Raw genomic sequence first — 263,543 nt, forward strand, 5'->3', positions numbered from 1 at the left:
AAATTGCCCCTCCTTTGATCCAAAGGTTGGGGAGAAGGTGACGTCCTTGCTGCCAGCCTCCAAATGCTCCACATTTGTGTTGTTTCTGTCTAGCAAAGAAAGGGATGCCTGTGCCATATAAGAGATAGATGACTATAATATATAAAGGGCTTTTACTGGAATACATAGGAGCCATTTTGCTACATTTAGCCCAGGTTGTGCCAATTTGTAACCCTAGATACTCTAAAGTGGATATCCATGTGGCTAGAACATATTTATGTGGGCACTGCTGACAAAGGCAAAGAAATAGACCTCGACTTTGGCCCTTTTAGCCCCCTTGATGACCAATTTTATCCTTACAAAAATGGTTTTCCCCAGCCTTTTAAAATGTATTTGTAAAGAGGGTTACTGTTGGGCCAAAATAAAATTAGTGTGTCCTCTGCAACCGGGGAAGTCTTGCTTGGCCACAGACGATATCCCCAAATTCCCGCAGGCAGAAAACAAAGGGATAGGAGAAAGACGAGGTCAATTCTCGGAGGTAGGGTCAAGCCTGGATAAGAGCGACTGCTCCCGGCACCTCATGAGACTGACAAAGCTTTTGGCTGCCAGTCGAATAGCCAGCCAAAACGCAGGGCCAGGAGATGAGGCTTCTCCTGGCCAACTATGAAAATTAAGGATGCCTTTTCCTCCTTTTTCCTATAGATGGGCAATTCCCCAACCAAAGCCAATACTCCTTTGGGATGCATTCTGAAAAATTGGGATGATTTTGATACATAAACTCTAAGAAAACAAAAACAAGCAAACACAAGCAAACAATAAAAAAAACAACTCATTAATCATCATGGGACTGGAGGTACTATAGGGAACTTGCAGTTTTCCACCAGGGCCCAGGTAGTTCCATCTCAAGATTCTAACTGGGACTATGACCATCCCATTAAGAAATGGTATTGCTACCACTTCCAAACTTGTGCTGTAGAGAAATTAAGGAGGTCTAAGGTTAAGCCCTTAAATTATGCTAAATTAGCCACTATTTTACACAGAATGAGAGCCCAATGGCCTTCCTGGAGAGGTTGAGGGAGGCTCTCATTAAATATACAGCTATTCCCCTGACACCCTTAAGGCTGAGATGATTTTAAAGGACAAATTTGTCACTCAATCAACCCTAGATAGAGAAAATGCAAAAACTGGCTGTTGGCCTTGAAGGGACCATGGAGGAGCTTTTACAAGTGGGTTATTACAACTGAGATCAAAACAAACAAACAAACAACAACAACAACAACAAAAACAGGCAAAGGACTTAAGAAAAATCTGAGACCTTAATTGTGGCCTTATGCATTATGCATTAGGACCAGACTTCCCGAGGTCTGGGGACCAAACGCCGCTTATGTGGCCAGTCAGGGCACTGGAAACTGAGGCTGCCCTCTGAAGGGACCACAGAAGTCAAAGCCCTCCTAGCCATACCCCTTATCTGGAGACAGTCACTGGAAGTCTAAATGCCCTAAGGGACCTCTCTCTGTAAGGGCTCAGATAACCAGTGTCCCTGAAAAGGACTGATGGGGCCTGGGGCTCTTCGAGGCGGCTCCTGGGAACCAACAGTTTTTTGGAAGCCCCTGGAGCCTCAGAGCCTGGGGGAACTCTGGAAAACTCAGGTGACTAAAAGCCTGGTTCATTTCCTTCTAGATACCGGAGCCACCTTTTCTGCCCTCCTTTCCACTCCGGGGCAACTATCCAAATGTAGGATAATGATCAGAGGCGTCTCCGGAAAACTTTTAACTAAATTTTTCTTTCAGCCCCTGGGATGCATACGGGGAAAACTAATTTTTTCTGCTTCTTTCTTGATACTACCAGAGAACGTTACTAGGAAGGGACATTATAACAAAATCAGAGACTATAGTGCTGCTAATTCCAGGACTGATCAACAATTGTGTGAGTTTCTGGGAATTACTGGATTTGGTAGGCTGTGGATCCTGAGTTCAGAAAATAGCCTGCCTGCTGTATCAATTTTTAAAGGGGACTCAATCCACCTACTCTCCCAAGGAAATAAACTGGGGTCTGACTCATGGACCCTGTCTCTAGCCCTCGGGATGGTTACAAACAGAGCAGGGGCAATAACTCTTAATGAGCTCACAGAGCTAAAAGATCATTAAAGCACTGCATCAGGCCTTTCATTTAGGGAGGAATAAAACTTATCACATGGCCCAAAGGATGTTTACTGGGAAAAATTTGTCAAGGACAGTTCAGCAAGTAGTATCAGCCTGTAAAGTATGTCTTAGAAACGATCCTCTCGACAACAAACTGGCTCTCCCAGGCCATCAAGGAACTGGAGGCTTAGGGAAGACTGACAATTAGGTTTCACTCATATGCCAAGGTCGAAGGAATGCCAACATCTGTTGGGATGGGTTGATACTTTTACTAATTGGGTAGAGGCCTTCCCCTAAAAAACAAAACAAAATGAAACAAAAAAACTGAAAAGGCACAAGAGGTAATAAAAGCTTTGTTTTATGAAATAATACCCGGGTTCAACTTACCTAAATGTTTGTGAATTAGTAATGGTAAATGGCTACCTTGACTCTTTCTCTGGTAGGACCCCCAGCTCTTGAAAAAGTCTTATACCTCAAAATAAAGCAAACTATCTGCTTATACTCAGCAAAACTCTAAATAACACCTCACAAGCTTTAGATGCTTTAAATAAAAAAAATTAAATCAAGCTAGGACCCCACTGTTGGAAAATAGAGCCACCATTAAGTACTGCTTCTCCATCACCTGGGTTATGAGAGATTCCCTGACATGTGTTGTTTCAATATAACTGATAATTCTCACATAGTCTTAGAACTGATAGATGACATTTGGCCATAATTGGTCAAAGTCAGGGTCTCTCCCGGATTCTTTGACTGATTTGGGAATTGGGGACAGTATCTTAAGATGCCGTCTTGTTGGTCAGTATAACCTTTACTTTGTGTTTTTCTCTTTGTGTCCGCCAATGTTTGTGCCGCCTCGTGCCTGTCAGCCTTTCTGCAGAACCCTACGATGGGCCACTTGACGGACCCTTGGGTAGGCTCTAACTGCTGTACCCTGACACAGTCCCTTATCAGCTTGAAGAAGCCAGAACGGTCATCATCCCTGTTCCCTAAAGGCAGTTCGGGGCCCTATTCCAGGGGGAGGAATGAGTAGGGGAAGGGTTAACATTAGGCAGGGAGAGATAAGTGACCTTCAGGAGGCAGACTATAGCTGCAAGTGAAAGGCTGCAGAAGCAGATGGGGTTCTCCACTTATAAAATCCTTTATGGGTGCCCTCCCCATTATCAAGGGCATAAGGGGGGATCTAAACGAGATAGGCAATCTAACCCTGAGGCAACAGATGCAGGCCCTTGTCTTCACCTTAACCACCTTACACCACTGGGTTAGGGAGCGATTATATGTGTCTGACCACACACGCTCACCCCTTTATTTTTTCTTATTTTTATTTAAAAAAAAATTTTTTTAACCTTTATTTATTTTTGAGACAGAGACAGACAGAGCATGAATGGGGGAGGGTCAGAGAGAGAGGGAGACACAGAATCTGAAACAGGCTCCAGGCTCTGAGCTGTCAGCACAGAGCCCGATGCGGGGCTTGAACTCACGGACCGCTAGATCATGACCTGAGCCGAAGTCGGACGCTTAACTGACTGAGCCACCCAGGCGCCCCTAGACGCTCACCCCTTTAAACCAGGAGATGCTGTGTGGGTAAAGGAATGGAATGTCCAACCCCTAAAGCCCCTCTGGAGAGACCCATTCATTGTCCCCTTGTCCAGCCTTACTACAGTAAAGGCAGCGGAGGTGCGTTCCTGATTCATCAACGCTGTGCAAGCTGACCATATGAAAGAAGCAATCTGTAACTCCAGGGGCTCCGGGAGACTGCAGCCCTGCTTTAGTCACTCTGGAAGCTGACCACGCACGGCAGAAGCTTGAGGAGTCCACAGTCTGGTGGAACAAATAGACCGTCCTTATCTTCTATATGTTTCCTTACTGTGATGCGCTGTTACCCTTTGTGTCTCGCTGTTACTGGGATCCTTGCTCCACTTTTCACCATAGGATTGGCAGAAGCCACCCAGACCAGCTGGGAGTGTGGTGAGAGGTTTCTATTAGCACTCACCTTCCTTTTGTGGATAGGATGCTTCGTTGGTACTGTTGCTTCTAATCTGGACCCCTTCTGTAGACCTAGATTCCTCATCATGTGACCCACGTATCTGCATAACCAGGTCAGGCCAAGGAGTCACTTGGACCTTACTATACCATACCCACTTCTCATGCCAGGGAAAGATCCTGGGGACCTGCAAACGCGATAAGACCACCTATTCTATCTACCAACGGGAGAGTCAATACACTTGTTTTGGGGGCACCTGGGTGGCTCAGTCGGTTAAGCGGCCGACTTCGGCTCAGGTCATGATCTCAAGGTCAGTGAGTTCAAGCCCCACGTCGGGCTCTGTGCTGACAGCTCAGAGCCTGGAGCCTGTTTCAGATTCTGTGTCTCCCTCTCTCTGACCCTCCCCTGTTCATGCTCTGTCTCTCTCTGTCTCAAAAATAAATAAAAACGTTAAAAAAAAATTATTAATACACTTGTTTTGACGCACAGTGCTCCCCAAAGGAGGAATGGCTAGAGGTCTGGAGTCACCCCAAGACAGGCACCACCAGTGTGGGCCGACTAATGAACAAAGCTCAAATTCCCAATCCAAGCCAGCCGGTGTCTATATGCTTTGACGCGTGCACAGCCTAGGTGACATATTGCCATGTGGTGTGCCACGTGGAGGTCTGGCATGGGATGGAAACTACCAGCGCAATGACGAGCACATGTGCGAGGAGTCTGGTTTATGTGGTCACTGACCCCATCCACCTCAGTCTTTCTGTCCTTATGAAAGCTGTGTCACCTGGGCCACCTGGCAGACTGAAGACAAAACAGCCCTCCAGAAGTGTGTGGCTGAGTCAAACTGCCAGTCAGGATCCTGTAACCCCGTTAATTTTGCCATCCTTAACCCAGGAGACTCAAAATGGAAGACGGCCGTACGTGTGATGATGTTATGGAAATAGAAACCTCTAAACCAAGATGATGCTCTTTGACCCAAAATGCGAGGTCTGAGCACCAAAGGGGGGAATGTGGTAGAGTTCCTCCCTAAGGAACGTGATGGAGGCTTTCTCAGAACAAAGGAAGGCAACCTGCCACGTGGCCCAGTCAACTCCTATACACGTAAGCATAACCCTGACACGACTCTGTAAGTTGGACTGTGTCCAATCAGACTATATGTGTCACCAGAAACAGGAGACAAAGAAGCAGAAATTGCATAAAAGGCTACACCCCCTTGCACTCGGGGCTCAGTCTTTTTGGGGTCTTAGCCGGCTGAGCCCGTGCTGCCATGGATAAAGCTGCTTTCTGGAAAGAAGAGCCTCAGTGTCTCGTCTCTCTGTGTGAGAATCTTGATACAATTTGGCTAGCGACACAAATTCAAAAACAACCACAAAAGTTGATGTCTGGTTGCCTGAGGATTAACCTTGGCCTGCAGATAATTTTTAGACAAAAAGTTTTAAATAGAATGCTTTTATTGGTGCCTCTACAATCCACATTTTCACAGTTCCTAACACTCTCTTTTAGCTTGCTTCACTCATTTACATAACTGGTGAGACTCCCTCCAGGCAGGAACCCCTGGTTTACAGGAAGCAGAAACCAGAGGGAGACATCCTTTGGGTGCCAAACTTGCCTACTGTGAATTTAGTGTTCCAAATTGGTTTAACCAAGCTTTCAGAACCATTGGGTACTGTTTCTTTATCTAATTTATCTGAAGAGCTTTTTTGATGGCGGTAACTTGTGGGAACTTAGAAAAGAAGGGCTTGCTATGAGTAATTTCCAGAGGATCTCACAGATATGCATCTTTCCAGTCAAGAAGTGCTTACTGTGTGAGCTCTGTGTAGCAGCCTGGGCGCATAGGTGTAAGGCAACTCATTGAATTTGCATGGCCGTGGGAGACTCCTGGAGAAAGGACTTGCTCAAGGTCACACAACCATCACTATGGCTGAGGAAGATTCACTGTTGGCCAGTCCATTCCACAGGTCCCTGAGGCAGCACATGATTTCCCATCACACTGGGCACTGACAAGGATAGGAATTTCATAATCCAGGAATCATCAGCATCAAGAAAGGTCTGTATAAGGTCTTGAACTAAAGACAGCTAACATTTATTGAGTGCCTACTATGTGCCGACACCGTGTGTAGGTGCTTACATGTATTATTTAATTCATACATCGACCCTAGAAGGCATTCTTCTCAGTTTACAGATGAAGAGAGTGAGATACAAAGAAGTTAAATAACTTGTTTGCCCAAGAGCACAATTAGTGAGTGGCTGAGTCAGGATTTGAACCCAGGCTGTCAGGCTCCAAAGTTCACATACGCACAATAAACTATGTTGTAGCTATTTGCCTTTTATCTAAGGTGGGGTAAGGGTGGTTGGATGTAGCAAATTCAGCACTAGCCTGCATTCAAAATCTAACAAAATATTCATAGGATAAAGACGAGAACATGATCTTTATTGATATTTTCATGACATTCAATGCTTTATTACTATGACACCCCGTGATACGAATGTACAATTTCTTTGGAGAGTTCTAGAACAAGATAAGATAATATTTTTGAAGCTAATTAGATGGAGACATTTAAAATAATATCCTTGTTTTCCTAGGTATTTATTATTTCCTGTTAGATTAGGAAAACAAGGGGGAAAAAACGTAGAGTGAGCAGCTCTGGGCTGTCAAAGGGCCACAGCTCTCCTTCTGCACAGTCTTTATAGTGAATGCTTTCCAACGAGAACTTCTTGTTCAAGAAGATCAAGGCAGAGCAATGTTTTATGTAGGTTGGACTTTGACTGTTTTGAGCCACTTGTTATTAGGAGACCGTTCTATTGCTTCTGTGTTGTGTTGTCAGTCAGTAACTTGTCACCCTTATTCATTAGATTAAACTTTGGTTATTGCGAGTCAGGAAGAAGATTTAAATTTCAAGTCTGACATTTTACAGGAAAAATTCGTTCCGAAATACAAGAGGTAGCAGAACTTGCTATGGGTTCCTTGATCACAGTTGGAAAATGTAACATTATGAAAAGGAAGTTTGCTTGACCTAACTGTAAAGACCAATTGATTCTGAGGCTCCGTGAGGCGATATTCAAAAGTAATAAATAATAATTGTTTGAAAGTTATTTGAGTCAAAAGAGGAAATTTGTTAATGAGGAATTTTAACTTAATTTCCATATGTTTCAAATCTAGTTTAAGACTAAAGGCACTGTTGAAGAAGAAAAGGGCTGTCACAGATCCGTAACACCACTTTTCATTTTTCAACGTTCATTTCCAGCCTATGACATTGGTGAGTAATCTATAGATACATATAACGCAGGATGTACTGATACTGTTAGCAAAACCTATCCAAAGTCCTACTACTTAGTTTAAAATTTATGACCCACTCAATAAGACTCAACGCAAGTGAAAGAAGGTTGTTTTTCATTTAAGAACAATTTTAAAATACAAAGTTTGCTTTCAGGGAATTTGTTTTCTAGCGTTCAAGAGGGTGTGGTGACTATAAAAATCAACAGCTGTCTGTTCTCTGTGTTGAAGTAATAGAGGCTTTGGCAAAGCAAAATGTCGGGAAGCATTAAAAAAGCCAATCTTTGGTAAGAAACAGCAGCAGCAAAACTGGGGAATGATTGCGTTTTGGACGGGCTGGAAGCCATGCTGAGGCAGAGTCTGGAGTTGGCAGTGATGGGCCAAAGGCAGGAGATGAGAGTGGAACACAAGAGGGAGGGGCTGGATCCAGTTGGAATAAGCTAGGTCCTGAAATTAACATGTGGAATCCCACATCTATGGAGAAGTAGCTGTGAGGCCATATATTATTTATACTTATTATAGTGTTCTAGAATGTTAAAGAAATAACTCGTCAATGTTTCTGTGGGAAATAGGGACCACTGTTTGGATTTCCAAATACTAGAGCTAAATGTGTGTGATGTGGGCATTAAAAGGTTAAGTAAGTCCAAAGAGTAACTGGTCTGCTTGGCATTTGCTGTGAGGGCACCGGTGCATGTAATCCCAGCTAATATCTGTGGAGAGTTTGCTACGTGTGAGGCACAGGTCAAGGCACTTGACATGTATTAAATAATTTAATTTTATGCCAATTTTGTGAGCTACATGTCTCCAGACAAGGACACTGAGACCCGGTGAGGTTAAAGAGCTTGTGCAAGGTCACATTAAGAAAATGTGGAGTTGGGGCGCCTGGGTGGCTCAGTCGGTTAAGCGGCTGACTTAGGTTCAGGTCATGATTTCGCGGTCTGTGAGTTTGAGCCCTGCGTGGGGCTCTGTGCTGACAGCCTGTTTCAGATTCTGTGTCTCCTTCTCTCTGACCCTCCCCTGTTCATGTTTTGTCTCTCTCTGTCTCAAAAATAAATAAACGTTAAAAAAATTTTTTTTAAAAAGAAAAAAAGAAAAAGAAAATGTGGAGTCAAGCTCATACCCCTGGCAATTTCCTCCACAGTTCACACTCTTAGCCACTGTGTTATACCTGCCTCCCTGATGTGTGACTTCTGGAGTGGTGTCTAAGGAGTCTTGCCCCCGGAAGGGCTCACAATATTCCCTTCTAAAAGACTCACATCTAACCGTAGTGTGGTGGATGATAGGATTCATTCACTGAGCTGTCCTCTTCCACCTGACTTTATGTGGGCATACAGTTTGACTTTTACCTGCTCAGTTTTTAGGCTTTGTTTCCTGGCTCCCTGGGATGTTCCAGCCACCAGGATCAGCACAAACATTAGCCTTTCCTTTGGATTTGTTTTCTAGTACTTTCTGGTCCTCTTACTAGTTGTTTTATTTTTATCCCAATGTAGCATTTAAAAATATGCCTTTTGCGGTAGCATATTTAGTTTTTTTTTTTTTTTTTTTGCAGTAGCATTTTTTAAATATTCTATGCTGGGAAAAGTGATTCTAAATGTTTGCTTCTGTCAATAGTTCCCTTCATTTATGTGAGAGGCTCTTCTCCAATATTACTGTCTAAGAGTTTGGACTCATCAAGACCTACCTATATCCCACTCATCCAACAGCAAAAGGGATTCAGGCTAGTACGGAATGGTGGCTGTTACTGCTTTGGGGAAGCATAGAGCAGTACTTCTCAAAATGTCTGGGAATCATAATCTTCTTGGGAATTAGCTTAAAATGCAAATCCCCATCCCTAGCCTCCTTGGGACTGAGATTCAATAGGTCTAGGGTAGAACCCGGGAATGCACACTTAATAACCCCCAACTGCCTCTGATACAAGTGAACAGCTGACTGACTTTGAAAAATGCTTAACCATCGGAAGATTGGGAAACGCTTATTAATATGGGGAGAGGGCTTTTTCATTTAGCTTTTCTCTTTAGTCTCATTTCTTTTAGCTGTCCAGGAAATACCTTTTAATGACTCACAGAAAATAAGCCCATACCAAAAAGGTGATAAATTTAAGATTTCAAAAGTAGTCCTTGGAAATCTGTTTAACTTTATTCTATTTTTTACTTGGAAATTCATTGGGTGGGTGCCATGAGCTCAAATTCTACCTCCAAATTATGTCTCACATATGCCCATATTTCTCCATCTATAGCTAACGAAGGCCATGCCCATCTCCCCAGAACTTTACTGCTGGGAATCTGTCTTCTTTTCCCTTTACACTTCCATCTCCTCCATGGAGAACAATGGACCATATTACTTGGCTTCCTAAAATCATTGGTTGGACGCACTTAAGATACAATCCAGCATGCTTAAATGCAGACTGCTAAACTGCATGATCTAACCCAAGTCATTCCTCATCAGCTTCATCTACCACTGTTCCTTCCAACGTTAGGTCCCAGCCACATGTCCTTCAGTCAGATCCTCAAGTACATCAAATAGTTTCCTCCCTGGGGCCCTCACGTGTGCTGTTCCTTTTACCCACCTGCTCATTTCTCCACTCTTTTCTCTAGAACTGTAGTTATGTTTCACTTGTTTTCTCTGTAGGTTAATTCTAAAACTTAAAAGCCAAGCAATGACATTTAAGGGATGAACATGTATATATATAAACACAAAAATAAGTGGTAAGATTGGACCTATTAAAAAAAGTCCACTCAATCTGGAGACACTTAACAGAAGTCCATGGGGGAAGGGAAGAGGGAAAATTAGTGACAGAGAGGGAGGGAGGCAAACCACAAGAGACTCTTAAATACAGAGAACAGACTGAGGGTGGATGGGGGAGTTGGGGAGAGGGGAAAAATGGGTGATGGGCACTGAGGAGGGCACTTGTTGGGATGAGCACTGGGTGTTGTATGGAAGCCAATTTAACAATAAATTGTGTTGGGGAAAAAAAACACACCCCCCCCCCCCAAACAGCAACAACAAAAACAAACCCTCCACTCTTAAGTATTTACCCAAGACAAATAGAAACATAAGCCTTCAAAAACACTTATACTTAAATATTCATAAGGCTTTACTTATTAGAACTCCAAATTAGAATTCCAAATTCCATCAACAGAAGAATGGACAAATTGTACTATATCTGTGCAATGGATTACTATTCAACAATAAAAACAAATGAACCACGACTATATGCAACAAATTGAACCTCCAAAACATTATAATGAACTGAAGAAGCCAGATATAGAAAAGTATATGTTGTATGATTCCATTCACAAGAAGTTCAAGGGTAGGCAAATGAATCTATAGCAATAGAAATCAGAACACCTGCTGCCTCTGTGTGTGTGTGTGTGTGTGTGTGTGTGTGTGTGTGTGTGTGTGTGTTGACAGGAAGAGGGACATTGGCTTGAAAGGATACAAGGGAGCTTCCAGGGTGACGAAAATGCTCTACATCTTGCTTTGAGTAATGGGGTCACATGGGTATATTCATGTGTCAAATACTTACAGAAGTATACACTGAAGATCTATGCATTTTATTGTATATGAAATATACCTCACTGAAAGAATGTTAAAATCTCTTATTTTTGTAGGCCATTCAAAGAAGCCTTTTTCAATAATCAAGTCCAGTGCATCATTTTAGTTTCTTTCTAGCTTCCTTCACTTCTTCCGAATCATACTCAAAGCTCATGTATGTTAATAACGTAAGAGGTTATGTCTCCCTCTGGCTCTATAGACTTATTTTATATGCAACATTATGATCCCAGATATTTCCTTCTTAAGCTTACACCAGATTAGAAGTAGCTGAAAAGTACATAGGCTGGCACATTGGTAACAATGAGTAGGCTAACACCTTGACAGTTAAGGAGAAAAAGAAAAATGAAAAACATAACCTAGAAATTCAAAAGAGTGTGGGCTTGGAATAATTGAAACAAAACCAGACATGCTATACATGTCCCATTAAAATAGGGCTCATCCAGAAATATTACCTTATATGCCGTATACTCTATTATTTTTAAAAAATTTTTAATGTTTGTTTATTTTTGAGAGAGAGAGAGAGAGAGAGAGAGAGAGAGAGAGAGAGAGAGAGAGAGAGAGAGAGCAGAGTGCAAGCTGGGGAGGGGCAGAGAGAGAGGGAGACACAGAATCCGAAGCAGGCTCCAGGCTCTGAGCTGTCTGCACAGAGCCCGACGCGGGGCTCGAACTCACGAACTGTGAGGTCATGACCTGAGCCCAAGTCGAATGCTTAACCAGCTGAGCCACCCAGGTGCCCCAGTATACTCTACTTTAAGTGCAAGGATGGGTAAATACATGAACGTTCTATAGAGAATACTTTAATAGTTTTGTTTTGGTGCCTGAAAGGATAAATCTTTCAGATATGTGGACTAACCTGGTCAGGGATTAAAGCCACTCCCTGGTAGAGCCAGGACTGGTGGCAGAGGAGCCACCTTTGAGTAGATGACTACTGTGAAATAGGTGAGTGGAGTTCTACACGAAAAGGGGTCATGTAATCCCAACAAGTACTGACTTAACACGATTACCACCAACATGTAATTTCATTACTGCTGTAACAATGCTGAGTAATTCTGAAAACATGTGCTTTCCTTGGGGCATATGGTTGTGAGCACTCCATAGGGTAAGGCCCATGAAAAGTCTTGCTAGTTTTTCTGAAAGTGAATCATTCTAAATGGGCTTCTAGTGAGTTTTCTGGGTGATTTCTACTCTCCAGAGATTTGACTGCAAAAATTTTCCAGGAAATTTTAAAAACAAACTCAACTTCCTATGACAGTTAGAAACTGTACCACATGGGGTGCAGTATTAAAATCACTTGTTTGGGGCACCTGGCTGTCTCGGTCAGTAGAGCATGCAACTCTTGATCTTGGGGTTGTAAGTTCCAGCCTCATGTTGAGTGTAGAGACTATTTAAAATAAAATCTTAAACAACAATAACAACAACAACAACAACAACAAAATACTTGTTTGTTGCATTGAAGGAGAAACTTGATGAGTGGAACTTTGAAATGAGAGCAAAAAGTGGATAAATAAAGAGGATGAAAATTTCTGATTATCAGCAGCTAAAGAAAACTTCGCCGAACTTGGAAATCACCATGAAAAAGCGATCTCTTCTAGTTCGAGGCATTGTATCCTTGAGCTCAGAATCTTGCCTGAATTAGAAGCTGTGTATCTGCAGGGATAAAGGGCCCACAGGAGAATGAGAACAGGGAGGCGGATACTGTTGGAAAAAGAGAGCATGGAATGTCCGTAGTGGTCAAGAGAAATGCATCTGTGGGTGTGTGGGAGAGTGTCGAGGGAAATGAACTCTGCCAAGCTGATTTATTTTTTAACTGCCAAAGCATTCCTGGGACATTCTCCCTAGATGCTAGGATTAGAGAGGTGGCGAGTTTCAACAATATGCTTCTCCATTACAAGTACAAGCATTTTTTTTTCCCAGATGTATTGTTAATTCTAAAAAGACAATGATGACATTAAAGAAACTTTGAAACAAAATGACTCCTCATGATTCCACTATTCTTTAATAACTGAAAACAAAACAAAACAAAACAAACCTCTAACTAGTTTATGTTTTCTTCTAGACCAGAATTCTCTTTCTTAGTAATTCTTTCGGGCCAGTAAGTTACCTCTTGGCATAACTAGGAAAGCAGCTCCTTACCCCTAACAAGCTGGGAACAATTCTCCAGTGCTGTATAATTTTGCCTTAAATTGGAAGCTTGAACTGAAGAGATAGATGACCTACAATGATCATTTCATGACTGTTTTCAGGATTCTTCCTTTCAGCAACTGATCATCAATGGTCATTTGGTCTGCAGAAGGAAGGGAAGGCAGGCTGAAACTCTATAGTTCTCTAGAATGGGCTTGGGGACCATCCATCCTAAGTTCCTGTTTAGTAAGGAAAATGAGGCCCAGGAAGGTCATGGAATTAATAAAGGTTTGGAGCAGATATTTGAACTAAGCTCTTAAAAATTAGAACTTCGAATTTAAAATAGCTTTAGGTTTATAGAGAAGTTTTAAAAGTAGTACCTGGAGTTCAAGTATACCCTTCATCCAGCTTCCCTTAATGGTAACAATTATACAACCACAGTTTGATTATCGAAACCAGAAAAGTAGCATTGTTATAGTACTATTAATTAAACTCAAACCTTATTTGAATTTGATCAGTTTTCCCTCTGGTGTCTTTTTGTCTCCCATTCTGGGATTGAATCCAGAATCTCATACTGCATTTAGTTGTTATGTCTCCTCAGTCTCTTCCAATCTGGGAGAGTTTCTCGGTCTCTGCCTTCCATGACCTTGACACTTTTGGAGAGTACTGGTCAAGTATTTTGTAGAATACCCCTCATTGGGGTCTGGCTGATGTTTTCCTACAATTAGACTGAGGCTATATGTTTTTGGTAAGACTACCACAGAGTTGAAATGTCCTTCTCAGTGCATCTTTTCAGAAAGCACATACTGTTGTTATGTCTTCTTACTTGTGATGTTAACCTTGGTCACTTGGTCGAGGCGGTGTCTCCACTGTCGACTTATAATTTTTTCCCTTTGTAATTGATAAATAACCTGGAGGAGATGCATGGAGACTATGCTCATATCTTGTTTTTCCTCAGACTTCCGCTCACAGATTTTCGTGTACCTATCGGTGGATAGATCTCGCCTGCAACAAATATTCTTGTGATGTTCACCTACTAGTAACTTTGTAGAGTAGTTATATTGATATGTATGAACTTGTGGATATTTATTTTATTCTGTAGGTTATACTGTCATTATTTTGTTGCCCAAATCGCTCCACCTTTGGCCATTGGAAACTCCTTTAGATTGGCTCCTTCATCCTTTATCATGCCTTATCCTTGTGGGGTTGCTGTTTTCAGTCTTTCCTTATTTTCAGACACAAGGTTTTCCAGGCTCAATTAGATTTCTCCCACCCCAGCCCTAGAATCAGGCACTCCTCCAAGGACACTCATGAACCAAGACCTTTTGATATAAACCTCTTAGGTTACGTCTATTTTAAAGCGTTTATTTACCTAGGGGCGCCTGGGTGGCTCAGTCGGTTAAACGTCCGACTTTGGCTGAGGTCATGATCTCACGGCTCATGAGTTCGAGTCCCATATCAGGCTCTGTGCTGACAGCTCGGAGCCTGCTCCAGATCCTCTGTCTCCCTCTCTCTCTGTCCCTCCCCAGCTTGGGTTCTCCCTCTCAAAAGTAAATAAGCATTTTTTAAAAAACAGTGTAGTATTGGTTTCAGGAGTAGAACCCAGTGATTCATCACTTCCATATAACACCCAGGGCTCCTCCCAGCAAGTGCCTTCTTAAACAATGTGACTTGAGCCCTTTATAAGCATTCCTGGAAATATAGTGTAAAGGTAGGTGGAGTGTGTCCTTGCTGAGCTTGTCCTAGTCAGCCTGCATTGCCTGCGGTGAGTCCCAATCTTTCTTTGTCCGCTCTACTCATACTGCTGGGATGAGGCAGCAGGCAGATGAGAAGATACAGGAGTGGATTTGAGTGTGAATAAGGGTACAGCTGTAGGCAGAGATGCTGTGGATACAGACGAAGATATGGAGAAGGAGGCTGGGAGAATCTCAATAGGACTCAAATATACACATCTAAATTCTTTCTGCTTACCACTATGAAAATTAAAAATCACACAAGTTTCATAAGTGAGTCAGAATTTAGAAAGTTTCATTTTTATCAGGCCTTTGATCCACTATGTCCGTAGGGAAGGTGCTCCTCGTGAGTTCAGCTCTCCTCCCTTTCTCTCCCTCTCAAGGTGCCCCCAGCAGATGTCTGAGCTGATTTATGGGGTCATGGCAATCTGCTTCTCGCAGTCACACCCTCACTGGGTATGTATCATTATCCTCTGTGTTAGGGGTGGATGCAGTTAAACATATGGATGTGAAATGAAAACAGAGCTGGGTTCACGGTGGAAATTAAAAGACTGAAAACAGAAACTACTGAAAACAGAAATTCCAGATTTCTAATCTTTTGTATAAAATAATAGAACTGAAAAAACCACTTAAAAAATCATTCCAAACAGGTCAGTATGCATCAAGATTTAAATACCTGCAGGAAAGCTCACCTTCTATTCCAGGATGGAAGAACACTTAAGGGTAACAAGCAGAATTTCTTGGGGTTTGTTATCTGTGCAAGATGGCTTTTCTGCTGTAGGAACAATCATTTCGTGTGTTTGTTTTTGTAATTTTCTACAAATGACACTATACTTTTTCTATGTACATGTCCCTGTGTCTCTGTGGGTTTGAATGTGTATGGTGTATGTGGTGTGTGTGTGTGTGTGTGTGTGTGTGTGTGTGTGTGTGTGTGTGTGAAAGAGAGAGATGTGACATACTAGTTTCTTACTTTTACAGGAAATTTAATACATGTCAGCACAACTCTGAGACTGACTCACTTGGCAGGAAGAATAGGTTCACACGCCAGAGCAAACAGAACAGAGATCTCAAGGAGAGGGAAAGGGTGGGGGGAGGCAGCTTACAATTTAAGATATGAGTAAAGGTGCTCTATTAAAATTATTTTCCATTTCTCACACTCATGTTGAATTTTTATCCTGACCTCCGGAGCACTTGTCTTCAACTGTCCAGGAAACTCCTTCCCCCCCCCGCCCCGCTCTGAGCCTCACAATCATCTAGGCATGAAGTCCAACCTCTTCTGCCTCCTCCAGATTTATCCATTTTTCTCCTCCTTTATCCCCATGGGTACCCATGTGATTCAGGCCTTCACCAAGTTTTGTCTGGACTATGGCTTTCATCTTCTTTTCATCTTCCATTGTCTCTGAATCATTCGTTCCTTAGCACACATCCCAGGCCTCTCTTCTGAGGCAGTAAGAGCCATTTGTTCTTTATGCCACCTCTGAAACTCGTGTTAACCCAGTGAATCCACCCCAGGTGTATTCTATTTGGTAGTTTGTATACTTAATCTGCCCTACTTGACCAAGCCTGTGAACTCCATGTGGGCTGAGATGGTCTCCTTGTGTCTATATCCTCCATGCCTAGGAATGTTGGGCACAGTAGATGCTTGGTAAGTGCTTGGCCAGTGAATGAAAGCCATGAACAAATGGATGGGTGAATAAACGAAGGAGTCTACTCAGTTCCCTGATGAGCTATTATTAACCAGTAAACTATTCATTGTCAAATCCCAGCAAATGTTTCTCTTTGGGGCTGATAATTCATTCTATAGAAGATTAAACCCTTTAAGATGATACCTTATAAGTGATAGTTTCTCGTCTACAAATATTTTCTTGGGGCGCCTGGGTGGCTCAGTCGGTTGGGTGGCTGACTACAGCTCAGGTCATGATCTCGTGGTCTGTGAGTTCAAGCCCTGCATTGGGCTCTGTGCTGACAGCTCAGAGCCTGGAGCCTGCTTCCAATTCTGTGCCTCCCTCTCTCTGCCCCTTTCCTGCTTGGTCTCTCTCTCTCTCTCTCTCAAAAATAATAAACATTAAAAACATTTACAAATATTGATATCAGGAGTTATTTTTCCTTTCTGAAGTGTTTGTAATATGCCTCATACCTCCATCTAGTGAAGCAAATTGGTAATACAGCAATTAAAATGTCTCAGTGTAAGAACCACAGCTATGAAAAATCATTTATGGAATATTATCCTTCCTTCTCCAGGTTCAAAAAACTCCCATTGTGAGTCCTTTGTATTTTCCAGAGTTCAGCAAGTTTTTCTTGCCCAAATGACCTATTTCTAAATATCTGGACGGCGTTAATGCTGCTGAAAAATAATGTGGATGTATGAAAAACATTTACAATTAGCCTTTCACCATCTTTATTTTTTTATGTTTGTTTGTTTGTTTGTTTGTTTGTTTAGAGAGGGAGAGAGAGAGTGTCTGAGCAGGGGAGGGGCAGAGAGAGAGAGAGAGAGGGAGAGAGAGAATCCCAAGCAGGCTCTGCACCATCAGCACGGAATCTTACACGGGCTCAAACTCACGAAACATGAGATCACAACCTGAGCCAAATCAAGAGCTGGCCGCTTAACAGACTAAGCCACCCAGGCACCTATTTTTCACCATTTTTAAATCAAAGAGCCATTGCTATTTATTAACATGGAATGTTATTTAGATATTTTACAGAATAACATTTGTATAAATTGTGCAGTTAACGGTTAAGTCAACTAATGTTTATTGTGTGTTTTTGAGTAATCAAGATGTGCTTCAAGGTAAATATTATTTCATAATGACACCCATTTTTATAAAGCTAAAGTTAAACGTAACAAAATAATCTTTGTCACCTAGCTATCTTTCTATCTATCTAGACTATAGTCTAGATAAAGAAAAGCAAGGGGGTTATGAACATAATGGTCAGATAGGTGGTACCCTCTATAAAAAGGCAAGAGGAATGGATCAAGGAGGAACCTCCAGTAGCTTCCCCAGGATGAGAAATGTTTTCATTCTGTGTGAAGTCCTGGGTTTATGGATGTTTATTTTATTGTTATGCTTCCTGACTTAAATGAATGTATTCATTGATCTAGTAATACTACTTTTGAGAATACCTCCTATGGAAACGAAACACCAACATATAAGGATATGCATTAAAAAGGGAGAAAGAAGAAAGAAAAGCTAAGGGGCACCCGGGTAGCTCAGTCAGTTAAGCGTCTGACTTCAGCTCGTGTCATGATCTCACAGTTTGTGAGTTCGAGCCCCACGTTGGGCTTGTGCGCTGACAGCTCAGAGCCCGGAGCCTGCTTTGGATTCTGTGTCTTCCGCTCTCTCTCTCCCGCTCCCCTACTTGTGCGGGTGCACATGTGCGCTCTCTCTCAAAAATAAATAAATGAAAAACATTTAAAAACAAAGAAAAAAATAACAAAGAAATGAATACAGTTACTATATAAGGTCTGTATATACTCTACTTCTGTACTCTTATCTAAGTGTGATACTTAATGGTTTTTCATAAAGGCAAAATTTAATGATAACTTTTAAGAGCATTATCATACAATACACTTCAACAAAAATTATGTTTAAAAATTTTTTTAACTTCAAGCAATGGTATAACTTAAACATTGTTTGATATGAATAGATACATATACATACATATAATGTGTATTATATTGCTAAAAGAATCTTGAATATGATAGAGTGGAGAAAGTCTGGTAGCAAACAAAAGAGGTAAATGAATTACAATGCTTTAATATGGGGATTCAGGAAACTTAAAGTTTAATATCATCCTTGCTCTATATTTTAAAAATGCAATGTCCTATAGTATTTCCTTCAGCCTATCACTTTAGTATGAACTAGTAACTGTTCCCCCAACAACATTTTATATAAAGAATGAATGTCCCAAATCAAATGTATTTCTATTCATCAGTTTTTTGGGTTTGGTTTCTATTAATAGTGACACAAATAAATAATGATATTATGGTCATGAATCTAATATTTGCAGCTAGATGAATAATTACATGACTCATTAAATTATAAAGGAAAAACAGTTGTATTTCTATATGCTAGCAAGAAACCATTGAGGGGTGCCCGGCTGATTCAGTCGAGGGAACCATGTGATTTTTGATCCTGGGGTTGTGGGTTCGAGCCCCATGTTGGGTGTAGAGATTACTTAAAATAAAATCTTTAAAAAAAGAACTATTGAGAAATGAAATAAAAATTACCACTTGCAATATCATCAAATACATAAACTTGTTTAAGACACAAACCTATATAAATGGAGACGTACGTCATGTCGATGGAGTGGAAGATTCAAGTTTGTTAGTCTCTCCAAATTGGTCTCTGGATTGAACACAATTGCAATAATATCCAAGTGGCACTTTTTGTAGAAAATCATAAGCTGGTTCTAAAATTAATATGGAAATGCAAAGCACTAAGATTAGCCAAAACAATCTCAAAAAAGAAGAAAAGAGCTAGAAGATTACACTATTTAAGACTTCCTATAATCAAGACAGTGTGGTATTGGCATATTAATAGACAAAGAAGCCAATGGAACAGAATAGAGTCCAGAAAGAGACCCATGTATATAGATATAGATAGATAATTTTTGCCAATGGTGCTAAAGCAATTTAATGGGGGAAAAAAGTCTTTAAAACAAATGGTGCTATTGAAAGTGGATAAACGTATGTAAAAGGAAAAAAATGAAACTTGAGGCCTACCTTACACTGTACACAAAAATAAATTTGGGGTGCCTGGGTGGCTCAGTAGGTTGAGCATCCGACTTCAGCTCAGGTCATGATCTCACAGTTTGTGAGTTCAAGCCCCATGTCGGGCTCTGTGCTGACAGCTCAGAGCCTGGACCCTCCTTCGGATTCTTTGTCTCCCTCTCTCTCTGCCCCTCCCCTGCTCATGCTCTGTCTCTCTCTGTCTCAAAAATAAAAATATTTTTTAAAAATCAAAATAAATAAATAAATAAATAAATAAATAAATAAATAAATAAATAAATTTGAGATGGTACATGTATCTAAGCCAATGTTTCTCAACCTTTTTTCATTATTACCTCATCCCCTTAGAAGGTTTTTAAAACATATTTCTTCCCTAATTATTCCCCACAGTGGCCAAAATGAAAAAGAATAGACTATTTTAGGGGTGCCTGGGGGGCTCAGTTGGTTAAGCATCAGACTTTGGCTCAGCTCATGATCTCATGGTTCTTGGGTTCAAGCTCTGCATCAGGCTCTGTGCTGACAGCTCAGTGCCTGGAGCCTCTTCGGATTCTGTGTCTCCCTCTCTCTCTGCCCCTCCCTCACTCACACTCTGTCTCTCTCTGTCTCTAAAAAATGAATAAATGTTAAAAAAAAATGTTTTTAAAAGACTATTTTAGTTTAGATTCTCACAGAAGTGAGCCCTGGAACAGGATTTAAAACACCAGTTGGGGAGTGGGAAGAGAGGAGGAAGGCAAAGCAGGGCAACAGATAAAGGATCTATTATCAAGCAAGTTGTCACTCTTGCCAACTGGGGCTTAACCCTACTGGGGAACTCCAAGGGCAAGTGTAGAAGAAGGAAAGGGGCCTTGAAGCATGATAATATTGGGTGTCTTCTTATAGGAAATGCAGGTATGGAGCCAGATTTAATTTTCGTTTGGAAAAAAATTAATGGGATGATTTTTGCATCTCAATGTTGTGGAGCAAATGTATGTTTTTTTAAGAAAATTATCATCCAGGGGTGCCCGGGTGGCTCAGCCAGTTGGGCGTCTGGCTTCGGCTTGGGTCATGATCTCACAGTTCGTGGGTTTGAGCCCCACGTCGGGCTCTGTGCTGACAGCTCAGAGCCTGGAGCCTGCTTTGGATCCCATGTCTCCTTCTGTCTCTCTGCTTCTCCCCCACTCACGCTCTGTCTCTCTCAAAAATAAATAAACATTAAAAAAATTTAGAAAAAATTTATCATCCATTTAATCTTACAACTCTATGTATTGTTCATCCCCTTTGACAGAAAAACTGAGGTACAGAAAAGTTAATATTCATTTAGCAAGTTAGTTCAGAAGCAGGAGCCAGGGATGGAGAACCTTCTGGTATTATGAGGAATAATCTGGGTGTAAGAGATTTAAATACAATTCAGTGGCCTCTATACAAAAGAGAATATATTGACTTGTGTCACTGAAAAGTCTGGATAAGGACTGGCTTTACACAGCAGGGTTGTTAAGCTTGTCAGGATCTTCAATTTATCAACCTTTCCACTGACACCTTTGATCATCAGCAACTTCTTGTCTTAATTTTCTCTGTCTGTGGTAGATTTCAAGGTTTATCACTTACCAGACGTCACCTCCATCATGTCCCTTTCATCATTCCCACCTGGCAAAATTCCAACTCCGATTCTTCCAGATCTGCCCTCTAAGAAGTGGTTCAGCTCTATTTGATAAAAGCACACCCACCAGGATACTGGTGCTACCATAAGCTCATGGTCACAACCTGTGCCAACACCACGTGAAAATCATTCACCCACTACCTCATTTACTACATTGATGTTAACTACCTTCAAGGTGCTAGGCACTGTTTTTAGCCCCTGTGAACCCAGCACAAAGCTTCCTGCCTCTGGAGCTCACATCATCCTCTCCTTAGTCACTTCCTCCTCCATCCTACTCAAGACCATTTCAAATATTCTCCACTTTCCTCAGATTTTTGTTCCCCGAGTAGATGGGCTGGAGCACCCACTTCACAGAAGAATCATAAACCATCAGATGGGAGCTTTTCATTAACAAACCATCAATGAGACTCACATGCCAGCCCTTTCCTCTTTACTTCCTTATATTGTGAAAGTGGTGGCCCTCTGGGAGAGCTTTCTTGTCCCTTCCTTTTTCCATCACACTGTTGTAACTTTCAGCTTGGTTCTCTGTCTTGCCTACTCACTGCCTGCCCCCTGCACCTGGCACTCCACACGTGCTGTGCCTGGCCCTCAATGACCGGGAGAGTTTGCAAACCACAGGAGGGATCTCTGGAAGGAGGGCCTCGCCCAGCACGGCCTGGGGCGGGGCCAATGCCAGGATCCCTGCCTTATGGGCGCCCTCCTCTAGCTTCATGGTGGAGGTTTTCACAGACTTCCCTTGAGTGTACTGGTCAGCACCACTGTCACTTCCACGACACAAGAATTGGGCACATAACCTCCCAGATCAGAGTCAGGCAGGCTTTCTGGATGCCTGAGGGTCCTATCAGCCTTCACCATCTGGAGGTGTTTGTTGTCACTGGAGCCCTTGGGGGCTCTTGCTCTTCCCGGCCTCAGCAGGTGCTCCAAAGCCTGCCCGGCGGCGGGAGCCCCTGGGTGTGGACTCCCAACGCTGGAATCCCAGGGACTAGGGAAATAAGGTAATAATAATATTGACTACTGTTTGTAGAACCCTCCTGGGCTTGGGTGAGCTGGGAACCTAAGGCCAAGATTTCGTCTGTCGGTTAATACAAATGTGGTGAGACAGAGAACAAACCGGAGAGGGGCTTTAGACAGTACCAGAGTGGAGGGCTTGGCCTGTGGCCTTACTGCTGTTGCCACATGGTGTTGGGGAACAGCCTCCTCCCACCCTGAGGGAAGTCGGGACTGGTCAGAAGGATGCTGGGACCTCAGCCTTTGCCCCAGCCCCCCTTTGAGGGGTCCTATCCCGAACTTTCTTTGCAGGATGCATAACAGAATGTGGAGAATCCATGTCAGGGCACAGTCCTGCTGGGGCTTGCTTCCAGGAAAGCTGATCTTCTGTGAATCTCCCTGGTGCCCAGTGAGGCCCCAGGTTTAAGACCAGAGACAAGGCTATGAACCCTGCAGACTTCAGGACTATGTCTCCTGTGGCTGTGGTGACATTGGCAGCAGACAGGACTGGGGGTTGGGGGACCAACCGTGTACGAAGGCAGGAAATCAGAGGCCAGCGCCCTCAGTCTTCATTGGATACATTCCGCACTTACGGAGGGCCTACCGTGCATCAGACATGGTATTGGGTAGGATGTGTTGCTGTGTCTGTCTCTCCTGGGGGTAGATGGAAATGACGTGTTTTTTTGTTTTTAGAAGCTTTTATTGAGATAGAACTCATACCCTATGATCCACCCTTTTAAAGAATGCAGTTCAATGGATTTTAGTATAGAGTTCCACATCATCATCACTCCAGAAACACCATGACTATTACTTATCTTCCCTAATCCTCCACCCCTCTCTCCACCTCAGACCTAGGCAACCTCTAATCTACTTTCTGTCTCTATTGGAGCACCTGGGTGGCTCAGTGGGTTGAGTGTCTGACTTCGGCTCAGGTCATCATCTCGGTTCGTTGAGTTCGAGCCCCGCATCGGGCTCTGTGCTGACGGCTCAGAGCCTGGAGCCTGCTTCAGATTCTGTGTCTCACTCTTTCTCTGCCCCTATCCTGCTCATACTCTCTCTCTCTCTCTCTCTCAAAAATAAACATTGAGGGGCGCCTGGGTGGCGCAGTCGGTTAAGCGTCCGACTTCAGCCAGGTCACGATCTCGCGGTCCGTGAGTTCGAGCCCCGCGTCGGGCTCTGGGCCGATGGCTCGGAGCCTGGAGCCTGTTTCCGATTCTGTGTCTCCCTCTCTCTCTGCCCCTCCCCCATTCATGCTCTGTCTCTCTCTGTCCCAAAAATAAATAAAAAATGTTGAAAAAAAAAAAAAATTTAAAAAAAAATAAACATTGAAAAAAAATTAAAAATAAATACTTTCTGTCTCTATAGACCTGCCTATTCTGGGTGCTTTCTATACGTGGAATCTGACAACTTGTTGTCTTTTATGTATGGTTTCCTTCATGTAGCATGTTTTCAAGGTTCACCCAACTTGTAGCACATGTCAGTCCTTCATTCCCTTTTATTGCTGAATAATATTACATTGTTTGGATATCCCATATTTTAAATAATCATTCATCAGTTGATCAACATTTGGACTGTTTCTACTTTTTGGCTATTAGGATTTTGCTATGAACATTCACATACAAGTCTTTGTGTGGATATATGTTTTCATTTCTTCTGGGTATATACCTAAAAATTGCTGGGTCATATGGTGGCTCTCTGTTTAACCTTTTGAGAAATGACCGAACTGTTTTCCAAGGTGGCTGCACCATTTTGCATTCCCACCAGCAACCTATGAGGGTTCCAGTTTACTTCTGTCCTTATCAACACTTGTTAGTCTGTCTATCTTTATGATAGCCATCCAGCTGTGCGGGGTGTTTTCTCCTCGTGGAAAAATGTGTTTTTAAGAGTTGTTTTCCCATTATAAGAATTTTACAGGGAGAACTTTGAATAATTTGAAAAAATTACTTTTTTTGGAAAAATTACTTCTATTTGTGTCTTTCCAGACTTTACTATACATCTTGTTACATTATTTATATAATACATAGTTTTTGAAGTATGATTAAATGTTACTTTTTTTTTTTTTTTTTTTTACCTTTAAACACATTTATGTGAACTCTTCCTACACATTACTTAAAAGAACTGATATTTCAGCTCGGAGCCTGGAGCCTGTTTCAGATTCTGTGTCTCCCTCTCTCTGACCCTCCCCCGTTCATGCTCTGTCTCTCTCTGTCTCAAAAATAAATAAACGTTAAAAAAAAATTAAAAAAAAAAAAGAACTGATATTCTCGGAGGTGAATATATCATATTAACCATTCTAGTTTTCTTTGACATTTAGGTAGTTTTTAATATTTTGATATTATGAGAATTGCTTTACATTTTTTTGACCTAATTGTGTCTGCTTAAAAACTGTCTTATTCTAAAAAGAATCCAGCTTTTCCTGCGTTTCAGGAAAACCCAAGGTACAACCCATAGATGCTGCTTTCTTTTTCTTCCGAGAGTCTCCTTAGGTGAGTTATCCACTCAAGCTGTTGGCTGTCAGTGTTGACTTCTCTGAGCTTCAAGCTTCAGTTGCTTGCTGAACATTCCCACCCTTGGTTTCCCACAAGTACCCCAAGCCTAAAACCTTCACAGCTGAACCCATTATCTTTCTCTACCAACTTGTTCTCCTTTCTTATTTCCAGTATCAGTAAGGAGCACCCAGTCATCTAAGGAGGAAGCTGGGGAGCCATTTCCCCCTTCATCTTCCACATAACTAGTCATTCACAAGTTTTACAGAGTTTTTGGCTGTTATTTCTCTAGTCTGTGTCTCCTCTCAATTCTTACTGCTACTCTGGGTTTTTCAGCATTCATCATCTCTCACCTAAGCTGTTGTTCCTCTTAAATTCTTTCCCTCACTATTGCCAGACAGCCTACCTAAAACAAAATGATCATGAAATGCCCTTGCTTAAAATCCTTCAGCTGACCCTGGATTGCCTACTAAAGTCTTTACTTTTTTGTTTGCTTTTATTTAAATTCCCATTACTTGAGAGTTTTATATTAGTTCCAGGTGTACAATACAGTGATTCAACACTTCATACAACACCTGGTGCTCATCTCGACAAGTGCACTCCTTAATCCCCATCACCTATTTAACCCATCCACCACCCACCTCCCTTCTGGTAACCATCAATTTGTTCTCTACAGTAAGAGTCTTTTTCTCGGTTTGCCCCTTTCTCTTTTTTTTCCCCTTTCACTCATTTGCTTTGTTTCTTAAATTACACATATGAGTGAAATCATACGGTATTTGTCTTTCTCGGACTTATTTCACCTAGCATAATACTCTCTAGCTCCATCCATGTCATGGCAAAGGGCAAGTTTTTTATGGCCAAGTAATAGGCTATTGTGGCGAGATATCTCTATATCTATATATATCTATAGCACATGTTCTTTATTCGTTCATCAATCAGTGGGTACTTGGGCTATTTCCATAATTTGGCTTTGGAGATAATGCTGCTATAAACATCGGGGTGCATGTATCCTTTTGAATTGGTATTTTTGTATTCTTTGAGTAAATACCTAGTAGTGCAATTGCTGGATTGTATGATAGTTATATTTTTAACATTTTGAGGATCTCCATACTGTTTTCCAGAGTGACTGCACCAGTTTGCATTCCCACTAATAATGCCAGGGGCTTCTCCTTTCTCCACATCCTCACCAACACCTGTTATTGCCTGAGTTGTTAATTGTAGACATTCTGACAGGTGTGAGGTGACATCTCATTGTAGTTTTGATTTGCATTTTCCTGATAAGTGATGTTGAGCATCTTTTCATGTGTCTGTTGGCCCTCTGTAGGTGGTCTTTGGAAAAATGTCTACTCATGACTTCTTCCTATTTTTAATTGTATTATTCATTTTTTTGGATGTTGAGTTGTGTCAGTTCTTTACACATTTTGGATACTAATCTTTTATCACATATGTAATTTGCAAATATCTTTTCCATTCCGTAGGTTGCATTTTAGTTTTGTTGATTGTTTCCTTTGCTGTGCAGAAGGTTTTTATTTTGATGTAGCCCAATAGTTTATTTTTGCTTTTGTTTCCCTTGCCTCAGGAAATCTATCTAGAAAGAAGTTGCTATGGCCTATGTCAAAGAATGTACTTTTTTTTTTTAATTGAAGTATAGCTGACATACAATGTTACCTTAGTTTCAGGTGTACAACATATGATTGAACAAATCTATCCCTTGTGCTAGTCTCCAAAATGTAGCTATCATCTGTCCTCATACAACAATATTACAATACCATCGACTATATTCCCTGTGTTGTACCTTTTATCCCCATGACTTATTCATTCCATAACTGGAAGCCTGTCCCTCCCACTCCCCTTCAGTCATTTTGCCCATCCCCCCACTCCCCTCCCATCTGGTAACCATCAATTCATTCTCTGTATTTATGGGTCTGTTTCTAAGATTTGTTTCTAAGATTCCACGTGTAAGTGAAATCATGCGGTATTTGTCTATTTGTGTCTGACTTATTTCACTTAGCATAATACTCTCTGGGTTCATCCATGTTGTTATAAATGACAAGATTTCATCCTATTTTATGCATATGTATATTATTAGCATTATTTACCATGGCCCAAATATGGAAGCAATCTAAATGTCCATCAACAGATGAATGCATGAAGAAGAGGTGGTATATATATATATATATATATATATATATATATATATATATATATATATTGTGTGTGTATATATACATGTATACATATATATACACACACACATACATACATATGTTTATATGTTGCTATGGCTGGTGTCAAAGAAATTACTGCCTCTGTTTTCTTCTAGGAGTTTTATGGTTTCAGGTCTCACATTTAGGTCTTTAGTCCATTTTGAGTTTATTTTTGTGTATGGTGTAACAAAGTGGCCTAGTTTCATTCTTTTGCATGTTGCTGTCCAGTTTTGCCAACACCATTTGTTGAGGAGACTGTCTTTTCTCCAGTGTATATTCTTGCTTCCTTTGTCTTAGTCTAATTGACCCTTTAAGTGTTGGCTTACTTCTGGTCTCTCTATTCTGTTCCACTGATCTGTGTTCTATTTTTGTGCCAGTACCATACTGTTTTGATTACTACAGCTTTGTAGTATATCTCAAAACCTGAGATTGTGGTAACTCCAGCTTTGTTGCTGTTTCTCAAGATTCTCTTGCTATTCAAGGTCTTTTGGGTTCTAAACACATTTTAGAATTCTTTGTTCTAGTTCTGTGAAAAATGCTGTTTGGTTTTTTTTTTTTTTAATTTTTTTTTAATGTTTATTTCTGAGACAGAGAGAGACAGAGCATGAGGTGGGGAAGGGCAGAGAGAGAGGGAGACAGAATCCGATGCAGGCTCCAGGCTCTGAGCCGTCAGCACAGAGCCCAATGCAGGGCTCGAACTCACGGACTGTGAGATCGTGACCTGAGCCGAAGTCGGATGCTCAACCAACTGAGCCACCCAGGCGCCCCTGCTGTTGGTATTTTAAGAGGGATTGCATTGAATCTATTGATCGCTTTGGGCAGTATGGACATTTTAACAAGATTAATTTTTTCAATCAGTGAGCATAGAATATCTTTCCATTTATTTATATCATCAGTTTTTTTAATCAATGTTTTATAGTTTTCAGAGTACACGTCTTCCGTCTCCTTGGTGAAGTTTTTTACTATCTATTTATTGTTTTGGTGCAATTGTAAATGGAATTGTTAATTTTCCTCGTACTTCATTATTGTACAGAAGCACAACCAATTTCTATGTATTTATTTTTGTATCCTAGTACTTTACTGTTCCTTTATTCAAATAGTTCTTTGGCGGAGTCTAGGATTTTTTATGTATAGTATTTATGTCATCTGCAAATAGTGACAGTTTAATGTCTTCCTTACCTATTTGGATGCCTATGAATAAAAGTGTTAAGAATGAACATCCTTCTCTTGTTCTTGATCTTAGAGGAAAAGCTGTTTTTCACATCTGAGTATGATTTTAGCTGTTGTTTTTCATATATGGCCTTCATTTTTTTATTTAAAAAATTTAATATTTATTTTTGAGAGAGAGAGAGAGAGAGAGAGAGATACAGAGTGTGAGTGGATGAAGGGAAGAGAGAGGGAGATACAGAATCCGAAGCAGGCTCCACGCTCTGAGCGGTCAGTGCAGAGCCCAGCGAGGGGCTCAAACTCATGAACTGCGAGATCATGACCTGAGCTGAAGTCAGACACTTAACTGATTGAGCCACCCACGTACCCCTCATATATGGCCTTTATAATATTGAGATATGTTTCCTCCAAACCCACTTTGTTGAGTTTTTATCATGAACAGAAGTTGGTACAGAAAAAGCATTTGACAAAATTCTATTGAGAAGACATGATTTTTATGCTTTGTTGATGTATATCATATTGATTTGTGAATATTGAACTATCCTTGCATTCCCAGAATAAATCCCACCTAATGGTGATGAATGATCTTTTTAATGTATTGCTGAATGCGGTTTGCTAATATTTTGTTAGGGATTATTGTATCTCTATCAGAGATATTGGCCTGCAGTTTACTTTTTTATACTGTCTTAGTATGGTTTTGATATCTGGAGAATGCTCATAGACTATTTTTGGATACTTTCCTTCTTTCTATTTCCTTTTGGATATCTTGAGAATAGGTATTAACTCTTGTTTAAATGTTTGGTAGAATTCACCTGTGAATTCATCTGGTCCTAGACTTTTATTAGCTATGAATTTTTTGATTATTGACTCAATTCCATTGCTAGTAATTGGCCTGTTCAGATTTTATATTTCTTCCTGATTTAGTTTACAAGATTGTATGTGTCTAGGAATTTATCCATTTCTTCTAGGTTGTCTAATTTGTTGGTGTATAAAGTCTGTACTTCTTAATATGGTGTATGGGACTATTTTTAAACTGTCTGCTCTTCCCTGCTCTACATGTTATGGGAGTAATAATGTTTACAGTTTTCCCTAAAATCTGCATGCTGTTCAATGCTTCCATGTAATTGTTTTTTTATGATTTTTCTGTCTGGAGTTTTCTCACCACTTTCTTTGCTCCTGGCTTATTATTTATTGTCCTTCAAGTCCAAGAATCCTCTCCTTCAAAAAATCAGCTTGAGGTTCCAAAGCAGGTCAACAGCCCTTCTTCCTGGTCCAGGTAGTGTTAATGTCTTTCACTTCAAACACACTTTTAAACGTACTTCCTGAGCATAAAGTTTCTTACTTTAATACCTATAGTCTTTTGATTTTTTTCTTATAATTTCTATTGACTTCTGTTCATGAGGGTGTGATTCCTCACATGTTTGCTAGATTGTGTTAAGAGTTCCTATTTGACTATGGGGTGCCTGTATGGCTCAGTCGGTTAAGCGTCCTACTTCGGCTCAGGTCACGATCCCATGGTTCGTGAGTTTGAGCCCCATGTCAGGCTCTTTGCTGACAACTCAGAGCCTGGAGTCTGCTTTGGATTCTGTTTCCCTCTCTCTCTGCCTCTACCTTGCTCACGCTCTTTCTGTATCTCTCAAAAATACATAAACATTAAAAAAAATGTTTTTAAAGAGCTCCTATTTGACTAAACTTTAGCTTTGGGAATCCTAAATTTAGGTACCTAAACTGAGATGATTCGCCTTGGTTTGTGCTGAGTGCTAGGGATCACTACCAATCAAGAACCATTTCAATTTAATTGATTGGATTGAGGTGGTAGACTGTGGTATAAATGCAAATTCCAGGAAGAGAGTAGAGCTGGTTCCAAAACATTAAGACTATTAAATTAAAATTATTAATATTTTTAAACCCAATGCCAATAGAGACAAACTGATTTGGTTGTTGGCCACTCTGTCAGCATATAGATTTTTTCCAAGTTTTTCTTCTCAACTAAATATAGAGCCAGTTGGGATGCCTGTATTTGTGTGCAGATCTTAGATTCAGTTTACCACTTTGTCAAAGTCAAATCCCATTACTTAGCTAAACAATAAAACTCTAGATTCCCAGGATTATGTTAGAGTTTTTCAAAGTCCTTTCTTCACATGTCATTTTATAACTTTCTTCCTTTCTCTCCCTTTTCTCTCCCTTTCTCTCCCTTTCTCTCTCCCTTTCTCTCTCCCTCTCTCTCTCTCCCTCTCTCTCTCTCCCTCTCTCTCTCTCCCTCTCTCTCTCTCCCTCTCTCTCTCTCCCTCTCTCTCCCTCTCTCTCCCTCTCTCTCTCTCCCTCTCTCTCTCCCTCTCTCTCTCTCCCTCTCTCTCTCTCCCTCTCTCTCTCTCTCCCTCTCCCTCTCTCTCCCTCTCCCTCTCTCTCCCTCTCTCTCTCTCCCTCTCCCTCTCTCTCCCTCTCCCTCTCTCTCCCTCTCCCTCTCTCTCCCTCTCCCTCTCTCTCCCTCTCCCTCTCTCTCCCTCTCCCTCTCTCTCCCTCTCCCTCTCTCTCCCTCTCCCTCTCTCTCCCTCTCCCTCTCTCTCCCTCTCCCTCTCTCTCCCTCTCCCTCTCTCTCCCTCTCTCTCTCTCCCTCTCTCTCCCTCTCTCTCTCTCCCTCTCTCTCTCTCTCCCTCTCCCTCTCTCTCCCTCTCCCTCTCTCTCCCTCTCCCTCTCTCTCCCTCTCCCTCTCTCTCCCTCTCCCTCTCTCTCCCCCTCCCTCTCTCTCCCTCCCTCTCTCTCCCTCCCTCTCTCCCCCTCTCTCTCTCCCTCTCTCTCCCCCTCTCTCTCTCCCTCTCTCACCCCCTTTCTCTCTCTTTCTCTCACCCCCCTCTCTTTCTCTCACCCCCTCTCTTTCTCTCACCCCCCTCTCTTTCTCTCACCCCCCTCTCTTTCTCTCACCCCCCTCTCTTTCTCTCACCCCCCTCTCTTTCTCTCACCCCCCTCTCTTTCTCTCACCCCCCTCTCTTTCTCTCACCCCCTCTCTTTCTCTCACCCCCTCTCTTTCTCTCACCCCCTCTCTTTCTCTCACCCCCCTCTCCCTCTCACACCCCCCTCTCCCTCTCACACCCCCCTCTCCCTCTCACACCCCCCCTCTCCCTCTCACACCCCCCCTCTCCCTCTCACACCCCCCCTCTCCCTCTCACACCCCCCCTCTCCCTCTCACACCCCCCCTCTCCCTCTCACACCCCCCCTCTCCCTCTCACACCCCCCCTCTCCCTCTCACACCCCCCTCTCCCTCTCACACCCCCCCTCCCTCTCACACCCCCCCTCCCTCTCACACCCCCCCTCTCCCTCTCACACCCCCCCTCTCTCTCACCCCCCCCTTCACCCCTCCTCTCCCTCTCTCACCCCCCCTCTCCCTCTCTCATCCCCCCTCCCTCTCTCACCCCCCCTCTCCCTCTCTCATCCCCCCTCCCTCTCTCACCCCCCTCTCTCACCCCCCTTTTCCCTCTCACCCCCCCTTTTCCCTCTCACCCCCCCTTTTCCCTCTCACCCCCCCTTTTCCCTCTCACCCCCCCTTTTCCCTCTCACCCCCCCTTTTCCCTCTCACCCCCCCTTTTCCCTCTCACCCCCCCCACACACCCTCACCCCCCCTCTCCCTCACACACCCTCACCCCCCCTCTCCCTCACACACCCTCACCCCCCTCCCTCACACACCCTCACCCCCCCCTCCCTCACACACCCTCACCCCCCTCCCTCACACACCCTCACCCCCCCTCTCCCTCACACACCCTCACCCCCCCTCTCCCTCACACACCCTCACCCCCCCTCTCCCTCACACACCCTCACCCCCCCTCTCCCTCACACACCCTCACCCCCCCTCTCCCTCACACACCCTCACCCCCCCTCTCCCTCACACACCCTCACCCCCCCTCTCCCTCACACACCCTCATCCCCCCTCTCCCTCACACACCCTCACCTCACCCTCCCTCACACACTCTCACCTCACCCTCCCTCACACACTCTCACCTCACCCTCCCTCACACACTCTCACCTCACCCTCCCTCACACACCCTCCCCCTCCCTCTCCCTCACACACCCCCCCACCCCATCTCTCTCCCTCCTTCATCCTACCCCCATTTTGGTTAGGGTACTGTTTGCCCCACATCCTATTTGCCACTTCAGGCAGCCACAATGTTAACCAACAAAATTCTAGATTTTTTTTTTGCTTGGCATACTTCCAGAGCATTCCAAGCTTCTGTCATTTACCACTTTACTTTCCGTAGCAGAGTGTGTATGTATGCATGTATGTATGTGTATGTTTATGTGCCTGTGATCACTTAGTAATTCCCTTGCTTTCTTTTGAATTTAGCAATGTATTTAAAAGTAAGTTTAGAAATAATGCCAGTGAAAATGCCAAAATAGGGATCTCCAAAAATTCTTCCTTTATAAAATTACCAAGAATACTGGCAAAAATGATCAGAATCACCTTTTTCAGAACTCTAGAAATTAATCAAAGGCTTTCAGCAATCTGGGGAGCATTTATTTAAGAACATAGGCTGTATTTTGGTAAGAATCATGACCTTGTGGTATTCTAACTTGCACCATTCCCATCACACTCTCCTCAGCTCTGTGGCAGCCTTGAAGACCAACATCCTGCAATCATGGAATAAACCAGCCACCTGAGGGCCAATGGAGGGGACAGAATGGGGTTAGAACTCCTTCAAAGGTCTATTCCCAGATAAATGTCCTTATTTGATCTATCTAGTGGGTCCTGGCAAGACCCCACTCACAAGACTGTCTTCATTTTGCTTGACTTGGAGCTCCCCCAGCCTTTGCCCTGGGGACATTTGTTGAAGATAGTAGGCAAAGACAACTGTTGAACATCATGGCTGCCTGAGGTACAGATAATAGTTGAAGCAAAAGAAAAAGTTGTGTTATGAGCTATCCATAGGGAGATTTGAAAAGTTGAAACCTATTCCTGGGACTCTAGAAGACCACCTGCATATCTAAGGCTGTACACGTGTCTAGGATTTTGCAAACTTAAGAAAGACCTGGAAAGACCTAAAGCTCTCGTCTCAGACCAAACTTGAGGCTCTGCACATAGAAGGAAATGTAGGTTATGGTGGAGTTGTAATCTGCCTGGCTGTGTGAAAAACATGCTCAAGCATGTACATGAATCTCCTTTGTCTCTACTAAGAGACTTACTGGTTCCAGGCATCTGAGGGAATCTCTGTCCTTTTATTAGCTGATCATTATGCTAATCAAGCTGACTGCACAGAATAGAGTGCAGAGAATTCCACACTCTGCAAAGAATGGAGACTTTCCACACTTTCCAAAGAATCAAAAAATTTCCACACTCTGCAAAGAATAGAGCCTTTACGGAATTTTGAATTAGAAATTCCTAATTAGAATTCAGAAAAGTCACCAAAAAAACCAACAATAAACCCCCGGGAAAGGGAAAAATCTGATTTGCAGTTGTTATATTATTTTAAAAGCCCAATCTTCAATAAAATACTAAGACATGAAAAGAAACAAGGACTGTGACCTTCAGAAGAGTTTTTGTCTCTTTTCCATCCTCCTATGTGAGACAGGAAGGCTAGGAGGGGCTAAGGTTGTCTTCTTGCCCTTTCCTTAGATCAGACAAGGCTCTGGTATTTTCTCTTTAGGCTGGGTCTTTCTCACAGAGAACAGAATGCTCTGGGCATATTTCAAACTGGTCTGGCCTTGAGGTCATCGATGTGACATTGAAGTCAGTGACCATGTTTTATTCATTTTTGTATCTTGCAAACTACTTATAGAAATATTAAATAAATACAACCTTAATCTCATTTCAATGACTTCTGTGACTATTTATTCAGCATCAGAACATGTACCAACACAAACTGTCAAGCAGATCTTTCTTAATTATTTTTGTGGTAATTTTTATATTATAATTTTCATATAGAAAATTCTAATGTTTCATCTAGCTTTTTAAAAAAATTTTAATGTTTATTTTTGAGAGACAGACAGAGAGCAAGTGGGGGAGGGCAGAGAGAGAGAGACAGAGACAGAGAGAGACAAAGAATCTGAAGCAGGCTCCAGGCTCTGAGCTGTCAGCACAGAGCATGATGCGGGGCTCGAACTCACGAACCATGAGATCATGACCTGAGCCAAAGTCGGCTATTTAACCGACTGAGCCACCCAGGCTCTCCTCATCTAGAGTTTTAAAACTTTCTATATTTGTTTTTGTTTTTTGGCATTTGTTTCCACCTTCTCAGATTTACTCTACCAGGATAATGGGTGTATTTTAAATTCACAAATAATATTTGATTGTTTCTTCTCAATCCCATGAAATGATAGTTTGTGGAAATAATTTTTGTCCTGGGTCCTGTGTCAACCTTGCATATTTTAGTCAAATTTTATATTAGAAAACATTTAGCTCTTTGATCATTCTTTTTCTTGCAAAATAAAAAGTATAAGGTGAGACAATCTTCTCTGAGATTATTATCCTGGGATCTTTGATCTTGGTACCCCCATCTTTAAGGAGAACAGCATCTGTTTTTAAGACCCTATAGCCTAGAACCAAGTTCACTGTATTCCCCACCGTACTACTACAATCTCAGAACTACCTGGAATCAGTGTGGAACCAAGTTCATTGTATTCCCCACTCTTCTACACTCTCAGGACCACCTGGAATCTGTTGTTTGGGGTTGCCATGGACACGGAGTTCTTATTCCAGTACTAGCTTGTTACCAGCACCAGGTAAAGACCTAAGGGTGGGAGGGTGTCTCTGGACAAAGGCATCCCATCCTCTGCCTTCTATGTTGGCTAATGTTGTCCTTCATCCTCAAAGACAGAAGAATGTCTTAGAGCGAGGGCTGAAGGTGGGGGGAAAGGGGCAGGTGTGGGTCTTTGTGGCCATAGATGGCAAGTTTTGCCTTGTGCTCAGCAGTGGGCGATTAATAAATGTTCACTTCTTCCCAGTGACCTTCCAGAAAGAACCTCCTCATCCCCAGGGAACCAGAGGTGGAGGGGATGTGAGATGGTGATGTGTGGGCAGGGATGGGGGTGTTCTAGGCCAATATAGGACCAAAAAGCAGTAACCTTGTTGCTGGCCAGGAATTGGGACAAGATTTGACTTAACGGGCTTGGTTTGGGGAAATTAAAAATTTTTTAAAAGAAAAAAGTTAAAGGCAGTATCCAGGAAAGAATACTGATAATAGGATCTTGAGTAATATTTGCTTCCACTTAGGAAAAGTTGTATTCAAGTCCCAAGATCTGAGTCCTTCTGTGCTCCACCTCCCTTCTGCTGTGGCCCCTTGAAAGCAGCCCTACCTGTAGGTAAGCAGATCTGAGGTTTGCAGGGACAGAGGATCCTTAGACACGTGGCTCTGTCTTGGTCCACATTGGTTTTCCTGGCCACCTCTGGAAAAGAACTTTGGGATCCCTACTCCCACTGTCCATGAGGTGATACCTCTTGAAGATACAGCATTTACAGGTGGCTTGCTCTCAAGCCCAAAACTCAAAATAAAAATTTATGCCCCAATTGACTTATTTATGAAAAAAGTACTTTTCAGTTTTCATTTTTTTGCTCTTTGCCAAGAATTTAGGGCCTTGTGGCACATTTCAGTCTGCCTATTTGGTAACTTGGCAATGTAATTGGCAATGTCTTATTCTCCAGTGACTTCCAGTTCCCTTGCATGCCACAAATCTGCTATGTGAAATGTTGAAGGACATATCTTTGCTTTACCACTCCTTTGATTTATGCTATGGAATGTTTCAAGATGGAAATATCATAAATCACTATGATGATGTAAATTTGGTTTGAAAATCATTTTATTTCACTTGCTGTGTCCTATGTAGCAAAAGAGCAGTCTTTAAAGTGTTCTGTCTTTGAACTAAACTTAAACTTTATTGAATATTCAAAAAACTTTTTCTTCCATTCCTTGAACTAAAATAAAATACAGAATACATATTTCAGAGGAATGATAAAATTTTACAGTGTTGTAGATCTTATAAGTTGTAGATTCAAGACTTTAGAAAGGCCAATGCATACCTGGTAGGTTCTATATGTGACTTTCTTCCTAACAGGGCAAGTATCCTATGTATTTTAAAAATCCTGAGAATAAAAGTCATATGTGGTTTTCTTTTTTTTTTTTTTTCAGATTAATTGTAGATTGTGGTTGTCCACAAGACAATACCATGCAGAGATTAAAGAGGAACCCTTTATATCTCTGGTTCATGCATCAAAGAAATAATAAGTAAGTAATAAGATGCAAATGTTACCAAATTTTAAGCACAATTCAAGGTTAATTGAATAGGGAATATATATACACCTTCTTTCATAATGAGTGTAAACTATACATAAATGAAATTCAGCAAACTCACAACTTAAAGACACTATTTTATGCTTACAATTTCCTATACTACTACTGCTTAGACAGTATGCCATTAACAATATGCATATGCCAGTTACAGTCACTTTAAGCTTTCCCTCTAGGACAGCTGGATGCCCTTATGGGGGATGCTCTGTCCATGGCTGGTGGGGGATGACCATTTTGAGATGGTCATTGCAAGGGCTTCCATTGTCCCATTTCAATCAATACCTGAAACACTGTAAATTACCACAGGGAAGGTCACAAAATTTTATTAGCAATGAGTGGCTTATAAATCAGTATGGTGGATATTAGAAACATGACTATTCAAGATCTGTGAATTGGTTAAAATAAATAATAATTGTAACTATCTTGAAGGTTGAGGACCAATTGAAATATTTGTGAAGCATGAGGACAATACCTGGCACTTAGTAAATACCATTTAAATGTTTGTTAGATGAAACATCACTTTGTGATATTTTCTTTAATTTTCGGAAATTTATTTAAAAAAAAAATATATATATTTTGTTATCTAGAGTCCAGGTGTTAGAGATCTGTTTTTATCCTTTATATCAACTGGTTTTTCTTTTGTGGTCTCTTCTGTTTTCTGGGGATTTCTCAACCTCTTCTTCCAACTCTGGATTAACTTGCTTTCGACATGTATCCAAATTACTGTTTATGCCATGAAGTGATTCTTTATTTCAACAATTTGACTTTTACATTTAAGATATCCTCTTGGGTTTTTCAATACGATTTCTTATTCTTATTTCATTTTACTAACATCTTCCCTTGTATCTTTAAGTGTATTTCTCATGTTGACTTAAAAATCTTGTTCATGAGAAAGAATGAAATATGGCCTTTTGTAGCAATGTGGATGGAACTGGAGAGTGTTATGCTAAGTGAAATAAGTCACACAGAGAAAGACAGATATACCATATGTTTTCACTCTTATGTGGATCCTGAGAAACTTAACAGAAGACCATGGGGGAGGGGAAGGAAAAAAAGTTAGAGAGGGAGGGAAAACCATAAAAGACTCTTAAAAACTGAGAACAATCTGAGGGTTGATGGGGGGTGGGAGGGAGGTGAGGGTGGGTGATGGGTATTGAGGAGGGCACTTGTTGGGATGAACACTGGGTGTTGTATGGAAACCAACTTGACAATAAATTTCATGTTAAAAGAAAATCTTGTTCAGTATATTCCAATAGTTCTGTTTCAGATGGTATATGTTGTTCAGTTTGTTGTGTCTCTTTTTCAGTCGTACTCATCAGGTATCTAACTATTTTGATTTGTGAGCTCATATTCCTTGTGGCCATTGAGCCCTCTGACTGGTAAATTGTATTAGGGAAGGACTGAAGATTTTCTTGGGAAAATCTCAATCTGTGGCTGTTGTCTCAGCAAAATTATTAATAACATATCCTTTTCACTTTCAAAAGTATCCTGGGTTGGGTGACGTTTTATATAGTAACTGTTGTTGAAACCTAGGACCTAAGGTATGTTTTTCTCAGTAAATTTAACATGAAGGGAGGTGATAGCCTAGGGACAGAGACTCTGCATAATGGTGAAACACTGTGATCCAGGTAATTTCTCTTGTCAAGATATGCTACCTTTAAGGTCTTGGACAAAAGCAGCATTGGAGACGGCAGACTTCTTGGTTGTTCACCTGGGACTTTTGGAGGTAAAAGGGTGGAAGAGTGAAGGCCCAAGGATTGCTCTTTAGCCCTTCCCTGTTTTCATCAGCTAACCTAATGCCAATGAAAAATTTTTTTATCTTAGAGTGAGAGAAAGCATGTGAGTGGGGGAGAGGGATGGGGGGAGGGAGAGAGAGAGACAGAGAGAGAGAAAATCTTAAGCAGTTTCCATCTCAGTGCAGAGCCCAACAAAGGGCTTGATCCCACAAACCTGGGATCATGACCTGAACAAAATCAAGAAATAGATGCTCAACTGACTGAACTACCCAGGTGCCATAATGCTACCCAAATTTTATCCTAACTACATCTGGGTAGTGGCTTCTGGTTTCTACTGAGAATGGCAGTTATTGTCTCCAAGCAACTCAGGAAAAGCAAGAAAAGAACTTAAACATTTCCCTCCCGCTAAGCCCCTCAAGACTGCCTGTATCAGACTTTTTCCTCAGTCTGTCCACCACAGGAGACAGCTCTCAGTCTTCTGGCTTCTCCCAGGGTTTCTGTTATTGTTAGTTTTTTAAATCCATACTTCAGTTTGACTTCTATAGTTTTGGGAGGAAGACTCTCCTATGGATAGGAATCCAAGATTTCCTAGGAAATTATAGAAATTTAGTACTTTGAGAATCTTGAAGTGTTTTTGAAATTTATGATTTTTTTCCATGTTGTCACATTGGTATTTTTGGTATAACATTTGGTGAAGAGGGCAGGCTGCCTAAAAACCAGTAATGTTTGTGATATGATGAACATACAGCATGATTTTATGACCTGGACAAATGTAAAGTGCATTTTCAATGTGTTTTATTTTACAGATGAGAAAATTAAATTGTAGAGAAATTAAGTTATCCAAGCCAGTGGTTTGGTGGTGAGGAGTCTTGACTTTGGATAATTTAACCAGATACCTTTTCGTAAAATGAATTGAGAGAAAAAGAAACCATTCTGAATACCTGTTTGTCTGTTTGTTTGTTTTCAGTGTGAGAGAGAGAAAGAGAGAGCATGGGGGAAAGGGGGAGAGAGAGGGGGGGAGAGAGAGAGAATCCCAAGCAGGCCCTGCACTGTCAGCACAGATCCCAATGCAGGCTCAATCTCATGGACCATGAGATTATGACCTGAGTTGAAATCAGGAGTCACTTAACCAACTAAGCCACCCAGGTGCCCCATTATTTAGGCAATTCTTGACCTACCTACTAGTTTCTTCTCTACCAAATGGTGATCAGGGACTAGTCCTTGAAACTGGAATATTTATTGTTGTGGCATTTTCTTTATCTCTGTATCCTTTCATTAGTTATTATCTGGATCTCCCTCCCCATCCTTTTGCTCAGATCATTCCTATTTCCCAAACGGATTCCAGAATATGTGAACGGTTGACAAAATGGAGGAGAAAGGAGGTTTAATCACAAAAATTATACCTCCCTTAATTCTTTCCTTCTCTTTCCAGGGGGCAGACACACACACAGCCAAGAGGCTATCTCAGAGGCCTCATTGCTGTACCCTGACAATGTTTCTGTCATTTTGTCATGTTTCCTCATGATTTTACTTTTCATGTCATAAAATTCTGTCAGGAAGAAGAAACTGATTGCTTTCCAGAATGTCTGAATTTATTTTTTGTATGTTTTTACCCTTTAGCAGAATTATGGATTCCTCTGACAACAGTGATGACCATGGGTGAGTTGACTTGACTGATCTGAGTGCCGAAAGGTATTAGCATTGGTGGCAATAAGAGGTTTCCATAAGAGACTGTAAGCTTCTGTAAATAACTGTCTTTCTTTCGGGGTCTAAGTTGGGGGGATAAAAGGAGGAACATGTCAGAAGAGGGAGACTTCCTGCTCATAGTTTTTGACCCTTAGTAACCAGAAGCCAAAGTTTCTTAGGATACTCTCATAATATATGTGTGTGAGACTCTGCTAGAGTAGACCAGGTAAAGAGAGGATCCTATTATTTGAGCGAGAGGTGGCAGTGGACAGGTAACTGTGGAGCTCTCAGCAGAAAAGGATGGAGCTCATAGACCTTGGTCTGTCCCCTTTCCCTCCAGAGGCTTACAATCATCTAAAGCTGGTGTTTCAGATATAAACCCATCATTATATTTGAGGAAACCCCTGACTCAAGCTTGGTTATTTGAACCAAACTCAGGAACAGAAGAGACTTACATGACACACGAAGAGTAAGGATACAGTGAAGAAACTTGATAATCAGGAAATAAGCTGAAAGGCTGTATACCTACAAAATGAAGCTATATTTTGTTTTTTTTTTTTGTTTTTTTTTTTCTAAAACATGACCATTCTTTTTTTTTTTTTTTTTTTTTTTATTTATTTTTGGGACAGAGAGAGACAGAGCATGAACGGGGAAGGGGCAGAGAGAGAGGGAGACACAGAATCGGAAACAGGCTCCAGGCTCCGAGCCATCAGCCCAGAGCCTGACGCGGGGCTCGAACTCACGGACCGCGAGATCGTGACCTGGCTGAAGTCGGACGCTTAACCGACTGCGCCACCCAGGCGCCCCTGAAGCTATATTTTGAAGTAAATTCAACCTCAGTGCAGTTTCAGGAGAACTGAATTTAGCAGTAAAGAATTGTACTTGCCTTGATTTGTTAGGCTTTTTTGATTTGTTAAGCCAGAGATTTTCATTACTACTATTTAAAAAAAAAACCCATTTCTAAGGAAAATGGAAATGCCAGTTTCCAAATAACTAATTTACAAATAGTTACAGGGAGTCTTCAATTTGTAAGCTGGTTGAATTCTAAAAAACAAACAACAACAACAACAACAACAAAGCTAAGTTAAAACAGAAGTTTGGCTATGAAGCCACTGGGGTCTGATCATACACATTTTTAATTCTTTAGAGATGATCTAGATGAATTCATATCAGGAATCTCTAATGAAGCCACCAATGAAAGGTAAGGTATAATATATTGGAGGATGGTGAGAAATTCAGTCTCAGGGGTATCCATGGCAACATAGAATTTTCTGGACAGTGATCTAAAATAAAATTTGTTCTAAAAAGTTAGGGCTTTCTGTGAGTTAGGTCATGTTGACTATAAATTTTAGATTCAAGGGGTTTTTGTTGTTCAGATAAATTGATCACCTCATTGCTGTATGTAGGAAATCTCTAATGATATTTTTTCATTCGTTGGTGTTTAAAGTAGCTAGAGCAACTTTCTAGGCACAATGATGGTGATGAAGACATTGATTTACATCAATTTCAGATGAATTAGGAAAATCAGATTGAAGTCTTGGGGGAGGGGAGCTATTGATGAATCTCTTATTTGGGGGGAGATATGGCTTGTTCTGAGCTAGGAAGAAAATGGAGAACTATGGAAAGGTATCAAAATGTGTGGGAGGGAAAGGCATACAATAATTCATATAGAAAAGTATCATGTTAAAAATTTTTTTTTCTATTTACCACACTTAAATGTTCTAGGTTGAAAATGTGAATATATCTTTTGAAATTTTATCAGTCTTTTAAAATAGAGAAATGAGGGCCACTGGTTAATCTTCAGTTATATTTCTGTCTCATTTTTGCTGGATGTATTATGATTCCCCATTTTGTGGATTTTTATCTATGAGTAATGAGACTAATAGATGTGAACATGTTTTGCAGATTAAATTTTTGCTCATTGGAATTAGTTTTGACTTGTTTCTAAGTAATCTGACTGAGAATACTTGCTATTGCTGTGATCTGAAGGCATTTTTACTGTGTACTCGAGCCAAGGAAAGAAGACATATTTAAAACCACATATGTCTGAACTGCACAAAGAGTCATGGGATTTTTCTGGCCATGTTATTCAACCATTTAATATTGTGTCAATGTTGAAGAATGAGGAGTGCTGAAGAGGAAATTAACTGGTCACTGTTGGAATTGTTTTACTGTCTAGACAAAGATTAAATGGAAGATAAAGGGCCAACTAATGACTACAAATACTTGAGATTATCCACAATTTTCCCTCTAAATTCTTTTAATTCCAGTATAAACATACAGTTACTAGTTTCAGGTATACAATATAGTGATTCAATAATTCTATCATTACTTAATGCCCATCCCGATAAGTGTACTCTTTAATCCCTTTCACCTATTTCACCTGACCCCCTCTTCCTGCCACAGGTAACCATCATTTTATTCTCTATTTAAGGGTTTCTTTTTTGGTTTGTCTCTTTTTTACTTTGTTCACTTGTTTTGCATCTTAAATCCCCCACATGAATGAAATCCTAGGGTATTTATCTTTCTCTGACTATTTCACTTTGCATTATACCCTCTAGATCAATCCATGTTGTTACAAATGACAAGATTTCATCCTTTTACATGGCTGAATAATATTCCAGTGGTGGGAGAAGAAGGGAAGGGGGAGAGAGAAAAGCAGGGCTTGAGCTCTCAAACCCTGAGATCACGACGTGAGTTGAAGTCCGATGCAGTTTTCTGCCCCATTTTTAATTTGATTATTTGTTTGGGCATGTTGAATTGTATACATTATTTACACATTTTGGATATTAACCCCCTATCGGATATATCCTAGATTGCCTTTTTGGTTTGTTGATGGTTTTTTTTTGCTGTACAAAAGTTTTTTTTATTTTTATTTTATTTTTTTATTGTAGTGTAATTCCAGTAGTTTATTTTTTTCTTTTGTTTCTCTTGCCTGAGGACACATATTTTGAAAAATGTTGCTATGGCCAATGTCACAGAAATTAGTGTCTGTGTTCTCCTCTAGAACTTTGATGCTTTGATCCCTTGTGAATTTATTTTTGTGAATGGTATAAGAAAGTGGTCCAGTTTCATTCTTTTGCATGTAGCTGTCCAGTTTTCCCATCACCATTTGTTGAAGAGACTCTTTTCCCCATTGTATATTCTTTCCCCTTTGTCAAAGATTAATTGACTATATAATTGTGGGTTTATTTTTGGCCTCTCTGTTCTGTTGATCTGTGTGTCCATTTTTGTCTGTTGATCTATGTGTCTATATAGCTTTGCAATATAACCTGAAATCTGGAGTTGTGATATCTCAAGTTTTGTTTTTCAGGATTGCTTTGACTATTGGGGGTTATTTGTAGTTCCATACAAATTTTAGGTTTGTTTGTTCTAGTTCTGTGAAAAATGTTATTGATATTTTAATAAAGATTGCATTAAATCTGTGAATTGCTTTGCATAATATAGACATTTTTAGAAGTTTATTTATTAAAAAATATATAGACATTTTTAACAATATGTTTTTCCTCCAAACCATGAGCGTAGAATATCTTTCATTTGTTTGTGTCCTTTTCAATTTGTTTTATCAGTATTTTATAGTTTTCAGAGTACAGACCTTTCATCTCTTAAGTTTATTCCTAGGTATCTTATGATTTTTGGTGCAATTGTAAATGGGACTATTCTCTTAATTTCTTCTGCTTCATTAATAGTATATAGATATGAAACAGATTTCTATATATTGATTTGTATCCCGTGACTTTACTGAATTTATAAGTTCTAGTATTTTCTTGTTGGAATCTTCAGGGTTTTCTCTATATAGTATCATGTCATCTACAAATAGGGTTTTACCTCTTCCTTACCAATTTGGATGCCGTTTATTTCTTTTTGTTGTCTGATGGCTGTGGGTAGGACTTGCAACACTGTGTTGAATAAAAGTGGTGAGAGTGAACATCCTTGTCTTATTCTTAACCTCAGGGGAAAAAGTCTGTTTTTTACCATTGAGTATGATGTTTGCTGTGGGTTTTCATATATGGCCTTTATGATGTTGAGGTATGTTGCCTCTAAACCTACTTTGTTGAGGGTTTTTAATCATGAACAGATGCTGTACTTTGTCAAATGCTTTTTCTGCACCTATGGAAATGATCATATTGTTGTTATCCTTTCTTTTACTAATGTGATGTTTCACGTTGATCGGTTTGCAAATATTGAACCACCCTTTCATTGTGGGAATAAATCCCACTTGATTGTTGAATGATTTTTTCATGTATTGTTGGATTTGATTTGCTAATATTTTGTTAAGGATTTTTGCATCTATGTTCATCAGAGATATTGACCTGTGGTTCTTATTTTTTGTGGTGTCTTTATCTGATTTTTGGCATCAGGGTAATACTGGCCTCATAGAATGAATTTGGAAGTTTTTCTTTATTTTCAGTTTTTTGGAATAGTTTGAGAAGAAGGGGTATTCAGTCTGCTTTAACTGGTAGAATTCTCCTGTGAAGCTCTCTGGTCCTGGACTTCGGTTTGTTGGGAGTTTTTTGATCGCTGATTCAATTTCATTGTTGGTAATCAGTCTGTTCAAGTTTTCTATTTTTTCCTGCTTCAGTTTTGGTAGGTTGTATGTTTCTAGAAATTTATCCGTCTTTTGGGGGTTATTCAGTTTGTCAGCATATAATTTTTCATAATAATCTCTGACAATTGTTTGTGTTTCTATGGTGGTTATTTCTCCTCTTTCATTTGAGATTTTGTTTATTTGTGCTTCCTCTTTTTTTTTTTCTTTTGATTAGTCTGGCTAGAGGTTTATCAGTTTTGTTGATCTTTTCAAAGAACCAGCTCCTGGTTTCATTGATCTGTTCAATTTTTAGTTTCTATATCATTTATTTCCTCTTTTATCTTTATTATTTTCTTCTGGTTTGGGGTTTTATTTGCTCTTTTTTCTCCTAGCTCCTTTAGGTGTAATGTTAAATTGTTTGAGATTTTTCTTGCTTCTTGAGGTAGAACCATATTGCTATAAATATCCCTCTTACAATTGCTTTTGTTGCATCCGAAAATTTTGACTCATTGTATTTTCACTTCCATTGGTCTTCATGTATTTTTTTAATTTGGTTTCCTCTTTGACTTCTTGGTTGACCCATTCATTATTTAGTGGCATGTTATTTAACCTCCATGAATTTGTGCTCTTCCTAATTTTTTTCTTGTGGTTGACTTCTAGTTTCATAGTGTTGTGGTCAGAAAAGATGCATGCCATGACTTCGGTATTTTCTAATTTGTTGACTAGTTTTGTGGCCTAATATGTGGTTTATCCTGGAGAATGTTTCATGTGCACCTGAAAAGAATATGTATTCTGCTGTTTTAGGATGGGATATTCTGAATATATCTGTTAAATCCATCTGGTACAGTATGTCGTTCAAAGCCACTGTTTCCTCATTAATTTTTTTGATTGGATGATTTGTCCATTGATATAAGGGGGTGTTAAAGTCCCTTACTATTGTTATATTAGTATCAATTGGTTCCTTTATGTTCGCTGTTAACTACTTTATATATTTGGATGCTTTCATGTTTGGTACATAAATATTTACAATTGTTATATTTTCTCTTTAGATAGTTCCTGTTATGATTATGTAGTGTCCTTCCTTGTCTCTTGTTACAGTCTGTGTTTTAAAGTCTATTTCTTCCAAGACTGTCTCTTCAACAAATGGTGTTGGGAAAATTCGACAGCATCATGCAAAAGAATGAAAATGGACCACTTTCTTACACCATTTACAAAAAATAAATTCAAAATGGATTAAGGACCTAGATGTGAGACCTGAAACATATAAAAGTCCTAGAAGAGAGTACAGGTAGTAACTTAATTAACATTAGCCATAGCAACATTTTTCTAGATATGTCTCCTGAGGCAAGGGAAACAAAAACAAAAATTCACTGTGGGAATACATCAAAATAGAAAGCTTCTGCACAGCAAAGGAAACAGTCAACAAAACTAAAAGGTAGCCTATGGAATGGGAGAAGATATTTGCAAATGATATATGTGACAAAGGGTTAGTCTCCAAAATATATAAATAACTGATACAACTCAACACCCAAAAAACAATCCAGTTGAAAAATGGGCAGGAGTGCCTGAGTGGCTCAGTATGTTAAGCATCCAACTCTTGATTTCGGCTCAGGTCATGATCTCCTGGTTTGTGAGATTGAGCTCTGTGTTGGGCTCTGTGCTGACGGTGGAGTCTGCTTGGGATTCTCTCTGCCTCTCCCCTGCTTGCTCTTGCCCTTTGTCCCTCTCTCAAAATAAATAAACATTTAAAAAACAAAAATAAAAAAGGTAGAAGACAGGAATGGTAAATTTCCAAACAAGACCTATAGATGGCCAGCAGACATATGAAAAGATGCTCAACATTATTCATCAGGAAAATGCAAATCAGCACCATGATGAGATACCACCTCACACCTATCAGAGTGGCTAAAATCAACAACACAAGAAACAATCAGGTGTTGGTAAGGATGTAGAGAAAGGGGAACCTTCTTGCATGGTAGATGGGAATGCATACTAGTGCAGCCACTCTGGAAAACAGTATGGAGGTTCTGCAAAAGGTATAACTACCATATGATCCAGCAATTGCACTACTAGGTATTTACCCAAAGAATACAAAAATACTAATTCAAAGAGATACATGCATCCTGATATTTATAGCAACATTATTTATAATAGCCAAGATTGGGGGCGCCTGGGTGGCGCTGTCGGTTGGGCGTCGGACTTCAGCCAGGTCACGATCTCGCGGTCCGTGAGTTTGAGCCCCGCGTCAGGCTCTGGGCTGATGGCTCAGAGCCTGGAGCCTGTTTCCGATTCTGTGTCTCCCTCTCTCTCTGCCCCTCCCCCGTTCATGCTATGTCTCTCTCTGTCCCAAAAATAAATAAAAAACGTTGAAAAAAAAAATTATAATAGCCAAGATATGGAAGCAGCCCAAGTATCCATAAATTGATGAATGGATAAAGAGTGTGTGTGTGTGTGTGTGTGTGTGTGTGTGTGTGTGTGTGTGGTGTTGGAATATTACTTGGCCATCAAAAAGAATGCAATCTTGCCATTTGTAACAACATGGAAGGAGCTAGAGAGTATTATGCTAAGTGAGATAAGTCAGTTAGAGAAAGATAAATACCATATGATCTCACTCATATATGGAATTTAAGAAACAAAACAAACGAGCAAGGGGGGGGGGGGAAAGAGAAGCAAGCCAAGAAACAGACTCTACACAGAACAAAGTGATGGTTACCAGATGGGAGGTGGGGGTGGGTGGGTTAAGTAGGTAGTGGGGATTAAGGAGTGCATTTTTAAACAAAAATTTTTTGTTTATTTTTTTTGAGAGACAGAGCATAAGCAGGGTAGGGGCAGAGAGAGAGGGAGACACAGACGCTGAAGCAGGCTCCAGGCTCTGAGCTGTCAGCACAGATGCCGGTGTGGGGCTCAAACTCATGAATCTTGAGATCATGACCTGAGCCAAAGTCGGCCACTTAACCAACAGAGCCACCCAGGCATCCCAGGGGTGCAATCGTTTTGATGAACAGCAGGTGATGTATGGAAGTGCTGAATCACTATATTGGACTCCTGAGTCTAGTATTATACTGCATGTTAACTAACGAATTTAAATAAAAACTTATATAGGAAAAAATACTTTTTTTAAGTATTGCTACCCCTTTCTGTTGACATCCATTTACATGATAAATGTTTCTCCCCACTCACATTCAATCTGCAGATGTCTTTAGGTCTGAAATGGTGTCTGACAGGCAGATGGGTCTTGTTTTAATCTACTCTGTCACCCTATCTCTTTTGGAGTGTTTGGCCATTTACTTTCAAAGTAATTATTGATATGTATTTATTGCCATTTTCTTACTTGTTTTGTGGTTGTTTTTGTGATTTTTTTTAAAAAAAAAATCTTTTCTTCCCCTGCTCTCTTTCCTGCTTTTGTGTCTTCTTTAGTGATATACTCAGAATACTTTCTCTTTATTCTTTGCATAGCTATAACTGGTTTTTAAATTTTTTAATTTTTTAACTTATTTAAAGTTAGTTAACATAGTGCAATATTGGTTTCAGGAGTAGAATTTAGTGATTCATCACTTCCATATAACACCCAGTGTTCATCCCAACAAGTGCCCTCCTTAATGCCCATCACCCATTTAGTCCATCCTCCCACCTACCTCCCCTCTAGCAACCCTCAGTTTGTTCTCTGTATTTAAGAGTCTCTTATGGTTGGTTTACCTCTGTTTTTATCTTCTTTTTCCTTCCCTTCCCCTATGTTCATCTGTTTTGTTTCTTAAATTCCACATATGAGTGAAATCATGATACTTGTGTTCTCTCTGACTTATTTCACTTAGCATAATACATTCTAGTTCCAACCACATTGTTGCAAATGGCAAGACTGCATTCTATTTGATCACTGAGTAGTATTCCATTTATACACACACACACCACGTCTTCTTTATCCATTCATCAGTTGATGGACAGTTGGGCTCTTTCCATAATCTGGCTGTTGTTGATAGTGCTGCTATAAACATGGGGATGCACATGCCCCTTGGAATCAGCATTTGTATGTGTGTTTATCATTAGGTTTCTATATATCCTCTTCTGCAATATTGTAATCTATATTAAGTTGATGGTTGCTCAAGTTTGAACCCATTCTTTATTCCTCCCCTAGCCCCCCACCATTTTAGGAATATGGTGTCACATTTTACATTCTATTTTGTGAATCCCTCGCCTGGTTTTTACAGATATGCTCATATTTACTGCTTTTGTGTTTCCTACTTTTTATACTTTCACTTACAGTCTTTCCTTTGCTTTCAAAGTGTCTCCTTTAATATTTCTTGTAGAGGTCCTTTAGTTTTTGTCTGAGAAACTCTTTATCTGTTCTTCTATCCTGAATGATAGCCTTGCTGGATAAAGAATTCTTGGCTGCACATTTTTCCCTTTCAGAACTTTGAATATATCATGCCAATCTCTTCTGGTCTGCAAAGTTTCTGCTAAAAAATCAGCTGATAGCCTTATGGAATTTTCCTTGTATGTAACTGTCTTCTTTTGCTGCGTTTAAAATTCTCTCTTTATCACTACTTTTTGCCATGAAATGACTATGTGTCTTGGTGTGTACCTTCTTGGGTTGATTTTGTTGGGGGCTCTCTGTGTCGTCTTTATCTGGATTTCTGTTTCCTTCCCCAGGTTAGGGAAGTATTCAGCTATTTACTCAAATTTTCTCCCTCTTTCTTTTTCCTTCTTGGATCCCTATAATGTGGATGTTGTTACGCTTGATGGTGTTTCTGGGTTCTCTTAATATATTCTCATTTCTTATTATTGGTTTTTTTTTTCCTCTCTCATGTTCAGCTTGACTATTTTCTATTAATTTGTCCTCCAGGTTGCTGATGGATTCTTCTCCTTCCTCTAATCTATTTATTCCCTCTAGGGTATTTTTAATATCAGTTGAGTTCTTTAACCCTGATTGGTTCTGTTTTATGTTTTCTATCCCTTTATTGAGGGTCTCACTGAGGTCTTTCACTCCTTTCTCAAGTCCAGTGAATATCTTCATGACCATGACTTTAAATTCTCTATCAGGCATGTTACCTATCTCTTTTTCATTTATCTCTCTGGCTGTGATTTTGTCTTCTTCTTTGTTTGGGGACCTATTCCTTTGTCTCCTCATCTTGTCTGTCTGTGTCTGTTTCTATGTGCTTGGCAATTGAGCTGTGTCCCCTGCTCTTGAAAGTAGTGGCCCTATGAAGAGGTCCTTTAGGGCCCTGAAATGCAATGTCCCCTTTTCATCAGAATCTGTTGTTTCAGGGGTGCCTCCTAGGTGTGTTGTGTATACTCTACTATTGTGACTTCAGTCCAGATGTCTGCAGTGACTCTTTGCCTTTTGCGGGCAGGGTTTGTTGCCTATGTTCTTAGTGGGCCAGTCTGGGGCCACCTTAGGCTTGAGTTCAGTCAGACCAGGCATTTGCCAGAGATGCAGTAGCACCAAGTTGCAGGATGCTCTCCCAGTGTTATTCCCTGAGCTGCTTTCTTGGGGAGGGGGGGGCAGAGCTTGAAGTCAGACCAGACGTCTGCCTGCAGCCTAACGCTGTGGCCGCAGTCTGACGCTATGTGTGTTTGGTTTTCTTCCCCTTTCTCCAGGGCAGTAGTTGCTTTGGGAAGGTGCTGGCCCCTGCTGGGGCTGCTTTCTCACTCTCCCATCCTCTTTGGATGGACGCCTGCCCAGGGCATGTTGGATGAAGTGGGTCTGCAGGAAAATATAGGGGTGTGTTATATAGTGCCAGCAAGGTATGTGGTTTTCACCTGTGGTAGGGGAACTTCTGGAAAACTCTTGGCGAGGCTAGGGTGGAGGGGGCAGGTCCACAAGAGTGTGGGTGTAGAGTGCACAGCTGGGTATAGAGTGTTTGCACTGTGCTGGTTTCTGCAGCTGTCCATATAGCTAGGTTGGGGAGTAAGGGATGATACGGTACCTGCCAATTCTTTTGTTCTCCTAAAGATCCCCACCCCCTCCAACACAAGCTCTGATATTAGCAAACCAATGTCCTTCCTGTATTCCTTAGGTGTTTTTCAAACTGCTGCTTCTATGCTGTACCTCAGTCAGGCTGTTTGTTACACTGTCTCTTTAAGGGTGAGGACTCAGGTTCCTATAGCCTTCCACCTCTCTCAGAGCTAAGCCTGCTGGTTTTTAAAGTTTCAGGTGTTAAGCCCCACTGATTATAAAAATTCAAAAGTTAGTCTCCTCTGGTTTTCAAAGCCAAATGTTACGGGGATTTGTCTTCCCAGCGCAGGTCCCCCATGCCTTGGGTGCCTGGTATGAGGTCTGCTCCTCTCCCTTCGTGACCATGAGTCCTTCCCTCCTAGGGACAGTCTTGTAGGTCACTTTGACTTCCAGCCACGTCTCTGCCCTTTTCTATATGGCCTCTTCTCTCCATTTAGCTGTGAAGAGTTTGTTCTTCCAGTCTTCAGGTTGTTTTCTGGGTTTGTATACTGATGTGGGTGTTACTTAGGTTTATCTGTGAGACATGGGGAGCCTAGAATCCCCCTACTCCACCATCTTCCTTGGAAATCCATGATTTTTCATTTTCATGACTTCTTTCATCATGGGTCTTCAATGGAGAGTTCACTCTGCCACTTAATAAGGGTCCTGGAGTGCGTCACATGAGTTTTATGGACTGGGGTAGTGACAGAAATGAGCAGTTATTGAATATGTACTCTATGTCAGGCAGTTTGCCTAGCCAGCTCTATTTATTTAGATATTTGACATGTCCCTGGAACAAAGCCTCTTGGTAGGTAGTATCTATAACCCTGTTCTCCTTATGCAGAAACTGGATTTCTAAGAAGATATTAGTAAGTATTCTAAATAATTTTTAATATAGCCAAAATCGTACTTAATGAAAATATTTAGGAAAATGATGCCAAAAATAAAAGTATAGCTCATCACATAGTGATACACTGGTACATACTTTATCTAAGTAAATCAAGGAAGGAGGGAAGCCAGTAACCACAGCACACAGTGGGATTACTTTACAAGAACACAGGAAGTATTCTGGTGTATTGTAAGAGGTACAGAGCTAAACTGATGCAACTGTGTCTGATCGAAACCGGTAGGGATGTGGAATTCAGTTTGAATTTTTCTTCATCTAGTTTCCCATGGGCAGAATCTCAGTCTTGGGAATCTCTCCTTAGTTGGCCTAGTTGCTCCCTCCCTTAGGGACATCTGAATAGTTTGGCCAACAAGAAGCCTACAGATGACCTGGTCTCAGTTCAGATTCCTCATTATAGGACCCTGGGTGGTACGTAGGTCTCCGTATCATGGTTAGTCTCCATCTGTTTCCTTAATCACCAAATTATCCATTTGCTCCAAAACATATTTCCAGAAAATAACTTGGCATTCCTTTTTTTGATGATATGAGAATAGGCAGTGGATGTGTTACATGTCTACATATCAGCTACACTTATTCTGCAATGGGATTGAAAATTCGGATAGATTGAGTAAGGCAAGCATTTTCTTCTTCCCACCCAACTCCAAATAAAATAGATTTGGGGGTGGTTTTCTTTGTGTGTTTTTAATATTACAAAAGTTTACTATATAGGGAAAGGAGGTATTTGCAGTACTCCCTGTGAGAAACACTGATGATTTCGACTTAAGGGATGGTCTTGGATTTGTAATAAGAGCTGGTATCGATGCTTGGAAAGTCCCTAAACCTCTTCAGACTTGTTTCTTCATCTGTAAACTGGTGGTAATACTATTGGAGGTTTCTATCTAACTGAGATTTGTATAATAAAAAATTAACAGTAAAAGTGGAAAAAATGTTGGTGAAAGTGCTTCGAAAACTCTGAAGCACCGTAATTAAGTTTTATGCTAATATTCAAAAAGCGGGGGGTAAGGATAAATAGGAGAAGCACACAGGATTTTGAGGGCAGTGAAAATACTCTGTATGATATTATAATGATGGATCCATGTCATTATACATTTGTCCATACCTATAGGATGTACAGCCTCAAAAGTGAACCAGAAGTTATGGACATTGATTATAATATGTCGGTGGATAACAAATGTACTATTCTGGTGGACGATGTTGCTAATAGAGTAGGCAATGCACATGCGGGGATGGGGCATATGGGAAATCTCTGTATCATCCTCTTAATTTTGCTGTTAAGATAAAAATGTTTTTTTTTTTTTTTTTTTTTTTTTTTTTTTTTTTTATTTATTTTTGGGACAGAGAGACAGAGCATGAACGGGGGAGGGGCAGAGAGAGAGGGAGACACAGAAACGGAAACAGGCTCCAGGCTCCGAGCCATCAGCCCAGAGCCTGATGCGGGGCTCGAACTCACGGACCGCGAGATCGTGACCTGGCTGAAGTCGGACGCTTAACCGACTGCGCCACCCAGGCGCCCCAAGATAAAAATGTTTTAAAAGTAAAGTCTTTAAAAACTAACAAAACACAACTATCTCCTAATGTGGGTGCCACCTGCATCCTGAACTGGGATCACAGGGGTTGTTTCTTCTTTGCTCTGGCAGATCTGGAGCCATGAAGCACTCAGAAAACTGTCGAATGAATGTGCTATAAAGCACTACAACTTTGTATTTTAAAATTGCCAGGCAACATTATCTTCTAAGATCTCTCTGAAAGGAGAACCAGGCAATACCCTACCTATCAGAAGCTACTTTTTGCCTGTTTTAGATAAGTGCAACGGTGCTCTTAAAAATAAAACAACCAAAAGAACACAAGTTCATTATAGCAAAATCAGAAAATATAAGCAATAAGTCCATCCACAGATAGTCATTCTTAATCTGATACATACCCTTCTAGTTTTTTAGGTATATGCATTTTTTGTTTCTAGGTACTAAATCACACATTCTTTTAAAATATTTTAACATTTTATTTATTTTTGAGAGCGGGGGTGGAGGAGTAGAGGGAATGGAGATACAGTCTCCAGGCTCTGAGCTGTCAGCACAGAGCCCAACACAGGGCTCAAACCCACCAGCAGTGAGATTATGACCTGAGCCCAATTCGGACTCTCACCTGAGTCACCCAGGTGCCCCAATCACACATTTTTAAAAAAATAACTTTATTACTTAATGACATATCATGAATATATTTCCTAGTTAATGAAACTACATATGCATTTAAAACCTTTTTCCACCTTTATGAAGGTATAATTGACAAAAATATATTTAAAAAGTACAAAATGATGATCTGCTATACATTGTGAAAGGATTATTCCTAGCCATCACCTCACATATTTACTTTATGTGTGAGATCATTTAACTTCTACTGTTAGCAAATTTTAATTATACAATATAGTGTTATCAACTATAGTCACCAATTATACATTAGGTCCTCACACCCTAATTCATCTTACTTGCAAACGTGATGGGTGTGCATAAAGAGACAATGAATCTGTGAACATTAACTCATGGGCAGGAGGGAAAGGGGGTTTTGAAGAGAGACGGTGTTAGGGGTTTGGGTCAATATAAACCAAAATCCTGGCCCCGCTGGGCAGTTGGATGATAACTGCAAACAGGAGGCTCCAGGTTTGTTTATCTTAGCCAGCCCAGGGGATAAGACAGAGAACATGCTGCCTCAGGGTTAACAAGGCACCTTTCTTTTGCTAATTAGCTCTCTCTGGGCAGCTGTCTATAGCCCTATTTACCTGTTTCCCTAATTTGGTCCTTCCTTCCAGTGAAAGCAGCTTTCTGCTACAGTACTAAATTGCCAGACATTCTTGCCCTGAATACCTAATACCTTTGCACAGGGGCCTTTGCCCCTCCCTGTCTATCCTGGGGGACTTGGCCCTGCCCCCTCTATACTTATTTACCTGATCTCGTTTACTCAAACTTGGGTGTGAGCATCCTATGTCTTTGTAATTCTTTTTGCCTCGTTACTCCGGGTTCATCCATGTCATTACAAATGGTGAAAATTCCTTTAAGGTTGAGTATTGCCCCATTTTTATTTATGTATATACCACATTTTCTTTGTCCATTGTGTATCAGTGAAGAGTTAAGCTTTCATATCTTGGCTATTTTGAATAATGTTTCAATGAACATGGAAGTACGTATAATTGTGTGAGATAATAATTTCATTTCCTTTGGAGGTATATCCAGAAGTCAGATTACTGGATCATATTGTAGTTTTATTTTTATTTTTTTGAGGAACCCCCATACTGCTTTCCATAGTGGTTGTACCAGTTTACATTCCACCAACAGTACAAAGGTTTCTTCTTCTCTGTATCCTCACCAGCATTTGTTATCTCTAGTCTTCTTGATAAACAGGTATGATGTGATCTCATTGTGGTTTTGATTTGCATTTCCTTTATGATGATTAATTATGTTGAACACCTTTTTATGTACCTGTTGTCCATTTGTAGGTCTTTGAATAAATGTTTATTTCAGTCTTTTGCCTATTTAAAAATTTTTTTTAATATTTATTTTTGAGAGAAAGACAGAATGTGAGCGGGGGAGGGGCAGAGGGAGAGGGAGACACAGAATCTGAAGCAGGCTCCAGGCACAGAGCCTGACGCGGGGCTCGAACCCATGAACTACAAGATCATGACCTGAGCCGAAGTCAGATGCTTAACCGACTGAGCCCCCAGGCACCCCTTGCCTATTTTTTAATTAGGTTATTTGGGTTTTTCCTATTGAGTTGAATGAGTCCCTTGAATATTTTGGATATAAACCTTTTATGTGTTATGTGGTTTACAAGTATTTTCTTCTATTGCATGGGTTGCATTTTCATTTTCTTGATGGTTTTCTTTGCTGCACAGAAGTTTTTTAGTTTGATGTAGTTCCACTTGTTTGGTTTTGCTTTTGTTGTCTTTGTTTTTAGTGTCATCTAAAAACTTACTGCCAGGACCAATGTCAATGTGCTTACTTCCTATGTTTTCTTCTAGGAGTTTTATGGTTTCAGGTATTCAAGTCTTTATTTTGAGTTGAGTTATGTGTATAGCATAAGATAGGGGGTCCAGTTTCATTCATTTACATGTGGCTATAGTTTTCTCAACACAAGTTTTTGTGGCTCCTTTCCTGAAATTTGACTATATATAAAAAGTTTATCTTTGGGCTCTCTATTCTGTTCCATTGATCTATGTGTTTTTTATGCCAACACCATACTGTTTTGATTACCCTAGCTTTGTAAAATTGTTTGAAATCAGGAATGACTTCTTCAACTTTGTTCTTTTCCCCTCAAGATTGTTTTGGCTGTTTGGAGTCTTTAGTTCTGTGCAAATTTTTGGATTTTTTTTTCTATTTCTGTGAAAAATGCTGTCAGAATTTTGACAGATTGAATTGAATCTGTAGATTGCTTTGAGTAGTGTAGACTTTTTAACAGTGTTAATCATTCCAATCCATGGACATGGGATACCTTTTTTTTCAATAAAAATTTTTTAATGTATATAATTTATTGTCAAGTTAGATAACGGTGTATACCGTGTGCTCTTGGTTTGGGGGTATATTCCCATGATTCATCACTTACATACAATGCCCAGTGCTCATCCCAACAAGTGCATTCCTCAATGCCCATCACCCATTCCCTCCCCGCCACCATCAACCTTCAGTTTGTTCTCTGTATTTAAAAGTCTCCTATGGTTTGTCTCCCTCTCTGTTTGAAACTATTTTTTCCCCTTTCTTTCCCCCGTGGTCTTCTGTTAAGTTTCTCAAGTTCCACTTATGAGTGAAAAGATATGATGTCTGTCTTTCTCTGACTGACTTATTTCATTTAGCATAACACCCTCCAGTTCCATCTATGTTGCTACAAGTGACAGGATTTCATTCTTTCTCATTGCTAAGTAGTATTTCATTGTATATATAAACCATATCTTCTTTATCCATTCATCAGTTGATAGACATTTGGGCTTTTTCCATAAATTGGCTATTGTTGAAAGCACTGCTATAAACATGGGGGTACATGTATGCCTGTGAATCAGCACTCCTGTATCCTTTGGATAAGTTCTTGTAGAGTTATTGCTGGGTCATAAGGTAGTTCTATTTTTAATTTTTTGAAGAACCTCCACACTGCTTTCCAGAGTGGCTGCACCAGTTTGCATTCCCACCAAAAGTGCAAGAGGGTTCCCATTTTCTTCACATCCTTGCCAACATCTGTTGTTTCCTGAATTGTTAATTTTAGCCACTCTTACTGGTGTGAGGTGGTATCTCAGTGTGGTTTTGATTTGTATTTCCCTGATGATGACTGGTGTTGAACATCTTTTCATGTGTCTGTTGGCCATCTGGTGATCTTATTTGGAAAAGTGTCTATTCATATCTTCTGCCCATTTCTTCACTGGGTTGTTTGCTTTTTGGGTGTTGAGTTTGGTAAGTTTGTTATAGATTTTGGATACTAACTTTTATCTGATATGTCATTTACAAATATCTGTTCCCATTCTGTTGGTTGCCTTTTAGTTTTGTTGATTGTTTCCTTTGCAGTGCAGAAGATTTTTATCTTGATGAGGTCCCAATAGTTTATTTTTGCTTTTATTTCCCTTGCCTTTAGAGACGTGTTGAGCAAGAAATTATTGTGGCTGAGGTCAAAGAGGTTGTTGCCTGTTTTCTCTTCTAAGTTTTTGATGGCTTCATCTCACATTTAGGTCTTGCATCCATTTTGAGTTATTTTTGTGTGTGGTGTAAGAAAGCGGTCTAGTTTCATTCTTCTGCATGTTGCTATCCAGTTCTCCCAGCATGATTTGCTAAAGAGATTCTTTTTGGGGCGCCTGGGTGGCTCAGTTGGCTGAGCATCCGACTTTAGCTCAGGTCATGATCTCACAGTCTGTGAGTTCAAGCCCTGCATCGGGCTCTGTGCTGACAGCTCAGAGCCTGGAGCCTGCTTCGGATTCTGTGTCTCCCTCTCTCTCTGCCCCTCACCCGCTCATGCTCTGTCTCTCTCTCTCAAAAATGAAAAAAAAAAACACCTCTTCTTTCCATTGTATACTCTTCCCTGCTTTGTCAAAGATTAGTTGGTCTTACATTTGTGGATCCAATTCTGGGTTCTCTATTCTATTCCATTGGCCAGTGTCTGTTCTTGTGCCAGTACTATACTGTCCTGATGAGCCTTGTAGAGAGGCTAAAGTCCAGGACTGTGATGCCTCCCACTTTGGTTTTCTTTTTCAACATAACTTTGGCTATTCAGGGTCTTTTGTGGTTCCCTATAAATTTTAGGATTGTTTGTTCTAACTTTGAGAAGAAAGCCAATGCAATTTTGATTGGGATTGCATTGAATATGTAGATTGCTTTGGGTAGCATTGACATTTTAACAGTATTTGTTCTTCCAATCCATGAGCATGGAATTTGTTTCCATTTCTTTGTGTCTTCTTCAATTTCCTTCATAAGTTTTCTATAGTTTTCAGCATGTAGATCCTTTACATCTTTGGTTAGGTTTATTCCTAGGTATTTTATGGCTCTTGGTGCGATTGTAAATATGATTAATTTCTTGATTTCTCTTTCTGTTGTTTTATTATTGGTATATAGAAATGCAACTGATTTCTGTACATTGACTTTGTATCCTGTGACTTTGCTGAATTCATATGTATCAGTTCTAGTAGCTTTTTGGTGGAGTCTTTTGATTTTCCATCTAGAGTATTATGTCATCTGTGAAAAGTGAAAGTTGACTTCTTCTTTGCCAGTTGGAATGCCTTTTATTTCATTTGTTGTCTGATTGCTGATGCTAGGACTTCCAACACTACGTTAAACAACAGTGGTGAGAGTGGACATCCCAGCTGTATTCCTGATCTCAGACAGAAAGCTCTCAGTTTTTCCCCATTGAGGATGATATTAGCTGTGGGCTTTTCATATACGGCTTTTATGATGTTGAGGTATGTTCCTTCTATCCAAACTTTCTTGAGGGTCTTTGTTAAGAAAGGATGCTATATTTTGTCAAATACTTTCTCTGTATCTATTGACAGGATCATATGGTTCTTACCTTTTCTTCCATTCATGTGATGTATCACATTGATTGATTTGCGAATATTGAACCAGCCCTGCAGCCCAGGAATGAATCCCACTTGATCGTGGTGAATAATCTTTTGATATACTGTTGAATTTGATTTGCTAGTATCTTGTTGAGAATTTTTGCATCCATATTCATCAGGAATATTGGTCTGTTATTCTGCTTCTTAGTGGGGTCTCTGTCTGGTGTGGGAATCAAGGTAATGCTGGCTTCATAGAATGAGTCCGGAAGCTTTCCTTCCATTTTTATTTTATAGAACAGCTTGAGAAAGATAGATATTAACTCTGCTTTAAATATCTGGTAGAATCTCTCTGGAAGCCATCTTGCCAAGGACTCTTATTTGTTGGGGGATTATTGATAACGGATTCCATTTTTTGGCTTGGTATGGGTCTGTTAAAATTTTCTATTTCTTTCTGTTTGAGTTTTGGTAGTGTGTGGGTGTCTAGGAATTTGTCCATTCCCTCCAAGTTGTCCAGTTTGTTAGCATATAATTTTTCATAGTATTCTCTGATAATTGTTTGTATTTTTGTGGTGTTGGTTGTGATCTGTCTCCTTTCACTCATGATTTTATCTATTTGGGTCCTCTCTCTTTTTGAGAAGTCTGGCTAGGGGTTTATCAATTTTATTTTTTCAAAAAGTCAGCTCTTAGACTCATCTGTTCAACTGTTTTTTCAGATTCTATATTGTTTATTTCTGCTCTACTCTATTATTTCTCTTCTGCTGACTTTGGGGTTTCTTGGCTGTTCTGCATCTAGTTACTTTAAGTGTGCTGTTAGATTTTGTATTTGGGATTTTTCTTGTTTCTTGAGATAGGCCTGGATTGCAATGTATTTTCCTCTTAGGACTGCCTTTGCTGCATCCTAAAGGGTTTAGACTGTCGTGTTTTCATTTTGATTTGCTTCCATATATTTTTTAATTTCTTCTTTAATTGCCTGGTTGACCCATTCATTCTTTAGTTGGATGTTCTTTAACCTCCATGCATTTGGAGGCATTCCAGACTTTTTCTTGTGGTTGATTTCAAGTTTCATAGTGCTGTGATCAGAAAATATGCATGGTATGCTCTCGATTCTTTTATATTAATTGAGGGCTCTTTTTGTGACTCAGCATGTGATCTATCTTGGAGAATGTTCCATATGCACTTGAGAAGAATGTGTATTCTGCTGCTTTTGGATGAAAAATCCTGAATACCTGTCAAGTCTATCTGGTCCAGTGTATCATTCAAGGCCATTGTTTCTTTATTGATTTTTGCCTAGATGATCTGTCCATTGTTGTAAGTGGAGTATTAAAGTTCCCTGCAATTAATTTATTCTTATCAATAAGATTGCTTATATTTGTGATTAATTGACTTATGTATTTGGGTGCCTCCAAGTTGGGAGCATAAAATTTACAATTATTAGCTCTTCTTGATGGATTGATACCATAATTATGATATAATTCCCTTCTTCATCTCTTGTTCCAGCCTTTAGTTTAAAATCTAGTTTGTCTCATATAAGTATGGCTTCACCAGCTTTATTTTGATTTCCAGTAGCATAATAGAGGGTTCTCCACCCCCTCACTCTAAATCTGAAGGTGTCCTCAGGTCTAAAATGGGTCTCTTGTTGACAGCATATAGATGGATCTGGTTTTTTATCCATTCTGATAACCTAGGTCTTTTGCTTAGGGCATTTAGTCCATTTACATTCAGAGTTATTACTGAAATATATGGATTTAGTGTCATTGTGTTATCTGTAGGTTTCATGCTTGTGGTGATGTTTCTGGTCCTTTGTAATCTTTGCAGCATTCCACTTACAGAGTTCCCCTTAGCATCTCTTTGTAGGGCTGGGTTAGTGGTCATGAACTCCTTCAGTTTTTGTTTGTCTGGGAAAGCCTTTATCTCTCCTTCTATTCTGAATGATAGCCTTACTGGATAAAGGATTCTTGGCTGCGTATTTTTCCTATTCAGCACGTTGAATATTTTCTGCCGCTGCCTTCTGGCCTGCTAAGTTTCAGTGGATAGGTCTGCCACTACCCTTATGTGTCTACCTTTGTAAGTTAAGGCCCACTTGTCCCTACCTGCTTTCAGATTTCTCTCTTTATCTGTATTTTGCCAGTGTCACTATCGTATCCCGTGGAGAAGATCTATTCCTGTTAAATCTGAAGGGAGTTCTCTGTGCCTCCTGGATTTGGATATCCATTTCCTTCTCCAGGTTAGGGAAGTTCTCAGCTATAATTTGTTCAAGTAGACCTTCTGCCCCTTTCTGTCTCTTCTTCTGGAACTCCTGTGATACGGATATTATTACATTTCATTAATCACTTAGTTCTTTCATTCTCCCCTCGTGTTCTAATATTTACTTATCTCTTTCTCGGCTTCATCATTTTCCATAAGTTTATCTTCTATTTCACTTAATCTCCCCTCTGCCTCCTCCATCCTACTGTCGCTGCATCTAGTTTATCTTGCACCTCATTTACAACATTTCTTAATTTGTCATGACTATTTCTTAGGTCCTTGATCTCTGCAGTAATAGATTCTCTGCTATCATCTGTGCTTTTTTCAAGCCCATCTATTAATCTTATGACTATTATTCTAAATTCTCACTCAGTTATATTTTTTATATCTGTTTTGAGCAATTCTCTAGCTGTCATTTATTCCTGGAATTTCTTTTGAGAATTCTTCCATTTCATCATATTGGCTAGTTTTCTGTCCCTTATGTGTTTTAATAGCTTGTTATGAGTCCTGCACCTGTGATCACTACTATATTAAAAAGGGATCATACGCTGTTCAGGGCTTGGCTCTTTAGGAGGTGTTTTTGGAGTGTGTTTCATGCTCTCTGTTGTTATGACTCTGGTTGCTTTATCTCCCTACTTGTAGTGGTGGTTTGAACCTTCCACCAGGTGTGCTTTGATTTGTTCATTGAAGTATATCTGGAAAAGTTTAAATAAGATGGGGGAGGTGATGGAAAAGGCCTTATCCCATACAAAGAGAGAAATGACAGAGGCAGGGAAAAGGAAAAGAAAAAAAATTGAGCAGGCAGAAAATCAGAGAAACTATATAGCTTAGTCCAGAGAGAGAGAGAGAGAGAGAGGAAAATAAAGAAGGAGATACAGAAGAGGTGTAAAAAGAATAGATTAAAAAAGTCTGCTTAAACAAACCAAAAACCAGAACAACCAGACTAGAGAAGGGAAGAAATAAGAGGAAGAAAAGGAGGAAAAAAAAAATATGTGTGTGTGTGTGTGTGTGTGTGTACACATATGTATATATGTATATACACACATGAAACAAGAATTGACCAAGAATCAAATCAGAGAATGCAAAACCACTGGGCTGATATCTGATGGTGACTTGCAACTGGTGGCTGCGCTGGTCTGGAGGAGGGGCTGTCTGGTTCTGTCAGTGTCAATCTTGCCTGTTAGATATGCAGTTACCAGGCACAGAGGGGCATGGTTTGGGGTAGGCGGTCCCACCTCCACTGTGGGCCCATTGTCCATTCCCTGAAACCCCACCTTGTTGGTGATGGGTAAAAAAAAAATGGCGACACCCCTGTCTCTCCTCCCCACGCTGGGTGTCCCAAACCACTCTGTTCAGGCCATTTTCACAGTGGCCTGAGTGGGCCAGTTCTGTTCCACTCCACAGTCTCCCATGCCTCCCAGGTGCTTTGCTGGGATTCAAATCCTGATGCCTTAAAAGATCCTGCTCCGTGCACCCTGGTTCCAGGGTACTGTCATTCTGCCAGCCAGCTGACTAAGGGCCTCTGGCTGGCGGGTGCCTGCAGGGTCTTTTGTCCTTGGAATGGTTATTTGCCTTCTTCTCACAGCGCTCATGGGAGAGGATTGCTCTCTTCTACTGCTCCTGGGAGCTAGCCACCGTGCCTGCGGCTGGCTCCCCTCCTTTCCAGGCACACGAACAGGGCTGAAAAAGCCTCACAATGAGAAATTAGCTCTTTCTCCGTTTCCCAGTCTGTGGTTTTTCTCTTGTCCAAATGTAATCCTACACTTCCACAGCCTCTCCTTCTCTTTCTGTTGTCTCCACAGAAGGAGATCCCTCCCCTCCATTCCTATGCTGCCCATTTTATCTCTCCCGGTTTTCAATCATGCACCTAGGGCCCATCACATTGTCCCCGTGGGCCCCTGGAGATGTTTCTGTCAGTCTGTAGCCAGGATTCCTAGAATTCCAAGTCTTCTCACCTCAATACTGCTGTGTTTGAGGGACGAGGGAGCTTCAGGTCCCCCTACTTCTTCACCATGTTCAGCATATCTTTCCATTTAATTATGTCTTCTTGAACACCTTTCATCAGTGTCTTGTAGTTTTCAATGTGCAGATCTTTCACCTCATTGGTTATACTTATTCTTAAGTATCTAATTCCTTTTAACCCTTGTGTAAATAAGATTGTTTCTTGATTTCTACTCCCCATAGTTTGTTGTTGGTATTATAGAAACACAACTGATTTTTATATGTTAATTTTGTATCCTACAACTTTGATTCAAACAATAAAATTGGTCATTAGTTCTAACAGTTTTTTGGTGGACTCTTTAGCGTTTTCTGTACATAAGATAATATCATCTGCAAATACATTCTGTTGGACTTCTTCCTTTCCAGTTTGGATGCCTCTTATTTCTTTTTCTTACTTGATTTCTCTGACTGGGACTTTTGGTGAAATGTAGAATAAAAGTGGGGACAGTGGGCACCCTTGTCCTGTTTCTGATCTTAGGAAAAAAAAGCTTTCATAATTTCACTGTTGAGTGTGATGTTAGCTGTGTGTTAATGGACTTTATTATGTTGAGGTACATTCCCTTTACATCCAGTTTGTTGAGAGTTTTTATCATGGAAAGGGTATTGGGTTTTGTGAAATGCTTTATCTACATCTTTTGAGACGATCATGTTTTTTATCCTTCATTTTATTAATGTAATGTATTACATTTATTGATTTGCCGATAGTGAACCATATTTGCATCCCTGGAATAAATCCCATTTAGACACAACGTATGATCTTTTTAATATATTGGTTTATTCAGTTTGCAAATGTTTTACTGAGGAAATTTGCATCCACATTCATCAAGAATATTGGACTGTGGAGTTCTTTTCTTATGATGTCTTTATCTGGCTTTGGTATCAGGATAATGCTGGCCTCTTAAAATAGTTTGAAAGTATTTCCTCCTATTTTTGGAAGAGTTTGAGATTGTTATTAATTCTTTATTTTTTTTTAATTAATGTTTATTTATTTTTGAGAGACGGAGAGCACGAATGAGAGAGGGGCAGAGAGAGACACCCACAAAATCTGAAGTATCTCCAGGCTTTGAGCTGTCAGCACAGAGCCTGATACGGGGTTCAAACCTGTAAACTGTGAGATCATGACCTGAGTTGAGCTGGACACTTAACCAACTGAGCCACCTTGGCGCCCCTTTACTTTTTTATTTCAAGTGTAATTAACATACAGTGTTCGTGTCTGGTGTACAATATAACGATTCAATACTTCTATACGTTTCTCTGTGCTCATCCATATAAGTGTACTCTTACTCCCCTTTATCTGTTTCAAATTCCCACCAACCTCCCCTCTGACAACCACCAGTTCTTGTGTTTGAGTCCAGGTTTTTGCTTGTTTTTTTCTTTGTGTTGTTTCTTAAATTCCACATAGAGGGAAATTATATGGTGTTTGTTTTTCTCTGACTTATTCCACTTATTTATACCCTCCAGGTCCTCCGTGCCATTGCAAATGACAAGATGGCATTCTTTTTTAATGGCTGAATGATATTCTATTGTATATATACACCACATCTTCTTTATCCATGCATCTGTCCGTGGACACTTGGGTTGCTTCCATAATTTGGCTATTGTAAATAATGTTGTAGGAAACATAGGCATATGTCTATCTTTTCAAATTAGTCTTTTCATTTTCTTTGGGTAAATACTGATAGTGGAATTACTGGATCATATAGTAATTCTATTTTTAATTCTGGGGGGATCTCCATACTGTTTTCCACAGTGGCTGCACCAAGTTGCATTACTACCACCAGTGCACATGGGTTCCTGCTTCTCCATGTTCTCACCAACACATGTTATTTCCTGGCATTTGTATTTTAGGCATTCTGACAGGCATGAAGGGATAGCTCATTGTGGTTTTATTTTGCACTTCCCTGATGGTTAGTGACCTTGAGTGTCTTTTCCTGTGTTTTTGGCCACCTGTATGTCTTCTTTGAAGAATACCTATTCATGTCTTCTGCCCCTTTGTAAGTTGGATTATTCATTATTTTGAGTGTTGAGTTGTATCAGTTCTTTACATATTTTGGATATTAACTCCCTATCAGTCATAACATTTGTTTCTCCCATGCAACAGGTTGCCTTTTTGACTTATTGATAGTTTCCTTTGCTGTGTACAAGGCTTTTACATTAGTGCAGTTCCAATAGTTTATTTTTGCTTTTGTTTCTCTTGTCTGAGCACAAAGAAAATTGTTGCTATGGCCAGTGTCACAGAAATTATTGTCTATGTTCTCTTCTAGGATATTTGTAGTTTCAGGTCTTAATTTAGGACTTTAATCCCATTGTGAGTTTATTTTTGTGAATGGTGTAAGAAAGTGGTCCAGTTTCATTCTTTTGCATGTAGCTGTCCAGTTTTCCTAGCACCATTTGTTGAAGAGATGGTCTTTTCCTTATTGCATATTATTCCTTTCTTGTAGATTAATTGACCCTATAAGTATGGATTTATTTCTGGGATCTCTATTGTGCTACATTGGTTTATGTGTCTATTTTTGTGCCATTACCATACTGTCTTGATTACTACAGCTTTGTAGTATATTTTGGCTTTTTTCTTATTTATTTATTTATTTTCTTATTTATTTACTTTAGCTATTTAATTATCTTACAGTACAATATTGGTTTCAGAAGTAGAATTCAGTGATTCATCACTTACATACAACATCCAGTGCTCATCACAAGTGTCCTCCTTAATGCCCATCACCCATCCGCCTCCCTCCATGGACCCTCAGTTTGTTCTCTATCATTGAGTTTGTGGTTTAGTTTCTTTCTCTTCTCTTTTTATCACCCTTCCCATATGTCCATCTGTTTTCTTTCTTAAATTTCACATATGAGTGAAATTATATGAGATTTGTCTTTTTCTGACTGACTTCATTTGCTTAGCCTAATACACTCTAGCTCCATCCACATCATTGCACATAGAAAGATCTCATTGTTGTTGTTTTTTGATGGCTGAGTAGTATTCCATTGAATATATATATACATATACCGCATCTTCTTTTTCCATTCATCAGTTGATGGACATTTGGGCTCTTGCTGTAGTTTGGCTATTGTTGATAAAGCTGCTATAAACATTGGGGTGTATGTACTCCTTCAAATCCATTTTTGTATCCTTTGGGCAAATACCTAATAGTGCAATTTCTGGATCATAGGCTTGTTCTATTTTTTATTTTTTGAGGAACTTCCATACTGTTCCCCAGTGTGGCTGCACCATTTTGCATTCCCACCAGCAGTGCAAGAAGGTTCCCCTTTCTTTGCATCCTTGCCAACATTTGGTGTTTCCTTGAGTTATTAATTTTAGCCACTCTGACAGGTGTGAGGTGATACCTCATTGTGGTTTTGATTTGTATTTCCCTGATGATGAGTGATGTTGAACATCTTTTCATGTGTCTGTTAGCCATCTGGATGTCATCTTTGGATTAGTGTCTATTCATGTCTTCTGCCCATTTCTTCACTGGGTTGTTTGTTTTTTGGGTGTTGAGTTTGATAAATTCTTTATAGATTTTGGATACCAGCCCTTTATCAGATATGTTCTTTGCAAATATCTTCTCTCATTCTGTAGGCTGCCTTTTAGTTTTGTTGATTGTTTCCTTCTGTAGTATATTTTGAAATCTCAGATTGTGCTGTCTTCAGCTTTGTTGTTCTTTCTCAAGATTGCTTTGGCTCTTCAGGATCATTTGTGGTTCCATACAAGTTTTAGGATTGTTTGCTCTAGTTCTGTGAAAAATGTTGTTGGTATTTTCATAGGAATTGCATTGAATCTATTGATTACTTTGGTTAGTATGGACATTAAAAAAAATTATTCATGTTTGAGAGAGAGACAGAGCATTAGCAGGGGAGGGTCAGAGAGAGAGAGAGAGAGAGAGAGACCCAGAATCCGAAGCAGGCCCCAGGCTCCGAGCTGTCAGCACAGAGCCCAACGTGGGGCTCAAACCCACGAACCACGAGATCATGACCTGAGCCAAAGTCAGACGCTCAACTGACTGAGCCACCTAGGTGCCCCAAAATTATTTTTCTATTATACTTGATGAATCGTTACCAATTTTCACAAATACTTGAAATGTGAAGTCTCAAAGCTATTGTACAACAAAGTCTCATAAAGTAGTAGGTCTTTTGATAAATTTAGAAATAATTGATACTAGATTTCAAAGTACGTGGAAGATTGTTTCCCACCAGAGATCTCCCTTCCATCCAACTATATCTGGTATTCTCTTAGCCTGAAAGTCCCTGTCTCCTTCTTCAAATTTTATCTCCCCCTCGAGAAGCCTTCCCAGACTCCCTCCACCAGAGAAGTTTTTACTTTCCTTCTGTCCTCACTAACCACTAATGCTATAATGAGTTTTTTGCATATTATTCCCCCTGCTTGACTGTGAGCATCTTGAGGTAAAAAACTCAAGGCCTGGTCCTCTCTGGACCTTCTATGTTAATGGCACACATGCCTACCAATGGCCCATCGATGCATCACCTATTTCCCATTTCTGTGCTCTTGCTCATACTTCATTCTCCAATATTCTCAATCTCCTCAGTAATCTGTGTTTCCTGCACAACTGATTGTCTTTCCCTCCGTTGCTTTCTTGTCTCTACAGTCCATTTATGCCCAGCATAGAGATTTATCTCCTTCTTGTGTCCACACACTGCTTCAAATTGCTCTCTAATTACTCCATGTGTGCATACTTCACATCCAAAGCAAGATCCTAAACAGAAATCATGGGGCCTATTTTAATTGTTTTCAAATATCCTGGTCCCAAGCGTAAGTGACTTAATCATCAGTTCTGGTTAAATTAAGGAACATACCCTTTTCCCCCATCTCTCTAGATCCTCATCGTACCATCAAATATGTTATCAAATTTATAATTTTCTGACTTGTATTCAATGGATGGATTAGGGAGCACACACACAAAGACAATGACTCTCTGGGTGTTAATCTGTATCCTGAATCTTTATTGACTTCATTTATTACTTGTAATAGCTTTTTTTTTTTTTTTTTTTGGTGGAGTCTCTATGGGTTCTATGTATAGTATTATGTCATCTGTGAATAGTGACGGTTTAAATTCTTCCTTACCTAATATGGATGTCTCTTACTTGTCTCCTTTATTTCCTTGCTTTCTTTCTTTTATCTGATTGCTGTGGCTCGGACTTCCACTATTATGTTGAGTAGAAGTGGTGAGAGTGGATATGCTTGACTTATTCCCAATCTCTGAGGAAATGTCAATTTTTCACCTATTAAGTATGATGTCAGCTGTGGGTTTTTCGTATATGGTCTTTATTATGTTAAGGCATATTCCCTCTAACCCGACTTTGTTGGGAGTTTTTCATATGAACGATGTTGAATTTTGTTAAATGCTTTTACTACATCTGTTGAGATAATCAGATGGTTTTTATCCTTCATTTTGTTAAGTTGGTGTAACATATTGATTGATTTGTGAATATTGCACTGTCCTTGTATCTCTGGAATAAAGTCCACTTGATCGGGGTGAATGATCATTTTAATGTATTATTGAATGTGATTTTGCTAGCATTTTGTTTAGGACTTTTGCATCTGTGTTCATCAGTGATATTGGCCTGTAGTTTTCTTTATTTGTGGTGTCTTTGATTTTGGTATCAGAGTAATGCTGGTCTCATAGAATGAATTTGGAAGCTTTCTGTCCTCTTCTATTTTTGGAATAATTTGAGAAGAATAGGTATTTGCTCTTCTTTAAATGTTTGATAGAATACACCTTGAATTCATGTTGGCCTGAACTTTAATTTGGGGGAAAGTTTTTGGTTACCAATTCAATTTCATTACTAGTAATAGCCTGTTCAGATTTCTATTTCTTCCCAATTCAGTTTTGGAAAATAGTATGTTTCTGGGAATTTATGCATTTCTTCTGAGTGGTCCAATTTGTTGGCATGTGATTTTTCATAGTATTTTCTTATAATTCTGTTTTTTTCGGTGGTGTCAGTTTTCCCCTTTTGTTTGATTTTAACTGAGTCTCTCTCTCTCTCTCTCTCTTTTTTTTTTTTTTTATCTTAATGAGGGTGGCTGAGGTTTTGTCAATTTTGTTGATCTTTTCAAAGAACCAACTCTTGGTTTTATTGATATATAAACACACAGGCACAATGTATATACATGTATACACATATATACATATACATATTTACGCATATATACATATACATATATATTTTTTAGTCTCTATGCCATTTATTTCTTCTCTGATAGTTTTTATTTCCTACTTTCTACTCACCTTGGGCTTTTTAAAATCTTTTCCTAGTTTCTTTTAGGTGTAAGGATATATGCTTCTCTTGTTTCTTGAGGTAGATTTATATTGTTACTCCTTTCCCTCTTAGTACTGCTTTTGCTGTGCCCCTAAGATTTTTTTATCATTGTTTTATCTTCACTCTTCTTCATTCTTTTTTTTTTTTTTTCTCTCTGATTAGATGAATTGCACTGCCCTGTATTTGAATTCACTGATTGTTTCTTCTATTTGGGTGGTGGGGGTCCAAAGTTACAAATTTCTAGCTATAAAATAAACAGGTTATAGAGATGTACTATACAGCATGGTGACTCCAGTTAATAATACTGTATTGCATGTTTGAAAGTTGCTAGGAGAGTAAATCTTAAAAGTCTTCATCACAAGAAAAAATTCTCTAAGGTGACACATGTTAACTAGACTTACTATGGTGATCATTTTGTAATATATACAATAACAAATTATTAGTTGTGCACTTGAAACTAATATAATGTATGTCAATTACACCTTAATAAAAAAAAGTTGTTAAAGGATTAACAGCAAGAAAAGTCATTCTGATGATGTGCTCCACTTTCAAGAAACGTTTGTGAACATAATTTAGGCATATTCTTGTTTCTGCCCTACCAAATAGCAACTAGGGACTGGCCTTGCCATTGAAATTCTCATTGTTTGGGCATTTCTTTCCATTAAATCTGTATCCTTTCATCAACCGTTACCTGGATCCACCTCCCCATCCATATACTCTCATGCCTGTCTGTCTCTCTTCCCAGATTTATTCAGCACTTTCCAGAATTGCAGAGAAATTGGGAAAGAAGCAAGGATATTAATCATCATTGCTGCTTCTATTTCCAGTAAATATGTACCTGTGTACACACACACACACACACACACACACACACACACACACACACTGGAGGCTGGCTTATAGGTTACACTGTGGTAACTCAAAGCTGTTGCTTCAGTTTCTGTCACCTCTCTTCGGGATTTGTGATGTGTGATTTACTTTTCGTGTCTGAAATTCCTTTCAGGAAAGAGCATGATTTCCTTCCACGTCATCTGACTTTATTTTTTGTGTATTTTTTTCCCTTTGGCAGACATAACAACACTCCAGTGTCCTCTTTGGTGTCCTCTGACCACAATATCAACGATAGGTGAGTTGATTTTCTGTCATCTGGGTGGGAAAACCACTTGGAAGCATCAGTGGCATTAGGGCTTGTTCATGATAGCTTGTCAGCTTCTGTAGGTAATTTTTTTTCTGCTTTGGATCTAAATAGAAAAAGAAGGAACAGATCAAAGAGGGAGAACATTTATTATGGGTCTGCTTGTGAGCGTTGGGGATTAGCAGTCAAAACACTTGGGAAACTGGGGGACCTGGGTGGCTCAATCGGTTGAGTGTCCGACTTCGGCCCAGGTCACGAACTTGCGGTTCCTGAGTTCAAGCCCCTCGTCGGGCTCTGTGTTGACAGCTCGGAGCCTGGAGCTTCCTTCAGATTCTGTGTCTCCCTCTCCCTCTCCGCCCCTCCACTGCTTGCACTCTGTCTCTCAAAAATAAAAGAGATAAAAAAATTTTTAAAACAGTTGGGAAATCATCACAGTGTTTGTATATGACATTCTACTTGTGTGGAACAAGGGAGGAGAGACTACTACTGGGAAGCAAATAGGCAAGAGCAGTGGATAGGGAGCAGAGGCACCCTCAGCAGAAAATAAAGGAGCTAAGAGACCTAAGATCTTTCCATCACCCTTCAGAGCTCTGCTACTTGTGAGGCTAGTTGTTCTAAACCCAAACTCACCATCATATTGGATGGAGCCCCTGCCCTGGCCTGAAGTTACTTGCCCATACTGGAAGAGCAAGAAAAACTTCATGAAGCATGAAAATATAGTTGAATTTGAAATAAATGTAAGCACAAAAGGCACATAAACACTGGGGTTCAGTTCAGTAGTAAAGAAATGTTTTTAAATCTTTATCCATGAATGATTCTTGTACAAGCTTAAGAATTTCATTTCTACCATATAAAGCTGCATTTCTGGAGGAAAATGAAATACTTCTTTCCAGATAACCAAATTACATAAGAATTTTTGAGGGTTCAACCACATTATCAAGTGTAGATAAATTGTAGCTAATTTGAATGAAAAAAAGTAAGTAAGGGATCACATGGTGTTTGATCAGATACATTTTATCCTTTAGTTCTGATTGGAATGAATTGACATCAGTAACTGATAAGGAAGTCACCAGTAAAAGGAGGGGTGTGTGTGTGTGTGTGTGTACGGTATATGTATATGTAAAAATACAAGATATTCAGTGCAGAGTTTCTTGGACACTCTTTCTAAAGTGTTGGCAATATCAACTTCTGTATATAACATTTTTTTAATCTAATTGGACAGAGGAGGAACAGGCCCTCCTGTCTTGAGTTACCAGCAGCCAAAACTCTTGGGAAAGCTGTCAGATTGCTGTATATGAGATTCTACTAGATTGGGCTGTATTCATTTGCCAAGGATGCTGTAATAAAATATCATAAAACGGAATAGTTTAAACAACAGAAGTTTATTGTCTCAGTCTTAGAGGCTACAAGTTGATATCGGGATGTCAGCAGGGTTGTTTCCTTCTGAGAGCTGTGAGAAAGAATCTAGTCCATACCTCTCTCCTAGCTTCTGGTGATTGCTGTCAATCTTTGCTGTTCTGTGGTATGCAGCATCATTGCTCCAGTTACTACCTTAATCTCTGCATGGGTAAAGTATGTGTGTCTGTGTCTAAATTTTTCCTTTGACTATCCAGTCAGACTGGATTAGGAGCCCCCCAAACCAGTTTGACTATATCTTAATAACATCTTCAGCAACCCTATTTCCAACAAAGTCACATTCTGAGTTCCAGGAGATAGGATTTCAACATTTCAGTTTTGATGGGACTATATCCAACTTATAATATGTGACAAGTGAGGAGAGACTCCTATCTGGAGCAAGGAGAATGATGGCAGTGGACTGGAATCTGCCCCATACCCTCCAGAGCTCTGCCACTATGTGAAGTGACCCTCAAACTCAATCCCACTACTATAGTGGATACAGCCACTGCCTCAGGCCTGTAGGGTTTGACCCAGTCTGAGAAGCAGGAGAGATGACCATGATGGGTGAAAGTAAGGACGTGATGGAAGGACTTGAGAATCAGGCATTTAGATGGAGTAAGAGGGATGTGTACTTAATAAACTGAAGTTAAAGTGAAATAAATGCCACCACAAAAGGCTGTTAGTTACTGGGATTAGGGAAAAGTAAAGACCATTACTTAAACCTTGATGCTTACTATTTTCACAGTCCTAAGATATTAATTACCACCATACAAAGTCTCATTTCTTCTTTTCAATTTTTCAATTCCAGTATATTTAACATACAGTGTTATATTAGTTTCAGGTGTACAATATAGTGATTCAACAATTCTGTAAATTATTCAGTGCTCCTCATGATGAGTGTACTCTTAATCCCCTTTACCCCCCACCTACCTCCCCTCTGGCCTAGTTAGGAATCTGGTTTAGGAGTCTGATTATTTTTTTTGTCTCATTTTTCTTTGTTGGTTTGTTTTGTTTCTTGAATTTTTACATATGAGTGAAATCATAGGGTATTCGTCTTTCTCTGACTTGTTTTGCTTAGCATTATGCCATCTAGATCCATCCATGTTGCAAATGGCGAGATTTCATTATTTTCTATTGCTGAGTAATATTCCATTGTGTATATATACCACACCTTCTTCATTCATTCAACTATCAATAGATACTTGGTTTTAGCCGTTCTGACAGGTGTGAGGTGATATCTCATTGTGGCTTTGATTTGCATTTCCCTAATGATTAATGATGTTAAGTATCTTTTCACATGTCTGTTGGCCATTTGGATATCTTCTTTGGGGAAATGTTTGTTCATGTCTTCTGCCCATATTTTAATTGGATTATTTGGTTTTTGGTGTTGAGATGTATAAGTTCTTCACATATTGGATGGAGCCCCTGCCCTAGGCCTGAAGTTACTTGACCATATTTGATACTAACCCTTTATCAGATATGTCACTTGCAAACATCTTCTCCCATTTAGTAGGTTGTCTTTTAGTTTTGTCGATTGTTTCCTTCACTGTGCAGAAGCTTTTTATTTTGGTGTGATCCCAATAGTTTATACTTCTTTTGTTTTCCTTGCCTCAGGGAAATATCTAAATAGATGGGGCTACAGCTAATACCAGAAATTACTGCCTGTGCTCTTTTCTAGGATTTTTATGGTTCCAGGTCTCACATTTAGGTTTTTAATCTATTTTAAGCTTATTTTTGTGTATGGAATAACAAAGTTATTCAGTTTCATTCTTTTGCAGGTAACTGTCAAATTTTCCAAACACCATTTCTTAAAAAGACTGTCTCTTTTCTCATTGGATATTCTTGCCTCCTTGTTGAAAATTAATTTGACTGTATTATCGTGGGCTTATTTCTGCCCTCTAGATTCTGTTCTACTGACCTATGTATCTGTCTTTATGCCAGTACCATACTTTCTTGATTACTACAGCTTTGTAGTATATCTTGAAATCTGGGATTGTGATACCTTTAGTTTTATTCTTTTTCAAGATTGCTTTGGCTACTCAGGGGTCTTTTGTGATTCCATATACATTTTAGGGTTCTTTTTTCTAGTTCTGTGAAGAATGTTGGTAATTTCATGGAGATTGCACTGGATCTGTGGGTTGCTTTGGGTAGAAATTTTAACAGTATTCTCCCAATCCATGAGCATGGAGTATTTTTCTGTTTGTTTTGTCATCTTCAGTCTCTTTCATCAGGTGTTTCATAGTTTTCAGAGTACAGGTCTTCTATCTCCTTGGTTAAGTTCATTCCCAGGTATTTTATTTTATTATTTTTGGTGCAGTTGTAAATGGGACTGTTTTCTTAATATCTCTTCCTGCTACTTTCTTAATTTTCTTTTTTACAGGTTTTATTTATTTTTGAGAGAGGGAGAGACAGAGTGTGAGCGGGGAAGGGGCAGAAAAAGAGGGAGATACAGAATGCTCAGGCTCTGAGCTGTCAGCACAAAACTCATTGTGGGTCTTTGAACCCACAAACCTGGGGATCATGACCTGAGCTGAAGTTGGTCACTTAACTGACTGAGCCACCCAGGTGCCCCTCTTAATTTCCTTTTTGATTTTATTTTGGTTGACCTGTTTATTGTTTAGTAGCATATTATTTAACCTCCATGTATTTGTGTTCTTTCCAGTTTTCTTCTTGTGGTTGATGTGCTAGTTTCATAGTTCTGTGGTCAAAAATGCATAGTATGCATTCAGTGTTTTTTAATTTGTTGAGACTTGTTTTGTGGCCTAACCTGTGATTGATTCTGGAGACTGTTCTGTGTGTTATTGGGGAAAATGTGTATTCTGCTGTTTTAGGATGAAATGAAATGTTCTGAAAGATCTTTTAGATTCATCTGGACTAAAGCCACTGTTTCCTTATTTGATTTTCTGTTTAGATTATCTGTCCTTTGATGTAAGTGGGGTGGTGAAGTCTCCTACTTTTACTGAATTATTATCAATTAATTTATGTTTGTTATGAATTACTTTATGTATTTGGGTACTCCCATGTTGAATGCATACATATTTACAATTGTTATATCTTCTTGTTGAATTGTTCCCTTCATGATTATAGTAATGTCTTTCTTTGTCTCTTTTCAGTCTTTGTTTTAACATCTATTATGTCTAATATAAGTATTATCACCCCAGCTTTCTTTCCACTTTCATTTGTATGACAAATGCTTTCCATCCCTATACTTTGAATCTACATGTGTCTTTAGTTCTGACATGTGTCTCTTGTAGGCAGCCAATAAATGAGTCTTGCTTTTTTTATCCATTCCATCACCCTATGTCTTTTGACAGGAGCATTTAGTCTGTTTACATTCAAAGTAATTATTGATACGTATGTACTTAACTACCGTTTTGTTACTTTATAGTGGTTTTATTGTTCTATTCGTTTCTTCTCTTCCTTTTTCTCTCATGGTTAGTTGGATTTCTTTAGTGATACACCTGGATTCCTTTCTCTTTATTTTTTGCATATCTATTACTGGTTTTTGTTTGTGGCTCCATTAGGTTTATATATAACATCTTATACATATAGCAGTCTATATTAAGTTGATGGCTGCTTAAATTTGAACCCATTCTAAAAGCACTAAATTTTTACTCTTCCCCCACATTGTAGGTATATGGTGTCATACTTTTCATCTTTTATTTTGTGAATCCCTTGGCTGATTTTTATAGATGTACTTAATTTTACTGTGTTTGTGCTTCCTACTTGTCTTATTCCTGCTTATGATCTCTTTTTGTTTCACTCAGAGTCCCCTTTAAATTTCTTGTAGGGTTGGTTTAGTGATGTAGAATTTGTTTAACCTTTTGTTTGGGAGACTCTTGATTTCTCCTTCCATTCTGAATGATGGCCTTAATGGATAGAGTATTCTTGCTTGCAAGTTTTTTTCTTTCAGCACTAATATATCAGCCATTCCCTTCTAACCTACAAAATTTATGTTGAAAAATCAGTTAATAGCCTTATGGGGTTTCTTTCGTATATAACTGTTTGATTTTTCTTTTGCTTCTTTATAAATTCTCCCTTATCACTACTTTTTGGCATTTTAATTACTATGTGTCTTGGTGTGGACCTCCTTGGGTTGATTTTGTTGGGGGTTCTCTCTTCCTCCTGGATCTGGATTTTAGTTTCCTTCTCCAGGTTAGGAAATTTTCCTACTATTATTTATTCAAATAGATTTTCTGCCCCCTTTTGTCTCTCTTCTACTTTTGGGATTCCTATAATGCAAATGTTATTATGCTTGATGATGGCACTGTTTCCCTTAATATATTCTCCTTTTTTTATTGTTTGTTTTTCCTCTCTCATGTTCAGCTTGATTGCTTTGTATCACTCTCTCATCCAGGTTGCTGATCCACTCTTCTTCTTCTAGTACTTATTTCCTCTAGTGGTTTTTTTGGTTTTTTGGGGTTTTTTTTGTTTTTGTTTTTGTTTTTGTTTTTGTTTTTTTTTTAGTGAGTGTGTGAGTGGGGGAGAAAGGGAGAGAGAAAGAGAATCCCAAGCAGACTCCATGCTCAGTGTAGCGTCTAATGCAGGGCCCAATCCCATGACCTTGGGATCATGACCTGAGCTGAAATAAAGAGTCAGATGCTTAACTGACTGAGCCACTCATGTGCCCCTCCCTCTAGTGTACTTTTAACTTCAGTTATTGAATTTTTCATTCCGATTGGTTCTTTTTAAAAATTTATTTATTTTGAGAGAAAGAGAATGAGCATGGGAGGGACAGAGAAAGAGGGAACAGAGGATCCCAAGTGGGCTCTGTGCTGACAGCAGTGAGCCCAATGCGGGGCTCAAACTCACAAACCATGAGATTGTGACCTGAGCTGAAGTCAGACACTTAACCAACTGAGCCACCTAGATGCCCCTGATTGGTTCCTTTTTATGGTTTCTTTCTCTTTCTTGAAGGTCTCTCTGAAGTCCTACCTCTTTTCTCAAGTTCAATGAGTATCTTTATTACCATTACTTTAAATTCTCTTAGGCATGTGACTTATCTCTATTTTATTTAGCTCTATTGCAGTGATTTTTGTCCTTTTTTTTTTCATTTGGGACATATTCTTCTCTCTCCTCATTTGTTTAACTCTCCGAGTCTGTTTCTATGTGTTGAGAAAGTAGCTACATCTCTTGCTCTTGAGAGAAGAGGTCCTGTCGTGTGCTGCAGTGGTGTCCCCTGTTCACCAGAACCTGGCACTTCAGGGGTGTCTTCTGTGTGTTACATGTGCCCTAGTGTTGTGACTGAGCTGTGTTTGCCTTCAGCCTAGTCATTTGCAATGGCTCTATTTGCCTATTGTGGGCAGGGTATATTACTTGTGTTGTTAGTAGGCCAGTCTGTGGCCACCATGGGCTTCAGGGGATCAGACCAGGCATTTGCCAGAGTTGCTGTAGCACCAAACTGCAGAGCACTCTGCCTTGTTGTTCCCCGAGAAGCTTTTGTTGGTGGGCAGGGCCTGCCCTGCCAGTGCACTTGAACTGGTGTGTGTGTGGTTATCTTTCCCTCTCCCCAGGGCAGGAGTCACTTTGTAGTGGTGGTCAGTGTCAGGGCTGCTTGCATACTGCTTGTGACACAGCTTTGGAGGGACTCCTGCTGAGGGTAGGTCTGCAGGAGAATGCGGGAGAGGGGTACTGGGTGCACAATGGTCCAGTGTGGGAAGGGACCTGCAGCCGCTCCTAGAAAACTCTTGTCCAGTCTGAGAGGGTGGGGGAGCATCAGCAGGAGAATGTGGGTGCATGGCACAGTTAGCAAGCTAGGTGGAGAGTGTTTGTGCTGCACTGGTTCCTGTAGGTATCCATGTAACTTGGCTGAGAGGTGGGGAAGGGAAATGGCACCTGCCAGCACTTTTGTTCCGGGAGAAGTTTCCCAAAGGTCCCTCTCCCTTGAGCACATGCTCTGAGATGAGTAAGTAAATCTTCCTGTATACCCCAAGTGTTTTACAAACTGCTATGTTTGTGCTCTATCTTGGGAAACTGTTGGTTGTGCTGTCTCTTTAAGGGCAGGTACTTATTTCATATTGCCTTCCAGCTCTCCCAGAGCCAAGCCCACTGATTTTTAAAGTTCCAGGTATTAAGTCCTACTGATTCTAAGAACTAGTAAGGTTGATACACCCTCCCCCCCACCAGGTTTTTAAAGCCTAATGTTCTGGATTTGACTTTCCTGTATATGTTTCCCATGCCTGGGTGCATGGTGTGAAGTCTTCTCTACCTTCTATGTGCCCACAGCATCCCTCCCTCCCATGAGGAGTCCTGTGGGTCCATTTAGCTCCTGACTGTGTCTCTGACCTTCTTACCCTCTTTGATGTGGCCTATTCCCTACATTTATGAATGAAGAGTCTCCTCTGTCAGTCTTGGGTTAATTTTTGGGCTATTTATACTGATATGGGTGTTATCTAGGTGTATCTATGGAATGAGGTGAGCTCAGGATCCTTGTTTTCCACCATCTTGCCCAGAAGTCTAACACCTTATTTCTAATAAAAAATTATATACCAGGTTCAATTTACTGATATCTACATGGATGTTTAAAGATCAAACAGTTCATAAAAATAGAATAATTAGTTATTTGAACAAAAAAAAAAATAAGTGTAGAATTATATGTGGTATCTGATCATGTACCTTTTCAATCCTTTAGCCCAAACCCTAATGAATTGACATCAGAAACCTATGAGGAAGACAACAATGAAATGTGAGCTTAAAAGGCATAAAGATATGTGTATATATCTAAGTAAATAATATATACACACAAACATATACATGCTCCTGTCAACACGAACACACAGCACTCATACACCTGTACACACACAGATATATAACACAAAGAAATAGAATTTGTGAAATTCACCCTGAGGAACATCCAAAGCAATACAAATTGTCTGACACTTTTTCTAAGTCTTCTCACATTAACATTGTAGATAACTATTATTTTCAGATTCACTTAAATAAAATAGGAGCAGGTCATGAAAGGGATGCTTCTTCCTCTAAGCATGTTTGTTAGCCTTAGTGGGTAGCAGCCAAACCCTTAGGAAATTACCAGATGGCCTGTATATGAAACTCTACTAGGGTGAGCCAAGAGAGGAGAGATTGGTATTTGGAACAAGGAAGAGTCTACAGTGGGCGGCACATTGAAGCCAGGAAGAAACAATGGAGATAATAGACTGATGTGTCCATGACTCTCAAGAGTTCTGCTACTGTATTAGGCTGAGACTCCATCCTAAACCTACTGTTATACCGGGGGAAGCCTCTACCTCAAGTCTTTAGTTACTTAGCCCTGTCTGGGGGTCTGGAAAGACAGCCATGAAGCATGAAGAGTAAGCAGGGGATGGAGGAAATTGCCAATCATGCCATTAGTTGGAGTCAAAGGGATATGTACTTATAAACCTATAAACTGAGGTCAAATTGAAATAAATTCTACCACCAAAGGTAGTTACATATTGGGTTAGGGTAATGACTAAGAACACTTTACCTAAGTCTTGATGTGTTCACTATTCATGGGCCTAAGATAATCATTACCACCATATAAACCCTCATTTCTAATATGAAATGACACACCAAGTTCCAGATTGTTGATTTGCACTTGGACTGTTAAAACTCAACCAACTCATACTATAGAATAATTGTAGCTACTTGAATGGAAAAAAGGAAATCTAGAATTACACATTGTGTCTGACTATGTACCTTTTTGATTCTTTAGCCATGCCCAGAATGAATTGACATTAGAAAACTATGAGGAATCCACCAACGAAATGTGAGATATGAATGCATAAATTTAAAATTGTATGTATAATCTCAACAAATACATAAAACAATAGAGAGATTAATATTTGTAAAAAACATTCTCGGGAGTATCCACAGCAATAGAGTATCTTCAATACTGCTCCTAAGTTCTCTCACTGTAGTATATGTAGGTAACTTCTTTTAAATTTAGTTAAATCTAAAAGAGGAGGGCCTAAGAGGAATGCTTCTTCCTCTGAATGGATTTGTTTCTCTTAGCAGGAGCCAAACCCTTAGATGAAAGTCAGGAGAAGAGGGAAGGGCCTCAGAACCAGGAATTTAAATGGATAAGAGGAATGGTTTCCTCCAAACTGAAGTTGAGTTTGAAATAAATTCTACTACAAAAGGCTGTTACACACTGGGTTTAGAGTGATAGCAAAGAACTTCTTATAGATTGATGCATAAATTTTCATAGGCTTAAGGTAGTTATTAGCATCCCATATAAAGCCTCATTTCTTTCTGGGGGGGCTGTTCTCATTTCATTTTATTTTATTATTATTAATATAATTTATTGTTAAGTTAGCAGTGTACCCAGTGTGCTCTTAGTTTTGGGGGTAGATTCCCATGATTTATTGCTTACATATAACACTCAGTGCTCATCCCAACAAGTGTCCTCCTCAATGCACATCACCCATTTTCCCCTCTCCTCTGCAGAATTGATAAAGAAGATGTGGTTTATATATACAATGGGATACTACTTAGCAATGAGAAAGAATGAAATCCTGCCATCTACAACAACATGGATAAAACTGGAGGGTATTACACTAAGTGAAATAAGCCAGTCAGAGAAAGACAGATATCATATGTTTTCACTCATATGTGGAACTTAAGAAACTTAACAGAAAGCCATGGGGGAAGGGAAGGGGGAAAATAGTTTCAAACAGAGAGGGAGGCAAACCATAAAAGACTCTTAAATAAAGCCTCATTTCTTATCAAAAATGACCTACCAGGTTCAATTAGGTGATACATACATGAATTTTTAAGGAGTGACCAGTTCTTGAGTATAGAGCAGTTGTAGCTTTTTAAATGGAAAAAAGTCAGTCTAGTATTTATTACACATGGTGTCTGACTATGTACCTCTTTAATCTTTTAGCATAACCCTGACTGGATGGAAATCAGACAGTTATGAGGAAGTCGCCAGTAAAATGTGAGATATAAATGAGCAAAGATAAATATAGATTTATATATATATATATGTATATGCACATATGTATGAATATACTTATATCAACACAGATGCACAAAGACATGTATGCAAACATAAATACAATGAATGAAAGGGATGAGGTTTCCAAATGCATTCTCAGGATCATCCATGACAATACAGTGTCTTTGAATGTTTCTGAATCTTCTCACTGTAGCACCTGTAGGTAACTTCCTGCCTTTTTTGGATCTATTTGGATCAAAGAGGAGCAGGTCATAAGAAGAATCCTTTCTCCACCTAGTAACTAGCTGCCAAAACCTTTTGGAGATTTCCAGAATGTCCATGTATGAGTCTTACTAGATTGGGTGAAGAAGGAACAGAATCCTACTTAAGACAAAGTAGGAGGTAGCAGTAGCCAGTGGACAGAGAAGCCCTCAGCAGGAAGAAAGGAGCTAATTGAAACTGGGTCTGTCCTGCATACTCCAGAACTCTGCTGCCATGTGAGACTAGTGCCCCAAACCCACCACCATATTAGAGGGAGCCTCTCCCTCAGGTCTTTAGTTACTTAACCTGTCTGAGGGTCTGGAAAGACAGCCATGAAGCATGAAGAGTAAGCAGGGGATGGGGGAAATTGCCAATCATGCCATTAGTTGGAGTCAAAGGGATATGTACTTATAAACCTATAAACTGAGGTCAAATTGAAATAAATTCTACCACCAAAGGTAGTTACATATTGGGTTAGGGTAATGACTAAGAACACTTTACCTAAGTCTTGATGTGTTCACTATTCATGGGCCTAAGATAATCATTACCACCATATAAACCCTCATTTCTAATATGAAATGACACACCAAGTTTCAGATTGTTGATTTGCACTTGGACTGTTAAAACTCAACCAACTCATACTGTAGAATAATTGTAGCTATTTGAATGGAAAAAAGGAAATCTAGAATTACACATTGTGTCTGACTATGTACCTTTTTGATTCTTTAGCCATGCCCAGAATGAATTGACATTAGAAAACTATGAGGAATCCACCAATGAAATGTGAGATATGAATGCATAAATTTAAAATTGTATGTATAATCTCAACACATACACACATAAAACAACAAAGAGATATGAGATTTTTAAAATGACAGGTGCATCCATGGGGTGTCTTTTTTATTTATTTAAATTCAAGTTAGTTAATATATAGTGTAGTGTTTGTTTTAGAGGTAGAATTTAGTGCTTCATCCCTTACATATAACACCTTGCGCTCATCCCAACGAATGTCCTCCTTAATGCCTGTCACCCATTTAATCCATCCCCCCACCAGCTCCACTCCAGAAACCCTGTTTTTTTCTCTATATTTAGTTGTCTCTTAAGGTTTGCCTCTCTGTTTTTATCTTATTTTATTTTGCCTCTCCTTCCCCTATGTTCATCTGTTTTGTTTCTTAAATTCCACATATGAGTAAAATCATATGATTTTTGTCTTTCACTGACTGACTTCTTTCGCTTAGCGTAGTGCACTCTAGTTCCATCCACGTCATTGCAAATGGAAGCTTTCATTCTTTTTGGTGACTAGGTAATATTCCAGTGTGTGTGTGTGTGTGTGTGTGTGTGTGTGTGTGTATACCGCATCTTCTTTAGCCATTCATCAGTTGATGGACATTTGGGCTCTTTCCATACTTTGGCTATTGTTGATAGTGCTGCTATAAACATTGGGGTGCATGTGCCCCTTCAAATCAGCATTTTTGTATCCTTGAATAAATATTGAGTAGTACAATTGTTGGGTTGTAGGGTAGTCTATTTTTAATTTTTTGGGGAACATCCATACTGTTTTCCAGAGTGGCTGCACCAGTTTACATTCCCACCGGGAGTCCAAAAGTCTTCCCCTTTCTCTGCATCCTTGCCCACATTTGTTGTTTCCTGAGTCATTAATTTTAGGCATTCTGACAGGTGCAAGGTGGTACCTCATTGTGGTTTTGATTTGTATTTCCCTGATGATGAGTGATGTTGAGCATCACGTGTCTGTTAGCCATCTGGATGTCTTCTTTGGAAAAGAGTCTGCTCATGTCATATGCCTACGTGTGAACTGGGTTGTTTGTTTTTTTCATGTTGAATTTGATATATTCTTTATAGACTGTGAATACTTTATCAGAAGATTTACAAAAATCTTCTCCTATTCCATCAATTGCCTTATAGTTTTGTTAATTGTTTCCTTCCATTGTGCAGAAGCTTTTCATCTGGATGAGGTTCTAATAGTTCATTTTGCTTTTGTTTCCATTGCCTCGGGAGACATGTCTAAGAAATTGCTGCCACTGAGGTCAAAGAGGTTGCTGCCTGCTATCTCTTCTAGGATTTTTTATGGTCTTACCTTTAGGTATTTCATCCATTTTGAGTTTATTTTTGGGTGGTGTAAGAAAGTGGTCCATTTTCATTCTTCTGCCTGTTGCTGTCCAGTTTTCCCATTCTTCAACTATTTGTTGAAGAGACCATCTTTTTTCCATTGGATATTCTTTCCTGCTTTGAGATTAGTTGGCCAGACATTTGAGGGTCCATTTCTGGGTTCTCTATTCCATTCCATTGATTGTTTTTGTGCCAGTATCTTGTTAGTATCTTGTTGAGAATTTTTGCATCAGTGTTCATCAGGGATATTGGTCTGTAATTCTCCTTTTTATTGGGGTCTTTGTCTAGTTTTGGAATCAAGGTAATGCTGGCCTCGTAGAATAAGCTTGGAAGTTTTCCTTCTATTTCTATTTTTTTAAATAGTTTGAGAAGATTAGGTATTAATTCTTCTTCTTTTTTTTTTTTTTAATTTTTTTTTTCAACGTTTTATATTTATTTTTGGGACAGAGAGAGACAGAGCATGAACGGGGGAGGGGCAGAGAGAGAGGGAGACACAGAATCGGAAACAGGCTCCAGGCTCCGAGCCATCAGCCCAGAGCCTGACGCGGGGCTCGAACTCACGGACCGCGAGATCGTGACCTGGCTGAAGTCGGACGCTTAACCGACTGCGCCACCCAGGCGCCCCGGTTCTTCTTTAATGTTTGGTAAAATTCTCCTGGGAAGCTATCTGACCCTGTTTGTTGGGAGATTTTTGATTACTGATTCAATTTCTTTACTACTTATGGATCTATTCAAGTTTTCTATTTCTTCCTATTCCAGTTTTGATAGTTTATATGTTTCTAGGAATTTATCCATTTCTTGCTCATTGCCCAATTTGTTGGCATATCTTGCTCATAATATTCTCTTATAGTTGTTTGTATTTCTGTGGTGTTAGTTGTGATCTCTCCTCTTTAATTCTTATTTTTTATCTATTTTGTTTTTTTCTTTTTTCTTCTTGAGACACCTGGCTAGGGGTTTACCAATTTTGTTAATTCTTTAAAAGAACCAGCTCCTAGTTTCACTGTTCTGGTCTACATTTTTTGTTTTTTCCCGATATCATTGAGTTCTGCTCTAATCTTCATTATTTCCTGTCTTGTGCTGATTTAGGGCTTTATTTGCTTTTCTTTTTCCAGCCCTTTTAGGTGTAATGTTAGGTTGTGTATTTGAGACATTCATTTCTTCTTTAGGAAGGCCTAGATTGCTATATACTTCCCTCTTCTGACTGCCTTTCCTGCACCACAAAGATTTTGGACTGTCGTATTTTCATTTTCATTGGCTTCCATGTACTTTTTAATTTCCTCTTTAATTTCTTAGTTAGCCCATTCATTTTTTAATAGGATGTTCTTTAATCTCCAAGTACTCATGTTGTTTCCATATTTTTTCTTGTGGTTGATTTCAAATTCTGTACCACTGTGGTCTGAAAATGTGTGGTATGGGCTTGATCTTTTTGTACTTTTTGAGAGCTGATTTGTGACCCAATACATGATATATTCTGGAGAATGTTCCATGTTTTCTTGAAAAGAATGTGTATTCTCCTGCTTTAAGTTGAAATATTCTGAATATATCTGTTAAGTCGATCTGTTCCAGTGTGTCATTCAAAGATGTGGTTTCCTTGTTGATTTTCTGCTTAGATGACCTGTCCATTGTTGTAAGTGGGGTGTTAAAGTCCCCTAATAATATTGTATTATTATCAATGAGTTTATGTTTGTTATTAATTGATTTGTATATTTGGGTTCTTTCAAGTTAGGGACATAAATATTTATAATTGTTAGATCTTCCTGATGGATAGACCCCTTAATTATGATTAGGGTAGACCTATTCTTCATTTCATGTTAGCCTTTGGTTTCAAATATAGTTTGTCTGATATAAGTAGGGCTACTCCAGCTTTCTTTTGACCTCAATTAGCCTGATCTATGGTTCTCCATCCCCTCACTTTCACTTTTAAAAGGCACTTTTAGACCTAAAGGTGCCTTTAGATCTAAAATGGGTGTCTTGTAGGCAGCATAGAGATGTATCTGGTTTTGTTTTTTTTTTAATCCATTCTGATACTCTATGTCTTTTAATTGGAGCATTTAGTCCATTTCCATTCAGAGTGATTATTGAAAGATATGAATTTAGTGCCATTGTGTTGCCTGTGGAGTTGGTGTTTCTGGTCATTTTTAGTCTTTGTTGCTTTTGGTGTTTTGTTTTGTTTTTCTCCACTCAAAGAGTTCCCATTCAAATTTCTTGTAGGGCTGGATTGGGGGTCATGAACTCCTTTAGATTTTGTTTGTTTGGGAAACTCTTTATCTCTCCTTTTATTCTGAATGATAGCCTTGCTGGATAAAGTATTCTTGGCTGCATATCTTTCCCATTTAGCATGTTTAATGTATCCTGCCACTCTTTTCTGACCTGCCAAGTTTCTGTGGGCAGATATGCTGCAAACCTGATTTGTCTTCCCTTGTAGGTTAAGGACTTTTCTTCCATTGCTGCTTTCATAATTCCTTCCTTGTCTGTGTATTTTGTGAATTTGACTATGGTATTCCTTGGCGATGGTTGGCTTTTGCTGAATTTAATGGGGATTCTCTGTGCTTCTTGGATTTAGATGTATGTCCTCCATATTAGGGAAGTTTTCAGCTATAATTTGCTCACATAAACCTTCTGCCCCCTTTTCTCTTTCTTCATCTCTGAGATTCCTATGATACAAATGTTATTCCTCTTTAATAAGTCACTGAGTTCTCTAAGTCTTGTATTATGATCTTTTGTCTTTGTTTCCCTCTACTTTTCAGCTTCATTATTTTCCATAATTTTATCTCCTATATCACTTATTCGCTGCTCTGCTCTATCCAGCCTCGTTATCATGGCATCCATTTGAAATTTCACCTTGGTTACAGCATTTTTAATTTGGGGCTGACAAGATTTTAGTTTAGGAATTCTCTGCTGTCTTCTATGCTTTCTTCAACCCCAGCTGGTATCCTTTTAATTGTGGTTTTAAATTCTAGTTGAGACATCTTACTTAATATCTGCTTTGATTAAATCTCTGACCATGAGTTCTACTGCCTGTTCCTTCTTTTGGGGTGAGTTTCTCCATCTTGTCATTTTGTCCATAAAAGAAAAGAAAAAATAAAGAAAACAAACAAAGAAAGAAAAAAAAATTAAAAACAACAACCACCCTAGATCCTGGGTGTGCTTTGGGTGGCTTGTTAGGAGTCTAGACCCAAATTAAAACATAATATAATGAAATGAAATGAAATGAAAACAAACGATAAAATAAAAAGTAAGAGAATATGTATATATAAAAATGTATACATAAAAATGTAAAAAAAACAGTAAATTTTTTTTAAATTTTCTTTTTTTAATGTTTATTTATTTTTGAGAGAGACAGAGACAGAATGTGAGCGGGTTAGGGACAGACAGGGAGACACAGAATCCGAAGCGGGCTCCAGGCTCTGAGCTGTCAGCACAGAGCCTGACGTGGGGCTAGAACTCACAAGCTGAGAGATCGTGACCTGAGCTGAAGTCGGAGGCTCAACCTACTGAGCCACCCAGGCACCCCAAAAAAAGGAAAAATTTTAAGATGAATTGGAAAAAAAATAAGAAAATGAATGAAAAAAGTAATAATAAAAACATAAAGAATAAAAGTAAAATGGAATTTAGATCCTATGTTTCCTAGATCTGTTTGCCCAGTAGACTTGGTGCAAGTGAGTTGTTGGTGCTGGTCTTCTGGAGGAGGAGCCTGCTGCACTAATTCTCAGGCTGACTTGTTTGAGCGGAAATTCGCCTCTAGGGTGCGAGGGGGAGGGGCTTGGTGTAAGTGGCTCTGACCTCCACTAGGTGGTGCTGTTTTGCTCCCTGAAGCCTTTTGGCTCCGAAGAGTGGATTGAAAATGGCAGCTCCCTGCTCTATAGCCCTGGAGCTAAATGCTTGCGCTACTTACTCTTCAGGGAAACCTCACAGAAGAGCAATTAATCACCCTTCTTGTGTCCCCGGTTTTCATCAGAACCCTGCATTCACCCTGCCTATGTCCAAGCTTTTTTATTCAGGCTTACAACTGAGTTTAAAACTCCCAAATTTTAGGGATCCCTGTGGGGGCAGACCCACAGTGTTCCTCTGGGGGAGGGTCTCGCCAGGTTTTTGCCAGCCTGTGCCAAAAAAGCAGTGGCATGAACATACCGCTGTTCAGAGCTCGTGTCAGAGCAGACAGCTAGCACTCCTGTTTGCTGCCCTCTGCCAGAGCGAGTCCCCTCTCTTATGCCTGGAAACAGCACAGTATGTTGGCATGGCGTGTGTCTTTCTTGTGCCCCAAGGGATTCTCAGACCGCACTGTCACTCCTGGGATTCTGCTCCACTTCACCACTTGAGCACCTTTAAGCCGGGCACTTCCTCCATGGTAGCAGACTGCTAAAAGTTGAGATTTTGTGTTCCTCTACTTATACTACTTTGCAGTAGCCTCTCCAAGCAGGATCCCTCCCCAAGCTGTACCCAGAACAACAGCTGCCCCATTAAATTCTCCACGACTCCTACCTCCTAAAGGGTGGTCACTTTTCCACTTGTAGTCTCGCGATTTTTGTTCTCTCAAACCTCCGTTTGATTTCTTTGGTTTCAGAATGATTTGATAAATATCTAGCTGTGTTCAAGGGACTAGACAAGCTTGGGGTCTCCTTAATCATTCCCCATCTTAACTCCTCCCTGGAGTGTCTTCAATACGGCTTCTAAGTTCTCTCACTGTAGTATATGTAGGTAATTTTCTATCTTTTTTTTTTTTTTAGATTCAGTTGAATAAAAGGGGAAGACATAAGAGGGGTACTTCTTACCCTGAGTGGATTTGTTTCCCTTTCTAGCAGCCAAACCCTTAGATGAAAGTCAGGAGAAGAGGGAAGGGCCTCAGAACCAGGAATTTAAATGGATAAGAGGGATGGCTGCCTCCAAACTGAAGTTGAATTTGAAATCAATTCTACTACAAAAGGCTGTTACACAATCCGTTTAGAGTGACAGTAAAGAACTTACAGATTGATGCATTATTTATAGGCCTAAGGTAGTCATTAACATCTCATATAAAGCCTCATTTCTTTCTTTCTTTTTTAAAATCTTCTTAATGTTTATTTTTGAGAGACAGATAGAGATGAGCAGGGGAGGGGCAGAGAGAGAGGGGGAGACACAGAATCCAAAGCAGGCTTCACGCTCTGAGCTGTCAGCACAGGGCCCATTGCTGGGCTTGAACTCACGGAATCATGAGATCATGATCTGAGCCAAAGTCAGACGCTCAACCAGCTGAGTCACCCAGGGGCACCCGAAGCCTCATTTCTACTAAAAAAAATGACCTGCCAGGTTCAGTGAGGTGGTAAATACATGAATTTTTAAAGACTGACCAGTTCATAAGTATAGAGCAATTATAGTTATTTAAATGAAGGAAAGTCAGTCTAGTATTACACATGGTGTCTGATTATGTAACCTCTTTAATCCTTTAGCATGGCCCTGACTGAATCGAAATCAGATGGCTATGAGGAAGTCACCAGTGAAATGTGAGATATAAATGAATAAAGATAAATATATATTTATATGCACATATGTATGTATACATTTATATTCACACAGACACACAAAGACACGTTCAAAAACAAATACTATGAGCGAAAGGGATAAGGTTTCCAAATGCATTCTCAGGATCATCCGTGACAATACGGTGTCTTTGTTTCTGAATCTTCTCACTGTAGCACCTGTAGGTAACTTCCTATCTTTTTGGATCTGTTTGGATCAAAGAGGAGCAGGTCCTAAGAGGAATCCTTCCTCCTCCTAGTGTCTAGCAGCCAAAACCTTTGAAAATTTCCAGCGTGCCTATGTATGAGTCTTACGAGGCTGGATAAAGAGGGAATAGAATCCTACTAAGACCAAAGAGGAGGTGCCAGTAGCCAGGGGACAGAGGAGCCCTCAGCAGAAAGAAAGGTGCTAATTGAACCTGGATCGTTCACCCTCCAAGAGCTCTGCCACCATATGAGGCTGCTGTCCCAGATCCAAACCTACAGTCACATGGAGGGAGCCCCTGCCTCAGGCCTGCAGTTACTTGACACTATCTGAGGGCAGAGAAGGCAAGAGTGGTAAAAGGAGATGAAGGAGGGACTTGAGAAGCAGAACATTTGGGAGGGAAGAAGGCTGTATACCTGCAAATTGAGGTTGAATTGAAATAATTTCCACCATGAAAGGCTGGTACACACTGAGCCAGCATCAGTAGAAAAGATCTGTACTTAACTCTTGAATCACTCATGTTTTTGCTAGGTCTAAAATACATATTACAAACATATAAAGCTTCATTTCTGGGAAAAATGAGATATTGGGTTTCAAATAACTAATTTGCAGGCAAATTTTCTAAGTATCAACTAGTTTATAAGTTCAAGAGTAATTGTAACCAATTTGAACTAAATCAGTAAGTCTAGAAGTCATGTGGTGTCTAACTATGTCTACTTTCAATCCTTTAGAACTGCCATGAGTGAATGGACAGCAGTATCCTCCAAAGGACTCTCCAGTGCAAAGTGAGCTATGATGAATACATACATAAATATGTGTCTGTACGCACACATATTGGGATTTGGGATGGGATTTGGGATGTTCACTCCCCGTAGGGATACACAGTTCTCTTGATATTGTTTGTAAAGTCTTCTCATGGTAAGCTTCTATATGTAATATAGAATCAAGTGTTTTTGAATCAAGGTAGAAGAAAGATGAACGGGTCATAGAAGGAGTTCTCTCACCCCCAGTCTTCACCCTCGGTTATGAGCAGCCAAACTGATAGGAAATTTTCAGATTGCCTGTGTCTGAGTCTGTACTAGGGTAGGAAAGAGAATACTAGTAAATTATAAACAGCAAACATATGGGGGGACAGGATGCAGAGCGTGCCTCAGCAGAAAATAATTGAGCCTATAGACTTGGATCTGTGTATGTTTGCCACCATTTGCAGCTGGGGGTGCCCCAAGCCCAGACCTACCATCATATTGGATAGAGCCATTGACTCAGACCTGTAGTGATCTGATATTAGCTGAGGGGCAGGAAAGACATCCATGATTCCTAAAAAGCACAGATGGGTTGGAAAGACTTGCAAATGAGGAAATTAGATTGGTCAAGAGAGGTGTATTCCTACGCTGAGGTAAATAAATAAATCCCACCCAAAAAGAATGTTACACATTGAGTCAGATTCAGTAGTAAAGAACTGTACCTAAATCTTGAGTCATTAATTTTTTTGACAGGTGCAAGGTATTCGTTACAAATACAAAAAGCCTCATTTCTAGGGGGAAACGACATACCAGGTTTCAAATAACTGATTTATATGTAAATTTTAAAAGAGTTAACTATCTTGTAATTTGGGGAGTAATTTTAACTAACTGACTTGAAATATTTAATGTAGAATATCATGTAGTGTCTGACTCGGTCCCGTTTTTATCCCTTAGCATAAAAACGGTTCAGTTCATTCACTCAAACCCTTGAGTGAACTGACAACAGTAACTTCTGGTGAAATCATCAAGGAAATATGAGATATAAATAGAGATGTAAACAGAACTATACATGTATAAAGACACATATGGAGATGGTGGGAGGGAGAGAGACTGAGATTTGGAGGTTCATTTTCAGGAGCATTCAAGACATTACAGTGTCTTTTTTTTTTCCTTCTGTGTCTTCCTTGTTTTTTTTTCTAAAATTTAAATCCTAGTTAACATATAGTATAATAATGATTTCAAGAGTAGAATTTAGTGATTCATCACTTACACATAACATCCGGTGCTCATTCCAACAAGTGCCCTCCTTAATGCTCATCATCCATTTAGCCCATCCCCCACCCAACACCCCACCAGCAACCCTCAGTTTGTTCTCTGCATTTAAGTCTTTAGTGGTTTGTGTCTCTCTCTCTGTTTTTATCTCATTTTTGCTTCCCTTCCCCTATGTTTATCCATTTTGTTTCTTAAATTCCACATGAGTGAAATCATATAATACGTGTCTTTCTCTGACTTATTTCAATGAGCATAATACACCCTAGTTCCATCCACGTTGTTGCAAATGGCAAGATTTCATTCTTTTTGGTCACTGAGTAATATTTTATATATATATATATATATATATATATATATATATATATATATATATATACACACACATACACACACCACATCTTCTTTATCCATTCATCAATCAGTGGACATTTGGGCTCTTTCCATGATATAGTGCTGCTATAAACATTAGGGTACATGTGCCCCTACGAATCAGCATGTTTGTATCCTTTGGATAAATACCTAGTAGTACAACTACTGGGTTGTAGGGTAGTTCTATTTTTATTTTCTTGAGGAACCTCCATACTATTTTCCAGAAGACACTGAGAGTCTTTGACACCATTTCCAAATTACTGTGGCATACGAAAGTGACTTTGTCTCCAGTTTAGACAGAGTTGGATAAAAGAGAAACAGGTCATGAGGGGATGCATCTTATTCCTCTCCTGTTTGTCAGCCTTAGCTAGTGGCCACCCAAACCCCTAGGAAATTGTCAAAATGCCCCATGTATGAGACTCTAACGGAAGCGGAACAAAGGGGCACCTGGGTGGCTCAGTCAGTTAAGCATCTGACTCTTGATTTCTGCTCAGATCATGATCTCATGGTTCCTGGGATTAAGCCCCGTGTTGGGCTCTGCACTGACAGCATGGAGTCTGCTTGGGATTCTCTGTCTTTCTCTCTTCTCCTCCCCTGTTCATGCTCTCTCGTGCTCTCTTTATCAAAATAAATAAATAAGCTTAAAAAAATAAAGTTGAACAAGAGAGGAGATAAACCCATTTTGGAGCAAGGAGAAGATTCAGGAGTCAAGAAAATGTACACAAACTTGATTTATTAAGTTTTTGTCCACAGGAGTAAGAGTCTCATTTCAAGCATATAAAGCCTCATTTGTAGGGAAACGTTGAATGCCAGGTATCAAAAGCTGATTAAATTATTTTTAAGTCCACTTGAGTGCAAATTGTAGCCAAATTTTACCTAATTTTCATATAAATTAAACAAATCTAGAGAGACACGTGAAGTCTTAAAATGTGCATTTTTAATCCTTTAGCAATGACCCAAGTCAGGTGAAAAAAGTAACTGGTGTTGACCCTTTGATGAAAGGTGAGATATAAATACATGGAGATAGAGGAAGGGAGATACTGAGATTTGTGAAGTTCATTCAGGAAGGTGCTCATGGCAATAGAGAGTTTCTTTGACACTTTATCTCAAGTCTTTGCAAGCTTCAGAATGTAACTTTCTTTTCTGGGTCTATTTGGGGCAAGGAGACCAGGTCATAAAAGGAAATAGTCTGTTACGTTTTGTAGCAGCCAAAACACTTAGGAAACTATGAAATTGCTCAGGTATGAGATGACATATCCCCTGAGTGTATGGGGCCAAGAGAGGACAGAATTGAATTTGGAGTAAGGAGGAAATCAGCAGTGGACAGGGAGCAGAGGAACCCTCAGCAGAAAAAAATGGAGCTAGTAGACCCTGGATATGCCTCTTACCCTCCAGAGTGCTGCCACCATGTGAGGGTGGTACCCCAAACCCACTATCACACTGGAGGCAGCCCCTAACTCAGGTCAGGAGTTATTTGATCCTTTCTGAGGTGCAGGAAAGACCTCTATGATTCTTGAAGGGTTAATAGGTGGTGTAGGGAGTTAAGACAGAAAATTACAAGGGCAAGCAAGATTAGTATCTACAGACTGAGGTTGAATTTGAAGCAAATTTAACCACAAAATGGTATTATATTTGGGGATTAAAAGATGTATACATAAACTTGATTTTATTAATTTTTTCTACAGGACTAAGATTTTCATTACAAACATGTAAAGTTAGTTTCTAAGGAAATATTAAATACCTGGTTTCAATGAACTGATTAGGATGTTATATTCTTAGGTCAGCCAGATTATAAATCTAGAGTAATTGACGCTAATTTGCATTTAAAAATAAGTCTAGAAAGACATAGAGTCTTACAATGTGCATTTTAAATCCCTTAGCTGTGACTCAAGTGAGTTGAAAAGAGTAACCTGTGTTAAAGCGCCCAAGGAAAGGTGAGATATAAATATGTACAGAGAGAGGAAGGGGGATACTAAAGTTTATGAAGTCAAATTAGTTATGAAGTCCTTGTTTCTAACAATTATGTACATCCTATCCAAGTTATCCGTGATATGTGAAGAGTAGAAGGTGGTGGGAGGGACTCAGATTCCAAATAACTAATTGACATATTTTTAAGTGTTCAATTAGTTTATATATTCTATAGCAAATGTATCAATTTCAACCAAAAAAAGTAAGTCTATGAACTCACTTAGCTCTATGTACATTTTTAATCCTTCACACTGACTTGAATAAAGTGGCATCGGAAGTATTTGACTACTTTGATATATTTTACCTCTCAGCGATGGTGCATTAAAGACTACTGATGTCATTTATTTGGATCAGTGATATATATATACATATACATATATATATATATATATATATATATATATATATAGAGAGAGAGAGAGAGAGAGAGAGAGAGAGAGAGAGAGAGCACACCCAAGAAAGACAGACAAAGAGGATGAAAGAGACAGAAGACAGAAAGGAGACCAAGTGGGGGGTGGGGGAGGGAAGGGGAAGGAGAGGGGGAGAGGGTAGGGATGAGGGAGACACAGGATGGGGGAGGGGAAGAGAAAACTGGAGAGATTTGGAAGTATCCATGAGAATACAGTTTTCTGGACAATAAGTCTAAAATTCTTCCTAAAAATTTAGACCATCTAGTGAGCTAAGTCATGTTTACTATATCCTTTAGATTCAGGGAATTCTTGTTCAAATACATTTTCACATCGCTCGTCCATGTAGCAAATTTCTAATGACATGTTTTTGCATTTGTTGGTGGTTAAAGTATAAGGGAACGACTCTCCAGGTTCCATGATGATGCTGATGAAGACATTGGCTTTCTCAATTCATATGAGTAAGTCAGTTTGAAGTTTGGAGGAGGGGGGTCATCAGTGGATCTCTTATCTTTGCAAAGGTAGAGCTTGTGTTGAGGCAAAAGAGAAGAACTATGGAAAGGTATCAAAATGTTTGAGGGGGAGAGTACACAACAATGACTCAACTTCAATTTGCAGATAAGTACCATGCTTGAAAGAATTATTTTCACACATTCACAGATAAAAATGTTCATCTAGTTAAAAAATGTGAAAATATTCTGAATAGACACTGATTTTATTATAAAGTTTCTTCTTAACAGAGGATTGCAGAATTCTACTTATTCCTTAGTTGTGTTCCTTTCTCATGTTTTTTTTTCTGGATATGTTCTGGTTCCCAGTTTTGTTAATTTTGTCTATGAGCAAATGGGACCCAGAACACAAGTGAACACATTTTTCTGATTAAAGGCCTCTTAGGGCTCACTGGAATTTTGTTAATTTTGACTTGTTTCTGAGTAATCTCCCTGAAAGTAATTACTTCCTGTTGCAATTGACCTGAAGGCATTTTTACTATGTACCCATGGCAAGGTAACGATACGTTCTTAGAATCACATGTGTTGGAACTGCAGAAATATTCATGAGATTTTTCTTCTGCTTTCCTCTTGGCCACTTATTTGACCATTTAGCAGCTTGTGCCAATATGTTGGAGAGTGAGTAGTGCTGAAGAGGAAATTAACTGGTCACTGCTGGAATTTGTTTGCTATCTAGACAAAGATTACATGGAAAATAAGGGGGAAACTAACGAATCCAAATAGTACTCCAGACTACCCATGAATTCATTTCCATTTTCTATGACTTTTTATCATGGGCCATTACTGAAGAGTAAACTGTGCTATTTAATTAAATTTTAGGTCTTGGTATTAGCTATACATTTTCTGCAACAAGACTGCCCAGGACTGAGGCAAAGTTTTTTAAGTTTTTAATTCCACTGTAGTTAACATATGGTGTTATATTAGTTTCAGGTGTACAATACAATGATCCATCAATTCCATACATTTCTCTATGCTCATTATGACAAATGCACCCCTAGTCCCCATCACCTATTTAATTCATCCTCCTACCCACCTCCCCTCTGGTAACCCACCTCCCCTCAGTTAAAAGTCTGTTTGCAGCCACTGTGGAAAACAGTATGGAAGTTTCTCAAAAAGTTAAAAATAGAACTACCCTATGATCCAGCAATTGCGCTACTGGGTATTTACCCAAAGAATACAAAAACACTAATTCAAATGGATACATGCACCCTTGTGTTTATAGCAGTGTTATTTACAATAGCCAAATTATGGAAGTAACCAAAGTGTCTATTGATTGATGAATAGATAAGGAAGATGTGGAAGATACACACACACACACACACACACACACACACACACACACACCTACATACATACACACTGGAATATTATTCAGCCATAAAAAAGAATGAAATCTTCGCATTTGAATGACATGAATGGAGCTAGAATATAATGCTAAGCAATGTAAGTCAGTTAGAGAAAGACGAATACCATACAATTTCACTCCTTTGTGGAATTTAAGAAACAAAACACGCAAAGGGGGAAAAAAGAGAGGGGCATCTGTAAACTGGTACATTACTATTTACAGTACCTATCTACTGGGTGTTACATAATTAAAAACTAATAATAAAAGTAAATAATAGGTGTAAAAGTGTTTTTAAAACTAAAGCACCATAAATAAGTTGTATGCTAAAAGCCAAAAATAACACAACAAAAGTTCTATTAGGAAAATCAGAAAATACAGACAAGCAATAAATCTACCCATAAATAGTAATTTTTAATTTTTGAAACCTGTTATTTTAGGTTCTTTATACATGTTTTGTTTATGGATAAGGTATGCTTACATTAGTTTTTTATTAAGTTTTTTAATTTCAATGTACTTAACATACAGTGTTATATTTCGGGTGTACAATATAGTGATTGAACAGTTCTATATATTACTCAGTGCTCATCATGATAAGTGTATTCTTAATCCCCTTCACCTAGGTCATTCATTTTCCCACCAACCTGTCCTCTGGTAATCCAGTTAAGAGTCTGTTTTTTGGTTTGTCTCTTTGTTCCCCTTTGTTTGTTTCTTAAATTCCACATAGGAGTGAAATCATATGGTATTTGTCTTTCTGTGACTTACTTCACTTAGCATTATACTCTCTAGCTCCATCCATGTCATTGCAAAAGGGAAGATTTCATTTCTTTTTATGGCTGAATAATATTCTGTTGTATGTATATACACATCTTCTTTATCCATTCATCTATCAGTGGACCCTTGGGCTGCTTCCATATCTTGGCTATTGTAAATAATGCTGCAGTAAACATAGGGGTGCACATATCTTTTCAAATTGGTGTTCCATATTCTTTGGGCTAATACCCCATAGTGAGATTACCGGATCACAGTGTAGTTCTTTTTTTTTGATATTTCGAGGAAACTCCATACTGTTTTCCAGAGTGGTTGTACAGTTTGCATTCCCATCAATAGTGCATAAGCATTCCTTTTTCTCCACATCCTCACCAACACTTGTTGTTTGTGTTATTGATTCCAGCCATTCTGACAGTGGGGAGGTATTATCTCATTGATTTTCATCTCCCTGATGCCTTGGGATGTTGAGCATGTTTTCAAGTGTCTGTTGGCCATCTGTATGTTGTCTTTTGAGAAATGTCTGTTCATATCTCCTGCCCATTTTAAATTGGATTACTTGGTTTTTTTTAGTGTTGAGTTGTAGAAGTTCTTTGCATATTTTGGATACTAACCTTTTATCAGCTATGTCACTTGCAAACATCTTCTCCCATTCCATAGGTTGCCTTTTAGTTTTGTTGATTGTTTCCTTTGCTATGCAGAGCTTTTTATTTTCATGTAGTCCCAATAGTTTATTTTTGCCATACTTATATGTGTTTAAAAATACATTTGTTCCTTAGTGATGTATTATGAATATATTTCCAGGTTAATAAAATACACATATACATTTGATTATATATTTTTATTTTTTTAAATTTTTTTTTTTTCAACGTTTTTTTATTTATTTTTGGGACAGAGAGAGACAGAGCATGAACGGGGGAGGGGCAGAGAGAGAGGGAGACACAGAATCGGAAACAGGCTCCAGGCTCTGAGCCATCAGCCCAGAGCCTGACGCGGGGCTCGAACTCACGGACCGCAAGATCGTGACCTGGCTGAAGTCGGACGCTTAACCGACTGCGCCACCCAGGCGCCCCGATTATATATTTTTAACATTTCAAAATTTTTACTGAGGTTCTGCCAATAGCTGAGTTGATTTACTTTAACATTTTTAACAGCTGTGTAATAAATTTGTCATGGCATAGATGTGCCATAATTTATTTAAATAGATATTGCTGGACATCTTTTACAACTTTTACTGTTGCAAAAAGTGACAAATATTTGAGACCAAATCTCTGTGTGTTATCATTTCCTTATGATAAGTTCTTAGAAGTGGAATTCTGTGTCAAAAGAAATGCTTATGAGTCTATTGATATTGATAAGCTCTCCTACACCAAGATACAGAGGTATGCATTTCCTCCTTACCCACACTAGTCATCTTTGATCTTATCAATATTAGTAAATATGTTTGTTCTAATGTACATCTCTTTGACATACTTTTTTCATAGAGTTGAATTTCTTTATTGGCAAAATACCTTTGCCCATTTAAAATTGTGTTTTGTATCTCTGTTGTTGGATTGAAAACTTAAATATATCGATCTTTATTATATCCTATATAGGGCAAGTAATTTTTCCCAGTTTCTCTAGCTTTTCACTATACAGAAACTTATAATTTTCATGCAATAGAATATATCTATACTTTATGATTCATGCCTTTAGGGTCATACTTAGAAAGTATCTACTCAAGATTTTCATATATACACCAAAATTTCTACTATATTTTGAAATTATTTTCTACATTTAAATGAAACATCTTCCCAGAATTTATTTTGCATTAAGGTATAAAGTGTAGGAATCTATTTTTCTCCCACGTGACTACTAGTTTTCCCACGTCAAAATTGCATCACCCTCCATTTTCTTTGCCCCATTTTAATTACCTTTACTGTGCTTATCACCCTATAACTTACGATGATACTTGCTTATTTACTGTATTTATGGTCTATCTTCACAACAAGAATGCAAGCACAATAAAGGAATAAAATTTTTTCTATTTTAATTGCTATCTGTGTAGTGTCTAAAGCAGTTCCATGGCACATAGTAGGCATTCAATGAGTTTGGTTGAATCAATTAACCCTTTATTGAAAAAATTTATCTTTTTCAATGATTTTTAAATCCCTTTCTATTATATTATGAATCTTTGCATACTTGTTGCTTCCAGAATCTATTTTATTCCATGATTTTACTAGCTTGTTGAAAACATTAGTTTTCACACATTAAAGTATAATTTACAGCACACTAAGACATTTTTTTAACTTAAGATACAACTTATATGTGATGAATTTCATGCATTTTGTGGCAATTCTGTGAGTTTTGACTAATACATTCATGTAACCACCACCATAATCATGATAAGAATGATTCTAACATGCCCTTAAAATTTCTCAAGTCCCTTTGTGTTCAGCTCCTCCTACAACCCAGCCTGTGGCAATCACTGCTCTGTTTTCTGTCCTTATAGTGTTACCTTTTCCAGAATGTTATTTAATAGATTTGAGCAGAATTGTAGCCTCTTACATGTAGCATAATGTATTGGAGATTTAACCATATTAATACATGTGTCAGTAGTCTGTTTCTTTTTGTTCCTGACTTGTATTCCACTCTTTGAACATAACCATATTTTCTTATCCATTCCGTCATTAATGGTCATTTGTATTATTTCCAGTTTGGGCCTGTTACGAATAATGTGGTAGGAACATTTGTGAGCAAAGCCTTGTGTAGACATAAGTTTCATTTATCTTTGGTTAATACTGAGGAATAGAATTGCCGAATCTTGGGGCACCTGGGTGGATCAGTCAGTTAAGTATCCACAGCCACCAGTGGCCCTTCTCTTCCTTGCATGGCCAGTGTTTTTGAGGAGATCGAGGCCTGCCACCAGGACACCCTTCATTATAAGGGAGGTGCCCCAGAGCCCCTGACTTTGAACCCTGAACAGCATTTTTTCTGCATATTCTGCTTGATAGGAATATGGAGGGAGGATGGGATCTCTACATTCTCAAGAAAGTGATTAACAGGCAGTTGGGTTATGCTTGCATGAACTAGCTATCCAGCATGTACCATATACTCCATCCCTGCACACCCCGAATGGCCTGTACATTCTTTACGTGCTCCTCTTCCATAATGTTCCTGGGGCCAGGTATGCTGAGGTGCACTGCAATCAAATCCCACAGCAACAGTATAAGCCACAACATCCAAATAATAGAACACAAATAGCTAAGAAACTACAAAAAACATTTTTCCAGGAAGAAGGCAAGTGCTTTATTTAAACAAGCACTAACAAGACCAGTGTCCAGGGAATCAATGGCTTTAATATCTGTGTTTAAACTAGCCATGGCTTGAGAAATGTGGAATAGTCAGGTATATACGTGCTGCAATCTGCCTTGATGATGACATATGTCAGAAACCATCCTACTTTGCAGAACTACTTTTCTCATTTGGAAACCCTCCCCGGTAAGGAGGATGATTACCTTATGCGTGGAATTAAAGGTGGCAACCATGCATTTGGCTAAGGTCTGTACCCACCATTTTATGTCAGTTGTGGCCACAGAGGGAAGAGAGTGGACAGGGGATGGAACCATCAAGATGATCTGTTGGTTCTGTATCGGGCCCTGACCACCTCCCAGTTGGTAGGCTTCTCCTGTGACTGGGTGAGTATACAGCCTGGCAGGTAGGGCCACCCCTAGGTGCAGCACCTAGTCTAGTTATAGGTTAAGTAGGGACAGCTGTGAGTACCACATGCCCAGAGCCATCCCCACAGAGAGAGGAAGGCACCCACAGGAACGGATGCATGTTGTTTCCACAGCCAAGTATCAGCAGTGATGAGTACAGTGTTAATTGCATTGTTGTGTGCATGTCCATCCTACGTTATGACCTATAGCATTTGTGGTCCTGTTGCGCCTCACTATGCACCATGGGGCCACTCCCATAATTTGCACCTGGGTTGCAGTTAATCATCCCAAGCCATCCCAATGGCATATTCCATTGGCAGAGTCTTATTTGTTCCCATATCAATTGGAAAATTTCGTCCTTTGTGTCTTCCTGGGTGGGAAGCCTGAACACTTAGCGAATATGGGTCAGTCCGGGTAGGGGCCCTAAAGGTGTTACACCAAGGGTAGAAGCCTTCCCAAATGCTGAGGTTGGCGGCTTGGATTCCCCAGAGGAGGCCCACGGTCGCTGATAGGGGGAGTTCACTATACACCCAACAGTTGGTCTTATTCTGTAGAAAAGCTATATATAGTCAGGGCCCTCTCAGTAAACAGGTTTCTTATGCAGAATCTAAGGGCAAAAAGTAAGCTGTTGAGTAGGCACCAGAAAAGGAAAGTCTCAGTTGTCTAATAGAATGCAGGAAGTGGTGGTGTTCTGAGATAACCCCACCCTTGGCTGCAGTTTAGCTCCAGGTTTGCAGTACCAAATTGTTTGTTCCCCTTCTGCTACAAGGTAGGTCAAATCTGAAAAGGTTATGGGGGTAAAACAATGCTCCATAAGGCAATTATGATAGTGTCCCTTTTTTATGAGAGGCCTAGGGATGTTTTCATTGTTTTCAGTGGAGTGGGGTGAAGAAATGGGGTGGTGGTTAGGACCTGTTCTATCCCTATCCCTATGGGGCCAAAAACCCAAAACACTGTGGACTTGTTTGCCATTTCCAGGGACAGGCAACTACGTGTTCCCCTGTAAATAGATCTTGTGGCAAGGGCAGTAAAAGGTTCCCTTGTGTTCCTACCTGCAGCAAAGAACATCTTTCCTGCATGCTGTCTACTTATATTCTAAGGGTGACATCAGGCCCTTGCGTGAGTATAGGCACTGGGTCGACTGGAATGTACATGTTTGTTTAATGTCCATATAGCTGTTGACAGGTGATGTGTCCAAAAGGCCAGTGAATGGGTTTCTAGTTAGTTGTTGCAACAGGCCACTCCTGCATTCTATCAACCCAGCTGGGGTGGCATTGTATGGTAGATGGAAATGCCAATGGACGTCTTGAGCTTTTGCCCGCACTTGCACTTCATGTCCTCTGAAGTGGGAGCCTTGATTGCTGTCAGGGTCAGTGGGCACCCTGTATGCAGCACACGGCTGTTCCAGGCCACAGATGGTGGCCCTCTGTGTGGTACATTTACTGGGGTTGGCTTGCAGGTGTCCTGAATAAGTGTCACACATGTCAAAATATAACAGCAGCCATCAGAGAGAGGCAGGGGACCAATATAGTCAATCTTCCATCTCTGAATGGGGTGCCCACCTCCCCACTATCTGTCTGGTGCCTCTCAGTAAAGGTCATAGTCAATCCTGGCCACAGGTTGGGCCTTCTTGGCAGATGGTTGCAATGTCTTTGTCATGCAGCGGCAAGCCCCAGTTCTTAGCAATGGCCCACAACGTCTGTTGTCCTCGATTTCTCATGTTGTGTAGCCAGGTGGCAGTGTCTTCCATTGGAATGTCTTCTAGGAGGTGGATGCAGCCCAATTCATCAGCCTGTCGGTTACCAGGTGGGGTGTGTGCATCTACATGGTAAACAGTAATGTTTACCTCATGTGCATTGGAGTTCTACATGTTGTTTCCCAAAGTGGTCACCCTGCCACCATCTAGTCCTGTGCCTCCCATTGGAGAAGCCAATGGCTGGTCCCTTGTAGATTTCCCAGCTATCTATTCATAGAACAGTGGAATCAGGCTCATGGCACAATGCCATCTATGCTGTTTGCAATTCAGCCCACTGCCGTGGGCTACTGTGTCCAGTGCCAGAATCTTTCCAGATACTTTCAGTTGAGGGTTGGATGGCAATAGCTGTCAAGGTGCAGGGGTCACCTCTTGTTGACTCTTCAGTGTACAGGCATGCTCAGGGATCGGTCCACCTCCTTTCTGCATAAAAAGTGGCAGCTGCGGTGGCTTTGCTGCCTCAGCTAGCTAATGGCTGTCCTTCAGAGGTGACATGAGTCACAAGGCCAAGAATGGAGTACAGATCTACAATAAGAGGGATGTTTATGAAGGTACTATGTTGTGGCAAGAAGACATGCCTTTTGGCTGCAGTCTGGATTTTTGGGCAATGCCTGACTTGGACTCTTGAAATGTATCCTTTAGCCATCCTGCTCTAGGGTACTGAATGCGAATGGTCACTGGGATTCTTTTAGTCATGTCTTCTGCTTGCTGTAAGGCCTGGTAAGTAGCACACAGGTGTTCTAAAATGCAATACCACATTGCAGCTTCTTTCTGTAACTGTGACCGGAAACCTAACAGTATGCATTTGTGCCCTTGCCATCGCTACAAGTTCCATCTAAACCCCTTCTGGGTGACCGGCTGCATCCATTCAAATGGTTGTCCCTATACACAAACACCTAAGGCTTGGACCTGTTTAACAGCCACCTTGGCTTGAATGCTTCTCTTTCCTTTGAGGACCAGTCCCACTGGGATTCCGTTTTTACCAATCTGTGAAGGGGCTGAAGCACTTGAGCCAAGTGAGGGATAAATGGACACGAATACCCTAAGAAACCTAGGGAAGTTTGCAACTGCTTTGAGGTGGTGGGACATGGATATTTTACCAATAACTGCTGCAGGAACAAGTTTTTTTTTAAATTCCAGTATAATTAACATACAGTGTCATATTAGTTTCAGGTGTACAATATAGTGATTCAACAATTCTATACATTCCTCAGCTCTCGTTATGATAAATGTACTTTTTGATCCCCTTCACCTATTTGACCCATCCTCCACCTACCTCTCATCTATAACCATCAGTTTGTTCTCTATATTTAAGTGTCTGATTTTTTTGTCTCTTTATTTCTTTGAAAAAAATTTTTAGGTTTATTTATTTATTTTGAGAGAGAGAGAGCAAGGGAGGGGCAGAGGAAGAGGGAAAGAGAGAAAGAATCCCAAGCGGGCTCTGCACTGCCAGTGCAGAGCCCAGTACAGGGCTTGAGCCCACAAACTGTGAGATCATGACCTGAGCCAAAACCAAAAGTCAGACGCTTAACCGATTGAGCCACTCAGGGACCCCTTGTCTCTGTTTGTTTGTTTTGCTTCTTAAATTTTTTTTTTAACGTTTATTTATTTTTGAGACAGAGACAGAGCATGAATGGGGGAGGGGCAGAGAGAGAGGGAGACACAGAATCGGAAGCAGGCTCCAGGCTCTGAGCTCTGAGCCATCAGCCCAGAGCCCGACACGGGGCTTGAACTCACGGACCGCGAGATCGTGACCTGAGCTGAAGTCCTTCGCTTAACCGACTGAGCCACCCAGGCGCCCCTGTTTTGCCTCTTAAATTCCACATTTGGTATTTGTCTTTCTCTGGCTTATTTTACTTAGCATTATACTCTCTAGATCTGTCCAGGTTGTTGCAAATGGTGAAATTTCATTTTTTATGGCTGAATGATATTCTGTTTTGTATATATTCCACCTCTTCTTTAGGCATTCATCTATCAATGGACACTTGGCTTGCTTTCACAATTTGGCTATTGTGAATAATGTTGCAGTAAACATTCAAATTCATATTTTTTGGGTAAATACTCAGTTGTAGAATTAATGGATCATATGGTAATTCTATTTTTAGCTTTTTGAGGAACATCCATCTGTTTTCCACAGTGGCTGCACCGGATGGTATTGCCACCTACAGTGCTTGAGGGTTCCTTTTTCTCCACAGCCTCACCAACACCTGTTTCCTGTGTGCTTGATTTTAGCAATTCTGACAGGTGTGAGGAGATAGGTCATTGTGGTTTTGATTTGCATTTCCCTAATAATAAGTGATGTTGAGCATCTTTTCATGTTATCTGTTGGCTATCTGTATGTCTTGTTGGAGAAATGTCTTCTGCCCATTTTTTAATTGGACTATTTGGGGTTTTTTGGTGTTGAGTTGTATAAGTTCTTTATATATTTTGGATACTAACCCTGTTTTTCAGGTATGTAATTTGCAAATATCCTTTCACATTCAGACAGTTGTCTTTTCATTTGGTTGATTGTTTCCTTGACTCTACAAGAGCTCTTAATTTTGGTGTTGTCCAAGTTGTTTAATTTTGCTTTGGTTTTCCTCACGTTAGGTGACATATATAGAAAAATGTTGCTATGGCTGATCTCAAAGAAATTACTGCCTATGTTTTCTTCATTGAACTTTATAATTTGAGGTCTCATATTTAGGCCCTTAATCTGTTGTGAGTTTGTTCATGTGTGTGGTGTAAGAAAGTGGTCCAGTTTCACTCCTTTATATGTAGCTGTCCAGTTTTCCTGACACCATTTGTTAAAGAGACAATCTTTTCCCCATTGTATATGCTTGCCTCCTTTGTTGTAGATTAATTTGCCATAAAAGCATGGGTTTATTTCTGGGCTCTCTGTTCTGTTCCATTTGCCTGTCTGTTTTTGTGCCAATACTATACTGTTGTGATTGCTACAACTTTGTAGTGTATCTTGATATCTGGGATTAGGACACTTCCAACTTTGTTGTTGTTTGTCAAGACTGATTAGGCTATTTGATGTCTCTTGCGGTCCCAAACAAATTTTTAGGATTATTTGTTCTAGTTCTGTGAAAAGTGCTTTTGGTGCTCTGATAGGGATTACATTAAATTTGTAGATTGCTTTGGGTAGTATGGCTATTTTAACAATATTTGTTTTCCCAGTCCATGACCATGGAATGGCTTCCATTTGTTTGCTTTCCTTTTTTCATTGATGTTTGATAGTATGCAGAGTACAGGTCTTCCATCTCCTTGGGTAAGTTTATTCCTAGGTAGTTTACTCTTTTTGGTGCAGTTACAAATGGGATTGTTTTCTTAATTTGTCTTTCTGCTACTTCTTTATTAGTGTATAGAAGTGCAACAGATTTCTGTATATTAATTTGGTTTTGTGGGACTTTACTGACTTTATCAGTTATAGTAGTTTTGGTGGAGTCTTTAGGGTTTTTCTATATATAGTTTTAGGTCATCTGTAAGCAGAGACTCTAATATTCTCTTTACCAATTTAAATTCCTTTTGTTTCTTTTTTCTTGTCTGATTGCTGTGGCTAGGACTTTCAGTACCATGTTGAATAAAAATGGCGAGAGTGGACATCCTTGTCTTGTTCTATATCTTAAAGGGAAAGCTCTCAGTTTTCACCACTGATTATGATGTTATTGTGGGTTTGTCATATATGGCCTCTATTTTATTGAGGTATGTTCCCTCTAAAGCTACTTTTATTGAGTTTTTATCATAAATGTATGTTGTATTTTATCAGGTGCCTTTTCTGCATCAATTGAAATAGCCATATATGTTTGATCCTTTCTCTGGTTGATATGTTGTATCACATTGATTTGTGAATATTGGCCCACTCTTGCATCCCTGGAATAAATCCCACTTGATTGTGGTGAAAAAAATTTTAATGCATTGTTGGATTTGATTTGTTACCATTTTGTTGAGGAATTTTGCATCTGTGTTCATCAAGATATTGGCCTCTAATTCTTTTTTTTGTAGTGTATTTATCACGTTTTGGTATCAGGATAATGCTGACCTTATAGAATGAATTTGGAAGCTTTCCTTCCTCTTCTATTTTTAGAATAATTTGAGAAGAATAGGTATTAACTCTTCTTTAAATGTTTAATAGAGGGACGCCTGAGTGGCTCAGTTGGTTGAGCAACTGACTTTGGCTCAGGTCTTGATCTCACAGCTCGTGAGTTCGAGTCCCACGTCAGGCTCTGTGCTGACAGCTTGGAGCCTGGAGCCTGCTTCAGATTCTGTCTCCCTCTCTTTCTGCCCCTAACCAGCTCACATTCTGTCTCTGTCTGTCTCAAAAATAAATAAACATTTAAAAAATTTTTTAAAAAGTGTTTAATAGAATTCCCCTGTAAATCCATCTGGTCCTGGGCTTTTGTTTATCAGGAGTAGTTTCGATTACTGAATCAATTTCATGCTAGTAATTGGTCTGTTCAAATTTTTGATGTCTTCCTGATTCAGTTTTGGGATGTTATGTTTCTAGTAATTATCCAGTTCTTGTAGGTTGTCCAGTTTGTTTGCATATAATTTTTTATGATATTCTCTTATAATTGTATTTTTGTGTGTTGGTCATTCTCTTCCCTCCTTCATTTCTGAATTTATTTGCATGCACTCGCCCTTGTGTGTGCTCTCTTGCTCTTGCTTTCCCTCTCTCCCTCTCCCTCCCTCTCCCTCTCTCTCTCTCTCTCTCTCTCTCTCTCTCTCTCTCTCTCAGTCTGACTAAAGGTTTACCAATTTTGTTGATCTTTTCAAAGAACCAGCTTCTGCTTTCATTTATCTGTTCTACTGTTTTTGTTTTAGTCTCCATTTCACTTATTTCTGCTCTAATCTTTATTATTTCTTTCCTTCTACTGGCTTTGGGCTTTGTCCTTTTTCCAGTTCCTTTAGGTGTAAGGTTAGGTTGTTCATTTGAGATATTTTGTGGTAGTTGAGGTAGGCCTGTATTGTTATAATCTTTCCTCTCAGAACAACTTTTGTTGCATCCAAAATTTATTTCTGGTTTCACACCATTGTGGTTAGAAAAGATGTATGATATGATTTCAATCCTTTGGAATTTGTTGAGATTTGATTTGTGGCCTAACATGTTATCTATTCTGGAGAATGTTCCATGTGCACTCATAAAGAATGTATATTCTGCTGTTTTAGGATGGAGTGTTCTGAATATATGTGTTAGGTCCATCTGATCCAATGAGTCATTCAAAAACCACAGTTTCCTTGTTAATTTTCTGTCTGGATAATCTGTCCATTGATGTAAATGGGGGTATTAAAGTCCCCTACTATCATGCTATTACTCTCAATTTCTTGCTTTATATGTGTTAATAGTTGCTTTATGGATTTATGTTCTCCCAAGTTGAGTGCATAATTTATATTTGGGTGCATACAGTTATGTTTTCTTGCTGGTTTGTTCCCTTTATCATTATGTCTCTTTGTCTCTTTGTTTAAAGACTTTTTTATGTAAGTATTGCTATCCCAGCCATTTGCTTCCATTTGTATGGTAAATGTTTTTCCATCCCCTCACTTTCAATCTGTATGTCTTTAGATCTGAAATGAGTCTCTTGTAGGCAGCATATAGATAGATATTTTTATCCATTCAGTCACTCTATGTCTTTTTATTGGAAAGTTTAGTTCATTTACATTTTAAGTAATTATTAATAGGTATATGTACTTATTTGTTTTACAGTTGTTTTTGTAGTTCTTCTCTGTTCCTTCTCTTGCTCTCTCCCTTGTGGTTTGATGTCTCATTTAGTGATATCCTTGGATTCCTTTCTCTTTATTTTTTGCATAATCTATTACAGCTGTTTGATTTGTGATTATTAGGTTCATGTATAACATCTTATGCACATAGCAGTCTATATTAAATTGGTGGTTGCTTAAGTTTGAACACTTTCTAAAAGCACTAAATTTTTACACACCTCGTGTTTTATGTATATGATGTCATACTTTGCATCCTTTTATTTTGTGAATCCCTTGAATGATTTTTATAGATATATTTGATTTTGCTGCTTTTTGCTTTAACCTCCATACTGGCTTTATAAGTAACTAGTCTACTATAGTTATTTACCTGTTTGTATTTACCTGTGAAATTTTTTCCTTTCATAATTTTCTTACTTTTGATAATGGCCTTTTCTCTCCACTGAAAGAATTTCCTTTAACATTTCTTGTAAGACTTGCTTAGTAGTAATGAACTCCTTTCACTTTTGTCTGGGAAACTCTTGCTCTCTCCTATTCTGAATGACAGCCATGCTGGATAGAATATTTTTGACTGTAGGTTTTTTTCCTTTCAGCACTTTGAATATATTATGCTACTCTCTTCTTCCCTGCAAAGTCTCTGCTGAAAAACCAGCTGATAGTCTTATGGGATTTCCTTTTTATATAACTGCTTTATTTTCCTTTGCTGCTTTAAAAAATCTTTTTATCACTACCTTTGGCCTTTTTAAATGTTATGTGTCATGGTGTGGAATTCTTTGTATTAATTTTGTTGGGAGCTCTCTGTGCCTCCTGGATCTGGGTGCCTGTTTCTGTCCCCAGATATAAGCAGTTTTCAACTATGATATCCTCAAATAAATTTTCTGCCCCCTTGTCCCTCTCTTCTCCTTTAGGGATTCCTATAATGTGAATGTTACTATGCTTGATGATTTTGCTTGATTCCCTTAACCTATTCACATTTTTATTCTTTTGTGTTGTTGTTGTTAAGCTTGGTTGCTTTCTGTTATTCTATCTTCCAGCTTGCTAATCCATTCTTCTGCCTCTATTCTTTATTCCCTCTAGTGTTTTGTTTTTTTTTTTAATTTCAGTTATCGAGTTCTTCACTTCTGATTGGTTCTTTGTTATATTTTATATCTTTTTTACAGTTCTCCCTGAGGTCCTCCAGTCTTTTTTTTTTTTTCCAGTAAGTATCTTTGTGACCATTACTTTGACTTTTTTATCAGGCATATTGCTTATCTATGTTTCATTTTAGCTCTTTTGCTGTAGTTTTGTCCTGTCCTTTCATTTATGACATATTCCTCTGTTCCCTTACTTTATCTAACTCACTGTGTTTGTTTCTATGTATCAGGAAAGTCAGTTATGTCTCTTGACCTTGAAAGTAGTGGTGTTATGAATAAGAGGTTCCGTAGTGCCTGTTTACCAAAAATAGGTATCTCCTACGTGGATTGCATGCATTCTACTCTTGTGGTTAAGCCTCATTTCCTTTCAGTCCAGTTGGCTACAATGGCCTATGTTGCCTGTAGTAAGCAGGGTGTGGTTCCTCTGCTGTTAAGGGGCCAGTCTGGGGCCGCTGTGGACTTGCAGTTGAGTGGTGTCAGCAGTCAGAAAAGATGCCTGGCTTCAACCCATTTGCTGGGACTGTAGTCACAGTGAACTCACGGCACTCGCCTTGTGTTGTACTCTGAGAAAATTTGGTTGGTGGGTGGGGCCTGCAGACTGTCTAAATGCCTCCCCCCAGTTTATCTTCCAGAACTTCGGTGGCCCAAACTGTTGGTCTCTCTTCCTGTGCTGCCCCCTGGGAAGTTTTTATTGGTGGGAGGGGATGGCAATCACATCAGATGCCTACCCCCAGTCCATCTGCTCAGGTGACATGTACATTGGTTGACAGGGCACTCTGTACTGCCAGTTATAAGTTTCAACTGCTGGGACTGCAGTGGAATTGGTGTGTGTAGTTCTCTTCCCCTCTCCTCAGGGCAAATGCCGCTTTGAAGGGAGCCCCTCTGAGTGGGGCATGTTGAATGTGGCAGATTCACAGGAGAGCATGAGGGCCAGGTGCATAGTGTTAGCAAGGCAGGTGAAGAGTGTTCCCACTGGTTCCCACAAGTGCCAGGATATCTAGGCTGGGGGGGGGGGGTGGTGGCAAATGGTCCCACTCTCCCTGGATCTCCCAGGGATCTCACTAAGGAGCCCTACTCTCTAGCACACACTCTGAGATTAGTAAATAAATCTCATTCACTGTACCCCAGGTATTTTTCAACCTGATGCTTCTATGTTTATCTCGGTGGGATTGTTTGTTGTTCTGGCTCTTTAAGGGCAAGGACTCAGTTTCCTATCACCCTCTGGCTCTCCCAGAACTAAGCCCACTGATTTTTAAAGTACTCTGAGTTAAGCCCTGCTGGTTGTACAAACTCACAAAGTTAAGCCCCACTGATTTTCAAAGCCAAATGTTTTGGAGACTCATCTTACCAGTGCAGGCCCCCCATGACTGGGGTACCTGCTGTGGAGTCTGTTCCTCTCCCTTTTCCAGGCAGGATCCTTCCTGTTGGTGGTTAGTCTCAGCAGGACTTTTGTTCCCGTCTGCATCTCCACTCCACATCCCCTTTTTCAATGTGGCCTCCCCTTTATAATGAACTGTGGAAAGTCTGTCCTGCCAGTCTTTGGGTCATTTTCTGGGTTAGTGACACTGATGTGGCTGCTATCCTGGTGTGCCCAAGGTGAGCTTAGTATCCTCCTACTCCAACATCTTCCTAGAAGTCTCTAGATAACCTGCAATATTAAAGCCATGCTATTATGGAGAATTTCATGTTATTTATCCTTGGTTTTAGAATCATTTGTTTACATTGCCACATGCAACACTAACAATGATTATTTAGACTTAGTTCTGAATTTTTATGATTGCTTAACACGTTTTCCCTGTGAGGTATCTTCCTTATTCCTGAGTTCTTCATTTTGATTCATCGCTCAGTTGAGCACTTCTTTGAGTAATTGTTTTTAGGAGAGACGCATGCCTGCTATGTTTTGAACTGTGGCATGTTGGGGGGTGTTTTTCTGTTCCTTTCAAATATGAACAGTGCTTCTCCTTCAAATGTGAACAGTTCTCCTATAGAATTACTGAGTTACAGTTCTTTCCCTGCAAACTCCACACATGTTGTTTAAAGCTATACACTTAACATGCTCTTTTTTTTAAAAATCTCAATTGTATATTTACTTGAAGTAGTTTGGGGAAGCCCTGAAAGAGGTAGGGGAGTTAAAGCATCCCCTTTGTGCCTCATGATTCTGTCAGGCATGGTTCTGTGTAGTCACTTTGTCAAGCAAGTTCCAGGTTATCATAATATTTCTTCACTACCCAGAGATCCGGTCTGTGTGGGATCAGAAGGGCATGTTTTAAGAAAATGGCAACCTCTACGCAATTCACCTCTTTTGGCCAATCAGGCACACATCCACATTATCCTGAGCTTCCTAAGCCTGGGCAGAGGTGGTGGATGCAGGTGGAGGAGGGAGAATTTGCAGAAAGGAGGAAGCTCTTCTACCTCTGCTTTGCCATTCATCTGTGGCCAATTTTGGGAGTGCCCAGTTCTATTCAGCATATGTTCACTCCATTGTTTCGTTCAGTCTTGGGTACAGGCTATGAACACTGCTTTGACATTGATGCCACCGGAGTGGAGTTTGGGTCCCACATTGTAGGCATCTGCAGGGCAGTAAATTGCTCCCCAGTGGCTACCTTGTCTCCAGCCATAGAGTAAAATGAAGCATAACTTGAAGGCCCCATCAAACAGGCTCTCCTCCTCCTATTAATGGAAGGAGCCCAATCTCTAGGGTGTTTCTCCTTTGAAATATATCTTACTAAAATTCTTTATCTCCAAAGTGCACTTGCACCCCCAATGTGATTCTCATTAATGATTAACTGTTGTGTTATGGGATATCTTTTTTCAAGAGATGAACATTATAGGACAAGAGTATCATTTATTCCCTACCTATCCCTGAAGTCCTTTATTTGGCTGCTGTGGAAACAGACCTGGCCAAGGTTTGATAACTTGCACAGGATCCCTCAGCTCATCTATGGGAGAGCTGGAATGCCTATCTCTCTACCACGCCTTTCTGTCTCTACATTATCTTGCTTTAGTTGATGACCCCAACTTAATATTACCATCAAATTGGGATTGGGGCTTTGCAGGCAAGGGAAATACTACTAAACACAGTTTAGAGTTTTATTTGAATTTATTCCACATATGAAAACTTAAAAATCATGAAGCAGAACAATGAAAATCCTAGTAAACAGCATTTTGTTATGCAACTTCTGAAGAACTTTCTTTTAAAACTATGTTTCTAGAATCCTTTTTTATTGGCTAAATTCATATTCCATATTAGAAGAAATCTGTGATAAATTTGAAGACTCTGGAATTTAATTTTTACTTCTTTTTGTTGCAGCATGATTAAGAGAATTGTGTACTCACTTGTATCATCACTCACATTCAGGTATGTGAGACCCTAGAAAGGGAGGAAATTAAATATGCATAATATTTAATATTTTTAATGATAAAGGACCTGGGAGGGGGGAAACACATTTTCACTGTCAGTATGTTGCTAAATAGCTCTTGTGCCCCATTTTATGTAACATAATTTGTATTGAAATTTTAGTTTCAGCTGAACATTGAGAAATTCAAAGAAATGGTATTTACCTAAGCCTAATAGTAACATATTAGTATGTTTTTTCTACCTGTAAAAGTAAAAATAATGAAGCATGCTTTTAAAAATTCTTTAAGTGTTTTTATTAGACACTTTATTTGTCTAGAAATACTCCTTAATTCTGGGACCATTTTACTCAGGCTTCTTCTCTACATGATAGTAAGATTTATTTCATGCTATGATACAGAGTCACACAATATACTTGCTTCCTTTTAAATTTATAATATTTTAATTTGCATTGTAATTTTTAAAAAGTATTTTGAAGGCTAATGAATGTATCTTCATAGATTATACAAGTAGTGTACTCAGTTTATGAAGAATGTGTTTAGATATGAGAGGAAGGCTTAGGAGGTACTTTAGAGTTTAATCATGTATATAGTATGATTCCTTCTCATGTGCCTAGCACTGTGCTAGAAGCATCTATTAATATATAATCATATACTTATTGAAAATCTCACTGATAAAACATCGTAGTGGTCAAAGAGGTCTTTTAAGGTTATGTTAGTCATGCTTTCACTTGGTTTTTATTGCTATATTTGTAAAAGTTAATCAGTATGAATGTGGTTTTATTTTTTATGAGAAATTGGTAGAAACCCCTTAAAAAATTCTCAGATTTTAAGAAGAGTTCACAAGTGGAGACGTGTAATTTTAATTCAGGTTGCCTGTGCTATCTTGGAGGGCTAGTCTGATATGTCTTTTATAAAAGGACATGATAACATGAAATGGTGTGGGGGAGATTTTAATTCTCTAATAACTGCTTCCATTGGGCGAAAACTTAGTAGTTTTTTTTGATATTTTAAGGCAACACAGTATTCCCTACCAGTGGATAATTTAATCCTAAATTACATTTTGTTATCAGATCGTTGACCTAAATATAGTCTAACTTTAGGAGTGAAAACCATTTAATCTTTATTCTGTTTATCTGTTGTAGAATATTTGGAATTTTGCTTGTCTTTGTGGATATGTCCCTCGTCATTACAGACCTGCTTGTCACTAAAAACGCAATATATATTCCTGCGGAAATTCATTTAATTTCTTTAGCTATTTCTTTATTTTTTGTCTTGGATGTTCTTCTTCGAGTATATGTAGAAGGGTAAGTTTCACTGATTTTTTTTACCTATTATAAAGCTGTTTTGTACTGCTCTGAGAAGCATCCCAAAATAATTACCAAGTCAACCCAACCAAATGTGAATGTGTTCCTCTTTGTTAAAGAGGAGGCATGGTCCACATGGTCCACGAGAAAACAATCCAAATCCCAATTTCTACTAGAGTGGGCTTTAATATTATTGTTGCAACTGATACTCTAGTTTCCAGCAACTTATTATGGATAGTTCCTTCAACAGGTAAAGCTTAAAGGGTTTGCAAAATAGAGCCAGGCAGCTGATGTGTCTACATGTACATTATTTTTTAAATTATTTTTTTAATGTTTATTTATTTCTGAGACAGAGACAGAGCATGAGCGGGGGAGGGGCAGAGAGAGAGAGGGAGACACAGAATCCGAAGCAGGTTCCAGGCTCTGAGCTGTCAGCACAGAGTCCGATGTGGGGCTCGAACTTAAAAACCGTGAGATCATGACCTGAGTTGAAGTCGGTCACTCAACCAACTGAGCCACCCAGGCGCCCCTACATGCACATTATTAAAAGGAATATGTGTGTGAAGTACAAATGTAAACTCTCCCTGAGAGTTGAATCTAAATAAAAGCTGACAGTGTATTAAATACTAAATAATAGGTCTGAACAACCCCTACCTCAGTTAAAATAAAAATTTATGTTAAGGTATGTGAGAATCAAACTCAACGCCCAAAAACCAAATAATCCAGTGACGAAATGGGCAGAGGACATGAATAGACCATTTTCCAAAAAAGACATCCAGGTGGCTAACAGACACATGAAAAGATGCTCCACATCACTCATCATCAGGGAAATGCAAATCAAAACTCCAATGAGATACCACCTCACACCTGTCAGAATGGCTAAAAGTGACAACTCAGGAAACAACAGATGTTGGCAAGAATGCAGAAGAAGGAACACTTTTGCACTGTTGCTGGAAAGGCAAACTGGTGCAGCCATTCCAGAAAACAGTATGGAGTTTCCTCAAAAAGTTAAAAATAGAACCACCCTATGACTCAGCAATTTCACTACCAGGTATTTATCCCAAAGACACAAAGATGCTGATTCAAAACACATGCACCTCAGTGTTTCTAGCAGTGCTATCAACAATAACCAAAGTATGGAAAGAGCCCAAATGTCCATTGACTGATAAATGGACAAAGATGTGGTATAGATATATACACGATGGCGTATTACTCAGCCATGACAAAGAATGAAATCTTGCCATTTGCAAAAACGTGAATGGAACTACACTGTATTATGCTAAGTGAAAGAAGTCAATCAGAAAGACAAATACATGATTTCACTCGTATGTAAAATTTAAGAAACAAGCCGGATGAACATGTGGGAAAGGAAGGAAAAATAAAATAAGATAAAAACAGAGGGAGGCGAACCATGAGAGACTCTTAACTAGAGAGAACAAACTGAGGGTTTGTGGGAGGGGTGGTGGGTGGGGGGATGGGCTAAGTGGGTGATGAGCATTAAGGAGGGCACTTGTTGGGATGAGCACCGGATGTTATGTGTAAGTGATGAATCCCTGGATTCTACTCTAGAAACCAATACCACACTATATGCTAACTAACTTGAATCAAAATAAAGAAAAAGATAAGTTATAAAGTTTCCCCCCACCCAAAAAGTTACACAAGAGCTCTTAAGCATGTTCATCCCATCAACAAGGCTTGGTGGTGAGGCAGCAGCTGTTTTTCTCTACTTGCTGGCTTTATGGAAAGGTGGATCAAGTGAACCAAGCCCTGGTCATGTCAGCTGTGGGAGGCAGGGACTAATTCCCCAGCCTCATTTCATCCAGAGCATTTTAGAAGCCTGCTTGTCTCCTCTCCTGCTGACCTGCTATACTCACACTTTAGGGGAGGACTTTTTACCTCCAGATTACTCAGAGCCTGGTTACCTCAGAATTGGAGGGAGGTTTCCCTGGGACATCGTGTCCTTGCCTGAAGGGAGCCAGTATTGGGGAGGAAAGCAAAGTGGATGGAAATTCAGCTTTGCACAGTGGAGGCCACTAGCCCATTGGGATTCTACTGTAGCTGGAAAGCCAGATGATGAGTTTACAGGCCAAATTAGGGAGCCCATCTCTCTCTCACAAACTCCTCTTTTACACTCATCACAGCCAAGTGGCTCTAAGGCCGTGACAAATTTGGCTTCTATTGCTCAGCAGGACTGCCAAATATCCCACTTTTCTTGTCCGATATGTGAAAGCAATGCTTGCCTCTTGTTCAGTGGTTTGGTCATATCTCTTACTATACTTGAATTGCTACATTGATGCTTTTGTCATTTGTATGTATAAAGTAGGATAGAATTTGGATGTCTTCCCTCTTAGTCTAGTCTAGTAAATGCATTTTAAAGAATCCATTAAGTAAAATTCTTAATGGGATGAGTCAAATAATTTGTGCTCTTAAAATATCCCTATCTCCTCTTTGAAGGAGCATAAACTAATGTTTTTTGTTTTGTACTACAGGATACGACTATATTTTTCTGATATACTTAACTGCTTAGATGCTGTCATCATTGTAGTGACTCTACTGGTTGATATAATTTATATGTTTTATGACCTTAAGGTTCTTAAAGATATCCCCAGGTAAGAAACATATAATCATTTCTCTTAAAGTTTTCATTTTTTCCCTTTTGTTTTTTTCTGGGTGTGGGGGGGGTGCCTTTCTGTGGCTTTCCATTTGTATAATCCTTCTAAGTCTGAATGTGTTGAATATGAGCCAATTAAGTTGCCAAAACTGAAATATTTAGAAAAATTTCCACATACTTGGACACTAAAGCATGGTTTATTGGGAAGTGTGAAGGGTGTACACATTAAGCACCTTTAGCTGAATAAAGAACATGGAACACCAAAAGAACAAACTGGGAACTTGGCCTCTTGTACCTAATTTAACTTTTCTACGTTTTGAAATTCCCATTGAGTTTCAATCACAAGTTCCTTACCTGAAATTCCTGGGTTTTTCCTGTAATCCAGAGTATTGGTTTGATCATATGCAACATTTGAGAGACTCCCATCATGATTCTCCTAAAAAGGAACAAGTAGAACAGAAAACAAGGTGATATAGGTAGCACCATGGAGGTGGAATCTTACAGTATAGTTGAAATGAAGAAAGCTGAAGCAAAGTTAGAACTGCTTAGCTATCAGGAAACTAAAATGTGTATAAGTGACTGATGGCTTTCCCTCCTTTCTTCCTCTCGCTACCGTGGCAATGAGGAAAAGGAAGGAGATGTGTATTGGGATATAGATGTTGGATGACTCGCTCATTAGTCCAGCACCTTCTTTCTGCACTCCAGTAACCCAGGACTTTAATTCAGGTCCCAACAAAACTTCATATCACATGACAGGCTTTTGGAATTGTTTTGAAATAAGTGGATCCAAGTATGGTCCTCTGGCAACCTCAGTATCACCTAAGAACTTGCCAGAAATGCAAAAGGAAAAACATCTCCAGCCCCATTCCAGGCCCACTGAATTATGTGCACACTCAAGCTAGAGAAGCACATATTCAAATCATCAGTGGTCTGCCATGTTTTTTTCTGATGGTAGGAGAGACATGAGCTAGTACACTTGGGAAGTATCTCAGTCTGCTGCCTGCCTGATGTATGTTAGCAGCTGTAGTGAGCCTCTGTTATGGATGGGAATAACAAAGGTGAACAAGAACGCTCAGTTTCTTTTGATGGGAAAATGACTGACAAATGCTTGTCTTAAGCCACAAAAGTTCAGTACACAAATTCTAAGTCTATCTTATAACTATTTCTCTCTCTACCAGAGTTTCTCAACCTCAGCACTATTGAGAGTTTGGACCAGATAGTTCTTTGTTATAGGGGCTGTCCTGTGCATTGATTGGTGTTTAGCAACATTCCTGGCTTCTGCCCACTAGACACAAGTAGCATACCTTCACACACAGTATGATAATGAAAAATATCCCCAGACATTGCCAAGTATTCCCTAGGTGGGTGGGTAGGAGACTTGGTGGGGGGTTGTGTATGTGCAAAATCACCCTGGTTAAGAACAAGTCCTCTGGACTTGGTCCATATTGACAAAATCCTGTTTCTAAAGCAAAAATTGATCTTTTTACTGTTAGATTGGCAATTTTATTTCAATCTCTACGACTTATTATTCTGATAAGAGTTTTCCATCTGGCTCATCAAAAGAAACATCTTGAAATGCTGGCCAGAAGGCTGGTAAGTGGCCAAAACATACTTATGATTCAGAAAATGTTTGTTTCAGGAAATACTGGCAAGGGTTGTAGATATCTATATAACATTCTTTATTTTACATTGATTTTTGTTTTGCAAGTTAATGATTGTTTTAAACTCTTAGGTTTCAGAAAACAAACGGCGATACAAGAAGGATGGATTTGACTTAGACCTCACCTATGTTACTGGTTTGTAAAGTTCAACTGTTTATTTATATTCACTTCGAATCTTTCTTGTGTGTAATTATGTTCATTTTGTTCTTATTTTGTCTGAGCCATGTTCTTTCAAAGTTTATTTATTCATTTTGAGAGAGCGTGTTCATGTGTGAGTGGGGGAGGGACAGAGAGAGAGAGGGAGGGAGAGAATCCCAAGCAGACACCATGCTGTCTGCCCAGAGCCTGATGTGGGGCTCAATCTCACCGTGAGATCATTACCTAAGCCAAAATCAAGAGTCAGGCGCTTAACTGACTGAGCCACCCAGGTGTCCTCCCGACCTTTTTAAAGTGTATTTATTTATTTTGAGGAGCCATGTTATTTCAAAGCATTCTTTACCCATGAAGATATGAGCCACTGTGGTAGTGCAAGATATTTGTAGTTTACTCCTCCTGACAATGGAAAATCTGCTTTGATCTCTCAAATCCGGGCTGCTTGGTTACAGGAAATTGAACGGATTTCCAGCTGGCTCCCTTTGTTTGGTTTGGAATTTGAGTCCTAGTTGTTTTCCTGTGTTGCAAGGATTTCAGAGAGTCCTCTTCTCTTCCTCAAACCCTAGACAATAAGGGGTCTCAAGGTTTCTGAGTCAGAAGCACTGGAAAGCACCAATGCCACCATTCCTGGAGCCCAGATCTCTTATTTTTCTTTGGTGTTTAAATAAGAAATAAATTCCCACTATAGGTCAACACAAATTTGTCACATATGGCTGGAACCAGTTGAGTGCTAGGAACACAATGTGAGTTTAATGGTCATTGGATAATTTAAATTTTTTTTTCAACGTTTTTTATTTATTTTTGGGACAGAGAGAGACAGAGCATGAACGGGGGAGGGGCAGAGAGAGAGGGAGACACAGAATCGGAAACAGTCTCCAGGCTCCGAGCCATCAGCCCAGAGCCCGACGCGGGGCTCGAACTCACGGACCGCGAGATCGTGACCTGGCTGAAGTCAGACGCTTAACCGACTGCGCCACCCAGGCGCCCCTATATTGGATAATTTAATTCGTTGTCTTGGTTATCTGAAAGGTAGTTCTGTCATTCTCAATCCTGAAAGTTCTTTTCTATGAAAAAGAAGTCTGATTACATATATAATAAGCTCTCATATATTGTTTCACATCTATAATGACATTCATAATAATGACTCTTTTGACTTCCAGAGCGTATTATTGCCATGTCATTCCCATCTTCTGGACAGCAGTCTTTCTATAGGAATCCCATTAAGGTGAGGATATTTACACAACAAATGTTCATATTTCTCACTAAACATAGACTACAGAGTCGTAAGTGTACCACTGGCTCAGAGATGGCAGTGTTGTAAAAATTTGCTCTCCCAGGTAAAAAATTATAAAGGATCGATAGCAATTAGCTTTTTCTATGTAATGAAGCATGCAAAAACTTAATGGCTTCTGGCATTAACCATTTACTTAGTTCATAGTAATGGGGTTTCCAAATTTGAACTTGGGTTGGGCTTAACTGAGTGGGTCTGCTGATCAGGGCCAGGTGTCACTAATCACAGCTGGGCTAATGTATCCATCTGTGGGCAGCTACTTGGAATCAGGATTGGCTGGTCTAAAATGGCCTGGTTGGATGGCTCCACATGATGTTTCACTCTCCAGCAGACTAGTTGGAGGCTTGTTCACATGGTGGCAGTGGCAAAGATCCCACAAGTAGCAAGCAGAAGAATGCAGAGCCCCTAATGGCCCAGGTTCAAAACTAGTATTATATGGCTTCTACCTCATTCTATGGTACGAAGCAAATTACAACTCAGTCCAGATTCAAGGCGTAGAATAGACCGCATCTCTTGCTGGCAGGAATTGCAACAAATTATGGCCATTTTTCGTAGTCTATCATGGGGAGAAGGATGGGAATTCTTTAGATAAAATGTGTGTTCTTAGGTTGAGATCCTAAATTATAGTGGAGGCATACTGCTTTAGAGTCTGTGTATTAAATAATTTCAAACATAAAATGATATGTAATATGAAACTCCAGTTAAAAGCCATTGTTTAAGGAGTTTGCATATGTGTGTGGCTGTGTATTCATTAGCGTAATTTATATCTTTGTTATATATTAATACAGTGTAATTACATACATATATGTATACGTCTACATATAAGTCTGCATATATACATGCATGTATAATTATAGTTTTGTCAAGGCATAACAAATACTGTCAATTCCACTTACCTTAAGTGGATTTTGATGAGATTATATATAGGTCTATATGCATGTAACCAACACCCCGAACAATATATAGAACATTTCTTGCTCTTTTTCAGTCAATATCCCAACACACTAGAGGTCATTGCTATTCTAACTTCTGTTACCACAGATTAGTTTTACTTATTGCTGAATTTCACATAAGTGGAATCATAAAATACTTCTTTTTTGACTGGCTTTTTATGCCCCAAATCTGAGATACATTTGATATTTTTGTACAGTTCTTACAACATTTATATATTATACTTATTCACTATAACACTAAAATGTACTGCTTTCTAGAATCCTGTATCAAAAGCTTAAGCATTCAGTTCACATACAGAAATCATACAATCATACACCACGTCACAAAGACAGCAATGGTGTTATATTCTATAACATCTACATAACAGAAAATATAAAACTCAAAAAAGATACAGCTAAAGAAACCAGCATAAATTTGGCAACCAGTAATTTTGACAGGGAAGTCGTACAGCTTGCATGACTTTAAACACGTGAATTGAAAATACTGCATTTAGGGGGAGGAGTTAAGATGGCAGAGGACCCTAGGGGGACCCTACGCTTGCCTTGACCCTTGAGCACAGCCAGATAAATATCTAATCATTTTGATCACCCAAGAAATTGATCTGAGGACTTAGAGAGCAAAACTGCACAATTAGAGATGGAAAAATAGCCACATCGTGGAAGGTAGGAGCCTGTGGAGAGTTGATTTGGGGGAGAAAAGAACTACAGGGGCCATGAAGGTGAAGGAGCCCTGATCATGGAGAGAAGAGTGAGTGAGAAACAGAGTGAGAGAAAGAATGAAAGTGCATGCAGAGGAATGCTCAAGAAAAACTCTTCCCCCAAACCATTGACTGGAAAAGGAAGAGGGACTGACTACTGCAAGTTTTTATAAGCAATGGAGTGCAAAGTCTGAAGTTTTGGAGTCCCTGCCAGCACCAGGGTCATGCCTGGTGGGCTTGGAGTTAATCTGGTGAGGAATGAGGGCAGAGACCTGTGAGTGGATAGTGCGGTCCGAGGATCCCCTGCATCACACAGGGATAAACAGTTGCCCTGCTTAGAGTGCATTTGGGAGAGGTGGCATGGCCTTTCCAGGGAAAAAAGAGCTGGCACCACCAAAGTGCTGCCCTATTCCCTAGTGTAGGAGCAAAGAATACCAGCTAAGGGCAGCAAACCTTGGTGCTGGCTTTCCGTTGCACTTTACCATAAACTCCAAACTGCTGCATGGTCACACAACTGATTTCTGGACAAACCAGCACTGGCCACAACTCAGTGAGACCCTCCCTCAGAGAATCAGTATGGGTCTACCCCACATAGACATCTAAAATTTGGAGTTTTGGAGCCCGGCTACATTCCTGAGATAAAACACAGACTTCTGCTACTTGGCAGACAGACAACTTGGGTGCAGGGATCTGGCAGAAGTCAGGGACACAAGAGAGTGATTGTTTGGCTCTTCTGTGTGAGCTCCCTGAAGATTAGCAGGCATGAGCTCCATGCTCCAGGGAGGAGAGAGTGGGGTCATGTAATTTTTCCCCTCCCCCCATCAGCACTGACCAAATCAGTGAGCAAAACAGCGCCTCCCAATGGAGGCTGAAGCTGTTTACACCAAACCCAGCCACCCTGCACCCAGTAGGTGCATCTCCACTAGGGCACGTTGGCCTGAGAATGGGTGCAGCAGGCCCCACCCCCAGAAGACCCGCATAAACCCCTTGCATGCACCAAGTCTAGTGATCACAGAGTGCTGCTGCAAACTTCAACTCTAGGGGAAAGAGAATCTAGCTTTTTTTTTTTTTTGAGATCTAGCTTCTTTTAGCAAGCAGACCAAAGCACAACTAGTATCTAGCTTCTGTGGTTTTGCTTTTTTTGGGTTTTTTTGGGGGGGCACTTATTAACATAGCCATTACTCTCAGGAGCAGGAATACAACAGGCTTTCCTAACAGTCTCTCTCTCTCTCTCTCTCTCTCTCTCTCTCTCTCTCTCTCTCTCACACACACACACACACACACACACACAGTGAGCCAGACAAATGACAAGACAGAAAATTCACCCCAAAGGAAAGAACAGGAAGAAGTCACAACCAGGGGTTTAATCATTACAGATACAAGTAAGATGTCTGAACCAAAATTTAAAAGAATAATTATAAGGGTACTAGCTAGGCTTGAGAAAAGCATAGAAGACACTAGAGAATCCCTTACTGCAGAGATAAAAGAACTAAAAAATGAGTCAGGTTGGAATAAAACAATGCTATAACTGAGATGCAAACTGAATGGTGCAATGACATTGACGATGGGTGAAGCAGAGAAATGAATCACTGATATAGAAGATAAAATTATGGAAAATAATGAAGCTGAAAAAAAGAGTGAAAGAAAGGTATTGGATCATGAATGTAGACTTAGGGAACTCAGCAACTCCTTAAAGTGTAATAACATTTGTATCATAGGAGTCCCAGAAGAAGAGAAAGAAAAAGGAGTAGAAGGTTTATTTGAACAATTTATAGCTGAAAACTTCCCTTATCTAGGGAAGGAAACAAACATTGGAATCCAAGAAGCACAGAGAATTTCCATTAAATTCAACAAAAGCCAGCCATCACCAAGATATATCATAGTGAAATTCACAAAATACACAGAAAGGGAAAGAATCCTGAAAGCAGCGAGGGGAAAAAAGTCCTTAACCTATAAGGGAAAACAGATCAGGTTTACAGCAGATATGTTCATAGAAACTTGACAGGCCAGAATGGAGTGGCATGATATATTCAGTATGCTAAATGGGAAAACTCTGCAGCCAAGAATACTTCATCCAGCAAGGCTGTCATTTAGAATAGAAGGAAAGATAGAGTTTCCCAGACAAAAACTAAAGGAGTTTGTAAGCACTAAACCAGCCCTGCAAGAAATATTCAAGGGACTCTTTAGAGAAAAAAAAAGACCAAAAACAACAAAGACCAGAAACACCAGAGAATGTCACCAGAAACACCAACCCTATAGGCAACACAGTGGCCCTAAATTCATATCTTTCAATAGTCACTCTAAATGTAAATGGACTAAATTCTCCAATCAGAAGACATAGAGTATCAGAATGACTAAAAAAACAAGACCCATCTATATGCTGCCTACAAGAGACTCATTTTAGACCTAAAAACGTTTGGAGATTGAAAGGGAATGGAGAACCATATGTCATGCTAATAGACATCAAAAGAAAGCTGGAGTAGTTATACTTATATCAAATTAGATTTTAAACCAAAGACTGTAACTAGAGATAAAGAAAGGTATTATATCACAATTAAGGGGTCTATCAAGAAGATTAACGATTGTAAATATTGGTGCCCCCAACTTGCAACACCCAAATATATAAATCAATTAATAACATAAACCCCTTGATAATAATACAAGTAGGGAACATTAATACCCCATTAATACAGCATGGACAGCTCATCTAAGCAGAAAATCAATAAGGAAACCATGGCTTTGAGTGACACAATGACCAGACAGATTTAACAGATCTAATTGGAATATTTCATCTTAAAGCAGCGGAATAGACATTCTTTTTGAGTGAACATGGAACATTCTCCAGAATAGATCACATACTGGGTCACAAATCAGCCCTTTTTGTACAAAAAGATTGAGATCATACCATGCATATTTCCAGAGTACAATGCTGTATGACACTTGAAGTCAACCACAAGAAAAAATTTGGGAAGATCACAAATACTTGGAAGTTAAAGAATGACCTACTAAACAATTAATGTGTTAACCAGGAAATTAAAGAAGAAAAAAAATACATGCAAGCAAATGAAAATGAAAACACAGCAGTCCAAAACCTTTGGGATGCAGCAAAGGTGGTCCTAAGAGGGAAGTCTATTACCATACAGGTCTACCTCAAGAAGCAGGAAAACTCTGAAATACACAATCTAACCTTACACCTAAGGAGCTAGGAAAGGAACAGCAAATAAAGCCCAAAGCCATCAGGGGAAATAATAAAGATTAGAACAGAAATAAATAATAGAGAAACAAAGCAGAAACAGATCAACAAAACTAAGAGCGGGTTCTTTGAAAGAATTAACAAAATTGATAATCCCAAGCCAGACTTATCAAAAAGAAAAGAGAAAGGACCCAAGTAAATAAAATCACAAATGAAAGAGAAGAGATCACAACCAACGCCACAAAAAATACAATTATAAGAAAATATTATGAAAAATTATATGCCAACAAACTGTGCAATGTGGAAAAAATGGACAAATGTCTAGAAACATACAAGTTACCAAAACTAAAACAGGAAGAAATAGAAAATTTGAACAGACCCAAAACCAGCAAAGAAATTGAATCAGTAATCAAAACTCCTAATAAACAAAAGTCCAGGGCTGGATGGCTTCCCAGGGGAATTCTACTAGAGTAAGAAGAGTTAATACCCATTCTTCTCAAACTGTTCCAAAAAATAGAAGTGGAAGGAAAACTTCCAAACTCTCTCCTACAAGGCCAGCATTACCTTGATTGCAAAACCAGACAAAGACCCCACTAAAAAGGAGAATTACAGGGCAATAATCCCTGATGAACATGAATGCAAACATTCTCAACAAGATGCTAGCAAGTTGAATCAAACAGTACATTAAAAGAATTATTCACCATGATCGAGCGGGATATATTCCTAGGCTGCAGAGTAGTTCAATATTTGCAAATCAATCAACATGATATACCACATTAATAAAAGAAATGATAAGTACCATATGATCCTCTCAATAGATGCAGAAAAAACATTTGACAAATACAATATCCATTCTTGATAAGAAAAAAAAAACCACAACAAAATAGGTATAGATGGACCATACCTCATCATAAAGGCCATATACAAAAGACCCACAGCTAATATCCTCAGTGGGGAAAAACTGTGAGAGCTTTTCCTCTAAGGTCAGAAACAAGACAGGGATATCCATTCTCACCATTACAATTTAACATAGTACTGGAAGTCTTAGCCTCAGCAATCAGACAACAAAAAGAAATAAAAGGCATTCAAGTTGGCAAGAAAGAAGACAGACTTTCACTCTTCGCAGATGACATGATACTCTACGTGGAAAATCTGAAAGACTCCACCAAAAAATTGCTAGAACTAATACATGAATTCAACAAAGTCACAGGATATAAAATCAATGTACAGAAATCTGTTGCATTTCTGTACACCGATAATGATGCAACAGAAGAAGAAATCAAGGAGTCAATCCCATTTACAATTGCACCAAAAACAATAAGACACTTACAAATAAACCTAACCAAAGAGGTAAAAGAGCTGTACTCTGAGAACTATAGAACTCTTATGAAAGAAATTGAAAGAGGACACAAAGAAATGGAAAAACATTTCATGCTCATGGATTAGAAGAACAAACATTGTGAAAATGTTTATACTACCCCAAGCAATCTACACATTTAATGCAATACCTATCAAAATACTACCAGTATTTTTCGTAGATCTAGAACAAACAATCCTAAAATTTGTATGGCGCCACAAAAGACCCCAGATAGCCAAAACAGACCTGAAGAAGAAAAGCAAAGCTGGAGGTATCATGATTCTGGATTTTAAGCTACATTGCAAAGCTGTGGTCATCAAAACAGTATACTGGCACAAAATAGATCAATGGAACAGGACAGAATACCCAGAAATGGGCCCACAACTATATGATCAATTAATCTTCAACAAAGCAGGAAAGAATATCCAATGGGAAGAAAATCTCTTCAATAAATGGTGTTGAGAAAACTGGACAGCAACATAAAGAAGAATGAAAATGGACCACTTTTTTTACACCATACACAAATATAAATTCAAAATGGATGAAAGACCTAAATGTAAGACAGGAAACCATCAAAATCCAAGAGGAGATAACAGGCAGCAACCTCTTTGACCTCAGCTGCAGCATCTTCTTACTAGACATGTCTCTGGAGGCAAGGGAAACAAAAGCAAAAACGAACTAAGACTTCATCAAGATAAAGTCTTCTGCACAATGAACAAAACAATCAACAAAACTAAAAGGCAGCCTATGGGAATGGGAGAAGATATTTGGAGATGACACATCTGATAAAGGGCTAGTATCCAAAATCTATAAAGAACTTACCAAACTCAACACCCAAAAAACAAATAATCCAGTGATGAAATGGGAAGAAGACATGAATAGACATTTTTTCAAAGAAGACATCCAGATGGCTTACAGACACGTGAAAAAATGCTCAACATCACTCATCAGAGAAATACAAATCCAAACCATAATGAGATAATACCTCACACCTGTCAGAATGGCTAAAAATAACAACTACAGATGTTGGCAAGGATGCAGAGAAAGGGGAACCCTTTTGCACTGTTGGTGGGAATGCACACTGGGACAGCCACTCTGAAAAACAGTATGGAGATTCCTCAAAAAATTAAAAGTAAACATATTCTATGATCCAGGAATCACACTACTGGGTATTTACTCAAAGAATACAAAAATACTAATTTGAAATCATACGTGCACCCGTATGTTTATTGCAGCATTATTTACAATAGCCAAACTATGGAAGCAACTCATGACCATCAATAGATGAATGGATAGATATGGATATATATGGGTATGTAATGGAATGTTGTACAGCCATAAAAAAGAATGAAATCTCACCATTTGTAACAACATGGATGGAGCTAGTACAGAGAATACAGGTTGTTACCAGAGGGGAGGCAAGTGGGGAGATGGGTAAAATAGGTAAGGAAGATTAAGAGTACTCTTATCCTGATGAACACTGAGAATTATGGAACTGTTGAATTACTATTTATACACCTGCAACCAATATAACACTTTGTTAATTACAATGGAATTAAAAGTTAAAAATAGAAATAAAAGATCGCAAAATGTTAATTCATGGATTCATTTTAATAATTTATATATTCCTTGAATTTTTTATGTATATAATCATGTCAAATTACTTTCTTAGTATACTTTTAGTTTTTTTCTTTCTTTATTGAATTGTCTAGGACCTCCACTTGTAATGTTGACTCGTACTAAGAGCAGATACCATTCCTTGTTCCCAAACTTAAATGGAAAGAATTAGAAATTCCGCTATTAAAATGATGTTTTACAGAAGTCTTTTGTACATGTTCTTTACCAGATTAAGAAAGTTTTATTTATTTCTAGTCTGCTCGAAGTTGAATCATGAATTGGTGAACGTGTCAGATACTTTTTCTATGTGTATGGAGATAATGAAAGGTTTTTCTCTGTTATTCTGGTATTTTCAAATGTAAAGCCAACCTTTTTTATTCCTAGAATAAGCTCCCCTTTGGTCTTAATATATTATTTACTTATCACTACTTTCTATTGGCTAATATTTTATGTACAACTTTTTGTATATGTTAATGAGAGATATTGACCTTCAATTTTCCATTCTTTTTGTTTTGTTTTGGTTTTGTTTTGTTTTGTTTTGAGAGAGAGAGCAAGCAAGCAAGTGGGGGCAGCTGGGAACAGAGGGAGAGGGAGAGAGAGAATCTTAAGCAGGCTCCGTATCCTGTGCAGAGCGCATTGCGGGTCTCAATATCACAACCATGAGATCATGACTGAGCTGAAAATAAGAGTTGGGTGCTCAACTGACTGACCTACCCAGGCACCTCTTTCTTTTTTTACTCATGTGTAGTTGACATACAATGTCACATTAGTTTCAGGTATACAGCATAGTGATTTGAAAAGTCTATATGTTATGCTGTGCTCACCACAAGGGTAGTTACCATCTGTCACCATAAAACACTATTATACCATTGACTATATTCCCTATGCTGTGCCTTTTATCCATATGTCTTACTCATTCCATAACTGGAGGCCTGTATCTCCCACTTGCCTTCATGTATTTTGTCCATCCCCACACTCCTCTCTCCTCTGGGAAACATCAATTTGTTCTCTGTATTTATGGGTCTGGCTCTGCTTTTTGTTTGTTTGTTTTGTTTTTAGATTCAAAACACAAGTAAAATCATATGGTGTTTGTTTTTCTCAGTCTGACTTTGACTAAGCAAAATACCCTCTAGGTTCATCTGTGTTGTTGCAAATGGCAAGATCTCATTCTTTTTTATGGCTCAGTAGTATCGTGTGTGTGTGGGTGTGTGTGTGTGTGTGTGTGTGTGTGGGTGGGTGTGGGTGTACAACCTCTTGTTTATTCATTCATCTGTTGATGGACACTTGGGTTTCTTCCACATCTTAGCTATTATGAATAATGCTGAAATAAACATAGAGGTACAGATAATCTTTTTGAATTAGTGTTTTTGTTTTCTTTAGGTAACCCAGTAGTGAAATTACTGGATCATACAGTAATTTTGTTTTTAATTTTTTGAGGAACCTCTATACTTTTTTCCACAGTGGCTGTACCAATTTGCATTCCTATCACCAGTGCTCAAGGGTTCCTTTTTCTCTACATCCTCATCAATACTTGTTATTTCTTGTCATTTTGATTTTAGCTATTCTGACGGGTGTAAATATCTCATTGTGGTTTTGATTTCCCTGATGATAAGTGATGTTCGGCATCTTTCATGTGTCTGTTGGCCATCTGAATGGTCATCTATTGGTCTTTGAAAAATGTTCATGTTTTCTTCCCATTTTCAATTGAATCATTTATTTTTTTGGTGTTGAGTTGTGTAAGTTCTTAATGTATTTTGGATATTAACCCCTTATCAGATATTTCATTTGCAAGTGTCTTCTTCTATTCAGTAGCTTGCTTTTTTGTTTTGTTGCTGATTTCCTTCACCATGCGAACGCTTCTTGTTTGGGAGTAATCCCAATGGTTTATATTTGCTTGTGTTTCCCTTGCCTGAGGACACATATCTAGAAAGATATTGTTATAGTTGATGTCAAAGAGCATATTGCCTATGTTTTCTACAAGGGGTTTTATGGTTTCAGATCTCACATTTAGGTCTTTAATCCAGTGTGTTTATTTTTGTGTATGGTGTAAGAAAGTGGTCATTGCATTCTTTTGCTTGTAGCTGTCCAATTTTGTCAGTACCACCTATTGAAGAGACTGTCTTTTCCTCAGTGTATATTCTTGCCTCCTTTTGCCCAGATCAATTGTCCCTATAGGTGTGGATTTATTTCTGGGCTCTTTATTCTGTTCCATTTGTCTATGTGTCTATTTTTGTGCTAGCACAATACTATTTTGATTACAACAGCTTTGTAGTGTATCTTCAAATACAGGATTGTGATACCTCCAGATTTGTTCTTTTTTCTCAAGGTTCCTTTGGCTTTTGGGGATCTTCATGGTTCCATACAGATTTTAGGATTATTTGTTCTAGTTCTGTGAATGATGCTGTTGGTGTTTTGATAGGTATTGCATTGAATCTGTAGACTGCTTTGGGGAGTATGGACATTTTAACAAGATTAATTATTCCAATCTATGAGCCTGGAATATCTTTTCACTTACTCCTTTTTTCTTCAATTTGTTTCATCAGTGTTTTTTTTAAATGTTTATTTATTTTTGATAGAGATTGAGAGCTCTAGCAGGGGAGGGACAGAGAAAGAGGGAGACAGAGGATCTGAAACAGGTTCTGTGCTGACAGCAGACAGCCCAACATGGGGCTTGAACCCACAAACTGTGAGATCATGACCTGAGCCGAAGTCGGATGCTTAACTGACTGAGCCACCCAGGCGCCCTCATCAGCGTTTTATAGTTTTCAGAAAACAGATCCTTCACCTCCTTTTTTAAGTATAGTTTTAGGTATTCTTTTTGGTGCAATTATCAATAGAATTGTTTTCTCTTTCTGCTATTTCATTATTAGTGTACAAAAACATAATAGCTTTCTATGTATTAATTTTGCATCTTGCAACTTCACTGAATTCATACATACTAATAGCTTTTTGGTAGGGTATTTAGGATTTTCTATGTGTAGTATCATATCATCTGCAAATAGTGACAGTAACTTCTTCCTTACCAATTTGGATGCTTTTTTTTTCTTTGTCTTATTGCTGTGGCTAGAGCTTCTAGTAACTAGTATGTTGAATAAAAGTGGTGAGAGTAGACATCCCTATCTCATTTCTGATCTTAGAGGAAAAATTCTCAGTTTTTCACCACTATGTATGTTTGTCATATATGACCTTTATTATGTTGAGTTATGTGCTCTCTAAACCCATTTTTTTTAGTTTTATCATGAATGAAAGTTGAATTTTGTCACATGATTTTTCTGTACCTACCAAGATGATCATATAATTTTTATACTTCATTTTGTTGACTTGGTATATCACAGTGATTGATTTGCGAATATTGAGCCATCCTTGCAACTCCAGAATATATCCCACTTGATCAAGGTAGATGATCCTTTTACCGTATTATTGAACGTGGTTTGATAATATTTTGTTGAGAATTTTTGCTTCTATGTTCTATGTGATATTGTTCTGTAGCTTTCTTTCCTTCCTTCTTTCTTTCTTATAATGTCTCTGGTTTTGGTACCAGGGTAATGCTGGCCTCATAGAATGTAGTTCAAAGCTCTCCTTGCTTTGATATTTTTTGTAATAGATTAAAGAGAATTGGTATTAACTTTTCTTTAAATATTTGGTAAATTCACCTGTGAATCTATCTGGTCCTGGAATTTTGTTTGTTGGGAGTTTTTTGATTAAGAGTTCAATTTTGTTAGTAGTAATTTGGTTTTCAAATTCATATTTCTTCCTGATTCAGTTTAGGAAAATTGTACGTTTCTAGGAGTTCATTTATTTTTTCTAGGTTATCCAATTTGTTGGCATATAATTTTTTGTAGTACTTGCTTATAATCCTTTGTATCTCTGTGGTGTTTTTTGTTACCTCTTTTGTTTCTAGTTTCATTTGGTTCCTTTTTTTTTTCTTGATCAGTCTGACTAAAAATTAATTGATTTTTTTTTTTTTTTACATTTTGAAAGAATCAGCTCTTCATTTCATTGACCTTTTCTATTCTTTAAGACTATTTAATTCATTTTTGCTATGATTTTCTCTAAAAAAAAACAAAAAAGGCATGAGTAGGGAAGGGGCAGAGGGAGGGGAAGAGAGAATCTCAAGATCTCAAGTACACTCCACATCCAGTGTGGAACCAGAGATGGGGCTTGATCTCACAAATGTGAGATCATGACCTGAGCTGAAATCAAGAGCCAGACACTTAACTGACTGATCTACCCAGGTGCCCCTCTGTTCTGATTTTTATTAAATCCTTCCATCTACTAGTATTGGGCTTTATTTTTCTTTTTCTAGTTTCTTTAGGTAAGTTTAAACTGAAGTTTTTCTTATTTCTTCAGGTCAGCTGGTATCTCTATAAATATTCCCCATTAGGACTATTTTCTCTAGGTCTCAAAAATTTTATTTATTAAAAAATTTTTTTAATGTTCGTTTTTTTTTTTGAGAGAGACAGAGAGAGAAAGTACAAGAAAGGGAGGGGCAGAGAGAGAGGGAGACACAGAATCAGAAGCAGGCTCCAGACTCTTAGCTGTCAGCCCTGAGCCCGATGTGTGGGCTTGCACCCATGAACTGTGAGATCATGACCCGAGCCGAAGTCAGATGCTTAACTGAATGAGCCACCCAGGTGCCCTTCAAAGATTTTAGACCATTGTATTTTCATTTTCATTTTCATTTGTTTCCATGTATGTTTAACTTTGGTTTTTGTTTTTCTTGTCAACTCATTTGTTGTTTAGTGGCATGTTGCTTAGCTTCCACCTATTTGGTTTTCCAATTTTTTTCTTATGATTGATTTCTATTTCATCCCATTGTGATTAGAAAAGATATATGATATGGTTCAATATTTTTAAATTTATTGAGACTTGTTTTATAGCCTACTATGTGATCTATCCTGGAGAATGTTCTGTGTGCATATAAAAAGAATATGTGTTGTGTTGTATTTGTATGGCATGTTCTGTATTTATCTGTTAGGTCCATCTGACCTAATGTGTTGTTCAAAAATACTGTTTTCTTATTGATATTCTGCCTATATAATCTACTAGAGTGATGTAAGTGCTGAGTTAAAGTCTCCTATCATTTTATTACTCTTTCTTCCTCTATGTCTGTTAAAACTTGCTTTATGTATTTAGGTTCTCCATTATTGGGTACATAGATATTTATAATTGTTATGTCATCTTGTTCAACTGACTCCTTTATCATTATGCAATGCCTTTCTTCGTCTCTTGTTAGTCTTTAAGGTCAACTTTGCGATGTAAATGTTGCTACTGTGGATTTTTCTCCCACTTCCTTTTGCATGAAATATCTTTTCCATCCATTCACTTTCAGTCTGAGTGTATCCTTATATCTGAAGTGAGTATCTTGTAGGCAAAATATATATGAGTCTCGTTTTTCATCCATTCTGCCACCCTATGCCTCTTGATTGGAGCATTTAGACAATTTACATTTTAAAAAATTGTTTTTAAGTTTATTTATTTATTTTGAGAGAGAGAGAGAAAGCACAAGTGAGGCAGGGGCAGAGAGGAGAGACAGAATCCCATGCAGGCTCCATGCCATGAGCGCACAGTCAGATGCCAGGCTTGAACTCACAAACTGTGAGATCATGACCTCAGCAGAGATCAAGAGTTTGACACTTAACTAACTGTGCCACCCAGGCACCCCTAGACCATTTACGGTTAAAATAATTATTTTCAGTGTGTACTTAATGGCATTTTTATTGTTTTCTGGTTGTTTTTATAGTTCTTCTCTGTTATTTCTTCTTCCTCTCTTTCCTTCAGTTTATGACTTTCTGTAGTGTTATGCTTGGCTCTCTTTTTTTGTGTATCTATTATAGGTTTTAGGTTTGTGTTTACCATGAAGTTTGTATATAACATTTTAAGTATATAACCGTCTATATTAAGTTGATGATTATTTAAGTTCTAACATATTCTAAAGGAATTTTTTTACTCCTTCCTCCATGTTTTATGTATATGTTGTCATATTTTATATCTTTTTATTTATAATTTTCTTCTAATTATGGCCTTTTTGTTTCCACTTTAAAAAGTCCCTTTAACATTTCTTATAGGGCTGGTTTAGTGGTGATGAACTCCTTTTGCTTTGACTGAGAAACTCTATCTCTCCTTCAGTTCTGAATGAAAGCCTTGCTGGTGGAGTATTCTTAGTTGCAGGTTTTTTCCTTTCAGCACTTTGAATATATCATGCCACTCCCTTCTGGACTGCAAAGTTTCTGCTGAAAAATCAGCAGCTTGTGTATCCAGACCCCGCTCCTATCCACACTACCAAGGTGAAGAGGGGACATAAACCATGACACGGAACAGCCTGTCCAATCCAGAGAGATTTCTAGGAGTTCCCCCATCATTTGGCAGAATTCTAGGGCTAGATGTTTTATATTCTAGTTGCCTGTTTAAACTATGGCTTTTTTCTGTGCCCCAGGGCAGATGAATCTCTTCTTGGACCCACAGTTTACAGCATCATTACTGTGTCTCCCTCTTTCTTGCTGTTCTCTGTGTGATTTGTCTACCTTTTGTTGTGCGGAAGCTGTTCAGTCAGCCCTCAGTTCTGCAAGAGGAATTATTTTATTAGTATGTATAAATATGGTCCATGGAGAAGATGAGTTCAGGGTCTTCTTATATCACCACCTTGGAATGGAATCTCAATTTTCCTTATCAGCTGGTCTACAATGACCGTACCTGGGGTACCTCATATCTGCTCCACATAATTTCATCCTCCATTAGGCTAGCCTGGGTGTGTTCTTATGTGATGGCAAAAGATAAGAGCTGGAGCGGAATCTTGCAAAAGGCTTTTGCAAGTTCCTGCATTGTGGCATTCCACTGACTAAACCAACTCATGTGGTAGAGCACAATGTTGGAGAGCAAGGGCAGTACAAGGCAGATGCAGGGAAGGACAAAGTATTTGGACAATAAATGAAATCATTCTACCTTATCCTAAGGCATGGAAACTCTTCTATACATGCAAAAATGTTTCAAACAATAACTAGTACATATTTATAGTCTTGAGATTGGGGCAGTCGAATAAAATCCATTTGTAAATGTTCAAAAAGGTCTTGAGGAGAGTGTGAACTCTATCTTATCTATGTTATGCTGTTTATGAATAAGACATGATTCTACTACTTTGCCAATTTTGAAAAATTTTCTAAACCTCTGTTGAATGAAAGGATAAACTACTTTATTCTTCCCATATGGGAATAGTTTTGGAGTAATTTGACCAGTACCCATTGGATGGATCATGTCACTTCAAGACAGTCATCCTCAAATTTCCAGAATCTATGTCTAGGAATAAAGCATTCTTTGCCAATATTGCTTTTCAGTAAGTTGAGGTGATGACTGTGAATTAATTATAACTCGTCTAAATTGGTTCACTTTTCTTTTGTCGATTTGGTGGTGATAAATATAAATTTAGCAACATTCAATATTAGCTAGGGTGTTAAAAAGCCACAAACTTCATTAGCTTGTAAGTCAAAGCAAAGACATTACTCTTGGTTTCTAGGGTGGTCTCTAGACTATTGATTTTTTTTCCATTATTAGAGTGTTATCTCCATAGGATATTGATGACATTCTAGTAAGTCATGATCTTTTTATCATTTTCAATCAACATATATGAAGAAGAGGTAATATATCATCAGTTTTCATAAAATCCATAAATCATGAACCACCCCAAAAGCATATCTACTATCCATATGAATATTTATGGGATATGGCTCAGAGGTAGAGCATTTGACTTCATATGAGTATTTTGCCCCCTCTTTTTGCCAGAATGCAGGCTCATGTCTGAGCTATTAGTTCAGCTACCTCGGCAGACTGAGAATTCAGCAATGGAACAGCTTCAGTGCTTGCGTGTTCAATGATAACAACACAAATCCTGCACAGAGGATGCCTTTGTCATTTTTAAGATAAAAGCATCTGCAAACTAATCTAACTCAAGTCTGACTAAAGAGTGCAAGATTCAGATCTTGGCATAATTAACTCCCGACAGAATGCTAAGCAATCATGTGGTTCCCCTTCGCTCTTAAGAGAGAATACATTTGCAGAATTATAGTGTTAACAACAGTGAATAGTAATATGCAGAGCAAACAGTGGAATTTCATAAGTGGTAAATTTACTAACAGAAATGTCAAGTGTTGCCTAGAAGTAGCAAGGATTGTACATATGTGGGAATGAAGAAGCAAGCACTCTCATGGGAATGTCAACAGCCTGGCCACTGCTGCCACCACATTCTAGCAATGAGGGTGTACCTTCATCTCCAAATCAAGGAAAATGCTAAGGTAGACAATAGGCTTCTGGTCTAAGGTGTTCTGTTTAGGTAATATTTGAGTTAATATTGTGTGAACACACCAGAGAGAAGGGTTTGGCACATTCAGGATACCCAAAGCCTTTTTGTTACAAAAAGGCTTTCAAAGAGTAGACAGCATTTTTCGCTTTCACATCCCAAGGAAGAGTTTCAGGAATTGTAAATTTAGTAAACCCATGCAAAGGCTGAGCTATTGAGAAAAAGGAGATCTACATTACCTACAGTCCTAAAAAACTTAGTTATCTTTTAGTTTTTGACCTGGGTTCAGTTGGATATTCTTTATTCTGTTTGAGGATGGAAACTATCCATCTATCCTCAAAAATGTAGTTTCTTCCTCAAAAAGTTAAAACCAGAGCTACCCTATGACACAGCAATTGTGCTACCACATATTTACCCAAAGGATACAAAAATACTGGTTTGAAAGGGCACAGGCACCCCGATGTTTATAGCATCATTATCAACAATAGCCAAATTGTGGAAAGAACCAAAAAATCCATTGGCCAATGAATGGATAAAGAAGATATACATGTGTGTACACACACACACACACACACACACACACACACACACACACACACACACTGTGATATTACTCAACCATCAAAAAGAATGAAATCTTGATATTTGCAATGACATGAATGACACTAGAGTGTATTCGAAGCAAAAATAATTTAGAGAAAGACAAATACCATGTGATTTCACTCATAGGTGGAATTTAAGGAACAAAAGAGATGAGCAGAGGGGAAGGGGAAAAAAGAGACAGAAGCAAACCAACCATAAGAGAGACTTAACTACAGAGAACAAACCGAGGGTTGATGGAGCCGGGGGTGGGGGTGGGGTGGGGGGGGTGGGGGTGGGGGGGTGGGCTAAATTGTTGATGAGTATTAAGGAGGGTACTTGTGATGAACACTGAGTGTTATATGTCAGTGGTAAATCACTAAATTCTACATCTGCAACCAATTTTATCGTATATGTTAACTAACTAGAATTTAAAAACTTGAAATTTTTAAAAAAAATGTGCTTCTTGGCAGAGTTGAACTTTCTTTTATATGCTTTTTGTCTCTATTCAGCTAATTAGTTTAAGAGGTATTTGGAGTCCTCAGATAAACTATTTAAATCAGAAAACACAGCAATAAATTGTCTATGTATTGAGTCAAGAATGGACTCTTGGAAAAAACTCAAATTCTTGAGTTTTTTTTAGACATATAGAGAACTATGAAGGTGATTTTTTTAAGTCCCAAGGCTTAGCCATCCAGGCATATTAATTTTTTCATAAAAAATAAAATACTATCGTTAAGTGTGGGTATACTAAAGAAGGTTGCACATAAAGTAACCACTGTGACATATTTACTTGTTGAAGGAATGAAGGGCAAGACGGTATTCTAATGGTTGCATTATATTTCATTGGTGCTGTAATCAACCTCGAATATTGGGTATTTAGGTGTCACCAATATTACTAATGCCACAACAGAGGCATAAAGACACAAAGACGTAAAACCTTTTCTGGATAGATTCCTAGGAGTAAAGTGACCTGGTTATGGAGTATTGAGTATTTTTAGGGTTCTCAAAATATATTGCCAAATCCAAGGGATTGTGTTAACAATGAATCAAATGTTTTATTTTCATGCCCTCTTTGCCAGCATTGGATTTTGTCATTAAAAAGGAAAAGGCTAGGGGCGCCTGGGTGGCTCAGTCGGTTAAGCGTCCGACTTCGGCTCAGGTCACAATCTCGCGGTCCGTGGGTTCGAGCCCCACATCGGGCTCTGTGCTGACGGCTCAGAGCCTGGAGCCTGTTTCGGATTCTGTGTGTCTCTCTCTCTGCCCCTCCCCCGTTCATGCTCTGTCTCTCTCTGTCTCAAAAATAAATAAACGTTAAAAAAAATAATGAAACGGCTAATTTCATGGGTGAAAATGGGATTTTATTGTTGTTTTAGACTTCTTTATTGGTGAGGCTGAATATTTATCTAGGTAGGTTGTTACACAGTTAGATTTTCTCTTTTATGATTTTATTTATGTCCTAGATCCACTTGTCTATAGGTTGACAGAATACTATTTAAATTGTTATTATAAGTTACTAGTTTATACTAGTATAACTAATGTATAGATAATACTAGGCATAGTCCCCCTTCACGCAATTTTTTATCTGAAAAGTATTCTCCCCTATTAATGTTTGTTGTACTGCAACATTTTTTTAAAATAGAAATTTCAAATTTTTATAAAGTCAAACCTAAATCTGTTGTCTGTTGATCTTCCACTGATTTAACAGTGCTTTTTCTTATCCAAAGAACTGGTTAATATTCGCTTAAATTTCTTAGAGATATTTGTGTTTCTTTATATTCCTTAATCAATCTGGATTTTATTTTGGTGTAAAGGAGCTCATGAATTTTTGATGTGTATGAGTCTATTTAGTCCCCCCCCCCCGTTCCAGTATTATGCAGACTTGAAGCGTTTATCTTTTTGACTTACTATTTCCTCCTGACAATTTAACCAATTGATCAGTTTGATATCTTAATTTGTCTTTTCCCCAATACGAAGCCAGTAAACATTGCTCAGGGTACTATAGTCCTCAATTTTTGAGCTTTTTTATAGTCCTTTTGTTGTACAGAGACATGCACATGTGTGTATTTCAGATGGATAAATTTGCTGGAATATTGTATTAGTATGGTGATAGTAACCATTTTAAATAATGTCTATTTGAAAAGTTACACATATATGCACAAATTTGTGTCTATATACATATATGCACATATGCACACATGTGTATTCATTTTAGAAAATATGAAAACACAGATGACCCCCCAAAAATCTCCATATTGCCACCACTTAACTAAAATTTAATATAATAAAAATATTTATTTTTCTATCATGCATATAATACCATAATCATACAATATCACATCATGTATATCACACATGTCCAGTGTCATGCATATCACACACAATCATACTGTACATTTTTGCATTTATGTATTCATTTAAACAGTGCATACATAAATTATAATGTCCAACTCATTATCTAAAAAAACCTATTCAGAAAATAAGAACCATATATTACTGTGAATTTATAATTCAGAACAAATTTACTTAAAGCCAGTTTACTTTCTCTGGTAGCTTTAAACAGTGTGCATTTATAAATTTTTTTTAACGTTTTTATTTATTTTTGAGACAGAGAGAGACAGAGCATGAATGGGGGAGGGTCAGAGAGAGAGAGGGAGACACAGAATCTGAAACAGGCTCCAGGCTCTGAGCAGTCAGCACAGAGCCCAACGCGGGGCTCGAACTCACATACCGCGAGATCATGACCTGAGCCGAAGTCAGACGCTTAACCGACTGAGCCACCCAGGTGCCCCAGTGTACATTTATAGTAGAGGTTAATCAGAGTAGTCAAGCACAACTTTGTAGGCTATTTGAAAACCATCAGTGGATGAGATGGGACTTGGAATTTACATACTCTTATATTCCCTAAATCTCCCCTAAAAGCTGCCAAGTGAGGGACAAGTGAATAAAAGGTAATGACCAAGGGCACCTGGGTGCCTCAGTCGGTTAAGCATCCAACTGCTTTTTTTGGCTCAGGTCATGATCTCACAGTTCATGAGTTTTAGCCCCTTGTGCACTCTTAGTGCAGAGCCTGCTTGGGATTCCCTCTCTCTCTCTCTCTCTCTCTCTCCCCCTCTCTCCCTCTCCCTCTTTCTCTGCTCCTACCCCCCTCTTGTGCTCTCTCTCTCTCAAAATAAATAAATAAACTTCAAAAGAAAAAAAAAGGTTATGACCATTTCAGCTTCCTCCTAAGGAATGGTTTATGCTGGTGCCATGTGCATTTATATAACATGTGTGCCTATTTTTTCTAGGAAGTTGTGCGGTTCCTGGATACCAAACATCAAGACCACTATCAAGTCTATAATCTATGCAGTATGTACATAGTCAGATAGTTTGCTACCATCAACGGAAAGCAGATCACTGCATAAAAGAAGATGATTCTGCTTTTACATGTCATTTAATCATAAGTATTTGGTGGCGGTGGAAAGTGAGTTTGAAAATCTCTGTGTTGCACTGGCTCTATTTGGTAGGAAAAGACCGATCAACGGCATACATGCCCTGGTGAGGGAGGCAGGAGGCTTGAGTGGAGGCAGAGCCATGGGAGGTAGAATCTGCCCTAATAGTATTAGGTTTAGGAAGATACTTCTATTTTTCCTGCCAGCTCGTGTTTTGAAGACAGGCAATTCAACGAATACATTTCTAATTCACTAGGAGGGGGGTACGAGGAGAGCAACGCCCAAATTAAAAAAAAATGCAAGTAGTCAACAAACAAGGGGAAATACGCCCAAAGAGCAAAACCCTGTAGAAAGCAGATTATATCCCAGTTTACTACTCTGCCTCTCTTGACTTTTCCTCTTCCTGTATATTAAATAGACATTTCCAGGAGGCAAGCACTCGGGTTGGCCACTTTTGCTTCTGCTCTGTGGTGTCTGTCTACCCTATGATAACATGAATAGCCTGATAGAGAATTAAAAGTAAGGTCTGTTAAACCCAAATAAGTTGTGCTTAGGTTACTCAAGGTGGACAAACCACTACTATCTCTGTTTTTCAGACTCTTAACATTCTTACAGCAGCAAGAGCCAGTCAGAAACCTTTTAAAGGTGGATAAGGAATTTATAATACAAAAGTACGACTTATTCATAACTTGATCCTTTACTATGTTATTAGGCATAGAAACATGACCCATGCATCATTTCTTGTAGGTGAAAGAGACTATGATCCTAAGTACTTCCATTACAGGGTCCGGAGAATCATGATTGATGATCACAATGTCCCCACACTAAGGTAAGTTTTATGCCAAGTTGGCTGTCAAAAGAAAGCTAAATACCCTGGCCTTGATTTGGGGGTGTATTTTAATTCAACTAAAAATTTTGCATTTGAAATCAGTGAGATGTTGGCATTCACCAAAGAAGTAGATGAGTGGATGGCTCAAGATGACGAAAACATCATAGCAATTCACTGTAAGGGAGGCAAAGGTAAAAACTCTCTTTTTTCTAAATTTCTAAAATTTCTCTTTTTCTAAATGTTAATGCATTAAAGTACAAGAACAAGATATATACTGCTGTTAATTAGTATTAATAGTTATTAACATATTTAATAATTTTTAAAAAATATTTATTATTTATTTTTTGAGAGAGAAACAGAGACAGAGTGTGAGTGGGGGAGAGGCAGAGAGAGAGGGAGAGGGAGACACAGAATCCGAAGCAGGCTCCAAGCTCTGAGCTGTCATCACAGAGGCCAATGTGGGGCTCAAACTCATGAACTATGGGATCATGACCTGAGCTGAAGTCAGATGCTTAATTGACTGAGCCACCCAGGCACCCCAGTTATTTTTTTTAACTTTATTTTTTTGATGTTTATTTATTTTTGAAGGAGAGAGAGAGACAGAGCATGAAGGGGGAGGGGCAGAGAGAGAGGGAGACACAGACTCCGAAGCAGGCTCCAGGCTCTGAGTTGTCAGCAGAGAGCCTGACGTGGGGTTCGAACCCGTAAACCAGGAGGTCATGACCTGAGCCGAAGTCGGAGGATTAACCTACTGAGCCACCCAGGCGCCCCATAGGCATCCCAGATATTAACATTTGTTGATGTTAGCTTCAAGACTGAAGGAAGCAAAGGAAAGAGGAAGGAGGGAGGATGGACGGTAAAGACTAAGGAAGGGAAGAAAATAGGAATAACAGAAGTAAGGAAGATTGAGCATATTTTTTTCTTGTTTCTGACTGCTTGCGTTTCTTCATTTTTGATTTGCCAAAATATGAAAATAAAAACGTGTTTAATTTTAGAAACTCAGAACACTTTTATTGAAGATTGTTCTTAAATTTTGTGAGAACCTTTTAAAGTTAAGGAGCCAACAGTGATGCTATTTCAGAAACCAAAAATCAGTGGAATTTTTATAGCATAGAGATACAAAGAAGTTGATTTTGGTGAGGTAAAATGGAAAAAAAACTTTTGTAAATTCAATCAATTTAAGTCGAGTTAGATTTTTCTCTCATTCAGCTTTAGGCTTTAATAATCATCTAAGCATATTTTATAATTTTTGACAAAGAATTACATTTTTGGTGGGCTACAAAACAGTTTTTTATTGTATTCCAGGAAAGCACAATACTTTAAAACTGCCTTAAAAAGTAAAAAATAATAAAATAAAATAAAATAAAATAAAATAAAATAAAACTCCTTATATAATTGAGTAGAATCAAGTTTTAGTCTTACCTGAAAACTTATTTCAAGCCCATTAATTAGTAGGTAGATTCTGTCTTTAGTTCCATAGGTTGAAATATTCTGGATATGTAATTTATCATACCACGGAGAAATGAAGACCATAGGTGGAACCGTATGGAATTGCCAGTTTTTGACCATCTTTTATTTACAAAAATGGTCATTTCACGTAGCTCAACCTAAAATATTATCTCTCATGCATGCAACTGGCTTCTGTTTTCTTTTAATTAAAGCTAATTCCCTGCTTGAAGGATAAACATTCATTTCAAATTTCATGTTTAAATTTTTTCTGAGAGGGGACTTAAAACTGTTCTGTGTTCACATGTCTTTCATTGACTTTCCTTTAGGATTTGCTTGGGGGCTGGTATTCAGGTGGCAGGCACCAGAGTAGCCTCTTTTTTTCAAGTTTTCATTCATATTGATTTTGCTCTCTTCTTGGTGGTTGGTGCCTATACATTACCAGTAGTATCATGATAGTCAGAATATTTTACTATTGATTTATGAGACTACTTTAAAGCGGATGCTAATTTTTTAGTATAGTTGACACACAATGTTAAAATAAAAACACTAGTTTGAAAAGACCCATGGACCCCTATATACATTGCAGCATTATGTACAATAGCCAAGATCTAGAAGCAAGCCAAATGTCCATCAATAGATATTCATCTATTGACGAATGGACAAAGGAGATGTGGGGGGGTGTATGTGTGTGTATACATACACATGCAATGGAATATTACTCGGCCGTAAAAAATGGATGCTGTTTTTTATTAGTAGTTTATATTATAAATATCTCCTCCCACTGTGTCTTTTAACTTGATTATGATTTATTTTGTCACAGAAACCATTCTACACTATGTTAATTAGCTTGGATTTAAATACAATTAAAAAAATAAATATAATTTTGCATGTAGTGAAATTTATCAGTGTGTGTGTTTGTGTGTGTGTGTGTGTGTGTGTGTGTGTGTGTGTGTGTGTATGTGGTTTGTGCTTTTTGTCATGTTTAAGAAATCCAGGCTGTACACTGAGTTAGTGAAGGTATTCTATTACTTATAAAATATTAAAGTTTTATTTTTTACACTTAGGCCTCTAATCTAATTGAGATTTGGGGAGGGAGGTGTTTTTGTTCATACGGACAGACAGTTGTCCTTACCCCATATATAGCAGGCTCATTTATTCCCTCATTGACTTATAACCCCTTCTTAGTCATGTACCAAGTTTTGATAGAAGTTTGGGACTGTTTCTGAGTTCTTTATACCACACAACTGTAATTTTTTATGTAAAAAAAGTTTTTATTAAAGTATAGTTGATACAATATGTTACAGTAGTTTCAGGTGTACAACATACTAATTCGACAAGTCCATACATGATGCTATACTCCCAACAAGTGTAGCTACCGGTCCATCACTATGCAATGCTTTCGTGATACCTTTGACATTGCTTTACGATGCAATTGACTGTATTCCCTGTGCTGTACCTTTCATCCCCTTGACTTATTCATTCCATAACTGGAAGTCTGTATCTCCCACTCCCCTTCACCCATTTTACCCAAAGCCTCACTCCCTTCCCTTTGGCAATGACCACTTTGTTTTTTGTATTTATAGGTCTGTTTCTGCTTTTTGTTTTTTACAGTCCACATTTAACTGAAATAATAGGTGTTTGTCTTCCCCTGATTTCTCCCATTCAGCAGAACACCCTCTAGGTCCCTCCATGTTGTCACAAATGGTATGACCTCATCCTTTTTATGGCTGAGTACTATTCCATTGTGTATATATGCCACCTCTTATTTATCTGTTCATCTATTTATGGGCACTTGGATTGCTTCCATACCTTGGCTATTGCAAATAATGCTTCAGTGACCAGGGGTGTGAATACATCTTTTTGAATTAGTGTTTTTGTGTTCTTTGGGTAAATACCAAGTAGCAAAATTACTGGATCATATGCCAGTTCTCTTTTTAAGGAACCTAAGGAATTTTAAGGAATTCTGTTTTGAGGAACCTCCATACTGTTTTCTGTGGTGGCTACACCAATTTACATTCTCACCAACAGTACACAAAGTTTCCCTTTTCTCCACATCCTCACCAACACTTGTTATTTCTTTTTAATTCTAGCCATTTTGATAAGTATAAGGTTATATCTAATTATGATTTTGATTTGCATTAACCTGATGATTAGTGATGTAGAACATCTTTTCATGTGTCTGTTGACCATCTGTATGTCTTTGGAAAAGTGTTTATTCAGATTCTCTGCCTCTTTTTAAATCAAATTATTTGGGGGAGGTGGTTGGTATTGAGTTGTGTAAGTTATTTACATATTTTGGATATTAACACCTTATCAGATGTGACATTTGCAAATATCTTCTCCCATTCAGTGGGTTGGCTTTTCATTTTGTTGATGGTTTCCTTCGTTGTGCAAAAGTTTATTTTGGTGTAGTCCCAAAAGTTTATTTTTGTTTTTGTTTCCCTTGCTTGAGGACACATATCTAGGAAGATGTTGCTATGGCTGATGTCAAAGAGCTTTCTGCCAATGTTTTCTTCAAGCAGTTTCATGGTTTCAGGTCTCACATTTGGATCTTTAATTCATTTTTAGTTTATTTTTGTGTATGGTATAAGAAAGTGGTCCAGTTTCATTCTTTCACATGTATCTGTCCAGTTTTCCCAAAGCCATCTATTGAAAACACTTTTTCCCATTGCACAGTCTTGTTTCCTTCATCCTAGCTTAATTGGCCCTATATCTGTGAGTTTATTTCTGGGCCCTCTATTCTGTTCTATTGGTCTATGTTTGTCCTTTTGTGCCAGTACCATACTGTTTGATTACTACACCTTTGTAGTATATCTTGAAATCTAGGATTGTGACACATTCTTTTTCAAGATTGCTTAGGTTATTTAGGGGTCTTTTGTGGTTTCATACAAATTTTAGAACTGTTTTTTCCTAGTTGTGTGAAAAATGGTATATATGTTGACAGGGATTACATTTAATCTATGAATTGCTTTTGGGTAATATGGACATTTTAACAATATTTAGTCTTCAATTCATGAGCATGGGCTGCCTTTACATTTGTTTGTGTCGTCTTCAATTTCTTTCATCAGTGTTTTATAGTTTTCTGAGTACAGGTCTTTCCCCTCCTTGATTAAGTTTATTTCAAGGTATATTATTATTTCTAGTACAATTATAAATGGCACTCTCTTCTTAATCTCTCTTTCTGCTACTTCATTAGTAATGTATAGAAATGCAATGAATTTCTGTATGTTGATTTTGTATTCTGCAATCTTACTGAACATATCAGTTCTAGTAGTTTTTTGGTGAAGTCTTTAGGGTTTTCTATATATAGTATCATGTCACCTGCAAAGAGTTTTACTTCTTCCTAACCAGTTTGGATGCCTTTTATTTCTTGTCTGCTGTAGCTAGGACTTCCAGTACTATGTTGAATAAGAGTGATGAGTAGGCATGCTTGTCTTGTTCCTGATCTTAGGGGAAAAGCTCTCAGTTTTTTACCATTGTGTATGTTAGCTATGTGTTTTTCACATATGGCCTTTAATATGTTGAGGTATGTTCCCTCTAAACCTACTTTGTTGAGGGTTTTTATCATGCGTGGATATTGTACTTGGTCAAATGTTTTTTCTACATCTGTTGAAATGATCATATGGTTTTTATCTTTTCTTTATTGATGTGATGTATCATGTCAATTGATTTGTGAATATCGATCCACACTTGCATCCCAAGTATAAATTCCACTTGATCATAGTGAATGATTTTTTTGATGTATTGGATTCAGTTTGCTAACATGTTGTTGAGGATTTTTGCATCTGTGTTCATCAGAGATATTAGCCCATAGTTATCTTTTTTTTTTTTTTTTGTAGCCCCTTTGTCTGGTTTTGGTATCAGGGTAATATTGGCCTCATAGAATAAATAAATTTCCCAATTTCCTTCCTCTTCTTATTTTTGGAATAGTTTGAGAAGAATAGGCATGCTCTTCTTTAAATGTTTAGTAGAATTCACCTGTGGTGCCATCTGGTCCTGGACTTTGTTGGAAGTTTTTGGATACTGATTCAACTTCATTACTGGTAATCAAGTAAACATATTGTGTTTCTTCCTGATTCAGATTTGGGAAGTTATATATTTCTAAGAATTTATGCATTTCATCTAAGTTGTCCAATTTGTTCACATACAATTTTTCATAATCTCTTATAACCCTTTGTATTTCTAGAGTATTGGTGATTATTTCTCCTCTTTCATTTGTGATTTTATTTATTTGAGCTCTCTCTCTCTCTCTTTTTCTGTCTGTCTGTCTCTCTCCCTTTGATGAGTCTGGCTAAAGGTTTATCAATTTTGTTGATGTTTTTCAAATAAACAGGTCCTAGTTTCATTGATCTGTTCTATTGTTTTTTAGTTCCTATTTTGTTTATTTCTGCTCTAATATTTATTATTTACTTCCTTCTACTGGTTTGGGGTTTTGCTTGCTCTTCTTTTTCTAGGTTCTTTAGGTGGAAGTTTAGGTTATTCATTTGAGATTTTTCTTGCTTCTTCAGGTAGACCTCTATTGCTATACACTTCCCTCTTAGGACAGCTTTTGCTGCAACCCAAAGATTTTGGACCATTGTGTTTTTATTTTCATTTGTCTCCATGCATTTCTTGATTTCCTCTTTGATTTTTGGTTGACCCATTTATGGTTTAATAGCGTGTTATTTAACCTCCATGTATTTGTGCTCTTTACAGATTCCTTCTTGTGGTTGATTCTAGTTTCATAGTGTGTTGGTCAGAAAAGATGGATGCTACAACATCAGTCTTTCTGAATTTATTGAGATTGTTTTGTGGCCTAATATATGATCTATCCCGGAAAATGTTCCATGTGCACCTGAAAAGAATGTGTATTCCACTGTTTGAGGGTGGAACATTCTGAATATATGTTAGGTCCAATGTGTCCAAAGCCATCCATCCCTTCCTGATCTTCTGTTTGGATCATATGTCCATCAGTGTAAGTGGGATGGTAAAGTCCCCTACTATTATTGTATTACTATAGATTACTTTCTTTGTTTGTTATTAACTGCTTTATGTATTTGGGTGCTTCCATGCTGGGTGCATAAATATTTACAATTATTATATCTTCTTGTTGGATTGTTCCCTTTATGATGATATAGTGCCCTTATTTGTCTCTTGTTATAGTGTTTGTTTTTAAAATCTATTTTGTCCAATGTGAGTATTGCTACCCTGGCTTTCTTTTCACTTCCATTTGCCTCCATCCCTTCACTTTCAATTTGCATGTGTTTTTCATTCTTTTTTATTTATTTATTTTTTTAGAAACGTTCTTTTCCATCAACCTTATTTCCACATATTTTTAGTTCTGACATAAATCTCTTATAAGCAGAATACAGCTGGGTCTTGCTTTTTATCCATTTTGTCACCCCATGTCTTTTTATTGGAGCATTTAGTCCATTTAAATTCAAAGTAATTATTGACAGGTATGTACTTACTGCCATTTTGTTACTTGTTTGTTGTTGTTGTTTTTGTAGTTCTTCTCTGTTCCTTTCTTCTCTTGCTCTCTTCTCACACAGTTAGTTTGCTTTCTTTAGTGACATACTTGGATTCCTTTCTCTTTATTTTTTGCATACCTGTTACTGGTTTTTTATTTGTGGCTACCATTAGGTTTATACATAACATTTTATGTATAGAGCCGTCTATGTTAAGTTTATGGTCACTTAAGTTTGTCATTCTAACAGCACTAAATTTGTGCTCCTCTCCCCCTCCCATGTTTTAGGTACACTGTGCCATACTCTACATTCTTTTATGTTGTGAATCCTTTGAGTGATTTTTATAGACACGCTTAATTTCATTGCTTTTGTGCTTCTGACTTTTCTTACTCCTGCTTATGGTCTTTCCTTTCCACTCAAAAAGTACCCTTCAGCATTTCTTGTAGGGATGGTTTGCTGGTTGTAAACTCCTTTATCTTCTACTTGTCTGGGAAACTCTCTCTCCTTCTATTCTGAATGATAGCCTTGCTGGATAGAGTATTCTTGGCTGTGGGTTTTTCCTTTCCAGCACTTTGAATAGATCAAGCCACTCCCTTCTGGCCTGCAAAGTTTCTGCTGAAAAATCAGCTGAATAAAAGCAGCAAGCTTTTATTTATGTTTTATTTTTTAAAGTTTATTTATTTATTTTGAGAGAGAGAGAGAACAAGTTGGGGAGGAATAGAGAAGGAGAGGGAGAGAATCTCAAGCAGGCTCCATGCTGTCAGCAGAAAGCTCGATACGGGGCTCAAACGCATGAACAGTGAGATCATGACCTGAGCTGAGATCAAGAGTCAGATGCTTAACTGACTGAGCTGCCCAAGTGCCCCTCTTTTGCTTTCTTTCTTTTTTTGAATGTTTATTCATTTTTCAGAGACAGAAAGAGACAGAGCATGAGTGGGCGAGGGGCAGAGAGAGAGGGAGAACACAGAATCTGAGGCGGGCTCCAGGCTCTAAGCTGTCAGCCCAGAGCCCAATGTGGGGCTTGAACTCACTGACAAGGAGATCATGATCTGAGCTGAAGTCGGATGCTTAACCAACTGAGCCACCCAGGCGCCCGACTTGCTGCTTTTAAAATTCTCTTTCTCACTACTTTTTGCCACTTTAATTACTATGTGTCTTGGTGTGGACCTCCTTGGGTTGATTTTGTTGGGGACTCTCTGTGCCTTCTGGATCTGGATATCTGTGTCCTTTCCAGGATGTGGGAAGTTTCAGCTATTACTTCTTCAAATACATTTTCTGCCCCCTTGTCTCTCTCTTCTCCTTCTAGGATCCCTACAATGTGAATATTATTATGCTTGATGGTATCATTGATTTCCCTTAATATATTCTCATTTTTTATTAGTCTTTTTTCTTCATCCTGTTCAGCTTGGTTGGTTTCCATTACTCTGTCCTCCAGGTCACTGATCCATTCTTCTGCTTCCTTCAGTGTGCTGCTTATTCCCTGTTAGTGTACTTTTAACGTCAGTTATTGAGTTCTTCATCTCTGACCTGTTCTTTTTTATGTTTTCTGTCTCCTTACTGAGGGTCTCACTGAGGTCCTCCACTCTTTTCTCAAATCTAGTGAGTATCTTTATGACCATTTAATTTTTCTATTATGCATATTCCCTCTGTTTCATCTAGCTCGCTTGCTGTGATTTTGTCCCATTTTTTTCATTTGCAACATATTATTTTGTCTCCTCTTTTTGTCTGTCTAGTCTGTTCCTGTGCTAGGAAAGTCAGTTATGTCCCCTACTTTTGAAAGTAGTGGCCCTATGAAGAAGAGATCCTGTAGTGCCCTGAGTGCAATGTCCCCTATTCACCAGAACCTGGTACCTCAGGGGTATCTCCTATATGTGTCGCGTGTGCCCTACTGTCGTGTCTTGGCCAATTTGCCTTCAGTCCAGTTATCTACAATGGCTCTCTTTGCCTATTGTGGGCAGCGTTTCCTGTGGTGTTAGTGGGCCAGTCTGGAGCCTTCTTGGGCTTGAGTTCAGTCAGACCAGGCATTTGCCAGAGATGCAGTAGCACCAAACTGTAGGGCACTTTCTCTGTATTGTCCCTGGAGAAGCTTTTATTGGTGGGCGGTACTAAAAGTCAGACCCGATATCTGCCCCCAGCCCACTGCTGGGGGCCACAGTCGAACTGTGTGTGTGTGGTTTTCTTTCCCTCTCCCTGGGCAGGAGTCCCTCTGGAGTGGTGCTGGCCCTGTCAGGGCTGCTTGTACACTGGCACCACGTTGGATGGACATCCAACAAGGGCGTGTTGGATGAGGTGGGCCCACGGAAGAAGCAGGTGGAGCGTGTGGTACCAGCAAGGCCCATGCTAGCTCTCTGCTGGAGGGGACCTGCAGCCCCCTGAAACCTCCTTCTGGTGGGTCTGCAGAAGAGCCTGGGGTGAGGTGCACCGTTAGCAAAAGCAGAGTGAAAAGTGTTCCTGCTACACTGATTCCCCAGATGTTGTGTATCTAGGCTGGGGGGCTGGGGAGGGAAGCAGTACCTGTCAAGCTCTTTTGTTCTTGGAAAAGTCTACTGAAGATCCCTCCCCACTCCAGCATAGGCTCTGAGATGAGTAAACAAATCTCCCTCCCACACATCCGTTTTTCAAACTACTGTTTCTACGCTGTATCTCAGCTGAGCTGTTTGTTGTGCTGTCCCTTTAAGGAAGGGGACTCAGTTTCCTACAGCCCTCAAGATTTCCCTGAGCCTATCCAGTTGGCTTTTAAAGTTCTAGCTGTTAAGCCACACTGATTGTAAGAGCTAGTGAAGTTAGGCTCCTCTGGTTTTCAAAGCCAAATGTTAGGGAGATTCGTTTTCCCATTGCAGGCCTCCCGTGCCTGGGGTGCCTGGTGGGGGATCTGCCCTTCTCCCCTCTCCACGCCACTGGTGTCCTTCCCTCCTACAGACAGTCCTGAGGGTTTTGGCTCCCAATCACTTCTCTGCCCTTCCTACCTTCTTCAATGTGGCCTCTTCTCTACATTTGGCTGTGGGGAGACTGTTCTGCCAGTCTTCAGGTCATTTTCTGGTTTACTTACACTGTTGTGGGTGTTATCTAGGTGTATCTATGGGACAAATTGAGCCTAGGATCTTTCTACTCAGCCATCTTTCTCGGAAGTGTTTGGTTGTTTTTCAATAATAATTTCTACTTCATGGTGGTCTTGAATATTTTTTTAGTAGACACACAATGTTACATTATGGCCTTGTATATCTTTGTTAAATTCATTCCTAGACATACTGCTCCTGCAAATGGAAGCTGGTTTTTCATGTTACATTTGGATCATTTCCACTTTTTACTATTATGGATGATGTTGCCATTATAAATGTATGTTCCTTGTTGCACATGTACCCCCATTTCTGTTGATTATGTAACTTGGACTGTAAGTTTTGTATTTAGGGTAACGAATCACAGACTTAAATAGACGATGTCCAAAAACAGTTGTACCAATTTCTACTCCACTGGCAGTGTATGAAGGTTCCATGTTCCATCTCTTTACACAACAATTGGAATCTTAGTCTTAATATTTTTAGCCACTGACTGGGTGTGTAGTTGAATCTCATTATGGGTTTAATTTGCATTTCTTTTTATTACTAACCAAATTAAGAAAGTTTTCACAGGCTTATAGGCACTTGAATATCCTTTGTTATGAAGTAACTCTAATATCCTTGCCCTTTTTTTTCTCCTGACCCACTTTTCTCCTGAATTTCTGTTTTTTTTCCAATTGACTTTAGGAGTTCTTTATGTATTCCGGATTTCAACCCTGTTATTTGTTTTATGTACTGCAAGAATCATTTTCCACTCTGTATTTTGACTTTTCTGTATCTTAGGAGTATCCTTCGGTTAACAGACATTCTTTGTTCTAACATAGTCTATATCATTCTTTCTCTTTATAAGGTTAGTAGTTTTGTATCCTGATTAAGAAATCTTTCCCTCAGTTTAAAAAGACCTTCTCCTATGATATCTTATAGACAGTTTATTCTATTTGGAATTGATTTTTGTGTGTGGTATAAGACAGGGGTCAAGTTTCATCCTTTCCCTATGGCTGTTTTGGCACACTGATTGGAAAGACATTTCTTTACTGCTCTGAGGGTCATGGTTCAGTTTCTGTAGTTTCTGTTCTGTTCATTGATTTTCATCTATCCATTTGCCTGTCACACAACCACCCTGTTTATCATAGTTTTCTACTAAGTCCTGATTTCCAGTCAAAGGAGTCCACCCATCTTGTCCTTTCTCACAACTGTTTGGGGTTTTTTAGGCCATCTGTATTTCCATATAAATTTTTAAATCAGCTAGTCAAGTTACATACACACCCCTGATGTTATTTTGTTTGAAATTATGTTGAATCTGTAGATAAAATGAATTGAAATCTTTACAATACCGAATCTTCCAACCCATGAATGGAATTTCTCCTCATTTAATTAGGACTTCTTCAATCTGTCTTCATAATGCTTTTTCATTTTCTGTACAAATACCTTGTATATTTGGGGGAGGGGACCTGGCGGGCTCAGCCGAAAGAGCAAGAACTCTCGATCTTAGGGTTGTGAGTTTGAGCCTCACGTTGGGTGCAGAGATTACTAAAAACTAAATTAACTTTTTTTAAAAAAAGAAAGCTTGTATATTTTTGGTTAGATTTATTTCTAGATATCTTTGATACTATTATAAATGATATCCCTTAAAAATTTTTATTTTCTAAATGTTTATTGTTGCTCTGGAATGCAGTTGATCTTATTAACCTTCAATTAACAACCTCGCCAAACTTTCTTTTTTTCTTTGAATATAATTTATTGTCAAATTGGCTTACATACAACACCCAGTGCTCATCCTAACAGGTGCCTTCCTCAATGCGCATCACCCATTTTCCCCGCTCCCCCATCCCCCCATCAACTCTCAGTTCTCTGTTTTTAAGAGTCTCTTATGGTTTGCCTTCCTCTCTCCCGGTTTGTAACTATTTTTTTTCCCCTTCCCTTCTCCCATGGTCTTCTGTTTAGTTTCTCAAGATCCACATGTGAGTGAAAACATATGATGTCCTTCTCTGGCTGACTTATTTCTTTCAGCATAATGCCCTCCAGTTCCACCCATGTTGCTGCAAATGGCAGGATTTCATTCTTTCTCATTGCCAGGTAGTATCCCATCGTATATATGAAGCACATCTTCTTTATCCATTCATCAGTTGGTGGACAGTTAGGCTCTTTCCTTCACCAAACTTTCTTATTCTAATTTATCCATAAGTGCTTTTGGATTTTATGGCACATGATTAGATCGTGTGAAAATAATGAATTGTAATTTTTCCTCTTCAATTTTTTTTTTCTAGCACTGGCTAGAATCTTTGATCCTCTGTTGAATTAGAAGTGGTGATGGCACTCATCCTTGTTCTGTTCCTGCTCTCAGCAGAAAAGTTGCCAGGTCTCTCACCAATGAATTTAGGGTATGCGTGTGTGTGTGTGTGTGTGTGTGTGTGTGTGTGTGTGTGTTAGATACTCTTTATCAGATTAAGAAATTCCTTTAATTTGCTAAGTTTTTATCATGAGTAGATTTTTATCAGACAGTTTTTCTGAGTCCTGAAGATGATATAAGTTTTACCTTATTCTACTAATCTGATTGATCGCATTGGTTGACCATCTTTGTATTCCTAGAAGAGACACAATTTTGTTGTGCTCTATTATTTTGCATAAATTGGTGGATATTTAATTTTAATTAAAATTTAATCTTAAGAATTTTTGTATCCAGGCCATAAGTATGATTGGCTATGCTTTTCTTTTCTCATAATATTCTTTTCAAATTTTGGCTTCATAAACCAGAATTGGGTTGTGTTTCCTCTTTTTTTTTTTAATTCCCTGGGTGAGTTTGTATAAATTGACATTTTTTTTTCTTTAATGTGGCATTCTCTAGTGAAGCCACGTTGGCCTCCGTGTGGGGGTTTGGCCTCATTTTCTTTGTGAGGAAGTTGTAAAATTGTGGTTTAATTTCTTTATTAGATACAGAATTATTTATAATTGCATTTATTCAGCACATTTTGGTAGGGTGTATTTTTCCAAGCACATGTCTATTTTATCTAAATTTTCAAATGTCCTGGCATCAGTTGGTTCAAAATACCAGTGTATTCTAATGTCTACTATAGTGCTCCCTTTTTCATTCCTTATATTACTTTCTTGGTGCCTTCTCTTTTTTTCCTTTGATTAGTCTCATCAGCGATATATCGATTTTATTAGTCCTTTCAAAGTACCAAGTTTTTTTACTTTATTGATTCTCTTGTTTGTCTTCTACTTCATTAATTACAATTGTTTAGTGTTTCCTTTCTTCCATTTTCTTTGGTTTAATTTGTTCTTGTTTTTTAATTTCTTTAGAGGGATGATGAACTCACAGATTTTCGGCTTTTTGTTTTCTATTTAGTATTTCAGGCTATAAATTTCCCTCTAAGAATTTCTTTAGTTTCATCCCACAAACGTTTATATGTAGTATTTTTTATCAGTATTCAAAATATTTTCTAATTTCCATTGTACTTCTTTCTTTGACTCATGTATTACATAGAAGTACACTTTCTTATTTTTAAACACAGAAGTATTTGTAATTCTCTTTTAGCAACTGATTTCTGGTTGTATTGCATTGTGGTCAGAGAGCATATTACATATTTTTTTTAGTTCTTTGAAATTTGTTCATACTTGCCACAATTTGGTCAATTTTATCAAATGTTTTCTGTGCACTTGAAAGTGTATTATGCTTTGGTATGAACAGTTTTTTGTATCCAATAGGTCATTTGTTAATTGTTTTATTCAAATCTTCTGTTTATTCTTTATTCAAATCTTATTGACATTTTATTTTGGTTTGATTGAAATTTTACAATATAATACCTTTCTCCCCTGACCCCACCATTAGCTTGGAAGTCATATATTATTTTGATATTCCTTTTTGATATTCCTATAGTAATTATATTAAAGATTTCAACCTATATCCTCCATTTAGCTATTGATTTTTTTTATGTTGACCTTGTAGCAATCTACCTGAACTCATTAATTTTAGGAGTTAGCTTGTAGATTTACTTTTTTTTTTCTAATCTGCAAGTAATGAAAGTTTGTTTCTTCTATTTTTATCCCTATATGTTTTGTTTCTTTTTCTTAGTGCACTAAGCCCTGTACTATAATGTTAAGTAGGAGCAGTGAATAATGGACATTTTATTTAGTTCTTGGCTTTAAAGGGGGCACTATCAACATTTCATCATTAATATGATGTACAGATTTCCTGCTATCCGATAGTAGAGCATTTCCATGAACTTTTGTAAGCCAAAATGGTGTAAAACGAAGAAGCAATTGCCATTAATTTATATGGAAAATTTTTGCAGCATTCCAAGACCTGAAAAAATAACCTGTCTTAGACTTTTCTGGTACCTTAGGGCACATCTTGATAATGGAGGCACAAAATAAATCACGATAAAGCACAGATGCTCACAGACACAGTTCAAAGCTCTGGTGGCTTGATGCCAAGTGTAGTTCCCAGGGAAGGACCTGGGCGATGTCACTCTCACTGCTCAGAGTGTGTGCTGCCTCTGTAAATAGTCCCTGCAAAACAAACGTGGAACAGTATTTTTGCTTTTTCCCTTTTTTTTTTTTTTAATAAAAGTGAAAATCCTTTTTGGATTTTTTTTTGGGTAGCAAAATAGGTACTAATGTAGATTTTTCATAAAAGCTATGTAGCATCATGCAAACTTGTGTAAAATGGGGGTTCCCTATACCTGGGAAGGTATTTTGGTAGATTCCCTTCATCAAGCTAAAGAAGTTTCCTAGTTTTTCTTAGCTCTTAAAATTATGAATATATGCTGAATTTTAGTAAATGGTTTTCTCTATGTTCATTGAGATGATTGCAAGGTATGTCTCCCTTAATCTGTAAGTATGATAAATTACATTAATATAGGTGTCTGATATAAGAAGATTCTCGGGGTGTCTGGGTGGCTCAGTCAGTTGAGCGTCAGGTCATGATCTGTCTCAGATTCTGTGTCTCCCTCCCACGCTCTCTGCCCTTCTCCCACTCACGCTTGCTCTCTCTCTCTCTCAAAAATAAATAAACCCTACAAAATTTTTAAAAAGTGAGGATTCTTGCATTTCTGAGATAAATGGCACTTGGTATTGTTATATGTTTTTTCTATTGCTGGATTCACTTGACAAATACTTTAAGTTTTAACGTCTATGTTCCTCAGTGACATTGGTATAAAATTATCTTCTATTGTATTTTTGTAGTATTGGCATTTGTTATACTGGTGTTAGTAAATAAGCTAAAATTTTTTCTCTTCTCTACTATGATCTAAAAGATTTTATAAAAGACAGGAATTATTTCTTCCTTATAGATTTGGTAGCAATCTCGTCTTGTCCTCTTGGAGGGAGGTAGTAAGAAAAACTATAAATATTTTCAACACAGTGTTATTGTTTTATTCAGATTTTCCCTTTTTGAGTCAGTTTAAAAAATTTTTTTTAATGTTTATTTATTTTTGAGACAGAGAGAGATAAAGCATGAATGGGGGAGGGTCAGAGAGAGAGGGAGACACAGAATCCGAAGCAGGCTCCAGGCTCTGAGCCATCAACACAGAGCCCGACGCGGGGCTCAGACTCACAGACCATGAGATCATGACCTGAGCCAAAGTCAGACGCTTAACCAACTGAGCCACCCAGGCGCCCCGTGAGTCAGTTTTTTAAACTGATACTGTCTTGAAAATGATTGACTTAAAGTTATTCTTACAATGTTTTTGAATTTCTACTGTACAGTACTTTGCCCTTTTATTTCTAATATTTATGTCTCCTCTTCTATAAATCAGTTTTATAAGAGATTTGTGTATTCATTTTTTGAAGAAAAAACTATTTTGTTTTCTGTTTCATTAAGTTATTCTTTAATGCTTATTTCATTTTTTGACTTTAGTAGATTTATTTTCTTTTACTACTCTCTTGAATTGAAAACTTAGCTAATTAAATTTTAGTTTTTTAGCTGTATGACTTATTTAAAGTTTATGGGTTTTTTTGTTAATACTGCTTTAGCTGACTTTCAGTTGTTTTATACTGACTACTTTTGTTGTTTTTTTTTAGTTTTTTAAAATTCATGATTCTACTAATTCTCCTAAAAATCATTCTCCTGAAAATCATCTGATTTTTAAACACAGAGATTATCTAGAAGTGATTTTTAAACATCTGGATTATTTAAAAATTACTTATTTTAAATTCCCTAGTGTTGGAGCACCTGGGTGGCTCAGTCAGTTGAATGTCTGACTCGTGATTTCAGCCTGGGTCATGATTCCAGGGCGGTGGGATCGAGCCCAATGTTGTATTGAAATTTTCAACCGGATTCTGAGGGAACCGGGAAAAGGAACTGACTGGCAACAAATAGAAATGTCTTGGCTGCATTGAGGGTCCAGCTTGAGTGTTAAACTGTTCCTTTATATTACCAGTGTGAAAAGTTGTATGATTTTTCTCCAGCGGTTCTCTGTACTCTGGTGTCTCTACATTTCTGGTGTAGGAACAGGGGAAGTAGGTGCCCGAACCGAGCCAGGGTTAGACTTTTACAGAGTGTGGGTACAGAACCCAGAAACAAGAAAGGTAGTGATTTTTCAGTGTTGACAAAACCAATAGTGAAATCGTCTACCATGCATCTAGGTGGATGAGGGAGTGGTCATGGGACTGGATGTCATGATAAATTGGAAGACCAGATAGTCATTCATTTATGCATTTAACACCAGATACTATGAAGTGCAGGGTATGTGAAAGTGTATGAAGCACACACGTGCACTGCTCCCATGGAGACCACAGTCTATTGTTTACAAAGAAAATATGTATTAAATGGCGATTTGTGTAATAGAAACAAATAAGAGGATAAGAAGAATATGAAGTGGGGAAGAGGTTGCTAATTTGACAAATAAATAGATGATCAAGAAGTCTCACCAATAAAATGACATTTGAGCAGATGCCATACAAGGAGTACCCTGAGAATACAAGAAAGTATGAAGTGTATCATGGGACTATCAAAGACATAAATGAAATCTACCAGAACTTAGAAAAGTCATATTTGGCCTGAGTAACCATGGCTTTTCTTCATCTATGTGTATACAACCAATCCTTTTAAGTATATCTGCCTTAGTATTTTTGCCTGAATTAACACCGAAGCTAATGGCTTACGGTTTGGGAAATGTACCACCTCCTGATTTTCAAAGTAGGAAATGAAGTCAGCTCTAAGTGACAGCACTTCTCATGTTCTTCACCATGAAGAATATCCAGTGATGGTGAGCAATCTCTTGTGTAAATTTATTCATTCAGGAATTTTAAGTTTTCTAGAATGTAAGTGCATGGGAATTTAACCGAGAATTTTCACAGATTCCTTAGCTGTCTTTTACAGATGTGTTTCACCAATGTTTAGTCTTTTCAACTAGATTTTTTTTCCTGTTTGAAAGACTGAGGGAAAAAAAAAAAAAAGGTTGAAAAGTTCCAATTATCAAAACATAATGATTCTCTTGTTGGGATGAGCACTGGGTGTTATATGTGGGGGATAAATCACTGGATTCTACTCCTGAAAAGATTGCACTATATGCTAACTAACTGCCATGTAAATTAAAAATAAATAAGTAGGGGTGCCTGGGTGGCTCAATTGGTTAAGCATCTGACTTGGGCTCAGGTCAGGATCTCGTGATTCATGAGTCTGAGCCTGAGTCGGGCTCTGTGCTGACAGACAGCTCAGAGCCTGGAGCCTGCTTCAGATTCTGTGTGTCTCTCTCTCCCTCTGCCTCTCCCCCACTTGTATTCTCCCTCCCCCCCCTCTCAAAAATAAATACTCAATAAATAAATAAATAATATATATATTTTATATATATATAAAAGCACAGGCTTTGAAATAAAATATCTGGGTTCACATCTCAACTATGCCATTAAATAATTGTGTGGCATTGCATGAATTACTTAAAATCTCCCTGCCTTTGTTTTCTAATATTTCTAAAATGTGATGCTGAAATACAGACCTCCTAGTCCTATTGTGGAGATTAAATGAAATGTGGAAAGTACCAGACAGGAGGTGGCAACAGCTCAATAATATTGGCCATTATTATTATCCCTCAGACCTACACTTGTCAACTTTTAACAGCAGACTTATCTTTCTTTAGTCTTTTTCTAGTAAATATGCAATCAGCATGTTTTTATTTATAGAGGTGAATGTCTAAGTTTCTCTAGCTCTTTCAAAGTGGTTTAATGGATGCTACAAGGTACATCTTTCTTTGAGATATTAATTATATCAGGTGAGGCACCGTATCAAACTGGCAAAAGGCTATTTTGACTTGAATATCTTGAAGAAGACATTCTTTTAGTTACATTTTTTTTTCTTTTATTGAAGTATAGTTGACACACAATGTTACATTAGCTTCAGGTACACAACATACTGATTTTGGCAAGTGTATACATTATGCTGTGTTTATCACAAGTGGAGCTAGCTACCATCTGTCAAAATACAATGCTATTACAATACTGTTGGCTATATTCCCTATGCTGTACCCTTTATCCTGTGACTTGTTCATTTCATAAGTGGCAACCTGTACCTCCTATAGGATACCTTTGCTATCCCTTTACCCCCTCTTTTCTGGGAACCATCATTTTGTTCTCTGTATTTATGAGTCTGTTTCTGCCTTACATTCATCCATTTATGTTTTGTTTTTTTAGATTCCACGCATAAATGAAATTATTTGGAATTTGTCTTTCTCTGTATGACTTATTTCACTAAGCATGATATACTCTAAGTCCAACCATATTGTTACAAATGGCCAGATCTTCCTTTTATGACCAGATAATATTCCATTGTATGTTTATACCACCTCTGAATCCATTTATTATGGATGGATACTTGAGCTGCTTCCATATCTTGGCTAACGTAAATAATGCTGCAATATACATAGGGGTGCATCAATGTTTATAGCAGTGCTATCAACAATAACCAAATTATGGAAAGAGCCCAAATATCCATAGACTGATAAATGGATTAAGAAGATGTGACATACATATATATATATATATATATATATATATATATATATATATATATATAAAATAGAATATTCCTCAGTGATCAAAAAGAATGAAATCTTGCTATTTGCAATAACATGGTTGGAACTAGACTGTATTATGCTAAGTGAAATAAGTCAGGGAAAGACAAATCTCCTATGATTTCACTCATATGTGGAATTTGATCAACAAAACAGATAAACATAGGGGAAGGGAAGGAAAAATAAGATAAAAACAGAGAAGGAGGCAAACCATAAGAGACTCTCAAGTACAGAGAACAAACTGAGGGTTGCTGCGGGGGGTGGGGGGGAATGGGTGGAGGGATGGGCCAAATGGATGATGGGCATTAAGGAGGGCACTTGTTGGAATTAGCCCTGGGTGTTACATGCAAGTAATGAATCACTGGGTTCTACTCCTGAAACCAATACAGCATGGTATGTTAACTTGAATTTAAATAAATAAATGAAAAATAAATAAATATAAGGGTGCAGATATATTTTCAAATTAGTGTTTTTGTGTTCTTTGAGGAAATACCCAGAAGTAGAATTATTGGGTCATATGGTAATTCTATTTTTAATTTTGTGAGGAATCTCCATCCTGTTTTTCACAGTGGCTGCACCAACTTACATTCTCACCAACAGTGCCTAAGGATTCCTTTTTTTCCACATTCTTACCAACACTTTTTATTTTTTCTCTTTTTGATTCTAGCCACCCTGACAGGTATAACGTGATATGTCACTGTAATTTTGATTTGCATTTCCCTGATGATGAATGATGTTGAACATCTTTTCATGTGTCTGTTGGCCATCTGTAGGTCTTTTTGGAAAAATATCTATTCAGGTTCTCTACCCATTGTTTAATCAGACTGTGGTTGTTGTTGTTGTTGTTGTTGTTGTTGTTGTTGTTGTTGAGTTGTATAGGTTCTTTATATATTTTGGGTATTAACCCTTTATCAGATATATCATTTGCAAATACCTTCTCCCATTCAGTAGGTTGGCTTTTCAATTTGTTGATGATTTCCTTCACTATGGAAATTCTTTTCATTTTGGTTTAACTCCAATAGTTGTGTTTGTTTTTTGGTTTTAGGGTTGTTTTTTTGACTCCTAAGATTTTATTTAAATTCAAGTTAGTTAACATATAATGTAGTATTGGTTTCAGGAGTAGTATTTAGTGATTGCTTTTGTTTCCTTGCCTAGGAGACATATGTAGAAAAATGTTGCTAAGGCCAATGTCAGAGGGTTTACTGCCTACATTTTCTTCCAGGAGTTTTATGGTTTCAGGACTCACATTTCGGTCTTTAATCCATTTTGAGTTTAGTTTTGTGTATGGTGTAAGAAAGTGGTCCAGTTTCATTCTTTTTCATGTAGCCGTGCAGTTTTCCCAACAGCATTTGTTGAAGAGACCAGACTCTCTTTTCCCCATCGTATATTTTTGCCTCATTTGCCATTAATTAACTGACCCTGTGAGCATGGGTTTATTTCTGGGTTCTTTTTTTCTGTTCTATTGGTTTATGCGTCTATTTTTGTGCCAGTACCACACTGTCTTAATTGGTACAGCTTTATAGTATATCCTGAAATCTGGGATTGTGATACCTCCAGCTTTGTTCTTTCTCAAGATTGCTTTAGCTATTCAAGGTCTTCTGTGGTTCCATACAAATTTTAGGATTATTTGTTCCAGTTCTGTGAAAAACGTTGTTGGTATTTTGATAGGGATTGCATTAAATCTGTAGACTGCTTTGGGTACTACGGGCATTTTAACAATATTAATTTTTCCAATCTATGAGTATAGAATATCTTTCCACTTGTTTGTGGTGTCTTCAATTTCTTTCATCAACATTTTATAGTTTTCAGAGTGCAGATCTTTTGCCTCCTTAAGGGTTAAGTCTATTCCCAGGGCTTTTTAAATGATTTTTGATGCAATTGTAAATAAAGTTGTTTTCTTAATGACTCTTTTTGCTACTTTGTTATTAGGGTATATAAGAACAACCAATTTCTGTGTATTAATTGTGTATCCTGCAACCTTAGGGAATTCATTTATCGGTTCTAATAGTTTTTGATGGGATCTGTAGGATTTTCTGTATATAGTATCGTGTCATTTGCAAATAATGAGTTTTACTTCTTCCTTACCAATTTGGATGCCTTTTATTTCTATTCTGCCTGATTGCTGTACCTAGGGCTTCTAGTACTGTGTTGAATAAAAGTGGCAAAAGTGGACATCCTTGTCTTGTTCCTGATAGAGGAAAAACTCTCAGTTTTTTACCATTGAGTAGAAGGTTAGCTGTGGGTTGTTCATATGTGGCCTTTATTATGTTTGTGCATGTTTCCTCTAAGCCCACTTTGTTGAGAGTTTTTATTATGAATGAATGTTAAATTTTGTCAAATGCTTTTTCTACATCTATTGAGATGATCTTGATTTTTATTCTTCGTTTTGTTGATGTGGTATATCATGTTGACTAATTTGCAGATATTGAACCATCTTTGCATCCCCAGAATAAATCCCACTTGATTGTGGTGAATGATCCTTTTAATGTGTTGTTGAATATAGTTTGCTAATATTTTGTTGAGGGTCTCTGCAACTATATTCATCAGGGATATTGGCCTGTAGTTTTGTTTTCTTTTCCTTTTCTTCTTCTTTTTTTGTTTGGTTTTGGTATCAGGGTAATGCCAACCTTGTAGTATATATTTGGAAAGTTTCCTTCCTCTACTATTTTTTGGAATAGGTTGAGGAAAATAGATATTAATGCTTCTGTAAATGATTAGTGGAATTTACCTGTGAATCCATCTGGTTCTAGACTTTAGTTTGTTGGTAGTTTTTTTTTTTTATTATTACCAATTCAATTTAGTTACTTATAATTGGTCTGTTTAGATTTTCTTTTTCTTCCTCATTCAGTTTTAGAAGATTGTATGATTCTATGCATTTTTTTCATTTCTTCTAGATTATTTGTTGACATATTTTTTTGTAATACTCTTACAATCCTTTATATCTCTGTCATGTCAGTTCTTAACTACTCTTTTGTTTCTGACTTTATTCATTTGGGTCCTATCTCTTTCTTTCTTGAAAAGTCTAGCTAAAGTTTTGTCAATTTTTTTTTAATCTTTTTAGGGAACCAGCTCTCCATTTCATTGATCTTTTCTATTTCTTTTTTAGTGTCTATTTTGTTTATTTTTGCTCAACTCTTTATTATGTCCTTCCTTCTACTAGCTTTGGGCTTGTTCTTTTTCACCCTTTTAGGCACAAGGTTGGGTTGTTTGTTTTAGATTTTCCTTATTGTTCTTTTTCTAACTCTTTTAGGCACAAGGTTGGGTTGTTTGTTTTAGACTTTCCTTATTTCTGGAGGTTTGTTTGTATTGCTATAAGACTTGTCTCTTAGAACTGCTTTTGCTGCATCCCAAAGACTTGGGACTGTTGTGTTTTCATTGTTATTTGTTTCCATGCATTTTATTTCTCCTCTGATTTCTTCATTGACCCATTGGATGTTTAGTACCGTGTTATTTTGCCTCCATATGTTTGTCTTTTTCCACTTTCTTTCTTGTGACTGGTTTCTAGTTTCATACTGATGTAGTCCAAAGGATGCATGATGTAATGTCAGTCTTCTTAAATTTAGTAAGGGTGTGTGTGTGTGCGCGTGTGTGTCTGTGTGTGCATGTGAGTGTGTGTGTGTGTGTGTGTGTGTGGCCTAATATGGGATCTTTTCTGGAGAATTTTTCATGTGTATTTGAAAAGAATGTGTATTCTGTTGATCTTGGACGGAATGGTTTATATATCTGTTAAGTCCATTTGGTCTAACGATGTCATTCGAAGATACTGTTTTTGCATGAATTTTCTGCTTGGTTAATCAGTCCATCAATGTAGGTGTTACAGTCTCCTATTAATGTATAATTATCAGTTTATCCCTTTATGTCTGTTAATATTTGTCTATTTAACTGCTCCAATGTTGGGTGCGTGGATATTTACAATTGTTATATCCTCTTGTTGGATTGACCCATTTATCATTATGTAATGCCCTTTTTCTGTGTCTTATTACAGTGTTTATTTTAATGTCTGTTTTGTCTGGTATGAGTACTGCTACACCAGCTTTTTGTTTGTTTCCATTTGCACCGAATATCTTTTTCCATCTTTTGACTGCCAGTCTGTATGTGACTTTAGGTCTGAACCGAGTCCCTTGTAGGAAGCATATAGATGTGTCTGGTTTTTCCATTCTGTCACCCTATGACTTATGATTGGAGCATTTAGGTCATTTATATTTACAGTAATTATTGATAGGCATGTACTTATTACTATTTTTAAATTTTTTATTGTTTTTATAGTATTTCTCTGTTCCTTTATTCTTCCCTTTTTCTCTTTCCTGTGATTATAACTTTTTAGTGTTATGCTTAACTTTCTCTTTTTAAAAAAAATTTTTTTAATGTTTGCTTTTTTGAGAGAGAGAGAGAGACAGAGTACTTGTGGGAGGGAGGGGCAGAGAGAGAGGGAGACACAGAATCCGAAGCAAGCTTCAGGCCCCGAGCTGTCAGCACAGATCCTGACACAGGACTCGAAGCCATGAGCTATGAGATCATGACCTGAGCCCAGGTCGGACACTTAACTGACCGAGTCACCCACGTGCCCCTAGCTTTCTTTCTCTTTATTTTTTCTGTATCTATTATAGGTTTGGGGTTGTATTTACCACGAGGTTCACGTATAACATCCCAAGGGTGTAACAGTCTGTATTGAACTGATGGTCACTTAAGTTCAAACACATTCTAAAATAACTTTTTTACTCCTCACTCCATGTTTTATGTATATGTTATCATATTTACAACTTTTTATTCATAATATTCTTAATTCTAATTATTGCCTTTTTCTCTTCCACTTAAGTTCCTTTAATATTTCTTATAAGGCCAGTTTAGTGGTGATGAACTCCTTTAACTTTGGCTTACCTGAGAAACTCTCTATTTCTCATTCAGTTCTGAATGATAACCTTGCTGGGTAGAATATTCTTCATTGTAGGTTTTTTTCCCTCTCAAGCTCTTTGAAAATATCATGTCATTCCCTTCTGGGCTGCAAAATTTCTGCCAAAAAATCAGCTGATAGTCTTATGGGGTTTCCCTTGTACATAATTTTTTGCTTCTTACTTGCTACTTTTAAAATTATCTTTTTTAAGTTTATTTTTGAGAGAGAGAGAGAGAGAGCATGAGCAGGGGAGGGGCAGAGAGAAAGGGACAGAGGATCCAAAGTGGGCTCCATGCTGACAGCAGAGAGCCTGACTCAGGGTTCAAACTCACGAACCGTGAGATCATGACCTGAGCTGAAGTCAGGAGCTCAGCCAACTGAAGCCACCCAGGCGCCCCTAAAATTCTCTGTATCTTTAACATTCAACATTCAACATTAAAATTAATAATTTTAATTATTATGTGCTGTGATGTGGACCTCCTTGGGTGCATCTTGTTTGGAACTCTCTCTGCTTCCTGGACCTAGATGTCTGGTTCCTTCCTCAGATTAAGGAGGTTTTCAGCTATTATTTCTTCAAATAAGTTTTCTGCTCCTTTCTTTTCTCTTTCTGGGACCCCAAAATGTGAATGTTTGTTTTCTTGATGTCATCCAGAGGATCCCTTAACCTACTCATTTTTTAAAAATTTTCCTAATTGCGTTCAGCCTGTGTGTTTTCCATTACCATGTCTCCCAGGTCACTGATTTGTTCTTCTGTGTCTGCTAATCTGGTGATTCCCACTAGTGAATTTTTCATTTCAATTATTGTGTTTTCAACTCTAGTTTGGGCTTTTTTGTTTTCTTTCTCTTTGTTGAAGTTATCAAGGCGTTCTTTCGCTCTTCTCTCCAGTACAATAAGCATCTTTATGATTATGACTTTAAACTCTTTATCAGGCATATTGCTTATATCTGTCTCATTTAGTTCTTTTCCCAAGGCTTTGTCTTACCCTTTTGTTTACAGGATGCTCCTCTGTCTCCTCATTTCACTTGACTTTCTGCATTTGTTCCCATGAATTAGGCAACACAGCTACTTCTTCTAAATTTTGAAGGGATGGTCTTGTGTATGGTCGTTCCCTGCGTAGACTGTGTGTGCCTGGTGACTTTGGCTGACTGGACCTGTGAAGGGCCTGGGCTGTGAGTCCCAGAACACTCCATGCTGGACTGTCCTGGCAGCATGGCCAGAGCTATAATAGGCCTTGGCCAGGGCAGACCCTGGGCTCCCTGCACAGAGGGCATCCTGACAGAATGGCGAGGCTGAAGTGAGTGTAATCCAGGGAGTCTCTGGGCTCTCCACGCAGAGGGTCCTTGGCAGAATGGCTGGAGCCATTGGTGCAGCCATAGGTGCAACCGGAGGGATCCTGGGGCTGTGTAGAAGGTGCCCTTCACTCTAGGTCCTGGAGCTGAGGCACAAGCTGGGGGTCCCAGGACACTCCACGTAGGGGCCTGGAGTGGCTGAGTTAAGGTGGCATGCAGGCCAGCGGTACTCTTCCCAGGAGATGCCCTAACAGGACAGCTGTAGCTGAACTGAGTGTGCACACCAGGGCAGTCCTGGGGCTCTCCATGCAGAGGGTGTCCTGGAAGGACAGTTGAAACTGAAGTGGGTGCAAGTCAGTATCCAGGGGTGCCCCCATGGAGGGGTGCTCCGGCAGGGTGGCTGGAGCTGAAGCAGGTACGAATTGGGAGATCCCCGAGTGCTCTGCATTAACAGAGCTTTAACAAGCTGCCTGAAGCTGAAATGGTGCAAGCCTGTGTTCTGCGGTGCTTTGCATCTGTATCACCTTGGCACAACAGCCAGAGTTGTAGTGAGCGCTAACCAGGGGTGTCCCGGTGCATATAACACTGGGACTGCCTTGGTGGGACAGCTGGAGCTGGAGTGGATTAGTGGCCTGGGGCTCATTGAGGTGGCAGGCCATCTAGGGCACCCGTACACTGCTACTATTCCCAGTATCAAGGTGGAGGGGAAGCAGAAACTGTGTCGCTTACCAGCTTCTCTGACCCTGAGAGAGTTCCAGCAGGTCTCCCATTGTTTGGGAGAAGTTGTGGGACTGGATCTTTTGTATATTAGTTTCTCTCTCTTTTTTTTTAAATTTTTTTGAGAGAGAGAGAGAAAGAGAGAGAATGAGTGAGTAGGGCAGAGGGAGAAAGAGTAGGGCAGAGGGAGAGAGAGAGAGAGAGAAAGTGAGTAGGGCGGAAGGAGAGAGAGAGTAGGGTGGAGGGAGAGAGGGAGAGAGAGAGAGTAGGGTGGAGGGAGGGAGGGAGAGAGAGAAAGTGAGTAGGTCAGAGGGGGAAAGAGTAGGGCAGAAGAAGAGAGAGAGTAGGGCAGAGGGAGAGAGAGAGAGAGAGAGAGAGAGAAAGTGAGTGAGTAGGGCAGAGGGAGAAAGAGTAGGGCAGAGGGAGAGAGAGAGAGAGTAGGGCAGAGGGAAGAGAGAGAGTAGGGCGGAGGCAGAGAGAGAGAGTAGGGTGGAGGGAGAGAGGGAGGGAGAGAGAGAGAGAAAGTGAGTAGGGCAGAGGGAGAAAGAGAGTAGGGTGGAGGGAGAGAGGGAGAGAGAGAGAGAGAGAAAGTGAGTGAGTAGGGCAGAGGGAGAAAGAGTAGGGCAGAGGGAGAGAGAGAGAGAGAGAGAGAGAAAGTGAGTGAGTAGGGCAGAGGGAGAAAGAGTAGGGCAGAGGGAGAGAGAGAGAGAGTAGGGCAGAGGGAAGAGAGAGAGTAGGGCGGAGGCAGAGAGAGAGAGTAGGGTGGAGGGAGAGAGGGAGGGAGAGAGAGAGAGAAAGTGAGTAGGGCAGAGGGAGAAAGAGTAGGGCGGAGGGAGGGAGAGAGAGTAGGGTGGAGGGAGAGAGAGAGTAGGGTGGAGGGAGAGAGGGAGAGAGAGAGAGAGAAAGTGAGTGAGTAGGGCAGAGGGAGAAAGAGAGAGAGTAGGGCAGAGGAAGAGAGAGAGTAGGGCAGAGGGAGGGAGGGAAGGAGAGACAGACAGACAGACAGACAGACAGAATCTCAAGTAGGCTCCATGCTCAGCATAGAGCCCAATGCAGGGCTGGAACCTATGACGCTGGGATGCGTGATCTGAGCTGAAAACAAGAGTCAGACTGTCAACTGCCACCCAGATGCCCTACTGGTTTCTCTTTTAGTCTTTTTCTCTGCCCTGGGGCAGATGAATCTGCTCGGTCCCTCAGTACCGTCCCTCCCCACCACAGTTTGCAGTGTTGGGGGTGGGGAGTCCCTTCATTACCACGTCTCCCTCTCTCTTGCTGTTCTCTGTGTGGTCTCTCTACCTTGTGAGCAGCGGGAGCCCTTGGTTCTTCTGCAGGTGGAACTGTGCTTAAATAGGCGCAGATTTGTTGTGTCCAAATACGAGGTGAGTTCAGGATCTTCCTATGACGCCATCTTGGACTGGAACTCTCCTCTTTTAGCTACATTTTAGGTGCTTTAAGCAGCTCTAAGGGACACATGCGCGCGCGCGTACACACACACACACACACACACACACACACACACACACACACACACAGCTGGGGTCAGGAACATTGCCTCAGTCTCTGCTTACAAATTCCAGAATATAGAGTATAAATTGTACATTGTAGGGAGGGTAATGGATGCAGCTGAGAAAGAATAAAGTTTAAGGACTGTTGTAAAAGATCATATAAACTGGTATTAAGATGTCTTTGACAATGTGAAAGTTCCTTCAATGTGTAGAACCTCAGTTTCTCCCTCCTTATGCAGGGTATTTACCTCACAAAATTGTTGTAAAGATTATATGAGATCTGTAAAGTATTACCCAAGTGTTAGTCATAATTATGAAAGCCAGTACTGTATTGCATTTAGAGATGCAAGATGCTTTTGCTGACTTCAGGAGAACAAAGGCTCTCTCGCAGACTCCCTCTAACCAACTCGGTGAATAGTCTCCATTCCCTTTATAAACACACCTGTGGTGTTCCCTGGCATCTTGAAAACTTGCAACTAGTAAGCTTCAATTTAGCGTGCCTGCGTGTTTGTTCTTCCACCAGTGTCTGTCACTTCTACTTGTTATTGTGCTTCTGCCAAAGAATTAAATATTACATAGATCTGTAAAATGGCAGAGTGAACAGAAAGCTATAATTTTATGAGCCCTTAGTTGGAAGTTTCAAGAAGGTTCAATGAAGTTGAGCGGCTACAATAAAAATTGCAGCTGAATGAAATGCAAGTAAGACTAGGGGCACCCGGGTGGCTCAGTCTGTTAAGCATCCGATCCTTGGTTTCAGCCCAGGCCATGGTCTCATGGTTGTGGGATCGAGCCCTGCATCAGGCTCTGTGCTGACAGTGTGGAGCCTGCTTGGGATTCGCTCTCTCCCTCTCTGCTCCTCCCCTGCCCCTCCCTCTCTCTCAAAATAAATAAATAAGCTTAAAAAAGTGCAAGTGAGACTCATATAAAACATGGGGAGAAAAACCCCAGCAGTAAAATCTAAGAGGCTTCTCTACCCAGATTGCTTTAAAGAATCTGAAATTAGAAATTATAGATGACGCAGTGGTTTCTACCACAGGCCTGGCCTTTCCAAGAAAGAATTCCAACTGGGGAGACACATATTTAAAAAGTTAAAACCTCTGTCCAGTATCAGAAGGTTAGTGAATAAGCATAAGTTTATGTTTGAAGTTAAAATTAAGTATTAAAGGTAGTACTTTTCATACAATCATTTTCATGATTCCCTGCTCTACCTGACTTGACTGGATGAGAGGGCATCTACTGTGTCTTTGGTTGTACACAACCACAAGGGCATGAAATCTGCAAAAATGTTTTTCAGATGGGAAGATACCAGTATAGACATCCAGAGATGTCCTCCAGAATTGAAATGTTAACAGTCTATACCACTGAGAGCTGGGGTGTTAATAGTCAGGATTTCCTTTAGCAAGAAGCCTTTATGTATCATAGCATTGGGTGGTACCAAGTCTTTTTGGGGGGGGGGGAGCCTGGATGACTCAGTTGGCTGAGCGTCTGACTCTTGATTTCAGTTCAGGTAGTGATCCCAGGGTTGTGGGATCCCCATATGCAGCATGCAGCCTCCTTAAGATTCTCTCTCTCTCTCTCTCTCTCTCTCTTTCCCTCCCTTTGCTCCCTCCCCAACTTGCACTCTGTCTCTAAACTTTAAAAAAAAAATTATAGTCTTTTTTTTAGAAGTACTTGGCTTAGAATGTTTTTCAAACTATGAGTTGCAAAATAAGTTTGGGTCATTAAAAAAAAGGAATCGAATAGGGGCTCCTGGGTGGCTCAGTCAGTTAAGCGTCCGACTTCGGCTCAGGTCATGATCTCACGGTCCGTGAGTTCGAGCCCCACATCGGGCTCTCTGCTAACAGCTCAGAGCCTGGAGCCTGTTTCAGATTCTATGTCTCCCTCTCTCTCTGGCCCTCCCCTGTTCATGCTCTGTCTCTCTCTGTCTCAAAAATAAATAAGTATTAAAAAAAAAAAAAAGGAATTGAATAGAAAATAGAATGTATCTCAAGTTAAAAAGGTAAGTTTGAAATTACATAAAGTAAGTTCAGCACGCACTGGCTAAGACAAAAGCTACAAGTAACTGTGGAAATAAAAGAAGCAACATATTTTTTAAAACAAATTTTGTATAGCGGGACAAAAATATAAATTAGAATAAAACATAAGAAACTTTGAGGATGAAATGACTGAAGTCAAGGGTTTGCTTTAAAATGCTATAGAAGAGGGGCGCCTGGGTGACTCAGTCCACTAAGCATCTGACTTCCGCTCAGGTCATGATCTCGCAGTGAGTTCAAGCCCCACATCGGGCTCTGTGCTGACAGCTCAGAGTCTGGAGCCTGCTTCTGATTCTGTGTCTCCCTCTCTCTCTGCCCCTCCCCCATTCATGCTCTGTCTCTCTCTGTCTCAAAAGTGAATGAACATTAAAAATAAAATGCTATAGAAAAAAGAAAGAAAAACGGGGAGAGGGAAGAAGGGAGGGAAGAGGAGAGAGAAAAGTACAGCAATATGATATACTCTGGGGAACAGATATATGGGGGTTCATTATACTATTCTCTTTACTTTCTTACATGTTTGGTAGCACACTTAAAAATCGGGGTGCCTGGGTGGCTCAGTTGGTTGAGCGTCTGACTTCAGTTCAGTTCATGATCTTGTGGTTCATGAGCTGTGCTGACAGCTCAGAGCCCAGAGTCTGCTTTGGATTCTGTGTCTCCCTCTCTCTCTGCCCCTCCCCCTTCCCTGCTCATGCTCGCTCGCTTGCTCTCTCTCTCTCTCTCAAAATAAATAAACATTAAAAAAAAAACCAACTCAAAAATAGAAGGAAAAATGGATGTTGTAAATGCTTTGTCATGTTTTGGGTTCTGATCACATTTTATCTTTTATAGGTACTTTCACTCAGGTTAGTTAGAAAAACAGAGTGTATAATTAGCTCTTAATTGGTAAGTAGCTCTTTAGCTTCCGAGTCCCAGAATAGACCTCACTGCCTCTGCCTGCAGCTGTGATCCCCAGCCGTAGCGACTCAAAAACAGTACATGCGTGCACATGTGTGTCCCTGCGCACAGGACAGAATTCCAGGGACAGCTCCAGACCCACGAAACAGCTTTGCCTATTCCTGACTTGAAACATTTTCAACAAGCACTTTCAGAGCGAAAGAAAATCAATCCAAACTCAGCTCTCTGAATATTCATGACAGCATTTTTATACCAAGTACTGCCACGAACAATGGCTCATGGACTTCTTTTCTTTTCCAGGAAGAACTGGAACGATGGCTTGTGCCTGCCTTATTGCCAGTGAAATATTTACAACTGCAGAGGTACGAAAGATGTGACGGCAGGCTCTGTCTTATGCTGATTGAGTTCGATAGTTCTGAAACCTCACTGGTAGGACGTTAAGATGATTCTTTGAGTTGTGGCGCTTAACAAAGTTGTAATTGGGGAAGCAGTTATTAGAAAGCCTGGTTTTGATACTTCCTTGTTTAACTCGCACTGGTTAGTAACTGACCCAGGTGCTTCTTAACTCTGGGCCAGGACTAGAGTGAGGTCAGTGAAACACTCACTTCAGGCACAAAATTTAAGGGAATGCCAAAATTTTCAGTAATTAAGATAAATAACCTAATGCATTATTTCTAACGATCAAAACTAATGCAAAAAAATCCATGGTATGTATAATAATACCCAACATTTTATTTTATTTAAATATTTTTTATTTTAGAGAGCGAGTGAGAGAGCAGGGGAGGGGGGCAGAGGGAAAGAATCTCAAGCAGGCTCCACGTGAGGCTCAATGCTGTGACCTTGAGATCATGACTTGAGCTGAAGCCAAGAGTCAGACACTCAACCTACTGAGCCACCCAGGCACACCAATAATTCTAACATTTTAAATAAAGACGGCTCAGGCACACCTGGGTGGCTCCTTTGGTTAAGTGTTCGGCTCTTGATTTCGGCTCAGGTCATGCATGATCTCACGGTTTGTGGGGTTGAGCCCCAAGTCAGGCTCTGTGCTGACAGCACGAACCCTGCTTGGGATTCTCTCTCCCCCCTCTCTCCTCTCTCTGCCCCTTCCTGCTTGCACTTGCTCTCGCTGTCTCTCTGAAAATAAATAAATAAATTTTTAAAAACTAATAAAATATGTAAATAAAGACAGGGACAAATAGGGACAGAATTAAGATGAGGTAGGGTCAAGCAGTCCAAGTGCAAAAAAAAAAAAAAAAAAACCAAAAACCTCTACAATCGTAATGCTTCCTTCACTTCACCTCATCCCAGCCCCGCTCTTATGCCCCCAGTTAGGGGACTTCCTCCTTCCTCACAAGAATAATATCAAGACTGGTTTGATAAGTTCTCTAAAGGACTTCAGACATCCTTAGAAGTAGTAGGTAGGAGTGCCTGGGTGGCTCAGTTGGTTAAGTGCCCGACTCTTGGTGTCAGCTCAGGTCATGATCTCACCGTTTGTGAGTTCAAGCCCCGTATCAGACCCCATGCTGACGGTGTGGAGCCTGCTTAGGATTCTCCCTCTCCCTCTCTCTCTGCTCCTCCCCTGCTCACACACACATTCTCTCTCTCTCTCAAAAAATAAATAAATAAACTTAAGAAAACTAAAGAGGTTCTAGGTAGATAAAAGGTACATTTTGCCATGCAGAACAAAGTCTCTCCTGTGTGTTATTAACTTCTCATAATCACTCTCTGTGGGGTCTGTGCCCTCTGGAAATTTCTGCGAAGAGAGGGTGGGCTATTTCTACTTCTTAAAGTGGGGTTCTCAGTCTTAGTTCCACCATGATCCTGCTGAGAAGCTCCCACTGAACAGGGGCGCCCAGCAGTTCTGCTCCCCACTTGGCCCACAGTCTGAGAAGGGGCCTTCACATTGTCCATGTGGCCCGCCCTCTAGCGCCACCTTCTGCTTTGTTCCTAATTTGAGACACACAGGTTAGGAAAATGGGTATTGGACAGTGTTTTTCAAACTGGATCCAATCGATCCGTGAGCTGTAAACTCAACTGCATTGGGTCGTGACTGGCATTTTTAATCACAAAATGGAATCGATTAGTATGGAAAATAGCAACAGGTAACTATTGTTTTGTGAAACTTTGGTATCAGTCGTGTGTGAGTGTGTGTGTGTGTGTGTGTGTGTGTGTGTGTGTGTAACAAGCCTGCATGTGGCTTTTTGTTGTTGTTAACTTTATTTGGGGCAGCCTCTGCTCAGAGGCTGCTGACTTAAGGAAATAATGTGCCCTCAGAACTTTTAAGGATGCCTTACAAGGAAAAGAACGTGCAGACGAACCTTGATTGTGTGGCCCCCTTTTCTGTAGGACAGCCTTTATTATTTTGGAGAACGGCGAACAGATAAAACCACCAGCACTAAATATCAGGGAGTTGAGACTCCTTCTCAGGTAAGTTGTGTTTTTTTACAAGGGGATTCTTCGGGAAGTTGGTTAAGATTGGCAGCTATTATTTGGTTTCATTTTAGATTCTTTTCCTCTGGCGATCAGGCAGCCTGACTCTGGTGCCTGTGATAGGCCTTGATCCCTCCCAGGGCCCAAGAGCCACAGCTGGGGCCCTCCTGGTGCTCTGCAAACACAAAGTTCTGCCAGGGCATCCGTGGTCCATTTTATATTGGTCATTGCTCACAGAGTTCAAGAGTTGATTCCCTTCCCAAAGTAGGAAGGTCTGATTTCTAAGATTCCAGACCCTTGAAGATTATTGTAAGTCACTAGCCTTTGATTTTCCTTATTTTTTTTTAAATATGAAATTTATTGGGGCACCTGGGTGGCGCAGTCGGTTAAGCGTCCGACTTCAGCCAGGTCATGATCTCGCGGTCCGTGAGTTCGAGCCCCGCGTCAGGCTCTGGGCTGATGGCTCAGAGCCTGGAGCCTGTTTCCGATTCTGTGTCTCCCTCTCTCTCTGCCCCTCCCCCGTTCATGCTCTGTCTCTCTCTGTCCCAAAAATAAATAAAAAATGTTGAAAAAAATAAATATGAAATTTATTGTCAAATTGGTTTCCATACAACACCCAGTGCTCATCCCAAAAGGTGCCCTCCTCAATACCCATCACCCACCCTCCCCTCCCTCCCACCCCCCATCAACCCTCAGTTTGTTCTCAGTTTTTAACAGTCTCTTATGCTTTGGCTCTCTCCCACTCTAACCTCTTTTTTTTTTTCCTTCCCCTCCCCCATGGGTTTCTGTTAAGTTTCTCAAGATCCACATAAGAGTGAAACCATATGGTATCTGTCTTTCTCTGTATGGCTTATTTCACTTAGCATAACATTCTCCAGTTCCATCCACGTTGCTACAAAAGGTCAGATTTCCTTCTTTCTCATTGCCACATAGTATTCCATTGTGTATATAACCACAATTTCTTTTTTTTTTTTTTTTTTTTTTTTTTTTTTAATATATGAAATTTACTGTCAAATTGGTTTCCATACAACACCCAGTGCTCATCCCAAAAGGTGCCCTCCTCAATACCCATCACCCACCCTGCCCTCCCTCCCACCCCCCATCAACCCTCAGTTTGTTCTCAGTTTTTAACAGTCTCTTATGCTTTGGCTCTCTCCCACTCTAACCTCTTTTTTTTTTTTTTCCCTTCCCCTCCCCCATGGGTTTCTGTTACGTTTCTCAGGATCCACATAAGAGTGAAACCATATGGTATCTGTCTTTCTCTGTATGGCTTATTTCACTTAGCATCACACTCTCCAGTTCCATCCACGTTGCTACAAAAGGCCATATTTCATTTTTTCTCATTGCCACGTAATATTCCATTGTGTATATAAACCACAATTTCTTTATCCATTCATCAGTTGATGGACATTTAGGCTCTTTCCATAATTTGGCTATTGTTGAAAGGGCTGCTATAAACATTGGGGTACAAGTGCCCCTATGCATCAGCACTCCTGTATCCCTTGGGTAAATTCCTAGTGCTATTGCTGGGTCATAGGGTAGGTCTATTTTTAATTTTTTGAGGAACCTCCACACTGTTTTCCAGAGTGGCTGCACCAGTTTGCACTCCCACCAACAGTGCAAGAGGGCTCCCGTTTCTACGCATCCTCTCCAGCATCTATAGTCTCCTGTGTTGTTCATTTTAGCCACTCCTACTGGTGTGAGGTGATATCTGAGTGTGGTTTTGATCTGTATTTCCCTGATGAGGAGTGACGTTGAGCATCTTTTCATGTGCCTGTTGGCCATCCGGATGTCTTCTTTAGAGAAGTGTCTATTCATGTTTTCTGCCCATTTCTTCACTGGATTATTTGTTTTCCGGGTGTGGAGTTTGGTGAGCTCTTTATAGATTGTGGATACTAGCCCTTTGATATGTCATTTGCAAATATCTTTTCCCATTCCGTCAGTTGCCTTTTAGTTTTGTTGATTGTTTCCTTAGCTGTGCAGAAGCTTTTTATCTTCATGAGGTCCCAATAGTTCATTTTTGCTTTTAATTCCCTTGCCTTTGGGGATGTGAAGTAAGAAATTGCTGTGGCTGAGGTCCGTGAGGTTTTTTCCTGCTTTCTCCTCTAGGGTTTTGATGGTTTCCTGTCTCACATTCAGATCCTTTATCCATTTTGAGTTTGTTTTTGTGAATGGTGTGAGAAAGTGGTCTAGTTTCAACCTTCTGCATGTTGCTGTCCAGTTGTCCCAGCACCATTTGTTAAAGAGACTGTCTTTTTTCCATTGGATATTCTTTCCTGCTTTGTCAAAGATTAGTTGGCCATACTTTTGTGGGTCTAGTTCTGGGGTTTCTATTCTATTCCATTGGTCTATGTGTCTGTTTTTGTGCCAGTACCATGCTGTCTTGATGATTACAGCTTTGTAGTAGAGGCTAACGTCTGGGATTATGATGCCTCCCGCTTTGGTCATCTTCTTCAAAATTACTTTGGCTATTCGGGGTCTTTTGTGGTTCCATACAAATTTTAGGATTGTTTGTTCTAGCTTCGAGAAGAATGCTGGTGCAATTTTGATTGGGATTGCGATGAATGAATAGATTGCTTTGTGTAGTATTGACTTTTTAACAATATTTATTCTTCCAATCCATGAGCATGGAATGTTTTTCCATTTCTTTATATCTTCTTTAATTTCCTTCATAAGCTTTCTATAGCTTTCAGCATACAGATCTTTTACCTCTTTGGTTAGGTTTATTCCTAGGTATTTTATGCTTCTTGGTGCCATTGTGAATGGGGTCAGTTTCTTTATTTGTCTTTGTGTTGCTTCATTATTAGTGTATAAGATTGCAACTGATTTCTGTACATTGATTTTGTATCCTGCCACTTTGCTAAATTCATGTATCAGTTCTAGCAGACTTTTGGTGGAGTCTATCGGGTTTTCCATGTATAATATCATGTTATCTGCAAAAAGTGAAAGCTTGACTTCATCTTTGCCAATTTTGATACCTCTGATTTCCTTTTGTTGTCTGATTGCTGATGCTAGCACTTCCAACACTATGTTAAACAACAGCGGTGAGAGTGGACATCCCTGTCATGTTCCTGACCTCAGGGGGAAAGCTCTCAGTTTTTCCCCATTGAGGATGATATTAGCTGTGGGATTTTCATAAATGGCTTTTATGATGTTTAAGTATGTTCCTTCTATCCCGACTTTCTGGAGGGTTTTTATTAAGAAAGGGTGCTGAATTTTTTCAAATGCTTTTTTCTGCATCGATTGACAGGATCATATGGTTCTTATCTCTTCTTTTATTAATGTGATGTATCACACTGATTGATTTGTGAATGTTGAACCAGCCCTGCAGCCCAGGAATGAATCCCACTTGATCATGGTGAATAATTCTTTTTATATGCTATTGAATTTGATTTGCTAGAATCTTATTGAGAATTTTCGCATTCATATTCATCAGGGATATTAGCCTGTAGTTCTCTTTTTTGCTGGGTCTCTGTCTGGTTTAGGAATCAAAGTAATGCTGCCTTCATAGAATAAGTCTGGTTCCTTCCGTTTTTGTTTTTTGGAACAGCTTGAGAAGGATACGTATTATCTCTGCTTTAAATGTGTGGTAGAATTCCCCTGGGAAGCCATCTGGTCCTGGACTCTTATTTGTTGGGAGATATTTGATAACTGATTCCATTTCTTTGCTGGTTATGGGTCTGTTCAAGTTTTCTGTTTCTTCCGGTTTGAGTTTTGGAAGTGTGTGGGTGCTTAGGAATTTGTCCATTTCTTCCAGGTTGTCCAGTTTGTTGGCATATAGTTTTTCATAGTATTCTCTGATAATCGCTTGTATTTCTGAGGGATTGGTTGTAATAATTCCATTTTCATATATGATTTTATCTAAGCAACCTTATTGATAAGAATGTGGTAATTGCAGGGGACTTTAATACTCCACTTACTTTACATACTTTAATACACCACAATATGCTTTCTTTTGAGTGCACATGGAACATTCTCCAAGATAGATCACATACTGGCTCACAAAACAGCCCTTCATAAGTATAAAATAATTGAGATCATACCATGCATACTTTCAGACCACAATGCTATGAAGCTTGAAATCAACCACAGGAAAAAGTTTGGAAAACCTCCAAAAGCATGGAGATTAAAGAACACCCTACTAAAGAATGAATGGGTCAACCAGGCAATTAGAGAAGAAATTTAAAAATATATGGAAACAAATGAAAATGAAAATACAACAATCCAAACGCTTTGGGATGAAGCAAAGGCAGTCCTGAGAGGAAAATACATTGCAGTCCAGGCCTACTTCAAGAAACAAGAAAAATCCCAAATACAAAATTTAACAGCACACCTAAAGGAAATAGAAGCAGAACAGCAAAGACACCCCAAGCCCAGCAGAAGAAGAGAAATAATAAAGATCAGAGCAGAAATAAACAATATAGAATCTAAAAAAAAACTGTAAAGCAGATCAGTGAAACCAAGAGTTGGTTTTTTGAAAAAAACAAAATTGATAAACCTCTAGCCAGGCTTCTCAAAAAGAAAAGGGAGATGACCCAAATTGATTTTCCTTTAAAGAGGAACTCAAGTCTTTCACAAACCCCTACTGGGGCAATTCAGCTCTTGCAGAACATCACGTCTGTGTGTGTGTGAGAGAGAAAGAGACAGAGGAGAGGCTGCTGTATTTTGAAAGTGAAAGAAGAGGGGAAATGAATATCTTTCAGAAATGTATTATATACCAGACACGATTGCACTTTGACATATATTATCTCATTTAATACTCAGAAAACCCATGTGAAATATATGCAGTTACCCTATTTTGTCCTTTTAAAAATGTTTTATGATGGACAATTTCAAACATAAAACATCAAAACAGGGGTGTCTGGGGTTCGAACCCCGTGTCAGTCTCCATGCTGTCACCATGGACCCTGCTTGGGATTCTCTCCCTCTGTCTCTGCCCCTCCCTGTGCTCACTCACACTCACTCTCTCTTTCAAAATAAATTAATTAATTTTTAAAAAGTCAAGACAGTCTTATAATAAGTCCCCTTATAGCCCTCACAGCACTTCAACAATCATTTTATCACCCATCATTCATTCCCTCCCCAATCTCCTCACACACACTCCCCTTCTCCACTTTTTCTCTGAATCTGGATTACGGTGAAGGAAATCCCAGCCATCAGATCATACTATCCCACGAGTATTTTAATATGACATCCAACATAGATTCTTGAGGGGAAAAAGCACCTTAAAACCATTTATCAAATCTAAAAATGTTAGACCTTAATAATGCCTTGATAATAACAAGTGGCTAGTGCATGTTTAAATTTTCATAATCATCTCAAAATGTTTCTAAAATGTAGTTTGCTTCAATCAGGATCCAAACAAGGGTCACACATTTCATTTGGTTGCTATATCTCTTCAGTCTCTTGTAGTTTATAGGTTTCCCACCTGTCTCTTTTATAGCTTAAAATGTGTTTATTGCAGAAGCCAGGATATTTATCCTATAGAGCTTACGACATTCTAGACTTTGTTGTAAAAAGCATGCATGTTCATTACCTCCTGTAATATTCTCAAAAACTCTGAACGTAAAATGGTGCCCATTTTACAGATTGGGAAATGGAGGTTCAGGGAAACTAACTTTTTGAATCAAGAGCTCAAATCCAGCTCTGTCAGACTCCAAAGCCAATTATAAGAGCCAAAGTAGGCTCTTATTTTTGTGTTTGGCGGGGGACGAAGTTATTTCACATTGTTCTCTAGCTGTTTGACTTCTCTACCTCTTGGGCAGGCAAGGCCCCTGCCTTACCCATCTTAGCACCTTTTGCATCCCAAAGTGCTGTTTGTAGGGAACGCTTACTAAACACACTGTTCGTTGTATTAACTCCTGTTGTTTTAAGCTCCAGGAGAAGGAAGGATGGGGGGGCAAAAGCAGCCTGAGGGCCCAGCTGCGTGACAAGCTTTCCGCAGAGAGTAGAGAATCTGGTGGCAGGAGCAAGGGGATGTTAGATGCGACTCCTTCAAGGACTCTCCCTGTACATTTTCCCTTCCCCACCGCTTCTGTGCCGTGCGGTCCCTCTCACTCCCGAACCGGCACACCAGTGGCTGTCACGGACTGTCTTCCGATTCACTGGCATAACAAGCACTCGGCCTCAGGTTTGAGCGCTGTGTCCTCAGGGCCCCAAGACAGCGTTCCCTCCCTGGGGGGTGGCAAATTTCAGATACCATCACATTTTGGCTGTGCATGTGGCCCGTTCTGTGGACTACACTTCATCCATCCCTAGGCTACGAACTTGCTCGAGCGTTTCTCTTGACTGGCACTTTCCAATGGAAAGTGTGGCAGTTAATCTTACGAACCCTTCCCATTGGGTGGGAAAGAATCTGTGAGCTTTGAAGTCCGTTTGATTCAATGTCAGAACTCTTTCACTTCTTGAAGAAGGAGTCGGGGAGAGGGGCGCCTGGCTGGCTCGGTCAGTGGAACCTGCAACTCTTGACCTCAGGGTGGTGAGTTCGAGCCCTGTGTTGGGTATAGAGATTACTTAAAAACTAAAAAATAAAATAAAATAAATCTTAAAAAAGGAGTCAAGGAGAGGCCCCGTGAGCAGCTTGCCACAGAAGGACTCGGCAAAGAGAGGCCAAGGCTTCCTTACAAAAATGGAATTGGGGAAATGGAAAGTGAGTAAACTCAAGCTGGCCACAGGGATAAGAGCACATGTGGCTGTTATTGGCCTGTGGAGGTCTTCTTGAGTTCTCTCATGACTGGGAGGCTACTCCTCACCAAACCACAGAGCTTCCTTTAACTCGGTCACCGCGAAGGCTCCACCCTCAGATTGACCTTTTCCACAGTTGCATCGGGTACATCTTGGTGTCATGTCAAAGCTCTCGGTTGGTTCTGGTTAGATGCCCTCTCAGATATGAGCAGCCTAAAAGCAACACCTGGCTCCTTTCTTGTTACTTCCCCACAGCACTGAGTTCGGTATTTTTTTTTTTTTAGGGTAGATATTGAGTCGTAAGGCAGCGACCATGAAAATGCTTAGTTCTATAATGACACCCAACAAATGTTTCTTTAGTGAATGATTGGCCTTAAGTTCTGTGTTAAAAAAAAAAAAAAAAGAAAGAAAGAAAGAAAGAAAGAAAGAAAGAAAGAAAGAAAAATCGGGAATGCAGAGTTTTTCATCTCCACTTAAATTGAGACTTCTGTTATTTTGCAGAGTAGATATGTTGGATATTTTGCGGATGTGAAAAATATCTACAACTTGAATCTCCCTGCCAGAAAAACACTCAAGATAAAAAAAATCGTTATTTATTCAATTCACGGTAAGTGCTTTACATACAGTTGGAGAATTGGGCAGGAGGGGGCGATGTTCTTCGTTTTCAAGTGCAGGAGGGTTGCTCCTAGCTATCTGTACCGAAAATCCTAACTCGTGGCTGTCCTCTCATGCATCCTTACATAGGCACCCCTCCCCCAGGAAGAGCCCAAGAGCCCTTTCATGTCCTCTCTTTTCCTTTCCCACCACCAACTAGGGGGCCCCCTCCCCTTCCCTTTTCTCCTGTTCTCATTGCTGCTTTGGCCTCAGCCCGGGGCAGACTTTTCAGAATAGGATCTCTGATGGAGAAGACAGGAAGGGCCCATGAGCCCTGGAGACCACTTCGTCCTCATACCCACCTTTAGCTCAGGGTGCATCTCGGCAGAGGCACCCTTGTGTCATTTTCTCACATGTTCCTTTCAGAAACCCTCGTCTCATCACAGTGGTTTCTCCCTCTCCCCTCCTTCCTCCATCCATAGCCCTCTCCCCCCAGCAACTCAAGATGTCTTCATACGTCTTCAATACCCAAAGACATCTGAAATGCCCAAACAACAAATGAATTTTGTTGCCACAAATTCTTTTTTATGAATAACTACCGAGTGCCTGCTTTGGGCCAGGTCCCATGCTAGTGTTTCCTTGCCCTTAAGAAGGAGAGGAATGAGTACATGTAGATAAAAAGCTGGCCACAGTGTTGGGGACACACAGAGACTGGGCCCTGGCTGTCTACATGAACACAGAAAGAGTTGGGAGAACCCTGGGCACTATGGGGGTGTCTTACCAGTTATTACTGGAAGTAAAAATCCTTATAAATTTTTAAAAAACTGACTCTTCACCTTCTTCAAGAATGTCAGGAGAGACTGGGATCCACCATCACCCCAGGGAGGAGGGAGAATTGGTCAGACTGTCCATCTCTGGGGCTTGAGAAAGGGAGAAGAGGAGCAGGGAGGAATTGTCCTCATGGCTCTCTTTCTACATGACCCACCTCACTTCCTGCACTGCTCACAGGGGAGGGGACAGAGCAGGGCCCCCTCGGTGGGGACGGGGATGGGGCCTCATTCTCGCTGCCATTGGTGCAGCAGGGGGCAATGCTCTGGCTCCCCAAAGTCAGATTGTGGACCATGTGGAGGTGCTGGGTCTCCATGGTTGGTACAGTGTCAGGGCATTGGTAACCATCCAGACAGCCTAGTATTTTCAGCCTTCTGGGGAGTCACACAAAATAAGATCTAGACTTTTTTTTTAACATTTCATCCAATTATTCAGAAATAAAAGAATCCTTTAAAATATATTTTAAAAACTGCAGAGTCAAAAAATTACAGTTCATTAAAGTACAAAATGCTCTTTTCCAATTATTTATGTGTGCCTTCCTCCCCACCACACACATAGAGGTGGTGGTGAGGAATTTTAACGGATCACCCCAAACAGATCGCATAGGTTTCTGGCTTGCGAAAACAAGTGTCAACCCAGTAGCATTTGTTTCTGTGGGAAATTTGAGTCTAGGTTTCCAAACAAGCATTGTGCAGGCGGACCCTTGAAACACAGCCTGTTCTAGCAGAAGGCTGCCTATGTATATAAATGAGCAACTGTTTGTGAAAAGGTTTTGCAGACTGCAAAGTCCCCTGCGGAGTCCATCAGGACTGTTTCAGGGGCTGTGTGTGAATTAGGAGGGACGGGGTTACAGCGGATCCTAATGGCTGATCTCAGAACTCCACGGCTGTGAGACCTCCCCAGGGTAGAACCAGGCTTATGCAACAGGTGTTAGAAGGTGGGGGATAGCAGCGCTTTGCTCCGTTCCCTTTCCACATTCAGTGGGGTCCTGGAGAAAGAGTAAACTGCTTTATTCTACAGCCGGAGAAGCAACACAGTCGGCCATAGAAGCAGTTTCTTCCACTGAGAAATATAAACCCAATGATAAAACCAACTCAGTGGCATGAGAGCCAGGATTGTATCTGCGTGTATATTCTGCTTCAGTTTCCTCTTTGTTAATGAGACCAATAGTATCTATACAAACCTCCGTATTAAACAGGCAAATAGGCATTCAGCCCAGTGGAGTTCTAATATATTTTTCTAATATGAATAGTGAGAGTGGGAATAGTTTCTCAAAATTCTAAGCTTAAAAATGTTTTAGGGGCTCCTGGGTGGCTCAGTCGGTTAAGTGTCTGACTCCTGATTTTGGCTCAGGTCATGTCATGGTTTGTGAGTTCGAGCCCCACCTCGGGCTCTGCACTGACAACTCAGAGCCTGCCTGGGATTCTGTCTCTTCCTCTCTCTCTGTCCCTCCCCCATGTGCGCTCCCTCTCTCTAAGTAAATATTTTTTAAAAATTATAAAGGTTTTAAATAAGTTCTACAATTTCATGTTTCTCAGTCTGATATATCCTAAGACTGTGATTTCTCTGTTCATATTTAAAATTTTAGATAAGATCTGTGGAAACGTTGTGTAGCTAAAACTGTAAGGCACAGATGTGGAGAACAAAGGAACTGACCCAAATGTAGGAGCTCTGCAGGGGAAAAGTGGTAGAGAATTTCATGGGTTTCGTTTGCTTGTCTTGGGCTAACATGAAATGGATTATAAACGTCCAGTTTGAGATTCCTCAGGTAGACTTCCAAAGTTGCAACCTCAGCAGTTGTTTAATACAATGTGGGCCCAGGCTTGCAGAGCTGACTTAAGAAGGCCCACATGGTAAGCTAACATTCTTTCTGCACCCGTGTAAATAATCAGGCCACAGCTAATGACACCAGCCTTCTTTTGTTGTTTTTCTGCTTTATTTCACTTATTATCCTCCACCTGTCCTTCAAGCCCTATCTTCTAGGCTAAGAAGTTCTGTTAGCCCTTGGAGGTGGAGACTCTTGGTGCCCCATCAGCATCCCCTTGGATCCCCTCTAACATCTCTGTGCTCCCACCCCCAGCTTCCACTCCCTTTGCTGTAATCTTCAGAGAAATACCACTGGAGAGAGTGACACCACCCAGCTGGGCAGCCCATAGCCATTTAGCAGGTGTACAAAAACCTAACTCTATTGCTTCAAAGTGTGAAAACTTCGGCAGTACAATTTACACTAAAGAATTCCCCATGGATCAAGCTGAATCTGTTGCTTGAAATCCCACCCTTCCTTGGCTCTTATGAGTTCCTCCTAGGAACACTTCCTTTGTAAATCACTAGCACCTTAATGGTTGGCTCTGGGTCTGCTTCTAGGAGAACTCGAACTATGGGTGGCCATTTGCTTATTATTAAGGTGTATTTATAACACTGTAGTCTAAGTCAGGGGATATAGCCTATATTGCAAACTGCATAAGGACAGAGACCATTATCCATTCATCTTTGAATCCCCCAGGCCATGACACATAGGTGGAGCTTGGTAAATCTCTGTTGTCTTGAACTAGGATGTCTCTGGCATGTCTCACTACACCATCTCCCTCACCATCCACTTCTCCGATTTTATCCCTTCCTCTCTGTCCCTCCATAAATTAGCTCCAGCAACATTGGCTTTCATTTTTTTTGTTGTTGTTGTTGCCATTCTTTTATAGTAACAGTTCTTGGACTTCTACACGTTGTCTCTCCTTATTTTTATAAACTTTTTCTTGGGGCTCCTGGTTGGTTCAGTCAGTAGAGCATGTGACGTTTGATCTTGGGGTTGTAAATTCAAGCCCCACATTGGGTATGGAGATTACTTAAAAATAAAATATTAAAAAAATTTTTTAATGTTTATTTTTGAAGGAGAGAGAGGGGCAGAGAGAGAGGAAGACACAGAATCCGAAGCAGGCTCCAGGCTCTGAGCTATCAGCACAGAGCCTGACATGGGGCTCGAACTCACAATCAGTGAGATCATGACCCGAGTGAAGTCAGTCGCCCAACGGACCGAGCCACCCAGGCGCCCCCAAAATAAAATTTTTTAAAACAAACTCTTTTTATTGAAGTATATTTGACACAAAATGTTAGTTTTAGACATATGACCTAGTGATTTGATGAGTCTGTATGTTATGTTCACAAGTGTAGCAACTGTCCAACATCATACACATACAGTATCACTCAATTTCCTAATGCTGAACCTTTTATCCCCATGACCTATTCATTACATAGCTGGAAGCCTTTCTCTCCCACTCTCCTTCACCTAATTCACCTCACCACTTGCTTCCCCTTTGGCAACCATCAGTTCTCTATTTTTACAGGTCTGGTTCTGCTTTTTTTGTTTGTGCATTTGTTTGTTTTACTTTTTAGATTCCACGTATAAGTAAAACCATATGGTATTTGTCCTTTTTTGTCTGACTTCTTTCATTTAGCATAATACCCTCTAAGTCCGTCCATGTTCTCACAAATGGCAAAATCTCCTTCTTTTTATGGGTAATATTCCACTGTATTTATATACCACTTCTTTATTCATTCGTCTATCAGTGGACACTTGAGTAGCTTCCATATCTTGGCTATTATAATGCTGCAATAAACATAGAGGTGCAGATATCTTTTCAAATTACTGTTTTTGTTTTCTTTGGATAGATTCCTGGTAGTGCAATTACTGGATCATATGGTATTTGCATTTTTCATTTCTTGAGGAACGTCAATACGGTTTTCTGCAGTGGCTGCACCAATTTACGTCCCAACTAGTGGTGCACAAGTGTTCCTCATTCACCACATCGTTGCCAACACTTGTTATTTCTTGTCTTTTTTATTGTAGCCATCCTGACAGGTGTTAAGTGATATCTCATTGTGGTTTTGATTTACATTTCTGTCATGGTTAGTGATGTTGGGTATCTTTTCATGTGTATGTCCTCTTTGGAAAATGTCTATTCAGGTCCCCTGCCCACCTTTAAACTGGATTTATTTTTTGGTGTTGAGTTTTATAAGTTCTTTATATTTGGACATTAACTCCTTATATACCATTTGAAAATACTTCCTCCCACTCAGGAGGTTGCCTTTTCAATTTGTTGGTGGTTTCCTTGACTGTGCAAAAGCTTACTTTAGAGAAGTCCCAATAGCTTATCGTTCCTTTCATTTCCCATACCGGAGGAGACAAATCTAGAAAAATGGTGCTAAGGCTGATGTCAACCTGAAAGGAAAAAAACCTGCAATCGAGAATACGCTACTCAGCAAGTCCACCATTCATAAGGAGAGAGAAAAAAATTTCCCAAACAAAAGTTAAAGGAGTTCATTACCACAAAACCAGCCTTACAAGACGTGTTAAAAGGAATTCTTTGAGTGGAAAGAAAAGACCATAATCAGAAGTAAGAAAATTATGACAGGAAAAAAATTCACAGGGAAGTGCAAACATATAATAAAAGCAGATTAATCATAAAACCAGTATAGAGGTTAAAGCATAAACACACTAAAATCAATTATGTCTACAAAAATCAGCCAAGGGATTTGTGAAATAAAAGGATATAAAGTATGACATCATGTGCATAAAACATGGTTGGTACAAAGTAAAAATTTATTGCTTTTAGAATGTGTTCAAACTTAAGCAACCATACACTTAATATAGACTGCTCTGTGTATAACATGTGTATATATGAGCTTAATGGTACTCATAAATCAAAAACTTGCAAACAAATCCAAGCATAACACTAAAGAAAACCATAAAACCACAAGTGAAGAGAGAAAGAGAAGAACAGGGAAAAACTACAAAAACACAACCATAAAACAAGTAACACAATGGCAATAAGTATATACCTAATGATAATTACTTTAAACAGACTAAATGCTCCAATCAAAAGACATGGGGTGATTGAATGGTTAAGAAAGCAAGACCCATCTATATGCTGCCTACAAGAGACTCACTTCAGACCTAAGACACATACAGACTGAAAGTAAATAGATGGAAATCTACTCCTGAAATCATTATCGCACTATATGCTAACTTGGATATAAATTTTAAAAAAAGAAAGTAAATAGATGGAAAAACACTTACCATGCAAATAGAAGAAAGAAATCTGGGGTCATGATACTTAGACAAAATAAATTTTAAAACAAAGATGGTAACTAGAGACAAGGGCATTAAATGATAAAGGAACAATCCAACAAGAGGATATAATTGTAAATATGCACCCAACATGGAAGCATCTAAATACAAAAAGCAGCTACTAACACATCTAAAGAAAGAAACTGACGGTAACACAAAAATAGTAGGGGATTTTACAGCCCATTTACATCAATGGATAGATCATCCAGGCAGAAAATCAACAAGGAAATAGGACCAGATGGACCTAATATATAACAGGACATTCCATCCCCAAACAGCAGAATACACATTATTTTCGAGTGTACATGGAACATTCTCCAGAATAGATCACATGTTAGGCTATAAAACAAAGCTCAATAAATTCAAAAAGACTGGAATCCTATCATACATCTTTTATGACCACAATGGTATGAAACTAGAAATCAATCACAAGAAAAAACTTAACACAAATACATGGAGGCTAAATAATATGCTACTGTCAATAAATGGGTCAACCAAGAAATGAAAGAGGAAATCAAAAAATGGAGACAAATGAAAATGAAAACACAACAGTCCAAAATCTCACAGATGCAGCAAAAGCTGCTCTAAGAGGGAAGATTGTGGCAATACAAGTCACCTCAAGAGCAAGAAAAATCTCGAGATAAAAATAGAACTACCCTACAACCCAGCAATTGCACTACTAGGTATTTATCCAAGGGATTACAGGTATGCTGTTTCGAAGGGGCACATGCACCCCAATGTACAGCCAATGCATATGCACAGCCAAAGTATGGAAAGAGCCCAAATGTCCATCGATGGATGAATGGATAAAGAAGATGTGGTATATATATACAATGGAGTATTACTCAGCCATCAAAAAGAATGAAATCTTGCCATTTGCAACTAAGTGGATGGAACTAGAGGGTATTATGCTAAGCGAAATTAGTCAGAGAAAGACAAATACCCTATGACTTGACTCATATGAGGACTTTAAGATACAGATGTACATAGGGGAAAGGAAGCAAAAATAATACCAAAACAGGGAGGGGGACAAAACATAAGAGACTCTTAAATACGGAGAACAAACAGAAGGTTGCTGGAGGGGTTATGGGAGGGGGGATAGGCTAAATGGGTAAGGAGCATTAAGGAATCTACTCCAGAAATGATTGTTGCGCTACATGCAACATGGATGTAAATTTACATGTATGTAAATTAAAAAATTAATTTAAAAAAATCTCAAGAAACCTAACCTTATAACTAAATGAGTTGGAAGAAGAGGAATAAAGCCCAAAGCTAGTAGAAGGAAAGATATAATAAAGATTACAACAAAAATAAATGATACATAAACTAAAAACACAATAGAACAGATCATTGAAACCAGGAGCTGGCTCTTTGAAAAGACAAAAAAAATTACAAATTTTTAGCCACACATTTCAAAAAAAGGAGAGAGGACTCAAAATCATAAATTAAAGAGAAATAACAGACACCACAGAAATACAAAAGATTATAAGAGAATATTATGAAAAATTAAATGCTGACAAATTGGACAACTTAGAAGAAATGGATAAATTCATAGAAACATACAGTCTTCTAAAATTGAATCAGGAACAAATAGAAGATTTGAACAGACCAATTACTAGCAATGAAATTGAATCAGTAATCAAAAAACTTCCAACAAACAAAAGTCCAGGACCAGATGACATCACAGGTGAATTCTACCAAACATTTAAAGAAGAGCTAATACCTATTATCCTCAAAGCATTCCAAAAAGTAGAAGAAGGAAAGTTTCCAAAATCATTCCAAGAGTCCAGTATTATCCTGATACCAAAATGAGATAAAGATATTACCAAAGAAGAAGAAGAAGAGGGAGAAAAGAAAGAAAGAAAGAAAGAAAGAAAGAAAGAAAGAAAGAAAGAAAGAAAGAAAGAAAGAAAGAAAACTGCAGGCCAATATCTCTGATGAACATAGATGTAAAAATCCTCAAAAAATATTAGCAAACTGAATCCAACAATACATTTAAAAAAAACATTCATCATCATCCATTCCAGGGATACAAGGGTGGTTCAGTATTTTCAAATGAATCAACAGTGACACATCACATTAACAAGAGAAAGTATAAAAACCATACGATCATTTCAATAGATGCAGAAAAAGCACTTGACAAAATACAACATCCTTTCGTGATAAAAATTCTCAAGGGTTAGAGGGAACATACCTCAACATAATAAAGGCCATACATAAAAAACTCACAGCTAACATCATCCTCAATGTTAAAAACCAAGAGCTTTTCCTCTAAGATCAGTGACAAGACGAAGATGTCTACTGCTATCACTACTTTTATTCATCATACTATTGGAAGTCCTGGCCACAGCAGTCGGACAAGAAAAATAAATAAAAGGCATTCAAATTGGTAAGAAGGAAGTAAAGCTGTCCCTATTGGCAGATGCCATGATACTATATAAAGTCCTTCAGCAAAAACTTCCAGAACTGATAATTCAATAAAGTCACAGGATACCAAATTAACATAGAGAAATGTGTTGCATTTCTATACACTAATAATGAAGTAGCAGAAAGAGAAATTAAGAAAAACAACCCCATTGTTAAAATTTTAAATTATTAAAATGTCCATACTACCTAAAGCAATCCACAGATTTAACGCAAACCCTATCAAAATACCAACAACATTTTTCACAGAAATAGAACAAATAATCCTAAAATTCACATGGAACCACAAAAGACCCCAAATAGCCAAAGCAATCTTGACAAAGAACAATGAAGCTGGGAGTATCACAATCCCAGATTTCAAGATATACTAAGTTGTAGTCATCATAACAGTATGGTGCTGTCACCAAAATAGAAACATCAATGGAACAGAATAATTAGCCCCAAAATAAACCCACCCTTTTATGGTCCATTAATCTAGGACAAACGAGGCAAGAATATACAGTAGGAAAAAGACAGTCTCTTTAACAAATGATACTGGGAAAACTGGACAGCTACATACAAAGGAGTGAAATTCTACCACTTTCTTACACCATACACACAAACTCAGATGATTAAAGACCTAAATGTGTGGGGCGCCCGGGTGGAGGAGTCGGTTAAGCGTCCGACTTCAGCTCAGGTCACGATCTCACGGTCCGTGAGTTCGAGCCCCGCGTCGGGCTCTGGGCTGATGGCTCAGAGCCTGGAGCCTGCTTCCGATTCTGTGTCTCCCTCTCTCTCTGCCCCTCCCCCGTTCATGCTCTGTCTCTCTCTGTCTCAAAAATAAATAAACGTTAAAAAAAATTAAAAAAAAAAAAAAGACCTAAATGTGAGACCTGAAACCATAAAATTCATAGAAGAGAGTATAGGCAGTAATTTCTTTAACATAGCCATAGCAACATTTTTTTAGATATGTCTCCTAAGGTAAGGGAAATAAAAGCAAAATTAAACTATGGTACTACACCAAAAGGAAAAGCTTTTTTGCACAATGAAGGAATCCATTAACCAAATGAAAAGACAACCTACTGAATAGGAGAGGATATTTGTAAATGATCTGATAAGGGGCTAATACCCAGAATATATAAAGAACATACACAACTAGGGGCACCTGGGTGACTCAGTTGGTTAAGCATCTGACTCTTGATCTTAGCTCAGGTCATGATCTCATGATTCATGAGACTGAGCCTGACATCCGGCTCTGCACTGACAGTATGGAGCCTGCTTGGGATTCTCTCTCTCCCTCTTCGCCTCTCCCCTGCTCACTTGTGTGTGCGCGCTCTCTCCCTCTCTCTCTCTCTTTCAAAATAAATAAACATGAAAACATTTGTTAAAAAGAACATCTACAACTCAACATCAAAAAATAAAGTATCAGACTAAAAAATGGGCAGAGGACCTGAATAGACATTTTTCCAAAAAAGACCTACTACACATGGCCAACAGACACATGAAAAGATGTTCAACATCACTAGTCATCAAGGAAATATGAATTAGAACCACAATGACCTACAGCTTCACACATATCAAAATGGCTAGAATCAAGAACACAAGAAATAACAAGTGCTGTTGAGGAACTGGAGAAGGAAGAGCCTTCGTACATTATTGGTGGGAACGCAAATTGGTGCAGGCACTGTGGAAACTATTAATTAAAAATAGAATTATCATATGATCCAGTAATTCTACTACTGGGTATTTACCCAAAGAATATTAAAACCCGAATTTGAAAAGATATAGGCGGCACCTGGGTGGCTTAGTCAGTTAAGCATCCAACTCTTGATTTCAACTCAGGTCATGATCTCACAGTTCATGGGATAGAGCCCCGTGTCAGTCTTCATGCTGACAGCATGGAGCCTGCTTGGGATTCTTTCCCTCTCTCTCCCTCTCAAATAAGTAAACTTATGTTTACATATACACACACACACACACACACACATATATATATATATATACACACACACTTATGTGTATATATATATACACACACATATCTTTTATGTATATATGTATCTTTTATGTATATATATGTCTTTTATGTATATATGTATACATATGTATACTTACATTTATAAATAAGTAAACTTATTTATATACATATACATATCTTATATACATATATACACATATACATATTTATATACATGTACATATACTTTTTTATGTATATACATACACATATCTTTTACATATATATACATACACACATATCTTTTATGTATATATACACACATCTTTTATGTATATGTATATACATACACACATATGTATATATGTGTGTGTGTATATACATCTTTTATGTATATACATACACACATACATATACACACACACACATCCTTATATTTATTGCAGCATTATTTACTATGGCCATTATACGGAAGCAACTAAAGTGTCCATCAACTGATGAATGGATAAAGGTAGTGTGTGTGTATAAATATATATATATATATATATATATATATATATATATAATGGAATATTAAGCCATAAAAAATGAAATCTTGCCATTTGAGCATGAATGGACCTAGAGGGTATATTGTTAAGTGCAATAATTCAATCAGAGAAAGACAAACACCATATGATCTCATTCATAAATGCAATTTAAGAAACAGAACAACAACCAAAAGAACCAGACTCTTAAATACAAAGAATAAACTGGTGGTTGCCAGAGGGGAAAAGGGGTGGGGTAAAGAATATTAATGGAACCCTGACCTTGATGAGCACTAAGTAACGTATAGAACCCTTAGTCATTATATTGTACACCCAAAACAAATATAATACTGTATATTAATTATACTTGACTAAATAAAGTGCCCAGAGTTAAGCCCTCTGGTCATAAAAACTTGTTAAGCCAGCTGGTTTTCAAAGCCAAACATTACAGGGACTCATCTTCCCAGTGCAGGCCCTCCGTGCCTGCGGTGGGGTCTGATTTTCTTGGCTAAGCTCGTGGTTCCCTCCTGTTTGTGGTTAGCCTTGCCGGGACAGTTCTCAACTGTCTCCCCTTCTAACCTTTTCGACGTGGCCTCCTCTCTACTGTGGAAAGTCTGTCCTGCCAGTGTTTGGGTCGTTTTCATAGTTGCGCTGATGTGGTTGTTACCTCAGTGTGTTTGTGGACGAGGTTAACTCAGGATCCTCCTACCCTGCCATCTTCCCAGCAACGAAAAACAATCATGATTTTTATCCTCCTTGTGCTAAAGCGGTGTACCATGTTGACGGAGTTGAAAATATGCAACCATCCCTGCGTCCCCAGAATAAATCCCACTGACTGTGGTAGATAATCCTTTTCATGTATTGTTGAATGTGGTTTGCTCATATTTTGTTGAGTTTCAGGTGTATGTTCATCAGGAAGGTCGGCCTGTAGTTTTTTTTTTTTTTTCATAGTGACTTTTGTCTGGTTTTGGTGTAAGTAATGCTGGCCTTGTAGAATATATTTGGAGGCTTTCCTTCCTCTTCTATTTTTGGGGATAGTTTGCAGAGAATAGGTATTAACTCTTCTTCAAATGTTTAGAATTTACCTGTGAATCCATCTGGTCCCGGGCTTTAGTTTAAGAGTTGTTTGATTACTGATTCAGCTTCATTACTAGTAATTGGTCTGTTCAGATTTCCTATTTTTTCCTGACTCAGTGTTGGAAACACCAGCTTTCTTTTGGAATAAGAATAACCTTCCTTTGAGATTGCTATGATCAAAACAGAAGGGGGATGGGGAGACTGTCAGAAGAAAGGGTGAAAGAATTTGAAATGAGAGTAAATTGTCTAGTGGACGCTTCTGGGATTATCTCCACCTCTCATGGTCTTTAAGCTATTTTGTAACTGTAAGTTGTAGAAAACTGGTAATGCTGCAAATAATTTTTGTACTTAAAAATGCAAATTAGTTGTGTCCGGTGGAATGCAATGGATTATTGAGCCATTTTGTATTTATTTGTAAATTCATGCCATCAGCCCTTATCCGCCTATAAATGTACAGTACTTTATTATTTTTTAAACATTTTTAATGCTTTTTATTTTTATTTTTGAGAGACAGAGAGAGACAGCATGAGTGGGGGAGGAGCAGAAAGAGAGGGAGACCCAGAATCCGAAACAGGCTCCAGGCTCCGAGCTGTCAGCACAGAGCCCGACGCGGGGCCGAACCCACAAACTGTGAGATCATCACCTGAGCTGAAGTCGGATGCCTAACCGACTGAGCCACCCAGGCACCCCTATTTTTTATTTATTTTTTTAATGTTTATTCATTTTTTTTTTTAATTTTTTTTTCAACGTTTTTTATTTATTTTTGGGACAGAGAGAGACAGAGCATGAACGGGGGAGGGGCAGAGAGAGAGGGAGACACAGAATCGGAAACAGGCTCCAGGCTCCGAGCCATCAGCCCAGAGCCCGACGCGGGGCTCGAACTCACGGACCGCGAGATCGTGACCTGGCTGAAGTCGGACGCTTAACCGACTGCGCCACCCAGGCGCCCCTGTTTATTCGTTTTTGAGAGAGAGACCAAGTGCGCGTGGGGTAGGGGCAGAGAGAGAGAGGGAGACACAGAACCCGATGTGGGGCTCAAACTCATGAGCCCTGAGATCATGACCTGAGCCGAAGTTGGACCTTCAACTGACTGAGCTACCAGGTGCCCCAATGCGGTACTTTTTAAAATTTAAGTATAACGTACATTAGCTTATATTTGTTTCCGGTGTACAATATAATGATTTAACAATTTTATACATTACTCAGGGCTCATCAAGGTAAGTGTACTCTTAATCCCCTTTATTTCACCTCGCTTCTGCTAACCACCAATTTGTATTCAAGAGTCTGGTCTTTTGTCTCTTTTTTTCTTTCATTTATCTTCTTAAATTTCACATATGAGTGGATTCATATGGTATTTGTCTTTCTGACCTATTTCACTTCGCATTCTACTCTCTAGGTACATCCACATTGCTGCAAATGGCAAGATTTCATTCCTTTTTATGGCTGAGCAACATTCATTCCATGGTATACGTACACATCTTCATTATCCATGCATCTGTCAATAGACACTTGGGTTGCCTCCATATATTGGCTATCGTAAATAATGCTGCAATAAACATAGGAGTGTACATATCTTTTCAAATTAGCATTTTTATATTCTTTGGGTAAATACCTAGAGTGAAATTACTGGACCATATGGTAATTCGATATTTCATTTTGTGAGGAAATTCCATACTGTTTTTCCCAGTGGCTTGTGCAGTACTTTGAATGAGCTGTAACATTTTACTGGTTTCTTATTAATGAGTAAAATAAAATTTTTGACATGTATTAAAAAAATGCAAGGTAGATGGGGTGGCTCAGTCAGTTAAGCGTCCGACTTAGGCTCAGGTCATGATCTCACGGTTTGTGAGTTGGAGCCCCACGTCGGGCTCTGTGCTGACAGCTCAGAGCCTGGAGCCTGCTTCGGATTCTGTGTCTCTCTCTCTCTCTGCCCCTCCCCTGCTCATGCTCTGTGTCTCTCCGTCTCTCAATAATAAATAAACGTTAAAAAAAAAAATGGTATGCGTACAGGACAGTGTTATGATATGCAACGATTTCTGTAAAACAAAAGTGGGGAATAACATGTATTCATGTTTGCATATATATACATAAAAACTTCTGGGAGGGTATATATTCATATTTGATTATATATGCATAAAAAACATCTATTTGGAGTTGGAGAAATAAATGGGGGGGTGGATGAGACAGACTCTTCACTTCATGTCTTTTCTACCTTTTATATTGTGTAAATAGGGGTGCCTGGGTGGCTCAGTAGGTCAAGCATCTGACTCTTGATTTCGACTCAGGTCATGAGTCGAATATTCTAACAAAGTCATATATATATATATATATATATATATATGACTTTGTTAGAATATTTTTTTGAGTTCTGTACCTTTACTTCTATGCATATTTTTGTGACCTGCATGGGTAAAAGGAAAGCACTAAAAATTGAAGGCTTGAGAAACCAGCCCTTTTAGGAACTACTAAAAGAAGGTCCTCTGAATTGAATACAGGGAGAGAAACCATTTTATATGTATACTGAACATCACAGGAATGTTTAGGTATAGCCATCCAGTATTTTCATGGAGACTGCCCTGGGAACTGGAGTTAAAGGACGGCAAGAGGAATTTAGGCTATTTATTATTAAGAAACAGTATTGGGTATCTGAAAAATGCAACCCATCAGCAGGAAAGGGTACAAGTCCCATTCCCTGATTTTTTTTTTCTAGAAAGGTGAAATGAAAGAGAGAAAATTCTGTCTGAGGAGCCGAACTATATTTCTTTTTTTTCCCCCTCTCCAGCCTTATAAATTGGGCTTTGGGAGACAAAGTTGGGCTTGAAGCTTTGTCTTTTAAAGACAGAATTCACGCAAGACCCAAATGATTCAGTATTGACACACTGTGAGCTGGAATCATTTTCTTTCTAAACCATAATGTGAATTGGTAAGACATTTTGATCTTTGCTCTAACTGGCCTAATTTTATTTCATTCAGGTGTTGGAAAAGGCAATGGAAATGATCTAAAAGTACAAATAATATTGCGCCGCAAAATCGTCTTTTTAAGTTCTGCTTCCAAAAATTGTTGGGTAAGAGCACGTAAACTGAAAATGCTGGCATTTGTTTTAATTCTCCACGTCAATCAGCATGTTGACCTCCCAGACCGTCACTCACCACAAAGAAAGACCATGCTGTTTTCTGGTTACCATCCAACTTGGCATCCCTGTGTTCAGACACAAGTCAGAGCACAAACTCCTTATTCAAAATAGTCTTTTCAGGGCATTTTCCAAACTATCTTTTCAGTTCAGTGTGTTGCTTTGCCTTTCCCTTTTACACAAATGCCAAGCATGTTCTCAGGAATTTATCAGAGTTTTCAATTCATGTATCTGGTCATTTTTAGCTAAATAGTCTTCTTCTTGTCATTTTATAATATGGTACTGATTCTGAAATTATAAGCTTATAGGTGATTGGCATGCACACTAAAAAGATGGAGACATCAAGACTGTACCTCAAAAATATGATTCAGGGAATCTGGAATGGGGCTCAGGGATCTCTCGAGTTAGCAGTGTCCCGAGTGATTCTATCTCACATGTCCTGTGGGTCTACACCTTCAAGAGTAACCCAAGTGGCTGGCTGGATGTAGCTCTCTGCCCAAAAGCAATGGGACCTGGTATGCCTAAGATCATCAACCTTTTCTGAATAAGAAACCTTCCTAGATCTAAGAAATATAAACTCTTAGAATTCTCCCGCAGGCTTGCCTCCATTCTATCACTTCTCCAGCACCACTCCTTCCCCTCTCCTCCACGGAAGGCCCTCGCCCAGTCCTGATCCTTGGCTTTCTGTTCTTACCTCTGTACGTACCCTACTCTTGGTTCTGCTCGTCCATTCCCCTGCCTTATATATTTTTTTCTTTCTTCCACTCCGCACATGTTTATGAGCACCTACCGGGACCCACAACATGGACGGTCTCTGCCCCAACAATCCAACCGTGTTTGTCAGTCCACGTTTGTCAAATGAGCTTTTCCTCTGCTTGCGCAACTGACACCAGAGTTCTCTCACTCAGGCCTTAAGATTTAGCAGTATCTTTGATTCTCTCTTTGCTGTGCCTGCACATCCAGTCAGTCACTAATTCCTGTTGATTGTACCCTTGGAATCTCTTCTCACTCTCTCCGTTCCTTTCTGTTCCTGTTGCCAACACCTCGTTTGTTCATGCCCGGATTTCCACAACGGTCTCCCTACCTCTTCTTTCCCCTCACGCAATACAGTATATAGAGTCCTGCAACATGCAGGTATTTCATTGCTCCAACAGTGAAAAGCCGTAAGTAGAGAAGACACACGGCATGCCTGTAGTCAAAGCCAGTTAATATCTTTGGCTCAGCATTATCTGTAAAGTAAAGATCACATACCAAGTGTTTTGAGGATTAGGTAATATATGTGAAGTTTCTTTGTGAGCGATAAATCGCTAAATAAGTGTTATATGTGATCATCATCAGGCCACTTTGTCACATAGGAAATGCCCCCCTCTCCATATTCTTCAACTTCATTCTTATTTCCCTGGCTCTTGAACCTTAGCCATAACATACCTGAGACCTGAGCTTACTTCCATCAGGTACTTGACCTGCAGACTCCATTCCCAGTAGAGTGGGTGTCCTCTGGCCCTTGGAACACAACACTCTTAATTTCTGCTTCATGTTTTTGCTGGTCTTTCCTCCCCCTCTCCCACACCACCCTGCCTCCACTGGATTCTCTTTTCAGTGCTCCTCATTTATGCAAATCCTTCCATGCCCAACTCTGTTTCTACCTTCTCTGTGAACCTTTCTCATTCTATGCTTGTTAACCTCTCCAGAGTCTTCATCATCTAGCTTGACATGTAATTTATGCCATTCTGTTATTTCTTGTGCGTGTAGCTCCCTGAAGCATGCCTTGAGTCTGCACCTTCTTTTCTATTTTGCACAGGTACATAGACTTTTCTTATTGTGGGGGCCACTATTACAGGAGGGTAATCAATAACAAAGAAATACTTAGTATAGCTTCAAGAAAGTCCTTCGTTCCAGAAACTTGGCCAATTCTTGGTCACTCCATCCAGCAGTCAGCCATGGACAAGGTCCATGATCCCATCAGCTGACCCCTTTTTGATAAAACATGACCAATTATGTATTGCTTTTTGAATGTGAAGGCTAGCTTTAAAACCGAGCATGTTAGCATATCCCAGCATATGAAAACCAAGTGGCACACGTTCAACCGTAATGTTTACTTGGTTAAGCTCTAATGGAAATGGGAACGTTTTGTTCTTTACCACTGCCCTACCATGACCTCCAAACATGTTGGCCTTTTAAAAACGTAACAGTATTGCAACTTTATAGAAATAATGATTCACGTTTACATGTAGTGACTGGACTATGAGACCAAGCGTACTTGATAAATACAGGAAGCCTTGATCTGTGACCATGAACTTCACTGTTCTCTTACCAGCTGGTTTTAAGGTTGTGAATTCCGTGTGTTCATTCACAGATACTTCACGACATTGAAACAGACAACGTAATAATTCATTTATCCAGCTGTCCACCTCTGTATGATGATGTGAAAGTACGGTTTCTCTCTTCCTCAGTGAGTAATCAAGAAACAGTGTTATTCTCGTCTGGTCTTTTGAATTATTCTGCTTTAGGATTTCCTTTCCTACAATTCCCAGCAAGAAATAGGAGATGTCAAGCCCTGGCCAGGGAGAGGGAGAAAAACAAGTCAGATCCATAACAAAAATTTTTAAAAGAACCTAAACTGGTTTTTGCTCATTTTTTCTAAATTCTATACAGTTTGCATATATTTTCAAATAAGAAAAAAACCAAGGTATGTTTATTGCAGAGCAGTGATCACATTTTTCTTTTATATCTCTAAAACACATTGTTCCCCATAATTTGTAGTTTATGGTGTTGAAAGCATCTTTCAACAAACACCTTCTTTCCTTAAGGTAGCATTGTTTGTAAATTTATGTGTACGTTTAACTCTATGAATCTATACTGTGTAGAAAGCATCCTTGAACTAACATCTTCTTTCATTAATTAGAAGTGTTTGCAGTAGAGAACGAACAGAGGGTTGCTGGAGGGGAGTTGGGTGGGGGGATGGGCTAAATGGGTGATGAACATTAAGGAGGACACTTGTTGGGATGAGCACTGGGTGTCATTTAAGTGATGAATCACTAAATTCTGCTGAAACCTATCTTACCATATATGTTAACTAACTGGAATTTAAATAAAAACTCGGGGGTAAAAGGGAGATTTTACTTTCCTTTGGATTGACATATAATTCATTTTAAATACTATTTTTTTAAGTTTATTTTGAGATCGACAAATACAGCATGAGTGAGGGAGGGGCAGAAAGAGAGAGAGAATCCAAGCAGGCTCTGCACGGACAGAACCTGGGGGCTTGAAGCCATCATGAGATCATGACCTGAGCTGAAACCAAGAGTCAGATGCTTAACCAGCTGAGCCACCCAGGCACCTAGGAAAGTTTTTTTTAAAAAAGTGTTTTTAATCCAATATTTGCCTTACATAAAATGAGAATGTTTGCCATAGTCATTACTCTGAATATCATGAGTGTACAATTTATATTGAGCAGTCATAAAGTGCACGAGTGTTATTCTATATGTAACAAATTTCTAAAGGTCAGTAGTTTCATTTTCCTATTAAAATTATCAAGCAGAACTGCCAACAAGTAACTATGTCGATCAATTTAAAATGTATATCCTGTGCCCTCCTTCATGCCCTGCTTGCTCTCTGTTGTGGGAGAATCTATTCAGTACTGAAAAAAGTATCTGTGTTGAAGCAAGTGACCCATACTGGATTTGAATAACGAAGCCAGTCTGAACTCTCTCTCAGTCGGTGGTCTCTAAGCAGAAGCACTGCTTCAGGCACCGGCCCAAGCAATGTTGGTCATTTTGTGATTTTCAAGGGCCAGATGAAAACACTTTCAAAATGTTTAGGTACTTTTACCACCAATAATGACAATTATCAACGTAGCTGCTCCTTGTAGAAATGGATGATCTCTTCAGGCATAAACTGTTATAGGTTTCTGTTTAGAACTAAACTATATTAGAAGACTATTGCTTAAAGGTACAGAAAAAATTACATTTCCTTACATTTTGATAGAGCCATTTCTTAAAGCCTCCTCCTTTGTGTCATGAGTATAAAGTTATACACTGTAAGTGCTCTGTACTTAATGGCTGCAACTGACAAATATAGAAATGAATGGAATTTTAATCCCTTTGGAATTAGCTTTTGGTATCAATGTTACTATGAAAAATAACTTTTTTTTTTTAATTTTAGGTTCTTCCTAAATACTATGACAACTGCCCATTTTTCTTCTGGTTCCATACATCTTTTATACAAAATAACAGGTATGGCTCTGATACAATCCAGTAGAAACAGCTTAATCTTCAAGGTCTGTGTAAAGTGCGATGGCAAACCTTTTGCTGATTGCCATGTGCTCAATTTCCAGAAACCAAGAATCCTCAAATTCCCCAATTCTTCACTGCCTTTCTCCTCTTAATCTGGTTATGTAAAATACATGGCTATTCTTGGAAACTACCGTTGCATTATCCTCAAGGTCCGTGCCATAGGACTGTTTCACACAAGTTAAAACGTGTTCTGATCAGATCTGGAGTATGGTAATAAAGCCCTCCCATGCAAGTTTGGTAGGAGTCTGCTCAGTACCCTGTGGGAGGTCCTCCCAATGTGTTAATTTACCTAGACCGACCACCCACTAAATTCTATGCCCCAAAGGAAGGCATCTTCTAGGGAAGCTGCAGCTAGTTTAAAGGTGATTGACACACTTAGATCTAGGACAGAAGTTAGAAGACACAGTAAGCATTAATGAAGACCGCTTTAATAGTCCCCCATTTAAAAATGACTTTCTTGGGGTGACTGGGTGGCTCCAAGTCTTGACTTTGGCTCAGGTCATGATCTCACATTTGTGAGTTCAAACCCCGCATTCGGCTCTGTGCTGACAGCACAGAGTCTGCTTGGGATTCTCTCTCTGCCCCTCCCCTGTTCATGCTCTCTCTCAAAAAGAAAAGAAAAGAAAAGAAAAAAAAACTTTCCCAGTTTAGTTATTAGAAAATCATTTTTAAGCTTATTTTTTAAAAAGTATATTGAGTGGGGGAGGGGCACAGAGAGAGGGAGACAGAGTCCCAAGCAGGATCTGCACTGTCAGCTCGGACCGCAAAGTGGGGCTTGACCCAGACTCAGGAGATCACGACCTGAGCCGAAACCAAGAGTCAGAGGCTTAACCAGCTGAGCCACCCAGGCACCTAGGAAAGTTTTTTTAAAAAAGTAATTATTGACTGAAGATTATTCCAAGAAAACTTCTACTTGTCTGGAAACTCATTCCTGAGTCTAGACATTCTCTAGAATTCTAGTGCTCTAGTACTTTAAGGAGTATTTGTTCTTCAGCGCTGAAAATTTGAGGTGTATTGTTATCACCATACCGTAATCATCATCCAATACAAAAAGGGAAAAATATTCCAGAACCGGAGTTTTGAGGTAGCTGTGACTGTATGTGGCATGAATCGACAGTTCCCATTACATATAATCCCAGCCTTTTCTTCCAATCTGACCACCTCCTCTCACACCTCGAGTCCAGTAAAGGCAACAGTAAGTTGGATATCTGGTCTACATCCTTCTGATGCACCTATTTAATGGATAGAGTGAACTTTGGATTTGATGGGGGAATTTTTACCAGTTTTTCCCTGGGTGTATACAAACAATAAACTTTGACTCCCAACATGAGCCAAGCCCCTCAGTCGAGATCTGGGTGAAACTTCATTGGGTGTTACTCTTCCAAAGTGGTTCTTGCCACGGGGCACAATTTTTTCCTTTAAAACACATTGATCATACTAGAGAGGCAATGAGTTAGAAACCTATAAAAGTGAGGAGAGAAGTGATCTAATTTTCCCTACTGCTTGGTATAGCTGTTTGATTAGCTGCAAGGTGGTTAACTGGTCAAAAATGCCTCTGTCCTCATTGAAAAGACTCGGTATTTTATTATTTGGTTTTAATACACACCTAGTCTCTCTGGAGGATTTCACATGGCAATTTATTAATGTCGAATGTCCTTAATCCTATAAAAGGCAATGTGAAAAGAATGGTGATGTGTAATTACTGATGATTAAGATTTGGTTGGCTGTGGAGAGGTGCGGGGAGCTGGCTAGAGGGGATCGGACAGAGGCTGCGACTAACCATGACAGGTGGGTCTCCTTTTTTACCCTTCTGTGCTTGCAACGATGTTTCTGCTTTTCTAGGCTTTATCTTTCAAGAAATGAACTGGATAATCCCCATAAACCAAAAACATGGAAAATTTACCGTCCAGAGTTTGCAGTCGAGGTATTTTTTGATGAGGTCGTAGCTGGTACCTAATTAAGCGTAGTTCCCTTTCTCGGACAGAATCATGTTCTTCACAATCCCTGCCACATATTTGTAGCTTCTAAACCTCCTTCCTTGCTGGTATACTTATATTTACATTCATGTACATATGTTTTTGCCAAACCTATTAAATACATACAAAGTAAAATCTCAAGGGTGCTTCTTACTTTCTGAAGGAGTTAGGTCATGTTTGTGAGAACTAACGTTCTCATGTACTGTGTTCCAAATTATCACTTTGAACCTTTACATAACAAACCTTAAAATATTTAAGAATTATGATTCCTCACAATAATCTGAGTTTACTTATCTAAAAATACAAGTATTCCCTGCTTTGTTTTACATTTTAATTTCAGATCAGAAAGGTCACTTCTGTTTTCTTCCTCTGCTTGATTTATAAACTACTTAACAAACATCAGATTGGCACAAAGACTTGCTTGTTTTCAACCCAGAAAACTGTGTACACAAGCAGACCCACCAGTGCATGGACTAATTACACACGTAGACTTCGGGGAGGGCACAGGAATCTCGGTAAACACAAGCAGCGGTTACTGAATATTCTATTTATTTTTGCACCTTCACGAGTGAAGTCAAAGGAAATGTTTGCCTAGAGAAATCTAGATTCTTTTAAAGTCCACCTCCTTCTTCACCAACCCTGCTCACAGCCAAGTTCACTTAAGTTTAGGGAACTCTGAAGGAAGGTCATCTTTGCATTGTAAATATCGGTTAGTCCTGTGTCCCCAGGGAATCGTTTTCTCTTACTATTTTATTCCAAGTACCTTCCCCGTCATTGTACCTTGACTGTCCTTATTTATGAACATGGCATGAAAGGTTCACTTTTTCCCTCCAGTCAGCCCACAAGGGGTCCCAGCTGCCAGTGCAGCAACCTACCTGAAGGCTCCTTTTGGAGGAAAAGTCTTTCAAGTTCTGAACGTGTTAGGACTAGATTACTTCCTGTAATTTGTGATAGGAATGTGTTGCAGCAGAACAGCTGGTACTGTTTCCTTTAAATTTTTTTAATGTTTAATTTTGAGAGAGAGAGAGAGAGACAGTGCAAGGGGGGAGGGGCAGAGAAAGGAGACACAGAATCTGAAGCAGGCTCCAGGCTCTGAGATGTCAGCACAGGGCTCAAACTCACAAATGGCCAGGTTATGACCTGAGCTGAAGTCAGATGCTTAACCAGCTGAGCCACTCAGATGCCCCTGTACTGTATCCTTTAAAACCCATGCAGCAGTGAGCTACAGAGGGCAGATCAGGTGGCAGGCTTAGGTCAGTGGGAAAATACCGAGCTGGCTCAGTGAGGAGCGGTAAGGTCTAGCCCTTCTCAATACTGGCAAGAAGGAAGGAAGGAAACCCCCATTAAGTCTCTTGTTTTTTGAAATATCATAGCCGGGGTTTCTCTTCTCTAACCCTCTAAGGTGCATCAAGATTCCTGGCCCTTATGAGGTGCCACACTATCGTGCTTTTGCTCCTATAAAGAGATTTTATGGGAGGTTTCCACCTTAGAACCCAATGTAAATACTTCCTTCGAACAACTCGAAAAACTTACATCATAATACATCAGAACGATACCAGTTTTCTTAAATAGAATTTACTACCCAGAATAGAATTATCCAAAACCGAATAGCAAGTTTCACTATTTTTTAGAAATAGAACAGCATCCTGCCCCATCAGAAACATCACAGGTACCACCTGGCAGAGGGACATTAATGCTAGCGGGCCAAGTTTCACAACTGCAGTGTAATAAAGAACACATTTTTGTCAATTTACTTACAGTGAAATTATTTTACATCAGGAATGATGCTGACCAAAAAAAAAAAAAAAAAAAAAAAAATGCTCATTGCAATGAAGCCACCACCTTGAAACCTTACTATACTCTTAAGCAGTCCTGACAGTTGGTTCTTAGCATGTAAAATACTTAAAACAACTCATGTACTCAAATTTTAGGTAAATAATTTAATGATAGAACACCAGAATTGCTTTAAACACACAACTTCAACTTACTATTTTTGGAGTACAGATCTGAAATGGTACAAATTGTATTCAAATACTGAACCATGAATTAAGCAAATAGAATGGAAAAAAAAAATTCCCCTGATTCAGGTTTCATTCCTTACTCTTTTCCTTGCCTCAGACTGCTACTATTGCAGATGTTTAATTGAATCTTAAAAGGACAACATATGAGAAGGTCCCCTGCCAACAGGCCTAACTCAGATGGGCTCACAGATTCTCAAGTAGCTCACTTCCTGCTGGAAGCCAGCCCCATTTTCTATTTTGCTTCGGTCCAGGCCTGTTCAGATGAAGCACCACTCAGTAGCTACTGACCACTTAAGGTATGGAGAGAAAGGTAGAAAAATGATTTTCTTTCAAAGAAAACGCAGGTGGCTGACCAGCCATTGCTCCAGAGTCCATCAGGCACAACACTGAGCACCCCTCCCCAAATGTCCACAGAAGCCCCCCCGGGTCAGCATGTCACTTCCCTGACCCTCCTGCTTTGGGCATATCAGAAGCTTTGCAGAACACAAAGCTTAAGGAAATCGGAGGTTTCACGCAAGGCTTTCATTGTGCCAACAATGACAGAAGCACACGGGACAGACACAGGTCAGCCTGCTTAAAAACACTTGTTACCGAGAGAGTCCTTGCTGGTCTTGGAGCAGCACAGAATGATGGGGCTTGCCTAAGTGGTGACAAGAAGGATCCTCTTAGACCAGGTGACCTGAGCTTCTGTGGTTGTTGTTAGTGCATACATATGGCAGAACTTAATTACTCGGCTTGTTTCCTTGCTTTATAAAGTCACCCCCTATAAATAATCATCATGAGGATCCACTGACCGCTGGTACCAAACGTAAAAGGCTCCAACTCCGTAAGAAACATGGCAAGCAGTTACGGATCCCAAGATAAACTTCAGAAAGGGCCAGCCCCGACATCACTCACTGTGGAGGACACGCACTATGTTGTGTCCAGTTCCATCGGAGAGAGGACTTTGCCCACGAGCACCATCACTCAGTCACCAGCCAGGGAAAAGGGCTTCTCTTGGCTTTGGCACTCTGCTCCCTGGAAGGGTTTCTGATCGGTGGAGGCAATGAGTGAGTGTTCAAAAGTGGATCAACAGCCCATAGGTGGTCCAAAGGAATACTCTGGAATCCTACCCAGGCCAGGACCCAGAGACAGAAGCTAAGGGCTGCTGTCAGTCATTGGTCTTCACAAAGCAAAGCAGCACAGTCCCCTCCCCTCAGCCCCTTCCTCAACCTAAAGCCCAGCAGAGGGGAAGTTCTTTGGGAGGGGAGAAGGGAAGTCGGCACAGGTAAGGCTACGCCGCTCTAGGCCTAGATCCCACCTAGAATGTGGCCCCATCTAGAAAATGAATGGCACTATTTTAACAGGACATCTTGGGAAATTCCAAGATGCTTACTCTAAATTTGTATCAGTAACATGGAAGCCACTCCAGTATGCAAGTGTGCTCTCCTCTACCAGTTCTAGACTGATATTTTAGTTTTCAAGCACCACAGGAAAACTTTTTAAAATCTTAGCCGCTTAGTGTAGTGCATGTGCTAAGCAGATTTTAAAAGAGACCCTACATCTAATGAGTCAGGTATGCGTTTATAGCCATTTCATGAACATGGTTACCTCTGGGTTTTTCTGGTGAGATCTGAGACTAAACATGGAACCAGCCTTGCTTTTCTAACAACATGCAACCATCCAAACTGCATGGACACACACAGGTTTACGCAAAAGCCCTGACAGAACTATATTTAGCCTTTCAGATTGGACATAGGGGCCAGCGGCTCACCCTAAATGCCCCACCGAGGACAAGAGCAGCAACTTTTCTATTCAATTACAGGCAAAAATTATAGGATATAAAATAGAGGCTCTTCCATAAAGTGTAAGATTTAGGGTAGGATAAGGGAAGACCAAAAAATAAAATTCTTATGAAACCAAAGTAATTCTACATTGGTCTTATATTCCACGAAACCCTGAGATGAACTGTCGTCCTCAAACGCCGATACTTGGATCTAGGTTCACCAGGACACTTCAGTATGCTTCAAACTGGCTCATCATCAACTTCCTGCTGTACTCGTAGGCCAAAAATAGCGCCCCATTGGCAGGGAATGCTCGAATCATAGTAGGTTTCAGTCCAGAATATAAGGCCGTTATTCCTAGAAGACAAAAAGTGACCCAAGTCTGAGACATCACGTGAAACTGCAGAGCACAGGGCTGTGTACCTACAAATCCAGACAACGCACTACAAACCAGTAGGTGATGGAAGAACTTCCCTCCAGGTTTCCCTGGACTAACAGGAACGAAGCGGACTAATGGAAACAAGGACAAGCGTCAGGCCTCCCAGCAAAACTGGCGGATGCTCAGGTAACACACACTAATCTCATGCCTGGTTCATCCCCAGGAAATGGATCAGGCAGAGCAGAGGCCTCACCTGGCAGCCCAGGGCCCCCGGGGGGGCAGCGGCTTTGCGGCGTCCCCTGGGAGGGCAAGGACCATAAGGCATCGGGCGAAGAGCACGGGCACTTAAGTCCGAGTCCTGTGTCGACTGCTGGCACTGCCCAAGGTGGCTATGCAGATCCAGGTGGGTAAGGGAGGTGGGAGGACTCTGTGAAACTATCAAGTGTTCTGCAGCTTTGGGACATGAACCAAACTGTTCCACACACAATAACTGTGCTCTCGCTCAAAATCAAGACAGAAGGGCACCTGGGTGGCTCAGTCTGTTAAGCATCCAACTCAGTTTTGGCTGAGGTCATGATCCCATCATTTGTGGAACTGAGCCCTGCGTCTGGCTCTGAGCTGACAGTTTAGAGCCTGCTTGGGATTCTCTCTCTCTGCCCCTCCCCGACTCATGTTCTCATTCTCTCTCTCTCCCTCCTCCCCTGCCCCCCCACCCCCAAAAATAAACATTAAAAAAAAAAAAAAAATCAAGGGCCGCCTGGGTGGCTCAGTCTGTTCATCGTCTGACTTCAGCTCGGGTCATGACCTCGTGGTTCGTGAGTTTGAGCCCCACATCGGGCTCTGTGCTGACAGCCTGGAGCCCGCTTCAGATTCTGTGTCTCCCACTCTCTCTGCCCCTCCCCTGCATGTGCTCTGTCAAAAATAAACAAACATTAAAAAAAATTTTTTTTTTAACCAAGACAGAGAAGTTCACATCCCAAGTTGTACAGTGGATGCCAGAAGAACAGGTCTTGACTCACTAGTGGCATGAAACTGGCTTTATACAAACATCACCTGGAGAGTCTTTATATTCTTGTATAACTCTCAAAATTAATAGCAGATTGCCTTCAGGAGGACTTAGCATTAAGAATTTGTTGCGCGTTCCTTTAAATCCCTCAGCATCTCTGTTAGAGGTTGTTTCTGATAGCATCTGTATTACGTAAAACAAATGGTGCGGCTTCAAAACATTCATCCCCTTGGACACAGACCGTATTTTATTTTTTTTTAAATTTTTTTTTTTCAACGTTTTTTATTTATTTTTGGGACAGAGAGAGACAGAGCATGAACGGGGGAGGGGCAGAGAGAGAGAGGGAGACACAGAATCGGAAACAGGCTCCAGGCTCTGAGCCATCAGCTCAGAGCCTGACGCGGGGCTCGAACTCACGGACCGCGAGATCGTGACCTGGCTGAAGTCGGACGCTTAACCGACTGCGCCACCCAGGCGCCCCACACAGACCGTATTTTAAAAATTCCCTCCAGGTGACTTAGAACAAAGACTCCTGGCCCAGAAGTGAAGAATAACAACTTCGAACATGGCTGAGAAGGAAAGGAGTCTCAAGAAAGGGTGTGAAAACAGCACCAGGGCTGGAGAGAGGCGGCGGGGGGAGAGCGCAACCACACTCCCTGATCGACCTCGGGAAGGTTGGCGGAGAAATGACCACACTGGACACACCTACTCTGTTTCTGCAATGAGCAGACTCACCTTCATTTTTCACGATGCTTATCAAGGTTCCGACAAATCCTGCCTGTTTTCCAGACATGGAAAGGACTTGAATTCTGGATTTGACACAATCCACTGGGTACACAGCCAGCCAGAGGCAGATTCCACCAACTCCACCGCTTAACATCAAAGGGACAGGGCCTAGGCGAGGAAATCGGCAAACAGCGTTTTGCCTCAAGAACAGCATTTCCAGAGGTCAGGGTAGCAGCGGCTGCAGCAAATAAAATTGCTAATGCGCAGAGCACAGTCCTCAGAAGGAGCGGCCAAAGCTCTGCGGGCACAAGGTCCTTTGTGGCACTCGGGGTCGGCCCTTCATCGTGCCAGGTCCGTGCTGATCACTGTGGCCTGTCTTCCAGGGGGCTGGCCCACACAGAAGCAGCACGCCCCGCCGGGAGGAATGAGAGCGGTGGCCACTGAGACACAGGCCACGATCTCTTCAACTCTCTCACTCTCAAGTGTTTCGATATTTTAATGCCTCACGGCCCTGATTCTTCCTTTACCATGAAAACCCAAATTGTCTTATTAAGCACAACGGTTAAGCCTGGGAGCCTGCCGGACCCCAGAGTGAAGTCCAAAACACTGAAGGGAGGTGTTTGAGGAAAAAAAAAAAAGCAATCATTCATGGGAGCCAAATGTGGCCACGGTTTGTCACGAGTCATGACATGAGTCAAGCAGCTCAGTAGGATTATCTAGAAAGAACTACACTTTTCAGCGCTCTGGAAACACTCTTGAGATTTATTACCAAGTTTTAAGATTACTGCAAAATCCTTTATGGGCCACTCACCCGTTTATTGGAGATTTCCCACAGGGAAGGTAATTTTGATATTCTCCCCTAACACATGTTATTCCAGTAAAGAAGTTTGGGATGCATGGCTTCATCCCCGTCCCGGGGACATTACCACACCGACAGGAAGGTGCCAAGTTCCCTGCCGGCCTCCAGAAACGCCAGACAGACTCCCACAGCACACCTGGCCACCACGCCACTCTGGGGCGCAGCCCATCCCAGCTGACTGGGTCAACGTGGGCACACCTACCTAGTTCATCCTTCGATCTTCCTGATGCAAAAAACGACCTGCTCAGTTCGTAGCCGCCGAAGAAGAAGAAATAGCCTGGCACCTCTCGGAGTAAAGTGCTGGAGAGGCCGTGGTAGAAGCCCAAGGGGCCGTCCTTCCTGAGGACGCTCTTCACCACGGACCAGACTGTGCTGTGAGGAGACAGTGAGCCGCACTTAGGGCAGGCAGCGGCTGATTCTAGAAACCAAGGGACCCGGATTCTGAGAACAGAAGGCTTCTACTGAGAGGAAATCTCAGAGAAGCGCAGTTATTTTAGGACCAGTGTTCTCAAACTATCCGATGACAAAAGACATTTCATTAAAGTGCATTTGTACAAAGCTGGGTGTGCCCGCCACACCCCCCGCCAAGATTTCAACAGACTGCACCAGAACCCCGTCTCACACGGAAGCATGGTGTTCACACATCCCAAGTGGGCTGGGGATCGAGCCTCCTCAGCAAAGGAGGGCCTGAGAGTACTCATGGAAAAGGAGTTCCCTGGAGTTTTGGAAAATCAGGGCCTCTGGCCGTGGACAAAACAAGCGACGGACCCGGACCAGAAGGGACATGGCAAAGGGAGCTCACAGAGCTCCTTTTGGCTAACTGCTGGGCTCACATCACATGCAATGACTTTCGTAGCACACACGAAGCAGAAGGGAAAGACGCAGACAGCACCGGGCATCACTCCTACCCCTCCCACCCAATGACCCCTCTCTGGAGGGGCTCTTTAGGAATCTGCCCCACAGCTCCCCCCACCCCCGCCCTGTGTAAAGGACCCTCTGAAGATGTGCAAATAAAAATCCAACCCCGTTTGGCAAGCAGAGAAAGAGAGGTTTGTGAAAGGCAGATAAGCTTTTTTTTTTTTTTTTTATATGGCTTGCATCCTCTGGCCCTCAATAAACAAATTCCTTAGTTCCTCATTTGAAAATAAAAAGTGCATTCATACATTCTAGAGGTCGTTATCAAAGATGTAAGAGAGCCAATACCCATCTTTTTCCAACAGCAAATGAGTGAAATTACAATAAGGAGCTGTACAAACTCAGCAAAAATAAAATGGTGTTGTATTTGCCCAGGCCCCTACCTCCCACCAGTCCTACCCTCCCCAACCTTTGTCTTGAACTGATGTGTACTGAGGCACTTGGTTCAGGTGCTTCAGGTTTGTTTTCCTCTGTGCTAGCACAGGGAAATGAACAAGGGAGTAAATGTTACTTGAAGGCAAGACAAAGGAAATTCTTAGAAATTCCTGGAGGGTGGGGCGCCTGGGTGGCTCAGTCTGACTTTGCCTCAGGTCATGATCTCACGGTTGGTGAGTTTGAGCCCCACATCAAGCTCTCTGCTGTCATCAGAGAGCCCGCTGTGGATCCTCTGTCTCCTCCCTCTGCCCCTCCCTGCTTGTGCCCTCTCTCTCAAAAAAATTCCTGTAGGGCAAGAAGCACCAAGAATTTAGTTTTTAAGGAAGTAGGTATGTAATAATTTTTATTTCACGCTGCTCAGAGCCTTGTAGCAGCCGGGATGCAGGACACTTTCTGCTAGACCCCTCTTCCTGACAGTGGGCACCATGGCAGGCTTTACCCATCAGAAGAACAGTACCAGAAACACCTGCTCAGTGCAGTGTAGAGAACCCCTCGCTTCTCACTTAGCTCAGCAGGTGACCCTGGCTTGGACCAGTGGAGGATCAAACCGAAGGTAATAAAAGGCCCTTCAGAAGGCTTCCTCAGGCATCATCTATTGGCCAGGTCCTTCCTGCAACTCAGCTCCCATTCTACAGTGGGAATATAACAGAGTAATTCAACTCAGTGCCTTCTGATCCAAGTTTTAACCCTAAGCTACTATACCCCTGTGTGGGCACTGCCACACCTAAAACACAGTCAATCAATATTTACTTTTGTGCAAGGTATCCATTTTCCTAAGTCTTTGGCCCCAAAATTTACTTTCTTAAAAGTACCTTAAACTACTAAGGGGCATGAGAGCAACTTTCTGGGTGTTGTTAATGTTCTACCTCTTGATCTGGGCCCTGGCTTCAACTATGTTTGTTTTAGGACTATAGAACCCCACACTGATGATTTCTGCATATGTATTATAGTTCAATAAGAAGTTTTAAAGACTTACATTTTTGGACCCCTAAGCTAGGACTAGATTCAAACTGGCTGTAATGAATCTCAAGGGTACAGGATATAGAGCTCTGTTATACAAACACCGTCCTCACTAGGAGGAGACTAACTCTGTAAGTGGCCAATTTATCTGTTTTTTCCCAGCAGATTTACAGACTTTGAGTAAACCACACTGACGAGAACTTTGGTCAGCCAGATGTTAAGATAAATAAACAAGTGTTGAGATTAACAAAGACAATAAATTGCTTGAGAACCCAAATAAATCATACTGTATATGACACACTCTCATGAGGTAACTAGAATCTATTTTAAAGACTGAAGGGGAAAAGGATAAAAAAAAAAGATTCAAAGGGTACATGTACCCCAATGTTTATAACAGCATAATGAACAATAGCCAAACTATGGAGAGAGCCCAAGTGTGCACTGACTGACGGATAAAGATGTAGTGTGTGTGTAAATATATACACATTGCCATTTGCAATGATGTGGATGGAGCTAGAAGGTATTATGCTAAGCAAAATAAGCCAGAGAAAGACAAATACTATATTATTTCACTCATATGTGGAATTTAAGAAACAACACAGATAAGCATGTGGGAAGGGCAGGGGAAGAGAAGGGAGGGAAACAAGAGACAATGACAGAGAACAACCTACGGGTTGACAGAGGGAGATGGGTGGGGGGATGGGCTAAATGGGTGATGGGCATTAAGGAGGGCACTTGGGATGAGCACTGGGCATCATAGGTCAGTGATGAATCACCTAATTCCGCTCATGAAACCAATACTGCACTGTATGTTAACTAAAATTTAAATTTTAAAAATTTTTGGAAGAATTTGCTTATAGAAAAAAGATGAAGATTTAAACATGATTAACTAATGTGGCCTAATAGATGTATAGAATACTATGTTCAATAAATGAATATATGGTCTCATTAAAAGACTGAGGGGGAAGGGCACCTGGGTAGCTCAGTTGGTTGAGTGTCAGACTCTTGATTTTGGCTCAGGTCATGGGACTGAGCCCCATGTCGGGCTCAGTGCTGAGTGTGGATCCTGCTTGGGATATTCTCTCTCTCTCTCTCTCTCTCTCTCAAATGAATAAATGAGGTAATATTTGTTAAAAAAAAAAAAAAAAAAAAAAAGGCTGAGGAGGAGAGTGGGTTGATGGTCACAGAGTAGCCCACAAGGGCTCTGAGGAGTTTTTTTAGAACATGGGCCCTCTGTGGGTACATGTGAAGGATCAGGGAGGGAAGTAAGGAAGTTACCCTGGCATGTGGGGTGATCACCCATGTGAGACCTGGGGATGGGCATCAAATATTCATCTCAGAGCCCAAACTGATACTTATGAAGGCTCAGCTCTCAGACACATTCCAAAGCTGTCTGCTATGTGCCTCCTACACAGCTGGGGATCATGCCTCATGCACTCAACACGCCAAGAGCAGTATTAGCTCCTGGCTTACTTCCCAGCTATTAAATATCTGCCTACAAAGCTCTGATGTGGGGGCGGAGGTGGGTGCGGCCATCACAGGCAGTCCGTCCAGAAAGTTATCCTCTGGCAGGGGAAAGAGTTCTGAAAACAGTATTTTGGAGTGGATAAATCCATTTCTCTCAGTTTGAGTACAATATAAAATATACAAATACTGCAGCAAGGCAACAGAGACCCAACACTTGTGCCCAAGCAGTGCTTACTTATGGCTTCTGGCTATCTTTCCCGACGACTCCATTTCATGCATGGTCTGTAGTCGGCACTTCACGAGTTCAGTGGGGCAAAGCACGAGAGCAGCAAAGGCAGAGGCGAAGGAACCAGCGGCCGCATTCTGCAGATCACTGGAAGGAGACAGGCAGTTATTCATTCATTCAGCATTCACCATGCAGAACACTCGGGCAGTGAGGGACAAGCACCATCAAATAGAGGAACACTTGGGAACCTGCACGCGGTGTTTCATCTAAGGGTCTCACAACCCTGGGAGGCTGACAGCAACACCCCAACTGTCATGTGGCAACACAACACACAGAATACGTAGAACGCACGCTACTACCAAGTAGCAATACTAGGATTCAAACGCAGGTCTGCCTGACTGCAAAACCCATGCTCCTTTCATCAGTCATAGTGCTATGCACCGAATGTATCCCCCACCCCCAAATTTCTATGCTGAAGCCTTAATCCCAAATATGCTGGTATTTCCGGAGGGACTTTGGGAGGTAATTAGATGGAGAGGAAATCGCAAGGGTAGAACCCCCAGGATGGAATTAGTGTCCTTATAAGAGACCACCTAGCTCTCTCTCCACCCACTGAGGACACAGCAAGAAGGTGTCCCTCTACAAACCAGGAAGTGGACCCTTACCAGACACCAAATCAACCAGCACTATGACCTTGGGCTTTCCAGTCTCCAGAACTGTGAGAAACAAAGGTTTGTTTAAACCACCCAGTTTGCAGCCACTCTGGAAAACAGTGTGGAGGTTCCTCAAAAAATTAAAATTAGATCTACCCTATGACCCAGCAATAGCACTGCTAGGAATTTACAGAAGGGATACAGGAGTGCTGACGCACAGGGGCACTTGTACCCCAATGTTTATAGCAGCACTTTCAACAATAGCTAAATTATGGAAAGAGCCTAAATGTCCATCAACTGATGAAGGGATAAAGAAGATGTGGTTTATACACATAATGGAATACTACTTGACAACGAGAAAGAATGAAATCTGGCCATTTGCAGCAACATGGATGGAACTGGAGAGTGTAATGCTAAGTGAAATAAGTCAGGCAGAAAAGGATAACCATGTTTTCACTCATATGTGGATCCTGAGAAACTTAACAGAAGACCAGGGGGGAGGATATGGGGGGGGGGGCAGGGAAAGTTACAGAGAGGGAAGGAGGCAAACCATGAGAGACTCTTAAATACTGAGAACAAACTGAGGGTTGATGGGGGGTAGGGGAGAGGGAAAAGTGGATGATGGGCATTGAGGAGGGCACCTATTGGGATGAGCACTGGGTGCTGTGTGGAAACCAATTTGACGATAAATTATATATATGTATAAAAAAAATAAACCACCCAGTTGATGGTATTTTGTTACAGCATCCAGAAGACACAATGCCATATAAAACAAAATCAAAAGGGGACGGGGGGGAGGAGAGAGGAAAAAAATCACCCATACTCCCACCACCACCCCAAAGGCACCTGTTATTAATACTTCAGGGTATCTGCCACTAAGCTTTATAAAACTACGTTCCAAGGCTATCCCCACATGCCCAGAAATCCAACCTGGGGCAACCAGATATGTAACGTAACTGCCCAGATGAAAGCCCAGGATGAATTTTTAACCATAAAGCTGCTCATCGCAAAGTGTCTTCCCAGTTCCGCTGACCTCCTGACCTCAGCAACAGAGGGCACCAGGAGGCTGCAATAGTACTGAAGGAGGGGGTGAAGCCAGTGCCAGTCAGCAAGCTCGACAGCTGGAGGCAAAAAGGCTAAGTCGGAAATCTAAATGGAGGAACGCACAAAAACCCGAAGTATTCACCTCACCTCAAAAGGGTTTGGTACCACTGGCCACAGTCACCAGCAGGGCTGTGAAACTGAGGTCCGATGAGTCCAAAAATATGGGGAGAAGCCTGAGAAATCCGTCATCAGGAATTATTCTGTGAGTGTTCATGGGGGCCAGAAAATAAGACCCTTTCCAACCCGGGCAGTGTTCTGCCACAGGAGCTCAGCTGGCCCATGGGGTTGGGCAAGGAAGCAGCAAGAGGCTCACAGCAGGACAGTGGGCTCCCTGACACTCCCCCGTTAAATGCCAGCATACCGCTGTCACTGGACAACTGGGATGACACCCCCCCCGGGGGGTAAGCCCCCCAGCTGACTGCCCTGGGTAGAGATCCCAACAGTTTTCCTCCAAACCATGAGCAAGAGCCTAATAGACCTAACATGTTCACTCATCCTCAAGTTATGTCCAACAGTTACATAAACTGACGTCAGACGTTAGTATAAAATCAAGGGCTTCCTCCAATCTCAGCCCCCTCTCCTATCCCCAGGTGACCTGGCCTCGTGCTGCGGGCAGACAGGAGGAGGGTGCCCCGGGTCCAGCCGGTCGGCTGCACACCCAGGTCTCAGAATAGCTGGCCTGAAGGGAGGCTTCTTCCAGGAGCAAGATGCTGCTTTGAGTAGAGACTTGCTTTTCATTTCAGAGAATTAAATATTGGCCCATCACCTGGTGAGAGCCAGACACACGACTATCCTTGCTCTCAGCTTCTAGTGTGTGGAAAGTGCCCAACACCACTCACACTGTTCCTTCCCTGCCTTTTACTCCTGCTTAGCTGGTTGTCAACGCCAAAGCTTCAGGGGGTTTCTGCGGTCTTTCAGCCAGCCTGCAGATCCATACCTGGTCTCCCTCAGGGACTCTCTGTCAACTTGCGACAGGCGACAGTCAATTAGGGTCATTAACCAGAGTTGCCAAGTTTGCCGGAACAGAGGCGGCATCGATAAATGGGGACCTCTATCAACCTAAGACACAATAATGGCTCAGCCACCTGAAGGAATACCGAGCATGCTGTCCCACCCCAACAACAAGGCAGATCAGGTGTGCAGTAGACTTTGGCTCTCTGATAAATACTCTCATCTTCCAGGGCACTAAATAAGGTAGGCCGGCCCAAGACTGCACCTGCCGTAAAGGCGTTCAGAACTGGAACTGAAACTTCAGTAGGCCTAGGATGGGGTTTTGTAAGAATCTGCTGTTTGTCACCCCTTCAACAAACAAGTACCTGGACACGCCTGCTGTGTTTAGACCCCATGCAGCCAAAGGTCAAAGGAGAACATGACTCAGGGTGGAATTTAAACCATGGACGGACAAATATTTACGAATTTGCTGAAATTCACAGTAGTTTCTTCCAAGCAGTGCTTTCCTTTCACTGCTTCTGCTGATTTATCTTTTCTCTAGACCTGACCCCTACCCACGGTCCAGAGCCCCGACTCTGGTCTTAGGGAAAGAACACCAGATGGGGGCCCAGAAGGCATGGGTTTGAGTCCTGCTCTCTGTTATGAGCTCAGATAATATGATCCTAAGCCTGTCAGGATCTGCATGAAATTCCCCCCCATCTGTAACACAATTAACACCATCCACCGGCTTTGCTGCTCTCGCAGGACATCAGTGAGGGCTAAAAACAAAAACAAAAAACACAAGAAAAACAAAAACGAACCAAAAAACCACGATAGCTGTGGGAGTCATAGCTCTGTCAACTCTAAGGTAGCGTTTTCCCAACAGGCAATAAGTACACACTGTTCTGAATGATGAAAAAGCAGCCCTTTCTCACGCCAAGACCAAAAAAAGAGGAGGGTGCTGGGTTAGGCCAAGTGAAATAGGCCGACTTCTTTGTTGCAGGATTTCCTCCGGGACCTCATGTGGCTGCTGTCTTCTCTGCAAGGCGTTCTCCTCTGGGGATGCTGCAGGGGACCTAAACCCCAGATCTCCTCACGTAGAATGTCTCCCCCTTGAGCAGGGAGGGCGACAGTCACTACAGTGGTCTTCCCATCAGTCTCTATCATGAGATCCCACATTCTCCTCGTTTGTTTCTTGCATATTTGTTTACTTCTTTTTCCTGACCCCTCTGTGCTGGAAGGTCCTAGAATCAGTGCACAGCCCCCTACAGAACCTATCTCCCTGGGTGATTTCATCCAGTCCCCTTAAAAAACAAGTTCCATCCATCAAGACAAAATTCCTGCCTGCAAAAGGGCATGTCTTAAAGACCACTAGGCACCTCCAGGGAACTTCTGGACAAAAGGGACCTACTTTTAGTCAAGTGGGACCCGAGGTGCAATAGGGTTTCCAATTCCTACCAATACGACCCGTAAGAACCATGCAGCTGATACAATTTAAGTGATTTTAAAAAATTCAACATTCAGAAAAGGGATGGCTACACATCCCAGTGTTTCCCGAGTTCTTCCGAGTTGCTGTGTGTGTAAATATCCAAGGGATGGCCAAGCACATGGCAGAGGCTGACGTCTGGGGCAGACATGGCCAAACAGGTTCAGCTCCATCTTCTGAGATGCTGCCGACTCTTCCTAAAATTCCAGGTGTCTCTCGGACTGGCTCAGGCAGCTTCTTCCAATCCTCTGCATTTTGCCGACGAGGTGGAATCCCAAACGTGGCTCCCAGGCTGCATCTGTGGCTCTGGTCCAGCACCTGTGCCCACGAGAGAAGTAGTACGACCTGCAGCATCTGAAAAGCATCTTCGTGAAGGACGCCAATACGTAAGGGTGTCTCCTGCTCCACGGTGCATTACAGGCAATCCTCGTCCTGCAGAATCCGTGGTTTGCAAGTTTTATAGGATGACAACGTATTCCTCCATAACCAGAGAGAAAGTGGGTTATTTTAAAAAAGGAAACATCCTTCCCATAAGGTGTCACAAAAATTTTGACTATACAACAACGTTGTCTTTTAAATTTCTTTTTAATGTTTATTTTATTTTTGAGAGAGTGAGAAAGAGAGAGACAGAGCATTAGCAGGGGAGGGGCAGGGAGAGAGGGAAACACAGAATGAGCTGTCAGCACAGAGCCCGACGCGGGGCTCGAACCCACGAACCGTGAGATCACGACCTGAGCCGAAGTCGGACGCTCAACCGACTGAGCCACCGGGCGCCCCCAACAAGGTTGTCTTTTGAAACAAACTGAGCAGGTATTAGTGCCCACGACTCACCTTAGCTTGGCCTGCTTTTCCAATCCAACCACTTTCCGCACCACCTGTTGGCAGAAGCCGTAGCACATGAAGAGGACAGAGTTCTCGGCGATGTTGGCAATCAGCGCTGGGCTGGTCCCCTTGTAGAAGCCGCGGAAGCCCACTTGGGAGTAGGTTTTCAGGCAGCAGTCGGTGAGGCCCCTGTACAGGTCGGGGAACGTCTGCATCTTCACTTTCACGGTGTCAAAGGGCTGCCCGGTCAGTACACATGCCGTGCCCCCTACAACCAGGACAGAAATCTCCAGCACGAGTCTACGTGTGTTAGAGTGCAGCCTCAAATACCCACAGAAACGAGAGGGGAGCAGCCTACCCCAGGGCTTGCTTACACTTGTGTTCATTCGACTTCTTCCTCCCCCAAACCTTCGAGCCCAGTCCAATAAACAACACAGGGTTCCCAGTGTGTCCAGCACCCAGCTACAGCCCTGAAAGAGCTCACGCTCGGTAGGAGGCTGATGTGTGTTCAACAGTCAAAACCAGAGGATGCAAAAGAGTGGAGTGTGTTCTCGGGTGTCAGCAGTGGGGTTAGAGGGACCTGGGCTTGAGGCCTGGCTCTGCTGTGACATCCCAGACAAGCAATACCAATTCTGAGCCCTGGTTCCTCAATCAGTTAGCACAAGGATTAAATAAAAATGGATGAAAAGACTTAATGTAACGGCTGCTGCACAAGTGGTTAATAAATAGCACTTAGTCTCTGTGTACATGCAACCATATAAAAAGGAAGGGAAAGAAAGTCTGGCAGGAGCTAGTCACTCCCTTTTGCCTAATGCCCAGCCGTACTGATGATTATCAGAAAAAAAGAGGAAGAAGCAATAGGTAAAGACGACAGAGTCTGGCCAATCGCTAAAGAGCTAAACTTTGACTCTGCTTAGTACAAATCACATATTTCTGCACTTTTACACTGTAAGACTTTAGAAAACATCAAGATCAAAACTGCGTTAGAGGACTTCAATAAAAATTCTGAACATAAGGGAAATAACAAACTATAACCACCCTGTGATATCCCAGACCCCGGACTGGGTCAGCATTTGCAAAATGCCACAAGACTTCCATCTCCCTGGGGCCTAAGAGGCACCGTAGCTCAGACATTCCCTGCTTGCGTCAGGAAACATAACCATCGGATGAAGTTTTTAAAGCTTCATCAAAATTGAAGTCTTACATTAAATTTTTAAGGAATGCAACTTCATAATTTGACATTACACAGTTACCCCAACTAAACTGTGCAAAGATAGGAGAGGTCCTGTCTCAAATACCACCCCCCCAAGTAATTACTGGCAGATAAAAAGACATTTTCAAGAAGTTCTGAAAACTGAACTCTTCTCTTAAGCAATCACAAGTGTGATCTCTGGGATCCTCTCCCTACTGTTCATTTGTTCTAGGAGAGTAATGATACATTCCCACTGAATTAGTAGTTCTGAATTAGTAGAATATAATTCAATAAGAGGTTACTACCATTAGGGTTATTCTTTGCCAGGTATTGAGAAGAATAAAATAAGACCCTAAATCAAAAAATAATTTAATCACTTGAAAAGAGGAGGTGAATGTCAGCATGTTTAAAGAGGATACATAATCTAGGTAATCTAGGTAACCTAGATGCAGATACACTGAATAAAGCATTCAATTCAGAGCATCACAATTTTAACTGGAAGTTTCCATATTTTAACCCAGTCATCCCAAACAGTTCCACATCACAGGTTGCTAATAGACACATTTGTTGCATATCTGTAACAGTTACATTTCCAACAGAGAGAAGGTAGGAAGCTTAGCACATTTTCAAATGCTTACAACAATTGTCTCCTCTCATCTATGGAGGTTAGTTGATTCTCCTGTAATTTACCACAAATGACACTGTCGAGGCACTGCTGAGCCCCACTCATGTGGATGAGGACTACTCTGAACACCAGCACCAGTCACTGAGACCTAGTAGGTGCTTAGATACCCATCAAGTATCCACGAAGCTATGAATAGTTTACAGGAATATTTCTCCACTTACTTAGAGCACAGACCTCTGATCATCTCATTCTCCTTGAGAGGCAAGTGGAAACAGCATCTGCATTTTTTTGTAGGTATCCCAACAGGCCCTGCATTTTATTCTGCAAGACAGGCACTCAGACCATGGTACACTCTACATTTCACCAAGGTCAGTGTTGTGGGTTTTCTCTGCTCTACACAACTGAGTCAGCAATGACTGGCAGGGCAGGGATGGTGTCAGTGGTGAAAGTAGGGAAGATAGAGCTAAAGACCAAAACGCAGACCCTTGACCACCCTGTCCACCTATGCAAAACAGAGAATCTCAAACGCAATGGAAGCACTCAATAAATGCTCTGTTTAACAGCACTGGAAGCACAGCATTTTTAAAATATTCTAATGAAAAATGCTCTTGATGGACTAAATCCTCCAATCAAAAGACACAGGGTAAGGAGGCCTGGCTGGCTTAGTTGGTAGAGCATGTAATGCTTGATCTCAAGGTTGTGAGTTCAACTCCCATGCCGGGTGCAGAGCTTACTTAAAGAAAAAAAGAGGGGGCGCCTGGGTGGTTCAATCAGTTAAGCGTCCCGACTTCGACTCAGGTCATGATCACACAGTTCGTGAGTTTGAGCCCTGCATCAGTCTCTGCACTGACAGCTCGGAGCCTGGAGCCTGCTTCAGATTCTGTGCTTCTCTCTTTCTCTGACATTCCCCTGCTAGTGCTCTGTCTCTTTCTTGGTCTTAAAAATAAATAAACATTAAAAAAAGAAAAAAAGACACTGGGTGACTGAATCAATAACACACACACACACACACACACACACACACACACACACACATCTATATGCTGCCTACAAGAGACTCACTTCAGACCTAAACACACATACACTGAAAATAAAGGGGTGGAAAAACATTTAACATACAAAATAAGGCCAAAAAAAAAAAAAAAAAAAAAAAAAAGCTGGAGTGGCAATACTTACACAAAATACTGTAAAACGAACACTGTAGCAAGAAACAAAGGGCACTATATCACGATAAAGGGATCAATCCAATAAAAGGATATAACATTTATAAAGAGCTATGCACCCAACACAGGAACACCTAAATACATAAAGCAATTGTCATAAAGGGAAAAACTGACAGTAATATAATAGTAGAGGGCTTTAACACCCCAATTACATCAACAGATCACCCAGCAGAAAACAAGGAAACAGTGATTCTGAATAAAACATTAGACCAGTTGAACATAACCTATACACACAGAACATTCCATCCAAAAACAGAAGAATACACATCCTTTTCAAGTACACATAGAACATTCTCCAGAATAGATCATATGTTAGGCCACAAAACAAATCTCAATACATTTTAAGAAGACTGAAATCAGGGCACCTGGGTGGCTCAGTAGGTTAAGCGTCCAACTCTAAATAGCAGCTCAGGTCATGATCTTGCAGTTGTGAGATCGAGCCCCACATTGACTCCACACTGAGCAGGAAGCCTACTTGGGCATTCTCTCTCTCCCTCTCTCTCTGCCCCTCCCCCACTCGCTCATGTGTGTCCACATGCCCTCTCAAAATAAAATTTAAAAAGAAGACTGAAATCATATCAAGCATCTTTTTGACCACAACAATATGAAACTTGAAACCAATCACAAAAACAAGACAAAGAAGAAATGAATACAGGGAAGCTAAACATAAGCTACTAAACAATGACTGGGTTGACCAAGAAATCAAAGGAGAAATTTAAAAAAGCATGGAGACAAATGAAAATGAAAACAAAATGATCCAAAATCTTTGGGATGCAGCAAAAGTAACTCTAAGAGGGAAATTTATAGCAATACAGGCCTACCTAAAGAAACAAGAAAAATCTCAAACAATCTAAGCTTACACCCTAAAAGAGCTAGAAAAAGAATGAAACCCAAAGACAGTAAAAGGAAAGATCAGAGCAGAAATATGAAAGACTAAAAAATAAAAGATACATAAAATGAAGAGCTAATTCTTTGAAAAGATAAACAAGATTTATAAGCCTTTTGCCAGATTCATTAAAAACAAAAACAAAAAAAAAGAGGCCTCTGGGGCACCTGGGTAGCTCAGTTCATTGAGCATCTGACTCTTGATTTCAGCTCAGGTCATGGATTTCTTGGTTTGTGAGTTCAAGTCCCACATTGGGATTCTAGCTCTCCCTCTCTCTCTGCCCCCCTCCCCTGCTTGCACTCTCTCTCACCCTCAAAATAAATAAACTTTAAAGAAAAAATAAAGAACTCAAAATCAAAAATGAAAAGGAATAAATAAGAACTAAAACCACTAGGATGCCTGGCTGGCTCAGCCTGTAAAGCATATGACTCTTGATCTTAAGGTTGTGAGTTCAAGCCCTACATTGCACATGGAGCCTACTTTAAAAAAATTTAGGGGGGCGCCTGGGTGGCTCAGTCGGTTAGGCGGCCGACTTCAGCTCAGGTCATGATCTCACAGTCCGTGAGGGCTGTGAGTTCGAGCCCCGCGTCGGGCTCTGTGCTGACAGCTCAGAGCCTGGAGCCTGTTTCAGATTCTGTGTCTCCCTCTCTCTGACCCTCCCCTGTTCATGCTCTCTCTCTGTCTCAAAAATGAATAAATGTTAAAAAGAAATTTTTTAAAAAATTTAGGGGCACATGCACCCCAATGTTTATAGCACCACTATTAACAATAGCCAAAGTATGGAAAGAGCCCAAATGTCCATCGATGAATGGATAAAGAAGATGTGGTAAGTGTGTGTGTGTATATATACATGTCTATACATACACACACACACACCCATACATAATGGAGTATTACTCAGCATTCAAAAAGAATCAAATCTTGCCATTTGCAACTACGTGGATAGAACTAGACGATATTATGCTAAGCAAAATTAGAGAAAGACAAATATCATGACTTCACTCATATGAGGACTTTAAGAGACAGAACAGATGAACATAAGGGAAGGGAAACAAAAATAATATAAAAACAGGGAGGGGGACAAAACAGAAGAGACTCTTAAATATGAAGAAGAAACAGAGGGTTACTGGAGGGGTTGTGAGGGGGGGATTGGCTAAATGGGTAAGGGGAATTAAGGAATCTACTCCTGAAATCATTGTTGCACTATATGCTAATTTGGATGTAAATTAAAATAAAAAAATGAATAAAGTACTCATGCATGCAAAAAATAAAAAATTAATTAAAAATGCAAAGACATATCAATAAATATGAAATTTAAAGGCTTGATGGAAAATCTGCCTTGCTGGTTAAAGAGATAAGGGAATTGGGGCGCCTGGGTGGCGCAGTCGGTTAAGCGTCCGACTTCAGCCAGGTCACGATCTCGCGGTCTGTGAGTTCGAGCCCCGCGTCAGGCTCTGGGCTGATGGCTCGGAGCCTGGAGCCTGTTTCCGATTCTGTGTCTCCCTCTCTCTCTGCCCCTCCCCTGTTCATGCTCTGTCTCTCTCTGTCCCAAAAATAAATTAAAAAAAAAAAAAAAAAAAAAAAAAAAAAACGTTGAAAAAAAAGAGATAAGGGAATCTCTTAAAAATGACCTAAAGGGGGGTGCCTGGGTGGCTCAGTCGGTTGAGCACCGGCTTCAGCTCAGGTCACAATCTCACCGTCTGTGAGTTCGAGCCCCGCGTAGGGCTCTGTGCTGACAGCTCAGAGCCTGGAGCCTGTTTCGGATTCTGTGTCTCCCTCTCTCTGACCCTCCCCCATTCATGCTCTGTCTCTCTCTGTCTCAAAAATAAATAAACGTTAAAAAAAATTTTTTTAAAAATGACCTAAAGGAAATTTTAGGAATAAAAAGTACATATCTGAAATGAAAAATCCAAAGAACTCCAGTACCAAAAAGGAGTGGCAACAAAGATTTAGCCACACAAAAAACAAGATAAAGAAAATAGAAAGAGCAAACTCTAAAGTAGTTGAGGATATTGAAAATTTGACTTTTTAAAAAAAATGTTTATTTTTGATAGAAAGAACATGGGCAAGGAAGGGGCAGAAAGAGGGAGAAAGCGAGAATCCTAAGAAGGCTCCACGATGTCAGCGCAGAGCCCAACGTGGGGCTTGAACCCATGTACCATGAGATCATGACCTGGACTGAAATCAAGTCAGCCACTTAACCAACTGAGCACCCAGGTGCCCTGAAAATTTGACTTTCAAAGAAATTAGCGATCTGAGTAGCAAGTTAGATGAAGCTAAAGTGTACGATACAAACCAAGGTAAGGAACTGTCCCATGATGAATCACAAAATCACAAAGTCATGAGAAGTGTGGAAGAAGCCATAAGCAATATAGTGATGGATGCAGAGATTGCAGCACCTTGCAGAAGTAACAGGAGAGAAAGAGAGATTGAAGAGGATGAAGTGGTCAAAGAATAACAGGAAAAAAAATCCCTCAGAATTTAAAGAACAAACAGAAAATTCTAAAAAACCTCTGGTAAAGATGAAGGAGCAATACTCATGGCAGCAGACTTTTCATCAGCAACGATGGGCATTAGTAAGCAATAAAGCAATGTCTTCAACATCCTAATGGAAAATGATTTTGAACCTAACTTTCTAAGCCAAGTTAAATTAGCATTCAAGCATTAAGCATGGTGAAGTAAAGACATTTTCAGATATGCAAATTTACCAGCCAAAAATCATTTATAAAAGAATGACTGAAAGATACGTGCCCACAAAATGAAAAAAAGGAGGACGATATCGGACTTAAGAAAAAATGGATAAAACGCTACCAGATTCAAAGCATGGAGCTAGGGAGGAAATCAAACAAACAAAAAAACAAAACAGTAAAATAGATCAATGAAACTGGTTCTTTGAAAGAATCAACAAAATTGACAAACCCCTAGCCAGTTTGATCAAAAAGAAAAAGGACCCAAATAAATAAAATCAAAAATGAAAGAGGAGAGATCACAACCAACACAGAATACAAACAATAATAAAAGAATATTACAAGCAATTATATGCCAATAACATGCACAATCTGGAAGAAACAGACAAATTCCTAGAAGCATATACACTACCAAAACTGAAACAGGAAGAAATAGAAAATTTGAACAGACCCACAGCCAGTAAAGAAATTGAATTAGTAATCAAAATTCTCCCAAAAAACAAGAGTCCAGGGCCGATGACTTTCCAGGGGAATTCTACTAAACATTTGAAGAAGAGTTAACACCTATTCTCTTAAAGCTGTTCCAAAAAATAGAAACGGAAGGAAAACTCTTTCCATGAAGCCAGCAATACCTTGATTCCAAAACCAGACAAAGACCGCATTAAAAAACAGAACTATAGACCAATTTCCCTGATGAACATAGATGCAAAAGTCCCCAACAAGATACAAGCCAACAGGATCCAACAATACATTAAAAATATTATTCACTATGACCAAGTGGGATTTATACCTGGGATACAGGGCTGGTTCAATATCTGCAAAACAATCAATGTGATACATCACATCAATAAAAGAAAGGAAAAGAACCACATGATCTTTTCAGTACATGCAGAGGAAGCATTTGACAAAATACAGCATCCTTTCTTGATAAAGACCCTCAAGAAAGTAGGGATAGAAGGAGCATACCTCGAGATCATAAAAGCCATATACGAAAGACCCAATGTTAACTATCATCCTCAATGGGGAAAAACTGAGAGCTTTCCCCCTAAGGTCAGGAACAAGACAGGGATGTCCACCCTCACCACTATTATTCAACGTAGTATTGGAAGTCTTAGCCTCAGCAATCAGACAACATAAAGAAATAAAAGGCATCCAAATTGGCCAGGAGGAGGTCAAACTTTCACTCTTTCCAGATGACATGATACTCTATATGGAACACCAAAAAGATTCCACCAAAAAACTGCTAGAACTGATCCATGAATTCAGCAAGGTCACAGGATATAAAATCAATGCACAGGAATCAGTTACATTCCTGTACACCAACAATGAAGCAACAGAAAGAGAAATCAAGGAAACGAGCCCATTTACAACTGCACCAAAGCCCATAAAATACCCAGGAATAAATCTAACCAAAGAGGTGAAAAATCTATATACTGAAAACTATAGAAAGGTTATGAAAGAAACTGAAGAAGACACACACACAAAAAAGGAAAAATATTCCATGCTCCTGGATAGGAAGAATGGTGTTAAGATGTCATTACCCAAAGCAATCTACATATTCAATGCAATATCTATCAAAATAGCACCAGCATTCTCCACAGAGCTAGAACAAACAATCCTAAAATTTGTATGGAACCAGAAAAGATCCCAAATAGCCAAAGCAATCTTGAAAAAGAAAACCAAAGATGGAGACCTTACAATCCTGGACTTCAAGCTGTATTACAAAACTGTAATCAAGAAAATATGGTACCGGCACAAAAACAGACACTCAGATCAATGGAACAGAATAAAGAACCCAGAAATGGACCCACAAACATATAGCCAACTAGTCTTTGACAAGCAATGGAATAAAGACAGTCTCTTCAGCAAGTGGTGCTGGGAAAACCAGACAGCAACATGCAGAAAAATGAACCGGGACCACTTTTTTACACCACACACAAAAATAAACTCAAAATGGATGAAAGACCTCAATGTAAGACAGGAAGCCATCAAAATCCTCCAGGAGAAAGCAGGCAAAAACCTCTTTGACCTCGGCTGCAGTAACTTCTTACTCAACACATCTCCGGAGGCAAGGAAAACAAATGCAAAAATGAACTATTGGGATCTCATCAAAACACAAAGCTTCTACACAGCAAAGGAAACAATCAGCAAAACTCAAAGGCAATTGATGGAATGGGAGAAGATGTTTGCAAATGACATATCAGATAAAGGGTTAGTATCCAAAATCTATAAAGAACTTCTCAAACTCAACACCCAAAAAACAAATAATCCAGTGAGGAAATGGGCAAAAGACATGAATAGACACATCTCCAAAGAAGACATCCAGATGGCCAACTGACACATGAAAAAATGCTCAACATCACTCCTCATCAGGGAAATGCACATCAAAGCCACAAGGAGATACTACCTCACACTCGTCAGAATGGCTAACATTAACAACTCAGGCAATAACAGATGTTGGCGAGGATGCGGAGAAAGAGGATCTCTTTTGCACTGCTGGTGGGAATGCAAACTGGTGCAGCCACTCTGGAAAACAGTATGAAACTTCCTCAAAAAATTAAAAATAGAACTACCCTACAACCCAGCAATTGCACTATTAGGTATTTATCCAAGGGATACAGATATGCTGTTTTAATATGAAATTTATTGTCAAATTGGTTTCCATACAACAGCCAGTGCTCATCCCAACAGGTGCCCTCCTCAATACCCATCACCCACCCTTCCCTCCCTCTCACCCCCCATCAACCCTCAGATTGTTCTCAGTTTTTAAGAGTCTCTTATGGTTTGGCTCCCTCCCCCTTTTTTTTCCTTCCCCTCCCCCACGATCTGTTAAGTTTCTCAGGATCCACATAAGAGTGAAAACATATGGTATCTGTCTTTCTCTGTATGACTTATTTCACTTAGCATCACACTCTCCAGTTCCATCCACATTGCTACAAAAGGTCATATTTCATTCTTTCTCATTGCCACGTAGTGTTCCATTGTGTATATAAACCACAATTTCTTTATCCATTCATCAGTTGTTGGACATTTAGGCTCTTTCCATAATTTGGCTATTGTTGAAAGGGCTGCTATAAACATTGGGGTACAAGTGCCCCTATGCATCAGCACTACAGGTATGCTGTTTTGAAGGGGCACATGCACCCCAATGTTTATAGCAGCACTATCAACAATAGCCAAAGTATGGAAAGAGCCCAAATGTCCATCAATGGATGAATGGATAAAGAAGATGTGGTGTACACACACACACACACACGCGCGCGCGCGCATGCGCGCACACACTGGAGTATTACTCAGCAATCAAAAAGAATGAAATCTTGCCATTTGCAACTACATGGATGGAACTAGAGGGTATTATGCTAAGTGAAATTAGTCAGAGAAGGACAAATATGACTTCACTAATATAAGGACTTAATGTACAAAACAGATGACCATAAGGGAAGGGAAGCAAAAATAAAACCAGGGAGGGGAACAAAACATAAGAGACTCTTAAATATAGAGAACAAACAGAGGGTTGCTGGAGGGAATGTGGAGGGGGCATTAAGGAATCTACTCCTGAAATCACTGTTGACTATAGGCTAACTTGGATGTAAATTTAAAAATAAACTATTTTTAAAAAGCTTAATGTTAAAAATGAAAATAAAAATGAGATCATGCTGCAAAAAAAATAAACATAAAAAAAAAAGATCATGAGACACAGAGGACAGACTCAGAAGCTCCTACATCCATTTTGACAGGAATTCCAGAAAAAAAGATAATGAAGAGCATGGAGCAGAGGAAATAATTAAGGAAATAATTGAAGAAAACTTTCCAGAGGTAAAGAAAGATTCAAGTTTTGAGAGGATCAGTGCTTTCCAAGTAGCTAGTAAGACTGACGAAAACAGACTTGCTCCTAGACACATCTCGGTGAAATCTTGGAATTCCAATGATAAAGAAAAAATCATAAAGGCTTACAGAAAGAGAGAACGTACAGAGGAACAAGAATCAGACTGATGGCAGATTTATTGGATACTCTGGATGCTAGAAGTAAACAGAGCAATATCATAAAAGTTCTTCAGGCAAAAGGCTTTAAACCTAGAATGCCATACCCAGCCAAACTGGCATTTGACGTTGAAGGTAAAACAAGAACATGTTTTGATACCAAAGCATCCACAAAGTTTATTTCTTGCATCCCCCCCCCTTTGCTAAAGTATATACTCCAACAATTCTTTCAATCTAGGGTGACTTTAAATACACACAATATACATTATCTTCTTCCCACACCAAAAGTAAACAAGGAAAACTGGAAAATAAAATGTCACATTTCTACCTAGGAGGATGGATAGCTAAAGTAGTTGGGAAGTAGGGGAAAAGCATGTTATAGATACTACCCAGATGTGGGGAAAGTTAAAGAGTATATTAAAATTAATGTTAATCATCATAGCTTCTGTAGAAGTAGAGTTTCTGAACTATAGACAGAGGTGGGGTTAAAGTAATAAAAAAAAAGCACAGGAAAAATATGGCAGGATAAATAGAAAAAAAATGCGAAACTTGAACTCTTATCAAGAAGGTATTTAATTTTATCATATGTATTAATGTGAATCTTGAATCTTTATATTAAACCTTTTCTTTTAAAAAAAGATATACTACAAAGCCATAATAATCAAAACAGTATGGTACTGGCACAAAAGTAGACACATAGATGAATGGAACAGAAGAGAGAGCCCAGAAACAAACCCACACTTATAGAGTCAATTACTCAGTGACAAAGAAGGGAAGAATATACAATAGGGAAAAGAAAGACTCTTCTATAAATGGTGCTGGGAAAGGGATGGCTATATGCAAAAGAATGAAAATGGACTACTTTCTTCCACCATACACAAAAATAAACTCTTCCACCATAAACAAAAAACGGATTAAAGACCTAAATGTGAGACCTGAGAACATAAAACTTCTGGAAGAAAACATAGGCAGTAAGTCCTTTGACACTGGTCATAGCAACATTTTTCTAGATAGGTCTCCTAAGGCAAGGGAAACAAAAGTAAAAAACTATTGGGACCACACTACAATAAAAAAGCTTCTGCACAGTGAAGGAAACCATCAATAAAACAAAAGACCTACTAAATGGAAAAGAATATTTGCAAATGATATTGATAGGGAGTTGATATTCAAAATACATAAAGAACTTCTATAACTCAACATCAAAAAAAACCCCAACCAAATTTAAAAAATGGGGGGGGGGGGCATCTGGGTGGCTCAGTCTGTTAAGCGGCTCAGGTCATGACCTCCAGGGTTCTTGGGGTTGAGCCCTGCATCTGGCTCTGTGCTGATAGCTCAGAGCCTAGAGCCTGCTTCAGATTCTGTGTCTTCCTCTCTCTCTGGCCCTCCCCCACTAACGCTCTCTCTCGCTCGCTCTAACATTAAAAACAAAAAAGGGCAGTGGACCTGAATATACATTTTTCTAAACGTATCTAAATGGCCAACAGATCCATGAAGATGCTCAGCATCACTAATCAGGGAAAAGCAAATCCAAACCACAACGAGATATGACCTAATACCTATCAGAATGGGTAGAAGCAAAAAGACAAGAAATAACCAGCGTTGGCAAGGATGTAGAGAAGAAGAAACTCTTAAACACTATTAGTGGGAATGTACATCAGTGCAGCCACAAGGGAAAAAAGCATGTTGGTGGGTTCCTCAAAAAGTTAAAAACATAAATACCACGTGATCCATTCGTTCCATTACTGGGTATTTACCCAGGAAAACCAAAAACACTAATTCAAAAAGATACATACACCTCTAGGTTCCCTGCATTATTAGAATAGCCAAGATATGGAAAACCCAAGCGCCCACTGGCGGATGAAGAGGCAAAGAGGAGGCGATAAAGGTGGCGCCTCAGGCTCCATGGTGGCGGCCAGTGGCGGCCGCCTGAGTTAGGCTTCGTGGAGGCAGGGCCCACGTGGCAGCCGGCAGTTCCCAAGCAAGGTGGGAGGCGGGGCTGCCAGGGCCGGAAGAGCTGGCCTCCTCGCTACAGCTCCACCCAGCTGCCGACCGCGCCGACGCCTCCCGCCGCGGCCTCTTCCTCTTTTGCTGCCGGGCGCCACCATGATGCGCAGGCCCACGCAGCGGGCAGCCGCGGTTCCCGGGCCAGGACCGGGAAGGCGGCGCTGGTCTCGCACGGTAGGGGCCAGCTAGGGTGAAGGGGGCGTGGCCCCGCGCAGCGCCCGGTCTCCACCCCCACCCCGCTCCCTTGCGCATTCTGGGCCCCAGCTTTTGAGTTAAGCCATTGTTTTTAGAAATCAGCTACCTTGGAAAAATGACTTTTACACATATGAGCCACCTTCTGAGGACACCTCGTCCAGAGACAGGTGAGTCTGTGTGCCTCCAGCTCAAGTCTGATGCTCATCTCTGCAGGGTTTGTGGCTGCGTAGGCCCCCAAACATGCTCCAGACGTCCCAAGGCACATTATTGCACAAGGAGCGTCAGACCCTTAGACTGGAGACTGGGACATAAGCAGGCTTGCACACAATCAGATTATTTGGACAGAACAATTCCAGACCACAACTTTTTTCCAGAATTTGGAATCATAATAGAAACAAGATGAGATTACACCTGAAGTTGTTGAAAAAGCAAATGAATCAGAAATTATGGGAACCATGAGTACCTGAAGAATTGGATTCCATGGAAAAACAAAAATCCAAGGAAGATAAAATTTTCCATAAGTTTAAAAATCAAATAGCCCTTGAGGGGCGCCTGGCTGGATCAGTCGGTTAAGCGTCGGACTTTGGCTCCAGTCATGATCTCGATGTCTGTGAGTTCTAGCCCCACGTCAGGCTCTCTGCTGACAGCTTGGAGGCTGGAGCCTGTTTCCAGTTCTGTGTCTCCCTCTCTCTCTGCCCCTCCCCTCGCTTGTGCTGTCTCTCTCTCTTTCTCTCTCTCAAAAATAAAGATTGAAAAAAAGTAAAAATAAATAAGTAAAATAGCCCGTGAGCCAGAACAGATTCTCAGATATGGCAGAGGGATTGCACCCATCTGGATCTTCAGTGAAAATATCCCTCAAGAGAAGGATATTCCATATTGCCCCTGTGGTGTCAAGAGAACAAGATATCTGCATTCCAGGTCACGTGTCGGCTGCTCAACTACCTGAAGGCTGATGGACTGAACACAAGTGTCAGTGGGGTGTTCGTTCGGGTTGTCTTCACCTGGACTGAAAGCTGTAGACTGGGGATTCACTGCAGAGAGGAAATTGTTTGGAAGAGAGAAAACAGATACACACCAAAGAGGTTATAAAGCCTTACAAATGCTCATAATCTCTTAAACCCTGCAATTCCATTTCTAGGACTTTGTCCTAAGGAAATAATTATACCACAAAGATATTGTTTTAGGGGAGTTTACAATGTGTAAATATTCGTGAAACAAAAATGTCCAGTGACAAGTAATTAAAGAAATTTTGGTGTATCCCTACAGCAGAAGGAATGCAGTCTTAATCGTACAGACCTATGTGCACATACAATAGGACACAGGTTTAAACTGACACCAAGATATTCATAGTATGTTCCTATCTTTGTACAAGTACTTATACATGTGTATGTCCACAGAAATATGGAAAGATACATACTCGGTGTGAACTAATTATGAATGGCAGGACTCGGTGAAGTAATCCTTTTACCTATGTTTCTTTCTACAGTAAAAATGGGTGAATTGCCTATACACACACACACACACACACACACACACAACCACACACATATATATATACACACATGCAATGGAATATTACTCAGCCATAAAAGAGGAGATCGTCCCATTTGCGACAACATGGATAGACCTAGAGGGTATTATGTTAAGTGAAATTGTAGTCAGAGAAAGACAAATACCACGTGATTTCACTTATATGTGGAATCTAAAGAACATACAAACACTCTTAAATACAGAGAACAAACTGGTGGTTGCCAGAGGGGAGGTAGGTGGACGAAACAGGTAAGGGGACTGAGAGATACAAACTTCCAGGTATAAGTCATGGAGATGAAAATTACAGTCCATAATATTTTAACAACTTTGTATGGGGACAGAAGCTGACCACACGTATGGTGCACACTACACAACTGTCAAATCACTATGCTGCACCCCTGAAATTAATAGATGTTAACCATATTTCAATAAGGAAAAAAGGCTTCTGGCTTATTTTTAATTTTGGCATTTGAGAGGATAAATGCCAATGATCAAAAATGTCACATTCCCAAACTACACTAGTTAAGGCATACAGCAATAGAGCAGTCAAGGGGGGCGGGGGGGGGGGGGTGTGTGTGTGTTATTTTATCATCATCAAACTGCTAATTCTTAAAAGGAGACCAAGGTTACCCTTTAAGGCAATTTAACTTTTGAGCTCCACACTGCCTCATTTCAACATCATCCAATTACTTAACTTTCTTCTCCAGACCCTCCCCCACCCTAGCTGCTTAGAGTTCTTGGTTCCTTCCTGGAATTTCTCCTATACTAGCTTCTGACAGGCAGTGACAGCTTCCCAGCACTTGACAGTAGATGAGCTGGACCCAAAACCTGCCAGATGGGAGAGGTCTGTTTCAGAGAAAAGGAGGGACACAGAGAAGAACACATGTATGCTACACCTAGATCACCTCAGACCACGATGGCCCGATGTCCTGGTCCAGAGAGCCGGGCGGCAAAGGCTCCAGACTAACCTCCACCCCCAGGAGTGCTGTTGGCCCATTACATAGTATTAAAACAAAGACAATAGGGCTGTCAAGGAACCAAGCATCCAAGGTCCTAGCGCTGTCTTGACATCATCTAGCTGTGCAATCATGACCAAATCCACTGTCCCTCTCTGGGTCTCTTTTCTACATATACAGTGAGCGTTAGAACCAACGGTCTCTTCTAAAGGCCCTTCTAGCTCCATCACTGGGAGACTGAGACCCCTCCAAAGTGGGGCTGTGGCCTCCTGTTGGCACTGCACGCACCTCCCAGCAGAGGGAGTTCCCAGATCACTAACAGGAGCCTCCTCTGCCAGCACTGCTGGCTTAGAGCACAGACCCCTGCAAAGGAGCCTGTTGTCCTCCAAAGGTAAATACAGGGCAATCTACATCAGTGAGGGGTGACCCTGTGTTACCAGTGCAGGAAGAAATCCTACCTAGTCATCAGGATAATTAAATGCCATACACGTAAGGGCCCAAAACATGTTAATACTATGATTAAAAACAAAGCATGTCCACCAGCAAGTGCCTTACACGCTAGACTCCCAACAATACCCTTGCAACTTAGATCTTTAAAATGTACTGTCCTCTCTCTCTGACCCTCCCCCGTTCATGCTCTGTCTCTGTCTCAAAAATAAACTTTAAAAAAAAATTTAAAAAAAAGGGGGGGGGGGCGCCTGGGTGGCTCAGTCTGTTGAGCGTCCGACTTCGGCTCAGGTCACGATCTCACTGTCCGTGAGTTCAAGCCCCACGTCGGGCTCTGTGCTGACTGCTCAGAGCCTGGAGCCTGTTTCAGATTCTGTGTCTCCCTCTCTCTCTGACCCTCCCTGTTCATGCTCTGTCTCTATCTAAAAAATAAATAAACTTTAAAGAAATTTTTAAAAAATGTACTGTAAATTATAAATGTGGCACCCAAACACCTGTCCACACAGAAAAGCCTTCATAGGAAAAAGAAAATCCTATCACAGCAGATTCTACATCTTTGATAGACTGAGGGACGTTTAATTCCAAAAGCTGAGAATTTTTCATGTGGTTAAATACCCTCCTATGACAGAGACAAAAACTGAGCCCAGAGCATTCACAGCACTGTTAAGAGGGTGCCAGAGGTAGGCAAATGGGTCCACCGTTCCCATGGTGCCTTCCCAATGTGGCACGGGGTGTGGCGTGGGGGATGGAACATGTGGTCAAGGGTTGCAGTCGGGTAAGGGACCGACCCAAAGGCACTCAGCAGCCAAGAGGCCAGTGGAGCAAAACCTAGGCAGCCCTTAGTTTCCCCTACTCCTGGACCAGGACCCTCCTGGGGTCTCTAACCTGGAAGCTGGTGCCTGCACTTACTAGTGTCTATAATGCACGGTCTATAGCCTTCCTCGTTAGCCTACCTTGGTCGACCCTTGGTTCATCAGAACTGTGACTTTCTTCACAATTAAGGGAATGGCAGGATGACAGGTGGCAGCCCACTTGGTGTGTTGAGCCAGGAGGTCCCACTGGATAAGAGGACAATGGGCAACCCACCCCTCTTGGCCTCTCCACTCCCAGGAGCTGCGACCCATTAGAAGAATCAGTACAAGGGGCAAGGGTAAACCAGGGTTCTCATCTGGGAAATAGCATCCCAGCACTTCTCTGCCCCTAAAATAACACAGGAACCTAGAGAACCAAGTTACTACGCATGCACTTCCAATTACTGACCTCAGGCTGAGCAAAGGTAATCTTTCTAGAGAGTGGCTTGTGTGTTACAGGCACAGCCCAAGAGTACTTGCGCCCTATGGGGCTGCAGTCAACTCTGGGGCTCGGCCCCAGTCCAGCCCACCATTCCCTGGCAAATCCTAGGGCCTCTCCTTTCCTTTTAGGGCTGCAGAAACCATCAAACATCAGTCTCATTTACCAAAGACATTTCTAAAGGGTGTCCTCCTTCCTGTCGTTGGCAATAATAAGGGCAGTAACTGGGATTTCCCTGGAGAGGTGGCACAGTGTGATCCGGGACTGCAAGGGCTCTGCAGATTGATTGCCAGGCTTGGAGTAAAATCCCATATCACCTGCATATCCCAGCCATGTGACAATGGACAAGTGACTTCAGCTTTGAGCTGTGAGGGTTTCTGGCTGTAAACTGAGGACATTCCCACTCTGCACCCTGACTCAAAGTTTTACTGTAAGGGAACTACTCTACCTTCGGCCGTTCTTGGAACACAGTATTACACATCCGTTAAATGGATCCACTCCAAGGCGAAAGCATGTTGCTTCTGGAGTGACAAAGGTAATCTTTTCTTCGCCCTTTCACCGGAGCTCACTCGTAGCAGGTACTTGAGGAATAGAGGATGAGGTTTCCCCTGGAATTACCTGCGGCCCCCGCTGTAAGGTCAATGGCAGCTTGGATGGCAGGACTGGACTTCATGTTTGCCCACTCCTCTGCTGGGCTCCGTAGAAGGCAACTCTCTGGAGCTTATGATGGGTGTCTCATATCCCTGAGAGGAGACAAGAGCTCTCCATCAGTGGGGCCTCTGCAGCTCACCATCTACTGGGACCTCAACTTCTGGGAACCAGGAGATCAGCTCTACATTTCTCCAAAGAAAGGCAGTCAAAAGTGTCAGTGCAGCTTAGAAATTGGCCTCCCCTTCTCCCCACCCACCACCTCCTCATAAAAAAACTCACAAGTCAAAAAATGGAGTATCAATGCTATAGCCACTGGTGGGAGGGGTGGGGGGAGGGGCATTTCAACCGACCTTTCTGAAAAGCCTACAAATTAATGCCAAACACTACAGACACCCCAAGCCACATCGAACTAGTTTTTCAGAGCCCTAAGTGGAGCTATCAGTCCACTAGGCTCAGCTCTAAATTCAGACAGCAGCCTGTGTTGGGTCCCTAAAAGGAAGTCACGAAACGGTAGGTCTGTAAAGGAATGGGTTAGGAGCACCGCAGGGTGACACATGCCTGGGTCTGAACGCCTGCTCTGCCACCAGCAGTGTGGCCCCTTGGGCCCCTAAAGCTAGGGGTCCCCACATATAAAAAGTGAGTAATAGGGGCGCCTGGGTGGCGTAGTCGGTTAAGCGTCCGACTTCAGCCAGGTCACGATCTCGCGGTCTGTGAGTTCGAGCCCCGCGTCAGGCTCTGGGCTGATGGCTCGGAGCTTGGAGCCTGTTTCCAATTCTGTGTGTCTCCCTCTCTCTCTGCCCCTTCCCCGTTCATGCTCTGTCTCTCTCTGTCCCAAAAATAAATAAAAACCGTTGAAAAAAAAATTAAAAAAAAAAAAGTGAGTAATAGAAGTATTATAATACAAAGGCAATCACAAATAGTGACATGGGACAGGTGTTCTTAGAGCTATGAAGCATAGCACCGAACATGATCATCATAGTCCCTTCCAGAGTTTCTCAACCATAAACGGATACACAAATCACCTGGGGACCTCGTGAAACTAGATTCTGATGAGATAGGCCTCACGTGGGACCAGAAACCTTACCAGTCATGACGAGCTGCGAGATGAGGCTGATAATGACTGAGCCCCCAACCACATTTTGAAAAGTAACACCTAGTCAATTGTGTGCTCAATTTGCTTGATAAGAATCACTGGGGCACTTAATACTCAGTTACCCAGGCCTCTGTGCTAATGATCATGATTCAGCAGGCTTGTGCTAGATCCCAAGAAGTTTGGGAGGACTAGAGTTTACTCCTCTGCCTTTACACAAAAATCACCTGTTGCAGAGGGAGGGACTTTATAAATAGGGATTAAAAAAAGGAAAGGTGGCTCATTGACAGAGTATTGAGATAACCAATGCAGCAACCAATTCTGTGTGGTTTTCAAACCATGTAAGTGACTTATCTGTGAATAACAAAGAACAATTTTTATTCATCACACTAAAGACCTTTGTGCTCATCAGGCCACCTCTCAGAGGGTGGTGGGCTGGCTGGATCATTAATGAAGGCCAATGTCAGCCTAAACATCAGCAGAAAAGAATTTTATCCACTCACAAGTTTAGCCACTTGAAGCATGTTGCCAATGACCAGACACTAAGAATCTTGATTTCTTTACCAAAAACTGCAACCACAAAAGCACAGTACTGGACTTGAAAAAGCAACTAAGTTTGACAAGACATGGGTTTTGTGTTGACAGGACTGGAGAGGCAGGATCAATAACTAAAGCTTATGAGGTGGGAGGAGCCTGGCTGGCTCAGTCCGTGGAGCAGGGGACTCTTGATCTCAGGGTCTTGAGTTCAAGCCCCACATTAGGCATAGGGATTAGTTAAGAAAAAAAATAAAGCTGGTAAGGTGGTGGCCATCCGGTACCTCGAGAAGGATATCAGGGTCCTAATCCAATCTCCTCCTTTTCCAGATGGAAAACTGAGGCCAGTAAGCAAGGGCTTTTCCAAGGTTTTATAAGTAGTCAGTGGACTCAACTCAAGTCTTGCCTTTTGGGTCTGTGCTTACCAACCAGTATTTAATTCCACAGTATTCCAACCTGACCAAAAAGGAAAAAAATAAACACTGAACCCTGCGTTTTAGAGGAAAAATGGAAGCACATGGAGAGAAGAGTCACACAGGGCCCAACCAACGTGGCTTCTCAGAGTGGTCAATTATTTGGGTGTGGACATTTCTTAATTCACAAAGAAAGGCAGGCATAGACCGTACTGTGTCATCAGTGTGAATCCAACCCCTGCAGGTAAGCCAAACTTAAACACGTTGAATCCTACAAATAACGACTTCTAGATTAGGACACTAAACAGTGATGGGAACAGACCAACTCAGAACGCGTGGGCAACAGACTTAAATTATTGTGTAACTTAAGAAGGCTTCGAGAAGTCTTGAAGAGGACATACGGCTCGGCCCGAGGGAGGCAAGACTGGTCAGCAGGAGTTAAAACTCATTCCTGAGCCTGTTGAAAAGCTGAATCCTTTCAGCGTCCCCTTACCCCTCCTGCAAAGGACACGCGAGCCCGACTCCAAGAGAGACAAACAACAGAGCCAAACAGGCCTTCTCTCGTTCCCTGGGGAAATTAATTTCTCGGTGGGGAGAATCCTCTGAGGTCGCGTTCTCCGCCAGGTAACTCCGCGCACTGAGGAAAGACTCCAGCCTCAGGCCAAAGCTGGCGCGGGAGGAGGCCGCCCGCCCGCCGGGTCACCAGAGCCGGGGCACCTGGCGCTGCGATGCCCACCCGTCCGGCCGCTGGGACGCCGGCCAGGCAGGCGCTCCTGCTCCGGGGCTCGGGGTCCTGGCGGGCACAGGGGCAGCTCAGGGAGACCGCTCCCAACTTTCTCCTCCCAGCTTCAGCGTTCGCTGACTCTGCCCCCAACAACCTGCAGGAGTCTCCCATTCATAAGCGCCTCCGTCCCCCACCCCAACCCCCACCCCGGGCTGGAGCACCGGCGGCGCGGCGCCCGGAGGCCTGATGACACTCGGAGGGAGCAAAGGGGGCAACGTTCCCAGCAGGTGAGCACCGCGGGGAGGAGGCCGCGGAGCCCGCGAGTCTCCGGCGAGCCCCGGCCGGCAGCTCCCGCGGGTCCCTGGGCACGTGTGCGGCGCGCCGGGCCGCGGACCCCTGAGCCCTGCCCGGCTGCCGGGGAAGGTCACGCCGCCCGGGCGCGGAGGCCCGCCCGCGTCCCGCTCCCTCCTCCCCGCGGGCTCCCTGCAGCCCGGAGCGCCGGCCGGGGCTGCGCTCACCGCCGCGCCGGCTGGCCGCGTTGTGCTCGGGCTCCGCCGCTGGCTCCCGGCTCTGCCTCCGCGGCTCGGGGCGGCCGCTTAACACTCGCGGCGGCCGCAGGCCGGCCCTCCGCCCCGCCCTCCCGCGCGGGAGCACACGGGGCGGCGACCCCGCGGGCCCAGGAGCGTCCCGGCGGCGGCGGCGGCGACGGCGGCGGGCGGGGGAAGCGGAAGTCCGCGGCGGAGGCGGGCGCGCTCGGGCCGCGCAGCTCGCGGGTCCCCGGCGCCGGGAGCGCGGGAGCGGGCGGGCAGCGGTCTCCGAGTCCCGGTTGCCTTTCTTCTTCCAGGTTCCCGGGGCCCTCGTGAGAGGCAAGACCCCAGTTAGCCCTCGGGGCGGGGGCTGGGGGTGTCAGGAGTTAGGAGGACCCACTGAGTCTTTAGGCTGGGTTACCTTGGTGGGACTCAAGGCCTCGATTTTAAACTATAATTGAAAAATAAATAAATAATAAACTATAATTGAGTACCAAAGTACTGCAAACAGTAGTGATAAAAACACATTCGTTTACCGCCATAAACACACACACACACACACACACACACACACACACAATTTTTCCCATTCTGCCTACCGCACGGAATTCCACTTTCACCAATGACATTGGAGAAAGTACACCCACCGATGAAAGCTAGCTGTCAGTCGGCCTCTCTGATCTTTTAGTTCTAATGAATTACAGGCTATTTCTATGGCTCTCCGACATTTTATGAAAAAGCACTATTCAAGGAATCTTTTATACTGGGAGTAAAGGAATTTTCTCTAGTGTCCTAAACCAAAGAGCGAACACCTACTCCATTGGAAACAACTTGGTCTAGCGTTGCTTCCAGCTGCTGAGTGTAACTCGGTCATAGCCTTCCTATTCCTTTGGTTCAGTCTTCATGCATTTATTCTCATTTTCTACACTGTTTTCTTCCTTAAACCATGCTGTCTTTTTCTTTTACAATCTGTGTTTGCCCTGTTTGGATGTGGCCTGTGGCTAATGCCAATGTAAGTTAAAGTGATGGGGGCAGGAGGCAGGGACTCAAATATTCCACGTGACTTGTGTTAGTGCTTAAGGTGAATGCAGGAGGGACTAGACCTTCCTGTGGTAGGTGGTGCCATGAAGGTACCAGACCCCTGATCAATGGGGGCACTCCTCAAAACAGCACAAAACTGACTTTTCACAGAATCAGCATTTTAGAAGTCAAACTTCTGAAACAGAATGCAATTATAGAAACAAGCCAGGGAGTTTGAAATACTTGTCCAAAGTGGCTTGTGACGTAACTGGTGGGAAGTGGACTAAGGAGCCGAACCTACAGTTAGAACACCCCATAGGACTAAGGGACTTTCAGTATCCCCTGGTCCAGTGGCTTTTGCAAACTAGAATGAGGTCCAAAGGAACCCTAATTAAGGGCAGATCCAGATCCGCAGTTACAGATTGGTAAAAGCACTGAACTTGGAGCCAGCATACTTGGGTAAAAATCTGTATGACTTTTAATGAGCCATTTAACCTTTTCAAACCCCGGCCTTCACGCGACAGCGTCACGGCCTCTGATCTCCGTGATCCTGGAGGAACAGTCCACCACGTGGGCCACTGCTGCTTTGGGAACCTGCTGGGGCAATCCACCGTGAGGGCAGAGGCTTCTCCAGTTCACCGCATGCACCCTTGCTGAGCGCCCAGCCAGTCTCATGCTTTGTCCTGTCTCCCTTGAGCCCCTTCTTCTACTCTTACAAAGGCTATTCCAGGCTCTCCTCACTCCTGCTACATTTCTTCTCTCCCTCACCTCTCCTCAACAACCTTAGCTTCCATTTATTCCCGTGAACTTAAGAGAAACAACCAGGAAACATTTGTGCAACATTTTAACCCCTAATTTACGAAGTTACCTTTTTTGCACAAACTCTCATCCGATAGCCTCTGCCCCGTTGCCTTCCTTGCTGTATCCTGGTGCCTTACCCCGTGGCTGGCACCAATGATGCTCGTGAAGGAAAGTGAGGCTCAACACTTGGCCAAATTTATATAGGTACTAATGAAAGAGCTGGGACTCCACAAAGTTCTGTCCAATCTGAAGTTGATGTTCGTAACTGTGACCCTCCACAGTAATACCTCCCAGAAGGCTTCCTCTTAAAAGCCAGAGGGTTTCAGGAACCAGTTCTTTCTCCTGAAATAAGTCTCCCTGCATGATATTGTATAAAATCACCTCCGCAGCTGAAAATCCCTCACAGGAGTGGCTCCTTCTGTTATCTTTGCTTTAGGAATAGAGGCACAATTACAAGGTGTTGAAAAGCTTAACAGCTCACAGAAGCTGAGAGAGAACTGATTGGAAAAAAATCACCTGCTTGGCATTAAATCATGAAAGTGACCGCGCGAACTTTGTTCTGAGGGTAATTCCCCAGGAATCCGATGGCCTCTTGAGAACAAGGACTTCAGATTCTTGCATCCCTGCTGTCAATATAGGTAGGTTCACCCAGTGGCATCTCAGATCTGCGTTCCAAACAACAAGCAAGTCGGTGCACTGACCCCTTTGCTCCAGGGGTTGTTTGCTGCGCTTGGGATTGTGTAATCCAGGGGCATTAGTGCAGCTGACAGTGTGCTGAGGGGGCAGGTGTAACGCAAGTCAGAGGTGAGGGGACAGAGTGGCTAACGTGGAGAAGGGAGACTTTGCTATTTCAACAGTATTTCACAATGCACTAGTTAATGATACCAAAAGGAGAAATAATTTCATTATTTACAGCGTTTTGGCACTAATACCATGTGGATGTGTTTGAACAAAGTGTTCATTGGAGTTGCAAATAATTCAAAAATGTAAATCATCTCTGATTCAAGGGTACTTTTAATTAATGAGAATGAAGAAAAAATGCTTTGGTTACACAACTCCCATTACACAAATCCCATTGAATATGGTTGGGTGCTGATGTAACATTTACTGAAGACTCTCTCAAATCTTTTTTGGAATCAAGTAGAGTTTGTATTTGCAAAAAAACATGGATTTGGATTTTCTCATCTATGTGGAATAAGAGGGTACTTTGTATCCCATGAAAGATTTTGTTAAGACAATATTTTAAGGGTGGGGGAATTTCTTTTGTCTTTTCCTTGACAGCTTTTAAGGGTATAAGCAAGGAAAGAAAGAAAGAAAGAAAGAAAGAAAGAAAGAAAGAAAGAAAGAAAGAAAATCACCTGAGATGTATATTTCACGAGTCTTAGATTTGAATTTGTCACATAAATATTTTTAAAGGCATAATTTATAATAGCAAAGACTTAGGATAAATGCCCATAAATGGATACGATTCAATGGATCATCAATAAGAGGAAATACTATGACATAATTTAAAAAATAATTTTCTTAAATCATATGTTTTAGGGTATATTTGGCCACAAGTAAAAGAACGCCCAACTACTATTAATATATTTATTTTGCATATAAAAAGAAATCTAGAAATAGGAAGTTCCAGAGTTGGTTAATTTAATGGCTCAAAAGTATCTCGGTCAGCTTCTCTGTGATTCTCTTGACTTTTCCCTCATGATCACAAAGTGGCTGCCGTAGCTCTATTACACCTTCCTATGCAACACACAAGGGCAGGAAGGAAGCCTTCTCCATATCCTTTTTATCACACAAAAAATCCTTCCTGGAGTTCCCCTGTTAAGCTTCCCCTTGTATTAGCCCAGAACTGAGTCTCATGCTTGCCCAAACATAAACACTGGGAAGAGAATGGAGTTACCATATTGGTTTAGAACAGGGGTCAGCAAGCAAACTTCTGAAAAGGACCAACCAGCCGGTAAATATTTCAGTAAGTATTTTGCAGGGCATGCAATCCCTGTCACATCTATTCAACTCTGCTGTTGTAAACAAAAGCAGCCACAGACATGGTAAAGAGGTAAGTAGGTTGTGTTCCAATAGAACTTTTTTAAAGTTTTTATTTTTCTTTTCCAGTTTTTATTTAAATTCTAGTTAACATACAGTGCAGTATTGGCTTCAGGAGCAGAATTTAGTGGTTCATCACTTACGTACAACATCCAGTGCTCATCACAACAAGTGACCTCCTAATACTCAGCAATTGCACCACTCTTTATTTACCCGAAGGATACAAAAAAAGAGATTCGAAGGGCTCCAGGCTCCTTGCTGTTTATAGCGGTGCTATCAATAAGGCAAACTATGGAAAGAGCCTAAATGTCCATCGACTGATGAATGGATAAAGAAGTGGTATATATATACAATGGAATATTACTCAGCCATCGAAAAGAATGAGATCTTGCCACTTGCGATGATGTGGATACAGCTAGAGTGTACCATGCTAAGCCAAATAAGTCAGAGAAGAACTTTATGAGCATTGAAATTTGAATTTCATGTAATTTTACCTGCCACAAAATATTATTTTATTTTGCTTCTTTTCAACTTTAAAACTTTAAAAAACATTTTGTACGGTTCAGGCCATACAAAAAGAAATGGCAGGCCAGATCTGGCTAGCAGGCTTTGGTTGGTCGACCCCTTTTTTTGACCAATGATGACTTAACCACTTGGGACTGTGTGAGAGGCCCATCTTGCCTGAAACATCATCACTGCAGACCCAGGTGGGAAGGGGAGGGCAGATTTCTATTAGGTAATCAGGAATCTCCCCCAAAGCATAGTAAGCATATGGGGAACTGCTTAGGGATATAATAATTTTTTTTTTTTTCATTTTATTTTATTTTATTTTATTTTTTATTTATTTATTTTTTAATATATGAAATTTACTGTCAAATTGGTTTCCATACAACACCCAGTGCTCATCCCAAAAGGTGCCCTCCTCAATACCCATCACCCACCCTGCCCTCCCTCCCACCCCCCATCAACCCTCAGTTTGTTCTCAGTTTTTAACAGTCTCTTATGCTTTGGCTCTCTCCCACTCTAACCTCTTGGATATAATAATTTTTAAAGAGCACACTGTATGTTCCCATGGGCTGCAATTGGACAGTCCCAACAATTTCCACCTGTTGAACCCCCCCCCTGCTATTTACCAAGACCTGTACTAGACACAGGCACCTCAAAAGCCTTTTCATGATCCCTAGTTCTCCCAAACAAATCCGTTCACTGCTTCCTATCAGTAACAAATGTTCATTTAGCACTGATTGGCTCTGTGTCAACCCACACTAAGTGCTGGAAATACAGAAATTAAAGAGACAATTGCTAGCCTCAGAGAAACCTCCATCCAAGGAGAGGAGGAAGGAACACAGAATTTGGGGAGGATATGCAGCGAGAGGGGTGTGGGTAGCACGGCATCCCAGAGAAGGGAATAAATGATGGAAAAGAGGGTTTCAGGGGAGGCCCCCAGGGGCCCCCCATGTCAGGGTGGGTTTTGAAAGACAAATGGCCCTTAGGAGGAAAGCCTGTTGATATGTCACTCAGAACTCTTAGTTGCCATCAACAGAAGCCAGCTCTGGAGCACAGGAACAATTTATTAAAAGGATACTGGGTGGGGGCACCTGGGTGAGCGTGGGACTTTGGCTCAGGTCATGATCTCACAGTTGGGTGAGTTTGAGCCCCACATTGGGCTCTCTGCTGTCAGCGTACTTCGGATCCTGTCTCCCTCTCTCTCTGCCCTTCCCCCACTTGCACACGTATGCACATGTACTCTGTCTCAAAAAAAAAAAAAAGACAAAAACGAAAAAAAAGGATGCTGGGTGACTTTCACCATCTCTGGATGAGAAGATGGAGTACCCTGAAGAACTTCTTGAAACAAATCCCAGAACACACTGCAGAAGTGTTCCACCGTGGAAACCGCGGTGCACCTCCTTCAGAGCTTCTAGATGTTGTAGTCTGTACCACTGTCCCTTTTGTGCCAGGGCCTCTGCGTGGGAACTATTGCTGGGCACCTTTGCCGCCAGTTTTGCCTGACAGGTCACTGCCACACCATGTCCATCGCCTTGTCTAGCTCATTTCCAAATTGATAAATCACGTAGATGCCACTGATGGATGGAACCTGAGTCACGTGCCTGTACCCGGACCTGCAAAGGGGGCTGGGAACGCGAGACTTCTGGCTTGTCTTGAAGAGGAAGGAGTCACTTGGCAGGAAACTCCCTGAATGTAGACAGGGCTTTAAAACAATGCCAAGCAAATGAGAAAGAATGAAAGCCTGCCATTTGCAGCAACGTGGATGGAACTGGAGGGTATTATGCTGAGTGAAATGAGTCAGAGAAGGGCAGATATCATATGTTTTCACTCATGTGGATCTTGAGAAACTTAACAGAAGACCATGGGGGGAAGGGAAGGGGAAAAAATAGTTGCAAACAAGAGAGGAAGAGAGGCAAACCATAAGAGACTCTTAAATACAGAGAACCAACTGAGGGTGGATGGGGGGGGTGGGGCACAGGGGAATATGGGTGATGGGCATTGAGGAGGACACTTGTTGGGATGAGCACTGGGTATTGTCTGTAAGCAATGAATCATGGGAATCTACTCTCAAAGCCAAGAGCACACTGTACACACTGCATGTTAGCCAATTTGACAATAAATTATATTAAAAAATAAAAATAAATAAAACAATGCCAAGCAGCCAGAGAACATGACACATGTCCACTTCAGACAGGCTGAGCATTCCCATCAGAGGTGTTACAAAACGAAATTCAACCAAGTGAATCTGAAGACCTAATTGGCTTTAAGTAATTCACGAATCAGGCAGCATTCCATCTGGCAAGTAGAGGAGAGTTCCAAGGAATTGTGCAAAATGGAAGGTTTCTATAGGAAGAAAGGTGTCGCAAGAAGTTATTTGCAAAAGAAAAGAAAGGATTGTTTCAGCCCAGGTAATCTTCTTCTATGGGGAAATGGAACAGTAGGGTTTAACATGGAGACATCACCTTGCTAGTGCTGATTAGGAAATTTCATATTGACTGTTGAAAGGTCACATTCCTGGGATAAGCTGAGACTGTGATTAAGTCTGAGTTTGCTGTCCTGGGGGGCAAATGATTCCAGTTGGGGCTTGTTGGATGTGTGTGTGTGTGTGTGTGTGTGTGTGTGTGTGTGTGTGTTTAACAGAGGAGACTGCGTGTCCAAAGGCAGCAAAGCAGGAAGCAACACAACTCATTTGGAGAATTACAGCAGTCTGGCTCTGAGAGGTGCTGGAAGATTCAGCCAGATGGGTGGGAGGAGCCACCTGCTGAGCCCTGAGGGCCCCTGTAGTGGAATCTACTTAGTGTCCCCTGCTAAGGCACGAGAACTGTGACTTATTCCTCACTTGGCCTGGGCTTTGCCCATGGTGGGTTTTAAGGCACTCTCGTCAAAATGAATCGTTGCAGGGGCGCCTGGGTGGCTCAGTCGGTTAAGCGTCGGACTTTGGCTCAGGTCACGATCTCGCGGTATGTGAGTTTGAGCCCCGCGTCGGACTCTGTGCTGACTGCTCAGAGCCTGGAGCCTGTTTCAGATTCTGTGTCTCCCTCTCTCTCTGACCCTCCCCCGTTCATGCTCTGTCTCTCTCTGTCTCAAAAATAAATAAACGTTAAAAAAATTTTTTTTTAAAAATGAATCGTTGCAATAAATTTGTTGGATTGCATCACTGTCATACAATTTACCACGATGAATATTGTAAGTGTCTGGGATCTTCTTTCCCCACAAATGGGCCTATCTGCAATGGATACTTTTCTATAGGCTAATTTGTTTTAGACATGGGAAGTATGTAGTTACTAACTCTTAGAGGCACCTACACATTCTTCACTGATACTTTCATTTAGATGTCAGATCATAACCATTTTTGAAAACAGTAAGAATAAAATATGGCTTGAGAGCCAGAACGAACAATAATCTTTTTTTAATGTTTACTTATTTACTTTTGAGAAAAAGAGAGAGAGTGAGTGGGAGAATGCCAAGCAGGTTCTGTGCTGTCAGCAAAGAGCCCAACGTGGGGCTCGATCTCCCAGTTAGAAGATCATGACCTGAGCCGAAGTCAGGAGTCGGATGCTTAACCGACTGAACCACCCAGGTGCCCCTTAAAAAAGGAAAGCTTTAGGAGCACCTGGGTGGTTTAGTGCGGAGCCAGCTTGGGATTCTCTCTGCCTTTCTCTCTCTCTGTCTCAAAAACAAGTAAATAAACTTTTTTTTAAAAAGAAGTCTTTATATTATAGTGCCAGGGATGTTGTATCAACTGATCACTTAATATATTGTTACAAATTGCACTTGCGATTTAACATCAGGAAGAGTAAGAGAAGGCTGATTGATTCCTCTTGTCCTAAACTGGTGCTAAGACTCTAAGAAGAGGTGCTAAGCCTCATGCCTTCTAGACAGAGCCATGATGAGTGAATAGCACCACCTCCTCATAGGGTTGACCGAGAGGTGGCACGACCCACTGCCTTCTCACGCATCAGCCCAGCTGTCCTTGTCCAGGCTCCACTGTCACAGTCTGAACCAGGGGAGAAATGGATTGGGTGGCAGGGACATGTTTGTCATTAGTCCTAGACAAACTGAGAGGTGCAGGGAGAGTGCAGGGTGCTTGTCGAGATGCCTGTCCTTCCCCTCACAAAATCATGTGGGTCGCCAAAAGATTGCAGGGAGGGGTGGGAGGAATAGATTGAGAAGTGCAAACTTCCAGTTATCAGATCAATAAGCCACAGAGATGAAAAGTACAGCATAGGGAATAGAGTCAATAATGTTGTAATAACGTTGTATGGTGACAGACGGTGACAACACTTGAGTGTTGTGTGAGGCATAGCATCGTCAAATCACTATGCTGCACCTCTGAAACTAGTATAACACCGTATGTCAACTACACTTCAATAGTAATTTTTTTAAGTTGTTTTAAGTTTATTTATTTATTTTGAGAGATGGAGTGCACAAGCAGGGGAGGAAGGGGAGAGAGAGAATCCCGAGCAGGTTCTGCACTGTCAACGCAGAGCCCGATGCAGGGCTCAAACTCATGAACCATGAGATCATGACCTGAGCCTAAATCAAGAGTCAGACACTTAAACAACTGAGCCAGCCAGTTAGTTTGAAGGGAATTGGGGCACCTGGGTGGCTCAATTGGCTAAGCATCCAACGCTTGCTTTCTGCTCAGGTCTTGATCTCATGGTTTGTGAGATCAAGCCCTGGGTCAGGCACTATGCTGATAGTGCAGAGCCTGCTTGGGATTCCCTGTCTCCCTCTTTCTCCCTGCCCCTCTCCTATGCTCTCTCATCTCTCACTCTCTCTAAATAGATAGATAGATAGATAGATAGATAGATAGACAGATAGATTTAGAAAACAGTAAATAACATTTTAAAAAATGGAAGGGAATATATTTAGTTCTCTCCCCAGCTGGTGGCTTGTGAGCCGTCAAGTCTGTACCCTCCATGGTACAGTTACTGTCCAAGCAGAGGTGAGCATGATGAGGGAGTCTTGGAAGGGCTTGCTGTGTGTCCTCGGGCAGCAGGAGTGTACAAGCCTCACAGACATAAGGACTGATGCCTATTTCTCATAGATTTCTGAAGGTGGGGAGGCTTGGCCAGCTGGTTTGCAGGGATAGTGGCCTGGTGAAGGACATCGGGGCTCTCAGCCATTCCCCTGGCTGCATATGAAGGAGAATATGGTTACAGAAAGGCTGCCCAGGGAGCCAAAGGAGGTAATACATCACCTGAAGGAGGCGTTGGGGGTAGGCTAATGGCAGCAGAAGGGAAGTATGGCCGCCCTTGTCTGAGGGGGTGCTCCACCATGGAGGGGGCCAGACAAAACCTGCACACTATCCCCTAGAGAACCCCACCCCACTTTCCCTGAAGGGCCCTCACCCGGGCAGAGATCAGCAGCGTCAGCTGGACCCAGAGCAAGGCCAGTTCAAAAGACAAGACTGCCTTTTCTGTCGCCTTCCTGCCTCATCTTTGGGGAGCTGAACTCTGAAGAGGAAGGGGAGGAGAGAAGGACAGAAATTAGAGCTGAAATTGGATCAGACCTAATTATCCTAGCCAAAGGATCAGAAAGTTCTAAGACTGATGTGACCACTCTGCTTTAAAATGCAAGCCAGCTCCTCCATACTGTACTGTATATGCTTATTTATTATGTCTCTTGTTCACTGTCTTGCTCTTTCCCTCTCACCTCTACCCTCACCCCAAAATGTAAACTCGGCAAGATCAAGGATCTTTGCTTTTAACTGATTTCTCTAGCATCTAGAATGATACTGTCCCTTTCGGCACCCTGTCACTACATGTGGCTACTTAACTTGAACTCACAATGAAATAAAGTAAATTCATGGCCTCAGTCGCACCCGCCACATTGAAGTACTTAATACCCACATGTGCCTAGTGGCCTCTATATTGGGCAAGATAGATAAGGAACATTTCAATATCACTGACAGTTTTATTGAACATTGCTGGTCTAGAACAATAGCCGGCATGCTGTGGCACTCGATAAATATTTGTAGAATGAGTAATTGAATGAATGGCTGAGTTGTTTTTAAGACAAGATAGTCTAAGAGTCTAGAGGCAAATTGCTCTATTATCAGTAGTGTATACACTCGGGTAAATCATTTCATCTTTCTGTGCACCCATCACTAGACACTTTGTCATTTGTAAACATTTAAAAAGTGCTTTTAGGGGCACCTGTGTGGCTCAGCTGGTGAAGCATCTGACTTTGGCTCAGGTCATGACCTCAGAGATTGTGGGTTCCAGGCCCACCCCAGCTCCATGCTGGTGGTGTGGAGACTGCTTGGGATTCTCTCTCTCTTCCCCTCCCCCACTCATATGTGCGTGGGGTCTCCTTCTCGCTCAAAATAAATAAATAAACTTTAAAGAAGAAGAAGGAGAGGGAGAGGGAGGAGGAGGAGGGCGAGGAGGAGGAGAAAGAAGGAAGAGGAGGACGATGAGGACAGGAGGAGGAGAAAAAGATGCCTGGGTTCGATTTTTTTTTAAATTTAATTTAAAAAGCGAAAATAAAAAGTGCTTTTAGAAAATTGTTCTGGGAAAACAGATACAACCACTGAAAGGATAAATAAAGGGATGCACCCATTCTTTGGAAGGCCCAGTATATTTGAGGCAACATAGCCTAGAGATTATTGGAGGCTCTGGAGTCAGATGGCCTGAGGGGAAAATCCCAGCATCTATTTTACCAGCTGGATGATTAGAATAAACCTTCTGGGGTGAGAATGAGGGAGAGATATGGTTCTACCACTGATGCTCTGTGTACTACCCCATCCCCACTATCCCCAATGCCCATGTGATCTCACCAATGAAGACTTCCACGTGTCACGTTCTAACCCTCTCTTTTAAAAAAAATTTTTTAACATTTATTTTTGAGAGACAAAGGGAGACAGAATGTGAGTGGGGGAGGGGCAGAGAGAGAAAGGGAGACGCAGAATCCGAAGCAGGCTCCAGGCCCTGAGCTGTCAGCGCAGAGCCCGACGTGGGGCTCGAACTCACGAATCATGAGATCATGGCCTAAGCTGAAGTCGGACGCTCAACCAACTGAGCCACCCAGGCGCCCCTAACCCTCTCTTTATAATAGGATTCTTTCCCTGCCGTGTAAACATGGCATTCAGCCAATCCCCAAATGAATAACCATCATTCAAAGCATTTAGCCAACATCTCTGTTCCAAGCTTTGCGCTAAGCACTGAAAATTTAGAGGCGAAGAGGGAAGCTTCATCTCCCAAATAGCTGGGACTGCAGCGAGGGAAGGCTGAGTGTTGTAGAGGCATGTTCAGAATGCCAGGGAGCAACAGGGAAAGGGCACATAACAAGCCCAGGGAACCAGGAAGGCCATATTTGGAGGAGGCAATGGCTGAGTCTTAAAGTATGAGAAGGAGTTATGAGTAGGAGTTTCAAAGGAGGGAACAAACCATACAATTATAAGAAAAGAAAGGAGAAAGAGCATGGCAGTCTAGGAGCCCCAGTGGTTCAGTGCAGGATAGGAGGTGAGGGTAACAGAAGAGGCTAGCAAGGAGCAGGGCTGATCTCCGAGGGTCCCGTATGCCCTGCTAAGCGTGTTGAGTTTATTCAGAGAGTGGTAGAGGGAGCCAGTGAATAGACATTCTTTGTGATGTAAATGTGGACGGTGTAGAGCAGAGAGGAGGTTGAAGGCATGGACTATGGAGCCAGACTGTTCTGTCCTTGAAGACTGGCTCTCATTCGACGGCTTTGTGAAGGTGGGCAGCTTCTTTAAGCCCCAAATTCCTCATCTTGCAAAAGGGGAGAACAATCCTAGCTGTGTAGTGGAATTTTGTGAAGGTAAGATGAGGCAAAAAATATAAAGCACTTGCTACAGTGCCCGACACATAGTAAGTGGTCAGTAAGTGCTAACAATTATTATAGGTCGTTGGTTTCTTAGGTTTCTTGTTTGCCTTATTTTTTTAATGTTTGTTTATTTAGAGAGAGTGCAAGTTAGGGCACGCACAAGCAAGGGGAGAGGCAGAGGGAGACGGAGAGAATCCCAGACTCTGTGCTGTCAGCACAGAATCCGGTGCGGGGCTCAAACTCATGAACTGTGAGATCATGACCTGAGCCAAAAATCAACAGACACTTAACCGAGGTGTCCCTGCCTTACTTTTATAGTTAAATACTAATTGAATGAATTAAATTTGCCACGATGATAGGAATTTAAAATGTTGTCCGTGTACCCTAATAAAAATCTAAACATTTTATTCCTTCAACCCATATTGATTGACCATGAATGACGTGCTAGGCAGTTTTAGACTCTAAGAATAAATCGCTGAACAAGGCGGCCCAGGGTCTCTGCTGTCAGCTTATATTCTAGTGGGGGAGGCTGACAATAAATAAGTAAACAAAAGGGTTACAAGATGTGTACACTCCACGAGGCAGGGCTTCTCTGTTTGGCCTTGATGGAGCCCCACCGCATGAGGCAGAGCCTACTGTAGGCACTCAGTGAATGTGTCGAGTGGATGAAAAGAGATCGTTTCAGAAGGTGATGAGCACTAGGAAGGCAGTGAAACCGGGCAACATGATGGAGTGGGAACATGCTGGAGTGGGAAGACTGGCTTCAGTCGATGCGGCGCTAATGACAAGGTGGCTGTTGAGTGAAGTTGGAAAGAGGTGAAGGAGGCAATCATGGGACAACCTTCGAGAAGAATGTTCCAGGTAAAAGGATATTCCGTGCCAAAGCTAAACATCCTAGAGCAAAGCTGTGTTGTGCCTGTGAAGAACAGGCCCAAGTTGCTGGCATGCAGCGAGTGAGGGGAGGAGAGAGTTGGGGCAGGAGGTGGGAGCCATAGGCAAGAGCTGGGCATTCAGGGCACTTAGACCCATTTCCTTGCCCTGCACAGAATCGCCTGGGAAGCTTTTCTATTCCTCCGCTCGAAATGTCTACAGAGCACATTACTGTGTTTGTCAGCTGCCCTCGCTCTTGTCCAATAGAATGATCTTTCCAGGCTGGGGACGTGGAGACAGACTGGATTCCTCTCTCCTGCTGTTGGCAGGCCTCTGCGTTGGCGCTTGACCTGCTCAGTGTTCCGGGCTGTGTTAGGTTTATTTGTCAGACTGATGTGACCATGAAGGGAAATCTTACCCTCTGGGGGAAAAATAGTCAAAGTGCAATGGGAAGCCAGTTCAGGATTTGAAACAGGTGAAAAAGGTGGTCTGAATTAAGTTATTAATGATCGCTTTGGTGGCTGGGTAGGGAAGAAATTGCGGGAGAGTGAGAGTGACAGGAAGGGGGCCCATTAGGTGACTTAAAATGGTCAAAGCCCAGGATGATGGTGGCTTGGACTGGGGGCCTAGAGCGGGAGGTGGAGGTAGGAGGGAACCCCCAGATCAGATGCCAGTCAGTTGTAGTCTTGGGTGGGGATGTACATTCACACACCACACACCATACCACACATATACCACATACCAAATACAGATGCACACCAACACACACAGACCACACACTCACATACACCCCCCCACCAATACCACACACCACACAAATACACCTCCACACACACAGCACCACATACACACCCACACCCACACCAGGGCATAAATGTTTTATGTAGCATGAGATTATTTCTGCCTCCAGAGGGCACTTGAGCCTTACAAATACATCCCAAGGGCAGAGAGGCCCTTTCCCTAGGACATAATTTGAGAGGGCCAGGAAAGCAAAAACAAAGGCCATCTCATCTGGAGCTACAGTCTTTGTTTATTGGGATGTAAAAGCTCTTTTAAAAATTAAATTTCCTTGCAACAGCTTTATAATAAACCGCAATTTGGGCTTTCATCCGTTGGTGTAAGTTAGTCCAATTATATAGCTGTCCTTCTGGGGCATAAATGAGAGAGAGGCAGTTTGACAGGTAGGTGAGGAGAGAAGAAGCCTAATTTTGAGAGGCGTAGCCAGAGTGCCAGGCCTGGGTGAAGCCCAGAGCAGGTAGGCTCTGAGGAATGGAAGGCAGCATAGACACAGCCCCAGGGACAGAATGAAAAGGCAAGGGGTGGGGGGGCACCTGGGTGGCTCAGTCGGTCAAGCATCCGACTTCGGCTCAGGTCACGATCTCAGGGCTTGTGAGTTCGAGCCCCAGGTCGGGCTCTGAGCTGACAGCTTGGAGCCTGGAGCCTGCTTCCGATTCTGTGTCTCCTTCCATCTCTGCCCCTCCCCCACTTGTCTCTCTCTATCAAAAATAAATACATATATATATATATATATATATATATATATATATATATATATAAAAGAAAAGGCAAGGGGTGGGAGTGGGGCAATCAAGGAATTTTCAGATGCTTCACAATTTGGGCTGAGGACAGTTCTGCCTGGAAACATTTCTGTCGTCTCCAGAAATTATTTGCTAAGCACCGTTTCATCGTGGTTCTATGTCTTATGCCGCACAATCCATGTTAGAATGACATGATCCTGCTCTTTGATAAACTTAAGATCGAAAGCAATTTTACACATAAATCTACTGAGAATGAATCACTTTACATAGAGAGGGAAAAGCAAAGCATCTAGACAGTCTGAGCCGAAGGGCACAAAACCACTTCCTCTTTTGTCCCGTTTCCCATACGTGTCCTGCTGCAGGTGCCTCCCTGCCCCCCCCCCCCCCCCACCTTACACTGTCCTTCAGCTTTGGGCACTAAAGACCTAGTGAAGAGGCGACCGTGACCCAGGAGCTCCTCCACCTGGGCCCCCACAGCCCCCCCCCGCACCCCCCCCCACCCTCCGTGACTGTGCAGCTTTGAACGTAATGCCTTGTAAATACCGTTGCACTATCTGTTAACCTATCTGTGAGTCTGACCAGGTCACCAGCCCCTGGACGCATGGATGAAGTCTTACTCACCTTTGTATTCTAAGACCAAAACTTGATTTTCACATAGTTAAGTATTACATATTTATACTAATACCATACATCTACATTTATTTTCTATAAACACATACATTCATCTATTTTAGGCTATGTTTGATACTGTTATTTGACTAGGTTTATGGCCTAGATTAGCTGGAAATACACTTATATAGCAGGGAAAGATAAACATTCCTATTGAGGAAGGTGTGGTAACAAAAGAGCTCTTCCACCATCTATGAAAAAAGAAGGGAAATATTACATCTGACATTCTGCCATACACACCCGCCCATCCTGCACCCAAATCGGGAAACGTCGTGACAAGCTACGCCCCAAATGAGCTAGGCTCATTTCTCCTCTGAACTTTCAGCCAGTACATCGTCTTGGCAAAGGTGTTCATAATAATTTGCTACTTTTGCTGGTGGGATCACAAGTAAGTTGAAATGACTAGCTTAAAATGCTGGATAAGTGGATTTATTCTGCAGGCATATTTCACAAGGAACAGTCCTAATGTACCAACCACTACCACGGCCAGCCTGGCTGGTTGGGAGTTCCAAATATTGATTGGCTCTTCCTGGACTCCTTCTTACATGGTGCCATCCCTCTGCTGTGGCACATAATTACCTTGCGTTGGGTAATCCTGATGTCACTCAGAAAATTAAATGAGACCTATAGATTGTTTGGTGCTCAGTGATGGCAGTTAGTGTTGTTATTATCACCAGTTACCATATTGCAGATACATATGGTACCTCCTAGTTTTGTTGGAAAAAGGCTTATGCACTCTTTTACACTGAAGCATTGCACGTAAAATAACCCTCTTTTATTGATAGATGGAATCATAAATTCTGGATATTTAGTAACATCTACCAACGCTGAAGATAAAATATAAAATCTATCGCTAAAAAATAAATACATTGGTATCAGCAAACACTGGTATAAAATGGACAACAAAGCAACATATTTATTGGAAAACGAATCACATATACAGGTAATGCTAGTGACTGAAAAGTAATTCACAATATAAATGAAACTTGAGGGGCACCTCGGTGGCTCAGTCGGTTGAGCGTCCGACTTCGGCTCAGGTCATGATCTCATGTTTCGTGAGTTCGAGGCCCACGTCTGGCTCTGTGCTGACAGCTCAGAGCCTGGAGCCTGCTTTAGGTTCTGTGTCTTCCTCTCTGTCCGCCCCTCCCCTCCTCGCACTCTGTCTCTCTCTCAAAAATGAATAAACATTAACACCTTTTTTAAATAAATAAATGAAACTTGATTGCATATGAAGTGTATACAGACAGAGCAAGTGTGATGGACAATGGAATAAAGCTAGCAGCAAACACTTTGATGAAGGCACAGGCAAGCAGCCACAGAAGCTGTGCCCTGACGTTTATGTTTCCCTGTCCCACCGGAGACAAGTGGCTTCTCTATTTGCCCTGTTGTGGTCCACCAGCATGAACAGATCTGTAGCAAACAGCAGACTGGCAGAGTATTTCTAAGTTTTTCAACGATGTATTATTTACTTAGATCTAAGGTGTTCCTTAGAATTAGCACAGTAGTTAAATAATGTATGAAATGAATCTGGGGTACATTCGATAGCATGGGAAGTAAGTGCATTATGATGGGGTGAAATCGCCTTTACCATGAAGCTGAACTGCTATTTAAATATCTTTGCTGCTATTTTGTAACTTTGGGTAATTCCACCTGTTTTTAATATCTTGGTATAACTAATATTATGTCCAACATTGTTTTTCAGCTTAGTGAACCACTAGTCATTGAATTCCACTTCCAACTCATTAGCTAAAAAACTTCAATGATCATTTATTCAGAGTGCTTTGGAATCAGAGCACTTTAGATATATAAAATTTGGGAGGAGTGTGTGTGTGTGTGTGTGTGTGTGTGTGTGTGTGTTATGACAATAAATATAATTACCATTCTGTACTCTAGCTAGCTGTAAGCATAGGCCTCAAATACTGCATTTGGTAGCTGGGTCAATCCTTTCCCTTCTGTACCTCTGTGACACCTGAGGAAGGTCTAATTCTCCTCCCCGGACCTTCCTGTCTGCCCTCGTATTGCTGAGAACCAAGAATATCTATCTATGTCTCAGGATACGACCCTTCCTAAACTCTCAGGCTGGCCTTGTCCGAGGATGTGCTGCAATTCAGAATATTTTAAGAGGTCTTCTCAACATCCAATGCTAAGTGTACATACTGCTTTAAAATACAGCTGAATGCAGGGTGCCTGGGTGCCACAGTCAGTTGAGTGTCCAACTCTTGGTTTGGTTCGGGTCATAATCTCATGGTTCTTGAGACAGAGCAAGCCCCACATCAGGCTCTGTGCTGACAGTGCCTCTCTCTCTCTGCCCCTCCCCCACTCACACGCTCCCCACTGCTCTGTCCCTCTCTCAAATAAACTTTAAAAAATAAAAATAAAAAACAAAATACAACATCAGTAATATTTTTACTTAGATTTCTGCCTTTGAATCATAGATTCCAGAGATCTGCAGCACCATGTGTTGGCTGGAAAGAGTATTCTCCTTATTCCTTAAAATTATTTCATTCCCTTTTCTTCATCACCTGTATGTGTTAATGTATTAAAATTCTTAACAACAATAACCATATATTCTCCCTGGACTCTCTGGTATGAGTTGACTCATGAAAGTTCACTGTTAAGTCCAGAAGTGGTAATTGCTCAAAAAATGCCTTTGGTGTTCTCTAGGAGTGCTACATTTGAAATCAGAAGACATCCTTATAAAGAACAGTGCTGATTAGACTTCTAGATAGTTTAACATCTTCAATCAAAATGGTTTTCTGCAGGAGCTTCAGACTTGGCAAACACATCTATGTGCCAGGAGGGTGGTACACTCCAAGCCAATGGGACAAAAGTTCCTGTGCTCAGGACCCTTCTAGACCTTTCCCTATGTACCTCTTAATCCAGCTGTTCATTTTTTAAAAAAATTTTTGTAACTTTTTTTATTTTTGAGCGAGAGAGACAGAGCATGTGCAGGGGAGGAACAGAGAGAGAGGGAGACACAGAATCCAAAGCAGACTCCAGGTTCCGAGCTGTCAGCGCAGAGCCTGACGCTTGAACTCACGAACCACGAGATCATGACCTGAGCTGAAGTCAGCCACTTAATCGACTGAGACGCCCAGGCATCCCATCCAGCTGTTCATTTTTAACAGAACTAGTAATGGGACAGATAAACACTGATGCCTCTTGATATAAAGCACAGTGAACACTATAACTTCACTTCTGTGGTTCTCCCGCTAAGAAACTAATAACTTATATCTAATCATTAGGAAACAAAAAAAAAAAATGAGGTGCGCTACAAAATAACTGGCCTGAACTCTTCAAAACTGTCAAGGTCAAACACCAGAAACTACTCTAACATTGTGTATCAACTACAATTTTAAAAAAGTCAACGTCATGAAGGACAAAGATGGACTGAAGAACTTAACTGCATCAAAGTAGACGAAGAGGCATGGAATTAAATGCCACCTGCGATTTCTGATCAGGTCCTGGACCAGAAAGAGTTTCTTTCTCTTTTGTTATAAAGGACATCACTGTGACAGTTGATAGAATTTAAATAAGGTCTGTAGATTGAATTATGGTATTGTATTGATGTTAATTTCCTAACTTCAAAATTGTACTGTCCTTATGTAAAGAGAATGTCCTTTTTTAAGGAAATATACCCCCAAATTATGTAGACGTAAAGCAAAGTGTCTCTGTAATAGATTTTCAAGTGTTTTGTGAAAAAATACTAAGTGACAGAACGAGAATGATAAAAACAAATGTGATAAATTGTTAACATTTGGGTAGTCTGGGTTAATGACATAAGGGAAATATTTGTACTGTTCTTACAATTTTTTCACTATGTCTACAATTATTTAAACATAGAAAGTTCATTTAAAAAATTGTCAGGGTGCCTGGCTGGCTCAGTTGGTAGAGCCTGCAACTCTTGATCTTGGGGTGGTGAGTTTGAGGCCCACATTGGGCATAAAGCTTACTTTAAAAAAACAAAAAAAAACAAAACAAACACAAAACAAAATGCCTTCAAGACTTGTCTTCTGCACAGCTTCTTTGCTTTTTAAATTTTCAAAGGATATTACTTTTCAAATTTTACTGTGAGAGTAGCAAATACTTCTGTAGTGCTTACTGTGTGCTAGGCACTGTTATAAGCACTTATACACATTTTAACCCACTTAATCCTCACAGCCACCTTGAAGGTAGATGCTATTATTATTCCCTTTCCACAGATAAGTCACCTGAGGCCCAAAGAGGGTAAGAAAACTTGCCCAAGGTCCCAAAGAAAGGGGCAGAGCCTAGTCCCTCACTCTGCCCATCCCAGAACCGTTATATTCCGCTGCATCTATTATACCCGAGCTACAGAGTTGTTGCTTTTTAAAGATTTTATTTTTAACTAATCTCTACATTCAACATGGGGCTTGAATTTACACCCCAAGATCAAGAGTCATATGCTCTACGACTAAGCCAGCCAGGCATACCCTGAGCTATAGAGTTTTAAGTGTGACTGCTTTATTTTCCATTTCTATACTTTCAATTTCTTGGGAAAATTATGAAGAGTATAAATGTGTATTAGAGTTTATTTTTCTCTAATTATGAGAATTTTGTGGGTGGTCTATGTCTCATGGCACATTTCAAATAGTTTTATCTGCTTATAGTACCGGGCCCTGTCTCAGCTGTCTCCGGGTATTAAGGAGGTAAGGAGACCTATGAAGTTAACTCTGTAACATGTAACAGGATATCCTTTTTTTGTTGACTTTGACATTTGCTTGGCCTTGTCAACCACCAACACTAAACAATATCACCAATACAAATATTTGAAACCTCGGGGCGCCTGGGTGGCTCAGTCGGTTAAGCGTCCGACTTCGGCTCAGGTCACGATCTCACGGTCCGTGAGTTCGAGCCCCGCGTCGGGCTCTGTGCTAACAGCTCAGAGCCTGGAGCCTGTTTCGGATTCTGTGTCTCCCTCTCTCTGACCTCCCCTGTTCATGCTCTGTCTCTCCCTGTCTCAAAAATAAATAAAATGTTAAAAAAAAATTGAAAAAAAAAAAACAAAAAAACAAATATTTGAAACCTCAAAAGGCAGAGTATTTTCTTCACTACGCTTTGAGCACTCATGACTTGCCTATGTATTATTTTAGGTTACTTTGGCATCAGCTCTAACATTAGTGCATAATGGCAAACTTACTGCTACTTTTTTCAAAAGGGTTATCTCATATTTTACAAAATCAAAATCAAGAAGACTTTTCTTTTAAATAGCACAATCAACACCTACAATCTTCATCGGAAGTACATTTTCATTAAAATGGACAGTCTCTAGTGGATAGGTCCCTAAAATTTCCTTTGCTTTTTTAAAATTTGTCTTACCACACAGGGACACCTGGGTGGCCCAGTTGGTTGAGCGACTTCGGCTCAGGTCATAATCTCGCGATTCGTGGGTTCAAGTCCCGCATCAGGCTCTGGGCTGACAGCTCAGAGCCTGGAGCCTGCTTCCGATTCTGTGTCTCCCTCTCTCTCTCTGCCCCTCCCCCGCTCTTGCTCTGTGTCTCTCTCTCTCAAAAATAAATAAATATTAAAAATTTTTTAACAATTAAAAAAAAATAAAATTTGTCTTACCACACTAATCTCAGAAGCATGGCTTTGCTGACACCAGCACCTGGATGTTGTCAAGTGGACTTTGACATTCAGCCTGGAAAGATGCCAAAGGAACACAAACATGCCATTAAGCAGGCATGAGAGCCAGCCAAGAGCCCTGGTTAGTCAGCAGGCACCGGGCTGGCAGTTACTAGTCATGTGACTTCGGGTGAGTCCCCTAACTTCTCTGAGGCTCATTTTTCCCATTAGAACACTGGGCATAAAACCCTTGCCCTGCCTGCCTCAATTATTACCACAGTAATCAAATTAAATAACGTATGTGATAGTTCATTGTAAAATTTTATATAAACTGAAATATGAAGTTCTTTGAAGACCATCAGGGGGCACCTGCGTGGCTCAGTCGGTTGAGCCTCTGCCTGTTGACTTCGGCTCAGGTCGTGATCTCATGGTTTGTGGGTTCAAGCCCCACATCGGGCTCTGCACTGACAGCATAGAGCATGCTTGGGATTCTCTCTCTCTTCCTCTCTCTGCTCCTCCCCTGCTCACACTGTCTGTCCCTCTCTCTCTCAAAATAAATAAATAAACTTAAAAAAATCAAGATGGTTGGAAATTAAAAAAAAAAAAAAGACTAAACAGGACAGCAGAGTAGGCTGATAAAATGAATGGACTTAATTAAAAGTTTGTCAGGAGGTGGAAGCAAGTCCCCAAAGGTGATCCCAATGAGCCACTCCTGGCATTCAAAGGGAAGTATAGTTCCCTTCCTTAGAATCGGGTGGCCCTGCAACTCTTTTCTTACCAACAGAATGTCACGGAAGTGATACTATGTAATTTCCAATGCTAGGTACTAAAAAGTTGTGCAGAGTTAGCCTGGGTCTCTTGGAACACACACTGTAAGGCAAGCACGTTTCTATGTGAAAAACTCAAATACTCTAAGATGCCATGCTGTAAGGAAGCCCAAGCTAGCCAGGTAGAGAGGGGTAGGGGAGGAAAAAGATCTCTTCTCCCTCTACTCATCTTAGGTTCAATGGCTGGGACCCTGTAAATTAGAGTGATAACAGACAGGTTAAGAAGACAAAAACAAATAGAAGTTTATTAATGTGTATACTACACATACACATGGGAGCCCTCAGAGATGAGTAACTCAAAGGTATGGTTAGAATTTGGGCTTAGGTAGCATGTTAACAAAACAGCAGTGCAATTTCAGAGAAGTGACAACACCAAGGCAAAGGACTAGGCCTTTCTAGGCCAGCAAATCATAAAAAGGCAAATACGTGAGGGAGCTAACGTTAAGATGAGGGCTAGTTAGTACAGTCAGTTATGTGGATTTCTTCAGCGTCATCTCCGGGCTGACCAGGGTCTAGGGTTGTATTCAGTGATTAACTTTTGTCCTTCCTGGGAGAGAAGGAAGGGGGAACACCTTCACAAATTTATGCCCTGTTTTTAGGCAAATAGGGCGAAGGTAGAGAGCTCCACTTGGATTTGCTTCTTAAGTGTCCACAGCTCAAGATGATCTTTATACCGAAGTGGCATATTTTAGGGTAGCATATTCTGAGCTGGAGAATATTCTCCATATTCTGAGGAGCATATTCTGAGGTGGAGAGAGAGCAAGCGAGAGAGAGACAGAGAGAATATTACTCAGCCAGGCCCTGTTTCTTCCAGCCATCCCAGCTGCACCATCAGCTATGTGAATAAAAAAAACCCATCTGGGGCAAGGATGCCTGGGTGGCTCAGTCAGTTAAGCATCCGACTTCAACTCCGGTCATAATCTCATGATTTGTGAGCTCAAGCCCTGCATTGGCTCTGTGCTGACAGCTCAGAGTCTGTGTCTCCCTCTCTCTCTGCCCCTCCCCCCTTGCGCTGTCTCTCTCTCTCTCTCTCAAAACAAACAAACAAACAAACAAACAAACATTTAAATTAAAAAAAAACAACAACAACATCTGGGACATCCAATCCAAACTAGCTGCTCTCTGACTGCAACCACATGACAGACCCCAAGTAGAAAACACCGGCTGAGCCCAGTGAGCCACAGAACTGTGAGAGAGAATAAACTGTTGTTTTAAGCCACTTTTTTGGGGCGATCTGTTTTGCAGCAATTGATAATTGAAATATAGAATAATTTTGTTTTTTCTTTTCATGGAAGGCTTATTGAGTCAATTAGTGTAGAATTTCATGAGGCATTTAGGAAGAAGTCACTGGTGTATATCAGCACCTATTTCAGTTGATTTGCTCTCTCTTGCCAAAGGTACAGTGTTCTAGAAAGTGCATTTCAAGGAGGCACTGAGAAGAAAATGACTGGTGAGTCAATGCCAGAATAGAAGAAGGAGGGAAAACATTCTCTACTTCCAGGCTACATTTCTGTTGCTCTCATAAATGACTGCTCTGGACAATTGCACAAGTTATGTTTCTTCAAAGGATAGGTTTATTTTTCTTTTTCTTAGGATGTACTCAAATTCTCCTGTGGCTTAATTTGTGGCCAGTTAGAACTGCTTTAATTACCTTTTGTGTTAAAGTCAGGTTTGTTGACGTATCATTTATATACAGCAAAATTCACACATTTTAGGTGTACAAGTTTTTAAGTTTTGGTAACTGTGAAAAGCTACAACCTCCACCAGAGTCAATATATAATATTTCAATAAGGTCAAAAGGTTCCGTCATATTCTGTCATACTCAGTCATCTCCTCCCAGCTCCACCTCGAGGTAATGGTTTTTTTTTTTTTTACCATTGTTACTTTATTTTTTTCTTTGTGATTTAAATTTTAGTTGACATACAGTGCAATATTGGTTTCAGGAGTAGAATTCAGTGATTCACCACTTACATACAACACTCAGTGCTCATCACAAGTGCCTTCCTTAGTACCCATCACCCATCTAGCCCATCCCCCAACCACCTCTCTCCATCAGCCCTTAATTTGTTCTCTATTGTTAAGAGTCTCTTGTGGTTTGTTTCTCTCTCTTCTTCCCCCACCCCCCTGCATTCATCTGTTTTATTTCTTAAATTCCACATAGGAGTGAAATCACACCGCGTTTGTCTTTCTCCGATTGACCTATTTCGCTTAGCATAATACATTCTAGCTCTATGCGCATCGTTGCGAATGACATAATTTCATTCTTTTTGATAGCTGAGTAATATATCATTGTACACACTGCATCTTCTTTATCTATTCATCAGTCGATGGATATTTGGGCTCTCTACATAGATGGGCTACTGCTGATGCTGCCATCAACAGTGGGGTGCACGTACCCCTTCGAATCTGTATTTTTGTACCCTTTGAGTAAATACCTGATAGCGCAATTGCCGGATCATAGGGCAGTTCGATTTTTGGTTTTTTGAGAAACCTCCATCCTGTTCTCCAGCGTGGCTGCGACTCCTGGTAACTTTCGATCTGATTTCTGTCCCTAGAGCTTTGTCTTCTTCACATTGTTATATAAGTGGAATCATACAGTGCGGTCTCTTTGATCTGACTCTGTTCACACAGCATAATGACTCTGATGTTCCTGCAAAGTAATAATCTGATTAGTTGCTTTAATGCTGCACCAATTACAACACTTTTTCTTTATGTGCATTTTAAGTGCATACAGAGCTATGAACAGCTAAATATGCCACAGGGTCACTGCAGCATATCTCAAAGTTTTGTCTGAAGACCAGCACCAGAATCACCTGAGGTGCCGAATCTCAGATTCAGATCTTCTGAGCTACTCAGTAATGTATATCAGTAAGTGCCTCCACGTGACTTTTATGCGTGAGTAAAATCCTAAACTGTCAAGTATTCCAAAATGAACAAGAATATCTAGCTCTGCCATTGACTAGCTGCAGAAAGTTGGGCAAATTACTTAAACTCTCCGCACCTTTTTTTTTTTTTCCCTTTGCACTTGGAAATTGTTTATTCACCGAATATGAGCATCTATTATATGACAGGCATGGTTCTAGGAACTGGGATTGCAGCAGTGACTAAGACAAAGTCCATTCCTTCATGGAACACACATTCTGTCAGAGTGAGATAGTAAGCATTTAAGCATATAAATATGGGATAAATTTCACTTAGTGATACTCTGTAGAAAATGAAACAAGGTTGTTTTTTTTTTTTATTTTTGGGACAGAGAGAGACAGAGCATGAACGGGGGAGGGGCAGAGAGAGAGGGAGACACAGAATCGGAAACAGGCTCCAGGCTCTGAGCCATCAGCCCAGAGCCCGACGCGGGGCTCGAACTCACGGACCGCGAGATCGTGACCTGGCTGAAGTCGGACACTCAACCGACTGCGCCACCCAGGCGCCCCAAACAAGGTTTTGACGTAGAGGGTACCTTAGATAAGGTACAATCTAGACTACTTGCCACAAAGAAACTCAAAAATACATTTAAATAACATGGAAGTGGTTCCCCCCTCCCCTTTCTTTGTGACTGTCTGGAGGAGGTGGGTAAGGACAGAGGTAGGATGGCTGTCATCCTCCTCTCCGAAATCCTTCATCTCTCCATCCCCTAGCTGCTTCAGCTCCTATCATCTGGCCTATATTCCAACTAGGAGGAAGGAGAAAAAGGTTGTGGGGGATTTGTGCCCGTTTTTAAGGGCACATCACCTCTACTCACATTCTATTGATTAGATGCAGACATACCTGCCTGCAAGGGAGGCTGGGAAATGTAGTCTCTGCTGTGGCCATGTGTTGAGCTAAAGCTCCAGAGGAAGAAGCAAGCGGGGACTGGTAGACAGCAGTAATCCCTGCCAGAGAGTGTGACTGGATGGCACAGGAGGCTACGGAAGTCAAAGAAGGCGTCTTTTGGAAAGTGACAGTTGAAGGAGTCAGAGAGTTGAGCAAGGCTGAATTTCAATCCCTGCTTGTGACCTTCAGCCCAGTACTCTCATACAGGTCACAGCCTATCTGCCCCAATGAAGGAGGTTAAGGAATGTACAGGATGGATAGTGCAGTAGAGTTGACTAGCATCAGGATAATTGGGACAGGATATACCTCCAGAGAAGCTGTGAATCTGAGATGGCGGTTTCAGTCCCCTTTGTCAACCTTAAAAGAAAAAAAAAAAAAAGTTAGGGTTATTATACAAAATTGGAAAAAGGATGAAGTAAGTATTAAATGTGACTTGGGGGTCCCTGGGTGGCTCAGTCGGTTAAACGCCCAACTTCGGCTTAGGCCATGATCTTGCGATTTGTGAGTTGGAGCCCCGAATCAGACTCTGTGCTGACAGCTCAGAGCCTGAAGCCTGCTTTGGATTCCATGTCTCCCTCTTTCTGCCCCTCCCCCGCCTCTCAAAAATAAATAAACATTAAAAAAAAATTTAATGTGATTTTAATGGACTATTACACTCATGGATGGATTTTCAACCAGATATCAAGTGATATCAAATTAAGTATACTCTCTTGATAATATTCTATGTCTTGATCTGGGTGGTGGTTCACATGGGCAAATTCATTCTGAGATAATTCATTAAGCACTTTTTCCTCAACATGTTTATGATTTGTGCACGCTCTGTATTTCAGCTTACAAAAAATTTGCCACCAATCTTGATTCTTTTTTGAAGTTGTGGGGGAAAAGATAGTGTCAGCATTCAACTGCCCACGTGTAACTCTAAGCTAGAGGTTCCTGGGTGCCTGGGTGGCCCAGCTG

The 263,543-nt window shown here is 40.5% G+C and overlaps 2 protein-coding genes across 8 annotated transcripts; one reads left to right on the forward strand and one right to left on the reverse strand.

The window, feature by feature from the left end:
• The first annotated feature begins 34,088 nt into the window (after positions 1-34,088).
• LOC131486637 (phosphatidylinositol 3,4,5-trisphosphate 3-phosphatase TPTE2-like) lies at positions 34,089-200,564 on the forward strand. Of its 4 annotated transcripts, XM_058686542.1 has the most exons (30): positions 34,090-34,701; positions 35,192-35,280; positions 36,105-36,200; positions 39,620-39,658; positions 40,833-40,886; positions 69,658-69,714; positions 77,753-77,806; positions 78,812-78,865; positions 79,985-80,038; positions 81,029-81,082; positions 87,853-87,906; positions 88,858-88,911; positions 92,391-92,444; positions 93,278-93,346; positions 111,096-111,143; positions 112,285-112,446; positions 114,936-115,055; positions 116,551-116,650; positions 116,790-116,853; positions 118,032-118,096; positions 138,140-138,200; positions 139,031-139,112; positions 139,215-139,303; positions 169,703-169,764; positions 171,749-171,829; positions 179,018-179,123; positions 193,995-194,086; positions 196,509-196,604; positions 198,317-198,387; positions 200,290-200,564. In XM_058686542.1, the coding sequence occupies exons 3-30, from the start codon at positions 36,142-36,144 to the stop codon at positions 200,402-200,404; spliced, it is 2,070 nt and encodes a 689-aa protein (XP_058542525.1). In that variant the 5' UTR covers positions 34,090-34,701; positions 35,192-35,280; positions 36,105-36,141; the 3' UTR covers positions 200,405-200,564. The 4 variants fall into 4 exon arrangements, with proteins under 4 accessions (XP_058542531.1, XP_058542537.1, XP_058542525.1 ...); XM_058686548.1 differs by lacking the exon at positions 40,833-40,886 and having other exon boundaries at positions 34,089-34,701; XM_058686544.1 differs by lacking the exon at positions 81,029-81,082.
• A 1,779-nt stretch (positions 200,565-202,343) lies between these two features.
• On the reverse strand, positions 202,344-262,926 carry SLC25A15 (solute carrier family 25 member 15). 4 transcript variants are annotated; one of them, XM_058686576.1, is made up of 7 exons: positions 262,893-262,926; positions 233,810-233,934; positions 216,185-216,443; positions 211,190-211,327; positions 207,380-207,549; positions 206,328-206,486; positions 202,344-204,564 (listed from the first exon to the last, which is right to left on the reverse strand). In XM_058686576.1, the coding sequence occupies exons 2-7, from the start codon at positions 233,862-233,864 to the stop codon at positions 204,440-204,442; spliced, it is 906 nt and encodes a 301-aa protein (XP_058542559.1). In that variant the 5' UTR covers positions 233,865-233,934; positions 262,893-262,926; the 3' UTR covers positions 202,344-204,439. The 4 variants fall into 4 exon arrangements, with proteins under 4 accessions (XP_058542559.1, XP_058542551.1, XP_058542547.1 ...); XM_058686568.1 differs by lacking the exon at positions 262,893-262,926 and adding an exon at positions 257,953-258,025; XM_058686564.1 differs by lacking the exon at positions 262,893-262,926 and adding an exon at positions 237,122-237,302.
• Between the last annotated feature and the right edge of the window lie 617 nt (positions 262,927-263,543).

Source organism: Neofelis nebulosa, chromosome 1, assembly GCF_028018385.1.
Source record: "Neofelis nebulosa isolate mNeoNeb1 chromosome 1, mNeoNeb1.pri, whole genome shotgun sequence".
NCBI classification, from domain to species: domain Eukaryota; kingdom Metazoa; phylum Chordata; class Mammalia; order Carnivora; family Felidae; genus Neofelis; species Neofelis nebulosa.

Bases quoted from the DNA above. Each gene is read 5' to 3' on its own strand.
- SLC25A15 (XM_058686576.1), bottom strand. From the start codon at position 233,864: ATGAAGTCCAGTCCTGCCATCCAAGCTGCCATTGACCTTACAGCGGGG. The intron at 216,444-233,809 runs GTAATTCCAGGG...TCCTGGTTGTAG, and splicing joins CCTTACAGCGGGGGCCGCAG to GGGGCACGGCATGTGTACTG. The intron at 211,328-216,184 runs GTGAGTCGTGGG...GTCTCCTTCCAG, and splicing joins GAAAAGCAGGCCAAGCTAAG to TGATCTGCAGAATGCGGCCG.
- LOC131486637 (XM_058686542.1), top strand. From the start codon at position 36,142: ATGCAGAGATTAAAGAGGAACCCTTTATATCTCTGGTTCATGCATCAA. The intron at 87,907-88,857 runs GTGAGATATAAA...TCAATCCTTTAG, and splicing joins GAGGAAGTCACCAGTGAAAT to AACTGCCATGAGTGAATGGA. The intron at 138,201-139,030 runs GTATGTACATAG...CATTTCTTGTAG, and splicing joins TCAAGTCTATAATCTATGCA to GTGAAAGAGACTATGATCCT.